The 284256-nt window shown below is 39.9% G+C and overlaps 25 protein-coding genes, 1 long non-coding RNA gene and 1 pseudogene across 37 annotated transcripts in view; 14 read left to right on the plus strand and 13 right to left on the minus strand.

The window, feature by feature from the left end:
* Positions 1 to 20358: 20358 nt before the first annotated feature.
* Positions 20359 to 23205, minus strand: LOC103702985 (protein SOMBRERO-like). The gene is made up of 4 exons (XM_008785661.3): positions 22998 to 23205; positions 22569 to 22755; positions 21957 to 22228; positions 20359 to 21156 (listed from the first exon to the last, which is right to left on the minus strand). The coding sequence occupies exons 2-4, from the start codon at positions 22735 to 22737 to the stop codon at positions 20659 to 20661; spliced, it is 939 nt and encodes a 312-aa protein (XP_008783883.2). The 5' UTR covers positions 22738 to 22755; positions 22998 to 23205; the 3' UTR covers positions 20359 to 20658.
* Positions 23206 to 32708: 9503 nt separating this feature from the next.
* On the plus strand, positions 32709 to 33023 carry LOC120111732 (VQ motif-containing protein 10-like). Its single transcript, XM_039129606.1, has one exon. The coding sequence runs from the start codon at positions 32709 to 32711 to the stop codon at positions 33021 to 33023; it is 315 nt and encodes a 104-aa protein (XP_038985534.1).
* A 20225-nt stretch (positions 33024 to 53248) lies between these two features.
* On the plus strand, positions 53249 to 56596 carry LOC120111613 (glucan endo-1,3-beta-glucosidase 11-like). Of its 4 annotated transcripts, XR_005512953.1 has the most exons (5): positions 53249 to 53513; positions 53873 to 54909; positions 55751 to 55779; positions 55885 to 55984; positions 56204 to 56596. XR_005512953.1 is itself a non-coding variant. In XM_039129161.1 (4 exons), the coding sequence occupies exons 1-4, from the start codon at positions 53444 to 53446 to the stop codon at positions 55901 to 55903; spliced, it is 1155 nt and encodes a 384-aa protein (XP_038985089.1). In that variant the 5' UTR covers positions 53249 to 53443; the 3' UTR covers positions 55904 to 56596. The 4 variants fall into 4 exon arrangements, 2 of the variants coding, with proteins under 2 accessions (XP_038985089.1, XP_038985088.1); XM_039129161.1 differs by having other exon boundaries at positions 55885 to 56596; XR_005512952.1 differs by having other exon boundaries at positions 53251 to 53513; positions 55751 to 55984.
* A 2669-nt stretch (positions 56597 to 59265) lies between these two features.
* On the plus strand, positions 59266 to 59897 carry LOC103702989. Its single transcript, XM_008785665.4, has one exon. The coding sequence runs from the start codon at positions 59278 to 59280 to the stop codon at positions 59686 to 59688; it is 411 nt and encodes a 136-aa protein (XP_008783887.2). The 5' UTR covers positions 59266 to 59277; the 3' UTR covers positions 59689 to 59897.
* A 4691-nt stretch (positions 59898 to 64588) lies between these two features.
* On the minus strand, positions 64589 to 69546 carry LOC120111614 (TPR repeat-containing thioredoxin TTL1-like). Its single transcript, XM_039129162.1, has 7 exons — positions 68188 to 69546; positions 67102 to 67297; positions 66804 to 66988; positions 66389 to 66722; positions 66081 to 66285; positions 65507 to 65613; positions 64589 to 65423 (listed from the first exon to the last, which is right to left on the minus strand). Exons 1-7 carry the CDS (start codon positions 69135 to 69137, stop codon positions 65271 to 65273), a joined length of 2130 nt encoding a protein of 709 aa, XP_038985090.1. The 5' UTR covers positions 69138 to 69546; the 3' UTR covers positions 64589 to 65270.
* Positions 69547 to 80018: 10472 nt separating this feature from the next.
* LOC103702991 (probable inactive dual specificity protein phosphatase-like At4g18593) lies at positions 80019 to 87571 on the minus strand. Of its 3 annotated transcripts, none has more exons than XM_008785670.4 (4): positions 87373 to 87552; positions 81629 to 81743; positions 80451 to 80662; positions 80019 to 80338 (listed from the first exon to the last, which is right to left on the minus strand). In XM_008785670.4, exons 3-4 carry the CDS (start codon positions 80653 to 80655, stop codon positions 80184 to 80186), a joined length of 360 nt encoding a protein of 119 aa, XP_008783892.2. In that variant the 5' UTR covers positions 80656 to 80662; positions 81629 to 81743; positions 87373 to 87552; the 3' UTR covers positions 80019 to 80183. The 3 variants fall into 3 exon arrangements, with proteins under 3 accessions (XP_008783892.2, XP_008783891.2, XP_008783893.2); XM_008785669.4 differs by having other exon boundaries at positions 81629 to 81748; positions 87373 to 87506; XM_008785671.4 differs by lacking the exon at positions 81629 to 81743 and having other exon boundaries at positions 87373 to 87571.
* Positions 87572 to 90695: 3124 nt separating this feature from the next.
* LOC103702992 (protein DJ-1 homolog B-like) lies at positions 90696 to 97149 on the plus strand. The gene is made up of 8 exons (XM_008785674.3): positions 90696 to 90862; positions 90952 to 91152; positions 91239 to 91388; positions 91720 to 91902; positions 94061 to 94141; positions 96070 to 96270; positions 96354 to 96494; positions 96613 to 97149. The coding sequence occupies exons 1-8, from the start codon at positions 90728 to 90730 to the stop codon at positions 96811 to 96813; spliced, it is 1293 nt and encodes a 430-aa protein (XP_008783896.2). The 5' UTR covers positions 90696 to 90727; the 3' UTR covers positions 96814 to 97149.
* Positions 97150 to 98226: 1077 nt separating this feature from the next.
* On the plus strand, positions 98227 to 114593 carry LOC103702993 (protein DJ-1 homolog B-like). Of its 2 annotated transcripts, XM_039129164.1 has the most exons (9): positions 98227 to 98393; positions 98548 to 98717; positions 98807 to 99007; positions 99094 to 99243; positions 99570 to 99752; positions 101992 to 102072; positions 113539 to 113739; positions 113819 to 113959; positions 114089 to 114593. In XM_039129164.1, the coding sequence occupies exons 2-9, from the start codon at positions 98694 to 98696 to the stop codon at positions 114287 to 114289; spliced, it is 1182 nt and encodes a 393-aa protein (XP_038985092.1). In that variant the 5' UTR covers positions 98227 to 98393; positions 98548 to 98693; the 3' UTR covers positions 114290 to 114593. The 2 variants fall into 2 exon arrangements, with proteins under 2 accessions (XP_038985092.1, XP_038985091.1); XM_039129163.1 differs by lacking the exon at positions 98227 to 98393 and having other exon boundaries at positions 98478 to 98717.
* An 8039-nt stretch (positions 114594 to 122632) lies between these two features.
* LOC103702994 (transcription factor bHLH30-like) lies at positions 122633 to 126645 on the plus strand. The gene is made up of 2 exons (XM_008785676.3): positions 122633 to 123492; positions 125792 to 126645. The coding sequence occupies exons 1-2, from the start codon at positions 123217 to 123219 to the stop codon at positions 126260 to 126262; spliced, it is 747 nt and encodes a 248-aa protein (XP_008783898.1). The 5' UTR covers positions 122633 to 123216; the 3' UTR covers positions 126263 to 126645.
* Positions 126646 to 135037: 8392 nt separating this feature from the next.
* Positions 135038 to 142632, plus strand: LOC120111615. 5 transcript variants are annotated; one of them, XM_039129167.1, is made up of 6 exons: positions 135038 to 135285; positions 137034 to 137134; positions 137315 to 137798; positions 137892 to 138014; positions 139637 to 139821; positions 142015 to 142632. In XM_039129167.1, exons 1-6 carry the CDS (start codon positions 135180 to 135182, stop codon positions 142192 to 142194), a joined length of 1179 nt encoding a protein of 392 aa, XP_038985095.1. In that variant the 5' UTR covers positions 135038 to 135179; the 3' UTR covers positions 142195 to 142632. The 5 variants fall into 5 exon arrangements, with proteins under 5 accessions (XP_038985095.1, XP_038985093.1, XP_038985096.1 ...); XM_039129165.1 differs by having other exon boundaries at positions 135045 to 135285; positions 137034 to 137167; positions 142015 to 142547; XM_039129168.1 differs by having other exon boundaries at positions 135051 to 135285; positions 137034 to 137167; positions 139712 to 139821; positions 142015 to 142484.
* Positions 142633 to 143731: 1099 nt separating this feature from the next.
* LOC103702996 (protein trichome birefringence-like 31) lies at positions 143732 to 146483 on the minus strand. The gene is made up of 5 exons (XM_008785679.4): positions 145712 to 146483; positions 145443 to 145614; positions 145133 to 145332; positions 144789 to 144932; positions 143732 to 144687 (listed from the first exon to the last, which is right to left on the minus strand). The coding sequence occupies exons 1-5, from the start codon at positions 146080 to 146082 to the stop codon at positions 144342 to 144344; spliced, it is 1233 nt and encodes a 410-aa protein (XP_008783901.2). The 5' UTR covers positions 146083 to 146483; the 3' UTR covers positions 143732 to 144341.
* A 7135-nt stretch (positions 146484 to 153618) lies between these two features.
* Positions 153619 to 155850, plus strand: LOC120103758 (protein trichome birefringence-like 42). Its single transcript, XM_039129688.1, has 5 exons — positions 153619 to 153900; positions 154155 to 154326; positions 154844 to 155022; positions 155109 to 155267; positions 155389 to 155850. Exons 2-5 carry the CDS (start codon positions 154183 to 154185, stop codon positions 155672 to 155674), a joined length of 768 nt encoding a protein of 255 aa, XP_038985616.1. The 5' UTR covers positions 153619 to 153900; positions 154155 to 154182; the 3' UTR covers positions 155675 to 155850.
* Positions 155851 to 161617: 5767 nt separating this feature from the next.
* LOC103702997 (protein trichome birefringence-like 42) lies at positions 161618 to 163660 on the plus strand. The gene is made up of 5 exons (XM_008785680.4): positions 161618 to 161964; positions 162156 to 162321; positions 162617 to 162795; positions 162882 to 163040; positions 163167 to 163660. Exons 1-5 carry the CDS (start codon positions 161672 to 161674, stop codon positions 163450 to 163452), a joined length of 1083 nt encoding a protein of 360 aa, XP_008783902.1. The 5' UTR covers positions 161618 to 161671; the 3' UTR covers positions 163453 to 163660.
* Positions 163661 to 165142: 1482 nt separating this feature from the next.
* LOC103702998 (protein trichome birefringence-like 38) lies at positions 165143 to 170892 on the plus strand. Its single transcript, XM_008785681.4, has 5 exons — positions 165143 to 165524; positions 165603 to 165774; positions 169178 to 169353; positions 169469 to 169627; positions 170399 to 170892. Exons 1-5 carry the CDS (start codon positions 165250 to 165252, stop codon positions 170691 to 170693), a joined length of 1077 nt encoding a protein of 358 aa, XP_008783903.2. The 5' UTR covers positions 165143 to 165249; the 3' UTR covers positions 170694 to 170892.
* A 1487-nt stretch (positions 170893 to 172379) lies between these two features.
* LOC103703050 (protein trichome birefringence-like 42) lies at positions 172380 to 174284 on the plus strand. The gene is made up of 4 exons (XM_039129607.1): positions 172380 to 172398; positions 173342 to 173534; positions 173621 to 173779; positions 173910 to 174284. The coding sequence occupies exons 1-4, from the start codon at positions 172380 to 172382 to the stop codon at positions 174193 to 174195; spliced, it is 657 nt and encodes a 218-aa protein (XP_038985535.1). The 3' UTR covers positions 174196 to 174284.
* Positions 174285 to 181517: 7233 nt separating this feature from the next.
* Positions 181518 to 187041, plus strand: LOC103702999 (protein trichome birefringence-like 38). The gene is made up of 5 exons (XM_008785682.4): positions 181518 to 181919; positions 182021 to 182192; positions 184316 to 184491; positions 184586 to 184744; positions 186460 to 187041. Exons 1-5 carry the CDS (start codon positions 181597 to 181599, stop codon positions 186749 to 186751), a joined length of 1122 nt encoding a protein of 373 aa, XP_008783904.2. The 5' UTR covers positions 181518 to 181596; the 3' UTR covers positions 186752 to 187041.
* A 165-nt stretch (positions 187042 to 187206) lies between these two features.
* LOC103703003 (embryonic protein DC-8) lies at positions 187207 to 190066 on the plus strand. Its single transcript, XM_008785685.4, has 2 exons — positions 187207 to 189482; positions 189617 to 190066. The coding sequence occupies exons 1-2, from the start codon at positions 188565 to 188567 to the stop codon at positions 189932 to 189934; spliced, it is 1236 nt and encodes a 411-aa protein (XP_008783907.2). The 5' UTR covers positions 187207 to 188564; the 3' UTR covers positions 189935 to 190066.
* LOC103703001 (protein CHUP1, chloroplastic-like) lies at positions 189967 to 198967 on the minus strand. Its single transcript, XM_008785683.3, has 6 exons — positions 197553 to 198967; positions 197152 to 197283; positions 196882 to 197063; positions 196691 to 196802; positions 190309 to 190443; positions 189967 to 190216 (listed from the first exon to the last, which is right to left on the minus strand). Exons 1-6 carry the CDS (start codon positions 198741 to 198743, stop codon positions 190100 to 190102), a joined length of 1869 nt encoding a protein of 622 aa, XP_008783905.2. The 5' UTR covers positions 198744 to 198967; the 3' UTR covers positions 189967 to 190099.
* On the plus strand, positions 198961 to 199649 carry LOC120111616. Its single transcript, XR_005512954.1, has 2 exons — positions 198961 to 199099; positions 199208 to 199649. It is a non-coding gene; the product is annotated as an uncharacterized LOC120111616 (long non-coding RNA).
* Positions 199650 to 208218: 8569 nt separating this feature from the next.
* On the minus strand, positions 208219 to 211274 carry LOC103703004 (GDSL esterase/lipase At5g45910-like). Its single transcript, XM_008785686.4, has 5 exons — positions 210784 to 211274; positions 210480 to 210695; positions 210240 to 210388; positions 209879 to 210155; positions 208219 to 208709 (listed from the first exon to the last, which is right to left on the minus strand). Exons 1-5 carry the CDS (start codon positions 211019 to 211021, stop codon positions 208348 to 208350), a joined length of 1242 nt encoding a protein of 413 aa, XP_008783908.2. The 5' UTR covers positions 211022 to 211274; the 3' UTR covers positions 208219 to 208347.
* Positions 211275 to 215603: 4329 nt separating this feature from the next.
* On the minus strand, positions 215604 to 220100 carry LOC103703051 (GDSL esterase/lipase At5g45910-like). Of its 2 annotated transcripts, none has more exons than XM_039129170.1 (5): positions 219863 to 220100; positions 217574 to 217789; positions 217332 to 217480; positions 216867 to 217143; positions 215604 to 216100 (listed from the first exon to the last, which is right to left on the minus strand). In XM_039129170.1, the coding sequence occupies exons 1-5, from the start codon at positions 220095 to 220097 to the stop codon at positions 215892 to 215894; spliced, it is 1086 nt and encodes a 361-aa protein (XP_038985098.1). In that variant the 5' UTR covers positions 220098 to 220100; the 3' UTR covers positions 215604 to 215891. The 2 variants fall into 2 exon arrangements, with proteins under 2 accessions (XP_038985098.1, XP_008783973.3); XM_008785751.3 differs by lacking the exon at positions 219863 to 220100 and adding an exon at positions 217879 to 218218.
* Positions 220101 to 221733: 1633 nt separating this feature from the next.
* On the minus strand, positions 221734 to 230721 carry LOC120111733 (GDSL esterase/lipase At5g45910-like). The gene is made up of 7 exons (XM_039129608.1): positions 230576 to 230721; positions 230251 to 230466; positions 230009 to 230157; positions 229757 to 229828; positions 228508 to 228549; positions 223343 to 223634; positions 221734 to 222183 (listed from the first exon to the last, which is right to left on the minus strand). Exons 1-7 carry the CDS (start codon positions 230637 to 230639, stop codon positions 221975 to 221977), a joined length of 1044 nt encoding a protein of 347 aa, XP_038985536.1. The 5' UTR covers positions 230640 to 230721; the 3' UTR covers positions 221734 to 221974.
* A 2183-nt stretch (positions 230722 to 232904) lies between these two features.
* LOC103699735 (GDSL esterase/lipase At5g45910-like) lies at positions 232905 to 235525 on the minus strand. Its single transcript, XM_039129689.1, has 5 exons — positions 235251 to 235525; positions 234926 to 235141; positions 234684 to 234832; positions 234227 to 234503; positions 232905 to 233452 (listed from the first exon to the last, which is right to left on the minus strand). Exons 1-5 carry the CDS (start codon positions 235483 to 235485, stop codon positions 233244 to 233246), a joined length of 1086 nt encoding a protein of 361 aa, XP_038985617.1. The 5' UTR covers positions 235486 to 235525; the 3' UTR covers positions 232905 to 233243.
* A 5795-nt stretch (positions 235526 to 241320) lies between these two features.
* On the minus strand, positions 241321 to 244671 carry LOC103703055 (GDSL esterase/lipase At5g45910-like). Its single transcript, XM_008785753.4, has 5 exons — positions 244396 to 244671; positions 244063 to 244278; positions 243821 to 243969; positions 243441 to 243717; positions 241321 to 241799 (listed from the first exon to the last, which is right to left on the minus strand). Exons 1-5 carry the CDS (start codon positions 244628 to 244630, stop codon positions 241543 to 241545), a joined length of 1134 nt encoding a protein of 377 aa, XP_008783975.2. The 5' UTR covers positions 244631 to 244671; the 3' UTR covers positions 241321 to 241542.
* Positions 244672 to 254609: 9938 nt separating this feature from the next.
* LOC103703005 (GDSL esterase/lipase At5g45910-like) lies at positions 254610 to 257477 on the minus strand. Its single transcript, XM_008785687.4, has 5 exons — positions 257065 to 257477; positions 256702 to 256917; positions 256452 to 256600; positions 256058 to 256331; positions 254610 to 255027 (listed from the first exon to the last, which is right to left on the minus strand). The coding sequence occupies exons 1-5, from the start codon at positions 257291 to 257293 to the stop codon at positions 254813 to 254815; spliced, it is 1083 nt and encodes a 360-aa protein (XP_008783909.1). The 5' UTR covers positions 257294 to 257477; the 3' UTR covers positions 254610 to 254812.
* Positions 257478 to 260397: 2920 nt separating this feature from the next.
* LOC103703006 lies at positions 260398 to 272259 on the minus strand (annotated as a pseudogene).
* A 9135-nt stretch (positions 272260 to 281394) lies between these two features.
* Positions 281395 to 284256, minus strand: part of LOC103703007 (uncharacterized protein HI_0077) — a 3968-nt gene continuing 1106 nt past the window's right edge. Inside the window, exons 3-7 of the mRNA XM_008785689.4 lie at positions 282797 to 282893; positions 282400 to 282583; positions 282213 to 282294; positions 282099 to 282144; positions 281395 to 282011 (exon numbers count right to left, since the gene is read on the minus strand). Of these exons, the coding sequence (XP_008783911.2) occupies positions 281949 to 282011; positions 282099 to 282144; positions 282213 to 282294; positions 282400 to 282583; positions 282797 to 282893 (472 nt within the window). The 3' untranslated portion in view covers positions 281395 to 281948. The remainder of the gene's footprint in view (positions 282012 to 282098; positions 282145 to 282212; positions 282295 to 282399; positions 282584 to 282796; positions 282894 to 284256) is intronic.

Consider the following 284256-nt stretch of genomic DNA (forward strand, 5'->3'; position numbering starts at 1 on the left):
CTTGGCATCTCTTTTTGATGTTTAGGTTCTTAGTCAACCATAATAATGGAGAAAGGGAGAGAACATAATTGTCTAACTGTAGATAGATAAGTGACAATTATTAGCTTTTCTACACAAGTGAAATTCTTCTCCCAGCGGATTAGAGCATCTTGCGATCAACAAATATTAGTATTATGCTAAAATAAACTTTTCATATAATTATCAAGAGAAAAATATTATTGGTGGAACACTGTTCTATAATATCAACATGTTATATTATATTAATATCAATATAAACTTTGGTATAATTATCTAGAGAAAGTTATAGTATAAACTTACTCAAGATTTAACACATGAATGTTGCGTCAGCAATAACAATGTTAAAAAAAAAAAAGAAGAAGCAAAGTTTGAGATATGAAAGCAGTATAATCAACTGAAATGCAGCATTCGCTTGGCATGATATCGTCTTGAGCGACGAGATCACGTTCCCCGAGAGCTCAGCATCGCACTAAAATATATTTCAGAATTCCCTTCCCCATGTGTCACGTGACGCACATAAGTTGACAAAATGGCCACTGAAGCATGCGAACTATAGGCACATTAACAAGCACGAAATTTGTAGAACCCAAAGAATTATGACGTGGGAAACACCTGGATTGGGGTCCGCGCGCCGTGCGTAAGTTAATCGGTGTCATTCCGGCGTTATCAGGGGGGCCTACATACGCTATCCTTATTCTTATGGAAGCAAAGTGTACTCTGAGAATATCGGTATACATGCATGTTGTCATCGTACAACAATGGTTGGTTATTTGTTCCGGATATCATAGGAGGAATAAGCTTGTTTTCCCCTTGGGAAGAAAAGATTGTGATTACTTTAGGGATGGTGCTAAATCTAATGTTTACATTTCTCTATTTTGCACCAAGGCCATTTTGCTTTAGGGTCTATTTAGATTTTTTTATAGAATTGAGCTAAAAATTATGCCTGGTTGGTAAATTAGGCCAATATAAATATATAACTAGCAAGATCACATGCTAAAAATTGAACTTTTTTTTTTTTTTTGATATTAAGGGAGGCAACGGCTACTCAAGACTTTATTAAAAGAATTGGTAATTATAGAGAGGATGAGTTACAGAAAGTAGAGAGTCTGTCAGATCAGGACTGCACGTGTCGGTTCTAACTAAACAAACTCATGAGAAAGCAAAAAAGATAGCAATCCATTAGCTGTATATGAGCCAGAATAGAAACGAAAAGAAAGAATTGTGCCATCTTTTGAAGTCTTTTGAAGAGCAGAATAACTCCAAAACACCTTTTGTTTCGTCAAATTTTTGTTGAGGAACATCCTACGGTTATGCATCACCTTGCAAAATTCCTTTTCTTTCGTTGAGCTTTTGTCGAGGAAAATTCTAGAGTTCGTTTTCTCTCAGCAGCACCATACAATTTCTACCACTAGCATAAGAAAGGCTTGTTCTGCTGAAGAGCTTCTAAAGATATTTTCTTCTATTTCTCTCAACCCAACATCACCATATAGTTCCTTGATAATGGCTGAAGCTTGAGAGTTGGCAAATGACAGTAAGCAGAAGTTGAACAAGAGATGTAGCTGAAGGAAAGAAAGTTGCAATCTCTTAGTCATTAAAGAGATTGATTGCAGCTGAGGTACAGTTCCAAGGTGGGGCTGATCTATTCGGCTGTTTTTTTTTCTCCAAAATTTGCATGATAGTTAAATAGTAAGCGGGATATAATATGCTCTAATTTATTAAATACCCATAAACAGTTTTGAAGTGAGTCCGTTCAAATTCTATCGGAAAAATCTAAACAGACTCTCAATGTGAGCCAGACGTGGGTCATAAATGGATATTGGGTGTTTCTCCCAAGCATGATTCATCTTTCTTATACCACTTTTTCATATTCTTGCATTCAAAAGTATCAGGCACCATCAGTGCCGATGTCATAGTGGCTACCATGGTCTCCAATAGAATGGTATCACCGGAGGCTGGCAACAATCTGTAGTCCATATCGCTTCTTGGATAGCAATAGATTGCAACGTATGATAGATATCTACAAGTGCAGGTATCAGCAAGTTAAGTGACAATTAATGATGATATACATAAAATATAGGTCTATTTTTTCACTCGAAAACTTTTTAGATGTTTTACATCAACAAAAATCCTGGCCGCTAAACTCGAGTTTTGATTAGGATGTCAGGATTAAAATGCTCAAAAATATTAGTTTAACTTGTTAGATCTCCACTTCTTGAATAGCATAAACTTGACAGATTTCAAAGATCATTTCTCAGCAAGGACAATTTTTAATTAATGGAATAAATTAGGGATCCGTATCATGCAAGTAACAAGAAGATCGATCTCAAATTCCAATTCCTTATAAACCGATATTTTTAATGTACCAACATACAAGTTGCCTGATTGGCAGAAATTGGCCTACAAATTACTATATTGCTACTTCATATATTATTTTATATTTTCAAAAATAATGTTATAAAAAGAAATTTACAAAGCAGAAACCCAAAAGATTGAAATGATTTTACTTGAATTGAGGCATCTGATGTACACTATTTTAATAACATAATTCTTGGTAAATCTAAAAAATGATATTGGTTGCTTATTAAATTTAATTTCATAGCTTAGAATTAAATTTACTTTGTTTGCATAAAATTACAAAACTTAAACTCTATCATTTAGAGGTTGTCTTTTTTGTACAATAATCAGTCTTTCAAGAGATTCATATTGCCCCAAAAATGGGGTAAAGAAAATTTTCTCTATCTTTAAAGTTATGTGCAGAAATTTCCTGCAGATTTAAAATTTGTACAGATTTTTTCTGTAGATATAAAATTTGTGCAATTTTTTTCTTCACATTTAAAGTCTGTGCAGAAATTTTTTGCAGTTCTAAAAATTTGTGTATATAGAAACTTACTGCAACTTTAAAATATGTGCAAAAGTCTTCTAAGGCTTTAAATGCTGTGCAGAAATTATTACTATTTTGAAAACCATGCAGAATAAGAATCATTTTATTTATCATTTTTGTTAGTGCATTTGTTTAATATTGTTGCTATTATTGCTCTTTATTACATTTATTTCAAAATTTAATACTATATTATTGAAAACCATTAATTAACTATTTAAATGCATGAGATTAAACCTCTTGAAATTTGTGTTTGTAGAACCAATTGGCAATCAAAACTTCAAAAATACCTTTTTCGGTGCGATCAAACCCGCAAAATTTAGTAGGTACTTTTTTAGAAGATGGCAAAACCAAATAAAATATTAGATCATAATATTATGGTTGATCTTTGTCATAGAATTTCTTAATCTTATACTATCTTCTGGATTCTCAATCTTCATTTGCTCTTAGTCCTCGATATTCTGTATTTTTCGCCTTTCATATAAAAATTTCTAAAAAAATGATTTCTATTGCCGCCATAGAAATTGATTTGTATATTATGTTATACTTCCCAAAAACAATGTTATTAAAAAAAGTCTACAAAGAAGAAAATATATTTGTCTGGATCAAGATGTGATTCATCTATTTGCAACCATCTCATTTTTAAGGTACAACTATTCAGCTAAGTTTAATTCTTTTTTAATGAGCATGATTGCTGGAAGACTTGATTGGCTTCCTCCAGTTGCCTCAAGAAGTGTTACATCTGATAGAGGCGTCTGCGATCGAGCGGAATGCGAGCGTATGTGCCAATTATGACACATTCGTTTTTATTAGGAAGAATCCTCCGATCAATTTGATGAGGAACAAAACACCAGCTGGATTGCTGCATGATGGAACGAGTTGTGCAATGTCATGTTGGAATCGTGGCATGCGCGCATGTTCCATCCATGGATGCCTTGATGGAGCAATCTTATCTACTTTTCCGCACGGAGTCAAATTTACGTAACACGAATCTAAGATGGCCCTTCACATTATCACATATCCTGTGCGTACAGCCGCACGCATTAAAAACGACACTGGATTTTGGAGGGAAGGGATTTTGATCCGAGGGAATCTCCGATTAGTACGATAATGCTTGAGGAACTTTTATTTTTTTTTAAAAAAAATGTGTTGTTAAAATCTAATATGTTCGCTGTCTTGATGTATATGAACAAGGACACAATTTTTGACTAAAACGAAAAAAAAATCAGATAACAGTAAAATAAACTGAAATTTTTTATATTGCGGATTGGATATAGTTAGCAATATATACAAACCATTGCCTGATTTAGCAATTATTAAGGGAGCTAGTATTTAGGGATTAAAAACCTATACTTTAATTCCGTAAAAAAATATTAAAATATTTTGGTGTACAAAATCTGGCCCTGTTGTGGTTCAAAGTTCCACGTCGGTTAGTAAAAAAAAAAAATGTTATATGAACTTATTAGTTTGGACGGTGCTCCAACTAATAGTTTAAGTTTTTGGTTTCTAAATTGGTGACAGGTGAGTCCTAACATACGACAATTGTTATTTTTTATGCGAGCCTTTTATTAGAAGAAATCAGGAGCAAAAGCATCACAAGATTGAAATGTTATTTTTTATGTGAGCGCGGGGGTATCATGAACAAAAGCTTCACGAGGTTGAATTGTTATTTTTTATGTGAGCCCCTTACTAAGTTGGACGAGGGAGATTGTCATGGTTCTTCATTGACTAAATAAAAAAGATGCACGTGAATTTATAAGCATAAGCCCAGCTTTGCCAGGTGGGCGGAGAGTGAGATTAATATATTCTGGCCAATGCATTAGTTTTATTAGCTCCTTGAGAAATTTAGGGACACCTGGCACTAGCATCTACTAGCCAAAGTCAAATTGAACTAGAGAAGCTTGAAGTCGGCTGGATTCGTCCGCATGACATGCAAGTTCCAACATGCTGCTCCATTTGCGAGAAGAAAATAACTCTTTGTTTGATTGCAGGGGAAAGTTATTTTTCAGTGCCTAATGTCACATCAACTTGGAGTAATAATCTATGGATAACTTTACAAAAAAAAATCATGGACAATAGTATTTAAAATTCTAAGTTTGGGTTTCGTTTAAATGAAATTTTCTAGTCTACTTTGTACCATGTTCGTGGATAAGTTGGGGCCTACCAAACCATTCATCCTCCTTGAATGGTCAATGAAGTCTTCAAGCGAGTGCTGGTGACGCGTGATGCTAGCCACGGTATACAGTACGAGGTGCAGAGGTGATGGGATTCCCTATCAGTATCAGGTTTCTGTTTTCTTTTTTATTTTTTTTAAGAGAGAGAGAGAGAGAGAGAGAGAGAGAGAGAGAGCAGTGTAATGGGAGTTTTCCCTGTGCCTTGCAATTATATGGATTGGTTTCAGTAGGTGCTCTTGCTCTAGTTGGTACGCAGGACATTTCAGCACCACTCCAGATTTGCCACTGCTTCTTGTCTGCTTTCATTGTCCAAAAAACATTAAGCATGTTATTTACACTTCAATTTAGAGCGACGATATTGTAGCTCAGAATAAATCACTCAAGAGAGTCACTCAATCATCTTCTACCAATTACCAGTGTTGCTTCATCATGTGGCACAATTCATGATGCTAGGGTTTGAGTTGTATCCTTCGCTTTTTTTCACGACAAATTTTGTTGGATTGCATTTTATATGAATCTCAGAGCAATCCGAATTTTCTTGTTTATCCATTTTTATATAACTCAAAGCAATTATTGCATGTCCTGCATGAAGAAAAATAAATTCTTCCAACCTCTATCCAATTTCAAAGAGGTGCTACCAAAATATAGTACGCAAACCGAGTAACTTACTGAGTTATATTCGCGAGGTACCCAAGCATTTTTGCACAACTCCCGGAATCGGTCACTCGATAACGGACTCCAGTACTGGAGACTTTAGATAATTATTACTGGCGGAAATCTAGAAAAATATAAATATTTTATGGTCCAAATAATTAAGAGAGGGATAGAGAAATTCCAGGTACATGCACGATACTTAGAGCTTGTTTGGTTCGCGAAAAGTATTTTTTTCTTGAAAATATAATTTTTGAGAAGCAGATTTTTTAAAAAAAATGTCTAAAAAAAAAGTACTTTTGGCATGTTTAGTTGACAATGAAAAAGTGGTAGATTTTTAGAGTGCTTATGTTTGGTTGACCATCCATTTTTCTGAAAAAGTTATGTGTAATATCTATTATACCCTTAACAAAAATTAAGTCTTTAATATCTTTTTAATGTCGAAAGAACTTTTTTTTTAAAAATAAAAATAAAATAATTTTCGGCTCATGAAAAAGTAATTTTTTCATATTTCTCATAAAAAGATTTTTTCATAAAATATGAAAATTATATTTTTATACAAATATAATTCTTTTAAAAAATTCAATTAAATGGCATCTTATCATCATTATCATTATCATTATTATTATTATTATTTATCTCTGCAACCAAACGGGCTCTTAGATACATGTAATTTAAGTACCCAAATCATGCCTCTTGACGTACATGACCACTGAATTCCTGCCTCTACTTTTGGCAGTAGCATCCAACACAAAATCAAGTGCAGATCCTCCATGTCATTGCGAGGTATTGCCATCATTATTACATCCACGTGGTCAGACACCACAGCAGGAGCAAACACTACATCAGCGTTTCTGAGGGCCCTGCTGACATTGTGTATAGTCTAGCTGATGTAGGGCGCCAATTCTAGCATGCAAATCATATCAAATTTACAAAATTATTACGGATTCTATGCGTGAAATCTGGATGATGACACCTTTATTAAGCCAAAAAAAACTGCATTCCTTAAAATGATGTTCCCAATTTAGAGCCAAAATCAGATCCCATACAAATATATTCATATTTATATTTATTTTATTTAAAAAATATAGATATAAGTACTAATGTCGATTGGATGTAAAAATTAATATTTATATTTGTTTTAAACGGATATGTTCACCAATTGAATATCGAAAGCATGGATATAAATATGGATATAAATCGGGTAATTAAATTTTATAACTGTAAATCAAAAATATTACTAAGTAAATAATAAATCAAATTAATAGCATATTAATATGATCATTTATTATTTAAAAAAAAATTAGTATTGTATAACATTAAATAGAGTTATAAATAAAATCGGATATTCTGATACGGATCAGATAGTTATTTATAGCATATTCATATATCTATTTTTTTATAAATATGAATACAGATATTAATTAGATATTTGAATTTTTATTTAAATTCGGATAGATTTAGATATAAAAATAAATTAGGACAGATATTATCTAATTTACTCTATTCTAATTTCTTCATGAATAATTGATTGATGATGGTAACCAATCCAACTATTCATCATTGCTCATTAGATATTATCCAAAAAAGATTTCCTTTACAAAATGCTTTGTTCAACCTAAATCTCTAGAATCATCAACAACAAAACATTAAAAAAAATAATTTTGCATCCTAATTATAACAAAAAAAAATCTAGTTGGCGGCAGAAGAATCTTGATGGTGATGTTTCTCTTAATAAAACTAATTTAGGTCGAACATCGGGCCTCGCTGAAGCCTGTCACATGTTTTATCTAGTTGGAATAAAAAACTAAAGTGTCGACGCTCGGTACTGCCATTTACTGACAAATTATTTTGACTGGACCTGTCATTTTATTTTAGAAAGGGACCGGACCACTTTCTAGACGCTCCACTATTAACGGTCAAGCAGTTTCAGGGAAGTCACTTCAGCTTCCAAGTTGCACTAAGCATTTTCCTAGAAAAAATTTTATAAATTTTTTTATTTATTTATACATCCACAACTCACTAAATTAGTTCAAAAAATCATATAGTAAAAAAATTACAAAAAATAGAAATATAGTTCGCCAAATTTTTTTACTATATTTTTTAAAAAATAATATCTATATATATAATATTAATAAAAATATTTTTTATATATTTTATTAATCATAGGAAAGTAGTATATCGAAAAGTGGTTTATGTTTGGTTGAGCATCTATTTTTTAGAAAAAGTTATACAAAATATCTCTTATATATTTAATAAAGAAATTCCTACCCTATTTTATTTAAAAGTTTAAAAGACACTGTTAGAAAATAAAAGAAATTGGGCTTTCCATATCCCACATAAATCTTTTTTTTATAAAATATGAGAATCTTATTTTCAAAAAAAAGCTACTTTCACTTCTTTTTTTTTGAAAATTTTATTTAAATATGAAGCATTTCTCTATTTTTTTATTGACCATACTTTTTCTCCTTCTATTCATGCGAACCAAATATGTTACTAAATTTTGAAGATTTTTATGGCATTAGAAGTCATGATATTGTGGCTTTTATTATTTCTAGATATATAATATTTATGAATTGAAAAATTTTGGATGACTTTATGGCTAAAATTTATCAAAAAAAAGATAAATACCATACGTCAGAGGTTGAACATGCATGAAATACATATTTTGCAAAATATGAAACATGGGTCCAATGTGAGCGCAAAAAAATTGTTAAAATCATAAAAAAAGGAAAAATGCCATAGTCCTATGTTGACACATTTGACTAATACCATAGAGAATGGAGGGGGTAGATGATTTCTAGCTCAACAGTTCAAAACCAACTTATTTTGAAATATGACAGAATGATGTATTCAATCATTGTATGACTAGTGCAATTAAATATTTAATATTATTTCAATTATAATTAGTTGACATTTGTTCTACTTATATTCTCTCTCATCGATTTAATTTTTCAACATGGTTTCACCATCAATAGCTATATTTTTTTGTCTCGCTAGACAATGGACTCCTTGTCGACATGATTGACCTGTAATTTCAAGTTAACCATCAATCTTGTTTCTTTGGAAAAGCGAGCTGTTCATAATCATTAAGATAAGAAAGTTAAAAGATGACAAATGTAACTGATAAAATACAAATGTAATAAAATTTAAATATCTTGTCAATATAGTACTTTTAGAAAAAGTAAGTTCAATTTTATATGTTCAAAGAGGATTTTTTTAAAAAAAATCATCATTAACGACGGACCAACGTCATTGGAAATCAAAATAGCCCAGCCCATTCCTGCAAATTCAATAATTAAGTGGCTTACTTTCAAAATCAGCTTAATTTTATAAATTTCAAATTTCTACTCGAAGATAACCGTTGTTCCAGTTGCATTTGTGACATTTAAATTCCCGTGATTCTTCTGTATACATTTATTATTTTTTACTATAATACACTATAACAGTCAAAAAATTTAGAAATAAATGAATTCCCAATCCCAGCCGTGGCTATGGACCGCCAAGCAACAATCAAAAAAAAAAAAAAAAAGGAAAAGAAAAAAAAAAGAAAAAGAAATTTTGGGATGGGCTGGGCCCAGCGGGGATTCTCTGTGGGCCCCACGAATCCCGACCTGCAGGCTCCATACCTCCTATGGGCCCCACCTCGCTCAATCCAGTCGTACTACCTGGGCCGCCTACGTGGCCCGTCTACCAGTCGCTTTTTGTCGCCTAGTTGCCGCACAGCGCCGGACCTCGCCGTTCCTTCGAACGCTGGCCACGTCACCTCAGACCACGTGTCACCCCACGGCGTCGTTCGGCGCTCCTCCTCGTGGGTCCGGGTGCCGACAGAAGCCTCGTGGCCCCTGCAGGCGACATCAACGGTAAAGAAACCCCGGAGGTTGGCACCCATGAAATATCTCATGATGGAGAGACATGATGACCGTTCAGTCCGTGGACCCAATTTGGAGGATACCATGGTCCATCTATCGACTCTCCCAGAAGTCCGTAAAATGACCGCAGAATTTGGAAGGATTAGCGGATTGATTTAGATTGCTATTGATGCTACGAGCTAACCAATTCCAACTTCTCCTACCCCTCGTCCTCTTGACCGGAATAAATTATAGGCTAACAAAAGTCGACAAAGTCCACCACAAGCCCGTGCGGACGTGATGGCTAAATGCCACGGCAGCATTGGGGATAAGGGGGTTAGTGTCAATTGACCACCTTTTTTTTCTTCCCCATATCCAATGGAGAGCAGTTCCTTTTGGAATTAAACAAGCTTTAGGTGAATTAAGTAAGAGGGAACGATGATATTTTAAACCTGTAGTCTGAAACTTTTCTAGCTATCTCTTACAAGCTTATCCAAAGGAGACCATCGAATTGAAAGACTGTCTAAGTTCTTCAAAGAAGGCGTGGAGTTGGTTATTTGATGGCGTGGTCCACGCAAGCAAGAAAGAAGTCTAACAATAGACCAGAAGCTTCAACTTTTTGTTTAACTTTAGAGATGGATATATTATCCTCCATATAACCACACAATACATGATCATCAGGTATATGGACGTCTAGGGTGGCACATTACTACTGCAGAAAAGATGTATATATAGGATTTGCACTTGCACTTACAAACATAAAAAAATATGAGATCTCGTACTAATTGATATGTGATATACAATAAGGTGCAACATGGTTTGGTAGATTCTAGATCTACTTCACCATAGTAATATGCTTAATTGTTCTTTTCTTGCAATTTTAAAAAAAATACTTGCAAGGATTGCTTGCATATGAAGCAAAAAATTTATTTTCAAATTGTCAATGGTTTTAACGGATCTAATCTTGATTATTTATACATTAAATCAACAGTGAATTGAATGTGTTTAACAAAGCATATGATCAAATTGATGCATCTTCAAGTCAACTGCAAGCAGAAAACTTTATTATAGGCCTTTGCAACAATCCTTATCTCTTGTCCAACATGTTTAATAACCTAAATAAAAAATTGGTACTCTCTAATTTGCTTTTAAACTATTAAAATGCGATAAACTTATCCCTTAATCTTATGTAGCTCGGCTAGAAAGATTAAACAATTTATCTATGTCATAACAATAGTTTGGTCTCTCTCTATACATACACATATATAAAAGACCGTATAATGATCATTCTGGAAATTAGAGTGCCACCAAGCATTCTCCATGTGGCCCTCATGAGCCATGATCTAAGGAACTGAAAAAATCACCCACGGAATAAGGGATTACTAAACCCTTCAAGGACATCAATTTTCTCAGAATAGGAACGTCCTTCAAATGGAATAATTCTCAATTTCATGCATCGTCTTCTTCTTTCAGATGTCATTTCTCATTGTTACAATGCGAAGACGGCAGGTCCACGTCCTTGCCTGCACCCAAGGTACAATTGCTTAAAAAAATTATTGTAAGCAATTAGTTTCCATCTTCATGGCGATCGAGTCAAGTGTACGAAAGAGTAGATAAGTTGGAAACAATAGCCAATCTATCTCTTGACGTCCCTCTCCATGACGTTGTCCTTCCAACTGCCATAACTACTCCTATAACACGTTAATGATACATGGTGTACTCTCCGGGCAACGCATGCATGTGGATAGCTTAACCTTTTCTTTATCCCAACCGTGCCTTCCTCGGCGAGGCTGCACAGCCTTCCGTGCCATCATTCTTCCACATGGATGGAAAGACCCAAAGCTTTAATAACCCGTACAAAAGGAACCTCTGGCCCCTACCATATCCTGACATTCTTGTTACTTTTACTGCTTTTATGGGCACGGGAGCACATGGAGATTGGTCAGTGGTTGGATCGGGCAGCTTGGGCGGCCGGATTTGGAGGTGATAGTACTATCCTGGCAGGCCTTATCCTGGTCCAATCTAGGTGGCCATTGGCGGAATTGGGATGGAATTGAGGACTTGAGGGAACGGGGAGAGGAAGAAGTTAAAAAGAGTAGGGAAGTCTCTATCTGTATGTGAGGGACTTCCACAAGTTTCCAGTGTGGAAGGGCAGTAGCATGTGATGCAATGGTCCAGGTGGGACCATGAAACCTGCTTCCAAGACACCACATGTGGCCATGAACCTGGGCAGCATGTATGATTGATCGCCGTTGCCACGAGCGAGAGCTAGATATCTCCATTATTTAAAGAAGTAATGTGACGACAACCGACTTGTCCACCATAATTTGGATCGATCTTGACTTTGAAAATCAAAACGAACCAACATCTGCCCGCGCGATCAAACACTTGTACATAGACGTCGTAGAATGTGATTGACCATGCACGAGGTCCACATAGATGATGTACCAGCATGGGGACATGTAATTTTATACACATGTATTGGTGATTTTTTTTTTTTTTTTTGGATCAAAATGTCACAAGATTAGGGAAGTGAGATTGACTTGCAATACTTTGTTTCATTGTGTGAAAATAGTCAGATTAATTAGTTAGCATGCTTGGGTTGTCATTGTGACATTCCATTTTATCGCGCAGCATGGCTGGTATGGGTAAGATTATGCTTCATAAAGAGCATCCCCCCCCCCCCCCCCCCCCAAAAAAAAAAAGACCAATCTAGAAATGAAAAATCATTGGCCCATGGGATCAAACCATGTTAATATTTTTACGCATTGAAAATAATCTGGATAACTGGTAGAATTTTGATTATTTTTAAATGCTAATCTTAGCCGTATATACGTGAAATTTTACACATAATACATGCATAGTAGAACACAAGCATGCAAAAATAGGATCGTACAGACCAACATACATACATCATAATGACTAATGCTTTTGATTCTAGATGATACTTGCATGGGTTCAAGCTCAATCCCTAATTTAGAGAGATTCATGTGTGTCAATGTGAAGCGACCTAAAATATGTATGTTTGGGGCTTAAACTATGTTTTGGCTTGCTAGGATCAGGTTGACTTGGGCACCATCAATTTGCTTGATGTTGCTGCTAGTTATGTTTTTAGTTGCTTCTCCTAATCCTTTTTTTTTTTTTCGATGAGAAGTTTTTTCTTTTTCTCAGAAGAGCAAATGTTGGAGCAGTAAAGGAGTATTTTATTAATTCCTCAAGAGCACATGTTGGAGAAGTTAGTCAGCATGCTTAGTCTTCCTCAAGAACATGCATAGACTTTCATTCCAAAAGTATTTTACTAATCAAAGATCACCCTTTAAATATACCCAATATTATACTTTTGAGTTTTTTTTGCATTTTATTTTTAAATTTTTTGTGTTTACATATTAGTTCATGTCTTTCCTGTAATTATATTTTAATCCTTGAAATCTTGCAACTTATTGCTTATCGTGAACTATATAGAAATGAAACATTCTGATTATACTCTTCCAAATGGTGTTAATTTCATATTTTTTGATATTTTTTGTCTTTAGCTTTCATACTTAACCGACCTTTTAACTTGTGCTCCTCCACTGTTAGTTCCCTAGCGGCCAAGTCCTAAAAGAGACGAGAATGAAGTATGCAAGAAATTATTGAGTCCCAAGTCTTATTTTGTGTTAAATAAAAGACATTTTTCTTCTTCTACAATCCTAGTTAATTTTAACTAGAGTTTGGCTAGAAAGGATGGATTTGTATAAAAAAGAAATTTTCAAGAATTGTTTATATAAATATGAAAAGGATATAGATTAATATATACGTACCAAAGATTTAACATATTAATCTAATAAAAATATTTTATTTTCCTTTGGTTTGATGAAGCTAAGAGTCCCATGTAGGCCGATCCCATATAAAGTTTAAAATTCAAAGTGGCAACTTTGATATACACATTGCGCATTGGCATGTAACTATCTTTTGGAGTCAGGTTCAAAAATCTCTCTCCAGATCAAATTCTAAGAGATTTCAGAATTTAAAAAAAAAAAATCAAAGGGAAAAAGGTGCTAAGGAAAGAGATGCCAACCATGATCTCCATTTAGTTGGCCTTAGTAGGTAGGCTTTACATGCTTGTGCATTAGACATTACTCATAGCATTAAGGGTGACCACCCTGTCCCCAGAGCTCATGAAGTATAAAACCAACCGATCAAACCCCAGCAAGGGGAGGGGGTGGAAGGAAATTGAGGTCAACCCACCAAGATGTCCGGTGTAGGCAGTAGAGGTGACTACGGCGTCAGCTCCCATATGCTATCTTGTGGCACCATACATATTTCCATGCAACGACATAGGAAGAAAATGCCCAAATCTGTGGGCCATCGATGCACGGGCACCATCAGCCGTGCGTGCCATCGAGTGAACTACCCAGGGTTGCCGCACATGCAAACAAAAACTCGAGTTTAGCATGCATGCATTTAGTCCCATATCGACTATACAATAGATAAATTCTAAATATTTATGTAGAACTAAAGAATCCAAAGTCTAATCTTTTTGAATAAAATTTTGAGTTAGTCTTGCATTAGTTATATACCGGAGAAATTCTGAATACTTATATAGAGTTAAAGAATCCAAATAATACTTTATAGTTGCGATGGTTGAGATGAACTAGTTTGTAAAAAATAATAAAAAGAGTTTAATTATTTTTTGTCTCTAAAAATTTAAAATTTAGTTATTTGAAATTGTTAGTGAGATAATGAACAAAAAGAACGACAATTATTAGACACCGGTAATAACATGCTAGCCAAGATGTCTTAGGATGCATAAGTATGTCCGGATTATATATGGAAAGAAGATTCCATATCTAAGCAGACAGATGAAGAACATGATGCACTGAACCTGTCTCAATCAAATATTGAATTGAATTAAATTTGAGTGGACCCAATTGTATAATGGAGGGAGAAGAGACATGGCTGCAAGCCAGTCAACCAGCCACATTGTTTGGTTGCTCAGTCCCAAAATAGATAATTATAAAAGACACTTGTTTAGGAAAAAAAATATTATAAAAATAATAAAAAATGTAATTCTTATAAAATTGATTTTTTAGGTTTTACCAATTACCAATTCTAACAAAACCGGTTTTACAGGAAGCAGCGAAACAACCGTTCTTCATAACAATCATTTATTTGGCTTGTTTCTATGCCTGTCTTAGTAGAATTTTTCGGACCAAACAGCCTCTAATGGTACGATAACGAAGCGTAGAACTAGCTCAATCGTCCACTTGCTAGGGACTAGGGTGACCTGGTTGTTTCCACAATTGGGCTTTCTTTATTAAGAGTATACAATGAGACAAAGATGGGCCGTGCTGTCGTGGAATATTTGGTTTCAGTTTACTTCAAGAGCAGTCGTGACCAACAGAAAGCTGTTCATGAATCATGACCCATATCCACTGAGGTTCAAAAAAACAAAGAATAAAAAAGGATCAATTTTATTTTTTGATTTTTTAAAAAAGATTCGATAAATTAAATTCAATGACTTCTACAGAGAAATGTCTCATATTTTGATTACTATGGTAGATTTTTAAACTAATGATCTGCATGCAAAAGATAATCTAGTTCAAGCAAGTGAATCAAAACATGAAGTTCTAGATTTAGGAGGATATATGAAAAATGGTTATGGACTCTGGGATTTCTGAAGAATAGCTCCTGTAGGGCTTTGAATGTTGCCATCATAAAGTCATGCTTTGGCAGCCCTATTAAAATCATTTTGTCCTTTTATTTGCATGATCCCAGTTTATTGACTTTACTAGAAAATGATAAAGAAAAAAGAAATAAAAATTGGCGTATTCTTGATTCAGTGACAGTATTGTCGTTATGTCTTTCTTTAGAGATGAATAAAATTGCTTATAAGCCCTTCCATTCCATAAAAAAAAAAAAAAAGAGAGTCAAAAACCGAAGTGTATCTTGCCAGCCTCAAATCAAATCCTGGGAAGGTCCACGCTCAACCGATCTAGGCGTTAGAATTTCTGCAAAGTGCTTGTTTTTTTTGGTAACTATTGTTGGTAGTTGTTTTTAATGATTCTGGAACAGTCGATCTTACTCTGCAGCCGATTATACCATTCTATATAATATCAGACAATGTGTGAAATTTTTCCTAAGGAGATGGGGGTGGTAAAGAAAAGTTTACCTTCTTGCAGCAACAACAACAACAATAATAATAATAAAGAGGAGTTTATCTCACAACCAACAATGCACAAGCTTGTATGACCACCTACGTTCCCTCCTTGCATCCCTATGGAGGCTCGTGCCTCTCTTCTCCTGCAAAAGTCCACCATCCTGCAAAAAGTCCACCATCCCAAAGCTCGGGGATGAAGATACGCTGCAGATTGCTCCTTTTAGGGATCCAAACATTTGAGAGATGATTCGAAGCCTACGTGTCGACAACCTTCGTACTGTCATTGTGGTTGACCTAAATTATCAGATGAATTCTGATTGGGTTGGGCCAAACCATTTGGTTGTTGAGATTGGGTTAGAGCTGCATGAAGCGTATTGTCGTTTGCAATAAGGACTTTTGAGCCTGGTTGTACCATCCTAAAAGTTTCTGATTGGGCTTGGGATTGCATCTTTCGCAAATCGATCGTTGGAGCACCTACTGACCACTTTGAGATCTGTGCAAATGGACTTATGTAGAGTTTGGAGCAGTTTAAGAGTTGTGCGATCGGTGATCCAATCAAGAATATCAACAGGGACGGATATCCGAATATGGTATCCATTGGAATCGAACAAAGCGGTTTTTAACGAAATTAAATGATGATGGTTTTAAAAATAAGAAATCATTCGGTTTCTCATTCGATTTTGGTAAATTCTCCGATATGAAATCGAACCCGAAATCGAACGTACCTGATATATCTTAGTATCTTTTATATTTAGTATAAATTCTAGCTCTGTATCTTATTCAATCTGGATCGTACATAGACTATGGATGAGTAAATGACAAAATGGACAAATTCTAGAGGCTTGAGAGACAGTTTTTATTCTTCCTTTGGATCTTCTTCATGATTACTACATCAGTTGGATTTTTTTTTACATGTAGTTGGACTTATTTATAGCTTGGATTATTGTGTTTGTTGGATGGTTGTATTATTAGTTTAGAATTATTGAGTTTGTCGATGGTTGTGTTATTCTTTCTGGATATCTTTATGGGTTTTTTTGCATAAATACCCTTCTAAATATAGGGTTTTGCGTGAATATCCTTCCAAAATTAATATTTGTATGTATACCTTCGTCAAATATTTATTTTGCTATTCTACCCCTTTTTATTCTTATTTTTGCATATGTATTTATATCATCTAACGCCGTTAAAAAATTAACGGTTTTAAATTAAAATGACTAAAATATCCTTAATTGATAGGCGTGCAAATAGAAATTTTTATAAGGATATACAAGTAAGTAGAAACTTTACTACGCTTTTGGATAAGAATTTGGGCAAATCTAATTAGTCATATCATAATTATGAGGTGCTTGGCGATCCATGACTCGAAAGACTTGCAATTGACCTTCAGTCAGAATAGGTGACCCATGACCTACTAACTGAGCCGTCTACAAGCCAGACCTTTTTCCAAAATCCTATTCCATTGCAGAAAACTGGCACATGACCCATATTTAGTTGAGTGTTCCCTCACTTTCTCCCTTCAAAAGTTAAAAGAAACGAAAATAAAAAAACAGAAGGGAAAAAAAAAAAACCCAACTACTGAGACACCAGAGGTATCAACAGTGTGATAGATCGAGAGAGAATCCTGACAGGCCGAGGTTCCTTTGGATTCTGTAAACCTATGCTTGTTGCTATCCTTCCACACTTGAACCCTACTCCCCTTAGGGCTCTTCCTCCTCATTGGCCGGCAATTCCCTTCCCTTTAGAGAATAATAAGGCCATGGGAACAAGCTAACAAGCTCCTAAGAAACCCATATCTCCTTCCTGTCTGCCTTGAAAACCCGCCATAAATTCACTTAAAAACGACAATAGTACCACCAACACACACAAAAAAAGAAAAGACTCTCTTGCTTGTTATCACAAAGCAAACTCATTTCTCTGAGCTTTTGCTGGATTTTAGGTGGCTTTGTGCAGCCTTTATCCTGATTTTGTTTCTCTTTTTCTGTTTCCATTACCACCAACTCAGTGCTGTTAAAGCCACCTACTTAGCATCATTTCTGATCCTTAGACAAGCCACCTTCTTTCCAACTCAAACCAGCAGTCCTCTCTCTCTCTCTTCTCTCTGGGCCCAAGAGATTCTGAAGCAGAGCATAGCTGTGTGGAGCTCCTGTCTTCTTTTTCTTCTTCTTTCTTCTGGCGCAAGAACAGCTGTGGAACGCCCTGATCGGGATCCTGATATGCGGGGGCCGGGGGGAAGCCGGGCACCGGGGGGTGGGGAGGGGAGGGGAGGGGCGGGAAGAGTATGATAATAACATCATTTAAAATTTTTATTTTATTTTTAATTAATATAAATATGATTTTTTTAATAGCGTTAGAACAACTGTTATATTAGGGTATTTGTACAATAACAGAGTTTTACGAGAGTATACATGCAAATATCAATTTTGAAAGTGTATTCATACAAAATTCGATATTTAGAAAGGTATCCATGTAAAAAATCCTATATTTATTTATTAAGTAGGTATGAATTATATAAAAATTATAGTTGATATTCTTAATTTGAATATTTATATATTAAAATTTTGAAATGAATAAAAAAATAATTTTAGGTTTTGGATTTTAATTTTGATTTTATGGTTTTTATCGGTGGTAATTATAGCCATTTTTTTTAAAAAAATTCAGAAATCATTCCGTTTTGGTTTAGGCTTCGGGGCGACGATGACTTTCAAGTTTGATTTCGATTTTTTCGCTAATCGAATTCATCTTGCTGACATCTCTAGATCCAATGGTGGATCTGCACCAAGTGAATCCTTCTTTCGCGCGAAAGATACAGCCCCTATCCAAGGATTTGCCCGCGGCGATCCATGGCCGTCTGGTGAAGACGCATGGTCGTTATTTTCTTCAATCTCGAATCGGAACGCAAGTTACCTTCGGATAGATGAACCAAAAAATTTTCCCAGCAGAAAGTTTTGCCACTTCCCACACACCGCATCCATCTCTTCGTCGGAGAAAACCACCGCATCGGAGAAACGCTTCTCCAAAACCAGTTATCTGCTCCGCCGTCATCTTCCGAGTTTCCCCCTTACTCACATCACCTCCTTCCTTGTATCACCTTCACCCAAACTTTCTTACCAGAACCAGTACCATCGGCGACCTTCCTCTGTTCCTCAGACTCCCGAGTCTCCGAGTTGCTACCTGATCGTGGGCAATCTCCACATCCGCTGGTTCCTGATCCGGAAGGTTTTCTTTGTACGATCGCTTATCGCAGATTGTTCCGGCCGGCCATTCTCCACCATTGCTGTTCTAGATATTTACGAGGGACATGCTGAGGTGATTCAGAGACCAGATGTTAATCTTCCCTAGGTTTGCAGTTCTTCACGGCACAGCGTGTCCCTGGCTAAGCTTATCATGATATAGACCTTTCGCTTCATATTTGAACTTCAACTGGTTTCTTTCACCAAGTGTTCCTCTGCTCTTCTTTGTCACAGACTAAGATACTGTCGCTGAATAATGCCGGATGTTCTCTGGAGGGAGAGCCCATAATCTCAGATGAAGATATGATGAGCTTATAAAGGAAAAACTAATAGATATGGAAGAAATCTATACAAAACACTGCTGATTCTTACATATTCGGACTAGAAAAACATCTATCCAGTCAAAACAAGAAGAGGGGCGTTACACTGAAAGCTGGGGATGAGAGTCGAAAAAGGTCTTTGGAAGGACAAGCAAACATTTGGGAGCCTTTTGGAACTGGTTATCATTAACGTCCGATTCTGGGAGGACACATGGCTTGGCACGATACCACTTGCATCTATATGCTGCGGCCTTGAAACAAAACTGCTCGGTTGCCTCTCAATGGTGCAGGCGAGCTCTGAATTGGAACATCAAACGTAGAGGCCCCTTTGACTAGACAGCGAGAGAACCAGCTGGAGATAACTTCGGGGTAGTCTTACATCTATTAGACCAGCTCGGATTGGGGATGCTCAATATGGAAGCTCACTCAAAATGACATCTTCTCAGTAGACTCATGTTACAAATTTATTAGTGATGGTGGCCTCAAATGCCCATATCGTATATTTTCACTAAAAAAGAAATATATTTTGGAGAAATCTCTCTCTAATGTTTCTTGTAGATATCGTCGTCCCTATTGCCACCGTTTTTTGTCGGTTTTCTTTGGTATTTTCAGTTTAATTCATCAAATCCTTACTAAGGAAAGAGGTTTATCCTTAGCAAGAAATGGTTTGCAAATCATCAAACGAAATAAACATTTTGCGAGGGGCTTCTCCTCTTTCTTTCCATTCAACTTAAAGGAATAGTAAGGGTCTTCCACTCGCGTTTCCTTGTATAACACGAACTTTGAAGTCTTCCAGCTCTCAATGCAGCTCGGTTGGTGCACTGGTGGTGAACCACAAGCCACTCTTGCCTCCTATGGTTAGCTGTGTACCATTCAGGAAACTCATGGTGAAATCCAGTTGATGTATTTCTGAGAGATCATAGATGGTACCTAGTGCTCCTAGGTGACCAACATTTACCCCCCTTCTTACAAGATTCAAGATCTTCTGCCTATATATGCTCCCAGAATTACCACATAATGAAATGGGCCAAATAAGAACTTCACTACTCTACAAAATTATTTGTCTTATGCCCATCTACATTTTTAGCACATGCACCGAAGGAAATAGCTAATTTCTTTTAGCATCTAGAAATAAGACACAATAGCGTCTTAAGGAAAGGCAAGGATCATAGCAGAAAAGGAAGCGAAAAAAAGGAGCAAAAAAGAGGGCAAGGTTCTTTGAAAAGCCCTAGGAGTATCCTAGCCTGCACGATTTAGACCAAATGCAGATATAAAATCCTTGTTAAAACCACTAGAAAAAGATCTTGGCCCAAACAAATGCATATATATACATTTAAACCCTCAAACCACCAGACATAGTTAACACCCTTCTTAAACAAAATAACTCAGGAGCGATCTTACTTAGAAAATTTCAAGAGGTCAGCCTCACAGCCAAGATGCTGCAATGGGAACCTTTGAACTGATGAACCCATGTCCATGAGCTGAGATAATGGGTTGCATTTGCTCTGGATGAGGTGGTCCAGGTTCTGGTGGGACGCAAGGAGCTTGTCCAAGATTGACCAATCTCCAGTGAACCTCTCGTGTGGGAGATGCCCTCCACCATTACCCGATGTCAGCTTCATGAGATTCTGGGAGCACTCGAGGTCGAGAGCGTTCATGGAGACCGGAGACATGAGAGGAGGGATGGTGGATTCAGAGCTCAGCAGCTGCGGAAGATGCATGCTGTTGTCAAAGGAGAAGTTGCACGGCAGCTGGAAGTTCTGCTTCTGCTCCATGGAAACATACCCGTTTGCCCTCAAGGGATCAAGCAGGTCATCTTCGAGTATGGCTTCGGGAGGGAAGCCGCGCTGATGGTTTTTCTTTTTGAATACCCTACAAACAACCCATCCATCTTCCTGCAGTAAAAATATAGAGGAACAACTAGTCTCATAAAATTTTAGCATAAGGGTTAGGATGGGAAAAAAATGGAGATATCATTTATTTTTGAGTGAATACGAGGAATGCTGCTGCAGATTATTATGAAGGTTTCAAATAATAAAGTTAAAGGGAAACATGCATAGAACCTCTAGCTTCACCCAAGGAGACTGCCGTTTAAGAGAGTCGAGAACTTTAGGAAGATGGATACAGTGAGAAGATACAGCTCATAAAACAAATGGACAAAGACAAAACCTCCAAGAAAACAACAAAGATAAGCATAGAAAAAAGCATCGAAACAAGATCAAAGACCACAGACCAAAACCAGTGTAAAGTTCAGCTGGGTTAGTTAAGTTTCAGTTAAAACAGTGCTCAACTTTCTCAATACACATCATCTGAATAAATAGGGTATTTTTTGGCTTATTTTCCCACTGTATGTTCTCTGATATAATTAGGACCACTCTGATGAAAAAAGGAGGGAGGAAAAAGGAAAGATAATGGTAACTAGAGAGTAACATAATGACTGCACAAATATGTTGGGTAAATCTATGGACTATTATTGATGATCTAGGGTTTCTTGTGCCAACTGTAGTGATATATCATGTATTTTAGTTTATTACCATCAACATAACTCAAAGTAAGCGGTGCATCTGTAAGAGAGTCATACCCCTAGGTTTAAGTCCTTAGGTTGCAACAAGAAATGAAAAAAAGAAAAGATCCAGCCATGCATCAGAAGGAATAGATTGCCGTTGCTAGGCTTGGAAGAACCGATTTATGATACCTGGACCTCTGTACTTTCATCATCAAGGCGGTACTCATGCATGATCCAGTCAGTCTTCTGGCCATGAGGTGCTCTCCCGGTGTAGAAGACTAGGGTTTTCCTCATGCCAATCCTCTTTGAGTTGCTGAGGTGGATAGATTTATCCCTCCCTGTTGCTTTCCAGAAACCGGCAGTTGTCGCCCTGTTGGTGCGTGTTCCGGTTGGGTATTTCTTGTCTTTGTGGCTGAAGAAGTACCACTCATTTTGAGGCCCGGATCCAATTCTACACTTGTCTGCATGACATCAGTAACCATTTAGCTTCAGTTATGAACATGGAGTGAACTATAATAGCTCCATGAGTTCATATTGTAAAGTTTTGTCTTCTAAGGTGTTATGGAGGTAACAAATCAACAATCAATAGAAGATTACCCTCCCTTGAGCAGCTAAAATAGGATTAAACACTGACAATCTTGGGCATCTGCCATTAATCTTTACACAAATCATCCTAAACCACCACCCCCCAACCCACCAACACGCGCACACACACGCATAAAAAAAAGAGGAAGAAGAAGGATCTTTATATAGATCATATTAGACGAGGAGTAATTAACATGGAAGAACAAAATATCTAACCTTTAAGATCCCATGGTTCGAGTTTGTTAAGATCCACATCTCTTATAACATCAAGATCTATAGCTTCATAGGCCACTTTCTTCCGCAAGTAATAGTAGAGGAGTTCCTCATCTGTTGGGTGGAATCGGAAGCCCGGAGGCACGGTGAGCTGCCCGTTGCCTGGAAGCATAATTGCCTACTCTATGATCTGAAAACATAAGCAATGGGAACCATAAAAAGTAGAGAGAAGAGTTGGAATATGTATCAGAAAACTAATTACTTAATTTTTCGAGTTGTATTACAATGGAAGGAAGAGATGACTACATTTTCTACCACATCACATATGGCTTAGATGTTAGTCATGGAGAATAACCTACTTTTCATATTCTCTCCGCATAAAACTCAGGGAATAAAAAAAAAAAAAAGAACTCAGACAGAAGGGAAACAAACCTTGAAATTAGAAGAGAAGGGCTTCTTCTCTTCTCAGCAGCAGCAGCAGCAGCAGCAAAGGACGGACAAGAAAGCCAAGAGGGAAAGGAAGCTCTTGGCTTGATGTTCAAGAAGATGGGTTTTAAGGGAGAGGAGTTAGGGTTAAGATAATCTTGCGACCCGGCTAGAAAAACAAATAAAATATAATTAAAACAGAAGAAGGTGGGGGGCTAGATGTAATTATAGCTGTTAAGAATATAACTATAGGCCTACAGTCAGAGGGCATGGGTTTTGGATTTTTCTGTGGAGTCTAATGAGAAGAAGGGGAGTTGTCTGTTGAATAGGGGACCTGCCCCAAAATCGCCTCATAAGGAGTAGGGAGATGTCCAGAACTGACAAGGGAAAAGAGGATCCAGATAAATCATGCAGTGGCCTTTTCATGTGACAGACTCAGAGGGAATGAGGGAATCACAACTCTCATTCCACATTCCCTTTCTATTCTCTATTCCTCTTCTATTCCCATCTTTGCAACCCTATTTTATTCATAATTTCCTTCCCTCATGCAGATCTGAAGTTTCCCCTTATTTTATTTCTTCCTAGGGAACGATGGAAGGAAAGTTCAAAAGTGCCCACTTGGATCAGATGTGGCCCTTTTGTTGAAGGCGAGTCCCTGGTATAATCCTGAAATCACTGTTTTACCCTTTCCTTGTTTTCCCTTCTTTGATCCTGGTCCAGTTTAATTAACCTAAATCCAATTTAAGCTAGTTTTGAATTTGAGCTTTTGGCCTAGATCCAACCTAATTGTTTGGCCAAGTTGAGTCTCCTTTAAGGATGTGACTAGGTCGGAGTCAAAGTGGTTAGATTTGGTATTTTGAGCTGGCTCTTGTTGGGTTATTTGAATGCAATCGAGTTGTTTATGATATAGATAATGTTTTACATAAAAAAAAAAGCGATATAGTAAATAATGTTATGATCAACACCCAACTTGACCAAAGTCTAGGTCTCAAACTGAGCTACTCTAATAGTTTTGGTCCACCTCTATTGCATGAATTATACATATATAACAATCATTATATACATGTTACAAATATTATAACAATGCTATACGATGGTTGCAACAATTATCATCTATCATTGTCGTATCAATTTCCATTTTGCATGTGCCATATAGTATGGTTTAGTTTTTTAAAAAAAGAAATGATATCGTTGAATCCAAGAGTATGTACAATAATTTCACATTTGTATAATAAATTGCTATTTGTGACTTGTGGCATGTAACAATAGTATCAAATCAATGTTTTGATTAAAAACTAGGTCCCTATAATCTTTTGCTTGACAATGAAAACAACTAATCCTAGATTGGGACGTTGAGTATATGACCACCGTAAAGAAGATACTTCTTTTGCCCAATCTAAGAAGGAAAAAAACAAGGAGCTAGAAGAGTCTTAATAGTTGATATATAGCAAGACAAATGGGCATTTTGATGAGGTTGTTGAGACTACGTAGGGCCATCAAGTTGTAGGGAAAGAAAAGGATTAACTAGTGCACGTATACCGAAGGAAAGGAGGGTGGTGGCCAAGAACTGAAGCGAGGACTGAAAGGCAGAACCCTAGAAGTCCGTGGGAGGTGCACGTGCAAGGATCCCGCAACGGCACTCCTCCGCGCCCTGAGTTCGAGGGCGCCTCGAATCTCTTAAACTAATGGGCCTTTATTACCAAACGGATTCTTACGCTATCTCCTCTCACCTCCATCACCCGGTCAAACAGGGAGATGGGTACGTTCATCAGAGGAGAGAGATGATCATGAGTGCTGGTTTAGATAACAGGAGGTATCCTTCCCTCTCCACAGAAGACCGTTCTGGTCTTTTCAAATATGTCCTTGTGGCGATGAAGTAAGCTAGCTCGACACCTATTTTGTTGTCATGTTAGGAGTCCATTAGCTGTGACCCACCATCCATGCATGCGAACTAAGAACCGCCACTGCGTCTTTTTTTATGGATCAAATGATAGGAATCAATTTAAGTGCATGTAAATGAGGATTTTGTACATATCTTTTGAAGACAAATTTAACAATGTATTCTTATGAGTAATGGGATTGATGACTTCTGTTTTTGTGGAAAAATTGTAACATTGAGTGTGTGAGCTGTACCGATAACTATGACAACATAGTCTATTGCAAGAAACGCAAGCTAGCAGCTAAGGAGTGGGGCGACCACCTTATTATAATGAGACATAGGTTCCATCACAAACAACTCTCAACTAATCTAGATAAAGATCATCGGATAGATGATCATAATGTCTAACTTCATAAAGGTGCTACCCACAAACTTAAGGTTAAGTGAATCTACCCCTTGTCGCTCATTACCTTAATTAACTAACGCATTTCTTCTGTTTGTGCTTTTTATATTACCAATCTTACCTTCAGTACACAAGCAATCTTTTATGAAGGAAACACTGGACTTGGTTCGGCAGCTCGTATAATTTTGAAGCATTGTAGCTGTAATACAGTCCATGAAACCATTTTAATGCCAATTCTATCATTACCTCATGTTAGTTTACAGAATGGCTAAATTGATCATTTGCTGAAGTTGGCATGGGCACCAAGGACCCGATGAGAAGGTGCCCAAGGGTAGGCATCGGACCTCTCGAGGGTATGAGATTTTTAATTTGCAGCCTCGGAGTGTGAGAGGGAGAGTACTTAGAGAAGACTGGGGATAAGGAAGTCTGCCCTTCTTCTTCGCCTACATTTCTGTGCTCTGTCCCTTCCATCCCTTGGGAGATGTGGCGGGGACTGACTTCCTCCTCCCCTCCCTTTTTCTAAATTTCCTGCATGTCCTCTCACATTTACCCACGTTATTTTCTGCATGCACTAAGTTACCACATGCATGTATTGCTTAAGGACAATATATTTTTTTTGGTCTTTTTAACCGTAGGTGGTTGCATGACATCAAGTGACTAATCTCTGCTTCCTTATCTGGTATCCACCATAGTACCATGTGTGACCGCTTTTCACCACCAATAACACCTCTTACTCTTATTATCTGTCTAGTGTTTGACAATATCATTAGGACAGGACCATACTCTTCTCATGGCTATGAGTTAAAGACTAGGGTTTGGGGTTAACTTGAATGGTTCTAAGAGGGCCTTGTTAATTGGTTGTTGTTTATGTAGTGTTCGTATTCTCTGTCCACGGGTACACACTCCTTTCCTTCAAACAAAGGTTCTTCCGGCAGTTACCTAGAATTCCCGAGAGTGCTACGTTCTTTTCACTCAAATGTGCTCTGGTGAACAATTTGTAGCTGCATGCGTTAATCATTGTAAACTTGAATGCTATAAGACAAATCAAGATCGCATGAGTTTTTTTTTTTTATGGTTCAATCTTATGTTGCATTGAAGCTTGAAGTGCATTGCTAACACAGAGCTCATATTAGACCATGTTAAGGATTATATCCTAAAAGTTTCATCCAAAGTTCAAGCCAGGCCACAGAATAGCTGAGATATAACACATGTATGGCTGATACTTTAATTTGTCTTGTTAGTAAAGTTAAGGATGGACTAAAACAAGCAATAGCGTCAGCTTCTTATGTGCTAAGTTTGCAAAGTTTTTAAACCAATTGCAAGTGGCATGTGATAATTTATGAGCACAGGGATTTAATCTGATTATTTTAAACTCCCTTCAGACATGGTTTCACACTGTTCAGTACTCATGTCCAGGTGTTGAAGTTGCAGGCATTTGTAAGTTAGGGTTTGTGTGTCACCCTGAATGTTTATCATATATTGGGCATTCTAACAGCTGATGCTTATGGCTATTCCTTAGGTTGTAGTTGAAGCCAATGCGTTGTCTCATAGCTGTGCATTCCCTTTTCCATGAATTCGCATCGAGGTCTGTGCTCGATTCCTTTATAACAACGGTTCCTTTGATCCTTTCTGAGAACTTCCAAGTGTGCCGTGTTTTTTTATCATGCCCAAAATGTACTCCCCGATTGGAAAATGGTATCTGAACAATGCATCATTGTGAATTTGAATGCCTTAAGAATAAATAAACAGTGTGCCTGTTGTTCTTTCTTAAGCTACACTTAAGCATTTAGATATTATATGATAATATAGGCTCTATATATGTGGACTAAAATGAGCAAGCTAAGCTAAATATAAGCATGCGGATAGATAGCATTCCTAAGGTTTCAACTTAGAACTTTCTTATGCTAGGGCACATAATTGACTGATTCAATATTATGTCTTGTTTGTGAAGCTAAGGATCAAATAAAACACACTGAATTAATGAAAATGATCAAGAAAAACCAGTAATAACATAACCATCTCATGTATGTATTGACATTCTAAATCCAGATGCAGTAGGAAACATTATAATCTATGAACCCAGAATTAGGTCAGATTATTATTAAAATTGATTCCTTCATGTCGAAGCACTGAATGCGACAGTGCTTGGATGATCGAGAACATGGTAACGTGCGATTGCTTTGCGCGCAAGAAGCGCAACCGTGTTGCCATTTCAATGATCACCTTGCAAATTAAAGTCTATGAGGACATCGTCAAAGATTGCCTTGAACAGGAAGCGACCTAAATTTTAATCAAATTTCTGATATTCACTGAACCATCCATTAAGATAAGGTTAAGTTGTAACCATATAACCATACTTAAAGCTATATTGTAGAAGATGCCCTACAAGCATAATTAATTGGGATGAGAGAGAGAGAGATCAGAGAGATGCAATGGTGATTTTAACTTGCTTCTTGGCAGCAAGGAGTTTCAAGTAAATGTTGAAGCACAGGTTTTGAACCACTAAATTAAGTTTGTGGTTTAGTTGGTTCTTAAAGACTCGAGGAGGGGTGTACATTGTGAAGCTATCAGACTAAGAAGCTGAAGCAAATGCGCTTTGTGCCTTTGTGTGGCATGCGGTTCCATCAAAAACAAAAGAGTGGGGAAGGGTTAGAGAATAATGGATACTTGTTGCAAAAACTATACAACTATGTTTAACAATGTTCACTTCCTTGTAGGATTATGGCTAGCTTTCACTACGGGGGCTGTGGTCATTTAACAAGCAGTTGGAGTAGTCTAGTATGTTGGGGAGAAAAGTATCAGCTGTAGGTATAGCATGTTTTGTTATTCGAATATTGTACCGTTACAACATGATTACTGATGCAAAAGGGACATCATCTGGGTCACTTCCTTTCCAATTAATTACTCTAATTTCAACTGAAATCATGGGAACAATACTGTGAGGACTTGTGCAGATATGTGTTTAGTTTCACATTGATTATGCTTTAGGTATTTCTTGAGTACTTATGCAGAATCAAGAAATATAAATAATACTTTCCGACTAGCCTTTTTCGATGAGGTTCTGGTCGTTACAGATATCATTAAGTTTCTTACCAAATGAACTCTTGAAAACATGGATAATAAGATTTCCTTGTGGCTCTTGTATTCATTGATTGTTGCTTATCCATCCTGCCACAATGCAATATCTGTGCAGCACTTCCTCTCTATGGTGTTGTGGCTACTTGGGAAAATCGTCACCTACAATTGAAATATTATAGTCCCCTAGGGTTGAACCATGGCTTTCGTGCTTATGGATCAAACCATTTCTGAGGAGACTGCAGAGTCTCAAAATGCTCCGGGGGATACTCTAAGAGTCTCAAAATGCTTTCGTGCCTATGTTGTTGGAGTCGTGAGTAAATTCATGCAGAAGCCAAGAACGAACGATACTCTTAGGTACGTAACTGGCCACGTAAAAATAATATAAAGGAATTCATGACCTCTGGCTGCTCAATCATATGAATCCAATTCAGATTAACCACTGATAAGCAATGGATATAATTTTGGGATTACAAAATAACATAACTCGTACTTAATCCGTGGATATACATAAAACTCCTCTTCTTCATCATCTTCTTGGTGCAAAACTTTCAGCAAACTATACGACTGTTACTATGCTCATAGACTGTCAACAAGCCGAGCAAATCCAAATTATCAGAATAGGACTGGCCCAAAGCTCAGACCAGATTGGTTGTAGAGTCTGACTTGTTTTACTTGTTTTATTTATTTTTTTTCCAGTTTTTTCGTAATTTTGGTTCAATTAGCTCCAAGTTTCTTCTTCAAGCTAATTTTCTTTCACCTACACCCGTTTATCTCTCTGTTGGACGATTCAGTATAGCATGTTCTCTTTGCAATGTGCAGTTTGCATTGCAGAGTGTTGTGCGTCCGATAGCTACCATCAAGAGAAGGATGACTATCAAAAGAGACGTCTTACATACCATACACGTTGTTGAAAGGATTGGCCCATAGCTCAGCTCAGATTGGTTGGAGAGACTGACTTGTTTTACTTTTCTTTTTTTTTTTTTCCAGTTTTTTCTTAGTTTTGGTTCATTAGCTCTAGGTTTCTTCTTAAAGCTAATTTCCTTTCACCTACACCCGTTTACCTCTCTATTGGATGATTTAGTACAACATGTTTTCTTTGTAATGTGCTGTTTGCACTACAGAGTGTTGTGCAACATCCGATAGCCACTATCAAGAGAAAAGACGAGCATCAAAAAAGATGGTCTTACATGCCATACATGTTGTTGATAGCTGCTCATCTCCCGATAGTATAGTTACTCATCCTCATCAAGCCATGCATAGTCTACAAAGGTTGGTACAATTCGGTGGCAATGATGATGATGATGTCGGACAGCACATGTATCATTTGACAGTCTTATGATCTTTTACTTGATAAATTGTCAAAGGTTTTTTAAGCAGATGGATTTTTATGGTTCACCTTTTACCCCGTGATGGTGGAAAGGCTGTTTCTTCCTTTGCCCACCAAAAGAAGGGAAGACTTGTTCATTCTTGGTTGACATTTTGTCTGAAAACTAGCATGATGTGCTTCCCTTATATTCTTCCAGAAAACATCATGGAAACCATATGAAAAAATATTGATAGAAATTTTGCATCATGACTGAGAACGGCTTGAATAGGTGGAAAAGATGCAGAGAGTTGACAGCAAATTTCAATCTATATATGCAGAGTAAATTTTATGCCAATGCTAAAGCTACTCTGTCTTGCCGTAATTGACATGATCTTTTTTACCACTGCGCAACAGCGGCTCCAACGACAATGTGGATAAGTGAAATTAGATCGAGCAGCAATCAGAATGGCAACCTTGTCCCTGGCGTACGGGAATTCAATTTATATAGATAACTAAATAGCCTTTGATATTTATTTGGTAACTAGATCATTCTGAAATTTCATGGGTATCCCTTGAAGCATACCCTGCTGGTTGACACTCTCCTATCCAAGTGGAAGGTCTTCTACTTTGATGTTCAACTTGAGTGATGGTGAATAATCATCGTACTCTTAGAAAATATTTACACATCCTAAAAAACATATACATATTCAAGCGAATAAAAGATGTGCTCAGAACTTCTTTGGATGCTAAATAGTAAATCTTATAAGTTTGGATGTAACCAGAATTGCATCAGTTTCAATTGCATTCAAGTGAAGCTTCAATTCGCAACAACTACTGCTACCAAACGAATGGTCACTTTGTTCACAGGTTGGGCTGCAAACTCTGAGCTATTTAGAGCATTTTTATCCATCCGCCTATATCTCCCGCTTATCAAGTTTGAGACCTCCTAATGAATCTATGGCTTTTATTTTGACAAAATGTGTCCATTAATGTTAATATACGCTTTGCAATCCTTTCCTAAGTGTCAGCTATCAATTGCACACATGATCAGCTGCATTCACTTGGGCCTGTTGGAAAGCAAGAAACACCAGAATCTTCTTAAACAAATCGGCGTCGTCTGCTTCAGTTACGCAAATTTGTCTGCGCTTCGTCCACGATTGGATAATTCTCTGTAGCAGCAAACATCTCTCTGCCTTCACTGCTATATGGGAGAAGATCAAACGGGTCAACGTCACTCGGAATCACTCTTGATATCAGCTCTGTTTGCAGTCCGAAAAGAAGCCAAACAGCTCGCTTGTATTCTGAGCTCTCTGCGATCAGAATCTCAGGCTTTTCTCTTACTCCCCATCAAGAGGTTGAAAACGCAAGCGGTCACAGATAATTCCTCTCCCTCTATGATGGTTTCTCTGTTCCTTTTCGGAACCATATCTCTCAATGCCCTGATGAAAGAGCTTCCGTCTCTATGCAGCTTGGAGATGTCATCTTTCTGTTTTGTTCGCTCTCCACTCTGATATTATTGTAACCAGCAGTCTCTTTCTCTACCTTTAATGTGCATAATCATATGTTAATAACCACCTTTTAGCAATAAAAGCCGGGTGGCATTTTGCATCGAAAAGAGAAAAAAAAAAGTTAATATACATTGGCAGTTTGGCACAAGCATTGGAAGCATCTCTCTCTTTGCCTTCCTTTTTTAGCCCTTCCAAAGAAAGGTGATGTGATGCATGGTTGAAAAATAGCTATTCGTTTATATATTATGTCGAAATTTTTCATCAATGGAACTATTCTAGGAGAGGGTATATGAACAAGGAAAATAAATGAATGAGAAGAGATTTTACTCAAAAAAATAAAGCTACTTCAGCCATCCCTGGAATTGTTTTTCAGGGAATAGCACGGTTCCTATGCCTTGAAACCTGTTTGGCAGATGTAAGATGTATTTGAAGCCTAATTTTTGCTCTATTGCTCAAACCAAGCTCAGAATGGCTACATAAAATAAAAAAAAGAATAGAAGGCTAACGAATTTTAAAAATAACAAAAAAATAAAAGAAGCAAGTAAGAAAGTGGACTAGAAACTAAGAAAAGGTAAACATGTTTGATAAATAAGATACAAACATCTGCCATTATATATCAATCACTTGCCAATGAATAATGATTCAGATCTGTCTATTTTTGGGTTGAAATGAAGTATGCAGCATTTCAACAATTGCCATTCATAATTATAATCTCCTTCTCTTTATTTTTGCATTTATATGTGCGCTCATATATGTATGTATATGTTTATATATGTATATATATGTATGTATATGCATATCACCATCTGTGTAATATACAAGCAAACGGTCACCGTGCCAACTTATTGAAAAACATGCACGGCTGCGACTCGTGCTTTAGCTGAGTCTCCAAGTCAAACATGAAACAGTCCTAACTCCAACTAAATGCCAGCTAAATGCAAGGGGAAAAAAAGAAGCCGTTCTCCAAAAGCTAATTACCTTTCGCGCCAAAAAGATTTGACGACAGGCCCCGTCACTCAAGAAAGCGTTGACGCGACCGCGCTACTCGCTGGGGTGCTCCCGCCGGCTAGGATAGGGTGTGGTATCTTTGGTGGTGCGAAACAAGGATTCACCTTCCTTCGCACGAATCCGCCGTTTGATCACCCATCACACAGCTCTCAAAGCAACAAAACTCGATCATCCATCCGCATGCACAGCTTTCAAAGCGACCAGTGGATGATCTGACGGTGGATTCGCGCCGAAGATACGCTCCCGACCCTGCAAGCTACCCTACTACCGGACACGACTCGACCTTGCAAGCGGGTAACCTCCTCCTCCATTCATTCATCTCCCTCTAATTCTACTCCGGATTGAACGCACGTGTGCCGTCTTCGCTCTTCCGCTCCCATATCTTGACTCTTCTCTCGTACCTGCAATCCAGCTTCTAATCCTGCTCTGCTTCCTCTCGTCCCACTTCCTATATATGTATCTACGTATTCTTTTCCCATGCAAAAAGAGTTTAAAATTTACGAACACTTTCAAGAGAGAGAACGAAACTTGAAAGATGTCGAGGAAAGGAGTGGAGGCTGCCGGCGTGAGGGTGACAGTCATCGAGACGAAGTTTGTGAAGACGGATGCCGCCCATTTCAAGTCGGTCGTGCAAAGCCTCACCGGGAAGGAGTCGACGGTGACTGCCGTGGTGCCGGAGAGGCCGCGTGCCATTAGAGGGACGGCAAAATTGGTGGAGGAGATTAATTGCGGATGGCGAGGAGGACGGCAAGAGGAATTAGCGCAGGAGACGATGGTGGTGGACAAGTTTGAGGAAATGGTGGCTGTGGAGCCTTGCCTAGAAGAATTGTATCAGTTGTGGACTTACTGAAGTAGTAGGCTCAGTATTTAGTAGGTTCATCTGCCATTGTTTCTCTTAGGAAGCATGATTCAGGCTAGTTAGAGTCTTCGTAGGTGCCCACAGGGCATTCTTACTGGGATTTTACTATTTTTCCTCCCTCGCCGTCAACTATATATACACACACGAAATTTCTCCCACAAATTGTATCTGTTCTTTCGCCTGATCGTCAATTACTTTTGCTTTTCAACTGGAGAAAAAAAATATCAGAACTATCGATCTCTTCTCTTCTTTTATTTTTTGTGGGAAAATATTTGATTTTTTTTCCTTGATCATAAAGCGGCCACGAGTTCACGTACGCTCATAGCATGGGGCGGCGAGTGGTCGTCGTTTAATTGTTTGGGAACCAGGGATGCTGGATATGACCTGGCGGCTGAAATTATTATAGGGTTCTAACTTATCATTTTTATTTCCCTCACCAGGTTTGCGCTGCGATTGTACACCTGCGGTTGAGATCTCATTGGCAAATTATATGAAGACAAAAACTGCTATGGGTATAAACGCAACGAAAGACACCCCAACGAAAGACACCCTAACTCCTCGTGAATCTTAAATAAGAGTAGTGTTCCCATGCAGAAACATTGACAAGGATTAGATACCAACATGATGACGCCATTATCCTGCAACCTCCAGATCACACTCATTTTGGACAGAGTAATCACTATTAGGTTTCTCATCATCATTATCTTCATCATCTCTATATAAATTTTAGCAAAAACACGGCCCATCAAAATTTACATATGTAAAATTTCATTATTTAGAAAAATCTTAGTTTTCCAATTGCTAGGATTGTTCCGAGCTCCCATGTAATTCTGTGAAAGATCTCAGTTTAATGTTTGAAGTGTTTCCGATAGTTAACAATTGAAATGCTTGCTGTGCTATGAAATATATAAACAGTGAAATACATTTGTGTATTTGTTATTTATGCATTAGTCTTGTTTAATAATTTTTATTTTAAAAAAATTACTAAATTTGATTGAACCAAATACAAGCGAGCCAACCCTCACTAAACATGAGCTGGATGCTAATTGTGCAAGATCTCACTGAGTTAAAACAAGTTGTTCATGTTTCATTCGACTTAGAATCTTAAGCATGACATTTTTATTCTTCATAAACAAGCAAAATAATTAGTTGAAAAGTTTTACAAATACAACATAATAGACAATATTTTGATTAGTTAGTGTCCAAATTGTTTCATTCGAAAAGGTATCAGGTCATTAATTGTTGGTACAATGGTTTGGTCGCTCTCAACTGACTTTGGCTCAGCTTCCTCTCTTCCTAATTTTTTGAGAAAAAGTTGCCGCTGTGACTTTTTGCACCATTCGGACTCTACTTTTCAACCTGTCAATGTTAGTACTGCCGTGCATTGTCCTTTTATCATTGCCTCTGCACAATCTAACAAGTACGACCTCTGTTTCCGCGTTCATGCTTCGTTAAGTCAATACAACGAAAATTTTAGATTTCCTGGTTATCACGTAACAACTCCTCCATTTTAAAGTCTCTGCTGTCTCCCATAAATCAAGAATGACCCTTTCTAATGTGGTGTTTCATCCCTTCTTACATCAATCCTCCAAAGACAAACGCATGGACATATCCTTCAATGTTAGCCATGCATGGGGATCTAAACTGCCTCCCATGGAATGAGCATGACGTATTTGGATGGAGAGAGTTGGACTATGAAATAAAAATGGAAATAAATGACTTCCACTCTGGTCATTTAGTTGAAGAAAATTCAAAATGGTTAGTCAGAAGATATTTTTTAGATTCCTTTATTCTCTATAAGTATCTAGAATCTCTTCGTCAAATAACCGATGTGAAACTAAACGTACGCTTGTATGGGGCCTCAGATACTCTTCCATTTAAGCTCTGATATCCTCGTTATGCTAAGGATCTAAATTCATTCAAATCTAATCACAAATACCATGATCGGCATGTGGGTCAGCCTCAATGAGCCCATGTTGCAGTATCCCTTTGTCTACATGAGGCATGGGTCTGGTCTGCTCTGATACAATTTATAATAACTTATTATCTCACCTAAAATGATTAGTCGGAATGTATTTTTTGGATTCATTAGTCCTGTATAAGTATCTAGAACCTCTCTGATGAATAATCGATGCGAAACTAAACATAGGCTCGTATGGGTCCTTACAAATCTCATTCTCATTCCTATTTCAGTAGAGAATGAAAATATTCCAATCCTCCAAAATCTAATTCTGATTCTTCTTTAGTATTGAAATCCAATTCCGTAAAATTTACTTAAAAATTAATTTTTTAAAAATACCTCTCTTTTTAATCGATCTTCTAAAAAAATACTAAAAATATTCTTATTCCGATTCTGATTCCAGTTGCGAATAGGATATTGCCATTCCAATTTTGATTCTGGTCTTGAGCCAAATGCACCTTTAAAATTGGAAGGCTTTGATATCTGACAAAGTTAAAATCATTTATAGCTAGCTTTGAAAGGAAGGATCTTATCGAGTGATAAGTCTTGGAAAATAATCTTGGTCTCACCCTTTGGTTTGTTTTCTTTATTACAGAATGGATGAAACTTCTTATTAAATCTTCACATGTTCTTATTCTTTTCAAACTTGGAAATTCTCTAAGTAAAAGAAGTTAGACTGCGGGTTTAGGCCCTCTCTTTGATTTCCTCACGAGGAGAATGAAGAAGAAGAATAATTCCACAGAAGCTATCTCGTGGAAATTGTGGAAGGAATACGAGAATTTTCAATCTCTCCGCTGAAGCTCGTCAATCATAATTTTGGAAATCAGAGTTTTATGGGAAGAATGGACCTCTACTTCTGGTCCCAAATACTCCTCTAGTTCCAATCAGATCTTGGAAATCATAATTTCTGCTTTTAAAACCTCGTTAGACTTTTTTTTTCTTTAAAGACTTTTCCTTGTTTCCAAACATGATTTCATCGAATTTGATGGGCCCAATTTCCTTGCAAGCTCATAGTCCACACGTACACAAGGAATTTTAGCGCAGTCGGGGAGTAGTCTGAAGAAAGGTAGCCGGGCTATAAGTGAATTGGGAGTCAAAGGCTCTCAAACAACGCATGCTGTATATAACATGGCACGTGTTTATGGACTGTCCTATTATTTATTATTCGATGACCGTTGATCGTGACAGCCATTGAAGATTGTGGTGGTGCTCAAGGCTTGATGCCAAGAGCTCATACGTTTGGTTGGCTTTGGATCAATATCAAGTCTCTCTTATCCATTTCCTTGACCACGCTGAAGGTTGGAACGGTTGAATCTTCTACAAAATCATAACCTTATAATGAACTCCCAATGCCTCCAGTTTTCATATAAATAGCCCTGCCACGCTTTTACCAGGCACAACAAAAGGAGACATGCAGCAATATTCGCAGAAGCCTTCTTCGTGGTATGAGAAGAGGAAAGATGTGAAGGTGAAGATTATCGTGACGAAGACGGTGCAAACTGATCCAACGCACTTCAAGTCTGTGGTTCAAAGGCTAACGGGGAAGGACTCAACAGCCGCGGAAGTGACGGAAAGCCCGGCTGTCTCCGAGAGGAACGCGAATGACGTTGAGGATGGTGGTGGAAGGGAGACGGGGGAGTTCGAGGATATGTTGATGGAGCTACCATCAACAGATGAGCTAAAACAACTGTGGGATGACTAATGAGAATTACCCCCCAGTTTTTGCTCAGAAACAAAAATCGCCAAAAAAAGAATATATGATGGTCCTGGATTCTTGGATATTGTATACATAGTTCGTAGATGCCGTTTTGTATGTCTGTACGTGAGGATTTCTAATACAGTTTCTGGGTTTTGTTTTTGTTTTTGGCTTGGAACTTCACACGCTTGGCGGATTTCTTATTAGTTTATATTAGCATAGCAAATGATAACTAGAAATACAGCTCAAACTAAAACATGGGAAGCCAACAGTGACCGGCACCCGCTCTCTTTCCCTTAAAACAAAAAAAAAAATGCGGTATTTTTCAAGAAAATTTAGGGAGTAACAGCAACTGACAATGACTTTTTGTTTGGTTCGCGAAAAGTACTTTTACTCATCAGATACCTTTTCTAAAATTCTGATTTCTGAAAATATGCATGATACATGAAAAAATAATTTTGATATATTTGATTAACCATTGAAAATAAAATATGCTTTTCTTTGGTTGAGCATTTGCTTTTCTGAAAAAATTGAGTGAAATATCTATTATACTCTTAATAAAGAAAAAGACCTTAGCCATTGATTTTGATAACTTAAAGATAGTTTTGAAAACCAAAAAAATATCTCAATTCCCAACTGGTGGTAGAGTAGGCTTTCTATGCCCTTCATTGGTTTTTCTTTTCCATAAAACGTAGTAATCTTATTTTCATAAAAATACTACTTTTTTATCTCTCTTGTTTGAAAACTTCAATCAAATAAGAAAATTTTTTTCGTTTTTTCGTTGACCACACTTTTCTCCATCTTTCCTCATAAACCAAACAAGTCCTAATATAGGGATTGCTTCCTAACTAGGTTATTAAGTAAGTAATTAAGTCAAAAAAAATGACACTAAAAGAAATGCAATATGGATATCCTTGGGTTATGGAGATATAATGGTAGCTCGTGAACCAACTATAAAGATAATATATGGAAGAAACATGGTCAGAGTAAAGAATTTATGCATGTCTGCGAACGTGGGCCACGTATACAGATGGCAAGACCATCCGTGGTATAAAGTTTTTGGGATGTTAATTTATATGCACCGCAGCAAGAACCTTATTCAAACTCAAATATTTGAGAAATACTATTCAATAATTGAATTTAGAATTTCTAGTTGCTAACTAGATAAGTACGATGAGCTTTGCTTTCCAAAGTGTTGCAGTCCGAAGGCCAGGCAACCTATTTTGACGGTTAAAATGTCTCTGGCCGAAGTAACATCAGTCCCTAGCTACTGATGTGAGCTTTTTTTGTCCTTTATTTGCGTTAGCATCAGCAAAAAAATTATTTGAAGAAGAAAAATGTCATTCAAATCATTGATTCTTTCATGGTCAATCACGGGTCCATGTTGGTGGCATTTGGGGTCAGACCTTATTATCTGAAACGTGCGTGCCACAAAAAGATGGAACTTTCTCAGGCATTATACCATGGTTGATTAATTTTTATATCTTTTTTAGTGCGAGGATACCCTTGTTATAATATTTTGAATCTCTATTTCATGTTTCTCTCAGCTTTCAGATTATTATGGGAGAGAAGAGCAGCGCGATATGTACTTAGTTTAAGGCTACTCTATTAGCTTCCATGTGAGAGGGCAGTTACATGTTCCACAATTATGTGGCTTCAGCAAGTTTGGCTTCCAAAGCCCCTATATAATTAATTAGCATTTGTTTATCATGTCTTGACAGCAAGGAGCCTTGCGGGTGGAGAGTGTATGAGAAAAATCGGCCGAAGTGCTCAACACACAGTCATTTTTGTTTGCATCGAACATTCTTCTGACAGGGTGGGGGTCCAGTAAAGGCTGCAGCAATACGGGGGTGGGCTTGTCCCTTTCTCCCCTCTTCCCCTTTTCGTAAGCAAAAGAAAGAAAGAAAGAAAGAAAGAAGAAGAAGAAGAAGAAGAAGAAGGAGCCCTGCAACTCAAAAATAGTTGGCAGACAAATTAACTAACACTTAAAAATGTGCTGCAAGGGGTGTTTTAAAAGGAAGTGTCATATCCACACTAATCATAATTTTATTATGTTAACTTTTTTTCATTTTTAGTCTAGGGTTTTTTTTATGTATTTAACAATGATCTATGTGCTGAGACCAGTTTGTACTCTAATGATTGCAGGAAACATTCTTGACAAGATCTTAACCAAATTTTGCTCTCAAGCTAACTTAGCCTAATCTATAAAGATAGATAGTCCTGCCACAGTTGGAAGTGTTAAATTAAGTAATTTGTAAATGTTCTGCTAAGATAATGATTTTTCAAATTGTCCTTAACTAATTCTTGTTTCTACTCTAGAACTTCATGAATTTCACAAATTTTGATAAATACTATAGAGTACTCTTTGATATTATCGAATAATTATTTGCCTGGTTTTATTTTCTAATATTTTTGCTTCTTGTTTAAGCCTAAGATTATCACTCATCGACATCCTTTTTTAAGATATTTTTATATTTTATTTTTAATTTGTTTTCAAAATAAATAATTATTTTCATACTTTCAAATTATTATTTTTAGTTTTTATATATATGTTTATGCACACATGTGCATATAAAGGCGGATTAGAATCCAGCCGACTAGATTTTCGTTAGATCCCGGCAATTCTAGTTGGACGATACGGACCCAATACCAATAGATTGGGTCATTAGATAGGATTCACCACTTTTAAATTACTTACACATAAAAAAAGATCATGTGATTTAAAAATTTCTCATTTACCGTACATAGAATGGTCAAAACGAGTATTTTAAATGATATACTAAGTAATGCATGTTTTCGGCCACTCCAGAAGAGTCTCCAAATTAAATATTTTTTAGTGTGCAAGTAGGTTAAAAATAATAAATCACACCTAATGTTTTGGATCATTTATGTTGAGTCCCTATTATTCGGTCAAGATCTGGATCTGATCTGAAATTCAACGATTTTTAGAGTCGCAGATTGAACTTAGTCAAGTTGGTTGTTTATTAATTTTGTGGTGGGTTACAAGAATTCCCTCATACATGGACTGGGCAGCCTATCTCCACAGCAATATTTTTCTACTTTACGGGCATGAGAATTAAACATGCAGGGGTTGTATAATTCTATTTCCTAAGGACCATTTACTGAAAACCTAATCTTGGTTCAGCACCGAAACTTTGGGTCTTAAATTTTATTTTTTTAATCTTTTGATCCCCGTTCTAGAAATGTGGAACGATTTGGAGTCATGATAACTTGGAAGTCTTCAAGCGTTTTAGACTAAGATTTTGAAAAGAATGATGGTAAGATTAAGAATCCATCTAAAACGTTGAAACATGAATATAAAATTAACAGTGGAAATGCCTGAAGCTTATTTTTTTAAAAAAAATAAATTAAGAGGGTTACTGACTAAGGGACCATGGTGGGTGAGAGCAAATAGACCGGCTCGGGTTGAATAAGATAGATCGGGTTCAGGTTTGAGCAATGTTAATCTCTATCTCTCTCTGTTTTTTTTTTCCTGGTCAGGATGGACCCTTCCTTCTGCAAGTTAAATGCATAGATCAGTAGTATCCATGGACGTGTGACCCTATAAAAACCGAGGGAAGCCAGTTTATTAACAATTTTGCTTTTTGAGGCCAAATCCGGTCTTCTAGTTGTCCTATTCCAAGACGAGGAGGATAAGATGTACCTGGAAACAACGAAACGAATTAGTTCTTTCCATGACTGAAGTTAGAAATTAAGTCCTGAAATATAGGGTCTCCTGTCCATCTAGAACAAATTTGGTTCAGAATATTTTTTTTACTAAAATATTTTTAATAAAAAGCTGATACCTAAATATATAATATCTGAAAAAATAATTTGATATATTTAATTGACTAGGAAAAAATAGCACATTTTAAAGTAGTTTATATTTAGTTAAGCAACTGCTATCTGAAAAAGTTATGTAAAATATTTGTTATCCTTTAGTAAGAAGAAAGATTTTTGTTCATTCTATCTAAAAACTTAATAGTAGTTCTGAGAAAAAAAAATATCCCAAATTCCTAGGAATTGGACTTTCGTATATATCATATAGATTTCTTTTTATAAAATATAAAAATATTTTTTTATGAAAAAACTACTCTTTTTTAAAAATTCCAATCAAATATAAGACATCTCTCGTACCCTTATTTTCTCCTTCCCGCAAACCAAAGAAATCATGCATTAGCATTACAGCAGCAGCGGCAAAATATGAAAGAGACAAATACAAAACCGGTCGATATTTACAAGCATTATGAGGCCATCTCTAATAACCAAAACTTTTAAATTTCAACTCTGATGAAAAAAAAGGACCACCATTTTTTGTGAGTGCAATGTAATAGCTTCAAAAACCCTGTCAAACTATATATTACAAACTAACATAATATGTGCCCGAATTTTCTTCTCCCAAGCAGATGCTAGACTGCACAGAAATTATGTTAGATCATGACAAATTGCGTCACAGGGCATGGTGGAACCGTGTGTAAAATATGTTTCTCAAAAAACGAATGATCTTAGACTCTGACGAAATCAGACTAAATCATCATCTCTTGGGGCACCTACAACCTACACCAAATAGAATGAGAATACGATATATATATATATATATATATATATATATATATATATATATATATATATATATATATATATATATATATATATATATATATATATATATATATATATATATATATCGTATGCTATCTGCTCTTAGGTATAAAAAAATTAAAAGCAACTTATAATCTTCAATCCAGAATATAATGATTTTTTAATGTATTAAAATTAATATTCTAATTTTATTTTTAACGAAAAGTAAGATGGTCTTTTTTTAATAAGGTTTTTTTGCATGAATACCCTTCTAAATATCGAATTTTACATGAATACCTTTCTAAAATTGATATTTGCATGTATACCATCGTAAAACACTTGTTTTGCTATTCTACTAATTTTTTATCCTTATTTTTACATATGTACCCACACCATCTAACGCCGTTAAAAAATTAACGGTTTTAAATTAAAATAAATAAAATATTCTTAATAGGTGGTGTGCAAAAGAAAACATTTATAAGATGATCATGATGGAGAACAAAAAAATAATTTCAAAATTTTAGTATATTTTTAATTAAAATAAATTGGTTTTTATTAACGGTGCTAGAAGAACCGTTATATGAGGGGCATTTGTGCAAAAATAGTATTTTATGAAGGTACAGAAATAAATATAAATTTTAAGAAGGTATTTATATAAATTTGAATTTTTGAAAGATATTTATAAAACAAAACCTCTCTCTAATATTTTGCTCCTTTTTTTCCCGGAGAAGAGCGGTAACTCAGTTGGGGCATTAGATCACCGCGACGCGCCACACCGCCAAGCTGCCGTGGGCAACGTAACTTCGCGAAGACGGAACTTAGCTTTGGGTCAAGGCACGTGAGAGTAGAGATAGTCCGAAATACCGCTGTGACGTTATAACGGCCGTTTCAAGTGTTTCCCTGACTTTCAAATATAAAAATACATATAAAATAAGCTTCAAGATGATTTTTTTGTGCTAAATTGCAATATAATGGCAGTCTACTGAAATTGTTTGTATGTATAAAATAAAATTAATATTATTGTAATAATCTAGGATTTTATTCAATGTATAATCGATGTGAGACTAAAAATATGCATCCATAGGTTCTCAAATGTTTCTCTAAGTATCGCAAATTCAATTACAAACATTATAATTAGCTTGTGGTCCCTATGCTACAATATCTCCATGTCTCCTAATATATATATATATATATATGTGTGTGTGTGTGTGTGTGTGTGTGATTTATGGATCAGATCCATTGTGATATTATTTATAATCATTCAAAATGTCACCAAAAAAATTATTTAAAAATATTATTTGAATTTTTTTGACTCATCTAGGATCTAATCGGTGCATACCCACCAAATATATGGTGGTACAGACTCTCATCAATATTTCTATTATTTTAAGTTGAGTACTTGTCTAGTTAATATTTCTAACTCTAATTTTTAATATAATATTTAATAATAATTTGGAGAAGAGTTGCCAATCACAATTGTCCATGTTTAGTGCAATAGTGGATCATTGATGATCGTTCGTCCCCTCTAACCCAACCAAATATCGAATAGGATCTTTACTCATTCATTTGGTTCGTGAGAAAAAAAATTCTCACTAAAATATTTTTTCTAAAAAATCGATTTCTAAAAATATGATGCCTGATAAAATAGTTTTGACATATTGGTGGATCATGAAAAAATAGTACATTCTCAAAAGACTTATATTTAGTTAGGCATCTATTTTTGCAAAAAAAATTATGTGAAATATTTATTATACCTTTAACACAGAAAAATAACCTATTTATGAATTTTGATTGTATAGCTTAAAGGTGGTTTTGGAAAAAAAAATTAATTCTCAATAAATAGAAAGTAGCTTTCTTATATCTCTCGTACTTTTTTTTCATGAAATATGGTAATTTTATTTTTATGAAAATACTACTTTTCTATCTTTTTTTTTTTCTTTTGAAAACTCTAAGAGATTTTTCTTTATTTTTTTATTGATCACACTTTTCTACTTTTTTATTTCTGCAAACCAAACGAGTTCTAAAATACGGTAACTTCAAAGGTATTATTATCAGGAATACCTGCTTTATTATACGTCCCCGGCTAAAAGACCTGAACCGTGGAATCTGGACTTGCGCCCTTTCATTGCTCTCTCCGGTTCAAGTCCGGGTTAAGAGGGACCGGCCCGGTCGTGGTGAGTTTGTGGGACCCACAGGGATTGAGATAGAGTGACAAGCAGGACAAGCTCCATCGTTTTGATCTTTGAATCCCTCCGGCTTTATCCTCGTGCATGAGACTGACGGGCTGACCACTCGCGGTCGTTCCTTCATCGTTTGGCTTTTGACCATTCCACGGTAGCCCTCCCTGTTCTCAAGGGAGAGCTCATGGCCTCTTGTTCCGGTGCCCAACCACCTCCTTATATACCCCAGGCAGCCACCACCAGAACGATCGATGCATAGAGCAACTTTTCCATATAATCCAAGATAGAGAGAATTGGAAGCACGGGATTCAGCGTTTCCGATCATTACTTCAAGCCTTTCCCATGTCGGTCGATGGAGTTCAGCCGATGAAGGTGAGGATCATTGTGACAAAGCATGTGCAGACCGATGCGAGGCAGTTCAAAACTGTGGTCCAAAGCCTCACCGGAAAGGACTCGATGGTTGCGGCGGTGGCCGAGGGGCAAGCTGAGAGGGGTGGTGATGTGGGGAGAAAGCAGCCGGTGCGGAGGAAGTTGGTGCATGATGAGGAGTTGAAGGGGCTATCCATGGAGTTGATGCCTTCCATGGATGAGTTGTGTGAGTTGCTGAGAGAATAGGCTTGGATGGATTATTTTTATGATTCTTCATAGGTGAATTGATGGGACGGAGGGAAGGGAGGAAGAGATATCAGTGATTTGTGTTATTTTTGGCCGCATGAAGGTAGGTTCATGAGGATCAACTAAATTATATATGTGTTCTTCATCCTTCTAACAAAGGAGTAACCATTTCTTTGGCTGTAATATAATTAATTTATAGTTTTTTCCATGATCTTTAATAAATTTTCTGGGTGGCTTTTTTTCAGCCTCCCTTATCGCCAAAAAAAAAAAAAAAACACTCTCCAGCAAAATTTCCTTGCGCCCAAAACCAAAGACTAGCTAGGAGTTACAACAAAGAAAAAAGAGAAGGTAAAATAACCAAAACAAAAATCGTTATTTTAGTCTTATTGCTCATGTGATTATGTAAAACCTTATAAAATATTATAATATCATAATAAAATTTTATTTAGCCAAAGAACAACCGAAATATATTCTATTTTTCGGATTACACTTAAATGGTATTTTGGTAGATCTTATTGGCTATTATAATGGCGATGCAATTAAAACAGCAGCACCAAACTCTCAAAACAGGATCGATGTCAAAAAAAAAAAAAAAAGGAAAAAAGAAATGAAGAAACGGTGATAATCCCACTCTCATATTGCATCGATCAACGAAATAGGAAGCAATCTTAAATCTGCAAAGGTGAACGATCGAGCACAACTAGCTAGATTCCAAGGCAAAACAACCCCATGAAAACAAGTACAAAACTCCTCCCTGGCCAGCTGCTTGAAATCCTAACACACTACACAGGCAAGAGATCTCTTCATAGCCCAACCATCTAAAGATAGCCGAAGGAAATCAAATGAAAATTTGGGCTCTCGCAGTCCCCATGTCAGCGAACTAGTAGTACAAAGGTCTCCTCTTTGCGAAAACTGACTCTTCCTCCTCTTGTCTAAGCCAAATGGTCCCTATCAATGGAGTAGTATTAAAACACGACGAAAAGGGGATAAAACAAGCCTAGCCAACACCTGAATGCAACCAATTTTATGCTGGTCCATCAGAACATTAAGCCTTCGTCACCCAAGCCCGAGGATTCACCAAGCGACCGCTCATACTTCGAACTACGCAATCACAATCTTTCATGTGTACCTACTGCTCATTTACTATAACAATTCAAAATCTTATCCAAAATAGCTAGCCAAAAGGAATTTTTTTGAGTCCCCTAGTTCTGTATAAGTATCCAAGATCTTTTTAGTGAATAACTGGTGTGGGACTAAACACATGCCTACATAGATCCTCACATACTTCCCTCATTTAAACTCTGAAATCTTCGTCAAACTAAGGATCTAAATCCATTCAAATTTAATCATAAGTTTCAAGATCGGCCCGTAATCAGAATGAATGAGCCCATGCTGCAGCATCCTCTAGTTCACAAAAGCCATGAGTTGGGTCCACTCTGATATTATTTGTTACAACCTAGGACCTTATCCAAAATAGTTAGTTCGGAGATATTTTTTTTTCTCGGTTCTTTAGTCCTATATAAGTATATAAAACCTCCTTGATGAATAACTAATGTAGGAGAAAGCAGGTAGGGGAACGGCTAGTTCGCTCTAAGGCGATACTTTGAAATTCATGCACAATCGACGATGGCAGAAAAGAGCAAGGTAGTGGACGGCGCTCCTGCAGGGGAGAGCTGGGTCCGCCGACGAGGGGAGAGGAGATGGGTGGTTGGACAAAGCTTGGGGGCTGGGTGACGGCCTCGATCTCGGAGGCAGAGGTAGAGAAGCTCTGACGACACTTCTTGACAACCCTCAAGATGCCGGAGGAGCCGATCGAGGCTTCTCGGAAGGAGTGGGAGATTCGGATGGTGGTGGTCCGAAGCTTGGGTCGCCGGGTGCCGACGGAGTGGATTGCCTAGGATGTTGCACTCCAGGGCAAAATGAAGTTTGAGGTGGAGGCGGTGCTTCTCGCTGACGACCATCATGCTCTTTGATTCAAATCAACGGCAAATCGAGATCTCGCCCTTACCAGCGGGTTGTGGGTGGTGGTGGGCCAGTTGCTGACCATGGACATGGGCTCCTGACTTCATGTTGAGTCTGGACGTCGTGAAGACGACGGTGGTTTGAATCCGGTTACCTCGGCTTCCGGTGGAATACTACTTGAGTGAGACAATCCTTCGGATCGCGGTAGTGTCTGGCCGGTCGCTCGCCATCGACGGGATAACTGAGTAGTAGAAGGTTATGGGCTTTGCCAGAGTCAAGGTGGCCATCGACGCCACTGCATCGCTACTTCCCGACGTTCAAATCAAGGGGAAGTCGAAAGTACTGTGGCAACCCTTCGTCTACGAGAATATGCCCAACTTCTGCTACGACTGTAGGCAGATCGAGCATGCCAAGGTGACTTGTAGATTTTTGGCACCGGCGATGGAGGAGGCCATAATGGCAACTTATATTGTTTACTATATCTGGTTGGCCAGAAATATCTGAATATTTGGAGAGAGCAGCCCTACACCTGGGTTCGTTGTGGAGCAGACCCGGGTATAGGCGGCAGAGATCACCTATGCGGGTCCATCGGACGGACCTTTGATAGCTTGGGGCATCTGAAGCTCTACATCTGCTCTTGTAGCGCTACAGACAGTGTCTTCACTGGAAACCCCCATCCCTGAGTTTTCTCAAGGTCAACTTCGATGGATGTATACTAGATGGAGATAAGAGGGGTCGTGCAGGCTTCATCATTAGAGGCCTGGACTCTAGGCTGGTTATTGCTGGTGGGCGCCAGATCTTCGACACCTCTATTTCGAGGGCGAAGCTGAGGGCAGCGTGGGCTAGTCTGGGCCATGCCCGTCGTGTTCTGGGGGCCAGAGCAGTCCTGCTCGAGGAAGACTCGGCCACGATTATCGACTGGATCCATAGGGGTGCTAGTGGTGTAGGTGAGTGTCACTCCTTGCTCCAGAACATTCTGGCCATAGTTAGTGGTGACGTTGCCTTCCAAGCTGAGCATATTTATAAAGAGACTAATGGAGCTACAGATTTAGTGGCCTTGTATATGGATGATTGCTCAAGGAGCCTTGTGGGTTGGAGAGAGGGAGTAGCCTAGAGCACTATGAGACTTGCTGTTTTTTTGACTTTGTTTGATGTATCCATACTAAAAGTATATGAGTCATCTGTTGCAGCAAAAGAAAAAAAAGAGAAGGATAACGATCATCTCGAAGCTGAGTTGTTGAGTTTGAACATGAGATGGTATAATGATGGAGGTATGAAAGTCCAAACTTCTAGATTTTTTTTTATTGTAGTTGTTAAAAGGTAACGATCATCTAGAACCTCTTCAACCTGGAAATCTTGCCGAGAGAACAAATGAAACAGCACAATCAAGTGGACCCTACCTATCTCATCAATTATGATCTACCATCCCTCTGCGTATATGATATACCATAATATAGGGTCGTTTCATGCCGTCGGATTTCGTAAGATGCAGAGCTCTATGATCTGATTGATTGTATTTACGAGACCATGTATCCATATTTTCTTCTGAAAGCTTGGGTCCATATCTAGGAATTCCACTGACAAGTCTTGTCAAAAATTAATGGTGAAGTTAGTTCAACATGGTCGGCTAACATGCTTAAATCCAGAAGAAGGGCTGGATCCATGTCCCTGTGTGAAAATTTGGGAGTCGTGAGCCAGATCCAAGCCTTGTCTTGGGTCCAAGCATTGGCTCATCATTCCACGACAAAACCGTTGCTGAAGCTAAGCCTGAGCCCAGGTAAGAAGCCAAACCTAAATAGTTGTGGGACCTAGACCCAGTCAGTGGCTGCAGTTCCTGGATCAGAATTGAGGTCCACGGGCCGGTCCTATTCAACGGAGCTCCAAGTCACATCGGAATCCAATATTGGTCCTGTGTCTCTCAGACCAGAAGCACGACCAGAGCCGCCTTAGACCGAGTCCAGGCTAAAGTTTCTTTTTTCAGAAAAGGTGTGCTAGTTTCGTAGTCGAGGCCTATTTCTAAAAGTCAAAAGGACCCTTGTTCTTAAGCCCACGAATGGTTGATATCTGGGCCGAAATTAATCCCTTGGCCCAACGTGCTAATAAATTAGGTTATGTTGTTAAACAGTAGTTTAAAGGAATGGTTAAACTGCTGAGCATGTCTTGGTCTATCAAACTTATCTCAGACATAGGATTATACAGTGGCAAAAACAGTTTTAGCCAATATAATCATATATATTTCTCTCAATTAAATTACGCTAAGATTGCTAAGAAGACCGATACTCGTAAAACCTTTCAAAAACTATCACTATGAGTGGATAAGTGGATTGCAAAAGGGAGATGCACCATATATTCCCTTATATGATATATATTGACTTCAAATGTCTTCCCTTCCAGGTTAGCTTCTTCTCAAAGTAAAAGACTAAAAGGCTAGGTAAGCGGAATCTGGTCTTTTGTCAAAAAAAAAAAAGAAAAAAAGAAAGGGGGTAGGAGGAGGACAAAAGCTATTGAACCTCTCCTTCATATGTAATCCTTGTAAGACTCCCTCCCTCTGGTTTCCATATCTTGGTAGACCATTCAACTGTCCTTTGAGAGGCCAAACTTGGACTATCTTCTGCACAAAGTACCTCAAGCAACATGTATCGTGGCGAAGATAACCACTTTGAAGGATCTTGCACCTAGTACCATTGAGCCTTTGCTTTTACTCGTGGACATTGCCGACTAAAACACGATCTCCTTTTATCTATCGTCCACGGAGATGGTCGAAAGGAGAAGGAAGAAAAGATTGGATAAGGGACAAAGCTGAGTTGTGTCCCTGTCACCACGTATTCCATTTGTTATCCACTATGCTTTAGTTGTTTTGCCTTTGCCTGCCTTAAGTCATCTCCTCACCACTTATCCCAGCCCATATGTGGCCATGCGTTTCTCTTTTCAAGCTCACCAGAAAAGCTGACTTCGTTCCTCGTCCCACCAATTAGCTCACCTAAGCTTTATTCAGTTCTCTTTACTGGAAAGATTTATTGGCCTCATTTCTGACATAAGAAACATTAAGAAACCATGCTTCAGCACTCTTTAAGTGGTAACCAGGTCTTGGCCCAGTGGTTGGTGAGTTTGCCTGTCCTAGCTTGATATCTTGGAAGTCGCTTTAGGATTTTCTAATCAGGTGATTATGATAACTAGCAAGGTGGCAGGTTCCATGGGATCTAGATGACAAACTAGGGGGCCGTTAGTCCGCGGCATGTGCGATCTGATGTGGCCGGTTCTTATTTCAAATCACCGATCAGCTTATAAGATTTTTTTTTTCCCCTTCTCCTACCTCAAGAAGAATAAAGTTTCCATGCACGCTATAACCAAGTTTTCTAACAACGAACATATTTTCAGAGTGTTGCTTCATAGCACCATTCCATTTCTCACTATAAAGACCTGGAGGGTGTATTTAGTTTCACATCGATTATTCACTAAATAGATCTTGGATACTTATACAAGATCAAGCAATCCCAATAATACCTTCCGGCTAGTATTTTTGGATAAAGTTATGGATTATTATAAAATGATATCAGAGTGGACTCATCTCATAATCTATGTGGATCAGGGGATACTGTAGTATAGATCCATTGAGCTAACCAAGGGCCGACGTGATGCTTGTGATTAGATTTGAATAGATTTGAACTTTAAGCAGAGCATCGATCCCTTGTGACAATCTTGGATTGATGCATATAAATTGGAGTAAAGGAAATATTTTTATTTAAGCAATAATTTGGCTGTTTGCTGATTAATTAGGGTCCAAAACCTAGTTGGTGATCGGAAAGCGGTAGGTGACAATCATGAAGCATTTCATTTTAATTGGGAGGTGGTGAGATAGAAGCATAGGCCCCTCCTCATATTTTACAGGCATTTTGGTTGATTCATGTTCACTGTAATGGGGCATCGATGATTAAGCATGCACTAATCTTTTAAAAGTCATGACGACATGATGACTATAGTACAGTGGAATTCTGAACCATTCGATGTTTGACAAATGACCTAGTCAGTGGGGACTGCAATTGGATATGGACCAGGGCTGAAATGCTACAGTAATCAGTTCCATCTCATACGCGATCACCGTGGTCCAGCAGTCCCCTAAGCTTTCTTAAAGACCCTCTTTGAGCAGCTAAAAATGTAGCACACCGTTGTTATTATATATAAAGAAGACTTGGACTAGTAAGTAATGAAGATATAAAGAAGATTTAGACTAATATATTCTTTTTAATCTCACCAAACATGGAGGATATAAAGAAGTTTCAGACAAATAGGTAATGAAATTGTATTAATTTGGTCAAACTGTATAAGAGACTTGATAGATTAGCTGAGTCAGACTCATCATCAACAAACTCCTAATGCTCATAATTTGTATTTTTAAGTAATCTTTAATCGCAAACAGACGGTGAGTGCTTAAAGAGAGGAGGGAGAAAAAGGAACGACAAAAGCAAAGACTGGACCATGCCCATAATCCATCCAAATGTTGTTGAAGGATAAGAGATAATCTTTCTCCTAACTCCTTATCAATGTATATATCCAGTCATATACAATACTATGTGTTTCTAGAACCAAAAGTTTGGATTTACATAAACGTCACCTTAAAAGCAGGGATAAGATTTTTAGCAATAAGCTTTTTATTGTGGAGAACCACCGATCAGACATAGCAAAAAGAACATCCACTGGTAGTTAAGTAGCAGAGCCGAGTTTTAATTTTTCTTCATCAACCGTAAGAATTCAGCCTTTCTCGCCTTTTCCCTGAATGGGGCTAACAAATTTGTAGCGCATCAATGTTTCTTAGGCTCCTGAAGTTTAATATTTCATCCTTAATTTTGCCACCAAAATAAGGAATATCGTTTGCCAAATTCAGAAAATCGGGTGGACGGGAGCAAGCAAAGGAAAACATTTTTTTTTCTTTTTTTTTTTGGTAAAAGGTAAGAGTCCACGCTGTATTTTTCGGAATGGTTGATTTTTTTTTTTTTGCAACATTGACCGTTGGATTGCATCTTATGCATATTTCAAATTACTCAAAAGTGCGCTATTTATCCATCTGCATAGATCTTGAAGCGACCATTGCACAATTTAATAGTAGGTTCGTAAAAAGATAGATGAGTTTTTTTTTTTTTTTTTTTTGCATGAAAGATGCAACCCCTTGTTCAAAAAGAAACGATTTTTGAACCCCCGACAAAAATTCTCAAATAGCTAAAAATGGGAAAAAATGTGGCAATTTCTCTGCAACAATACCTTACAAGCATAAAATCTGGAGTACTTAATTTACAAATTAAGACCGTAGCTGCTTTGACCATGAACTAGTCATTAGAACTTATTGATCAAAAATTATTTTGTGGCCATTTATATTTTTAGTCCTTGAGCTATTTATAAAACAAGATAAAAGTATATATACAACAATCACATATATGTATAAAATATGTATAATTATTTATGAAATAGTTATAAATGTGCATAAAAAAGGCACATGTATGCATGATTGTATACAGAACACTAAAGGTAATTGAAACATCATTAAAAACTATTAAGTTCCAGTCAAATCATAGGCTAGAAAATGAATTTTTATTCTCTTTGACTCTTAGTTTTTTAATTATTTTTTTATTGGAGAGAAGGGCGAGATGGTAGCAGATGCAAAGCCCTCCATTTATTAAAAAAATAATTGAAATGTGAAGGATTCACCTTTATTTTTCACAAATCATGCAATAGTCGCTTCAAAATCTATATAGATGAATGAATAAAGGAGTTCAGAGCACTTTAAGATCTTTACACAGTGCGCTCCAATGGTCGACGTCGTAAAAGAAGATCAATCATCCTTTCACGTGAAAGATACAGCCTGGACCCTCTTTTTCTTTCTTTCTTTTTTTTTGTTTTTTTTGATACAAAAGAGGAGGATACAAAGTTCCTGAAACAGCAAAGTAAGAAATTACGGAGCAAAACTGGGCCTAGGCTCATATATATATATATATATATATATATATATATATATATATATATATATATATATATATATATATATATATAATGCAGTTCCTAGTCTATATGCAGTCAGTACATAATCAAACTCAGGTTGAGTCCCATCTATTCCTGAGATGTTAAAGTTACCCAGAGAGGCTTGAGCAGCTAACCAATCTGCTGCGTGATTTCCTTCTCTGCATATACGAGTAACTTTGATTGGCTAAATAGAAGCGGGGACCCTTCGAATGTATGTCACTAGGATTATTCCATAGTAGCTTTACCAATTCTGTCATTGACCCTTTCCTCTCAAATAACTTTATCAATACTGATGGTCCTCGCCATTTTCTTGTCAGGGTCCCACTCAAATAAAAATTGTTTCTGATATAAATTAAGTTTGCTTCGGTGCCAAGGAGACATGCAATAGATTGACAGTTAGAAGCGTGATTGTTTTCACCTGCACCTCAAACATCCCATTTAGCATCGTGCTCCAAGCACAAATTTAAAAAAACAACCACACACAAACACTATACAAAGGACCTGATCCCCTGTATCTACTTCATTATGCCATAATCTATCATAGATAAGAATGTAAATGAGTTGGATCGGACTGGGTCATGAGTGGCCCCGACTTGGCCCCACGGATTCTTAAAAATAGGTCGGATCGGGTCTAAATGGATCTATTCAAATCGAATCACAGGTCAACCCAACCTATTTGCGGTCTTAATTGTGGAAACAAGCATCCAACAACCGCGCCCCCACATGAACCAATGTATATACACCACTTATGGAAAGCAAATTAAATTTATGCATGAAAGATTTCTGAATCTAACTTTCAAAGGATAGCCGGCTAGACCCTTTACACGCATCTACAACCTAATCGGCACTCAAACATCAAATGCATGGACTCGAAAGGTCAAGGCGGCTCTCCATGAGTGCTTAATTAGGGCTGCTTTCCCTATTATCTATCTCTTGTCCACAATTGGCACCCTTCTAGCGTGGTGAAGAGCCCCAAGTCATTCGTTAGGAGGAGTCGATGGAATGTCGGTCCGTTTGGGATCAACAAAAAATATAGCTGCGGATCATCTGTCCATTTGCTCTTTCCCTTTTTTGTTTATTTATTTTCTTGCTCAAAGTAACAACAGGTGGCGAAGTCGTCACTTTGGACAAATAGGACACGGGATGGCGTCGTTGTAAAGATAACCAGTGCTAACTAGAAAGCAGCCCCGGCACGGGTCGAGCACTATAAACCTGAATAAAGCCTCCTTCTAAGACGGCATGATCAAGGCAAGGCAGCCCCAGACTTCTCCTCGCTCCCTCCCTTCCCAACTATCACACAAGCAAAGAAAGGAATTGCAGAGAGATAACCTCTCCTCCTCCTGCAGTCTCCTCTATCTCCTTATTAAATTCCTCTATATATCTTCCGTCCCTCTTTCTTTCTCTCATGCCTGCATCAATCTTTTCCAGATCAAGGATGATTCCTATCTTCCTTCTGTTTAATCTTTTCTACTCAGGTGCTCCCTTCTCATTTCCTTCTCATTTTCCATTCATCTCGAGTCATATTCCATAATGGCTAAAATGCACCTAGCTTATAATCTGATCATGCTAACAAGAAAATTTCTCCCAAAGCACACCTTACTTTCTGCATGTCTAATTAATTTCGTCGGCTTCTTTTGGTGTTTTCTATATCTTCTAGACTTCTGTCCATGTTCATTTTAAGCTTTCATAAATTAAAATTACGAAAGATAGCTAGAGTGCCGGCTTCCCGTTATGTACAACCTTCTTTTCTTCGATAATTCTTTTCCTAACAAACCATATCAAAAAAGCATTCCAATTTATAATTTATATCGACATTTATTGTTTCATTTTGCAGAATTTGGCTTCCTTCAGCTTGGTTCAACTCTGGGCATCAACTATGGTCAAGTAGCCAACAATCTACCACCTCCAGAGCAGGTGGTTACCCTCTTGAATTCCCTCAGTATCACCAAGACAAGGATCTACGACACCAACCCGCAAGTTCTAACCGCATTTGCAAACTCTGGGATCGATCTCGTTGTGACCGTACCAAATGAAGTAGTTCCCCAAGTCACCGATCCCCAACAAGCCCTGCAGTGGGTCATGACCAACATCAAGCCTTACTTCCCTGCCACAAGAATCTCCGGGATCGCAGTAGGCAACGAGGTTTTCACAAGCGACGACACGGCCCTCGCGTCAAACCTCGTCCCCGCGATGCATAGCCTCCATGCAGCCCTTGTTCAGCTCGGCCTCGACTCCTACGTTCACATTTCGACTGCAAACTCGCTAGGCGTGCTTCAGAACTCCTACCCTCCGTCATTCGGGTCATTCCGTCCAGAACTTGCCAACCTACTGCTGCCATTCCTTCAGTTCTTGGCAGAGACCAACTCACCATTTTGGATCAATGCATACCCATACTTTGCCTACAAGGGTGACCCAGATGGAGTTCCTCTAGATTACGTTCTGCTTAACCCTAACCAAGGGATGGTGGACCCTTACACAAAGCTACACTATGACAACATGCTCTATGCCCAAGTCGATGCAGTGATCTTCGCCATGTCTCGGATGGGTTATGGTGGTCTGGAGGTCAGGGTGTCGGAGACGGGGTGGCCTTCCAAGGGGGACCCGGATGAGATTGGTGCCAACGTCGAGAATGCTAGGGCTCACAATAGGAACTTGTTGCTGAGGCAAATGAGGAACCAAGGAACTCCCTTGAGGCCCGATCGGAGGTTGGAGGTCTACTTGTTCGCATTGTTTAACGAGGACATGAAGCCCGGACCGACGTCGGAGAGGAACTACGGGCTGTACCAGCCCGATGGGACCATGGCCTACAACGTAGGACTTGGTAAACTGACGTCTGCTGCGTCGGTGAACCTCATTTCATCTGCTACTCGGGTATATTAGCAATTCTGTGTGGCTTTCTCTGATGTTAAATGCATTACTCTAAATTAATTAATGTTCATTGCTTTTTTAAGAATAATATCTTATGGTTTCTTTCCACTTTCTTTCCTTCCATCCTTTTTTTTTTCTTAATCTATTTTGAGCCAACTGGACGGTACTAGAGAATTATTTTGATTTTCTCAGATCTAAATTACGAAACATCTGTAGAATAGGATTAATTTTAACACCAAAAGTTTAGGCTCTACACTTTGTTCACATCTGTGGTAATATATTGTTGTGCTTCAAAAATGGAACACTATATTAGCATGTATTGGCATTATTTAGCTATATGTGCATGAACTACACCCGATAATAGTGATGTATTTGTTGTAGACCACCCTTTTTTTTGTACCAGCAAAGTATGACGGTATTTTTTATGCTTATACGTATTTCGACGTGATACTATATAGGCGATGCAACATATAACAATAAAAATGAAGGATTAAAGTTATAATGTGAAATGAAACAGGATTGTCATGCTGCCTTTTGCTTAAAATAAAAAAGAATCATAGGTCATTGTATGAAAACATTCTATTGGAAGGATATTCGGTAATTATTACATCCTAGGTGGCATAAGAGGAACAAAGCAATATTTAGGCAAATAGTGCCACCACTCACCGAAAGCGTGCTATTCTTGCCTCACTAACGTAAAAAACTATATGCTAAAGGGAAGATAACCGAAGCCAGGACCATACTATTTTCAGCTAAAGTTGTTGCTTATTCTTTAAATTCAGACATTAAAAGTAACATGGTCCGATTCATTTTAAGATCTAATGAGCTATCTGTTATGACGCAGGAGACCGGGAAGGAACTTGGCAGCTCGTGGTACTGGATTTTCTTATTCTCATTGACTTTCCCAGCTTTAATGAGGAGAGCAATCTAACAAAAGGGAACTGGTTTCACGTCTCTGTTTTCTTTTCTTTTTACAAGGAAAATGGGCAGGTCATGAACCCATTCTTTTCCGAATTCTTTGCTCTGTGAAGGAGGGCCTGGGAAGTTTCCAAGGCCAAAGAGAGACGTACCAATTCAGGTAGGGACCCTTGTTCTATCGCCTTATCTAATGGAGAGCCTTCTATGCCCCAAACTACCCAGAGGAAGCACCTTGAGATTCCTTGCATGCCCTCATATAACATCCATTCACCACCAAGGCTAACGAAGGGTTGATGGGCAGATTGACAAAAGGGCAAATGAAGGGGGTTGTTTTCGTTATGTGGTTTAAGAATCTGCGTCACCTTTTTTGGTCTTGCAGGAAAAGCAATATATGGTGGAGGCCGCTTTGCAACGTGGAACGCACTGCGGGCTGTGTAAATGAGATTGGGATTCCAACTTTTTTTCCTCCAGCTAGTTGTCGTTGAGGCCTTGTATGATAGTCTTATAATTAAGGGTATAAAATGGAGGGAAAGAGGGAGAAATGAATATATAAATGGGAAAAGCGTGGACAAGGTTGGGTTGGGTGTGCTTTCTGCGGCCTAGCTTTATTCCCCGGCCAAAGCCATCGGCCTTGGATCAAATGCCATGTGACCGTGCGAACCCCCCCTTTGTACCAAACATGAAATGGCCTTCTAGTCCCTCACTGTAGTTGAATGTTCAAAATACTAATTCATGTCTTAGTTGTGGGCGTAATTTTACTTGATGTTTCATACCTTCAGCAGCTCAGCTTCATCAGAAAATGTTGATAGATTTCTCTATTGGTGCAAATGATTGTAGCATAGAGGTTTTCTCTATTGCCAACATCCTGCGCGATCGGCATGATAGGTAGACATGAGCTCGGAAGTGAGAGAAGGGAGAGGGAGGGTATGTGGGTTGCGGGCCAAATCCCAAATCATGAAGTATTTAATTCAATGAAAAATTATACCTGCATCGCTTGCACCATATGGTTGTGCACCATGCCAATCATCTCATCTTTTTTTGTGGGATACATTCATTGTACGCTCATCTTTATTTATTGGCCTAAAAAAAGAAGACAAGCTGATTGGTATGGTGCACAATCATATTAGTGCATACAGTATAGGGTACAATCTGAATGGGCTGCAACTGCTGTCCTCCCTCGGCGTCTCTCTTTCTTTTCTCTCCTTGGCCCATCTAACTGGATTCCGTGGCATCATGCTTCCAAACAGCCCTACTAATTAATTTTTAGATCTAACCAACAGTAACAATCCATCTCCCCCTCTTGTCGTCCTTAACTAATCTCCCGGCCACATCCATCGCAATACTGGTGTATTTAGCAACCTGATTTTTATCGTGAAGAACCAAGTTGGATAATACCTCAAAAGAGAGGCGAGGACAAAAGCTATGGACGAGATAAGGAACATGGCCTTTGGACTGGACCTAAAAGAAGGGTCTCAAGTGAGATACCAAGCCACACGAGGGCCTACTAAGAAGGTATGGCTGCTGGCCCAGTTGGCCGTGACGGTTTCGGCCCCACCTGCTAGGTGCGGCCTTGAGTGCACTTTGGAATGCTACCGAGGCCCATAGGTCTTAGTTGGTTCCTTTTTTTTTTTTTTTGCTTTGGTAAGTCGGATACACCGTAGCATTCTATCATGACTATATTCAAAAAAAATCAGAAAAAGAAGATTGATGAAGAGGGAGTGGAGCGGACTCATAGCATGGGTAATCTAGGAAGCCACACAATCCCTCAAAAGATTGTGGATATCTTACAACAACAGGTGCACATCGCTTACCTTGGCGTGGCCTTGGATATACTCAATCACAGTTGCTGCGTCCCTCTCCAAGTGGTACGATCCGCCCCCCAAGTTGACCCGTGCATGGGTGATCCCTTCCCAAGTAGCTCTAAGCTCGGCTCTAGAAACAAAAGTGTCATAGAATCGACTGTCCCCACTGCAATCAGCCTAGAATTAGCGTCTATGATCGTAAATCTAGCACCTCCTCATCCTCCATCCTTATGCAAACTAGCATCGAAGTTCATTTTGATAAAGCTCGAAGATGAAGGCTTCTAGAAGATGAAGATCATTCGAGTCGCTCCAAAAGCTAAGTAGGGGCCTAAATATCCCTAGCAATCCCAGATCCTCCAATAGTCTGAGCTTGAGTGAACTCATTTGCATGAAGAAGCGCCCTATCAGCCATAGCCCTCGGACTCCACCTCTGTCACTCAAAAATTTTGGCATTTCTATACAACCAAATGTGATAAGAAACATAAGAAGTGTTGACTTCGTTAGCACCAATGACATATTTACTAATGGATCTCTTTAGGTGAGCGAGAAAAGTTGCAATCAGGGTCAAAAACTGTAAGAACTCCAATTGTCTCCAGCCAGCTGCCACACCTGAACTGCTCTCAAACAACGATACAACACATGCTGAATAGACTTCCCTACATCCCGGCATCCATCACAGGTAGGGTGGAGCCTCACACCCTGTCTGCTCGAAACTTCTTGGTTGGGAGGCAGCCCCGCACCACCTTCCAAAGAAATAAAGCAACCCAAGGGTGAACACGGAGCCTCTAAAGCCATCCACCATCCATCGATCGAGATGCCTTAACTCTGTACAACTCTCCAAGGTCACTAGCTCTCACCTTGGATCTGCACGTCGGACTCCAAGTCCATCTTAGTTGGTTCTTGAATTCAGCAATAGTGTTGGAGTTGCAGGGCATTACACTTACTATGAAATATGAATTGTGTTATACCATGCTCATACAATTTTTGGTCCATGAGAAAATAATTCATCTCCAACGAATTGCATTAGATCATGCCTACGAGGCTTTCATCTCAGCCAATATACATATTTTGAGTTCTAATTGTATGGGCAGTACATCGAAATAATTGTCAATAGTAGGCATTAGCTGTTATGATATATGCAAAATATCATCTCTCATTATTTCCGCCAACATACGTTGATATCCCTAATTACCGGTAAACACGTTATCAGCGTGTCATTCAACATTTTTCGATTCCTCATTTTACCATCTTATGCGAGATCTTTTAAAGAACGATCAATTAATAAAATGTATCAGATGCTCGGTGTTTTATATCATGCAACTTCCATAATGTATATTTGTATACCTCCGTCTGTGATTGGCCAATGCACACTGCGTCAGACCATCAAATGGTCCATCAGAGTGGGATATAAACCTGGTCCGCGACAAAAGAAACTTCTTGAGATAAATGATAGCATTTGAGGGATCATACGATGTCCATTTACAAAAGTGACGATCGACCCGAAGCACTACTTTCTTATTTTCCCTGCCATTGTGTCTCACTCGTTTGGCATGGCTTTAATGAGTTCCAACTCCTTCTTATGTATATATATACAAGAACATCAAACACCTTTCTCTCCCATATCAGGAAAACTCTGCGTTCAATTCAAACCATGGCTGAGAAAGAGGGAGGCATTGTCAAGAAGGGCCACGAGGAGGGCATTGAGCTGGCCCTCTCCCTCCTCCAAGAGTTCGGCCTCCCGCTGGCCCTCCTCCCTCTCGCGGACGTGGTCGAGGTGGGCTTCGTGAGGAGCACCGGCTACATGTGGATCGTCCAGAAGAAGGAGGTGGAGCACAGCTTCAAGCTGGCGAGCAAGCTCGTGAGTTACGACACCGAGATAAATGGCTACGTCGAGAAGCACCGCATCAAGAAGCTCAAGGGGGTGAAGGCCAAGGAGCTCCTGCTCTGGCCTCCTGTCAGTGAGATCACCGTCGACGACCCACCCACCGGGAAGATCCACTTCAAGAGCTTTGCTGGGGTCACCAAGACCTTCCCGGTTGAGGCCTTCGCCGCCGGGCAGTAGGGACGTACGTACTCTTGGCATTCAATGAGTGATGGAGCGTGGTCGATTATATGTTTATCTGCTTGGTTTGCTACTGTTGTTTGGCTTGCTTTCGTCCTAGTTTATATAATATTTAAGTTGTGTAGTTGCTCTAAAAGAAATGATGTACGCCTTTGTTGACGATGGCATTGTGGTTTTGTGCCGTGGATGGTTTTGGCCGGCTTGGCTTTCTTATGGCGCTAGTCTAGTCTTCAATTTGCTTTTCCAACAAGCAAGAACTATACTTGTTATTATTATGATCTTGTGACTGATGGTTTGTGAATCATCCTTGTTCTCTTTCCTTGCTGAAAAGAATTAAGTTGGGGAGATTTGGCGTTTCTTTAAGTTTGACTCTTTGTACAAGAAACACTAAAGAAAGCATATTAAAGAATCATTCTTCACAGGGAAAACAAAAAGAATCTAAAGATGCCTCAGAACAAATATTTGGGAAAGCATCTCCCAGGGTTTAAGCCTATGACCTCCTCCTAATAGAATTGAAACTGCCATGATACAGCCCAATCTGCTGGCGACTGCTGCTCGCATAAACAATTGCTCTTAAGTACAGGGAATTTCATGGAGCTTTCGTAAATCAGATATAAATGGGATAAATTTTGCAGTCTAATATAACAGCCATGCATGATCGCACAAATGCATATGATGATGCGCATACAATCCTCCCAAGTCTGCTTGACTGCTGGATGCAAAATTAAACACACCCACAAATGCAAACCTTGTAGGACAGCGATACACCCAAGTTCCACAAATATTGAAAGCGAAGTCTATACTAAACCAAGACAATTTGGTAAAATTAGAGCAATCAGTTCATGCGATCCACATACAGGACTATTAATTAGATTTGATGTTCCAGGTGAAAATTTAAGGTTGCTGGTCATAATTAACATGATTTAGCTAGAGAGTGATTCCTTAACCAACAGAATTTTGGCTGCCTTTATCACCGTTATGTTGCATATGTGCCACTCGGTCAAATAGCTCTAGACGTTTCCGTGTCGCATGCATTTGGGTCACTCAATTTGCCTTCTAATTGGCCGACTAGTTGAGGATCTAATACCTGCGATAATTCTGCTGTAAGGACAATAATCTTTTATTAACTATTATTCGATAAAATTAGCTATATTTTTTTACTAAATGCTATTTTAATATTCAGTCAAATATCAAATATTTCCAAAAAAATAAATATGCATCATTAGATGAAAAAACTTAAATTTATATCACTAAAATAATAACAGATGAGATAGATATACCATATCAATGAGTCTTTCATCTTATGAGAATTAAAATTTTCTGTGCAAAAAATCATTCTAATGTTTAGTTATATTGCTCGAAGCTATTTTGATATTTATAATCACAGTTTGTATTAATATGGCTCGATGCCAATCTGCTTGTTTTCTTCCTATATTAATGTAACAATTTAGAATCTCATACAAAATAGCTAGTCGAAAAGTATTAATTACATTTTTTTGATTCGGTATAAGTATTTAAGATCTATTCAGTGAATAATTAATGTGGAATTAAACATATGTTCGTACGAGTTTTTATATTTTAAATAAACTATCGAGTATAAGATTTCTAAGAAAGGGACGGTATCATTGGCACGAAGCATGCTGTGCAGGATATAATTATTTCTGGCGCGGCCATCATTTTTAGCAAGCGTTGTGTCCCGGCGATGATAAACCTATTTCTTGCGAGCGAGAGAAAAACATGACAATGATTGAGAGGGAGCAGACGAAAAGAAGAGCGTGACGTGCTTCTACCAGAGGGAAGTACAGGAGTGAATTGATGATAGGTGGATGATGACATTGCAAGCTGTGAACACCTGTTCTCGCCCGTCTCTTCTGTCCCCATTCTTCGAGATCTGGGAACATATATTATATTGGCCTTCTCTTCCTCGCATCATCCTTCAAATCGTTGAATTCGATTGCCACTACTGGTCGGAACTCGTCCTTCGGCTTGGGTCCGCGTTGACTGTATGGGCTGTAACCCATTCAACGGTGCATGCCATTAGCAGGACAAACAGGAACTAAATGATAAGGACCACACTTTTTTCACTAAAACTGTTCAATTGGCTAGCTCACCGTACCTATTACCTCGTCTAAATCTCGATCGAAATAGAGACTTTGCTGTCTCACTGGGGCTGCTTCTCTTACTTTTTCCGTGGTTGTTTATGGAAGAAAATGACTATAATTAGAGCTTCTCGGGCATGTTCATTCACCATTAAGGGTGCTTGCCCAATGAAGTTTCAATTGATCCAAGATGGCTTTGGCTTCGAAGCTCCCTCTTTAGATGTCGGTGAGCTTTTCCAAAAAAGCATTTTTAGGCCTCGTCGAAAAGTTGTTTTAAGTTATAATTTTTTTTCTTTTTTGACCAAAATACCCATGTTAAAACATAATAATTACAGAAAATAATAATATTAATATATAATGATAATAATTATAATATTTTACACCTTTATTACTATATTATACTATAAATATAATATTATACTACATTATATCATAATATATTGATATATTATGTTATATAATATCAAATTATGATATATTATTATGCTATAGTATACAATATTATATTACTACGTTATAATAATATTATATTATATTAGAGTAATATTATACTATATTATATATTAATATATATTATATTTTATTATATTCTATTGTATAATACTATACAATGTTCTTTATGATGATTTTGTCATACTAAAAATTTCTCAGTTTGTTTACCAAATACATGTTAAAATCTTACAACACTTTAGAAATGTAGCTACCAAACAGTAAATAACTTTTTTATAAAAGCTCTAATTTAAAAAGCTCTAATTCAAAAAGTTCTACTTCTGAAAGTTTTACTACCAATAGCTCTACCAAATGGGACCCTAGTATTAAACCTTAACGCTTTTCACTTTTGATCCTGCAAAGAATAAAAAAAAAAAAAAAAGAGAAAAATCTACCATGTGCAGAAAATATGATACGTATCAAGTAAGAAAAAACAAAAACCAAAGGGAGGCTAAGGTTGCACTGTGGCCATTATCTCATTTTTTAGAGAGAGATAGAGTGAGTGAGAGAGAGAAAGATGCCTACAAAGCAAACAGTATGAAGTTAGTGATCGGTCATGGATGATGATTGAGGATGATCATGGACTCTATGCATCTAGATTCTAGATGATAAGCTAGCTTCTATTGTGTCAAGTTGGGGTTGGTTGGCACAAATGTGGCACTTGTGACAAGCGAAGAAACGGCCAGAGGTCTTCTTAGTGTTGTTTGCATTGCGTATACTAGGTTCACTGAATATTCGTTGTGCTTGCAGAAATCTGGAAGCCTCAAAGTTTAAGCTATTTTCTTTGAAGATCCCGCATCATATCTTAGTGGAGCCTACACAACTAGGAAAAGGTTGTCCTGGTTCACAAGCCCCCAGCTCCTGAATTGCATGGATAAGCGTATTTAATTCAATACAGTAAACTTTCCTCTTTCTTCTTTGAATCATCAATGCGTCGTCTTCTTTTTTTTTTCTTCTGGTACTTGAATACGTTATCTTCTTTGTCAGGCATTCCCTCTCGCAACTAATATGCAAAAAGTTTGGTATATAACCGAGTGTTTATTAACTCCTACAATTAGCATATAAACGAGTGCCCATTTAATTGGTATTACCTCTTGTCCCTTGGGTAAGAGAATGGAGGTTAGCCTCCAAGTTGCATTGGCAATCCCTTGTGGGTGTCAATAGAAAGTGGAATTAATCCCTCCTAGGCTGTATAAAAAAAAAAAAAAATGTTTGTCACGAACCATAGAATTAACAGCGCAAAATTAGAGATTCTATCAAGGGAACAATTGCACGGGATCGGGAGAACGATTAGTTCTACCAACAAGGTCACTTCTATTTTAATTAAGCACTTTAATAATCTTATATTGCAAGCATATTAGCTTCTATAATTAGTGATCAATGATCATTGTGAAATGATGGTGACCTCAGTCGCCATTTTGTTTATAAATAATTAGTGATCATTGGATCCTATAATTCAAGACCACCTTAATAATAATATACAGCAGCAAAGTATTTTGCTATCAGATATAACAGCACAGGATAGCTTTTTTTTTTTCTTCTAATAATCCCAAGCAACACCGGGTTAAATAGCTAACTCCAAACTTATTGCCCTACTTGTCAAGAAAGAAGCATGCCCAAAGGGAAGAGAGGACAGGACATGCATGTATCTATGTGCCCCACTCAAAGAAGACAGAGTTAAGCCACAGTATTAAGGGGTTGGATTTGTTCTCATATGTATAAAGCCATCTTGGACAAGGGCTCCTAATAGTTAATTCCTCAGGAGGTCTGACCCCACGCTAGGGCCAGGGGGACCATCCTCACAGCAATGCATCTCTCCATTAGTAACATCCCCCACAGACCTCCTGTTCTGACTCTAGCTCCTGTCACTTGCCAAGGGTCATACTTTCAACAGATACAAGATAAGCATAAAATGGAGGAAAGGGAGATAGGGATTGAGAAGTAAAGGAAGATCTCGTTTCCGAAGCAATGAATCCCTCTGCTGAAGGCACTGAACTCTGACCCCAGCAACTTCACAATTTAAGACCAAGCAGGCTCTTAGCAATTACTACAGAATAAATAAATTTATTCCAGATGTCATGGAATTAACCAAACACATTAATTTTTCTCTTCTAACCCCAGATGGATGCCGTAGAAGCACGGGTACCCACCACATAAACAGGACCAGGGACCAAAGTATAATTAAGAGCAGTCCGTGAGTGTTTCTTACCAAAGAAACCGTAGCTCTTCTCAGGAATAACCACCAGCTCAAGGATAATTTGGCAGAAAAACGGATAATGATCATAAATGCTTCCAGAATGATAAGAGACTGATAAAAATTGAACTGAAAGGCAATGATGAAATAAAAGAAGTAATTTTGTGTTTGTATTGAGAACAACGGTAGCATGTATCAGCACCAACAATCTCTCTCTCTCTCTCTCTCTCTCTCTGTCTCTCTCTCTGTGACCCAGTATTTGCAGTAGCAGTACCCACCGGACCTACTCGCTTTCCAATGTCTTTCAATGCCTGGCGTGTGGTATTATACAATTTAACACATCTTTACCAGCTCTCTCTCTCTCCCCCTCTCGAACGAGCGCGCACACACTGTCCCAGTATTCGCAATAGCAGCAAGCACCACTCACTTCACAATTTCTTCCAATGCTTGGTGTATGGTTCATATAAATTTAACGAAGGGGTGCGTGACAGCAGAAGTACTAGATAAACTGTACACTCGAGCTTGTTAAAGAGAGAATGGTGGGTATATGAAATTTGCAACCAAAGCTACAGGGGAAAATGGGTTGTAATAAGACCATGCGAAAGAATAAATATGGTAGATGAGGAACAAATAAAGGAAAAACGGCAAATAGAAGGTAGAAAAATGGCTCCTCAGGCTGTGGTTCATACTTTTTGCTCAATAAATTATTATGTGGCTGGCTTGCAATTGGCGCTAGCATTTGTATAATTTGAAGAAGGTGGAGGTGCCATGAAAAACCAAAGAACCAATAACTTGCCTAACTAGAAACCATAGTGCTTCACCGAGTACTCCAACACCTGCTGGCTTGGGCAGATCATCTCTTTTACCCTTGTTCCGTTCTTATAGATCTTGAACGTCGGGACTATTCTCACGTTCTCTGCCCTGGCAACAGCTGGGTTCTCATTCACATCCACCTTAGTACAAACATGCGCGAAATTAACACAGATGAAGTTGAGAAACTATAAGATGTAATCCATGAAAGAAAATGCGAGAGTACCTTGAGAAAATTCAGAGATGGGTATCTGGTGCAAAGGGCATTCACAAACGGGGTGATCTGGCTGCAGTTTTGGTTCAATGAGGCCATGAAATGGACAACAGAAACTCCTGGAAAAGTATCGGTTTAAGGTTACTGTGAGATTAGCATGGTGAATGAGTGCTAGTGTTGGTAAAGATTATATGAGTGGTAAACCAATGTAACTAATATATTTACATAACTTGAAGAAGGAGAACAGGAAAAAGGCAAAAATAAAAGCAATGGGGTCATGATGAATTATTTCTGCCAGCTACAGTGCCCCATTATACTGAAATACAAACAGTGAAAATGATCATTTGGAAGAAATAATATCTTCAAATAAGCATGGAAAGGATAGGTATAGATCATTTAAGAAGTGGGGCTTAATTTTAAATGCATACTGATCACCATCATTGTCAATATAACTTGTGCCTACTATCAGAAAGGAAGACTTGGACAGAAATTATCTGAGATTATGAGCAAAAAGAGATGAAGAGCATGCTATGCTTGATTTGATAGTCTTGGAAAGAAACAAAAAAAAAGATGAAATAAAGCTCACCAGGTAAAGTAATAGCTGCTTGGAATTGTTCAGCACCCGTAATTTCCTCAACCTCACCACCAAATTTCATGTTAGAGACCTCCTCACCACGAGATGTTCTCAGTGCAACTTGGGCATGGAACAGGGCTTCAGCCACCTCAGTGTTACCTGGAAGTTCCTGCCTCAGAATCTCGTAATCTCTCACAGCTTCAGCCCAACGCTCAAGCTAATCATTTAAAAAAGAAGAATAAACAGCTAATCCCAGAGCCCCCAAAACTCAGATGATAACAGGAGACTACATAAAGAGCAAACAGGAGAAGAAGGTTCACCTTGCTATTGGAGGCAGCACGTCTTAGAAGGGCTTTGGTGTAGTTGGGTTGGATCCTGACGGCTTCGTTGCAATCCTCAATAGACTTCTCCCATTGTCCAAGCTTCGATCTGCAAGCTGCCCTATTGCAATAGAGCACAGGGTTCGAGGGGTCGTACTTGAGTCCTTCCCCATAAGCTAAGCATGCTTCTGCAAACTTTCCAGAATTAAAGAGCTCATTTCCCAGGGCTCTGGCCTGAGCAACAGATCTCACATTGTTCAGCATTGCCGTCACTTCTAGGTTCCCCGGATCTATTTGCTTGGCTCTCTCAGCTGCTGAAACTGCATTCTCGAACCTGCAAAAAAACCACCACCCACTCTAACTCACCCAAGATCTTCAACTGTTACCTTGTGGAACTCCAAATTTATAACCTCACCTTCCTAGTGCCATTTCAACTTGGGCACGAACAAAGTGGACAAATGAATTCGAGAGCATACCAACAAACTTGGTATTTGAGCAGGACGAGGATGAGCTCTCAAGTTTGGATGCATTGGATATTGCCAGTTCCGCCTCTTCAAGTTGATGGAGCCGGAGAAGGGCTTCTGCTCTTGAAGCAAGAAGCTGAAAATGCAAACCTCTTAAGACAAGCATACATGCTTATTTTCAAAGTTTAATTACAATTAGCTATCAATTATTTAAGAATAAAAAGACATAATGCGAGTTCAGGAATTCACCAGGGAAGAAGAGTCTGCTCCTGCTGCAATGCCAGCATCGCTTTCCCTCAATGCACTCTTCCAATCTCCAATCTTCCGGGCATCTGCGCACCTCCCCAAATGCCTCTCAACTGCCTGCAGTTTCTGCAACTCAACAGGGTTTGGTTGTGACCCAGCCAAGAGGAGGTGCCGCCGTGCGTCGTCAACCTGTCCTAACCTGTAGTTAAAAATCAGAACTTGCAAGTGCTTATATGAAAGAATTCAAATGATTTCAGATTTGAACATTGTGATATAGGAAGGAATTGTTGGGCTATATTCTTTTCTAGTGGCTTCAGATATTGAAGGGCAATCTTAGACAGATATCCTGCAAATCTGAAACCGAATAGAGAACTTTTTTGGACGAATCAATAATCTTATTCAAGCAAATTTAGAGCACCATGAACTAAACTGAAAAGTAAAAAAGGGTCCCCTAATTACTCAAGATGATTTTTTTTTCTTTTTTGAGAAAAATGGCGTATTCATGTGAGACATCCCCACTGCATGCACTGAGGATAGGGATGCCAACTGGCGGGCCTATATCTCGTTGACCACTCAAATAATACGAATGCATCAGGGGTACATAAGACAGTGATGATATGGACTCCAGAAATTGGAAGCTCATACAGACACTGTCATGGCCGGGACACCCCACCTCCCAGGATTAAAACAAGAATACCAACGGCAAAACTACAAAAAACTGCAAAGCATGAACATAAAATAGCCAGATGGCATCCAGGTGAAACAGAGAGAATCATCTACTCTGCATCGATGTGCTTAGAGATATGAAGGATCTATAAGATCCAATTTCACTTGCACATCATGAAACTGAATGGAAGTTTTGCTCGGACTGAGAGGTTATCAATGTAAAGCATCTATAACCAATAAAAATCAGATCTTTTGCAAACAGATGCCCTCCCTACTCGTACAAAATAATAAAGGATGTAGGAAATGCCCAATAGATAACACTAAACAAAATGTGGAGCCGATCATGCTCTAAGAACAACATGTCCATCAAAACAGTCACTGAATCTCCAATGAGTGATTGAAAGGAAATGACTCGATGTTCACCTTATAAGCAGGGAAGCCAGCCTCTGGTGCGCCCGCCCGTAAGCCGGATCCAGCCGAACAGCTTGCTCGCACTCCTTCACGGCCTCCACCAATCTCTTCAGCCCCGTGAGCGCCGCCGCCCGGTTGCTGTGGCAGGCGGCATTGTCGGGGCACATGGCGATCGCCCGGTCGTAGAGCCTTAACGCATCTGCAAAATGGCCCCTTTTGTACTGCTCGTTCCCCACCCGCTTCACCTCCTCCGGATCCGTGCTCGCCATCGCCCTCCTCACTGCCGGATCCCCGGCATTCCCCACCGCCAACTCGCAGCCCGGCGGCTTCCCCGAGCCGGCGCCGCTCGTCCCGCCACGCACTATGCTGCCGTGCCCGTAATTCCCGGTCCCGGAACCAAGCACGTCGCTCCTCGCCGCGTTCCGGCTCATCATGCCGGTCTTGCTAATCCTCCCCGACGGGCAGATGTTGCCGGCGGGGAGAACATTCGTCAGCGGAGAGCTAGCCGTGCTGCTGCCAGCACTGACTCCGGCACTGGCGCCAACACTAGTACCGGAGTAAATAAGAGGGCCGGAGCCGGAACGCCGGTGCCCGGGTCTTGTAGTCCGGCCATCAATGGTGCCGAGGCCGGTGTCGTTGGATCCCAGCAGTAGCTCGCCGGAATGGCTTCGCCGCCCGGCGATCCCGACCTCTGGCTTCCGGCCGCCGCCGGCGGCAGCGGCTGCGGCGGCATTGGGGACGAGCTTTGCGGTGATGGAGGAGCCAGAGGAGCTGGAGCTGCTGCTCGGGGTGACGGTGGAGAGGGGGCGCGTCGGGAGGGGGGAGACGGGCGAGTTGAGATCAAAAAACTCCCTAGCGTCGGGTTTATTAGTCTCAAAGCTGAGAGCGTGGAAGCGGTCGGAGATTGACTCGAGGCCGGCCGCCGCGAGGGCCTTGCGTGTCCTGTCCTCGGGGTGAGCCATCTTTTGTTCCAAAATGCCACCTTTCCTTCACGCTTAGATCTCTTCCCACCGACACGAGCCCAAGGCCACTAGATGTAGCGGCTAAAAATAATGGAAGGCCGAAAGCAAGATGGTCTCTTGGCGGTAGAAGAAGGCATGTAGAGAGAAAAGGTGTGAGTACAGGAAGGTGGAAAGGGGGTGGATGGGGATCTCGTGAAGGGAAAGGAGGAAGCAAGGAATGAATGTGGGTAGATTTGGAGAGTTTGGAGCTTCGAGAGAGAAGAAAGGAGAGACGAGAGAGAAGAGAGAGCACAAATTAAAGGAGGAGCCTTCTTATTTGTTTTTCCGTGGCCCTTTCTCCTTCTTTGCCCCTCTCTCTCTCACGAGAACATCCGTCCTCTCTCTATCCCTCTCCCCTCTCTCCCCACCCCGTCTCTCTATAGTATACAATTTACTCTGGCTCTCTAGGCTTGTCGAGGAAGAAGGAACCCACGTCAACGTCTACCTCCGTTAGGTTTTTCTCTCTCAACTTCTTTCCTTTATAATATCTTTGTTTTGTTATATAACGTCTAGGTTTACGGCAATTTTATTTTTCCTTCTTTTTTCCCGTGAGACAAATAGTGCGAAGAATCTGGTAGATCTCGCCTCGCACCCGAGCCACAAGCCAAGGCTAGATTTGCGGACCCTGTTAAATGACCAAAACATCCTTATTTACGAGGAGCCTAATTTTTCGGCATGAGTTTCCGGATAATGTGAACGTGGATGGTTGGAGGGAGGGAGGGAGGGAGGGAGGGAGAGTATTGTAAAAAAAAATAATAATAATAATTCGGGCTTTGCAGAGGGTATTTTGGGGAAGTGGGAGGTTAGCTTGGTCATTTGGTGGTCCCTCGCGACAGGGGCAGCTGGCCATGTGCGGCGTGCCGTGCCAGCTGGCCGATTCAGGGAACCCTAAGCGATCCAGCGGCCTCCAGCTAAGCAGATAACGGCGGCCCCTGCCTTCGGATCCCGCGGAATATTCCGTAGCCGTCAACTAGCCCGGGTTTGAACGGAGCCGGATGGCGAACGAAGGAGCCGAGCCTGACTGGCGTCCACCCCCGAGGATGATAACGATTTGCAGCCGCTGGCTTTTGGCTCCGCGCCGCCGGCTCGAAAATTGAATGAAACGTAACCCGATGCTTTACCAACTACCGAAATCGGTGTGGAGGAGTAGTTCTTACAAAAAAAGAAAAAATGGTATGTAGTATATTCTCTGATTTTTTCGGTAAAATGGAAGTAGTCTATTCTCGTTGAATGGTCGAGGTAATTATGACCTAAGTTACTCATTTTTTTTATTTTGTAGCTTGCCATGTATTAAAGTATATTTTATGAGTATGGTATTGTGTACCAATTCATATATCAATGTCAATAGTAAGGCGAACAAAATTATCTTTGATATACTATAATAAATATTTATCAGATAAAAATAAATATTTCTTACAATTACTAAAAAAATTAATTATGCTTCCACAAGCATATAACTATATATATATTGAACTTCCATATCATGACCATTATGGCTTTAGTTAAATTCTATAAGCTTATATAGATGCTACGACTGGCCACATTAAAACTAAATTGAATGAAGCTACTTTGAATTATACCTTAGTATTTTGGCGGATAGCTGACTTACATCTATATGTACATAATGATGAATTTTGTTATTTTTAATCAATATGATGCACTTATAATGACCACTATAGCTAGTGGTTTGGCCAATACAAAAGAGTTCAACTCTTTAATGAGTGCTTTTTGTTTTACCCTCTCTTGCTATCCTTTTGGTTAGGTATTTAGATGCTTTGATTTGTTATTTAACGCCTAAAATAGCAAATAGCAACATTCAAAAGGAGCACCTAGATATAATTTAGCTGGTTACCATGATACTTCATGTCACATGCTGATACCTTCTTTTGATTTTTCTACAGTCCCCTCCATCATTACATGATCCTTGTGATGCACTTATTCTTAGTTTACGAGAGATTCCACAAGCATGGGGCTAGCAATTTTTTTCCATTAGTGGTGGTTGGCAATGAGTTCAGAAAAACTATTACCCTAATTTGCTATAAAGCCATGGACATCCTAGCTCTGATAGCTAGGCTTCCCTAGTTAAGATTTCTTAATGAAAAAAGTAATTGCCATAATATAAAGCATAAAGGAACCAAAAACAAGATCCAACAACACAAGGATTACAAGGAAGACTACTTAGGTCTACTGGAGCCCAACCTTTGGATTAGATTCAAAAGTTTCCAAATAAGGGTAGTGCAGGTGTTGGATGCGACCAACTTGAAGAATTGTGTGTTCAACAAATGGATACCATTAATCTCTTGGTGCTTTTTTTTTTTTTTTTGCTTGCTAAGGCAGGCATATCAAACTACCGAGTCCGGACACATCCAACAAAGTCAGAAAATAAAACATCATGGAATGTCGTAGGCAAATCTTCAACCTGAGTCCATAGGGTTACTACTTACGTGGTTGGCCGCATAAATGGTTATCCAATCTATAGCACACTTAGCCTCTCTAAAGACATCTTTGGTGCTCCTCTCTGCTAGATTAATGCACCGGCTAACTCAGCGCAGCAAAGTTAGTTGTACTCCATCCAAACTTTATTGTTGAGAGAGCAGAGCTTTCGCCTTGGGTGTGCCACCCGCCCTCAAATGCAGGGCTTTATTGCCTTACCCTCCGCTGGATGGTCTCCCTACACTTCTGTGGGTACAAAGGTGGGTTCCTTTGCAGCTATTGATAGCGTTTTTCACAACCTTAAAATGATGTTCCTGCTATGGGGTCATAAATAGTGATGTTTCCTCACTGCAGCATCTGGAGATGGATCAAATCAGCCTCATAGCCATATGATGTGCACTTATCTCAAACCAATGAAAAAAAAAAAAAACTTCCACCTCTCTTAACATCCCTCTCTTCTCCATTACTATTTGATTTGGGGGGAAAAAGAAGTTATAAAAATGAAAAATTTCACTGCGGCTAAGTTGAGCAGATAGCAACCATATCCAACCATCCAATCCCCCCTCTCTCTCTCTCTCTCTCCAAACTTTTTTCCTATTATTTAATAGGAATTGATTAATGTTTTCAAAATATAATTAACTTGTGTTTATTAAATTAAGATATGGTTAATTAACTTCATGGAACTAAAGCTAGAAAAATTCACATGTATGGCTGTATTTTCTTGAAAGTTTTCTAATAGAACAATAGAATTTCGAATTTTTTTAATGATTATTAGTTTGTATCATATTTTAATAATTAGTTAATTCATATCAAGTAATAAGAAGGAAGTTAGGGAGAAGGTTAATTCCTACTTTTCTATCTCACTAAATTACATGGTTTGCTCTAAGATTTTGAAAGAAGATTGAAATATAATAAGGCAAATAGAGTCTTTCTTCAATACAAGATGATGTTAATGGAATTAATATCAAAATATATTATATTTATTTTATTATATTTTAATGTACAACAACAATATAAACTAAAAATATCTTCACTTGATATATATCACTATTATGAATGTTTGAGTTGCCAACCAGACAAAGAAGATGACTTTGGAGGGCAAAGGTGAGGACCAGATTCTCTTAGCCAAAGAAAGAATTGAACGCCTAGAGTTGCTGAGAAGTGGTAATGGGATTTAACAGTGAATATGGGACCGGTGGTCCATCTCCATTCTCCAAAGAGTTGAATCAGGCAGTTGAGAACGAGGTTGGCTGTGAATGACTAGGAAATCCTGAAGTTGTTGCTGAAGAGCGATATCCGATGGATTAAGAAATACATAACTAGGGTCTAGGTGATTCAGGGCTTTAGCAACAGTGATGTTGTGCATGGTTTGCAGTTAGGGTCCATCCTTTGGAAGGTTAAAAATTTATTTATCAAGTAATATTTAAACAAAAAAATAATTTATCCATATTCTTTTATATATCAGAAAATAGCTCCGGAATCTGTTGCCCATGTTCTTTTGCAGTACTACTTTTCTAGATAAATTACTAAAATCTATCTATATTTCCGTGATATCTTTTATTATATAAATATTATTATTAATAATGACTATATTATATTATACATCATAGAGAGAACGTATAATAAAATATGTATCATAATACATTACATTTCATTATATATATTATAATATATTAGTATATATATTATAGTATATTATTATAATTTATTATATTATAATATATAATACAATCATATATTATTATAATATAATATATTGTTCTATAATAATTCTAATGTCATATCATACAATATATTATATTATATATTATAATAATATGCTGCATTAGAATAATAATATTATATTATATTATAATCTTATAATTCATAATATATTACTATATATTATAATATATTACTACATATTATATTATATTACTACTATATGGTTTGGGGTATTTTAGGAGCAAAATAAAAAAGTTATTTTTTCGACTAATGAAAAATGACTTTTCCACCTTTTAGGTGGGTAAGATTTTCCTCACATTTTATAAGTAAATGGTATCCATGAAAAAACCCTAGAGAAGCATGAAAATATGGATAAGTTGTTAATGGAAAGTTGACCATAATTTTTACCTACCAAAGAGTGGCCCTTATTAGAGGAAGAGGTTGGGAAAGGAATATTATGATGTGACTGGTTCGACCCATTTTAAAGTCTAAGTTCGAAAAACTATTCCTAAGCAGAAGAATGGTACCATAAGGAAACTTAATGATGCCTTCATGATGCCCTTTCAAAAGGGCGAGGCAGCAAATCTTACTAGGGATGGCAATAGGTTGGGGGTATAGATTGGGTAGGCTATTACACATACTTGTCTTGCAATTGAGAACCATGTACCTATACACCCCTTGTACCCACCTCAGGGTGGGGTAAGGCAGGATAGGTTGAGTTAGATGAGATGGGTTAGATATGTCATGTTGAGTAAAATTATAATTTTTTTACATATAAATCTAAAAAATCGAAAAAAAAATATCTGGCGTAGATGGAGAGTGGCAAATTAGTTGGTGTTTGATCGACTTGGGGAAGAGAGTGATGGGGACATCAAAGCCCTTCGTTCAGATGATCCTGAGCCCCCGAATTGAGTTAGACCCGGATTGGGTCCATTTGAGTCCAAGTCATTTTTTTTTATTGCATTATTTACTTTTTTCTTAGTCGAGTCAAGTTGGTCAGTTGTTTTGTTATTAGACTAGTCAATTGGATTTATGTAATTAGGTCAATTTAGTAGACCAATTTTGGTAAGGGATTAATTGATGTAAGGGTCCAAATTTAGTCGGTGTCACTTGATTGATTTGGTCAATTGATTACTTGATTTGGTCAAGATGTAAGGTTTATATAAAGACCACCCCTCTTGTATATGAAGCAATTGATGATTGAATGAAAAAACCCTAGCCTCCTTCTTGTTCTTCTTTTTTCTCTGCCTCTTCTCTTCCTCCTGCATCTCTATAACCTCTTATTCCTTCTCCCTCCTTTCTTCTTCCTCCTTCTCTTCCCCTGCAGTGGTCCGTCATCAGAGAGTGGGTGTGGCACTGGAGCTAGGTTTTGTAATTGGAAAGAGAGGCACGACCGCACGAATGGACGACAAGAGTCATGGGGACAAGCAAGTTGAGCAAGTAGGGCAAAAAGTGGAGAGAAAAGTAGTGGAGTTATACATATTCGGGTTAGGTTTTGGGACAGGTTTAACCATTACCTGCACCTGTCCCACATCCGTTGAAGGTTTTGGAATCAGGGCTATACCCACCACCGACTAAAAAATGAGTCCGTTGAAAACTTCCCTATTAGGGAATTCAATTATGGCCGGCAGATTCGGATGGTAGAGCCAGGTCAATCGATAGACCAGTTTCGGGCTGGATCGGGTAACTGATGAGGTGAAGTAAATTACTTCTCTTAGATCTTAGACTAGTGGACTTGTTGAAGAAGAACCATCTACTATAATATTTGTCCATAATTATTTGCTGCCAAGTTTGAGGATGATCATTGATCTTGATCGAGCACCATCTCCACTTTGGTCAGCAAAGCGCAGTTGGTTAGAGGGAGATCATGTATAGCTAGACCTCCAGCAGATTTATGCTTTGTGCACTGTTTCCAATTAATTAGACAGTGGAAAAGTTAATTTGCGATCAACTTAATCAATTAGAGGCTGCTAGTGAACTTTTTGGAGTGGTCTATCACGCGGCAAGACGCTCCGATCCTTAACAGGAAGCTTTTTGAGGCAGCAGTTAAGCAATTGAGCAATTTAGGGGTGGCAATGCATAATCGTCTAACCTGTTTAACTTATTTCAACCCGCTATAGATTGGGCTATATTATCTGTTTAATAAAATGATCAGATTCAGATCTATAGTTTTAACCTATTTAGTAGATAGGTTGGATTTAGATTAACAGATTTTTGATCTATCATGTATTCGATGAACATGAGGTGATCCTAGAGAGTCATGTGGGCCCAGAAAGACAACATATGAAAAAACAATAGTTGAGAGAGAGAGAGAGACCAAGGTGAAACCAAGGTGCAAGATCTGGTATATATTGCGTGACAAAGTTTTAAAGAAATGCATGACATGACTGCACTGCTCGGAATCCTGGCACGGAGAGAAACTTTGTCTGTTCAACGTTGGAACATGATCCTTGTCATGCCACTCGCAAGTCAAGCAAGCAAATCTTTGACTACTCAGAAGCCAAGCATAGCTTCCACTCGCAATATTTTTATTTTTGAACTAAAATTACAGAAAACCTACCATGACTATATATATATATATATATATATATATATATATATATATATATATATATATATATATATATATATATATATATATATATATATATATATATATATATATATATATATATATATATATATATATATGCCAAGTATGGAAAGTTGATGGGCACTTGAAAAATAATAAATGGTCATGTTTATATTGTAGTGTTGGGAGAAAAATGGATCGTTCAAAGCATATGATCAAATCGCAATACTTGAGGGCGAACGTGACGACAACAAGCATACTCTTAGAGCACCCGACCTCAGAGCGCTCGGTTTAGGCATCAACGACCCTAGAGCTCACAATCCCGACCTCGGCTTGATCGTGGCAGGCATGGTCTCGGCTGAGTTAAGCCCAATCGACCTCAAGGCTAAGTAAGACCCAGTCAAAAGGAGAAGCAGACCTTCCTACTCCACCGAAAATCAAGTCCTTCATATCCGGGATCAAATCCCGCAATCTCTGCCTCAACGGTTGTCAACATTTGAATCCACGTGATCCCAATGGATCGCCAGCTAGCCCGAAATCTCGGACTGTTTACGGTAACTCATTGATTCGCGCAATCACGCCCGATCACAGGTAACCGCTGCACCCCCTCCTATAAAAAGGGGGGGAGAAGCTCCAGGCAGAGGGGGCTCGGGCTCTCGCTCTCTCTTCTTCCTCCCCGGCCAAAAAATACATCCCTATGTTATTCCTCTCCATTACTTCTCTCCATTAAAAGCCCCTCTCTGACTTAAGCATCGGAGGGCCTACGCCGGAAACTCCAGCCACAGGCTTCTTGCAGGTCCGTCGGAGACAACCGTCAGCCGCCGCACCACCAGCCGGAGCTCCTCCTCCTCGGTCCACGGTCACCCCTAGGTCTAATTTCCAGCAACATGTAGTATCATGATTTTATCACAAAATTATTGGAATAATATGTTAAAGGAGAGATGTCTGCTTCTTTTCAGGTGTAATCGTTTTGTTTGCGAGTCGTCGTCTTCTTTTTAATCTGATTTTTATACCCTTCAGCTCCTTAATTTACGCCCTTTGGGTGGCTTACACATGTCTGTAGATCATAAAGAAGTTTTACTCCTAATGCCTATGCTTACGAATAATCATCTCCCAAATTAGTCATCAAGACTGGTTGCTTTAGATTTTGGCCGAACAAGGACATAGGATCCGAGTTGCAAGGACATTTTGAAATCCATTTAGAGGGATCCGCTCCGTTGTTTTTCGTTTTTTTTTTTATAGTTACTTGGGTTCTGCCAAAGGATGACACGTTGAGATGAGGGCATTTTACTGGTTTTTTCACCCTTTTTTGATCCAAAAGATGGGAGCCCTATCAACCATTCATCAGGTTAACGAGCACTACCTAGATTAATTTGAGAGAAAATATAAAACAAACAAGTATGTTTGTAGCTCGTATACTGATTTTTTTAAAGTGTTCTTTGGAGTAGCTCTATGAGAAGAGTTGGAGATAGCACTAAGGATGAATTTTATGTTACTTTTGTATTGGAAAAAAGAGGTCAGCAACCAGAATATGTTCGAATTCTATAATAATGATACTGCTTTTGAGCACATGACCTTGAATTACGCCCTTTAAACTCTCTGCAGCTTTTAACAGTCCTGTTTGCTTCTTTGCTTTCCTCACTAATTTGGGGGCTACTGTGTATGAAGACAATCCTCCAAACGCTACAAAACAAACTCGTTACCTGGTGTTTATTCTTCGCATCAGAGCAAGGTAAATTGGAGAGCAATATGGCTTCGTTTTTCAGTCCAAAGATTCCAAAACAAGGGCTGGGAAACCACACCAGCCCGCTCCTGCTCCACTAATGTCAACATGGGTGGCAGGGGATAAACCCAGAAGGATGGCCAATGCCCCACAATCCAAGGCATTGCACCCCAGCAGGAACAACAGCATGGAGGGGCTCGTGATTGCAATAAAATGGAAAGCTGTAGTATGTGGACGGATATAACAGAGTAAGGCACTTTTCCACAGGTCTTCAAGGTCAAGCCATTTCAGTCCTCGTTTGTTAGACTGTGAGAAATTATATTCTATATCATATGCACCAGATAATTGTGCACTATATCAATAACCGTATTTTATTTTATAGACTCTATTCATCATGCACTCGTCCGCTAATATTGTACACACGTTGTAAGATATAATGTCTCATCATACTTACTCCGCGTCCTTGCCTCTTCCTATTGTTTATTTGACAACCCTTTCTTTATGTCCCAGTTCAGTTCATCCTCTTACCCATTTGTCCTTTCATCCAAGTGATTGATGGATTAGTTGGATCCTGCTCTATCTCTGAGTCCCTTCAACGCATGAAAAAAAAAAGGTGCTGGCAGAGAGAGGCTCCATGGCCCCCTTCAATCTCATCTCTTTTCTTCGTCCCTTTCTCCAGCCTCCACCACCATGTGAGAAAGGAGATCAAGTCAGGGGAGGCATGTGGCGCCCATTTGGAAGTGCAGTTGGGAAAGGATTCTCTGCATCAATGCAATGCGAGCAGATGGGCTCTCATTTGCTCTTGCTCGACTCTTGTGGCTGAATTGTTAAGGGCTCGTTTGGTTCGCGGGAAGCATTTTCCCTCCTAGGAATATGATTCCTGGGAAACAAATTCCTAAGAAGAGGATGCCTAGGAAAATACTTTTGGCATGTTTGGTTGATCATGGAAAAGTAACAAATTTCCAAAGTGCTTATGTTTGGTTGGCCATCCACTTTTCTAGGAAAGTTATGTATAATTTCTATTATGCCCTTAATAAAAATTAGGTTTTTAATGTCTCTTTAATGCTTCTTTAATGCTGAAGGGACTTTTTGGGAAAAAGTAAAAATGGAGTAATTCCTGCCTCATGGGAAAGTAACTTTCCCATGTTTCTCATGGGAAAGACTTTCCCATGAAATGTGGGAATCATATTCCCATGGGAATTCAACTTTCCCTTCTCTCTCCTTTGAAAACTCCAACCAAACAAGAGGCATCTCATTACTTTCCCGTTGACCACACTTTCCCCCTTCTTTTCCCGCGAACCAAACGAGCCCTAAGAGACTGATCAACTTAAACTTAAAGGGTCCCATATTCCTTCTTTAGCTTTCCGCATCGTTACCATCTCAGCCTAAAGTCGGATTGGCGTCCATTGAACCTATCAAATCGCCACCGTTGCTGCTGTGGCCTCGGAAGAAACTCTGAGCGCATAAAACCCATCACCTACCACTGCACCACTGGCACTGATCTTGGTCCAACCCAGTCATTCGCACTGAGGGTTTCAGCACGGACAAGACTTCTTTCAACAAACAGGACCACACGACTCTTGTGGTGGACCATGCTTCTCTTCTCAAATAGGCAAAGTGGGTGGGGGAATGGGGGAGTCCATTTAGTCTTGGAATTTAGCAGCTAGAAATGCCCCCCAGTATCAGCTCAGCTATCAACTTGGCAATCCATTTCAGGTGTTTCAAGGCAATCCATTTCATGTGTGAGATGCAGGAGCTTCACAAATGAGCTCTGTTTTGATCTTTCCTTCTGAAAATTAGGAGGAGAAATCCAGCACATGCCCCCAAGTGAGGACTACATCACAATAACCTTTTTGAGTGCCCTATGAGAAATCTGTTGGCAGTGATCAGGCATTACCTTCAAGGGCATTGGCTCGGCTACGAGCAGCATTAGGTAAACAACTACCACATTCCAATATGGTAATACAAAAAGCTATGAATCCAAGCATTGGCCGTAAATGAAAAACAGGCATGTCCAAGGTACCTCTCTGGTTTTTCAGTTTGTGCCCATATGTCAATATGAAGCAAGGATCTAAATCTTCCACAACAAATTTTTGAAGTAGTCTCTTTAATCTACACCTATCTTCTTCCTTTTCTTCTGCTTATACGAAGAAAAGAAGGCACCTTTTCTGCTTTCACTTCAAGCCTAATTGATACTAAATTTGGCAGTATCATATTCAGAATTAGCTTGAAAACGGGTCTTTCTTCTCTGGGTTAGGCTAAGAGGATTCTGAATTAACTAGCCTGTGATAATTTCTAAATTCTGCGCTAAATAGTTTGTAAGTTTCATGCTCCACATGCATGAAACTTATTTATTTTCCATAATAATCCCTATGAAGTAACACGATGTAACTTACACCAACCATGCACATGTTTTTTTCAAAGAAATCACTAGATAAGTAAAATCATAATACTCAGTTCAAGCCATAAATGTAATATTTCTTCTGATGGCACCATTGCGAGCCATCGAAAATTCAGCTGAATTCTCGATACTCAGGTTTCCAACTTGCTATACATTGTCATGCCTACAGACACTTTATGCAGTGGACTCATCAATCCGACTCTTGTGCAGCTGAAATGCTGGATTCACCCAAGCTCCACAGCTGCATTGCATGCCTGCCCAGTTGAATGAACCCAAACGGGCCTTGCAGCCCAAGCACCAAAGTTTCTCTTCAACATGGCCTTCTTGTACTGACTCACAAGAAAGAGATGGCATGTCAAATATAAGGCATGTTTTAAGATCTAACAATGTACAATGCCTGTTCTGCGAGCAATCAAAGAAGATAATGAATGCCGTGCCTACCTGCATGCATCCACTTCATGGGCTCCACAAATATTGAGGAGCATTCGGGTTTCTTGTCACCGTCCAGGGGGGCACCTCTTTTCTTCCATTTGAAGCATCGTTCACCCTCTCCCTGCTTGTGAAGAATCACATTCTCTTGAGCCGCAACAATCCTGCGGCATCTTTTGCAGCGATATAGAGTTTGCGGTTTCTGATCAGTTTCCATATCCTAACTGCCAGCTTGCATTTTCTTAGTGATAATGAATAAGTTTGCAAGAAACAGTAATCTCATGAATCATGTAAATGGTGAATATACCATAAAAGCCATTGATGCAATTAACTTGTCAATAAAACGGGCATTGAGAATAGAGTTTGGATAAACTCAATTTGTTCATGCACAACAGAAAACAGAGAGAAGGGGAGGCTGCATTACATATTTCCTATTGAAGGCTATGACGAAACCGTGAAAGAAAGAGGCAGCGAAAATATTACCAGAGCAACTCCAGAATATGAACAATTCAAGTCCAAGGAGAAATTAAATGAAAACAGTGAGCTAATCAAGAGGCAACTAATTTACTTTTTCTTGAAGAAAGTATTCTAAGCTTATTGTTTCCAAATGTCAGACTCAGCCCAACCGGTGGGATCCCTCTCCACATGGTCTGTGACATCCCGTACCATAGTTCTTTGAAAAAAAAATAAAAAAATAAAAAAAGTGCCGGTTTAAGCAGACTTGTCAGTATTTCAGGGAGACTTGCAGCCACCATCGGCCTATCACTGATCTTCACTAATCTAAATAATCTTGGATAGGGTCTTCTAATTATTCCCCAGTTATAAATATGTGGCGAATGATCAAAACTAATCTGCTGAAATATGAAATATGTTGACTCCTTTACATATCACTGGATGACTGTCTACATGTAACACTGACTGTCAATTTCATCTTCAATCCAACAGCTTCATGGAATTAGTGATTCTTTCGTGAGAGCAATCAGCTCCACTCGCAATGAGTTCCTATTTTATTAGCCACATTCTTTTACCTGGAGTGCAATGGCAACACCTGCTTCTAAGCATTTCCACACTCTTTTCTGCTGAGCATCAACTGATATAAAACACCTCTAACAAGTTCTGGTTCAATTTAACTTTCTTCTTTGGACAGACGACAAGCCCAGGACTTCAATCCTGGCTAGAAGAAAACTAACCTTGCTGTAAAAGGTATGTTTGAAGGCTTATAACTATCTCACTTTTCAGACAGTAACGAGAATGTAAGCTTCAGAAGTGATCCTGGACTTCTCATCCTTCATTCCTGATCCATCACTGAGCTAGAAAAGCACAGGAAAAATAAGCCACTGATTCACTGAGGAACTACAATTCAAAAAATTGCAGAAGCTTTGAATAGTAAGGATGGACATAAGAGACCACAGAATGGATGCAGATTAATCACTAGCATGTTTCCACTTAAAAAACAATGTAAGAGTTTGCCCATTGCTTGTAACTATGAAGAAGCAGTTAATAAAAGTTCAGCAGCTTCTTCCTAGTTGTTGGAGAAAGATAAAAGTTGATTTATGTTAACTAAGTTCTAAGTTCAGGATGATTTCAGATCTAATTGATGCAATTATTAAGCTATTGAACACAGAATTCTTTGAGGTCTATTAAGTCCCATGGACATTGTCAACTAACAATTAGGCAACAAGTTTAGCAGTGAAATATTATCCAGCAAGAAAACATCTTATGAGATATTAGGTCAGGAATCAGGTTTGTTGTTGAGGATATAATTTCATAAACTACAGGCAAACACATAATATTAATTCAGCAGGAACCATAATGAATACAGGACACACTCACCTAGATTCAGGAAGAAGCAGAAGTAATAGACTAAGGATCATGAATCATCAGTCTGGAAGAGTATAGCTTATGATCAAATTGACAGGAAAATCTGTAAGTTTGAACTTCTCACATTCAACAAAACTCCTCTTTTGTCAGATTTCCAAGCAGAAAGAGAGAGAGGCCCCCTTTGCCTTTTTGCTGGTCTATTTCAGGGCTCCAATGACTTCCACTTCTCAGTATTCAGTGGTAGCAAACTTACAAGAATAGTAGTAAACATACAAGAAAAAGTTTGTTATGGTCTTAACATCCATAGGAATCTCATTGTTAGTTATTTCTAAATGTCAAACCCAGATCTGACAAATTTCAGAACCAAATGTTTCTAAATATTCATTTCTTCTGCAAAGATTTTATAACTCTCCCCCCAGATCACCCCTGCTAAATAACTGGAAAAGAAATAAAGGGATGGTTTAAGGTAGGTTTTTCAAGAATCCATACGAAGTCTGCCAGTGTTCTAGCCATTCCATCTCACAATCTCTAAAGTCAGCATGAAGGATGTCATGCTTTCTCTAGACCACAAGATGGCTTGTAACTTAAATGAGCATTCATTGTTCCCAGTGCTCTTAACCGAAACATTAAACATCCCAAAATTAAGCACAACATTTATTTTTTCCATTTGGAGAGCGGGGAAGCAACACTGAGAGGAACTTTCATAAGGAAATCAAAGTTCATCATTATAAACTCCTCCTTGTAACCTCCAACATCAGTATTAGTTGCTTTGGAAAAAAAAAAAAAATCCAATCAATCAAGGATTCAAGCATCTTCATTCGCAGCTATCAGGCCTGATGAAGACTACATCAAACAATCCAAATTCATAGTCCAAGCCATACATGAGAAAATATCAGGCCTCTTAGAAAAAGATTTAAAGTTCCAGAAACACACAACTATAATGAACTCCTAGTATAAAGTCTTTATCTGCATCCGTTGGTTGATAGTAAGGAGGGAAAGAAAGAAAATAACAAAGAAGGGAAAAAATAATAAACAAATAAGAAGGAAAATTAAGAAATCTCCTTTCTTTTGTGCTTCCCTTAAGAAATTTCAAGAGAGAACGTAATAGCAAAAGGTAATCATGGTGGAAGTAGTAGTGTTGACATTTTAGCACAGACATTGGTGGTAATGGTTATGCAAATGGTGATGAAGTGGCAGTAGTGATGGGGATGTCTTTACTGGTAGGGGTGGTTCAACAATAGTGATGGTGTGGCGAGCATATCACCAAGATACTTTGCTTGGTGCCGGGTTCAAGTATCCCAAATCATCTGACACACAGCCACTGAAGAAAATCTCGAGATGGATACACTTCTGAAAAATACACACATATGCACTATTGAAGAAGAATTAGTGGTTGTGAATGGCAGTTATGGTGTCAATAGTGGTGTTGATGCAATAGCAGATGCAATGGCACGGACCAGGAGCCAACAATGATGAAATTGGCAATACCACAACAGCAATGGGAGTGGCAGGAATGGTAGGGGTGGTGCAGCAGTAGGGATCGAGGTGGTTGGCAATACTGGTCAGGGTGGTGTAGGGGTCATGTTAACCAGACATTTGCCATAGGTGCCTAGTGTTTAGGTGTTGCATAATGTAGCATTTCAAAAAGACTCAACATGGATACATTCCTCTATAGATATATTGCAAACATACGTATATAAATAAACCAGAATAGGCTGAGAACTAGACTAAGGCCCCGTCTGGCAGAGCTTTTATATTTTTTGGCCCTCCAAAAGCACTTTTAGATGAAATAGGGGTGTTTGGTAAAAATTTCGGAAAGCTGTTTTAGCTTTACTAGAAAGCTAAAAACAGCTTTTTGGAAAAAACTCCAAAATGGAGCTTCTCCGAAAAAGCACTTTTAGGCTCCGTCAAAAAACTATTTTAAATTATAATATTTTTTCTTTTTGTACCAAAATACATGTAATAAAATATAACAATTACACAAAATGTCCCTTTATAATCATGAAAAACTGCAGGAGTCCCAACAAAAAATATAATATTATATTATACTATAAATATTTTATAATCATGAAAATATTATATTATACTATAAATATTATATTATACTATAAATATTATATTATACCATAATCATGAAAATATTTTATAACTTTATTATTGTATGATACTATAAATATAATATTATATTATATTATATCATAATACATTAATATGTTATGTTAAATAATTTAATATTATGTTATATTATGAAAAATTAATTTACGCTAATAATTATAATATTTTATACCTTTATTATTGTATTATACTATAAATATAATATTATATTATATTATATTATATCATAATACATTAATATGTTATGTTAAATAATTTAATATTATGTTATATTATGAAAAATTAATTTACGCTAATAATTATAAAATTTTATACTTTTATTATGGTATTATACTATAAATATAATATTATATTATATTATATCATAATACCTTGATATGTCCAGTTAAATAATTTAATATTATATTAAAATATTATGCTATAATATATTATATTACTAATATTATAATAATATTATATTACATTACAAAATATTATACTATATCATATATTTATGTATTTTTTTTTAATTAATACATATTATATTTTGTTATGTTCTATCGTAGAATACTATGCAATGTCCTTTATAATCATTTTGTCATACCAAAAATAATTTTTCAGTTCATACATGTTAAAGTTCTACAGCACTTTAGAAATATATTTACCAAACAACAAACAACTTTTTTATAAAAGCTCTACTTTAAAAAGCTCTACCTCCAAAAACTCTACTGCCAACAGCTTTGCCAAACAAGGCCTAAGTTGATTGGTGATTGATACTTCTTAAAAAAAAGGCATTCGTAGCATATAAGATAAATCAAAAATTTCTTTTTTTTCAAATTAATGTTCTATACCATATATCTAACACTTTAAGTAGATACTGTTTAACACTTGAAAGTTGAAGCAGGTAAAAGTTGAAGTGCCGTAACTTGCACTAAAAGATTTTGACATTGTCACTCTAAAAAGCTCTGGCAAGTGCTGGCAGTACTATTTGATGGAAGCATCATAATTATTGGGTACCAATAAATGCCTGTACCATGTCTATTGTCTCTCATTGTCCAGAAGTGTCAGCACTCTAGCAATCATTCAACCTTAGAGTGGTTATCTGACTAAACTATTTTCTGTAAACAGCCAATGCCAAATAAGATGAAATGCAATATATCTGTTATTTGAACAAACAATTACCTAGCTAGCATGATAAGAAAGGGTTGCAATATTTTCATAGCATCAAAATTTTTTTACCAAAAGCTTGTAAAAGAGACTTTATTTTGCAAGAATATGCTGTGGCAACTGAGAAGCTCTCAAGTAAGGTAGCAGAATGCATGCTATAATGACAGGTAGTGAAACATATGGACTATGGAGAAAGAATTTGAGATATAAACCATTTGCATGATAAAGGCCATTCTAGTGAGCTTTATAATGCAACTAGCACTGCTCAAGATAGTGTCTCAACACAGAACAAAAGCCAGATATTCCACTTCGTGCTAAATGTTTTACATGGACTCAAGTTTCTATGTTGGGCATGGGCATGTGCCTAAGCGCTGGATCCTTTTAATAGATAAGAATTTCTTCTTACAAGGTCGAGTCAGATCATCATATAACTATGTCCATGCTCCAGTGTCGGGTATGGATACTCTTGGCTAAGTCAAAGGGTCCAGGTAATAGATATAAAACTTTACAACCCAAATAATCCAGAGGAAGTTCATCATCTATCCATTATGAAAATGAATTCTTCATTTCTTAAAGCAAAAGTCTTTCTTTCTTCTTGCTAATTTCAGTTAAAATCGATTTACATGCATTCCAAGAACATCTTAAAGGTACATGGATTTTTATAAGGAAGCCTAAAGGTAGCTTTTCTTTATCAAAATGGTTAATATTTAGGTTTTGAGCTTTGAGCAAAACTACTATAAGGAACGTATTTCTTTCCCTAAAATAAGGTTTCTAAACGTATAGATGAGGTACTTTTCAAGACCATTGTTTATACACCTATGTTTATGCTATCTCATTTCCATCTCTTTCTTTTAAGTGTTATACCTTGAGGTTCAGCTACACTATTCAAAGTTCCCAATGCTCATTAGTCAATCAAATAATTTATAGCAACCGAGTTTACCTGTAAACTGTTCAACGGTAGATAGGATACTGTCAGCAACTTCTTCTATGACTAAGACCAGCTTATAAAGAATTAAATCCAAAGAACACCTAAATGCTAGCGCACTTACACTGTCTTAAATCTGAAGGTGCCATCCTCATCATCACGTTAAGTTCTCGGATAACAATCAGAGGGAACAAGATTTGTAAGCAGCCCAGAAAAAATACGTTTTCTTTTGTTAATCTTTTTCTTAGCCTCACGATCCAAGAAGGGCGTATCATGAGTTGCTTCCATGAGCAGCCGAATGTATAAGCCAGCAGCCAGCTCGAAGGTTCATCCACGGGTTTCTTGACGGCAATCATGAGATACCCTCCTCGAATTTGTGAAAGTTTTCTCAGTTGGAGATTTCACTTGTTACTGCTTTCCAGTTTACCGTAATTGATATCACGCCGCGTGCCTAACCACTTTAACTTCAAATCGAAATCACACGGTAAAATCAATTAACAACGACAACACTTAGGAAAGGAAGTTGGAGACAGAGAGAAGCCTTCAAAAGCTCGTCCCTACAACATCAAGATCGTGCGCCTTTGGTTTAAGAATCCCAAAGAAACGATTTCCTCTCAGATTCTAGCCTAGACTAATATTAATTGATCAAAAATTAAGACAAGAAATAAGATGATCGCTAGAGATAAAAGCAAACCCTAAGCGCAGAAACAGTGGTTCGAATTACACATCCCACCAATCAAACAAAAAAATAAATAAATAAAACGTAGCGGATTCGGTGCAAAATTATAGAACACGCAATTATGATGAATTTGAAGAGAAACTCCATGGAATTTTCGCTAAGGGAAACGAGTCGTGGTAAATATCCACCAGCCAAAGGCGCTCGAAATTGATTGCTGACATGCGATGTGGAAGAGAGAGACCCCGTACCTCGTTCACACACGAGCCTCTGAAATCTTGCTGCTTCTTTCTCTCTTTCAGAACAACATCAAGAAGAGCGCCGACCGGGCCAGTCCCCCTCCCTTTTTCTCCCTTTCTTTCTTTTTTTTTTTTAAAAAAAAAAGGGACAACTCCTGTGCCCGTTCGATGCAGAGGTTTAGACCTTGGCCGTCTAATAGCCGAGCTGGGGTTGGGGACTTGGCTTGAGAAGCTAAGGGAATGCAAAACAAATTTGAAGTAATAATTAGTTATCACGTTACAAGAAAATAAATAGCCTGGAATTTGAAATCATGATATGTAAGTATATATATATAATGACAAAAAAAATTATATAGTCATTGCATGGAGATTAAAAAAATTGGTTTTGATACAACTAATAGATTATCATTAAATTTTATTAACATATTTAAATAATTATATGATTAATACATTCGTGATTAGTAAAGAAGCACAAATTTGGGTTTTAATATAATGACCGAATTACATTTTCATGTTTCACATAGAAACTATATAGCGGTCTAGCTAGAAACAAAAAAATTTGGATTTTAAATTACAACAAATAAACTATAGAAGCATATACTGTTAAATTTTATTTTCTTGTACTTTAATAGTGATCATATAAGTCGCAACATAGAAATATAAAATTTTATCTTTTATAATTTATATAGTTAGAATCGAGTCAGGTTCACGTCATGAATACACATGCAGAAGTTAATTGGAGGGGTAAGGAGTGCAAGGGGGTGCAGTTGATGCACATTCATAATCACATATAGCAACCACTTAATAGTCCTATAATCACTATATGGAAGAACATGTTATTAGATTTGGAATTTAAATCATAATAAATTGCTTCGGAAGTCATCAATGTGCATGAAGAGGTGGCTAAGCCAAACCCCAATGTGGGGAAGAAGGGCAAGGAAAAGTTGAAACAAGTCTCATGTTGCAGTGAGCTTCACGAAGGTAAAGGTCACCAGGGTAGAGGTGGCCAAAGTCGATACGAGGGATTGAAATGACGAGTTGGAGCAAGTTGTGGGGGAGTTTCACAAGGACATGTTACACATGTAGAGTATCGTCAACTCCGTGGGCGAAGCTCAATGCCAAAAAAATTTCACATTTTAAGCTCGAGTTCTGAAGACCTTGACCAATCTTCAAGGTCAATACCAGAAGAAAGAAGAGTGTCGAAAAGATTTTAATGTCTTAAATTTATATTTTATTCATTTTCTCATAATATATATATATATATATATATATATATATATATATAAGATTTAAATATTATGTTTTGATATAATAACTAGTGAGTCATTACATGATGAGTGTAAAGTTGATCGCGTATGAATTTCTATTTAATGATTAATTTCACGCTTCTATATGGTGACTATATAGCTATTATTTTGTCACTATAAATTAAACATACAAAACATAGAATATTGTCAAGTATTCACTTCACATGATTCGATAGAATGACTGCTGAATGATTCTATAATCACGCAGTGACTACATGGAAGCTCAAAGTACGGATTGTAATATATTTTAAAAATATGTGAGGGATTTATATTTTTTATTTGGTTTCCTAAGTTTATAATTCTTATATATTAATTTTAGAACCATTATGCGGTCACTAAAATTTAAATAAAATTTGAGAACCAAAATTATTGTTGATCTCTTCATGGAGCTTAAATTAGTTTTATGTCCAATAATTGTACATGGCTGACATTATTATTTACATTTTTGAAAAACTACTCCTATTGATACTGCTGCATTACAAGCATTATGGCTAAGGCTCTTAATGATTTCTATAGAAAGGAGATGAAATCAACTATTTATTATACAAACTTTTCCAAAAGGGCAAACAGACAAAATATTATCTATTTCAGTTCAAGGTTGCTTATGACTCTTCTCAGGCAATTTCTGCATCCTTTCTGATTTCTTACCTTCTTGGGAACCATCACCCTCTGTTTTTGGTGGTGCAGGCTTTATATTAAAAGTATTAGTAGTGCTTTTGTAGATATAGCTAGTATTAAGATTTATGACATAACTGGTCAAGCCGCGGAATTTTGTGTCGTATGGGAAGGGTTATGCTACTTATACTTTGCAGGCAACTAATATTTAATCGAAAAGAGATTCTCGGACAGATTATTCAATAGCCTTTTGATTCATTGCCTATGCTAAATTTCATCCTCTCCTTTTGGATTGTTGGCAATTGTTGCATTTATTATATTTATATATATATAGAGGGGGGGGAGCGAGAGAGAGCATAGTATTTTATATAATCATTCATGCATGATCAACGTTATAGTTTTTTAAGACACATCTTTCTATTCCTATTGAATTTATTATTTATATAAATTACTTTAAAATGTATATTTTTAAATAAAAATAAGTTATATTAAAGTAATAGCTGATGGGTTTCGATCTGATCAGTTTAGAGGCGCACCAAAAGATGGATAGGAGTTAGCTACTTTTCTTGGATACCCCCACCTCCTGATTATCTTAAGGTGAATTTCGATGGTAGCATGGCAGAGGATGGTGCCTCTGGGTCGTGGGCTTTATGATTAGGGATCATGTAGGCAGTCTTGTGGCTGCTGGAGGACGGAGTACACGGGGTACGACTGTCGTGGGAGCGGAGGTGCGGGCAGCCTGGGAGGGCGTTTTGTATGCTAAACGGGTGTTGGGGGCCGATTACCTCTGCCTCGAGGGTGACTCTTCCACGGTGATTGATTGGATACGAGGTGTCGATACATATAGGGATGACCATCTCCTGATACGGGACATGCGTAGATTGGTGCGGGAGATGACCTTCTGTCAGATATCTTATGTATATCAGGAGGCGAACAGTGCAACAGACTGGGTCGCCTCTTATGTTGCCCGGCACTCTGGAGAGTTTCTCTGGACTAGCTTAGAGTGCATCCCACACTTCTTATTTTGTCTAGTTTTCTTTGATATGTCAGGTTGTATTTACGTTAGAGGTACTTGAAATGAAATACCGCTTTGAAAAAAAAAAAAAAAAAGGGAAAGAAAAGAAGAAAGAAAGAAAGAAGAAGAAGAAGAAGAAAAAAGATTGGATAGGATCGGACTGTATCTTCCGCGTGTCCTTCGTACGAATCTACCGTTGCCTTCTTAACTCCGCCATTCATCAATCAGTACAGCTTTCAAAGCAACGGCGGACTGGAGACTGCTAGAACCAATCCCCAGATATTTGTATTTTTATGACTAGCGGATTGAGTCACAAGCAGAACGGGTACGTGCCAATGCACCACAAGCAGCAGCACCCTAACCCTCCCTGGTTAGGCACGCGTATACATGACGCGAGCCCCGCTCCTCTCATCAAGAAACCTTGGCTCGGATGGCCACGCGTCATCTCGTCCCTCTCCCCCTTCCGCTCTTCAAAAACATCTCCTCTCGAAGCATCCGGGGATCACTTCTCTCCCCACTGCGCTTCGCGAGCTCGTCGTCCATGGCTTCTCCTCCCCCGAAGAAGGTAGCCTCTTCTCCTCATCGCCCCTCTAATTTCCCTCAAAACCCTCCTCGATTCCTCGTTTCTCTGACGCCTGTCTGGAATCCGACCAGGTCCTGGTCCCGATCGCCAACGGGACGGAGCCGATGGAAGCGGTGATCACCATCGACGTCCTCCGGAGGGCCGGCGCCGACGTCACCGTGGCATCGGCGGAGAAGGACCTCCGCGTCGAGGCCTGCTGGGGAATCAAGATCGTGGCCGACGCCCTCGTGTCGGACTGCACCGATTCTTCCTTCGACCTCATCTCCCTTCCCGTGAGTTAGCGAGACTTACTTCGAAAGATTTGGTTGCCGAATCCTTTTTCTGGGGCTCTTACTTGACTTTCTTGGATTTTATGTAGGGAGGGATGCCAGGCTCGGCAACTCTTAGGGATTGTGGAGCCTTACAGAGCATCGTGAAGAAACAAGCGGAAAAGGGAGGGCTTTACGCCGCGATCTGTGCCGCCCCGGCTGTGGCACTGGGATCATGGGGTTTGCTCCAGGGTTTAAAAGTGAGATTCTTGATCAGTGACCTTTGTTCAATTTTTATTTATTAACATAAAATTTTAATAAGAAGTTCTTTTCCTTTTTTTTCAATCTTTACGTTTTATGAAATTTCAAGAAGCTCACAACGATTTAATCAACTAGTGATTGCGATTGCGATTACGATTAAGTTTACAATTCAACAATTTTCTGTCGCCCTCTGTACGTATTTCTAAATTTGTGGCTGCTTCTTAGGTTCTAATTTCACCTGTCATTGTCTGAATTTGGTCTAGTGATGATGTTTGTTGTTGTTCAATATTTCTTTCTTTCTTGTTTTTGGCCTAAATATTTTCCCGACAGGCAACTTGTTATCCTTCATTTATGGAGAAGCTCCCTTCTGAAGCGATAAAGGTAGAATCAAGGGTGCAAGTGGATGGACGTGTAGCCACAAGCCGTGGACCAGGAACAGCTATCGAGTTTTCTTTGGCTTTGGTGGAACAACTATATGGAAAAGAGAAAGCTGATGAAGTTGCAGGGCCTATGGTAATCTGTGTTCTTCAAGAGTTTTGTTTTTTTCTTTTAGTTATTTATGCCTGTACTTTCATAGACCTATAATGGGAAAGAGTGCCAGCTAGACACTTGTCACCCTTGCCATCCCAAGTGTTAGGGTGTCCAAAAGCGCCTGACGCTTCAACCTCAGAAAAACCAAACACAGGGACACTTTATTGCAATCGATACACATCAAGACGAGTATAGATACATATTTTGACTACTAGACAAGTGGACCAGTCAATGTTGTGTTTTTGGAGAAAGACATTCATGTCATGTTATAATTTGCGAGGAAGAAGAAGAATATATAAGATTGCACTGCATGTGTTGATACTTCGGGATAATACTGTCTATCATGATCAATGGAAAATGTAAACGAATCGTCTCATCTCTGCAATAATGCATGCATACATACATAATGTATGCATATATAAATTGCAAAAATAAAATAAATAATAAGTCTTATGGGAACTAGAGAAGAGGGGGATACACCTTGTAACATTGTGTGACTGATATAAGCAAGCAAGGACTAAAGTGCAATTTCCCATGCCTGTGCCAGTCATGGGCTGGCATGCTACTCGTGCCAAATCATTTGCCAGGGCTTGTGGCAACTGAAAAAGGATTGTGCTAGGTCAGTGTGTGTCAATCAGACATATACATATGAAGCTAGGTTACATATTCTTGTACTGTGATGGTCCCTTACTGACATGTTACATATTGTGCAATGCTAGCTAGTGTCATTGAAGAAAAACCATTTAATGCCAAGGTGGCTAGTGTTGCATACATGAAAATACAGGGTAAAAGAATGGATGAAGGTGGAGCATTCTATGGGCTTCGACATAAAATGGAATGTTGAATAGGATCATTGTTGTAGCAGAATAAATTTAAGAACCTCATTGCTTGAATCATAAGGTGATGGATAACGAGTTTAAGGTTGGCTGGGGATAGTTTTGGTACAATATAGGCACATGACTATGCTTGAAGGGTTTGACCTCGAACAGAAGCACCTTACTTAAACATTCACTATAGTTCTAATAAGAATAAATCTTCAATTAATACAATCACAGAATCACTACATGAAGAGGAACACATTCCTATTAGCGTTGGTAGCAATTGGTGATAGTAAAACTAGAAGGTATCAATGTGAAGCATGAGTAAGAGGGGAGCACCTGATGAGCTGATCATTGCGCAAAATTTCTTAATTAAAAGCTGTTATCATAAGTATGATTGACATATAATGTTTATTATTGCTAACTTATATTTGTAGAAAATTGTTACTTACTCCTTTTCTAGTCAGCGAAATGGAACATAAGGTATGGAAAGAAGCTTTATGATGCAATTTGAGAGAGCTTATGTTTGTCGTTCCCATTTATATCTTAACTTTTTGTTTCTTTTATATGTTCATAATCTCAAGTAGAAACCATTTTTTCTTGCTTAGCATGTAGAGTGTTTGCTGGAGTGAGTTATTCTATATTCACATCACTACTTTACATGCTATCTTACACAAAGAAGCATTGGCCTTTCGTTATTCTTAAAGAGCTAAAGCGCACTGAAACATAACTTGGACCCAAACTAGGAATGCGCACCTGTTTACATCGCATTGAATGACTCAGAGTTACTTTCAACACTAGCTGTGTTTTTTCATTCCGAAGAAGAGCTTGAGTTTAATGGAAGAGCAAAGTTTGGTTCTTCTTCATCAGCACCTAGGTTACTCTTTTTTTTCCTATTCTGGAGTCACCATTACAGCCATATAGTCATGAAAGGTGCTGCTCACCTGCCTGGACCTAATGATCACAGAAGGATGTTTACCTAAGATGGGACATCTGAAAGAAGTGGTCATTCTCCTTTCCTGTAAATTTAGCATGTAGAATGTTCATATGTTATTAGATTTTAGTGAGCCATGAGTTGTAAATTTTCAAAAATGTTGTGTTATGTGCAATTCCACTGAGCTGTATTTTATTGAGGCCAACTGCTAAGTATATGTTCTCAATGAATCTTAAGCTGTGTTATGTGCGTACATGAGCTAAGAAGAATTTATCCTCATTTAATGTTCTTACTGCCTTGAAAAGTTTATTTTCTTTTAATCCAAATACATTTCTTTTGTGATTGTGCATCATACTTGCTAATGAATGATGTCTGGTTATCTGTTTAGGTGATGCGTCCTCATCATGGGGCTGAGTTTGCTATGACTGAGCTAAACTCGATCGATTGGAAAATTAATAATACACCTCAGGTGAGACTGGAAATCCAGTATTGTTTGACCTTTCTAGCATATGCCTTTCCTTCATTGTTTATTGCTTCCTCTTTTATTTTTTTAGCATTAAAATTGTGTTTGCTGGCTTTATTTTGTTTTCTTTCCGATTTCTTACTTAAAGTAGATTGCCTCATTTGTTGATTTTTTTTATAGCTTTTCAAGTCAACGGTATTTGAACTCCCTGCAGCGGTTGAGTTTGTAGTTTGAGCTCTTTCTGACTGGATTATGTGTTGGAGAGAACTTAGGAAAATTAAAGCTAATGAAGAACAGTGACAATGCAAATGATTAAAGAAAAGACTAAAATAAGGCTGTTAACCATGCTAGGTCAACCAACTGATGCAAAGTGGATTCAGAACAGTGAATGTGAAAGCAGACCATGAGGGGTAATTAATTTAACTGAAGCTGCAATAAAAAATGATGTGAATCTTAAGAACATCCTGACAGTCTTTTGACCAAAATGAACTTTGGTGAAGCCACAGAATAGAATTCAATGGGCGTATCAGCCTTGTTCTGATAGCCTTATGTGCTTTCGAAGCTGGCCTTGTTTGAACAACAAAGAGGGGAATGCTGAAGGCAGGGGGTAGTTGGAAACCAAATAATTTCAAGAACCATAAACCTTCAGAAGGGGTCTTACTGGAGATGTTTGCAGCCAAAATTTGATGACAAATTGCAATTTGTCACTCTTCTTCTTTCATGTCTGATAGATGACTGGATAATATGCAGGCATTGACGTTAGCCCTTGTGCGTGCTTGACCCTCCAAAGTATATGCATGCTGTCATATACAGGCACTTTTTTGTTATAGTGGAAGAAACGTGGCACAATAGTGACCGAGTGGTGTTACGCAAATGTCAACTCTGTTAATGAGGTCAAACTTTGGGGTCTCGGGAGGGAATCCACTAGGCCATGCATCCATTTGTTGTGGGCGTCTCGGGAGGGAATCAGCCAGTATGTGTGGAGGGCAACTCATTAACAATCATCGGACAAATAGGGAAGTGGGATGGGGCCATTCTTGTTCCTTTGAGATGGTACTCTTCATTGGACCGTCACTCTGTCAACGAGGTATCAGATATCAAGTTCACTGGTAGGGATGTTAGGCTGTTAATTGGTTTGTGAAATAAGGCACTCTATGGTGGATGGAACAAATTAAATTTGGCCTGAAATTTTTCCCCAGACAATTCAGATTACACGAAATACTATGAGAGGGTACAACTTAGCTTAGGTGGGTTGTAGTTAACCACTATTGTATGGGAAAAAAATTGTAGAAGACAATTTCTGGGTGCGAAAACCGTCTACAGCCTATTTTATTCATGGGAAAGTTTGCTGGATTTGCATCCCTGCATGGACAAAGTGATGTACACCAGTAAGGAAAAAGAAAAAGAGAAGCATTCTGAATGCATAATGTGTGGCTCTATGTTGTGTTTGATGTTACTTCTAGTAGGAAGAAAACAGATGGCAAGAACTTAGAATGGCAGCAAGAAGCTGCAGTTTTATTGCAAGCAAGAGTTGTGCATGAAAATCTAAATGCTTAGAACCTGAGATTATGCAACTTCATTCTTGATTGAATATTATGTAATGCATGCTTCATCCTTTTCGTGCCACATTTCTAGCTGATCACAAAATGCTATCATAAATATGATAGCCTTTATTCTTGGATAAAGTTGGACTCGTGATAACTAGCTTGTTGATAACCCTACCGCTCGTGTATCTTGTTTACTTATATTATAATCATCTTTTATTGATGGGCACTAAATATATTTTAATTAAGTTAAGTGAATTTGCAAAATGATAAGATGTTGACATGATGACATGTATGCTCCTCTTTTTTTCAAAAAATATGGTATCCGTTTCTTTTCTATAGTAAGTAAATATTTCTATGTTAACATTAGTCTCTTTACTGTGTCTCCAGATTCTTGTGCCAATAGCCAATGGCTCAGAGGAAATGGAGGCTGTTATGATCATTGACATTTTACGCAGAGCAAAAGCTAATGTCATAGTTGCCTCAGTTGAAGATAAGCTGGAAATTGTGGCATCCAGGAAAGTGAAACTAGTAGCTGATATGCTCTTGGATGAGGCTGTTAAGCTGCAATACGATTTAATTGTTCTGCCTGTAAGTTGTGCCAGTCTAATTGAACTGTTACCCTGTATCAGATCTACCTGTAAACTGTCTCATGCCCTTTTATTTGTTTACAGGGTGGACTTGGTGGTGCCCAAGCATTTTCTACTTCAGAGAAGCTTGTTGATTTACTCAAAAAGCAAGCAAAATCGAAAAAACTTTATGGGGCAATATGTGCCTCTCCAGCTATGGTCCTTGAGCCCCATGGCTTGCTTAAAGTATGACTGCCATGTCTCTCTCTCTCTCTCGTGCCCGCCCCCCACCCCCCCAACACGCACACACTGTCACAAAATAAAAAAAGGGACAATCTTTTAACCTTGGCATGTTCTCCTGTAGGGGAAGAAGGCAACAGCATATCCAGCCATGTGCAACAAGCTTTCAGATCCAAGCGAATGTGAGAACAGGGTTGTGGTTGATGGGAACTTGATCACGAGCAGAGGCCCAGGGACATCCATGGAGTTTGCACTGGCCATTGTTGAAAAGCTATTCGGTCGACAGAATGCCCTGAACCTTGCGAAGACTCTGGTTTTCATATGAATGCGCTGAACTTTTCCAAGTCTCTGACTGCAGAGGTATTATGCGACTGTGAGGTAGTTCCTGTGTTTTGAGGGAGTGTTACTATCTTAGTCAGTTGGTTCGGAAGTTGGTTCAGCGATAGATGTGGATTGTATAAAGCTTGTGAATTGGGATAATGTTGTTTGAAGTACGAGTATCAGCTGCAGCTTGATTGCGGTATGTCATATATATCCTTTTAATCGCTAGTTTGGTATGTTGGTTTTTTTGGAAGTAGGAACGTGTCGCATGGTTTGATGGGCCTGAATAAGGGCTTGTATTCTGAATGCTAGGTCCAGATTGAACATCATTGCGACAAATTACTCCTGACTTTAGACATGCAATTGATGTGGAGCGGTGATATTCATCTAGTCATTTTGACTGAATGCACCTGGGTGCATTTTTTTTTCTCGTACTACGGGGAAATCTTGTATTTAGTTTGGAGGGCGAACGGCAACTTAGGAGGTAGAAAAGGGATTGGCAAGGGGTTTACTGGAAAAACAATAATAATATCATGAGGAACGGTTCATTCAGGATCTAGTCCTTTTCCGTATTTCTGTGGCGATAATGGTAAAAATGCTATGCACAACTTGATCCCCGTGTTCTAAAAGTTTTTTCATTCTCATTAAGTGCCATTTTGGTCGTGGATCGAGAGATTGATTTACCACTCTATATGGTGACTATGTAACTATTATTTTGTCACAATAAAACATGTAAAACATAGAATATTGTCAACTATTCACTTCACATGATTCGATAGAATGACTGCTGGATGTTTCCATGGTCATGCAGTCACTGCATGGAAGCTCGAATTTGGGATTGTAATATATATTAAAAAGATGTGAGGGATTTATATTTTTTATTTGGTATCATGAGTTTATAATTGTTATATATTAACTTTGGAACTATTATGCAGTCACTAAAATTTAAATAAAATTTGAAAATCAAAATTATTGCTGATCTCTTCATGGAGCCTAAATTAGTTTTAGGTCCAATAATTATACATGGCTGTCATTATTATTTACATTTTTTAAAAGCTGCTCCTATTGATACTGCTGCATTACAAGCCTTATGGCTAAGAATCTTATGATTTCTATAGGAAAGAGATGAAATCAACCATTTATTATACAAACTTTTTCAAAAGAGCAAGCAGATAAAATATTATGTATTCTAGTTCCAATTGGTGAATGTTGTGATAGGTTGGGATGGGGTCTACTTTTAGTTTTAGGTTGCGCGTCAAAGTTTAACATTTCTATAGACATTTTTTACCTACATCTTGACCGAATCATAGCATTGCTTTATTTTGGAAATTGCGTGTTTATCCCAAGATCGTATTATTTATATGAAAAATTGCTTGATAAACAAATCATAGCACTGCTTTGGTTTAGAAATTATGTGTTCATCCTAAGATCATATTATTTATGTGAAAAATTGCTTGGTATCGTTTACTATGCAAAGAAATTTTGCTTCACCGTAGATTTCATATCCTAGACTATTGTGATTTATATTCTGATGTAGAGGAGTCCATTCAACGTGTTATACTCCATTGTCATATGGCAGCACAGGTACTGAGAATAGTCTCAGTTTCAAACTTGTTGATATTTTCTTCATTATTTTTGGATGACTTTCTTGAGATTGTTAGAGAAAGATTTTCTTCTACTATAAGGTATTCTAAAGCAATTTCCATTTGTTATATTGCTCGTCGCATTTGGCTAGCAGGAAATGAACATATATTTCAAGGATTGGGACAAAGTGCTTGACTGATTTTGCTCGTCCCATGTTGCTTCTCCTCTCCCCCATTCCTCTCCTCTCGAAGCATCCGGGGATCACTTCTGGCCCCACTGAGCTTCGCGAGCTCGTCGTCCATGGCTTCTCCTCCCCCGAAGAAGGTAGCCTCTTCTCCTCATCGCCCCTCTAATTTCCCTCAAAACCCTCCCCGATTCCTCGTTTTTCTGACGCCTTTCGGGAATCCGACCAGGTCCTGGTCCCGATCGCCAACGGGACGGAGCCGATAGAAGTGGTGAACACCATCGGCTTCCTCCGGAGGGCCGGCGCCGACGTCACCGTGGCATCGGCGGAGAAGGACCTCCGCGTCGAGGCCTGCTGGGGAATCAAGATCGTGGCCGACGCCCTCGTGTCGGACTGCACCGATTCTTCCTTCGACCTCATCTCCGTTCCCGTGAGTTAGCGAGACCTAGTTCGAAAGATTTGGTTGCCGAATCCTTTTTCCGGGGCTCTTAATTGACTTTCTTGGATTTTATGTAGGGAGGGATGCCAGGTTCGGCAACTCTTAGGGATTGTGGAGCCTTAGAGAGCATCGTGAAGAAGCAAGCGGAAAAAGGGGGGCTTTACGCCGCGATCTGTGCCGCCCCGGCTGTGGCACTGGGATCATGGGGTTTGCTCAAGGGTTTAAAAGTGAGATTCTTGATCAGTGACCTTTCTTCAATTTTTATTTATTAACATAAAATTTTAATAAGAAGTTCTTTTCATTTTTTTTTCAATCTTTACGTTTTATGAAATTTCAAGAAGCTCACAACGATTTAATCAGCTAGTGATTGCGATTACGATTGATTTTACAATTCAACAATTTTCTGTCGCCCTCTGTACGTAATTCTAAATTTGTGGCTGCTTCTTAGGTTCTAATTTCACCTGTCATCGTCTGAATTTGGTCTAGTGATGATGTTTGTTGTTGTTCATTTTTTCTTTCTTTCTTGTTTTTGGCCTAAATATTTTCCCGACAGGCAACTTGTCATCCTTCATTTATGGAGAAGCTCCCCTCTGAAGCGATAAAGGTGGAATCAAGGGTGCAAGTGGATGGACGGGTAGTCACAAGCCGTGGACCAGGAACATCTATGGAGTTTTCTTTGGCTTTGGTGGAACAACTATATGGAAAAGAGAAAGCTGATAAAGTTGCAGGGCCTATGGTAATCTGTGTTCTTCACTTGCTGAGTTTTGTTTTTTTCTTTTAGTTATTTATGCATGTACTTTCATAGACCTATAATGGGAAAGAGTGCCAGCTGGACACTTGTCACCCTTGCCATCCCAAGTGTCGGGGTGTCCAAAAGAGCCTGACACTTCAGCCTCAGAAAAACCAAACACGGGGGCACTTTATTGCAATCGAAACACATAAAGACGAGAATAGATACAAATTTTGACTACTAGACAAGTGGACCAGTCAATGTTGTGTTTTTTTGGAGAAAGACATTAATGTGATGTTATAATTTGCGAGAAGAAGAAGAATATATAAGATTGCACTGCATGTGTTGATATTTCGGGATAATATTGTCTATCATGATCCATGGAAAATGTAAACAAATTGTCTCATCTCTGCAATAATGCATGCATACATACATAATGTATGCATGTATAAATTGCAAAATAAAATAAATAATAAGTCTGATGGGAACTAGAGAAGAGGGGGATACACCTTGTAACATTGTGTGATTGATATAAGCAAGCAAGGACTAAAGTACAATTTCCCATGCCTGTGCCAATCATGGGTTGGCATGCTACTCATGTGCCAAATCATTTGCCAGGGCTTGTGGCAACTGAAAAAGGATTGTGCTAGGTCAGTGTGTGTCAATCAGACATATACATATGAAGCTAGGTTACATATTCTTGTACTGTGATGGTCCCTTACTGACTTGTTACATATTGTGCAATGCTGGCTAGTGTCATTGAAGAAAAACCATTTAATGTGAAGGTGGCTAATGTTGCATACTTGAAAATACAGGGTAATAGAGTGGATGAAGGTGGAGCATTCTATGGGCTTTTGACATAAAATGGAATGTTGAATAGGATCATTTTTCTAATAGAATAAATTTAAGAACTTTGTTGCTTAAATCATAAGGTGATGGATAACGAGTTTAAGGCTGTCTGGGGATAGTTTTGGTACAATATAGGCACATGACTATGCTTGAAGGGCTTGACCTAGAGCAGAAGCACCTTACTTAAACATTCACTATAGTTCTAATAAGAATAAATCTTCAATTAATACAATCACAGAATCACTACATGAAGAGCAACACATTCCTAGCAGCGTTGGTAGCAATTGGCGATATTAAAACTAGAAGGTATCAATGTGAAGCATGAGTAAGAGGGGAGCACCTGATGAGCTGATCCTTGTGCAACATTTCTTAATTAAAAGCTGTTATCATGCGTATGATTGAAATATAATGGTTATTATTGCTAACTTATATTTGTAGAAAATTGTTACTTACTTCTTTTCTAGTTAGCGAAATGAAACAAAAGGTATGGAAAGAAGCTGTATGATGCAGGCGATACGGGGGATACTGCATCACCTTGGCACAGAGTCCTTGAGCTTGGAAAGAAACTTTAGGGTGTCCATATGATCACCATTCTCAATGATAAGAAAATATATATGATAGCTAACTAGCGACTTGTTTTGTCTTCTTAATATCATTAAGAAGTTGATATCATGACAAATGTAACTTTCTACTGTTTTTTCCAAAATCATTTTTGCATGCTTACCTGCATATTCATAGTTATCTTTGTGTATAAACAATCATATGCCATGAAATGTCAAGGATTTGACTGCTTCAAGTTGTAGGAATGCGCACCTGTTTACATCACATTGAATGACTCAGTTTCTTTCAACACTAGCTGTTTTCTCCACTCCGAAGAAGAGCTTGAGTTTAACAGAAGAGAAACATTTGGTTCTTCTTCATCAGCACCTAGGTTAGTCTTTTTTTTTTTCCTATTCTGGAGTCACCATTACAGCCATATAGTCATGAAAGGTGCTGCTCACCTGCCTGGACCTAATGATCACAGAGGGATGTTTTAATCAGAACTAGGCTACCTAAGATGGGACATTTGAAGAAAGTGGTCATTCTCCTTTCCTGTAAATTTAGCATGTAGAATGTTCATATGTTATTAGATTTTAGTGAGCCATGAGCTGTAAATTTTCAAAAATATTACGTTTTATATGCAATTCCACTGAGCTGTATTTTATTGAGGCCAACTGCTAAGTATATGTTCTCAATGAATCTTAAACTGTGTTTTGTGCGTACATGAGCTAAGAAGAATTTATCCTCATTTAATGTTCTTACTGCCTTGAAATGCTTTCTTTCGTTTAATCCAATACATTTCTTTTGTGATTGTGCATCATACTTGCTAATGAATGATGACTGGTTATCTGTTTAGGTGATGCGTCTTCATCATGGGGCCGAGTTTTCTATGACTGAGCTAAACTCGATTGAATGGAAATTTACTAATACACCTCAGGTAAGACTGGAAATCCAGTATTGTTTGACCGTTCTAACATAAGCCTTTCCTTCATTGTTTATTGCTTCCTCTTTTATTTTTTAGCATTAAAATTGTGTTTGCTGGCTTTATTTTGTTTTCTTTGCAATTTCTTACTTAAAGTAGACTGTCTCATTTGTTGATTTTTTTTTTTTATAGCTTTTCAATTCAGCGGTATTTGAACTCCCTGCAGCAGTTGAGTTTGTAGTTTGAGCTCTTTCTGACTGGATTATGTGTTGGAGAGAACTTAGGAAAATTAAAGCTAACGAAGAACAGTGACAATGCAAATGATTAAAGAAAAGACTAAAATAAGGCAACATAAAGATATGAAACACTCATATGCATTGCAAGGCTGTTAACCATGCTAGGTCAACCAACTGATGCAAAGTGGATTCAGAACAATGAATGTGAAAACAGACCACGGGGAGTAATTAATTTTACTGAAGCTGTCACGCCCCGAACCCGAACCTAGGCCCGGGACGCGCCAGACGCCGCACACCCGCACGGCGGACCGCACGGGCGTGCAAGGCTGAATAATCAGACACTCAAATCACAACATCAGATCACAATATCAATACTAAAAATCTATCATTTATGATAATCAAATCAATAATTCAATTTCAAATGTCTCAAATAAAGTTGATAATATTTATTTACAAGATCAATTACTTATGACAAAATGAATCTAAATCTATCTATGTCCAGTGTCATAAGTCCTCTCCTCCCGAATCCCCCATCAATCATCTCCTGCAATTATGTCAAAAACAGGTATGAGCTACGACAGCTAAGTAGGTAACAACATGCATAAAGTCACGATAACATGTATTAAAGCATATGCAATGTAACTACAGGTCATGTGCACAAAATAAATATGATGATCCGCAAACCAATCCGATACTCAAGTAATATATATATATACCATCTCAGTCTATCACATCACGCATAACATAATCCACAGATCAAACCGCATGACTACGGCCACATCACCCAGTGGCATGGTCACACCGAAGTGTCAACACTCTGCTCCTAATGGAGCCCTGCACCGCAGTGCTGCACCCCAGGGTGCCCAATCTCTGCTCCTCAGAGCCAAAACACCCCATAGTGCCGGAACTAGTTCCTCATACAAGTCGACAGGGCCAACGTTTCCACCCCATTGGCGGGAATCCTAGACAATAGTCACGCGGTCTCCAAAATCACATCCACAATTTCCAACAATCAAACTTAATATAAACATAAGTTTTCAAAACCAATATCTACATAATAGATTTTCAGATGATCGATTTCTAGTCAAAAACATGCTTCTAAATAATAATGATGCCAAGAATATAAAACATATCAATATGCTGGAAATAATCATACACATATGCATAATACATGTAAATCATACTTTGAGCAAGGTTACCTACCTGGGCTCGCTTAAAAATCCCTGCCACAGATATCACGAACCCCTGATTAAACATAAATATTAATTATTTAATTAATTAAGAAACATAATTTAAACTAATTCCAATCCCCTAAACTCCTAAGTTCATAGATCCAAGAATAAGTAAACTAGATCCCAAAAATCAGAATTCTTTAGACCCAAACCAATTGTGGCCCAACACAAATTAGGCCCAAATGAACCAAACCAGATTACAGGTCCAAATCAGATCTCGGGCCCAAACCAAACCAGCCCACAAATCCAATCAGACCCAACTCAGCCCAAAAACAGGTCCCTAGCCCAACCCAAACCAGGTCTGACCAGACCAGATTAGATTAAATCTTGACGAACCAGATTACACTCAAATCAGGCTAACCCCAATTTCTGACTCAGATCCAAACCATAACCCAAACCTATTCACTCAAATTCAGATCAAACCCAATACAAGGATTAGGTGGAACCGGTTCATAATCTAAACCGGTTCATGGTCTGATCCCCACTTGAGGCACGGAAATCAAAGCAAGGACAAGCACCCAGCCGGAAGAAGAAGAAGAAGAAGAAGAAGAAGGAGAAGAGGAAGAAGAAGGAGAAGAAGAAGAAGAAAGGAAGAAGGGGGGGGGTGGCTGGTGGCTCCGGTCGGCCCTCGGCGGCCGACCGTGGCCCTCGGCGGCGGCGCTCGGCCAGCCGCCATCGGCTACCCCACCTTCACAGGCGGCACCGAACGGGAAGAAGAGAAGAAGGAGAGAGAGAGAGGAAGAAAAGGGAGGAAAGAGAGGGAGACCGGGGCTGGAAGCCCGGCCCCCGTTCACCCACCTCCGGCCGAACCCATTTTGGCCGGATTGACCCCGGCCGGCCGCCGTCGGCCGGCCGAATCTCCCAAAAAGGAACTTTCCCGAAACAGGGGAAGTAAAACCCATTGATTCCCATCGTTTCTCTCCCCTTAAATCCAAAAAAATAGGCCTACATTGTCTTGCTCACCTCCGGTCGTCGACGAGTGTTTCTCCGGCGGCGATGGCGGCTCCGGCGACGACGGGGCTCCGGCGATCTTCTCAAAAGAGGGGAAAAAGAAGAGGAAGGGATGGGTTCTCAGAGAAGAGAAAGAGAGGGAGAGAGAGAGAGAGAGAGGGAGAGGGAAGAGGGGAAGAGGGAAGAGGGGGGGGCTTGCGGAGATCACGCTGGCCGTTCGGCCGGCGTGTTCATCGTGGGAAGACCACGATGAACAGACTGAAGTCGGCATCCATTGCCGACTTCAGTTCATTGGGCCCAAGAATGGGCCCAATTTCAGGTCCTTACACTCTAACCAACTAAAAAAAAATTTCGTCCTCGAAATTAAAAACATACCTCAATCCGAGAACAAGGCTGGATACTTCTCTCTCATCTCCTCCTCCAGCTCCCAGGTGGCTTCTCTCTCACTATGATTGCTCCACTGGACCTTGACATATGGGATAGTGCGTCTTCTCAAGACTTGGTCCTTCCTATCCACTATACGGACAGGCTGCTCCACATATGTAAGATCGGCGCGAAGCTGCAAAGGTGCCACATCAATCACATGATTTGGATCAGCAATATACTTCCTCAGCATGGAGACATGAAATACAGAATGAACTCCCGATAGAGCAGGTGGAAGTGCCAGTCTATAAGCAACAGATCCAACTCTCTCGAGAATCTCGAAGGGTCCCACATATCTCGGACTGAGCTTGCCTCGAACTCCAAACCGCATGATCCCTTTAGAAGGGGATACTCTGAGGAACACATGATCTCCGACCTGAAATTTCAATTCCCGCCTCCTGATATCTGCATAGCTTTTCTGTCTGCTCTGAGCTGCTCGGAGTCGTTCTCTGATCAATTGAATCTTTTCCACTGTCTGCTGCACCATCTCTGGACCCAAGATCTTCCTCTCCCCCACATCATCCCAACAGATAGGCGATCTGCACTTCCTACCATATAGAGCCTCATAAGGAGCCATCTGTATGCTTGCCTGGTAGCTATTATTATAAGCAAACTCTACCAGTGACAAGTGATGATCCCAAGAGCCCCTCATATCAATAGAGCAGGCTCTCAGCATATCCTCTAGAATCTGGATGGTCCTCTCAGACTGTCCATCTGTCTGTGGATGAAAGGCTGTACTGAAGCTAAGGGTGGTCCCCAAAGCTCTGTGCAAGCTGCCCCAGAAATGTGCCACAAACCGGGAATCTCTGTCTGATAAAATGGATACTGGAACTCCGTGCAGCCGTACTATCTGCTCGATATATAATTCTGCCAGCTTCTCCAGTGTCATCCCAGTCTTGATTGCCAGAAAATGAGCTGTTTTGGTCAGTCTGTCTACGATCACCCAGACTGAATCATGACCTCTAAGGGTGCGAGGTAGCCCTGATACGAAATCCATAGTGATATGCTCCCATTTCCACTCTGGAATCGGCAGAGGCTGTAGCATACCTGCTGGTCTCTGATGCTCAATCTTAACTTGCTGACAAGTTAAGCATTAAGATACATGCTGGGCAATCTCCCTCTTCATGTTATTCCACCAAAACACCGCTTTCAGATCCTTGTACATCTTGGTACTGCCTGGGTGCACTGTATATCCCGTACTGTGAGCTTCATCCATGATTTCCTTCTTCGGACCAGGATTATCTGGAACACAGACTCTGTTAATAAACCTCAAAGAGCCATCTTCATGTATACGGAAATCTGACTGTGTACCAGACTCGATATCCCTCCTGATCTTCTGGAGTCGAGGGTCATCAACTTGCGCTGCCTTAATTCTATCAATAAGTGTAGGCTGGACTCGCAAGTTTGCCAATTTCATAGTAGCCTCATGTAGATACACCTCTATCTCTGCTCTCCTCAGATCTTCCAGAATATCCTTCTGAGTAGTAATCAAGGCTGCAATATTCCCTGAAGATTTCCGGCTCAGTGCATCTGCTACTACATTTGCCTTTCCAGGGTGATAGTGGATAATCAGATCATAATCTTTTAACAACTCCAGCCACCTCCTCTGTCTCATGTTCAGCTCTTTTTGAGTAAAGAGATATTTCAGGCTTTTATGATCAGTATATACCTGACATGTCTCTTCATACAAATAGTGCCTCCATATTTTCAGAGCAAATACAACTGCTGCAAGCTCGAGATCATGTGTGGGATAGTTTTCTTCATAAGGCTTGAGCTGTCTAGAGGCGTAGGCAATAACTTTTCCATTCTGCATCAGCACACAGCCCAAACCCTTCTTGGAGGCATCACTGTAAATAGTATAATCAACACCCGTGACTGGCAGAGTCAAAATAGGTGCTGACACTAGCCGGCGCTTCAATTCCTCGAAGCTCTTCTCACACTGATCCGACCACTCGAATTTCACTCCTTTGCGAGTGAGTCGAGTCAAGGGCCCAGCAATACTAGAGAAGCCTTCTACAAATCTTCTGTAATAGCCGGCTAATCCAAGAAAACTGCGGATCTCTGATACATTTGTCGGTCTGCTCCAGTCAACTACAGCTTCGATCTTCTTCGGGTCAACCATAATTCCTTCTTTAGATACCACATGCCCCAAGAACATCACCTGATCCAGCCAGAACTGACATTTCTTCAGTTTCCCATACAATTGATTCTGTCTCAAAATTTCCAAAACAATTTTCAAGTGTTGCTCATGCTCAGTATGACTCTTGGAATAGATTAAGATGTCATCAATAAACACAATTACAAATTTGTCCAAAAAGGTTTAAATACCCTGTTCATCAGATCCATAAATGCAACTGGAGCATTTGTCAACCCGAAAGGCATCACCAGATACTCATAATGGCCATATCTGGTGCGGAAGGCAGTCTTGGCTATATCAGACTCCTTTATCCTCAACTGATGATATCCAGATCGCAGATCAATCTTTGAAAACACCTGGGCACCCTGAAGCTGATCAAACAAGTCATCAATCCGGGGCAGGAGGTACCTGTTCTTGATAGTCACTTTGTTAATTTCCCGGAAATCAATGCATAGCCTCATACTGCCGTCCTTCTTCCTCACAAATAACACTGGTGCACCCCAAGGAGAGACACTGGGTCGAATGAAACCCAGATCCAATAGCTCCTGCAACTGTTCCTTCAGTTCTTTTAGTTCAGCAGGGGCCATTCTGTAAGGAGGTCTAGATATGGGTGCCGTACCAGGGTTTAGATCAATGGCAAATTCCACCTCTCTAACTGGTGGTAAACCAGGAAGCTCATCAGGGAAAACATCAGGGTATTCCCTGACCACGGGTATGTCTTCAATTTTCTGTTCCGACTGCTCAGAATCCATGACGGCTGCCATATACACAGAGCACCCCTTCCTGAGAGACCGAATACCCTGTAAGGCTGCCACTATCTGAGGGGAGACACACCCTCCATCACCCACAAAATAAAACTCTTCAATGTCAGGGATTCAGAAAGTCACCCGCTTCGAGAAGCAGTCAATGGTAGCGTGATATATAGCTAACCAATCCATATCCAGAATTAAATCAAATTCATGTAAGTCCATGACAATAAGGTCAGCTTTCAAGTCTCTACCCTCTACAATTACTGGGCAAGACTTGCATATCAGTGAGGTGATCATCTTACCCCCAGCTGGGGTACTAACACATAATTCCCTCTCCAAGGGTGAGCAAAATATATCATGCTTATGCACATATGTAGATGAAATAAAAGAGTGTGTGGCCCCTGAGTCGAATAGTGCATATGCATAAGTAGAATGTACTAATAAGGTACCTGTCACTGCCGTGTTGGATGCCTGAGCATCCTGCTGTGTCAGTGCATATACCCGTCCCTGGGTGCGAGACCCTCCTCCTGTCTGCTGTCTGGGAGCGGCTGGCTGAGAAATCTGTGCTGGATCGGGGGGAATCTGTCGCTGAGGAGCCCTAGCGCTCGGTGGCCTCTGCACAGATCCGGCCCGGGGACAACTAGAAATCCTGTGGCCCGGCTGACCACACCCATAACAGACAATAGTCCTAGACTGGGTCTGAGGACACTGAGCCATCTTGTGGCCCTGTTGGCCACATCTGTAACATGCTCCAACCCTGGGCCGTCTCCGGGGACAATCAATGGCCTTGTGTCCAATCTGACTGCAAAAATAACAGGCTCCTGATATCACCCGGTGCTCTGGTGCAGTCCTCCCAGGTGGAGCTCGCTGTCCTGCTCCGTGACGGATCTGCACGGGTCGGCGTACATGCCGCTCACTATCCGAATCAGAATCTCTGGCCCTCTTCAGCCTCCCTTTATGTGCTGCCTGCGTCTCTTTCCAGATAATCTCCATATTCTTTGCTCTGTCTACAAGATCATCATAGTCGGTCCAATGGACAGCAGCCAAGCCTCGACGCAGGTGGGGTCTCAATCCCTCCTCAAATCTACTCATCCTGGCTACAGAGTCCTGGACGAGGGAGGGTGCAAAACGAGACAGTCTATCGAACTCTGCCTCGTACTCCTCAACTGACATACTCCCCTGAGAGAGACTCAGGAACTCTCTCTCCAACTCTCTGACACGACTGGACGGAAAATATTTGGAATAAAAAGCCGTCCGAAATCCAGCCCAAGTCACAGTCCCGATATCCTGTATCATGGTCCGCTCCACTGACTCCCACCAGTGGTGTGCCCGGTCATGGAGCATATAAGTAGCATATCTGACTCTCTCCTCCTCGGTGCATCCCATGGCCCTGAAGGCCTTCTCCATCTCGTCAAGCCAGTGTTCGGCCTCCTGGGGATCTATGGTTCCCTTGAAGGCCGGAGGAGCCAACTTCCGGAATTCTGCAATGCTCCTCTCTTGATCCGACGAGCTAGCAGAGGGATGCTGTGGCTGTGGGTCCCTCTGCTGTCTGACCAGCCCAATCACCTCCCTGACCAGTTCCAATACTGGGGTCGATCCTCCCGCCTGATCCTGCTCTGGTCGGTCTAAAACTGTCGGAGCAATCTCCTCTTCCTGAACTCGCTCAGCTGGGCGAGGAGTCGCCGGATCATCTCCCATCGTCTCAATCAGACAACGAGGTGGTACACGAGCACGGCGGGGCGGCATCCTGATACAGACATAATACCACAAGTTAGGGTTAAGTCAAAAATCATCCTATGAGTTTACTACCCCACTCTCATTTCCTCACATGTGTCCCTATGCTCCTAGGGTTTTCATTAGTTATTGTTCTTTTGTTCTGATGTCCCTAGTGATCGTTAACCTAAGCTCTGATACCACTAAATCTGTCACGCCCCGAACCCGAACCTAGGCCTGGGACGCGCCAGACGCCGCACACCTGCACGGCGGACCGCACGGGCGTGCAAGGCTGAATAATCAGACACTCAAGTCACAACATCAGATCACAATATCAATACTAAAAATCTATCATTTATGATAATCAAATCAATAATTCAATTTCAAATGTCTCAAATAAAGTTGATAACATTTATTTACAAGATCAATTACTTATGACAAAATGAATCTAAATCTATCTATGTCCAGTGTCATAAGTCCTCTCCTCCCGAATCCCCCATCAATCATCTCCTGCAATTATGTCAAAAACAGGTATGAGCTACGACAGCTCAGTAGGTAACAACATGCATAAAGTCACGATAACATGTATTAAAGCATATGCAATGTAACTACAGGTCATGTGCACAAAATAAATATGATGATCCGCAAACCAATCCGATACTCAAGTAATATATATATACCATCTCAATCTATCACATCACGCATAACATAATCCACAGATCAAACCGCATGACTACGGCCACATCACCCAGTGGCATGGTCACACCGAAGTGTCAACACTCTGCTCCTAATGGAGCCCTGCACCGCAGTGCTGCACCGCAGTGCTGCACCCCAGGGTGCCCAATCTCTGCTCCTCAGAGCATGCTCCGCAGAGCCAAAACACCCCATAGTGCCGGAGCTAGTTCCTCATACAAGTCGACAGGGCCAACGTTTCCACCCCATTGGCGGGAATCCTAGACAATAGTCACGCGGTCTCCAAAATCACATCCACAATTTCCAACAATCAAACTTAATATAAACATAAGTTTTCAAAACCAATATCTACATAATAGATTTTCAGATGATCGATTTCCAGTCAAAAACATGCTTCTAAATAATAATGATGCCAAGAATATAAAACATATCAATATGCTGGAAATAATCATACACATATGCATAATACATGTAAATCATACTTTGAGCAAGGTTACCTACCTGGGCTCGCTTAAAAATCCCTGCCACAGATATCACGAACCCCTGATTAAACATAAATATTAATTATTTAATTAATTAAGAAACATAATTTAAACTAATTCCAATCCCCTAAACTCCTAAGTTCATAGATCCAAGAATAAGTAAATTAGATCCCAAAAATCAGAATTCTTTAGACCCAAACCAATTGTGGCCCAACACAAATTAGGCCCAAATGAACCAAACCAGATTACAGGTCCAAATCAGATCTCGGGCCCAAACCAAACCAGCCCACAAATCCAATCAGACCCAACTCAGCCCAAAAACAGGTCCCTAGCCCAACCCAAACCAGGTCTGACCAGACCAGATTAGATTAAATCTTGACGAACCAGATTACACTCAAATCAGGCTAACCCCAATTTCTGACTCAGATCCAAACCATAACCCAAACCTATTCACTCAAATTCAGATCAAACCCAATACAAGGATTAGGTGGAACCGGTTCATAATCTAAACCGGTTCATGGTCTGATCCCCACTTGAGGCACGGAAATCAAAGCAAGGACAAGCACCCAGCCGGAAGAAGAAGAAGAAGAAGAAGAAGAAAAAGAAGGAGAAGAGGAAGAAGAAGGAGAAGAAGAAGAAGAAAGGAAGAAGGGGGGGTGGCTGGTGGCTCCGGTCGGCCCTCGGCGGCCGACCGTGGCCCTCGGCGGCGGTGCTCGGCCAGCCGCCGTCGGCTACCCACCTTCACAGGCGGCACCGAACGGGAAGAAGAAGAGAAGAAGGAGAGAGAGAGAGGAAGAAAAGGGAGGAAAGAGAGGGAGACCGGGGCTGGAAGCCCGGCCCCCGTTCACCCACCTCCGGCCGAACCCATTTCGGCCGGATTGACCCCGGCCGGCCGCCGTCGGCCGGCCGAATCTCCCAAAAAGGAACTTCCCCGAAACAGGGGAAGTAAAACCCATTGATTCCCATTGTTTCTCTCCCCTTAAATCCAAAAAAATAGGCCTACGTTGTCTTGCTCACCTCCGGTCGTCGACGAGTGTTTCTCCGGCGGCGATGGCGGCTCCGGCGACGACGGGGCTCCGGCGATCTTCTCAAAAGAGGGGAAAAAGAAGAGGAAGGGATGGGTTCTCAGAAAAGAGAAAGAGAGGGGGAGAGAGAGAGAGAGAGAGAGAGAGAGAGAGAGGGAGAGGGAAGAGGGGAAGAGGGAAGAGGGGGGGGGGGGGCTTGCGGAGATCACGCTGGCTGTTCGGCCGGCGTGTTCATCGTGGGAAGACCACGTTGAACAGACTGAAGTCGGCATCCATTGCCGACTTCAGTTCATTGGGCCCAAGAATGGGCCCAATTTCAGGTCCTTACAGAAGCTGCAATAAAAAATGATGTGAATCTTAAGAACATCCTGACAGTCTTTTGATCAAAATGGACTTTGGTGAAGCCACAAAGAATACAATTCAATGGTGTATCAGCCTTGTTCTGATAGCCTTATCTGCTTTCGAAGCTGGCCTTGTTTGAACAACAAAGAGGGGAATGCTGAAGGCAGGGGGTAGTTGGAAACCAAATAATTTCAAGAGCCATAAACCTTCAGAAGGGGTCTTACTGGAGATGTTTGCGGCCAAAATTTGATGACAAACTGCAATTTGTCACTCTTCTTCTTTCATGTCCGATAGATGACTGGATAAAATGCAAGCATTGACGTAAGCCCTTGTGCGTGCTTGACCCTCCAAAGTATATGCATGCTGTCATATACAGGCACTTTTTTGTTATAGTGGTTGCAGAAATGTGGCACAATGGTGACTGGGTGTTGTTACACAAATGCCAACTCTGTTAATGAAGTCAAACTTTGGGGTCTCGGGAGGGAATCAACTAGGCCATGTATCCATTTGTTGTGGGTGTCTCGGGAGGGAATCAGCTAGCATGTGCGGAGGGAACTCATTAACAATCATCGGACAAATAGGGAAGTGGGATGGGGCCATTCTTGTTCCTTTGAGATAGTACTCTTCATTGGACCGTCACTCTGTCAATGAGGTATCAGATATCAAATTCACTGTTAGGGATGTCAGGCTGTTAATTGGTTTGTGAAATAAGGCACTCTATGGTGGATGGACCAAATTAAATTTGGCCTGAAATTTTTTCCCCAGACAATTCAGATTACACGAAATACTTTGAGAGGGTACAACTTAGCTTAGGTGGGTTGTAGTTAACCACTATTGTATGGGAAAAAAAAATGTAGAAGACAATTTCTTGGTGCGAAAACCGTCTACAGCCTATTTTGTTCATAGGAAAGTTTGCTGGATTCGCATCCCTGCATGGACAAAGTGATGTACACCAGTAAGGAAAAAGAAAAAGAGAAGCATTTTGAATACATAATGTGTGGCTCTATGTTGTGTTTGATGCTACTTATAGTAGGAAGAAAACAGATGGCAAGAACTTTGAATGACAAGAAGAAGCTGCAGTTTTATTGCAAGCAAGAGTTGTGCATGAAAATCTAAATGCTTAGAACCTGAGATTATGCAACTTCATTCTTGATTGAATATTATGTAATGCATGCTTCGCCCTTTTCTTTCCACATTTCTAGCTGATCACAAAATGCTATCATAAATATGATAGTCTTTATTCTTGGATAAAGTTGGACTCGTGATAACTAGCTTGTTGATAACCCTACTGCTCCTGTATCTTGTCTACTTATATTATAATCATCTTTTATTGATGGGCACTAGATACATTTTAAGTAAATGAAGTGAATTTGCAAAATGACAAGATGTTGACATGATGCCACGTATGCTCTTATTTTCAAAAAATATGGTATCCTTGTCTTTTCTATAGTAAGTAAAGATTTCTATGTTAACATTGGTCTTGTTACTGTGTGCCCAGATTCTTGTGCCGATAGCCAATGGCTCAGACGACATGGAGGCTGTTATGATCATTGACATTTTATGCAGAGCAAAAGCTAATGTCATAGTTGCCTCAGTTGAAGATAAGCTGGAAATTGTGGGATCAAGGAATGTGAAGCTAGTAGCTGATATGCTCTTGGATGAGGCTGTTAAGCTGCAATACGATTTAATTGTTCTGCCTGTAAGTTGTGCCAGTCTAAATTGAACTGTTACATCAGATCTGCCTGTAAACTGTCTCATGCCCTTTTATTTGTTTACAGGGTGGACCTGGTGGTGCCCAAGCATTTTCTACTTCAGAGAAGCTTGTTGATTTACTCAAAAAGCAGGCAAAATCGAAAAAACTTTATGGGGCAATATGTGCCTCTCCAGCTATGGTCCTTGAGCCCCATGGCTTGCTTAAAGTATGACTGCCATGTCCTCTCTCGTGCCCTCCCCCCCTCCCCCCAACACACACACACACACACACACACACACACACTCAGAAAATAAAAAAAAGGACAATCTTTTAATCTTGGCATGTTCTCCTGTAGGGGAAGAAGGCAACAGCTTATCCAACCATGTGCAACAAGCTTTCAGATCCAAGCGAATGCGAGAACAGGGTTGTGGTTGATGGGAACTTGATCACGAGCAGAGGCCCAGGGACATGCGAGGAGTTTGCACTGGCCATTGTTGAAAAGCTATTCGGTCGACAGAATGCCCTAAACCTTGCAAAGACTCTGGTTTTCATATGAATGCGCTGAACTTTTCCAAGTCTGTGACTGCGGACGTATTATGCGACTGTGAGGTAGTTCCTGTGTTTTTGAGGGAATATTACTATCTTGGATTATGTATAAAGCTAGTGAATTGGGATAATGTTGTTTGAAGTACGAGTATCAGCTGCAGTTTGATTGCGGCATGTCATATATATCCTTTTAATCGCCAGTTTGGTACTGTTGGTTTTTTTGAAGTAGGAACGTGTCGCATTGTTTGATGGGCCTGAAAAGGGGCTTGTATGCTGAATGCTTGGCCCGGATTGAACATCATTGCAACAAATAACTCTGACTTTAGACATGCAATTGATGTGGAGCGGTGATATTCATCTAGTTATTTTGACTGAATACACCTGGGTACATTTTTTTTTTTTTTCGTACTACGGGGAAATCTTGTATTCATTTTGGAGGGCCAACAGCAACTTAGGAGGTAGAAAAGGGATTGGCAAGGCGTTTACCAGAAAACAGAATAATATCATTGGAACGGTTCGTTCAGGATCTAGTCGTTTTCTCCGTGCGTAATGGTAAAATGCTATGCGCAACTTAATCCCCGTGTTCTAAAAGTTTCGTCATTCTTATTAAGTCCATTAGAGGTTTAGCCAGTTTGCAGTGTGGTGTATGAGGTTTGCAGTGATTAGTAAGGCTCGAGACACATCGAAAATAGGCTGTACGGTCTAGGGATAAAAGCGCTTGACGTGGGGAGGCGATAGAAGTAATATAAATGGCCAAGATTGATTTATATGCTTGGTGGGTTGTGTAGGGGGTTAAGAGACCGTCTTGCCTTTACGGAATCATATTGCAAGGTTTGAGTTGATTTCAAGTAATGTTAATGTAGCCAAGCTTCCTGTTCAGCTCATATGGAATTTCCAGTTCTCCAGCAAGAGTCGAGCCTTGTAATTAATTATCCGGCCCGTCTCATCATGAAAGCTATTGCGCCTTGAGCCACCGCTGTCGACACGATATGCCTCTTTGCTGTTATCGAGAAAGCATGGCTTACATGGTCGTAATCTGATCATTTCTATAATTGCTTTAACGGGCAGATCCTAAATAGCTTCTGTTCGAAAAATCATGAAAGAAATCAGTCTCATTTGCCAGTTTATCTAATCACAATATGAAAGTGAGAACCAAAAGTTGTCAAACGTCTTAAAATTACATGGCAGTGTTATCTAGAGTGATTATGACACGAATTCCCCATGCAATTCAGTATCAGAAATTGTGCGTTCAAATACTTCATAATTTGTGAGTTGAGGGAAGAATTCTCAAGAAGGGATATACTTGCAGAACTTGGGAAGAGGAATAAAATCTCTCCATATTTGTCAACTGCAAAGACAAAGTCCCAGACCTAGCCCATGAAGTTAGGCATTGAACTTATGGGCTCGAGAATTGGTTCTCTGTTATTTTAAAATTTTGCACCTCTAATTGGCGAATACATGTCAAATATTTTGGACAACTGCATAGTGCATCTTACTCGGACGTGATGCAGCAATGCATATTTTAGTATATATTTATATGGAATGCTCATATAAAATTATTGGTTGCAAGGGTCTTAGAGAGCTACAAAAGCTCTCCCGTCTGACTTTCAAATAATATATATAAAAAAATATTTTGTTTGATGACTTCTTAGATGAGGAAAAAATGTCTATGATTGATCCTATACTTGACAAACTCCAAGGGATGAAAGTGATCCCAGGCGAATGAACCTCATGATGTAAATCCGCCCATGAAACTGATCTTAAATGACTTCAAAAACTTGTGGCTCTCCAAGAGGCGGATGGATTTATCTCGCTCTATAACTACACCATCACATATCTATGTCCTTCTCAACTATTGGTCCCTCCCTAGAATTAGTTGCTATTTCAACAAAGCCATCTTTGTATTTCCTATAAAATAAGCTAATGCTATCACCTTTTCGCATTTCAAAAGTTCTCAACTTGAGAACCACCACCCGACTGAATAAAAAGCGGGCTGCTTGTGTAAGATCGCACGTAATGCCCTCTTATCTAGATTAATAAAATTGGCTGCTGAGGTCACCTCCAAAATTTTCATTTTAAAATGTAGACAAATGTGGATAGAGTTCCAACTCCATATAAGGTAGCAAAATATACAAAAAAAAGAGATAAGGAGACTCTCTAAAACAAAATAAAAAAAGAGATAAGCAGAGTCAATTATTGAGGCTGATCTACGTGCCAAGCACCCACTTGCTATTAGTTAAATTAATTTATGGACAAGTGCTTATTATTATTTATTACTCTCCCTTTATAGGATGCCACCTGCTTCTCTCTTCTCTAATCATCTCTCTCCCCGTGTATTTTGTAAGCATGATTTCAGAATCATAAATAATATCTAAGCTGAAGGTCAATGCATTTTCATGTCAATGTTTTTGCACAATTAACAAGGATATTTCCTTGTCTCTCATGCGAAAAAGGAGGGGTTAGCTGCTAAGATGAGAGTGTGAAGTTTAGCTAATATGGTCGGTAGGCACTATATAATGTACCATTCTTCTACGTAGCATACTAACGATAGCTATTGGCTGAAGTACTACTGGCCGACTAGATGTCAACTTCCATAGTCATGATTTGTGATATTTTAGTTTATTTTTATGTGGCTATGGCTATTGATTTCCACTAACTAATCGTTCTTGTTCCTTCTAGGACTTGTTTGTTCGCTGGAAGAGAGGGGAAAAGTATGATCAAGAGAAAATGAAGAAATGACTCATGTTTGGTTGGAGTTTTTACATAGAGAGATATGAAAATATGATTTCTATATTTTGTAGAAAGAAAAATTCATGAGAGATATGGAAAAGTCCAATTTTCACCGGTTGGAATTTAGGATAATTCATTTTTTCAAAAATTCTCTGAAATTTTTAGATATAATAGAGTAAGATTTTTTCCGGGTATAATAGATATTTTATATAATTTTTTCAGCAAAATAGACACTTGACCAAACATAAGTCATTTTGGAATGCGTGGTTTTCATATGATCTATGATGGCTCAGTCCACTGGACCGACCCATCTTTGAGGCAGGCCCAACCCCCTCAGTGGGGAAAAAAGATCAAAACAGAGGATCACAATCCCCTGCTCGATCGGCCCGAACGACCACCGTTGAGGTGCAGCCAAAGGAGCGCGGCCGGTGCGAACTCCTTGGGGTCAGTGCTAATGGGTGGCAGGCGTTAGGAGTTGTTGCAACCGGCGAACGGCCGGCCAGTGCCATCGTTCATCCGAGTTTATCCCTATCTCCCACAACATCTCTTTAAACCCCTCTTCTCCTCGATCGACCCATCGCCGCCCAACTCCCCACCTCCTTTCTCCTTTATCTCTAGTGGCCGACGTGCCACCTCGACCAAGCACCACCGCCCAAAGCCCTCCATTCTCTCTCTAGTTCATGTGCCTTGTTTGGAGAGCCATTCCTCCTCCTCTCACTCGGTTCCATCGGAAAATGCTACTGCTGACCGAAGAGCATCGCCTCCATCCCTCACCGATGAGTTCCCCACCACTTCCTTGGGCCTTGTGGGCTACCATCAAGGGCAGCTAAGGGGCACCGCCCCTCTTCTTTTCTTTCTCCATTTTGGCCAAGCTCGGTTAGCCATCGTTGGCCGCTCTCCCCCACCTGCCACCGCCTCCAGCTACTGTCTCGCCTAATCACCATGGTCAGCCACTAGCCGCCTCCTTCCTCACCTGTTTTCCGAAGAAAAAAGAAAAGGAGAAAAGAAGAGAGCGAATGCTTTGCTTTCTCTTTCTCTCTCTTATTTTCTCTCTCTTCTCTTCTCTCTAATCTTTCTTTTTTCTCTTTCTAAAAGACCTATGAACCCAATAAAAGGGTCCTAATTGCCTATCCTATGGACCCCAGGTTGACTCCTATAAAAAAACTCTAAACTGCCCTGGTGCCCGGTCCACCTACTGGACCAATCATCTCGGCCCGTTGAATGTCCTTGAAACCCCCATTAATGAATCTTCTTGAATGAATCTTCGCCCCAATTGAGTTCATACCCTTTGATTTATTGAGCAAATCGTCTAGATCTGATCCATCTGAAACCACCAGGTCAAGTCTTCTTTTATTATTTTTTAATTTTATTAAAGTTATCAAAAAGAAGTTAACTTTGCCATTAATATTTTAAATAGGTCTAGCGGGGTCACCTAGTGAAATCTAACAATTTAAGATGAAAGAGGAAAGTAAATCTTGCGCTCCTTATTATTTCAAATTATCATGTCTTTCATGCATAAATTGCCAATAATAAAGTTATATTTTTCTTAAACTTATGGATCAATTTATATGTTATAAAAATTATGCTATATTATGAAAAATAGTTTCGTGAATGCTTTTAATGGAAATAGCTTTGTTATGAAATATAAATCCGATCATGTCATTTAGTATTTTTCATCTATTTATGTGCATGTTTTAAAAAAGGATATAAGTATTTAAAAGGCTTAGATAGCTATGTATGATTTCTAGAATTAGGAAGATCAACACCCGGAGCTAGCATCCATTCAAATAGAGACTCTGATAGTGGATATAAAGTTGGCATACGAAATATGAATCTATATCGATTACGAACACAGGCTTTGTCACGAGTATAAATTGACTGTAGCACAAATATCTGTGAGCAATGTTTTGAACTATGATGTGAGTAAATGACAAAAAAATGAACTATGAATTTATTTATAATATGAACTTGGAACTATATTTATGAAATATTGAAGATTTATGTATACATGATTGTTTTTATTACTTGTTTTGATATATCGTACTATGAAATACTTTGTTTTTGCAAGAACTATTATTTTTTTTATAAATGATGCATTGATATGAAAAACTTATGCTTGATCTGATAGAATAGTGTAAGTTTTACTTACTGAGCTGTATCGCTCACATATCTTTTTTTCTCTCTCTCCAAACGAACAGAATCAGTAGGGATGAAAGATAGTCCAGGCTTAGTAGTTCACACTAGCAAGCTTGGCGATCTATGTAGGAGAATTTTAATTATTTAGTTGGTCATCGATTTATAGCTTAGTAATTTTTAAATATTGAAGATTATAGGTTTAGTATTTAAGTTTAAATTTAGATGCTCTGAACTATGTTTACTTTGTTATCTAATGGACGATGAAATTGGATATTTATTTATTTTATTTCATTGGAAATGAATTTGGAAGCTAAATATAATGGTTGGCTCCATATTATCATGAGTGATACCCTTCGGTAGTATGACCGTATTATGTCCTTGATTTGGGGCATGTCATAATTAACTAAAAACTATTTTTGTAGACATTAGCTTGTCAACTAAAATGTTCTAGCCAAAGATAATTTTTTCAACGAACCAAATGAGATCTTAATATTTGACCGGCCCCTAGTTTTTCATCAAGTTGGAAGGGGTTTGGGAGGGGGAGGTACTAACCGATCATCCTTTTTATTATAATGCAAAAACTTTATTTTGAGGCGGAGGGTCTCCGCATCCCTATCTTATTATATATATATATATATATATATATATATATATATATATATATATATATATATATATATATATATATACCCACACTCCATGGCTGATGACCAACTGTTCGACTTTTTTAAATCAATAATAAATTTCAACATATCTTTTAAAATTACAAACTAATTGGATGAGAAGACAAAAGGATTTCTCTGTTTCTGTAAATCTTCTTCGGGGAGCCCTAGAATGTCAGTGGTTCTTCTAAGAAACTTTTTATTTGCCCTTCCAATATATATATATATTGATGAAAATGGAGGTAGGTAGGAGCTGACACCAGAAATATTATTAAGAAAATAAATGTTTACAAATGGAAAAAATGGAAAGAATGTACGAGGGGAAGCAGAGAGGAAGAAGGAAGAGTTACAAAGCTGATGTTAATGATCTAATGTTTCTCTATAACTGCTGATGGTTCTTCTTTGTTTTTGCTGAGCATAAGCACTCTAGCTAAGTTGAGTATGAAGCGCCTTCCAATAATCTTCTTTTTGATTTTGTTTCTTAAAGTCCATCATAGCTCTTTTTTTCTTTTGTAATTATTTATAATTATAACCATAAACATTATTATTATAAACAATTATAATCATCCTCGCCTAAATCAAATTTCATCCAATCATTGGATTATAATTGTTTATTGCTCGTCCTCTATAATCAGCAGCATGCACAATGCATGCCAAAGTTATAATTTCTTTAGACAAAAACAAGCCTACCCCTAGAGCTCTCCTCAAATGCAGGCAAAAGAAAGAACATCTTTTATGTAACAAGTAGGTTTCATCAAATAAACTTCCAGCTTCCCTATGATCAATGCATCCTGTTGCACACTATAACAAAATTGAATAAGGGTTTGTGGATGTCGGACAAGATCATATTAAAAACTATGAGAACCTCAGGTCTGCTGAAATTATTTAAGTTTCCTCTCAACATTTTCAAAAATTTTACAAAATTGGAGGTCAATGAGTTGTTGGGCGGAACTCATTGGCCAAAATGAGTTCTTCTCAACCAAAACGTCATCTGGTGTATTTTCAATTTGAGTTGGCTCTTGACGTCTATCGAGGAGAGGCAGAAATTCCTGAGGCGATTGGAGACAAGGGAGAGAGTTAAGGTGGCCACATCAAGTGTTTTGATGTCATATAATGGGAGAACCTTTCCATTTGGATGGGTCCATATTTTGAGTAGGGGCGGCAATCAATTAGATATGAATTAGGTCAAAAATTCATCAAGCCAAATTCGATCTTTTTATTAAAGTGATAAAAAATTCAGATATGAGCTGTTTATTTAATAGATAACCTGACCAATCTGTATAACTCATTTATCAAACAAGTCAGGTTAGGTTAAACAGATTAAGTAGATTTTTAATAAATTAAATAAATTTAAACTGGTTAAACAAGTTAAGCCGATTGGCTTAAACTAAATAGAAACATGTTAAATAGATTTTAAATAGGTTAGATAGATTTTAATCGATTTAAATGGATCCGGTTATGACCCAATTCAATTATTAAATAGATTAAAATAGGTTAAATAGTCCATTTAAATAGATCCGCTTTGATCGTTTACGGATCAAATTGATGGTTGGCCCAAAATTGCCCCCACTAATCTTGAGCCATCAAATGATGTTAAAAGATGGGTCGTGGCAAGAGTTGAAGTCCCCACAATCTGTGGTGGGCCTTTGGATAGCTCCATTGCATAAGATGAAAACAAGGAAAAGCGAAACATAAATCGACAACAATGTTGTTTTGACTGGAATCATCATTTTTTTTTTTTAGTTAAAAGGAAGAGGAGCAATACACTCCGGTCCAGCTTTCATTTAAAGAGCATATTATATACAGGAAGAGTTCAAGAGATGCTTTTATAGCAAGGGCATAAGACGCCACCTTGAGTAACGAAGTTGTAGTAAGATTTGACACAGAAATTTTTACCCAGTAAGAGCTGCCAAACCGTTCGATCTTTGACTGGAATCAACGGACAGCTGAAACTAGAGATAGGACGATCCGGGGGCTTCATCAATAGATTCAGTGTAATGTGAATCATATAACAAATCTCAAAGTTGCAGTGGTATCGCATTCAATTCATAAGAAGAAGCTTTGTTTTGCTTAATTGAAGAGACAACCTGTAGCCTTTGGAAAAAAAAATAAAACCATACATGTGTTTAGCAAAATATTTATTCATTATTTTTTTTTTTTATGGCATGGATGTCTCGAAGCAAGGGTAGCATCCTCCCACGCCGTTAGTACCGTTCCACATCCAGCCAATTACTGTAGCTGAACCGTCCTCAAACATAACTGCAGTGGCAAAACTTTCAGCCATGACTTTGTTATACTGGATGGAGGCTTCACACTGTAAATGATATGCACATTTCAGTAAATTGACCGTTCATTTCAAAGTTTCCATATCGGCTATATTTTGTTATGAAGGAATTCTATTGATTATTACAAAGTTTTTGCTCTACCTTTTATAATTTGAAATTATTTAATATTAAAATAGTAATAGTTATAGTTATCCAAAAGCCAGCAGCGTTATTTTCCAAACCTAACCCCATAACTTGACGACCATTTCCAATCTCTCCATCATTGGATATTAATTACTAGGAATTGTGCGTCAGACCTGAACATCAACAACTACCTGCACTTCTCTACGTTAGATTTTATCAATAATATCTTTCCTTCTCTCTCATATGTGATGAATAAAAACGGATGAACACTGGATTAAACCTTGCTCATTTTAATGAATTAGAATTATGTAGACTTGAATCATTTACTTCCTTCTCTCAAATAAAATAATTTAAATCAAAATCCACAGATATAAATCAAGCTAACCACGAAGTTGCTGAACTAATACCAGTCATTTGTCCAAAATAAGCATCCCACCAATGGATATAAAAACAAAACAAAGGCAAATAAAGTAAGCAAATTGCTCCTTGTCTTTCCAAATATTTTATTCAAAAAATCAAATATAAATCATAAACTCTGTTTCTTCTTCTTTCCATCCTCCAAATCAACTTTTCTTCACCCCTCCTCTGTCCGGCAAAGATTCCTTCCGCGCATCCAGAGATTCTCTCCTCTCCTGCTGTTCCAGAACCCCCGTGCTACATAGAGAAAAGTGTGGTAAAAGGGAGAGATGGTGGAGTTTTCTAAACAGAGGTCCAAGATGAAACCGTTCTCCGAGTGATCTCTCCCGCCAAATCTCTCGTTTCCCGCGTAATGGAAGCAGTCGATTATAGTGGAAGAGGACGACCACGGCTTCATGATTCCACCGGTGACCGAGTAGAAGGCGAGGCGAGGAAGCTCCGGCGCCACAGGCTCCCCTTCTGGTTCTGCCCCCCGAGCCGCCCCCCGGGCTCCTGAGTTCCTTGCGTTTGTTCCTTGTCCATCTTCTTCTATCTCTTGAGCTGGTTAATTTTCTTGTCGTTTGCGATCCGTTTGGAGGGGATAAATGGGTTCGATTCCGCTGGGGGATTACGGAGTTCTGAGAGGGTTTCGTGAGGCTCCTGGGTTCGCTGCGGGGACGTCAGCGACGCTGGTGTTGGATGGGGAGAGAGGGGAGCTGGTGAGGACGCCCGCCCGGGTGGGGAAGAAGGGGAAAGGTGGCGTCTTGGACGCGAGAGTGGCGATGGCTTTGAAGAGCCACAGCGAGGCCGAGAGGAGGCGGAGGCAGAGGATTAATGGTCACCTCACCACGCTCCGGAGCATGATTCCGTGTACCGACAAGGTTGGTGGTTCCCCGCTTCCTCTTTGTCTCTTCTTCCGTGGTTCTGTTCATCTTTTGTGCCCGCCTTGCTATTGGTTAACCTGTTTTCGTTAATTGGAATGGTTGTCCTTTTTCTTCTGTGGTTTTGATTCTTCTGGTCGATTGACGTGTTTCTTTTTTTTTTTCCTTGTTTCCTATTTGTGTTTTTTCTATTTTACTGTGTGTGTTCGTTAAGAAAAAAAAACATTTTTTTCTGTTAATTTTCTTATCATCTGAGCTATGTGATACCTTTTTAAGAAGAGAAAAGGAGGAAGCAAGCGAAGGAGAGTGTAAAATCCGTTCCATGATTCGAAAAAAAAGAGAGAAAAAACTACATAATGGGGAAAAGGTCAAAAAGAAACTACATCTCCTTCTCATGAACAAATTGAAGACCTTGCCTTTAGTTTCCTTCTAAACAATTTGATCAGTAAAGAGCTCGCTCTTTTGAGGCCTATTTTTTTAAATGGATTTTCTAATCTACTTTGTAAGGAAGTTCTGCCATTAAACTGAGAGCATCAATTTCTACTTGCAAGATTTATGTTTGAATTCGAATTGTGGTGAATGCGTCGAACTAGTAGACAAAAGCTGTAGATACTCTAAGAACAGTAGACTGATGTTCCTTGGCCCTCAGATATAGTCTTTTCATAGTATAGAAGTATGTTTGTATGCTTTCTTTAATTTGAGCTACAATCTTCTTCTTTTATAGCTACAATCTTCTTTTAAGGTTCTCAGCTACTACTTTCGATCTGAAGTTATAATTTCTTTAGGGTTTAGTGTGCGGTTTTGATCATAATTTTTGCTCACTTATTCTTTGTTATATTTCATCAACGCCCCCCCCCCCCCTACCACCACCACCAAACCAAAAAAAATAAACAAAAAACAAAAAGCTCACACCTTCATCTGGAAGATGGAAGATGGAAAAGATCTTAAATGTTCTGGATTTTTGTTTGATCACATACCTATATCTGGTTTCTAGGACTTTAGACTTTGAAGGTTATATGAGAGAACACATGAATGTGGTAGATTTTTTATTATGAGAAATCTTATTTCCAGGACAATCCTCTGAGTCCACTGTCCTAGTGAAGGATACTAGAGTCCCATTAAGTTTATCTCCTCTACAAATTTCAGGCACTTTGCAACAGTTTGCGTGGCAGCTGCAAATGAACTGGTGAAGATGAAAGGAGTGGATATCAAGTTACAGTATATTACCATTACAGTCTTTTCGCCACTCTTTTAGTCCTCTTTGTCTTGAATAATCATAATAAACCTTAAATTTGAAAAATAATTATCGTTTTTGTTATCTTGGTGATTAAATGTCAATTTGTTTCATATTTGTTAGATGATTCACACCCCTAACTATATAATCTTTCGTTCTTTATCACAGGCTAAGTTCATGGATTTGCTTTATATAAATCTATTCATTCGCTTTCTATTATGAGTGTTGATAAAATGGAGATTTGCTTCTTTGGTGCCCTGACAGTGAATTGGTCAGATTGTTGGATGGCAGAGTATGCACTCGCGTAAGCTGGCCTTTCTAAGATGAGGATGTCAAGGTAGGTGTTCGGTAATGTGAGGTTGGGCAGTGAGGTTGGGCAGAATTAAAACTGAACATACTAGAAGTGTATTAAGAGTCACAGAAATTGAGGATAACATGATAGAAACCCAATGATGCACTGAGGTGTAAAGAAGGTTTTAACAAAGAGAGATCCTCAGATCTGCTGTGTTCTTGTGATACTTAGACTTTAGCTGGCCTCACATCCTTTGCTATATTATGACGCTATTGCATGATGAGACAAAATTTTGGATCTAATCTGTATCGCCATTCTGCCTGCACGTTACTGCTCAATATTCATGGTTAAGTTGTGTTCTCTCAAGCCTTTATTTGCTTGCTAATTCTCAACTCTTGATGACCAACTTCCAAGAAACAATACCTATGGCATTTGTCCCTTCATCAGTTTTTACCGTACGGGCAGTATAATATTTTTCATCATGTATTTGGTAAATTATGTTTTATCTGTTGCCAATATATCTGGGTAGTAATTCCTCATGCAGACCGCATCATCCTAGTTGATCGAGTACACTGAATCTCTGAAAGGCACCAGTATGTTATATATAATATTTTTTAAGGACCTTTTAAATACTTTATTTGTTTGGAAATTATTTTTGACCACTGTCCGTTCTCTATTGTGAAAAGTTAGGTATTCGATACATATTAAAGTGAAGATTCAATATGTTTGTAAATAGAGAAAAGGATAAAACAAATAAACTGGCTACCTTGCAGTTGGATAAAGCTGCACTGCTTGCAGAAGTGATCAATCACGTAAAGAGACTGAAGAGCAACGCAGTGGAGATTAGCAAGGGTTGCACCCTTCCATCGGATGTTGATGAAGTGAGAGTTGAAGTTGAAGGAGATGAAATGAATGGCGGGAGCTTTATAATAAAGGCATCACTTTGCTGCGAGGACCGGCCGGATCTCCTCGCCGATATAAGACAAACACTCCAAACTCTGCAGCTGAAAACTATCAGGGCAGAAATTTCAACACTTGGTGGCAGAGTCAAGAATGCTGTTGTCGTGATGTGTGAAGGAAATGCCAGTGATATTGAAAAGAATCTTTACGCCTCGTCCGTTCACCAGGCCCTGAAGTCCATTCTTGACAGGGTCAATTCATCAGCTGACCTTCTGCCAAGGACTGCATTCTCTAACAAAAGACTAAGGATCTCACCATACGCATCCTCAAGCTCCTCCTCGTGAAACTTTTGCATGCTAAGGAATGATACAGCTGCTGCTCAACGGCACACACATTTATGGTGCTGCTGTAGTTTGTTAGTTTATGTTCATATTGTGGTGGAAGATTTCCTATGGATATATAGGTGCTTGTGCTCGATATATAACTATTAGCCACGAATATTTGGGGAAAGGCCTGGTTTGAGCTATATTAAGAATCACCATGACCGCCAGCAGATTTTTGTTAAAATGCTGTGTAGCTTCTTGACCTTTCCTCGAAAAGCACATTGTTGCTTATTTACTGATGTGAGTGCATGTATATCACTTTAATTTTAGAAAGCAGGTCCTGGACTACGTGGGTCTTTTATAATTGAAATAAAGCAATATATGCAAACTTTTCTTTTGTTGCATGGAATGATATGTATTACTTTGTGCTGCAATTTTTATACAGATATGTTATATACGCTTTAGATGTTATTCTCATTTATTTTACTTGAATTCAGACTGTTGATATAAATCATAGTTGAAGGTAAAGGAACTTAAGAGATAAGGCCAGTTGTATTCATAGGCCACTTCTTACTATCTCATCAACCCCTCCAGACCTTCAGCACCTTTTGTGGAGAGACATGTATTCATAGGTCACTTCTTACCTTTTGCAATTTCTGGCTTATGCCCGGTTTGTTTCAAGAAAAAAAAACAAGTTGCTTGCTGTTGGTAACTTGAGGAGAAGTGAGTAGGAGGATAGCTTTATTCTTTGTGTAAGCTGGTCCCTGAATGGTAGTGAACCATTTGTTCTTGAGATGCAGATCCTTAAGGGCCTCATGGCTCTTTTTGGTATTCCAAAATGTTGGCACAAGAGAGAGGAGCAGCACAGGTGAGAGAGGAGAGGGATTGAAGCATTTATGCATTGTGTTGGGCTATATGGCTTCAATACAATGCAAGAATTCTCAAGTAGTCCTCGGATATTTCATTCGATTAATAGGTTGGGATCGAGCTGCCGGCAAGAGGTGCGCCGGAGACGCCGAACATGTTAATGATGAAACTGGCGTGTTGGCTGGGCCGCTGGCAGACTCGATGCTGCAGTGTGGGGTTCATATCTTGCTACAAGGTTTAGGCTTCTTGGGTTTTCAATGACCTCCACTGCCTGAATATTGGGGTATAGTTTTGGTGGGTCATGATTTTTTTTTTTTTTTTTTGAGACGTACGTGACTTGTTCTTGGGAACCAATCTAAGATTTGGAGGCTGTAGGTTCCTTTTTTTTCGGTGTTTCTAGGGATCTTGGGTCACCTTGATCTTTCCTTGGACTTTTTGTTCCCGTTTCATTACTCAATGAAGCGAAGTGATACTATTCCACCATTTTGAAAAAAAAAACATAATCTTACCTAATATAAATATATATATATACTAAGCCAAACAATAACGAAATTTTCAACAGTGTCCGTTCTTCCTATCCTTTGGACACTTCTATGCAACTTCTTTTTAAGAAAAGCAAAATCCTGGAAAGCATCCTTGGGTGGCATGCATCTGCGTGAGTCCAAGTTGCTGGGCCCATGGGAGGATACAATCGAGATTAGGGTTAAAAATGGGCCTGGTCTAGCCCAGAGACTTTTCGGCCGGGTCGACTTCAGTTCGGGCCTTCGGTCAAGTCCGAAATTGAACATGTCGGGTTAGGACCTAAAAATAGGGATCATATGAATTTTGGGCTGGGCTAGAGTCTTTGCTTGCCCTGCGCAGACCTGGATATGTCTTACAGCCCAAGCCAGACTCGGATCAAAGCCCGATCTTCTGCCGGGACTTTTGGGTTTAGCAGAGCATTTGAACCAATTGGGCCAAGAACATCAGGTTAGTCGGGCTAATTACGCCCAATCAACTTAATCAGATCAGGCCTAATTAGGCTTCGAGTCGGGCCAGGACTTGGGCTCGGGCTCTTCGGAAACAGTTTCTAGGCCCAATCTCGACGTGCAGCTCCAGCAAAGCAGTTCTGAGCCAATCTAGGCAGGGAGTGTGGCCCATCCTGGCCCAATTCAGTTCTAATCAACGTGTTCGCATGCTTCGTTACCTTTAGTCGTGACGTGCCCTTAATTGCATTGACCATAATACCCTTTATAAAAGTATAGCCTGCGAGAATGTCTTTATGTTTCCATTTTCCATTTTGTAACATAAATACCGTTGTTTTTCCCCCTAAAAATCACCCTTGAATTTGGTCTTAGGAAATTTTGTAACATAATAGTGGTTATAATAGTTTGACAACCCGACATGATTATTGTGCGAAAATAAGAAACAAAGAAATATCATTTTAATATAATTATTTTTTTCATTAGTCAATGGTTTTTATAGTCCATCTATTATCTAGTATACATATCTAAAATGGAAGCGCTTGTTTTTAGCCCTCCATTTTTGCCTCGTGAATATAATATTAATGTCTTGGATATTAATGATTTCAATTAGCATTAAAGTATATTGCTTAATATATGACATATATTAATGAATCACTATTAATGCTCATTATTCCTATACAATAAAAATTTGTTCTATTTATTATAATTTATTATATTTTTATATTATAATTCAAAAAAAATTGGTAAAGGCCCGTGCATTGCATTGGGCTAGTAATAATATAGCATTCTATTGCATTCTTATATCATATTTCAAAAATATTTTTTTTAAAAAAATTATATATTACATGGAGTGGTATTATTAATACTGATCTTAATAGTGAAAGTTTCTACGTGCAGGTTTAGCTTGTGCAAAGTGTCTCATGTGATCTCGGTGTTAGTGATGGAAGTTTCTATTCGGCCATAATATATAATATATAAAAAAATGGCTATTAAAATTTTATATTTATTGTAATTTATTATATTACTATATTTTTTTAAATAAAAGTTGGAAAAAAAATTATACCTTGCAAAAAAAGTATTGGGGGAATTATATGCTAGTAATAAATTATTTCTCAAACTTTTTGAAAGCAAATGCTTTCACCACAAAATAAATGCTATTTTCCAATCCTCCTCGACCCGTCCTTTTTGTTTTTATGCAATGCCAAATGTGCACAGCTTTGTTTTTCAAAAAAAGATATCTAGCAAGTTTTTTTTTTTTTTTTTTGTACATACCTAGAAAGCATTCTTGGGTGGCACAGAGCATTGGCTCTATATATGTCCAAGCCGCAGGGAGAAGACAACCGAGTTAATTGTCTGTTTTGCTCTATTCTATCTCTCTCAGGTATCTTAATTATTTAAAGCTTTGTAAAATTACATCGTTACTACTGCCAGCAATAATATATATCCTTTTTCTAAAATACCCCTTATTCATGTTGACTACACACAACTTTAGAAAGATGATGTCTGTATGTTCCCATTTTTTCCGACATAAATGCCTTTTTTTCTCTCCTTTTGTCGAGTCTCTTGGCTTTAAAGGCAGCAAGAATTCCAACATACGGTGGTATACAACAATTTTAAAAGCCCGACATGATTAATGTATAAAAATAAGATAAAAAAGGATAGAAAAAAAAAATCAAAAATTATGATCATGAATTGTGATAGATGCTATAATCAATTTTACAACTAGTGACCAGTTTTGTAGTAGACATCAAACTATCTTCTCAACTAAACACTGCTACGTACTGCTCCCTACCTTTAGAAAAATTTGATGCTCTAAAATTGAATTCGGCTCTTTATCTATTTCTATGTGCAACTATGTGTACAAGAAAAGAAAAGCGTCCTTCAGTAGCACATTGCATAAGCCCTAACGTAAAGCAGTTGGAATCAGTTTGGACCGAAACTTTTCCTCTCAATCTTCCTTGACTTATTACAGTATATGTTTGCCGCATCTTCTTCATTGGAATGTAGTGTTTTTTTATTCCCTGTTACCCCATTTATCATAAAACCATTCAATTGTCGTAGCCTTTGTTTTTCCAAAAAAAAAAAAAAAATCTGATCTTTTGATTTTTGAGTCAGCAAGGTGTTGAAAAAAAAAATGGTAGTTATGACATTTTAAAAGCCTGGCATGATTAACGCGTAAACATAAAATTAAATAAGATAAGAATGGAAGAAACAACAACTAGCACCTTGAATTGTGATGGCCCTCGATTTTTTTTTCATATATACAACGACGACTCACTTGTGCATGAGTACAATCAATAAAGTAAAAAAAAAGGAAGTTCTTTATCCAGGTAATATCTTCAAATGCCACCATCCTGCCTGTGCATTTTTATTTTTCTGCTCATATCTGCATAGTTCTTTCTTTAGGATCAAGAATTTAGTGGCAGTATATGCATAATTATCATTCCAGATTTTGTCGACCTCTTTGGTCATCAAGGCAAATGTTTGGGGAGGGGGGGGGATTGAATTTAGTCCCACATCGGCTAGTAGCGGAAAGGTTCCGTGCCTTAAATGGGGGTGGAAATTCTTTCCTCTCGAGGGCCCTTTTGTGGGACAAAACTGTGAGGAGGGCTCCGGGAACGCTCGACCCCCAAAGCGGACAATACCTCGGGAGGAATGCGGTCCTCTTTCTCTACTAGCTTAATGTGGGCTAGGCTGTTATGTGAGGCTCCGGCAGAATGCCGTCCCCGCAACAGCAAATATTCATTAACCCTCAAATATGAGCTGCAGGTGTGTTACTAATTTTCTTCTAAATTTCTAATAGATAGTCGAAGGGCCAACACTGCATCACTTCCAAATCCTCATCGCCTTACGTATCTTCAGGCAGCTGCAATGTTTCCTGCATCTGAGGTTCTCCAGAGTTTGAAGCCTTGGGTCAACACATTACAATTTTTTGGTGATTGTTGCGTCCATTTTGATTGCATGTGAGTTGGAATTTTGACCTTATAAACTGTATTAACTATCGGGTTACTAAGCTTGTGGTTGTATGTAACTTACTGCAATGGCTATAACCCATCCTTGAATGTTGAGATCAAATGAGATTAGTGTTTTTTTTTTTCCAGGTGCAAATTTTTGTATAGGGATCATGCATCCTTATGAGAAAGAAATCAAGTCTTTATCATTTCTTTAACTGGAACAATGCTCAGGAAAATTATCATTTTGTAGAATGATATACCAAGTGGCATAATATTTTGAGTGAAGCAAAACCTGGATTCAAGATATTAGTTAAGAGCAAAGCCTATTTATATATTCATTTTATGAAGGTGAGATTGTTGGGAGCCAGCAGTCTTGTCCTGCTAACGGGGCAGTGTTGCTTGAATGTTTTGGTAGGTGATCTGTTACATAGGACATGTGGACTGATGGATGGTCCCTCTGCCTTCCTGCTTGCATGTCATCTTAGAATGGAATATGATCCATGAATTAGGCTCATAAGCCCCAAAAGAGGGCCCTGTCACTGACTATGAGATATTTCCGGCAGGTGATTGATGCCGGCAGCCTCACTTGTTTGTAGGCCTCTGCTTTATGGATCTTTGCTGGTGTCTAGGGCATTTCTGCATGTAGAAGTTCTTGGAGAGATGTATTAATGAGCTGGGGTCAAATCCGCTGTATTTGATTTGTCTTTATTTGCTGTATGTACCCCACTATCTAAGTCAAGACTTGTCTTACTCTTAAAATAATTTTTTTTAATGATCAAGTAATTCTAATTTAGAGTGTCTCTCATTCAGGTGTCATCTAAGCTTGAAATGAGCATATGGAGAGCTCACACATTTACGCGGGGTCATGCAAGCATCTGCAAATTTGCTAGTAATTGGTGGCTCGTGTGTTCATTGAAGAAAATCAAACGTGGACTTGGATATGGGATTAAGGCAGCGTTTTGGGTGCTGGATAGCTAACCCAGGGATGGATACTTTTAAATCCATGCAATCACTTTTAATCACTTATTTTTGGATTAGTAAAGCATGAGAGTTAGTGGGATAAGTTGGGGGAAGAAAACAAAAAGAAAACAGTAAGACCAGGACCACCAGGTTGAGAGACTTTTGTGGGTCAAATTGTTAATTTTATCCTTGGGAGGGGGTTAAGGCCTAAGGGATAGGGCTGCGAATGGGCTGGGTCGGGCGTAGCCCCTAAACAAGCGCTGATTTTAGAGCTCTGGCCCAAGCATAACGCGGCCCTAATCAACCCCAGGTTCCGAGGCTCCGTCCCGACCCAACTTGGGTTCATATTTCAATCTGGGCCGGCCCAAGTTTGGCCCCTCTGTATATGTCAGCTGAAAAGTAGCCTGGGCCTGCTCGGACTAAATCAGTGTCTCTTCAATGTAGGTCGAACTGGGCATTCGGCTTTAAGTTCTGAACTTGAACTGATTTTTCCTGGGCGACCCCAGCCTGGCCATTTTTTGGCGAGGGTAAAATTTTTATTAATATCCCATTTTTGGGCGATGTTTGGCTGGTTCAATCGGTAACGGTTCGCCGGGTCCTAACTTAGCAAGCAACAAACAAGCTTAAATAGTTTCCTCTGCTTAGAAGGCCGCATCAGCGCAAGAGGACTATGGCCGTTACCTACCTGACAAAAGCTGAAAGCGATGACGCTAAATCAAGAGAAGAAAGTTCAAGTTGGACTGTGAAGAACAGTGCCTTCTGATACTAAACTATTATGAGTAACATGACAAAATAATAACTATATTGCTTACAAAAATTACATGTAAATGAATACTCTAGACCTTATCTCATGTTACTGAAATGATGGACTACATGTTGATAGTTCAGTCTGTAGATTTTGAATGTGTGCATGGCGAATGGCAGGCGGTCGCCGAAAATGCCTCCCTTCCCAACTCAGGCTTTCACCAGCTCACTTGCACGGTATATTTATGAAACTATGGTGCTGGCTCATGGACGCTCCCACTGCTCATTAATCTAAGGAGGCATCTTATGTGACATGAGATGCAGATCGAGAAGAACCCATGCCGAAGTCTTCATAACTTCTTGTCTTTTATCTAGTATACTTCAAAAAAAAATATGTATAAGAATCATCCAAGCCACTCCTGTAGCCATCAGCCCCGAATGAAGATAGAGAGCTCTGGAGCCCCCACAGAACCAAGCCCTGCTGCACTTGGGATCCACCAACTAGAGTAGCCGCTAAAAGAGGTAATCCCTCTCAATCCATCATGCAGAGAGCTAGGAAACTAGGACTACAAGCGGAGGCCGAGATTGCCGGACTCACGGACATTAGCACACTCTTCGGCGTCCGGCTGCTAACCCTGGACTTCAACTGGCAGGCAGTGGGCGCAGCATCTCCAGTGCCAGGGGTCCGTCACTTTCCGCTGCTTCCCATTGATGGCGAGCTTGAAAACTATCTGATGCCCGTCCAATATGGTCTTGACGACGGGATTCACGAGTGCGGCCCTGGCCATCTCTGCCGTCTTGTACCCTCTCCTTCTAGACTTTCCTGTATCCCGCCGTAGGAGAAGTGGGCGAGTCAGCATCCATGTCGGCGGGTACGCTGCCGACATAGATCTTGCAGAAGGCATGCAACACCGACGGCAGGCTGGACGGCGGCGGGTGTCCGGCTGGGCAATTGTCATCCGGCCGTGGAGGAAGGACGTAGGGGACGAAATCGTACCCCTTTCTCCGCCGGTGGCCTCCTCTTGGATCACGACGGCCTCCTTGACGTCGCCGTCCGAGGCGTGGACAGAGCGGAGGTGGTCTCCCATTCGAGCTGCGGACGAAGAGCTTCCCCTTGGTCCGGCATGGCGTCACCTACGATGTCCTGGGTGAACGGCTTTAGGATCTTGCGGGCGTCCTCCGTGGTCAGCCCAGGCGGCAGCGCTGCCTTCCCGATCTCTATGTAGTCGGACTTCGCTTCATGGAGGCTGAAGCGCAGCCGCGCCGATCCCGTTGTCGTCAGACTTCCGCTTATTGGAGGGCGGTTCCCAGAGTCGGAGAAAGGAACGGAGAAACCCGTACTTTCCGTTGTTTTTTTTATGTTGCGTGCTAATAAATCGGGAAGCCAACTGGAGACGGCTTCCAGAAACGAAAGAATGATGTACCTCCTCCGGTTCAAAAAAAAAAAAAAAAAAAAAATCATCCATTTACGTCGATTTCTTCTATATATTTTTCATATAACGTCTCTTCTCTATATCGAGTAATCTTTTTTTTTTTTTGTTGAATTATATCGGGTAATTATTTTTTTGGCTGCGAGTAATCTTTATTGGCACTGTTTTACCTCCGTCTTCATGTATCGATCATCGATGGCATAAGCGCCAACTATTCTGTTTTAACCATGGCTTGGTGCCAGCTTTTGAGCTCGCTTTTGCACTCGTTTTTCTAAGCGTGGTGTCCGGGGGCAAAAAGCCATATCGCAGTGGGATTGATATCCCTTAAAAAAAGGAATGTGACTCGTACGGACTCTTTCTCGTCAAAGGGAGTACATTATCAATAGTTCGGGTGTGACCATATCAATCTTTAATATTTTTATAGCCCTTAAAACTCTAAACCCTAATAAGATTCCGTTTCACGAAACTTATCTATTTAAAACAGGTGTTCCAAGTTAAGTAAACGGGAATCTTTATAGAATTTGAAAATAAATAAAAGATTGCCTCTTCGACGCATCTATGTGCGTGGGTCCCGCCACCACTCCAATTCCGAAGCTGTCTCTCCTTAATTAGGTTTTCTTGCTTTCCCAACTTCATTTTACTCGAGCGTCTCTCTCCTCCGCCTTCGTTTCATGGCCCCTCTCGTTCTAGTTCGAGAAATTCTCGAGTTCGTGTTCGCTTTGCTCTTCGCTTAAAGTCGACTAATCTTTTCGGTATTTTTCCTGGGCTTTGTTTTTGATCGCAACCTCTTGACCTTGGCGCGCTTTTTTAGCGGTATATGATGCATGCCCTTTGGATTTTTCTGCTCTTTTTCGTTGTTGTCGTCGTCGTTGTTTTCCGAGTTATTCTACTTCTTGGTGTTGGTAATAAATTCCCTACTTTACTTTTATTTTACAGTCTAATTGACGATAAAAGGGAGATTTTTTTTTATTTGTTCTAATGTAATTCTCCTGATGCTGAATTAATAGTTGTTAAGATTATGTATGTGACGTTGTATGAAACGACATCTTGTATGCACTACTGTTCACAAATTACATTGTGGGAGATGTTCCAGAAGGGGATTTCTAATCTATTTTGCATATGTGGTAGTGTTTCTGCTTACCGTAGCAATAGGGTTTTGAACAATCGGTTGGCCTATTATTTCGTTCTCGCTATTTGCTATTTCTTGACAAGAATTCGAAATCATGGTGGAAATAAATTTTTTTGTCCTTTCTGTTGAGATCATCTGTGTTTTAAGTTGATGTGGTTTTAGGTATCCAGCAATAGGCTGGATACCTTTCAGTTACAGATCCTTGTTCATCTCTGTGACTGGAGTCCATCATGCGAATATATGTTGGAGTTCATAGTTTCCTTCTTTCTTTTGTTTCTCTGTTTCATGAACTTCTTTGAAGGAGGAGTTTGTAGCGTATTTCAGGTTCTATTTGTTAGCTGTTTAGTAGTAACATGCTCCCGTGTTTTTTGGAGTCCTGTGGTTTAATTTTTTCTTGGTGTGACAAATTCTATGCTAAAAGGATGTAGCTGTGCGGGAGGTGATTTTTATAACGGCCTCCTGTAGAAACGCCGTTTGGACCAACCCTGATTTTCAACTTAAAAATCTCTTAAAGCAAATATTTTGGCAATGCCTAGTGTAGGATATGAACATTCGAATATTTTTATTATCCCAATTTAAACACCAGAAGTATAAACAACTACTCATAGTTGATAACTTCGCATCAATGTTTTTAAGGGGAAGAAAACAGGATAGCTATGTTTGAATGGAGAAATATCTCTGTGCTTGTGTGTGCATGTGCATATATGTTTGTGTGCGTGGGATGAGGGCAATGATGCAGCGGGAAGTGGCTGTCATATGATCTACCCCTGTGTGACTGCACAGTTTCCCTTCTATTTGATCTCTCTTCTATTCATTGTCACCTTCGATGTTATAAGCCACACAGAAAGTTTAAAATTTATTAATGAATCATACTTCCAAGCTTAGTCCATCATGGATACAGAGGCATAGGGAGATGTTCTAAAGCTTTGTGATTTTGGGAAAGAAAGGAAAGCTGTTATATTACAAATTATGAGTAGTTCTTCAATCAACATAGGAGGGCATGCTATGTAATGGACCCCATTCAGTTCTATTTAGGGATATCAAGTAAATTTATAGTATTGAGGCCAACAATATTGTAGTTTGCAACGTGATCTTGATGCTAAATAGATTTGTACCATCAACTGTAAGGATAACTGTCACAAACTTTAATAGGAAATCAGCAGAAGATAAGTCCTTGCTGATAAGCTGCAGTCAAATCTTCATTAGTCCTCTTCCTATGGCTGATTTTCAATCTCAGTATAATATTATATCACATGTTGTAAATGCTACGTGAGATGCATTGGGAATTATAGCAGCAGAACCTACAATCTCCTTTAGGTTAATCGAAAATGTGTGATCAATGGGCCTTAAAGCAGGTGACTTAAATTGCAAACTTTTATTGGGACCAATGCCATCATCCTTGAAGGAAGCCTAGCCTAATTGTTTTTGTGTAGCGGTTATTGAGTAATTTCATGCTAATCCATTTATACAATTGTTTCTTCTGCTTTCTTATCATAGAATTGGACTGATATTTTCATCCTTAGGAGTAAACAAATGAATGCCTTATCTCACCTTGAATGTTTAATTGTGTGTGCATGTGCGTTTGTGTTCTTTTAATGTGCAGTTGGTTTATACATATTGTGTTGGTAAACATAATGTCAACGCCCAATGAGTATGAAAATTAAAATTTGAAAAAGTTTGATCAATAAAACTTCCATGATAAGGGAGGGTGATGAATTTTTGTTGATTCTTTTTCTCTTCCAGGAAGCTTATCTTTGATCAGTATGGATTTTACATGTGAAAATCGAGGGTGGGCTTTCTCTCAAAAAGAAAATCCATCTTGGGCTGACAACATATATCAGAAGGTAGAAAAAATGTGCACCAATAAAATGGTTCAGGTTGGCATCTTTTATCTTGAGCAGAATAAGTAGTTTATTAAGTGATTTGCCTAGTAATATAAGATCCTTATCTTTTTCCCCTCATCAATCCGTTATTTTCTTTTTTATTCTTTCTTATAAAAAATAATATATTATTTTGTTGGACAGGTTCCTCGCAAATATGTTAATGTAGTGGGTGAACATGTTAAAAAGTTCCTTGACGAGGTTGATGAATGGCTCGACCCTTCTAGTAATTGTGCTAAGGAGATAGATTTTGATAAATCTATTGATAATGATTATAAGAAATCAAGTGAAAGAGTTGATGAAAACCACTTAAATGAATTAGCAACTTCTGCCATAGAGGAGCCTATCATTTCTTCAATGGAAGATATGAAACTTGTCACACTCCCTGATATAACCCAAGATACTCCAAGCAATGAACATGAAAAGGAACAAATTCCAGCTGAAACTACAGATTCTAGTTGCACAGGTGTAGATGGAAATTATAGAAAAACTGCAGATGCATTCACATCTTCTGACGTCACAAGTGCTCTGTCAGCTGATGAAGTCCTTCCATCAGAGTCCCATAACAATATGGTGCTTGAAGAAAGGTTCATTGTGTCGGGCAATAATACATCAACTGAAATATGTGGTATGCATTTTCTGATCAACCACGTACAGTATTTGCTTATTTGGTTGTTTGCATTGCAGGTGTTATGTACCATTTATAAATTTTCCTAAATAGATGTCATTGCAGGCACCTCTACATCTAAGGACACAGCATCTCTTGTGCAGTCTCTTGGAAACGAACTTGAGCAAAAAATTGGAACTAATAGATCAGAGGCTGATGTGCAATTACCCGAATCAGGTATGCGCTTAACTTCCCAATTGTTTTCTTCCTTGTACTGGCTGTTCCATTTTATCACATGTGTACTATAAAGTATGACTTTGATTCTAATATCTTCTAGTGGCTCATGCACTTTTCTGCATATTAACTATAAAAAGATTTGCCAGATCCTTGGTCATTAGTCTGCCTAAATTGGCTTGATAAGTGGAATGTAGGCCTCATCCATGTGTTTTCATTGACTGGCAGTTTTCCATTAGGAATATTAGTAATGCTTCTTATGAGTCAACCTAGGTGTGACCACATCTACTATCTACTATATCCTTATGCCAAAATTTTAGTTTCCTAAGTATTGGTTTTCCAGTAATGTTTTTTGGACATACTTTGAGGTTATAATATAATCCACCAAGCTTTTTTAGGGATTGAATTGAATCTCTCTGCCACTGTAAATTGCCATTGTAAAGTGTCAGAATTTAAAAATCATCAGTATTATGTCTCTATTCTTGTAGTGGTTTCCCCGAACTCCCTTTTGGGCCTCTTTGGACATGCGAGTACCTAATTCCTGAATATAATATGCTGGCAGGAAAGGGGTGTTGGGAAATAACTTAAAATGGGCAAGAATTTTGAGGGGAGTGGAGGTGCTCAGAATCAGTAATCTTGACTTGATTTCGTAGAAATAATAGAAACCGATTGAAAGAAGATTCCATCTCTCTAAAATTGGAATAATGGAATGCCAGACTCCTCTGATCTCTAGATTTTCTCAATCATGGTTTTAGCTTCTTGAGAGTTTTTATGAGAGAGTACATAATCCACGGATTACTGGCTCGGGTTCCAAACAGGCCCTTAGTGTCAAAAAGTTGTGCTTAAGATTTGATGTGATACATCACTTGTAAAATTACAAAGTCAGATTTAGATTCCTTTTGTCATTTTCTTCTGATATATCTTCATTTTTCTAGTTCAACAACGGTTTCCTTCTGCTGAGCAATTTTTGCTTTTTTCCTCTACCATTCCTTACCCTTTCTGCACCATTGTAGTATTAGAACTGAAAGCTTTTAAGATTAGAGGACGTTCTTTCATAACTCAGAACCTATATCGAGGTTTTGTTTTGATGGATAAAAGGGAAATGAAAAGCTGCTATCAAAACTGCAAGATGGTAAATGCAGGGTTGGCTTGAAGACTGAAAATACTGGTCTTTTGGCTAAGAAATCAGGCTGTTGGGCTGGGCTGGGAATTGGCACGAGAGCTTCAGGTTGAACAAGTTTGGGCCAGGATCGGACTTAGGATTTTTAAATTGGAAAAAAGGCTTCACTCCCTGAAATTCTCAGGGCCATTTGTGCTTCACTGAGCACCTCCTGTTTAAACATACCATACCTTCTTGTTGCAAGGGACATATAACAAGTTATGTTTTGGATTTTGTTATGTCATGTTTCATTTTCAAATGTTCACCCATATGTGTTCTGACATTTACTGCTACATGCAAAATTAACTACAATGAACTTCAGTTGACCACTTCCCCTCAAAAATGAAAAAAGGGAAATCAGTTTATCATTGCTGATCTTGCATCTGGGCAGACCCACTTTGTTGAATTGTTGATTCTTATAGATTTTAATTCCCCAAATACTTGATTAGTGGTTTTGTAAGTTCAGCCGTTTCAGAAATTTCAGACTTCTCTGGTAGGGAAGACTTGTTCAGCAGTACTGATCTAGCTGAACTGAGTGCAGAACTCGAAGAATTTGAGGATGTAGATCTTCAGGATAGCTGGGATGATGATGATGAAGACTATGAACTTGCTTCAGTCTCGTATCAAGAATTCAAGAATAGGTCATACAAGGTAACTTGCAATTCATAGATATTATACTTTCATATTAAACAAAACTAGCACCAACACTTGTGTGTGTTTATCTAAAATGTCTACACTTGCTTATACATGACTGAGCGATATTGGCCATGATGTGCTCTGCAAATCATGTGATTATACACTTAAGGTTGATTTTCTATGTTCATTGTCATGAGAAGGTGCAGCTGCCTCACATATTAGTCTTGTTGTGCATGACAAATCATGCCATCCATTTTGTATGATGCAGTCATCCAGATTTACCAGGATTTTCCATTAGTTGTTTGCTATTTGATTATCATTCATTATATACCATGATGGTGCACTTCTATACTACTATTTAAATGATAGTTTCAAAATTATAATATGCTTTTTGATTCTGTCAATTTTCATTCAAAAAGTACACTTCCACTTATCCTAAAAATGCTTTAATTACTCCAATTGCTCGCTCTCCCATCTCAGTGATCACATTGTGTTCTCTCTCTCTCTCTGCCCCTCCCTCCCTCCCTTTTTTGATTCAGATGGGTCCCCTTCCTCCTCCCCCTATCTAACTCCATTAGTTACTTCTTTCTCACTTCCCCTTCCCTGAATGGACCACACTAAGTCAAGAACATATACATGCAAAACTTCCAAACATATTGGACTATCCATCCTTGCTCTCTCTCACCTTTAATTCACTTAAAATATGTACACTCCCCCACAACCTGCTTCCCTCTTTTCGCTCCCACCAGCATATCCTCCCTCAATTTCTCCTCTTTCCCCAGCCTGTGTGCAAACAATTATAAGGAAAAACAAATGCAGTGACCATATGAACAACCAAACAAGTAAGGAAAACAATTAGAAAAATAAATAAAATTCATTAGACATGATTTAATAAAATATTTGAAAGATAATTATTTGATAGAAAAAAAATAAGAAAAATTGGAGATACCGGCTAGAAACAAATAATCATAATAAAAAGATTATGAGAGTAAACAAATTAGGAAAAAATAAATAAACAGCTGCAAACAAATAAAGAAATATTTTTATTCTTATTATTGTTTTGATTTATAACTGTAAAATTTTATAATGTTTTTTCTTGAAATGTGCATTGCACATGCTGATTGCTAGTATCCCATAGATACATGACATGCTTTTTGTTATTATTATAATTTACGTCATATCAACTTCCTTACTATATGGCATTAGTTTCTACTTGTCTCGCCTTGTTCAAATATCATTATTAATCACTTGAAGATAGTTTTGCAGTTCTAAATATACGTAGCAGTCCGATCATTTTATTAGGTGCATCAAATTTATAGCCATGTACATGCTCATGTGCATATAGTACGAATGTATTCTCATGTCAGGTTAGGTTAGGCAGCTACCTAATTCATTTTGGTCTATGTATTAAAGGAACCCAATTGGAACATCAGATATTAGTGGGGTCTACATTTAGACCAAATCAGATGCATTGTTTCATGTTGGTTTGGGTTGGGTAGGGTCCTGTTGGGTGTTTGGATCTAGTCCTGTTGGGTTTGGATCTGGGTTGGATCTTGGGGAGACCATATTCTTTTGCAGCCCTAGGTGGATCTTAGTGCAAGTTCTTGTTTCACAGACATTTGTCTGGTCAGATATAAGTGCTGAACAGCCATTAGATCTTTATTGGAATCATGTACTTCAGTGTATTTCTCCCCGACTGCACCTAGTGAACATTGGAAACCCTGTTGTTAGTATCCTACCAAGATTGCATAGCTAAATCTTAGACCCTGATTTTCTTGATCGGAACATGGGTCCACCTATCCACTTTAATCTCCTTTCTGGCAGATGGAATCTATTGTTTACCATCCCCTACTGGATCTTATGTAGAAATTGTGCTGATCATCTCTCTCGCGCTCTCTCTACCCTTGACTTGTTGATGCAAATAAAACATGATCTGCAAGCATTAATATGCTGACATCGTAATAGTCGATCGATTTCTTATTATCGAAGTAGTTAGACCAACACTCAGCCAACTCTTGCTTGATTTCATTTCTTATAGGAGGGTAATCACTTCCTCCTGTTGAGTTTTAGTTCCTGTAGTTTTCTATTTGCCATTCTTTATGATGCATCTGCATCTGGAGTTTTGGAATAACCACATTGTGCAAGTATTTTATGAACTTTGCTCTTTGTGAGCCAAAATTGCCGGCTGACAATTGTTTTCTTCATTAGAAAAAACTCAAGGCTGCTATAACTTCAAAACTGCGGCTGTCGAAGAATTATGGGCAGGTAGCATATTGGCACCAGGATACCAGCAAGCCAATGCAGGACAGACAAGGAATTACTGCTTCGTCGTTTTCGAAGTCATCCTCTATTCACGATACCATGGAGTCTGATTGGGAATTCCTGTAAGGTTGTGCGAAGCTGCTAAATAGTCATTCCAGCTAAGCTAGCTCTTTCTCTGCCAAGCCATGAAGAAGGAACACTATGATGCTGGCCCAAATAGGCTATGCAGTCTGATAAATTAATAATAGGTCATGCTTCATTCATTATACGAGCCAATTTGCTAAATTACTCACTACACATTTGTGCTTCCCTTTCTGTGGGCGAAGAAAAAGAATAGTGCTTTCATTAGGAACTTTATTGCAACTAGAGGTTTTGTTCATATATATATATATATATTAGCGTGGCATTTTGTGTAACCATCATTTTTGTAGTTTTTGGTTATGCAATCAGAGTTCTCAGTATTACAAATTTAAAGCTAATTCTGGTTCATGCTTAAAAGAAAATCTGGTCCTTGCCCAGGAGGTTTAATTTCCTCAGCTGCTGCCGCATGCTCCAGTTCTCTGAGGAGTGTATTTGATGAATGCTCATGTACATAACTGGTTCTATTGTCCCTCATATGGTTCCCTTCTCTAGAGTGCCATGACAAAGAAAAAATAGCTTTTTTCCCTCCATTTGAATGATGGGAAGAGCTTGGTAGCCGGGCACGGTTTAGTTCTGCAATATTCTGGCTGCAACCTGGATTAAGCGGGCAGTGATCTTTCCGTGATAACTTCCCAATGTATTGCAAGGCATGTGAGAGAGATGAATCTTATAGGGATCTCAGCCAAAGAGATTAACTTGAAAGCTCTACAGGTATCCAAGATGTTTGCCTTGTGGTCTGGTGCAAATGTAGTTATGCTGTAGTGCAGTATTTCTTAGCCTATATGGATCATGAGTTGGGTCATTCTGATGCTAAAAGGCTAGCTGAAAGATACTATTTGAATTTTTTGGTTCTATACAAATATCGAAGATATGTTTGTTGCATAACTGATATGAGATTAAATATATATCCCTATCATGCAATTTGGCTGAAGTGATGAAGCCTCTCTTCTTTTTTTTTAGGGTTACAGGTGCAAATGTTGGTTCTTTTGCAATTTATGAGGATGTGTGGGGTGGAATCCTTATGGGCCTTTGATGATGGGTCAAACATTGAGGACCTCTGACATTCCTACCCTTTTAAGACTGGGATGGTTTAATCCCCATCTCTTCTATCCTATATTCATCCCATTTGCACGGTCTAGCATCTGGCCCACCTTCGCTTCCAACATGGTCATGGTGGCGTTGTGAAACTCTGTCCATAAGACTTCCAAAAGAGCAAGTTTTTCTTCGATGAGGAGCAGTGCATCTGCGTATGCACGTAGGTGAAATCTTTTAAGAGCCCAGCTCATCACATTAGTGCACTTAGCATTTGATATGAGGCCCATACATAAGTGGGAATAGGCTGATACAGTGATTTCAATTTCTCTTCCAATTTGGACTGCCCACTCTTCGTCGAGTTAAATGAGGTCAGGTTTTGCACAGCCAATGAAATTGTGCAATGTTCCCCAGCTATTGAAATCTTACAGTCAGGATTGCAAACAATCCAGACTCTATCATGCATCAAGATTATCGCACTGTACAAGTATTTAATAAATGCATCTTTTATTTCATTAAACAGCAATGCTACAAATATGAAATGCAATATAACTTTCATTCTCTCCTAGACATGTAACCCTTCCAACTTCTATATAACCAGTACTCGGCAAAGTCGAATTTGAACATTTCATTCCTCTGAACGAAACCTGTGTTTATATTAACAAATATCTTGACCCGTATTGACTGCAAAGTGGGCCCACAGTGGTACATGATGCCCATGGGCTGCCTTAGTCGAGGGAATGACTTCGTATCAAAAGACTGAGACCGAGAAATTGGAATTTCATTCTAAAAATTGGTAGGAAGATGAACCTAGCATTGATTAATAGACAGAAATCAAAAGTGAAGCACAAATTAACTTAATTTTAGATCAAAGCACAGATAACTTAATCTTTTATGATAAGGAAAATCCAGGAACCTAATTATTGTATTTATCGTTGTCCCGGCTCCAAAAAAATAATTATAGTGGGGTTGAAGGGCTGTATGATGTTTTGCCGAGCAAGCCATTTCCCTCAGGGTTCTTCCCTACCCTCTTTTTTTTTTTTTGGCATTCTTTTACCACGGTTCCCACCTACATTTTATATTTCAAGCGTGCTCGGTAGCTACGACTTTCTATTTAACAAATGTGCATACAATATTTCGTTCCAGGTATCTGGAACGCCAGGCAGGCACCAATGGATGCAATCGGCATAAACGTTGGGCTCCGATCTCTGCTCACTTGTTAAAAGCTTGCCTCTTCTCTCGGTGTAAACCGATGTGTGTCCGTCCTTGCGGAACTCTGACAACTGGGTGATGTTCAGCAGCGTCACTTTTACCTTGAGCCCTCGCAAGGCATCTCTCACTGCCCCCATGATATCCAAGCTAGATCCTGTCCCCCAGTATGGACCTTCGATCGGATACGTCTCGTTGAAGCAGTTCCCACTGCTTCCAGCTTTCCATTCCCAGCTCCTGGACAATTGTAGCACCATGTAACATCAACAAAGTTCATATTACTAGTTCCGAATTAAACACGATGGTCTTCTGATGTTTTTTTTTTTTTTGGAACTTACCATAGATGGGTTGGTGATGAGCTCATGAAGAAGAGCTTCTGGTTCTGAGGATTGACGGTGGATTCAATCCATTTAGCCCAAGTTTGTAGAGCCATTCTATATGCAGTGGGGACACCGTACTGCCAGATGTCAAGAGTGCCAATTCTGTTTCAGGTTCGAAAGGATTATAAGTTGCATGGTTTCGGATCTTCTTCAAGAGTGAGTTTTGAGGTTTATAGAAACCATATGTCAACTGAAAAGTTAAAGAATATTTGTCTCCATGCTATCTATCTGTGAATCACTAATCAGTATAGAATTGTGACTCCATGGAATGGAGAAGCGGGGAGGGAAAAGGAGCTACTCACGTGGCGTTGATGAGAGGTTTGTACATCCACCACACATAGCTATTGAAAACCATGACATCGACTCCCTTCCAATTCCGGCCATGCTTGGCAATAGAGTCTAAATGGACCAGCCTCTTCTGCACCGTGTGCTTCGTAGCATGGTCGGAATTTGACTCCACGATAAAGGGAGCCCAGTAGAACTCGATTGATGCATTGAACTCCTAATAACCAAATTAAAACAAGCGGAGTGAGTGAAGCATAACGTAGGTTTGAGCTTTGAATTCATGATTCGCATTGAAACTTTGGTGCTCGCAAACTAGGCTAGTCCTACCTCTGCTACAAAAATTTTCCTTGGAGGATCCTTGTGCAGGTACTTCTTGTTGTCAGCCGCACCAGATTGGAGGAGGCACACCATGGACTCCCACTGCGTTCTCTGAATCGAGTCCCCTATGAACATGAGCCTCTTGTTCCTCAGGCTCTCCAATAGCTTCACAGCATCAAACCTGAAGGAAACCAGTCCAGCACGCATTGTACTCCCAAAGCCCAGAAGTCAGAGCTCTAAATTAAGGTTTAATACACAAAGATAAGGGTGATGCTGACCTTGGCAAGTCACATGAATGAGGTTTCCACCTCCACTTCTGATACAGGGAGTCGGGCCTCCCATTTCTCTGGCAAGTCAGTTGCCTGGTCAAGTAGGGGCAGCTGTCTTCAGTATAGAGAGGGCGAGAATTATGCTCATCCAACACCCACTTTCCCTCAAAGAGATTGCATCTGCGGTCGAGAACATGGTCCAGTTCTGCGGCATTTCTTCTTGCAGAGCTGAAGATGGCCGGAAATGACCGACGGAGGGCACGACTCCAGCTAGCACTCGATGTCTCTGTGACTAATCTCGTGGTTCCGAAGATCAAAACCGAAGCCAAAATGAAGGGGAAGAGGGTCAGGACACGGCGATCGGTGGGTGGCGACTTCATTTAGGCAGGCATGTAGATACTCGAACGCGTCGTGGATTTGAATCTTCTCTTTTGTTTTCCGGTGGGGGGTTGCTTCCTCTTGAAGTGTTTCGAGAACACTCATGCAACCACTCCTCGCAGCAGTTGCTACGCGAGACACGCTTTCCGGATTGCTTGTTCCGAAGGAAATCACCGGAGGTGATGGATGAGCTAATTTTGTCAAACAGGTTGTAGGCTACGTAGCTGAAGCGGTGAAGCCCCGCCGATTTCATAAATGGTCTTAGGCTGGCTAACCTAATACCACCAATGGGTCCGCCGGCCTCATGAACGACCTTGCTGGTGAGAAAATAATTGGAAATGCAGGTGGTGGAAAACGGTGGTTAAGCTGCATCCATCAACTCTTTGTGGCTACATCATAGAAATAGCTCAGGTCTTCATGTAAGTCGTCATCATGAAGCAATTTAGTTCGGTAGAAATTTTCTTCGATCTAAATCCAATCCATATTTGAATAGCTAAATTTATATCTAAATTTAACCTATTTTTATTTTCAACAACTGAAGTTTATTTATGGAAACTTTTTAATAATTAGTTTCAAAAAAGCTGCAACCACAATTGATAGAGAATTGATTCTGATGGTAAAACATTAATCATGTACTTAAAAGCAGTCACCGGTTGATGAGCATGAGGGTCCATGATATAAGAAACTCTTTTGTTCCTCAGGAAGGTGGTGTTGCAGGTGCTCCAACAGAAATCATGAAGATGATCTGCACTCATATAAAAAAAGATATATGCACCGAACCCTACAAACTTATGGTCTTAATAGTTTTCTACCTCCAAAACATCTTTCTATCTCGCTTCATTTACAAGGCAACAAAGCTAGCCCAGGAATTACAACATCATGCTAACATTTTGTTTAGAGTCAATATACAGAACATAGATTGCTAATACGAAAGGCAATCGTGAGATTCACAAGTAAGGGTACAATATGAGAACGGTATATATATATATATATATATATATATATATATATATATATATATATATATATATATATATATATATATATATATCTAATGGAGGTCGAGACATGAAGGGCTTGCCATATAAGAACTTGGAAAGCCTATTTTCAAGAGCCTATTTGCCAATCACGACCATTCGGATATGGCATGATGGCAATGATAGGCCAGGGCCCATATTTTGAAATGGATGTTCTGCTGTGGGCTTTGCTCCATTATGGCCATTTGCCATACATAAAAGTCCGTGAATAGCGAGCAGAACGGCTGAGCCTGGCCCAGTCCAATTGGTACTTGCCAATTTGCACCCTTCTCCTACTGAGAAAAGCTTCCCGCGAAAAGCTGAAGGCTATAGATGGATGGTGATTTCTTCATAGCTACTTTATTGAGGAAGGCTTCCATAGGTGCTTCAAATCAGCACTACTTCCACGTCAAAACATTCAATTTACCATATTGGTACCCTTTCTCAGCTTTTCTCATAGCAAGGGCTGCAGTTTATTTCCTTCTTCGTCGCCCAATTGCTCAAATTGGCTGTGAGATGAGGGAGATGAGGTGGTTTTCTTCTCCGTAGAGTATGATGTCCTTTTCCATGTTTTAAATTTCCCTGCATCGTTTCCATTTATAGATTTCATGCTATTTTATGATTTTTGGTTTCATGCCTATTCATATCTTCTTTTTTCCTGCAATGTTTCAATTTTTAGATTTCTTGCTATTTTATGAGTTTAGGAATCCATGCCTATTTCTTACCAAGGGACCAAAGGAAACTTTTCTCAGTTATTATGTCTTCACAGCAAATGTCAATTATATTTAGTCTTAAATTATTATATAAAAGCTCTGATGCAAAGAATATGCCAGATTTTTAGCTTCTAAGTTTCTTAAATAATTATAGATTATAAATTCTAAAAAATGATATCTTTGAAGAGTGCTTATTTCCTAGAATTGTATGCATTCCCTTCTGGTTTGTCTATTGGTTATAGACACACATAGTCATGGTAGAAACAAAAAGAGAAATTTAGTTATGTACATGAAAGAATCAGAAGTATAAATGCTTATCACTGTCCTATTTCCTCTTTATAAGAAGCAGAAATAACAGACTTTCACTTTGTTGGCTTTCCTTTTTCAATTTCTTCTTTTCAGTGTAAATTTTCATTGATTGGTCTTGATACTATGATAATCACTTGGTACATTGCTAATTTATCTCTGACTAGTCTACCAACTGCTATCTGAAAGTAAACAATTTTAGAGATACTAATGTAAGATGCTTACTAGAAATGTGCCTGTTCTGCTGCTGAGACTATCTAATGAGGCCTCAAATTTTTGGTACGTTATTTAGCTGTTTCAGGTTTGTGTTCTTAGAGGGTGAGCCTTGGCTTGATGATAAGTTTGCTCCATTATGACTTGGAGGTTATGGGTACGAAACATGAAATAGCCTTTCCACATTTAAGTTATAAAGATGCGTACATCTGACCCTTCCTAAACCCTGCAATGGTGGGAGACTCGTGCATTAGGCTGTCTTTTTTCACGTTTGTGATCTTCTCATTCGAATTATTTTGTATCAATAGTTACTTTATTTCATTTTGCTTGATATAATTATGTGTAGCTTGGCTAGAATTTCCTTGATACTCGGATAAAGGTAGAAAAGTAATATGTTGACTGTTAGATAGAACTAGAAGGAAGCAATGTGAAATTGGAACGATTGCTCTGATGGGATGTTGAATTGCTTTAACTTGTGTTCTCTTCATTCTAACAATTTTTTCGTTAGTAATTTATCTCTGATTATTTTGCTTTTGCTTAACTAAACTTGACTAGAACTACCTCCTTGGATAAATATTTATATGCAAACATGGCTGGTGGAGAAAGGAGGAAGGAAGCACTTGAGCTACTGGACATGCACTAGATGAAGGTAAAGCTATAAACCTTTTCATGCTCCTTGTGGTGTTATTCCTGTAAACAGAAAATGAAGTGCAATGATATATCTTAATAGTCAAGTATTTTTTTTTTTCAATGTTGATGTTCCCAGTTTCATGCGCTATGATTTGAATGTCTCTTTAGGTAATCCAAAAGGCAACCATGTGAGTTTGCTATAAAGAAAATCATGTGTATAGTTATATTTTTTAATTAATATATGTGATGGTTCAAATGTCTTGCACATTATCCTAGAAAAGGTGATGTGAAGCAGGCAGTATGTTCTTTGAACTTTGCAATAGACTGCAATTTTCAGAGCTAACCTACTTACTACTATTTTCAAATGTTTCCTACATAAATTTCGTTATTGCTAAGCTCAGTCATCAAAGATATGCTTTTGTAATAGATTTTAGAAAAGCAAGGAAATAAAAAGAAAACTTAATTTGATGTCCTTTTCAAACCAAAATTTGATGTCGAGGACAACTTCAGCACTTGATACAAGAAGAGATGCACATTCGTCCACCTTCGAGATAGGAAATTGCAGATACATGTGAAGTTGAAAAAATTCATGACAGAGAAACTGTTTCTGCTATTTTGCTTTCTGTTCCAAGCAGAATGTGCGCGATTTTAAGTATTGAAATTCATGCACTATCTCTAAAGTTGAATATATTTTGATCTTTAGGTCATTGCTTCCTACGAACTATACTTCAACTTTGTATTATCAGCTTACTGGTTGGATAAGGTAGCCTCACCTACCCATATATCAGCCAGTCAGAGCCCTACCTGGCTACTTGGTTTAGCTTGTTCTATTCTTTTTTATATTATTTTCTTTTTCTCCCTGACTAAGACTAAGGTGTGGGAATTGCCCTTTTCCTCATTGTACTTTCTTCTCCACCACCAATCGCCCATCTTATAAGGTCTCCATATGAGATAATTGTTTTATTCTAATCCATCTACTGTTTCACAGATAAAAGTGTGGAGGGTTGGAAACGGTGATCTTTCTTGTCCATGTTGTTGTTACAAAGGAGCAACAAGGCTCTGCTCTGTCCTTCTAAATTTTGTGACATCATGTTCACTTTTGCTCTTTGTTGTCATGGTTGAAAGCTCCTGAAATTACAATATTGTCTAATAATTATGAAAAGAATATTGGTCAACTATAGCGTTTTCCCATGACTAAAGATATTCCTTTTGTTTTTTAACTTGACGATCTAAGACGTACACGCTCGTCGAGTTATGGAACCTCATGGAAGCACAGATGGTTGCTGATAGACTCCTTTTTGGTATATTCCTGGTATAGGTAAAAGCAAAAGCACTTATCCTTTAAATGATACTTTCAATTTGTATACATTCATTTATATATTGTTTTATGCCACAGGAGTTGGAGCTCATTATCTATGCTTTGCTTTTTGACGCATTGTTGCTTTGTTATCTCTTATATGTCAGAGCAAACCATCTATAGATATATGCTTCAGTTCCAAGTGGAGACTACAGGCAAATATTGGACGTAACTTGAAGATTTTCATCTGGCAACACAGCCAGTTATTGATTTCCGACATGCCTGATGCATGAGGTGGAAATATAGAAATTTGGATGAATTCTTTGCATAGGATTTCAATACTTGCTATGTTTAATGGAGATAAGCTTGTTTGGAAGGAAAAACTTGAGAGATTGATCTACTGAGCATCTCAAGCAAGAGTTGTCATTCATGTTCTGAAAACTCCAAGGCAATATCTCTGGCACTGGAATTGTGCCGGTCGCATGCCAATGATTGGCAGGCTGCAGTGCCATTTTAATTCCTTCCATTTGTTTCTGCTTGGAAAATGAAAATTCTTGAATGCCTGTAATTTATCTGGTGGATGTCAATTAGCTACAGTTGGATATGATGTATTTTATTTGAATTTTTTGTTGGCTATGAACAAATTAATATTATACTAAAATGAGAAATAAATTCTGCTTGGTCATTGGTTCAGGAATTTCAACTATTCAATGTCAAATAAAGGTTGACAACTGGAAGTTTTTTTTTTTTTTTTTATAAATATGAGTGAGATGATAAATCAATTTATGGATCGTCAACGGTTGCTTTTGTAATCAATTTATGGATCGTCAAGTCAACTCATTCAATGAATGTTGTTTCATTCACCACGCGGCTGCACTAGTTTTTCTATCTATCTATACCCGCTCTTGTGCTGGTTGTTAAATACTCCTATAAATAAATCTCGTTCAACCCATCCTTTATATTTTCCGGCATGCTCAAATATTTACGGAGGGCATCAGTTGTATTGAGCACCAATTCCTCGAGTCCCAGTGAAAAGAAATGTTTAAAGAAAGCTGTCGGAAAGTCTTTAAAGATTGCACCCATGAAAAGGCTAATTACAAAATTGCCTTGTAAAAGTTGGGCTAGCTGTTGGAAGATGTCAAAAAAGGAGTTTGATAATTAAAATTATAAAAATTGAATACGTAATTATTAGAAGAGCGACTTATTTCTAATAATAGAGTTTATGGCATTTTATTTGTTGCAAGAACTGGGATGAGAGGGTGAAAGCCCACCTTAAATTAGGGTGAAGTAGGATCGGACCTGAATCACCAGTATTTGGCATGCAGTAACTTTGCCAGCTCAACCAGGGCACAAATATTACTATAATACTTCATAATTCAAATGACAGCAAAAGAACTTCTACAATACAATACGTGCAATTCCTTTTATGTGGTTCACATAAGTTTAAATACAACACTTGTTTGTGGAAAAACGTTATAGATCTCTCTCTTTCATGATAATACGAAAATTAAATTCACAATAAATTGTGTCACGAGAGACCTTCTGCATTCTTTGATTTCAGAACTGTGACTCTATTTGAAAGGAAGAATTGTGAAATGAAACTTAAAGTTGGAATTAGTCACCAAATAAATAGACTTTAAAGCTGACCAAAGAATAATTTGTCGGCTGTCATAAATTCCCATAAATGTCAAACAATTTATTTTATCTCGTAGATACACAGAAACAATTGAGATTCCATCCATGGACATATCTGCAATTGATTAAAAAAATTAATGCAGTGGTTCCTCAACGAAAGAAAGAAATTAAGGTATAAAATAATAATATCTTCGGTTACCTATCTCCAGATATCTTATCTAGTCATTCTATGAAAGAAGGAAGAAAGTTACTGCCCCCGCGGTTATTAAATAATCTGATAACTAATTCGCTAACCACTTCACGTCCTTTGCCTTTCCTCCCTGCGGTCCTTCTCTGTTTCTCTCCATGGGGTCCAAAGAGAGGATAGGTGGGGAAAGGAATTCATTTATTGAAAAGAATAATGGTACAAATTATATTTCTCAAATAGAATAATGGATCAATTTGTGTCCTTTATATGTATCAGCTCGCTCTTCCTTGAAATTGCTAATGAAGTCTTGACTTCTTAGCATGATTTAATAATCACTAATTTGTAATGGGGCTGTACATTGTCCCTCATGATTTCTTAGCATGATTTAATAATCACTAATTTGTAATGGGGCTGGAAAATTATGAGGAATCCCCGAAGGCATGTGATTAAGGGGTTTGGGTCGTATCTTCTGCACAAAAGAATGATTCATCTTCTTTCGTAACTTTAACTGTTGGATGCGAGCCAAGGTTGAATTTAGAAAAGATACAACCCAAACTCATGATTAAGTTGGTTGTACGCTGAAAGAAAAATCATGTTAATAGACAAATAATAGCAAAAAAATTCTCTCAAAATATACTCAAAGGATTGGAGACGAAAAGTGCCGCCTCATCAAGCTAGTAAAGTTTTTAATAGTTGGATTGGTAACCTCGGACTAAATTTTAAAGAGATATACATACATTTAGAGGCTAGTTTATATATATAAAAAGAATAATTTACAAGAATATACATATAAATAGTAAATTTACAAGAATATCCATATAAGTTTAGATATTTATTAGAATATATATATATATGCAAAAAGAATGATTTATAAGAGTAAATGCACAAATAATAAATTTGGAAAGATATATATATAATTTGAGATATTTGTAAAGATATACATGCACAAAATTCTTCCACTTATTTGATGTCGAGCTTATAGAGAGAGAGATAAACACAACATTTGTTTGTGAAAAGAAAATTATAGATATCTCTACAATAAAAACATGTAAATAAATTCACAATAAATCATGACCATATCTAAAGGAAAAATTGTGAAATAAAACTTAAAGTAGGGTTAAGTCTCCAAATAAATAGACCTGAAAGCTGACCGGAGAAGATTTTATCGACTTCTATAAATTTTCATAAATGTTCAATCAATCTTTATTCTTCTAGATCTTATGGAAATTCCTCGTAGATGCAAAAAATTGAGAGTCCATGCAAATTTGCTCGAAAGTATACTGCATCCATGGACATATCTGCAATTGATGGAAAAAAGATGGAGTTCTTGCTCGACAAAAGAAAGGAATTAATGCATAAATTATATATTTCCTGTTACCTGTCTCCGGCCATCTTTAACTGAATCCAGTCATGCTATAGAAACAAAGGAAGAGAGTTACTGCCCTCGTGGTTATAAATAACCTGATAGCTAATTCATCAACAACCTCACGTTCTTTGCCTTTCCTCCCTGCGGTCCTTCTCTCTCTCTCTATGGGGTCCAAAGCGAGGATAGGCTTCGGTCCTCTCCTATTCCACTGCGTTCTTTTAGCACTCCTTGTGGCCTCCTCGCATGGTGTAATAGTGGGGAGTTCGAACGGGGGAGGGAGCTTGGCCCAATGCAACCTGTTCCAAGGGAGCTGGGTCTACGACGAGTCATACCCTCTGTACGACTCGGCGAGTTGTCCGTTAATTAGTACAATCGATTTCGATTGCCAGAAGAGTGGCCGGCCGGATACGAAGTACCTCAAGTACAGGTGGAAGCCCGATGGCTGTGAGCTCCCGAGGTTGGTTCGTAACCTTTTATGCTATCTCAATCAATCTTCTTTGAAATAAATTGTTGATGCCTGATATAATATATTTGTTTAGATATCATACATGAAATATACAATTGAGTGTTGTTGCTTATGCTGTGTTTAGCTTACCTTTTAGTTAAAAGTAAATCATAGATTAGATTTCAGAAATTGATATCTAATTTTCTTGCGTCGAATTGAGTGACTTGGGATGGATCTAAACGTTCATTGGTGCAATGGTTGTGTAGATTCAATGGCAAGGATTTCTTGGAGAGAATGCGGGGGAAGACGATAATGTTCGTGGGGGATTCAATAAGTTTGAATCAGCGGGACTCGCTCCTCTGTTTGCTGCATGCGGCAGCACCCAATGCTAAGTTTAAAAGGTCCTATAAAAACCCGGTCACTAGTTATAGAATTGAGGTTCGTATCCCAGTTTTTTTTTTTGCCCTTTTGTTTTAAATTAAAGATTCACTTGACTTTAATTTAATTCTTGAGAAAGAAAAGGACATGCCACGTAAAATAAATTCTTCATGTCTTGATATCTATAGATAAACCATTCTCTCTGAAGGGAGGAGTGACACCCTGTTGCCCCGCCTAATTTACACTCATCGAAGATATACTGCATGTCATTATGGTGCAATATACCCAAAATACTTAATCCAAAATTCTGGCAGAGCCGAAACATGGTACAAAAAGAAGTTCCAAGACCGCATGTCACCAAGAATTACTGCTGTACACCAATATACTTTGGATTGGGATCGCAGGCATTAAGTTGACTGCAGAATTTTGTACCATCATGAATAGTCGCCATATCATTCATCTTAGAGACAGATAGCTTTTATTTATCCCGGTGTCACGGAGATAAGAGAGCTGCCTACTGTTCGATCTGACTCGTTTTTCACGCCCTTTTGTCTGCTAAATAGATTTATGGTTACAGGACTACAACATCACGGTGTCACGTTGCCTCGCACAGTATCTGGTGGACATTGTCCCTGAGAAGATAGGGAATGTCATGAGGCTGGACTCCGTGCAACAAAATGGGCAAATCTGGCTTGGCGCAGATGTTCTCATCTTCAACTCGTTCCTCTGGTGGAACCGCACCAATCCCGGCCGACCGTGAGATCCCACCATCCTGATCCCGTACGTTCCATCACTCTCAGATCTGTTTCAGCAATTTTTGACCCTAGGATTGCATGGTGCAGATGGGACTATATTCAGGATGGCAACGAGATACTTAAAGACATGAACCACACGGAGGCTATGGCGAAGGCTCTGAACACATGGGCCAGATGGGTGGATTCCAACATTGATCCAAAGACAAAGAAGGTCTTCTACTTCGGACTTCCCCCAATCCACCTGTTGTAAGTTATGGCACCATATCCATTTGGAAGTTGTCTACGAAGAAGCATAGCATGGTTCATACTGAATATAATTAAGTTCTTGTTTGCTTTCGTCTTTTACTTGTGGTTTTAATTGGGACAGTGGAGAGAACTGGGGCCAGCCAGGGAAGACTTGCGTCGGACAAACAGAGCCACTGATGGCGAGGACGTACCCGGGAGGTCCAATTCCGCAGGAAAGCATAGTGCGAGGCGTCTTAGGAAGTATGGCGAAGCCAGTCTACTTGCTTGACATAACTTTCCTCACGCAACTCAGAAAAGATGGTCACCCGGGACGGTACAGCGGGGGTGATTGCACGCACTGGTGTTTAGCTGGAGTTCCGGATACGTGGAACCTATTGCTGAATGCCGCCCTTCTTGAATGGAACTGAATTTCCTTTTTTTCCCTCTGGAAATATATGAAAGCGTCGCAAATGAGAAGATTTTCATGTAAAATGGGGGAGAAAAAGTGTAATTACTAGAATCAGTTGCATGGGTTGTTTGCTATTTTCTTTTCTCACTAATAATTATCGTGGAATGCAAAAGTGAGACAATGAGGACATCTTAATGGGAATGTAAGTGTTTCTCAGTGCACAAATTGGTTTGCTCTTATTTTCTTCATAAAAAAAATGTTATTGTTTGAAAAAGAGAAGGTTCCATACTAATACAATAATAATATAAGTTTGAAAACTGCAAGAAATCATTACACATATCACGAAATTACAAACCGACTATCGATAATGCTTGAACAATCGGTATAAATATATACATCAAATATTAATAGAAATCCAGCCACTTAAAAGTGATATAGTATATGATATCTCATAAATCTTTATTAATATTTTCAATGCTTTCCATTCCAATTCTTTTTAGCTTGATCCGGATTAATTATCTTTTCGACTTTGGACTAAATTTCGGTCACGTTTTCGGCTTGTGATGGAGAAATCAATAATATCACATTTTTCGCTTGTGCATGACGGGTCAATCAATAGTATCACATTTCTAACCTATTATGGGGCTACCGATAGTTTTACATTTTTGGTCTGTGATGGGGCAACCAGTGGTTTCACATTTTCGGCCTGTAACGGAGCAATCAATAGTATTACATTTCCAGCCTGTGATAGGGCAAACCGTTGTTTCACATTTTCGGCTTGTGACGGGGTAATCAATAATATCACATTTTCAGCCTATGATGGGGCAACCAGTAACGAGATAAGCCCAAAGTCCTAATTCATTTAATCAGCTCACATTCACACATCAATTCCTTTTAAAACTTTATTTTTGGCTTAAATTAACCATGGTCACATTTCCAGCTCGTGATGGAGCAACCAATATAATATGGTTAGTTCAGAGCACCATATCCATTAGTCTGATTATGTAAGTGTAATTTATGCTCATATATGCATTTATCATACTATCAATCAAAAGCAAAAAATTATCAAAATATGATTTAATACTAAAATCATCATAAAATCATTCTTGCTTCTTACTTATCTGAATCATATCATATCATTCATATATAGGTACAAAAAATTTGGATCATAATATATTATACATATATAGGTACAAAAATATTTATATCATGCAGGTTAGTATACAAAGATTCTCACATCTTTGCTGCCAACCCAGACAGACTACCGCAATCTATGGACTGGGGTGCGCAGAACTCTACTCAATATCCTCTTGTCCAAAAGATTGTTCTCTTACAAAACCAGGTCAACATCAAAAATTATCCGAAGTATCCAATAACCTAAAACCCTCTACTGATCCACTAAAGGGGTCCATCATCATGTAGCAACCCAGAACTATCCAGCTAGGGGTGGCAATCGGGTCGGGTCAGATCATAAACGGGTCGGGTCACATGCAGGTTGGGTTAGAAAATCATAAACCTGAACCCGACCTGTTTATTAAACAGGTCAGAAATTACAATCTGAACCTGATCTGTTTATTAAACAGATAACCCGACCCGACCCGTTTAACTTGTTTAATAAACAAGTAACCTATTTACCCAACCCGACCCGACCTGTTTAACCTGTTTGCCTAACCTGACCCGTTTAACCTGTTTAGACTTGCCCAACCCAACCTGTTTAACCTGCCCAACCCAACCTGTTTAAACCTGTTTAGACCCGTTTAACCTGTTTAGACCTGTTTAACCTGTTTAACCCCGTTTAAACTATTTAGACCTATTTAACCTGCCCAACAGTTAAACGGGTTAAATGGTTTAAATGGGTCAGCATCTAAAATCCGTATCCGACCCAATTAATAAACAGGTTAAATGGGTCGACCTGTTTACAACCCAAACCTGTTTAGGCCAAACCCAAACCTGTTTATGGCGGGTCGAACATGGGTCGGGTTGGCGGGTCGGATCATATTTTGCCACCCCTATATCCAGCGATCCTCACAACTAATGATCTCTCCGGATTGAGCTAGAGAGAGAAAGTACTAATAAAATGAGAGAAAAACTATAGTACAAGATTTCGTTGGGCTTCTCCCTGCCCGGATGAATGTATCCCCATACAAAATTAGGGCCGACCATGAAAATAGATTTATATAGGAAGATATATGAGGCAAACTAAATAACAATGCCCAATTATTCGAATTAGTCAGCACAATATAATTTAATTCATCCGATCAAGAATCATATATCAAATCAAGGGAACAGATCAGGAGTTATCAATTATAGGTCCGATGGTGGCTGACAACAGTCGGGTGCAGGATCGACAAGGTCGACTAGGCAACAGTGTCCGGCGATCCAGATCAGTCCGCTCTAGCCAATCAAGCTAGTCAAATCATGAAATGAGAATCAAATCATGGTACAGGTAACACATTAGAGATTCATAATGAAATAGTTCAATGGTATTCGACAATGGTCAAGGTAAGGCTAATGCGATAGGTGGTCGTAACGACATTAATCTAGGATCCTCTATTGGGATCGATTCGGACCCACCATGAAAACATCTAGGACCCTCCTACTGGGTCCACAGAAACACACAAAGAAAGGAAAACAATCTAGGTAGAGAGAGAAAGTCAATAGAGAAAAAAGTCCTAGTAGAGAGAATTCCATAAAGAGAGAGAGAGCGAAAGAGAGAGAGGAGAGAGGAGAGAGAAAGAGAGAGGGGAGAGAGGAAGAAGAGAGGCGTTCTCTTCTTCTACTCCAAAATAGGGGAGAGCCCATCTCTCATTTTCTTCTTTAGATCAGAGGGGGTGACAGCCATGATGGCCAGCCTCGATGATGGTGGCCATTAGCGGCCCGTCGGCCGCGGTCCTGCTGGCAATGGTGGTTGGCCAGCACAAGAAAGAAGGGTGAAGAACCCGAAGAAGGTGGAAGGCAACTCGGTCTAGATCTTGGCCAGCCCACTAATCAACAGCTACATTTTATTAGGGTCCTAGATGACGATGAAAAATGGCCGAATTTCGGCTACCGACGATGATGAACAAGGAAGAAAAGGGGCCAGGACAGAATGCTCTATCTTTGGATAAAATTTTGGTGATTTGTCAGCTTAATTCAAAGAAAGTCGATGGCTAGATAAATAGAAGAAGAAGAGAGGAGGGTGGCTTGGGTCTTACCTCAGTCCGGCGACGATCTGGCGAGGTTTCCGATGAGGAATCAAGGAGAAGACTCGGAGAGGAGGACTTGAAATCGGCGGCAGTTTCTGATGATTTTGGCGGTGGAAATCTGAGGAGAAGGAGAGATATATAGGCAAGTTCTCCAAGTTTGATTTGAACTCGATCTGCCCTCGGTTAGCCACCTTTTCTGTCGGAATTGGAGAGGAAGAAGACTCTGATGGGAGTCTTTTTCCCCACCTGGACCGTGCCACAGTGCACGATCGGGCGGGCCTAGCCCCTTTCAGGCCGGCCCACAAACCTACGGGACCGGGCTGGTAACAAGTTGGGTTGGGCCTGGCCCCTTCGGGCTGGCCCATGAGCCCTTTTATTTTTCTAGGGTATTACAGTAGCCATTCATCTGGATCCTCTCATGCATCAAATGTGTTTGATGCCAGTTTACCTAACTAACAGCTCTTCATTTTGTGAGGTTCGGTTTTGTCCATGACCATAATTAGATGTATGGGTCTGTCTCAATTATTTAGAACCGGCTTTACATATCCTTATTTATCAAATAGAGCAAATTTGGATCCATTTTATAGTTTTCAATATATTCTCTGATCAACTACGTATCAACATGATATGTATCCATTTTGCTCCGATCATATTAACATGGTATAGGTATGTATTATGTGCGCATAACAAAGCCTATGATTTTATGATACATGGGACTGAGGCCTACTGAGAGTGAATCCATTCTTCTACATTTGTTTTGGCATTCTTAGTATTTTTTAGAAACTAGCCAATTGGGTTCTTAATGAAACGGCAGAATTTGAATGTGTTGATAAGTTACCTTTTATTTTAAAAAAAGAACTTAAAACAAAAGCTCCTTAATATATTTAAACTAAAGTTGATTTATTGTTTATGAGCTTCACAATCATCTTTTATTTTATTATTAACTATATATGGCCGATAAGTTAAAATTTAAATGGTTTGGGACGAAAAGGACGATAATTTCCGACACGACCCATTTACTTGACCCATCTGGTCCAACCTGTCAGATTTAAAGTCGAGCAAGAGTCGGCCAATTGCGACTTGCTAATAGGTCGAGTCAACTTATGGATGCAAGTATAATAGGATCATATATTTCTATTTCAATTGTCTCTCCTTTTATTCTGTTTCCTGTGTTGCTATTTGTTTCTGGGACGAGACTCTGGCTGGGTTCATCCTTGGAATTAGATAGCTGGGTTTTTCCCTCGGAAAAAGTCCGATCATGTGTTCGGTTGGCTGGCTCGACCCTTCGCAACCGTCAATTTTTTCTCCCTTTTCTTTGTCTCTTTTCTCCCTTCAGTTTTTCTTCTTGTTGTCTTCTCTTTCCCTTGTGAATGTTATATGTCTGGCGAACCATTTGTAAGGCAAATCTCATAAATATTTAATTTGTCATATGCTTTTCGTCGCCGCAAGATTCGCTAAGCCCATAAGAGATTTCTAGGGTTTTAATTAAAACAAAACCAATTAATATAATACTCGTAAAAACTGTATGACATTTCAATTATGCCATGGAATTTGTCCATACAGCGGGCTTTCCTTTTGGAGGGGGGAAACGTGCGGTGAAATAGTATACCATATATTATACAACTAAAAGGATCACATGTCACTAGTGGACAACATCCTCCTTCCGTCTAAAAGGACTAGTGCATTTATATTTGGAAAGGAAATTAGCTTCCAGGTGGCAGGCAATGCAAAACTTATTTGTCCTAGTTACCAAACTTTGGAAATGAATCTGAGTGCATTTATTGACAAATTAAGTGGTATAGAAACTTTTTTTTATCATTCTAATACTGAATAGGAATGGTCTAACAGGCCAATCTTGTGAATTCTACCTCAAGTTGTTTAACTAAGTTAGTATTTGACAAATTTTGCTCAGAGGAAGAAGAGTAGTATCAGAATTGTCGAGCTGGCTACACCAAGTTTAATGAATTGCGATCCACTCTTGTGCGTACGGATGCACTAGCGAATTATTATACCTGATTTCACATTTTCCAAAATTTAAAGAACAAGTCAGTCATAAAAAAATATATACTCAAATCATGCGCCAATCCGGTAATAAGGATCAAATATTGTGCCATTATGTTTTGATGGCATTAATGATTTCATTTTTATTGGATATAGTAAACAGAAGAGATATTATTTTATTTATCTTTAAAAGAAAGCTTTAAGAATTCCTTCATGTTTTGAGTACCGAACGCAAGACTTTGCATAGCTTTTTCAGACTTTAAGGGCGTCCTAAAATTTTTTTATTGTTCCCATTATAGATCTCTCTCTTTCATGATAATACAAAAATTAAATTCACAATAAATTGTGGCATGAGAGACCTTCTGTATTCTTAGATTTCAGAACTGTGACTCTATTTGAAAGGAAGAATTGTGAAATGAAACTTAAAGTTGGAATTAGTCACCAAATAAATAGACTTTAAAGCTGACCAAAGAATAATTTATCGACTGTCATAAATTCCCATAAATGTTCAAACAGTTTTATTTTTTCTCGTAGACACACAGAAAAAATTGAGATTCCATTCATGGACATATCTGCAATTGATGAAAAAAAAGATGCAGTGCTTTGAAAGAAAGAAAAGCAACGGTAATGTATTAAAAAAAAGAAAGAAATTAATGTATTAAAAAATATTATCTTCCGTTACCTGTCTCCAGATATCTTATCGAGTCGTTCTATAAAAGAAGGAAGAAAGTTACTGCCCTCGCGGTTATTAAATAATCTGAAAACTAATTCGCTAACCACCCCCCGTCCTCTGCCTTTCCTCCCTGCAGTTCTTCTCTCTCTCTCTCTCCATGGGGTCGAAAGCGAGGATGGGCTTCGGTCCTCTCCTATTCCACTGCGTTCTTTTAGCACTCCTTGTGGCCTCCTCGCATGGCGTAATAGTGGGGAGTTCGAACGGGGGAGGGAGCTTGGCCGAATGCAACCTGTTCCAAGGGAGCTGGGTCTACGACGAGTCATACCCTCTCTACGACTCGGCGAGCTGTCCGTTTATCAGTAGTATCGGGTTTGACTGCCTGAAGAGCGGCCGGCCTGATAGGAAGTACCTCCAGTACAGGTGGAAGCCCGATGGTTGCGATCTCCCAAGGTTGGTTCTTACTCTTATGGTGCTATCTCTATTAATCTTGTATGAAATAAGACAATCGAGACATGGATCCGCCTTGCGTCATGTCAAAAGTTTGATAAAATCTAACCTTCTTGCATCCTACTACGCCATTTGCTTTGAACATGGGATCGTCATGCGACTTGGGATGGATCTCAATGTTCATTGCTGTGCAGATTTGATGGCGAGGATTTCTTGCAGAGAATGAGGGGAAAGACGATAACGTTCGTGGGGGATTCAATAAGTAAGAACCAGCGGGACTCGCTCGCCTGCTTGCTACATGCGGCAGTACCTAATACTTCCGTTTCTTACAGTGACCCGTCCGGTAGTGTTCACTTTAAGGTTGGTATCCCAATCTTTTTCTCTTCTTTTTTTTTTCAATTGAAGCGAGTTAATTGACTTTAATTTTTAAGAAATCATCTTTTTCTTGGGAAAGAAAGGAAGGGACATGCCACGTGAGATAAATTTTCCTAGTACTAAATATGGTACCAAACTAAATGTTCAGGACCACATGCCAGATATGGAGGAAATTTAGTGGGTGCCATGATTGGGCTCCGTAGCATTACCGACGAGCGCTAACCCCTCTGACACCAATATCTCTCACCCTTTCACTCTCTAATCAGCGGTCTTGCTGCAGGACTACAACGTCACGGTGACTCGCTTCCTCGCACAGTATCTGGTGGACATTGTCCCTGAGAAGATAGGGAGAGTCCTGAAGCTCGACTCCGTGCAACAAAATGGGCAGGACTGGCTGGGCGCAGATGTTCTCATCTTCAACTCGTTTCTTTGGTGGAACCGCAGCAATCCCGGCCGACCGTGAGATCTCACCGTCCTGATTCCTTGCGTTCCATTACCCTCAGATCAACTTCAGCAATTTTTGACGGTAGGATTTTATGGTGCAGATGGGATTATATTCAGGATGGCAACAACATACTTAATGACATGAACCGCACGGAGGCTATGGCGAAGGCTTTGAACACATGGGCCAGATGGGTGGACTCGAACATTGATCCAAACATTAAGAAGGTCTTCTACTTCGGAATTCCCCCAATCCACATGCAGTAAGTTGAGGCACCATATCCATTTGGAAGTTATCTACGAAGAAGCATAGCGTGGTTCATACTGAATATAATTAAGTTCTTGCTTGCCTTCGTCTTTTCCTTTTATTGTGTTTTTAATTGGGACAGTGGAGAGGACTGGGGCGAGCGAGGGAAGACTTGCGTCGGACAAACAGAGCCACTGATGGCGACGACGTACCCCGGAGGTCCAATTCCGCAGGAAAGCATCGTGCGGGGCGTCTTGGGAAGTATGGCGAAGCCAGTCTACTTGCTTGACATAACTTTCCTCACGCAACTCAGAAAAGATGGTCACCCGGGACGGTACAGCGGGGGTGATTGCACGCACTGGTGTCTGGCTGGAGTTCCGGATACATGGAACCTATTGCTGAATGCTGCCCTTCTTGAATGGAACTGATCAATTTCTTTTTTTTTTTTCCTCGGCAAATATATGAAAGCGGGGCAAATGAGAAGATTTTCATGTAAAATGGGGAAGAAGAAGTTTAATAACTAGAATCAGTTGCATGGGTTGTTTGCTATTTTCTTTTCTCACTAATAATTATCGTGGAATGCAAAAGTGAGACAATAAGGGCACCTTAATGGGAATATAAGTGTTTCTCAGTGCACGAATTGGTTTGCTCTTATTTTGTTCAGAAAAAAAAAGTTTGAGATGGATCGTTCATTAACAGGGCCCGACGAGAAGGACTTTTTTATCTGCCTGAATCAGCGGTCTTTAAGTTACAATCGTGGATTTTCAAAACTCGTGCTAAAATGGAGCTGATGAGATATTTATTTTTATTTTTTCTTTTATAACAAAGATGGCGCGTTAGGTATGAAGACCGGTGGGACAGATATCAATATGTGAACTTGTGGTCGCCATTCTTTCGAGCATCTGTAGCCATTCATCTGGATCCTCACGTGCATCAAATGTGTTTGATGCCAGTTTACCTAACTGACAGCCCTTCATTTTGTCAGGTTTGATTTTGTCCACAACCATAGTTAGATATATGGGTCTGTCTCAATTATTTGGAACCTGCTTTACATATCCTTATTTATCAAATGGAGCAAATTTGGATCCTCAACTGCATATCAACATCATATGTATCCATTTTGCTCTGATTATATTAAAATGGTATAAGTATGTATTATACGCGCTGCACAAAGCCTATGATTTTATGATACATGGGTCCGAGGCCTATTGAGAATGAATCCATTCTCCTACATTTTCTTGGCATTCTTAGTATTTTTTAGAAACCAGCCAAATTGGTTCTTTTCTACTTTTTATATAAAAAAAGAATATCAAACAAAAGCCCCTTAATATATTTAAACTAAAATCGATTTATTGTTTATGAGCTTCACAAATCATCTTTTATTTTATTATTAATCATATATATGGCCGATAAGTTAAGATTTAAATGGTTTGGGACAGTGAGGACGATAATTTCTGACCTGACCCATTTACTCGGCCCATATGGTCCAACTTGTCAGGCTCAGCCAATTGCGGCTTGCTAATAGGTCGAGTCAACTTTGAGTTAGAGCCCCTAAACCCATTGGATCATATCACCATTGAAGGATGGTTGCGGTCGCCATCGGTGCTGACCCAAACCGCTTTCTCCCAAGATTCCATGCCAACGTTATGCGCGGTTAAGAAATTCTATAGGAAGACTGGTTTCAAGTCACCGTACCTGATGACCCAAACCGCTTCCTACCGAGTTTCCATGCCAACGTTATGCAGGGTTAAGAACTTCTAGGCACCCTCAAAGTATCTTTCTTTTCTTGAAAAAATTGAGATTGTTCTAAAACTATCGATTTCTTTTCTCATAGGAGTTTGAAAATAAGAAGAAGAAGAAGAACTATTGGTAACTATTGAAGGCAAAATTTGTCTCAAAAATTCAATGCGCGTAGGTTAAAGGAAGAAAACGCAGCAGTTTTATGAACGCCTCCTGACTTCCACCAAAAGAAGCTCGAGATGAAGCCATTCTTTTACGTCAAACTTGACGTTCACATTCCGCAACTTACCTTCTCTTGCGAAACTCAGGTCAGGCCAAAAATGAGAAACCAACACGAGACAGACAGGCGTCTACATAAGCAACTGGTGAATGTATCCCTTTAAGGCCCCAAGACTCATCCCCGTCGCTTTTCGTCAGAAATCTCTTCCTTCCTTCGTTTCTTTCCTTGGCCTCTCCTCTCCAGTCTCTCCTCGTGCTCTCCCTCCATGGGATCCAAGGCGCAAATGCGCTGTGTTCCTCTCCTACTCCGCTGCGTTTCTTTCGCCCTCGTGGCCTCTTCGTGGGGCGCGACGGTGGCCAGATTGAACCCGCCCGCGTGCGATCTGTTCGATGGGAGCTGGGTCTACGACTCGTCCTACCCTCTCTACGACTCAGCGAGTTGTCCCTTCATCCGCCGCGAGTTCGATTGCCTCAAGTATGGCCGCCCCGATATGATGTACCTCAAGTACAGGTGGAATCCCAATGGCTGCGACCTCCCAAGGTGAGTCACCAATCCTTTCTCCCCCCTTCCTTCTCACATCTCTCCTTCCAATACGGGAGTCTGAGGATGGTGTCTTAGATTTGATGGTCGAGACTTATTGAGGAGGTGGAGAGGAAAGAAGATAATGTTCGTGGGTGACTCGTTAAGCTTGAATCAGTTCGACTCGCTCCTGTGCCTTCTTCACGCGGCCGTGCCCAATGGCAGGACAAGATCTAACAGAACCGACGCCCTCACCACCGTCACATTTGAGGTTGGTATTTCTGTCTCTGCTCCAGTCTAAGATTCATGCCACTTTATTTGTTAATAAATGTTGCCAGAGGTCCCACATGTAGTGCCGGGATTAATCATTAGGTTTATTGTGGGATGGTAACGCTAGCTGGACTCGATTCTCGAACAGGGATCCCAATCATGGGATTGGCAAATATTGACCCAACTTACCCTTGTTCTTTTTGATGTCCCCGCCTTATTCCGAGTGCTGTGATATATTCTTTTGCTTGTGAATTGTTATGATGGTATTGTTTATTAAGGGCCCCTATGGTATCATGTGGCCCGGCCTCAACCGATTCTAGAGAAAGAGATCCATCCATGTTCGCCGTCCTATTGTTGAAGAATACTTCCAAGCCACGGGGCTCTATCATTTGTGAGGAAATAAGCTTCGTTGTCTTCGTTTCATGTTGAATTTAGCTTGCTAGCTTATGGATGCAACTTCTATTTCTATCGTCTCTCCTTCTCTTTTTTTCTGTGCCGTTATTCTGTGGCTGGGACCATCCTTGTAATTAGCTAGCTGGGTTTTTCCCATGGAAAAAGTCCGATCATGTGTCGAGTTGGCTGGCTCGACCCTTCGCACCCGTCAATTTTTTCGCTCTTTTCTTTGTCTCTTCCTCCCTTCAGTTTTTTCTTCTTGTGGTCTTCCCTTTTACACTTTTTTTCTTTTTTCTTCCATGCTTTGCATCCATCAAAGCTGGTGAAAACAAATTAGAAAAACATTACATGGTGTGAGAATCCGTGCGGGCGTGTGTTTAGTCCTACATCAGTTATTTGCTGGATAGATTTTGGGTACTTATACAGAATCAATGAATCCAAATAATAACTTCCGGCTAGCCATTTTGGGTGAGATTATAGGTTGTTACAAATGGTATCAGAGCGGATCCGGCCAATAACCTATGTGGACTAGGGGACACTGCAGCACGGATCCATTGGGGCTGACCACGGACCAATCGTGATGTGTGTGATTAGATATGAATGGATTTGAACCCTTAGTCTGACGAGGACATCAGGGCTTGAACGAGGGGAGTATGTGAGGACCCGTGCGGGCGTGTGTTTAGTCCCACATCAGTTATTCGCTGGGTAGATCTTAGGTAGGGGAGTATGTGAGGACCCGTGCGGGCGTGTGTTTAGTCCCACATCAGTTATTCGCTGGGTAGATCTTGGGTACTTATACAGGATCAAGGAATCCAAATAATAACTTCCAGCTAGCCATTTTGGGTGAGGTCCTAGGTTGTTACACATGGTCAATCTAACAAAAACTAAATCGTATTCAACAAGCCACTCCCATAAATTTAGGTCCCTAAATGCTTCATCCTAGTGATGTTTCTAGAGAAATTAATTTACGACGTTTCCTTTCATAATAAACAGTAGTTACAAGTTTGAGAATGCAATACACTGAATCTTATTTTCACTGCTTTAGCCTATATTAGCCGAGCAGTCAAGATTAACCAATAATTATAAGTTTTGAAAATGTGATATACTAGAAGAATCTTATTTTAATTGTTTTCGCCTATATCAGCAATCAGAACTAAACTATAAAGTGTTCCATAAGTTTGCATGTTCTGATTTATAGCTTCTACTAAATTTCGCCTTCTAAGCATGTAATTTGCATGGACAAGATCAAGAACCTCGACAAATTCTTTTTGAGTTGAAGCTCTACCGTATGCATTGATGTGTTGCTAGAGTTTTAGAGAGAATGTTATATGTTTAGCGAACCATTTTGTAAGGCAAATCTCATAAATAATTAATTTGTCACATGCTTTTTGTTGCCGCAAGATTCGCTAAGCCCATTAGAGATTTCTAGAATTTTTTTTTTAAAAAAAAGCAATTGATATAATACTCGTAAAAACTGTGTGACACTTCAATTATGCCATGGAATTTGTCCATATATTGGGCTTTGCTTTTGGGGAGGGAAAGGTGTGGTGAAATAGTATACTATATATGATACAACTAAAAAGATCACATGTTACTAGTGGACAACATCCTCCTTCAGTCTAAAAGGATGAGTACGTTTATGTTTGGAAAAGAAATCAGCTTCTAGGTGGCAATGCAAAACTTATTTGTCCTAGTTACCAAACTTTGGAAATGAAACTGAATGTATTTATTTACAAATTAAGTGGCATAGAATCTTTTTTTTATCATTCTAATACTGAATACGAATAGTCTAGCATGCCAATCTCGTGAATTCTACCTCAAATTGTTCAACTAAGTTAGCCTTTGACAAATTTTGCTCAGAGGAAGAAAAGTAGTATCAGAAATGTCGAGCTGACCACACCAAGTTTAATGAATTGCGATCCACTGTTGTGCGTACGGATGCACCAGCGAGTTATTATACCTGATTTCACATTTTCCACAATTTAAAACACACACACCTTGCTATCATTATCCTACTGCAAGTCGGTCATAAAAAATATATACTCAAATCATGCACCAATCCGGAACTAATGATAAAATATCGAGCCATCATGTGTTGATGGCATGAATGATTTCATTTTTATTGGATATAATAAACAGAAGAGATATTATTTTATTTATCTTTGAAAGAAAGCTTTAAGTACTCCTTCATGTTTTGAGTACGGAAATTTGATCATTAGTTTGAACTAGTTTTCTGCTCTCTTTTTTCTCCCACGGAAAGGGAATGTTAATGGTTACCATCCCTTATTTGATTAACTTAATAAATGTAATCATATTTTTAAAATATATTTTTAACAATAAAAGAAGAACCTTCCTAGGCATGCTTTTTCATCTTTCTAGAAAAATGATACAGACTGCTGCCAACCTTGGGACCTAATTTTAGATGAATTTGTATATGGAAAAAAAAAGGGACTTGGAGCTAAATTTTTTTACAAAAGTGCATTGATTTGCATTTATTTTTTTTACAAAAATGTCGCAACGATCTACTGATATCTTTGATTTTTAGAACCCAAGACTTCGCATAGCTTTTTCAGACTTCAAGAGCGTCCTATTTAAAACAAATAAAAGAAAAGATAAAGGACTTTGAAATGCTTAATGCAAAGCACCCAAGTCAGCATCTGTTGCCTGGTGCGATAATTCAGGTCTTTAAATATACCTTCTAAATTTAATAGTTAAGAGCAATACTTAATGTGCCTTCTCTTCAGAACAACCACCAGTTCCAATTGGCTATGGTAGGTTAGGGCTCATTATAAATACTCAAGATTTATGGAGCAAATAACTGATATGGGACTAAATATACATCCATACGGGTCATTATAAGATCCGATTAAATTTGAAACTATTCTTGATTTGGAAGTGGATCAATTCAGTCCATTTAGAGCTCGAAGTAGAGGGGGCCCAGATTAATATTCTGTTAATTTTCTAACATTGGCTTTTGCCCAGAGAATCAGCTAACATTGGGATGGTTGCAGGACTATAAGGTGACGGTGATGTACTACATCACCCATTATCTGGTGGACGTTGTGAGAGAGAAGATTGGACGGGTTCTTAAGCTCGACTCCATCGAAGGTGGTCGAGTGTGGCTCCGCGCCGACGTGCTCATCTTCAACACATGGCATTGGTGGCCTACCAGGGGACCCGCCCAGGCGTGAGAACGCCATCCAATCCCCCCATTAATTTCTTTCACTTTGCTTACAATTAACCATAAGATTTTCACTCTTTTTTTTGGAGCTAAACCATGGGAGGACTTCGTGGCGGTGCAGATGGGATTTTATTCAGGACGGCCGCAAGATAGTTAAAGACATGGACCGCACAGTGGCTTTCTCCAAGGCACTCGCCACATGGGCCAGATGGGTGGACTCCAGCATCATTCCAGCCACAACCAAAGTCTTCTACCAGGGAATCTCTCCATCCCATTACCAGTAAGTCACAGCAGAATTTTGCTTGTTAATTATCCATAATTAAAGACATAGTTAAATATCCTTTTAGTTTTATAGATTTTTTTTTTTTTTTTGGCATGAATATCCTTCTAAAACATCAAACTCGCATGAATACCCTCTCCAAATTTATATTTCTTTCTCTATCTTATAAAATACTAGTTTTGCACAAATGCTCCTAATATAATAGTTCTTCTTACACTGTTGATAAAAACTATATTTATTTTAATTATAAATAAAATAGATTTTTAAAATTATTTTTGCTTGCATAAATGTTTCTCTTTAAACACATACCAATTAATAATATTTTAATCATTTTAATTTGAAACCGTTAATTTTTTAACGGAGTTAGATGGTATGCGTATATATAAAAAATAAAAATAACAAAACAAATATTTTACGAGGGTATATATATAAATATTTATTTTTAAGAGATATATATCTAAAATTTGATATTTAGCCGGATATTTATGTAAAAAAAACTTTAGTTTTGTTCTTTCTATCCATGTCCCTGCTCCTAATAATTAATACCTCATTCACATTTTAACCCCCAACCCCCCCCCCCCCCCCAAAAAAAAAAAAAACTTCGCTCATATTGAATGAGAATGATGGGAATGTGGCTGAGGGTACGCGATAGTGTACTTTTTTTTATTTTTTGGCTGTGATGTTGATTAACTTTAATTACCAGCTTTTGTTGCAAGCCAATCTTTATATTTATTGTCTTTAACAACTAGCGTGTGATTATTTGGGAACTAGTGGAGAGGATTGGGGGGCGTCGTACAAGGAAAGTTGTTCGAGGCAATCAGAGCCATTGAACGCATCAACTTATCCCGGAGGTCCAGCGCCACAAGAAGCAATCGTGAAGAATGTTTTGAGCACCATCTCGAAGCCAGTGTATTTGCTGGACATAACCTTCCTCTCACAGCTCAGGAAAGATGCTCACCCGTCAAAGTATGATGGAGTCGGCTTCCAAAATGACTGCAGCCATTGGTGTCTTCCGGGCCTTCCGGACACGTGGAACCAGCTCATGTATGCAGCTGTTATGAGATAAGAGTTAGGTAGCATTTAGGACTTTCTTGAGATTAAATAGGTGGGGAAAGGAATTCATTTATTGAAAAGAATAATGGTACAAATTATATTTCTCAAATAGAATAATGGATCAATTTGTGTCATTTATATGTATCCGCTCGCTCTTCCTTGAAATTGCTAATAAAGTATTTGAACATGAAATTGATGTACATTGTCCCTCATGACTTCATTAGTGTGATTTAATAATCGCTAATTTGTAATGGGGCTGGAAAATTATGAGGAATCCCCAAAGGCATGTGATTAAGAGGTTTGGGTCGTATCTTCTGCACAGAAGAATGATTCACCTTCTTTTGTAACTTTAATAGTTGGATGCGAACCAACGTTAAATTCATGAAAGATACAACCCGAACCCATGATTTAGTTGGTTGTACGCTGAAAAGAAAAATCATGTTAACAGACCAATAATAGCAAAAAGATTCTCTCAAAATATACTCAATGAATAGGAGACAAAATGTGCCACCTCATGAAGCTAGTAAAGTTTTTAATAGTTGGATGTGGTAACCTCGGACTAAATTTCAGAGAGACATACATACATTTAGAGAATAGTTTATATATATAAAAAAGAATAATTTACAAAAATATACATACAAATAGTAAATTTACAAGAATATCCATATAAGTTTAGATATTTATAAGAATATATATGCAAAAAGAATAATTTATAAGAGTAAATGCATAAATAATAAATTTGAAAATATATATATATATATATATATATATATATATATATATATATATATATATATATAATTTGAGATATTTGTAAAAATATACATGCACAAAATTCTTCCACTTATTTGATGTCGAGCTTATTGAGAGATAAACACAACATTTGTTTCTTGAAAGAAAATTATAGATATCTCTATCATAAAAACATGAAATAAATTCACAATAAATCATGACCATATCTAAAAGGACAAATTGTGAAATAAAACTTAAAGTAGGGGTAAGTCTCCAAATAAATAGACCTGAAAGCTGATCGGAGAAGATTTTATCGGCTTCTATAAATTTCCATAAATGTTCAATCAATCTTTATTCTTCTAGATCTTATGGAAATTCCTCGTAGATACAAAAAATTGAGAGTCCATGCAGATTTGCTCGAAAGTATACTGCATCCATGGACATATCTGCAATTGATGAAAAAAAGATGTAGTTCTTGCACGACAAAAGAAAGGAATTATTAAGGCATAAATTATATATTTCCTGTTACCTGTCTCCGGCTATCTTTAACTGAATCCAGTCATGCTATAAAAACAAAGGAAGAGAGTTACCGCCCTCGTGGTTATAAATGACCTGATACCTGATAGCTAATTCATCAACAACCTCACGTTCTTTGCCTTTCCTCCCTGCGGTCTTTCTCTCTTTCTCTCTATGGGGTCCAAAGCGAGGATAGGCTTCGGTCCTCTCCTATTCCACTGCGTTCTTTTAGCACTCCTTGTGGCCTCCTCGCATGGCGTAATAGTGGGGAGTTCGAAAGGGGGATCAGGGAGCTTGGCCCGGTGCAACCTGTTCCAAGGGAGCTGGGTCTACGACGAGTCATACCCTCTTTACGACTCGGCGAGTTGTCCGTTAATTAGTGCAACCTATTTCGATTGCCGGAAGAGTGGCCGGCCCGATACGAAGTACCTCAAGTACAGGTGGAAGCCCGATGGCTGTGAGCTCCCGAGGTTGGCTCGTAACCTTTTATGCTATCTCAATCAATCTTCTTTGAAATAAATTGTTAATGCCTAATATAATATATTTGTTTGGATATCATGCATGAAATATACAATTGAGTGTTGTTGCTTATGCTGTGTGTTTAGCTTACCTTTTAGTTAAAAGTAAATCATAGATTAGATTTTAGAAATTGATATCTAATCTTCTTGCGTTGAATTGAGTTACTTGGGATGGATCTAAATGTTCATTGGTGCAATGTTTGTGTAGATTCAATGGCAAGGATTTCATGGAGAGAATGCGGGGGAAGACGATAATGTTCGTGGGGGATTCAATAAGTTTGAATCAGCGGGACTCGCTCCTCTGTTTGCTGCATGCGGCAGCACCCAATGCTAAGTTTAAAAGGTCCTATAAAAGCCCGGTCACTAGTTATAGAATTGAGGTTCGTATCCCAGTTTTTTTTTGCACTTTTGTTTTAAATCAAAGATTCACTTGACTTTAATTTAGAAGAATCTTTCTTTTCTTGAGAAAGAAAAGGACATGCCACGTAAAATAAATTCTCCATGTCTTGACATCTATAGATAAACCATTCTCTCTGAAGGGAGGAGTGTCACCCTGTTGCACTGCCTAATTTACGCTCATCGAAGATATACTGCATGTCATTATGGTGCAACATACCCAAAATACTTAATCCAAAATTCTGGCAGAGCCGAAACATGGTACAACAAAAAAGTTCCAAGACCGCATGTCACCAAGAATTACTGCTGTACACCAATATACTTTGAATTGGGATTGCGGGCATTAAGTTGACAGCAGAATTTTGTACCATCATAAATAGTTGCCATATCATTCATCTTAGAGACAGATAGCTTTAATTTATCCCGGCGTCACGGAGACAAGTGAGCTGCCTACCGTTCGATATGACTCGTTTTTCACACCCTTTTGTCTGCTAAATAGATTTATGGTTACAGGACTACAACATCACAGTGTCACGTTGCCTCGCACAGTATCTGGTGGACATTGTCCCTGGGAAGATAGGGAATGTCCTGAGGCTGGACTCCGTGCAACAAAATGGGCAAATATGGCTTGGCGCAGATGTTCTCATCTTCAACTCGTTCCTCTGGTGGAACCGCACCAATCCCGGCCGACCGTGAGATCCCACCATCCTGATCTCGTACGTTCCATCACTCTCAGATCTGCTTCAGCAATTTTTGACCCTAGGATTGCATGGTGCAGATGGGACTATATTCAGGATGGCAACGAGATACTTAAAGACATGAACCACACGGAGGCTATGGCGAAGGCTTTGAACACATGGGCCAGATGGGTGGATTCCAACATTGATCCAAAGACAAAGAAGGTCTTCTACTTCGGACTTCCCCCAAGACACATGTCGTAAGTTACGGCCCCATATCCATTTGGAAGTTGTCTACGAAGAAGCATAGCATGGTTCATACCGAATATAATTAAGTTCTTGCTTTCCTTAATTCGTCTTTTCCTTTTATTGTGGTTTTAATTGGGACAGCGGAGAGAACTGGGGCGAGCGAGGGAAGACTTGCGTCGGACAAACAGAGCCACTGATGGCGAGGACGTACCCGGGAGGTCCAATTCCGCAGGAAAGCATGGTGCGGAGCGTCTTGGGAAGTATGGCGAAGCCAGTCTACTTGCTTGACATAACTTTCCTCACGCAACTCAGAAAAGATGGTCACCCGGGACGGTACAGCGGGGGTGATTGCACGCACTGGTGTTTAGCTGGAGTTCCGGATACATGGAACCTATTGCTGAATGCCGCCCTTCTTGAATGGAACTGAGATTATTCCCTCAAGAAAGAATGTAAATGGGATGTTTTTTCTTCCTTAGAAATAATTAGAGTGACATGAATAAGTGGTGTCATGTTAGAATGGGGGGTTAAAGTTTAATTATTAGAATCAGCTACATTTGGTTAATTATACATTGTACCGTTGAACTCTATCATCATGAATTCCTATTGTGTTAATTGTACCATGGTCTGATTCTTGTTTTATGAGTTGACTGGCTTGATGGGCCAAAGTAGATTGACTCGAATCGTCGGATGCTGTTATTTAGTCGACTCTGTCTGTCTTGCACACGACTGTTGTCAGCTACCATTGGACCCATAATTGATAACCCCTGATCTATTAATTTTTTTTTATTGGATATATATATTTTAATCTGATGGATTGAGTTGTGTTGTGCTAATCGATTCGAACAATTGGACGTTGTCATCTAGCTGGTCTCGTATATTTTTCTATATGAATCTATTTTCATAGTTGGCCCTGGTTTTGTATGGGCTGCAGCATCTGGGCAGGAAGAAGTCCAACAAAATCTTACACTCTAATTTGTAAATTGAGATAAGACCCTGACCTTTTATTTTTAATTTTTAATTAAAAATATAGAGAATATAGGTAATTCAAATAATAGAACTCTAAAATTTGGTAATTACAGGATAATTGATTTGTTAATATGGCAAGTGATTGATAGGAGATAAGTTGGTGTTATATTGATATCAAATTGACTGAACATGTTAGGTGTGGATTGGTAGCGTTGTAGCTGTGTTGGATTCCGATAGAGGTAACAATTCTTGTACCTGGTCACCAGTTATATATATATAGGTGCGCATGCGTGTTTATTGGTTTGTACCATTGGATTTGCATTATGAGATTTAAATCGATAAATTTGGTTTGGCCTATGATGACATATTTTCTATGATTCCAATATAAATATATTTGTATAGTTATTATATGTGTCAAATATTAGAAACATGAATATGTGAACAAAGATATCTTGAATTTGAAAAGAATTCCTTGTATAAAGTGGTTTGGTAAGAGTGATATATAAATCTGACAAACAAAATATGGTTTGGACTAATCTCATCATGGGATAGTATTTACGAGCTTATGCATAGGATAGTCTCCACGAGCTTATGTATGGGACAACACCCATGGTCTTGACGCATGGGGATAGCCTCCACGATCTTATGCGTATGGTAGCATCGATGGGCTGACGTGTGGAATTTTGGCAGTCTTGGACTGGGTTATAATCTTAGTTAGTCCAAAGCCGAAAGATAGTTGATAAGAAACTTGAAAATCAAGTTAACGAGAAACAGATGACATGATATAAGAAACTATTATTGAACAATTGGTTACATTCGAAATGTATGTATGTATGTATGTATGTATGTATGTATGTATGCATGCATGCATGCATGCATGTATGTATGTGTGTGTGTTTGTTTGTGGGTGTTTGTATATATATGTATGTATGTGATTCTTTGAATAGATGATAATGAGAATCTATATGCATATTATTTATATTTGCTTTCTGAGTATTAATAGATATTCATTTTATTAGGTATTACTAATTGATTATTTTTTTATTATTTATGGTGTAGCGGTTTGGGATTTTTACAGGGCTGTAAAGCTCACAACCCCTTTCCTCTTTTTCTTTTTCAGAGTTGCAGGTTGCATAGTATATGGCTATGGTTGAGATCACAGGTGGAGGGGATAATTAGATAAAGCATCACTGATACTGGTTGGATAATTAAATTTTGTAATTAGATAAAGCATCACTGATACTGGTTGGATAATTAAATTAGTTATAAATTGAGATCATTGTTGATTACTGATATTGAGGTTGTATTAAATTTTCATGTCTAGTATATTCTTTAGGGCTTTGTCCTAAAGGGCTCGTTTGGTTCGCGGGAAGCATTTTTCCTCATAGGAATATGATTTCTAGAAAACAAATTTCTAGGAAGATGATACCTAGGAAAGTATTTTTGGCATGTTTGGTTGATTATGAAAGTGACAAATTTTCAAAGTGCTTATGTTTGGTTGGCCATCCACCTTCCTGAGAAAGTTATGTATAATTTCTATTATGCCCTTAATTAAAAATTAGGTCTTTAATGCCTCTTTAATGCTGAAGGGCCTTTTTGGGAAAAAGTAAAAATGGAGTGATTCCTGTCTCATGCCATGTTTCTCATGGAAAAGAATTTTCCATGAAATGTGGGAATTATATTCCCATGGGAATACAACTTTTCCGTCTCTCTCCTTTGGAACTCTAACCAAATAAGAGGTATCTCATTACTTTTTCGTTGACCACACTTTCTCCCCTTATTTTTCCATGAACCAAACGAGCCCAAAGAGTGTGCGGTCATGTCATGTGTCTGGATTAAGGTGCTGGGTTCAGAGCATGACAATGGGTGTGTCCCAGCTTAAATTTGAAGGAAAGCATTATAAGGATAGCAATTGAAGTGATGAACAATAGCACAATGAACAAGCTCCTCCTAAGTGAAAGAGATTTGTTTCCTCTTTTCAGTCAAATGGGTTAGTTTGATGTACTACTGAAAATATATAGGGGTTTTATGCAAAATTTTCAGGAATAATTTCAGTCAACATAATGATCGGTAAATATACATACAGTTAATAAATACCCCAAACAACAAGAGATAAACAAGTAATATTCATCCAATCAAAGAAAATTAGATTTTTTCAATCTCTAAAAAAGAGACAAAATAAAGTTCTTTAGTTTCAGTAGATATAACAATTTCTTAGTTTTGAGAAATTCTGAGTCACAAAGGATATAAAGTTTACTCTTGACTTGTTATCCTATCCTAATACAATCAGAAAAAAAATATTCCTACAAAGAAACTCATGTAGCCAGAAAAATTCACCCTGTCGTGCCAACGAAAATAGAAGTTTCTTCATCAACATTTTTGATTTGGTTATTCATTTGAAGTGAGCAATTTATTAATGAGATGGTAGAGTTTTAAAACAGCAAGGGAAAATATTTCTTGAGGATGTTTAAAAGAATTTTGTGAGCAAAGATGGCTCTTCACCGTCGGTGGACAAACGCCTACGGCCGCATGCTGGACCAGAGCCAACCTTTAGAAAGCCTTGCCTGTGGATGGACTGCGAGGCCATGTTCCAAGCAATAAATGGGCCGAGCCCACCTTAGCCACTGTCTGGGCTGTGCAAGTGTGGCGGATAAGGAGGCCTAGTTTTCTGATTTTTGTAATTAGATTTTTTGCATGGATACCTTTCTAAATATCGAATTTTACATGAATACCCTTCCAAAATTGATATTTGCATGTATACCCTCATAAAACACTTGTTTTGCCATTTTATTTTTTTTTATTTTTGTTTTTGCATTTGTACCCACGCCATCTAACGCCGTCAAAAAATTAAAGGTTTCAAATTAAAATGATTAAAATACTCTTAATAAGTAGATGTGTAAAAAAAATATTTATAAGGCAATCACGATGAAACAAAAAAGTAATTTTAAAATTTTATTTTTTAATTAAAATAAATATAGTTTTTATTAACGGTGTTAGAAGAACCGTTATATTAGAGACATTTGTGCAAAAATAGTGTTTTATAAGGGTAGAGAAATAAATATAAATTTTAATGGGGTATTTACGCAAATTTGAATTTTTAGAAGGGTATTCATGCAAAAAACTCTTTGCAATTTTGTTTGATCTCTACATTGCAACCTGATCAACCCAAGAGTATCAGTGTTTAGAAAACTTCTCATAAATGGTATCAAATTTTGATGCATAAAAAAACATCTTCTTATTCTATCGAGTTGGATTTGGATCTAATTCCTTTGTTAATGTAATAGTGTTATGGTTTAATACATGCATATCATGATATTGCTGCCGAATGCAGCAGATGATTGAGCTATAAATTGCTAAATAGGAATATTTAAATAATTATTAAATATTTTTTTGGTACATAATAATTAGATAACTTTTTGAGAAATATAATATATAACATTAAGCAAGAAAATATTTAAGTCATACAAGTGTTCATTAACATGAATATCCAACTTTGCTTTATCTCAATATTTACTAGAAGGTTAATTAGCAATAATGCTGGCTTGCTGAGCTGACTAGTAGTTGTATCCAAAACTTGGTTTGATCCTACCTTCATTTGGATTGTGAAATTAGGATGTTCTGCAGCAACACAGGATCTCACAATAAAAAGACTAGTTGGAAGGTATTATTTGAATTCTTTGATTTTGTATAAGTACCCAAAATCTATCCAGTGCATAGCCGATACGGACTAAATATCTCCATCGTTTGAGCCCTAGTGTTCTCGCCAGACTAAGAGTTCAAATCAAACCACAAATAATGTTATATACCCATGGTCGGTTAGTTCCAGTAGATTGATGCTGTAGTATCTCCTAGTCTGCATAGGCTATGGATCGGGTTTACCCTGATACTATTTATAACAACCTAGGATTTTATCCAAAAAGGTTAGCTAGGAGGTATTATTTAATTTTTTTGATCTTGTATAAGTATCTAAAATCTCTCTAGTGCAAAGCTGATGTGAGACTAGACACACGTATGTATGATTCTCATATGTTTGGAAAGGGCTATTATTATGTAATCTATAATATATATAAAATTGATAGTTTTGAAATTAAGAAATATCATTTCTTGATTCCATCTCACATTTTACATTGAGAATATGGAAAAAAAAACCCTAAATTATCCTACTAATTTTCTCTCTCATGCAATCCAACTCTCTTTATAAAATTCCGAGATAGATTGGATGTTATCTCTCTCTCTCTAATTCGACTCTCACATTAGATTCATTGATTCAACTCCTGCACCGAGTAAATTTTATCGCTTCTCTTCTCTTCCCTCCAAAGTGTGCTTGGTTATTAGTATATTACTTACCGTTTCTTCTGCCAAGAAAAAGTTCAGCAATCTTATAGCAAGAATTACTTAGAGAAGCCAATGATGAAAGCTGAAGGATAAGCTCCCTCCCCATTAAACTCGCAGCCTTTTTTACTTTTCTATACTTTTTAATTCCCAGTGGACCCCAAAAGGCACATGCTTCAGACATTTGGCAATTAATAAGATTAACTTTATGTGGAGACAAAGGAATCTTGAACAAAGACTTGGACAGGAGCGTTGAGGCGAGGGTGGCTTTTCCTCCCGGAAAAGCCATCCAACAATCCCAGCAATCATTCTGGGGTGAGAAACATATGGCCCAAACCCAACTTGGACCAAGAATGTCCTGACTTCCAATTACGGTCCTTCGTGATTGGCACAAAAGTCGTAATTGAATGGGATCCATTAGCCACATTGGCTAGTGCATCCACCGAACACTTCCAATTACAGCCGCTGCACCAATCACGGGGCTTGTGATTGGAAGTGGAGGATCATGATCCATCATCCTATAGCCTCTGCATGGTGCCGTGCAACTGGAGGATTCTAATACATCCTTCCACTCTGCAAGAAGTGAGAGGAGTGAAGTCAATTCCATATAACCGTCTCTTCTTATTAACGTCCAAAGGCCCATGTCAACATTGACTTGAGTACTCTGGTCTAATTCTTGCCTACTAGCTAGTACATCCAGGATTCCATCAAATCCTATATATCATGGTGATTGTAGTTTAAATCTAACAAGTTCTCAAGCACAATTGTTTGTCTCAACCGTATCCTCCTAGGATGTCCTTGCCCCCATGAGAATGTGTCCCAATACATGATGAACCTTAGTTGATGTCTGATAGCTTTCTTTTGGGCAAACTGATAGTATTTGACAGTAAAATGTTTGCAATGGTGCCCTGCTTCAGATATGTTCTTCATGGATTTCAAATCCTTGATTTCATTCTATCAATCCTTGTAGTTGCTGAGTGGCACAGTGGCAGGAGTCCTTCTTACAGTCAGCTGTGCAATATGGGCATGTTTCAGATCATACCATCCCTTGCCGATTGGGCAAGAAGATAAGGGTCCAATCCTGATTACAATCAACGTAGAGAGACATTGAGTGAAAATAAGGATAAAAAAGTGGGAATTAGTCCCTCTTAATTTCAAGAGAGAGAGAGAGAGAGAGAGAGAGAGAGAGAGAGAGGTGGCATAAGTGACAAAATAGTGCAGGATAAATACCATGATGTGGCTGCACAATGTTGGGCCATGGGCTTTTCTAAATTGGACCATCTGTGGCCCATGATTGCAACTGGGCAACCATCGGCGCCATGATTGCGTGTGCAAGCCTACCATGCTGTCGCCGTGAAAATGATGTCGCATGCAGTACCATCATCTACCTCCACGCACTTCCCTGTTCATAATTGTTATCTTGTCCAAAATACCTCTTTCACGTGTCGATCCGCACATGAGCGGCTAAAACTAAGAAGCTTTGGATGTGGTATCCTATCCTATTTGGATAAATTACATGCTGCTACCTTAGGATCCAGTAATCTAATTATCAAACATAACGTATTGTAAAAGCTCAGGACACAATACTTGGACAAAATACTTTCTTGATCTTGTTCTCTAACATATAACCTCGAGTGTACTGCTTGAATGGAAATTGTAGCCGTTTATATTAATACATTTTTTATGTGAGCATTTCTCGAAATTGATTTTGGACAGTCAAGTTAATCAGGAATTATTCAAGACATCCGTATTTTGTTCTTGTTTATATTTTAAAATTTCCTTTTTTTTCCCCTCACGTTCAGAATCTCTCCTTGTTAGCTCAATGGTTTCCTGATGCTAAACCTGTCGCTTTAGAGAGAAAAAAAGATACGATGTCATGCTTTTCCAGCCAATTCTTTTCATACAAAAGAACCATGCTTAACTGATCACACAGGAGAAGCTTTGAAAGTAGAGACAGCTCCAGATTTTTATCATGTAATGAACTTAGGCAGTCACACATGCTGCAACAAGTTAAAAGACACATTTCACATCAATGACAGCGAGCCCTTCCACCATGGAACCAGCAAGAGTCTATTAGGTGCCGAGGCCATGTTTTTTCTATTTAGATATGCATGTGGAACCGATGGCTATGTCCAAAGTTTAGGCTATCAGACAATGAGGACCCCCAACGCCGGCCTAACCGCTACTGTAACACCCTATAGACTTCACCCTATCGATCCTTCTCGGACTATAGCACGAATTCGTCTACTCCACTAGATGCCAATTAATGTACCTAACAAAAAAAAAAAAGTTCTTGGAGCTATCAAATTGACCGACAGGCAACAGCTGCAGCTGCTCAATCGATTCCTGTGAGTGGAATTCAACTGGATCTCGCAAGTTTACCACCCAACGACACTCGTGACACACAATGATTTTTGTAATCCAACTACGTCCAAGGAAAACTACCAAGAGGCTTATTTGCCCTCGTTATATCACTCCGCCGCCCCCCTCGCCAAAGGCTTTGTTCCCCTATTCTTATTCTTATTCTTCCATGGGAGCTAAAACCCGTTCTGGGTATTGGTTCCGCTACTCTTGCTTGGCTATCCTGGTTGCCTCCCTGCAAGGAGCATTTCCAGAGGGCTATCACCATGAGAATGAGCAGCTCCATCACAATTCGACGGATGGGAAGGAGGGGACGAGCGACATCAGCTGCAACTTGTTCCAAGGGAGCTGGGTCTATGACAACTCCTACCCCCTTTACGACTCGTCGCGCTGCCCGTTCATAGACCCCGAGTTCGACTGCCAGAATTATGGCCGGCCGGACAAGATGTACCTCAAGTACAGATGGAAGCCAAATGGATGCGAGCTCCCGAGGTTGGTCGTAGGATATATACAACTGGATTAAGCGATCTGTCTATTTCCTACTGCTCTCTATATCCGTGAATCTTCTTTCTTGAGTTGGAAATGTTGTGCAGGTTTGATGCGAAGGATTTCTTGTGGAGGTGGAAAGGGAAGAGGATAATGTTTGTTGGGGACTCCATAAGCTTGAACCAGTGGGTGTCACTCAATTGCATGCTCCTTGCCGCAGTGCCCAATGCCAGGACCTCATTCATCAGAAGTGATCCCCTCTCCTACGTTAGATTTCAGGTCTCTCTCTCTCCCTCCCTCTCTTTCTCTCTCTCTCTCTCTCACACACACACACATAGATTTCGAACGAATTCTTCGTTTAGTATATGTTTAATGTAACTTTTATTCGCTGGTTCGGCCTGCTCTTTTGAGAAGAGCCTGGAATGACTTTGCGAGTTGCATGTGCGGGCGTCCATCTTTTTTTCTTTTTTTTTTCCTAATTCTTTTTCCTTTTTTTTTAATGCCAAACGAGAGCATAGATCATGGCAGACGGCAGTGCATATTTATCCCTTTCCCTGTGGAGGTCCCAAGCTTTTCCTATATCATGCGGTGCTCAACAGCTCAAGGGATAAATCATCTTTTACCCAATAAAAAAAATCTGGCTGTCCGATACAACATAAATGGTCAAGATTTATCCACCGTCAACTATCTGTAGCCAGTCTTGCCTTCTTGTTCTTGCCAATGAAAAGTCCTTACCTTGTACCAAAAAAAAAAAAAAAAAAAATCTTACCTAGATAAAATAAAAAAGTTGGTAAAAAAATAGATGGAAGCCAATTGGTGAGGAGCTAAGCGATGGCAGGGAGGCGGCCTGAGGCGATCTCACGTATAGGTGGGGGATAGATCATAGGTGGGAGAAGGTTGTTGAAAATATAAAAAATAAATATTTTTTTTAATAGAAAAGGTATAAGCTGAGGTAGCTTTAGATCCCACTCACTCTAGAATATCTGATTAGGTTCGACCAAGCCAAAACACCTTTCCAAAAAAAAAACAAAAGTGGGAACCATTTTTTAGGATCTTTCCCACCTTTTTATAAAAAAATAATAAAAGAGCACCATATTAAATAATTATGCTTAACCTTTAGTGTTAATGAAAATGTAAAACTCCAATGTACTATATCAATTGAAGGCTAGTCTCCCACCAGTGTCTTGAAGACTTCTTTCAAAAGAACTAACATATTATGGGTTAAATCAAACTTTTCTACTTTTGTTGATAGAAGTAGAGCACAGGGCACATAACACTTTTCTCCAACCTGTTGTTTTTTTCTCTGAACAATGAAGTAGCAACACCAGCCATTTTAATTTTATCTGTATAAATATCTATACGAACATATATTCAGTTCTACTAGATAGGTTTTAAATATTTATATAAAATTAAAAATTTTAAATAATATTTTTTTTGGTTATTTTTTTTAATAAGGTTTTAGGTTGTTACGGTCTGTGTCAAAACGGTTGAAAAACATCTCTGCACGCATATTAATCTGTTATAAAGCGGCGGCGCAGCACTCTCTCCTAAAGGGGCAAGTTTTAGAATGTTGTGCGAGTCCGTACCATTGGTTGGTTGGAAATTTGAATCTCGGCTACAACATCACAGAGAAAATATCCCGAATGCATAAAAGGTACCGGCGGCAATCACCCTTCTGTTTTAACTTTTAAGGGGTTAGTCCTGGTAAAAGTCCGTCTTTATCATCTTCATCTGTAAATAAAGACATTAGCGTTCCTAGCAAGCAAAAAAAAATAAATAAAGACATTAGCGTACGGATAAAGTAGCCCAAAGGTCTCTCCGGCACAATACCAACAACCAAGAGATGATAAAGAATGCTCCGACCAGAAGGCCAGAAAAGAAACTAGAGCACAGATATCGTGTCATTTCTCTTTTCTTTCTCAAAAAAAAAAAGAGTAATGTCATCTCATCTAGGAATTCTCGATCATATAACTCACTTTGAAATTGCCTGCCTGTATTCGCTGATAAATCCTTCATATTATACATTTAGAGCGACGAATTACACCTCTTTTTCTAAGTGAATCACTTGGAGTGCATATTGGCATATTCCTCTATTTCTTTCTGGTGGAAACTAATTCATAAGGTACACCACTGTGCACTGCCCCTTCGTCCCAAAATTACTTGCATACACGGCCCGCTGGCTCGTTCCTTTCTTTCTTTCTTTCTTTGATGAAAGGGAGATGTAAGCCACCCAATCGTTCTTTTCTTCTTGTCCTCCTATATATTTGTTGTTGTTGTTTTGATCCTTCGCCAAGACAAATGATGTAACTAGTTATTCACTGCTGTCCCACCCTCCATATTTGGCAACCCTAGGACGTCCCCTGATTTCTGAACCCAAGCTAACGTCGGCAACACGGTTGCAGGACTACGGCGTCTCAGTTATGTACTACCGGACAACGTATCTAGTGGACGTCGTCCGTGAAAGGATCGGACGGGTCCTCAAGCTAGACTCCATACAGAGTGGGAGGGCATGGGTTGGCGCTGACTTGCTGATCTTCAACACATGGCACTGGTGGACTCACAGAGGAAGGAGCCAGCCGTATGAGATCTATCCTGTCTCCTGAGACTTCCTTTTGTTTGTTGAGCGAGATTGTGCTTCTTTCCAGTTACGACATGTGCTCTTTCTCATGTAGATGGGACTACGTGCAAGATGGAAACCGGATATACCGAGACATGAATCGCTTGGCGGCCTTCTATAAGGGGCTTTCCACATGGGCCAGATGGGTTGATGCTAACGTCAATCCAGCCACCACCAAAGTCTTCTTCCAGGGGATCTCTCCAACTCATTATCAGTAAGTTGGCTCGCAATTAACAAATAGAATCTCTCAATGACCAATTTATCAACACTAGATTCTTTGATCCTATATAAGTACCCTTGATCTATCCAGCGAATAATCGGTGTGAGACTAAACGTCGAGCTAAGGGTTCAAATCCATTTAAATCTAATAATAAACACCATAAATGGCACGTGGTAGGTTCCAATGGATCCGTGCTGCCGTATTTTCTAGTACACGTAGATTATAGATCAGCTTCGCTCTGATACTATTTGTCACAACCCAAGACTTCATCCAAAATAGCTAGTCGGAAGATATTATTTAGATTCTTTAATTATATATCAATATTCAAAATATATCCATCGTTTATCCGCACGGGTCCTCACAAGATATTCAATGCAAATGACCCTCATCGCTAAAGAGCAAACGCAAACCATGCTGGCAATTGATAATAAGATCATGATGGTTGGATGACAGTCAACGAGGGCCTACCTTGTATAATAAATGACATGAAGTCAGTTTCCTTGCTGTTATTTTGTTAGCATTACTTTTTGCCACTATTAGGTTGGTACTTTCACTCTTTTCAACTAATTTTCAGAGTGTCCGTTGCTATATAATAATGCCCTTAACCTAGCCGACAAACTATTTTTTTACAGGGATTAGCTCTGAAAAAACCCATTTAATTCTAGCTGCGCTTATATGTTTAGATCACATTGGCAGTACCATATTCTTGCAAAATAGTTCCCTCTAACTTGCCTCAATTTCCACTTGCTCTTATTCAGTCATTAACTCGGTCATCAAGTCAAATCTTCCCTTGACACTGCACTGGTGCAGAGAAAAAAAATTATTGCGTCAACCCACATTTCTTACTACCCTTCCTTCCAAATCAACTTTCTGATCTCCATCATGCTATTGTTTTTAGTCGCCTAACGTTTAAATTTGCTTGATGCTACCATAGAATTTACCCTCCACTCTCTCTCGCTTGGTGCGAAAAACTAACTCTAATTCTATCAGATGATGTTAATCTATGTTCTTTCCTAGAGTGCATAGAGCACAAAATAGTCGCATTAAGCCATCTGTCAGCCATGGCTCTTTTTCTCGATCAACAAGAGGTAAATTCAGTCAAGTTAACAAAGTGCAGATATCTCCCAGCACAAACATTGACATAGCCGGAGTGTGGTCGTTGCAAAAACAGCAGATATTTTTATAACTGATCCTAATTCCTACAAACATCACTGCCAAGTATATTGTTTGAATCAAATTTTAAGATTTATTCTGCAATCTTTCAAATTCTGACCAACATTCATTCTTATCTTATTCTCTCACCGCATCTAGTTAAGTATCTTATTTGTATGTCGGAATTGCATGCATAGAGATCTCGGCTCCAGATCAGCAGTTAATCAACTATTTTCTTGCACTTTGCTTTCACTCCATTCCGTATAGCTATTTGTAAATAAGGCATCCTCTCCATCTTTCTTATATATAACCAAATGTTCTCTGCTGCAGTGCTTGCTCTGAAATTTACCTACTGTAGTTCCTCAGCAAGAAGTAGGCTCGGAATACTTACCATAAAATGACATAGGCCGTATCTGATCATTTTATTTCCCTAAGTTTTTAATTGCGACTTTTCAAGTTCCACATCTGTGATCAGTCAGTGTCATTATCCGCATCATCTTTTCTTATATATCTCTTGTTTTTTTCTCTTCCCTGTGAATAAATACTGTGGGAATCAGAGGAAGGGACTGGGGTGAGCCCAATGCGAGGAGATGCTATGGACAGGCTCTTCCATTGATTAGACCAACATACCCAGGAGGTTCCCTTCCAGCACAGGCCATAATGCAGAGAGTGTTGCATGCCATGTCAACGCCAGTATATCTATTGGATGTCACGTTTCTCTCACAGCTTAGAAAGGATGCCCACCCATCTGTATACAATAGGGACAATTCAGGCATGGACTGCAGCCACTGGTGCGTTGCAGGCCTTCCAGATACGTGGAACCAGCTCCTGTATGCAGCTCTCCGTTAATTCAAGTGGAGATAAGGTTGCATGAAAAGAGAAGCAAACAAGAAGCACCTCACCATAAACTATTCTGACCACAGTATTGTTTCTAGGGTAGATTTCTCATTTGCAAGTTGTTTGCAGCAGCTATCCATAATTTGTGCAGGTTTCTCTTTGCTCCCTGATGATATCATGGAGAGCGGGAAATAATCTGTGTGTTGTGAAGGAAGTTCAAAACATTGTTCTCAATGAGGGTCAGATCATTGCATTGTAATTTGGAAAAGTTAAATTAATGCTTTCAACTTTCGTTTCAAGAATTAAGAGCATGTCTTTCAGAACATGGGCATCACAAAGATCGATATCATTTGCTCATTTGGTTGGTTCATATGGTCCATGGGTTAAAAAAATTCCATTCTGAAGATATAGAATTTGTGATCTCAATAGAATCTAGTTGACTTCTTTGAAGTAGAATATTTCTCATCGAGCACCCAAACCAAGAAGCAGATACACCTGCAAAGAATAAATATCAATCGGATTTTACAGTATGTGCGGCAAAAGGAAGCTATACCCCTTATTGCCGCATTAGCCTCGTGGAATGCCCCTTTAAAGAGCTGGAATAGAATTACAAGAGCAGCAATGCCCTCTTATTGCCGCATTAGCCTCGTGGAATGCCGTGCTGAAAGCGAACGAGCGAACGAGAGAGGCCAATTTAGAAGAGAAATTATTGCCTAAGCTTGCGATGCACGAGCAGAGGACGCAGGAGTCACGTTTTTTCGGTTAGATAAATTCTTGAGTGGTTAGATCAGGAAAAAAATAAATATTTATTTTAATTTTAAGACTTTACAGATTAATGCCAATTTTTCAATACAGATGGATTAATGTTATCTTGGAATGCACTTGGTAGAGAAGTTAAGTGGCAAGATATCCTTCAAGACAAGGAGTCATCCTTCTGCTGTCGGGCTTCTCAAAAAAAATAAACCAACCCTCAATAACCAACTAAAAAGCGACATTATCAACCATAGGCCTCGATATCTAGATGCTAGATCACGCTGTGCTCTCATCGATCACTAATCTAAGAGGCAATCGTCAGTGAATTATCCTCCACCAAATACGCTTAGCATCCAAGTCATAGTATCAAAAAGGAGGTTTCCCCGGCTTCCTTAAACTCAACATTCAACTCGAAATAGAGATTGGAGATGTGTGGCTCCTGTATGAATAATTATGCTCTAATGATCTCTAATGATGAATCAACTTCCAATGAAATTTGTTTAGTTGTTAATGCAACATCTAAGATTGTTTTGATTACTTTCATGGAAGGACGAAGACAAGCAATAGACAAAAAAACAATGGAATGAGGGCCCCCGGTGCCTATGGCTTCTCCCGTGCGGAAATGACACCCAGTGCAGCTAGCAACCAAATTGAACGTATTAACCTGATCAGGTCCAAAATCGAAGTCAAAACCTTGTTAGGATCTGGGCATCAACCTCATACTTAAAAATCCAATAAACTGACTGACTTATTATGTAATATGATTTGGGATATGATCTGGGTTGGGTTCCGATATGGATGCAGCCGCACTGACCTGAAGCGCCGTGTCCCGTTCCAAACATGATTCCGTGTCGTCCCTTCCGACTCCTTCAACATAACACGTATGCCCGGCCCTCGCCAGGTGTCAATTAATGCCCCAACCGCCTCTCAGGCACCGCGCCAAACCGCTGCCCCACTCTTCTGGTTTCTTAAACCGTTCTGTTCCTCCCCCTTCTCCCACACTTCAATTTTCGTTCCAAACGCAGAGGAAATAGAACATCATTTATACTAGCTTCCACGAATCTTTTCGTAGATGGCTTCCCAGACAGGATGCTCCATGGAAGAAGAGCACGCGGAGAGAACAAACATGTCTCCAGAGGAGATCGGAAAGTACCGAGCCACTGCGCAGCAGAACTCCATCGACGCCATTCGGGCCGCGGAGGAGCGCTACCAGAAAGCCAAGCAGTCCGGCGCCTCAACTTACCTGGCCGCCAAGGGTACCGAGGCGAAGGGAACCGCAGCGAAGGACTATGTTGCGGAGAAGGGCCAGCAGGGCTACCACGCTGCCGTTCAGGGTACCCGTGCTGCTGCCGATGTCACTGCAGAGAAGGCCTCTGCTGCCAAGGATATTGCGATGGAGAAAGGCCGGCGGGGGTATGATGCAGCAAGGGATACTGCAGTCCACGCTGCAGTGAAGGCCAAGGATGTCACTGTGAATGCCGGTGAAAGTGCAGCCGATTATGCGAAGCAAGCTGCCGAGAAGGCCAGAGATATGACGATGAGCACCGGAAAGACTGCTGCGGATTATGCACAAGAGGCTGCAGTGAAAGCCAAAGATGCGGCCATGGACGCTAGAAAGCGTGCCGCAGATCATGCGCAGCAGGCAGCGGTGAAGACCGAAGACGAGACAGTAGAAACTGGAAAAAGTGCTGCGGATTATGCACAGAAGGCAGCAGCGAAGGCCAAAGATGCAACCGTGAGCACTGGTAAGAGTGCAGCAGACTATGCCCGAGAGAAGGGGATGGGAGCCAAGGATGCAACCGCCGGTGCAGGTCAGAAGGCTATGAAGTATGGTGGCCTAAAAGCAGGGGAGGCAAAGGAGGCAGCACAGGGTACAGGACAGAAAACCAAGGAGTTGGAAGAGCAGAAAGCAGATGAATCGAAGGAGACGGCCAAGGAGTCCACCCAGCAAGCCAAAGAATATGCTGAACCGAAATCTACCGAAGCAAAGGTATTGAAAAATGACTCATTACCTTCCATCAAAATATGGATTCTCTCTCCTGTATGGTGCTAGGGTTACAATCTTTTCATCAACTGCATTGCTTATCTTATGAATTTGGATGTATCTGAATTCTTTTTGTGCAGAAAAAGCTCAGGGAACAGACACAGGAGGCACAGGAGAAACTTCAGAATCTCTCACTCAGTGGAGAGGAAGAGGCTGGTGGGGATGGAGGCTCCGAAGAACCTGATGAACAAAAGAAGCAAGGGAAGATGGAGCACGAGCACAGGGAAAAACGAGAGAGCCGAGAGGCTCCAGTGCAGCAAACAGAACTGGTAGTGGAAGAGAAGAGTGCAGGCACCACTGCTGTCGGAAACTTGTGTGAAGCTGTGGGTGCAGCTGTAATTGGAGCAGCGCGGTCTGCCAAGGAGCTGGTTATGGGAAGACAGCCGGAGGAGAGGTAAGAGTGAACAAATGCGAATGCATGAAGCAACAGTTAGTTTGAACTCTGAAGCTTTCCTTGTAAAGTTTGGTGTCTTATAATAATGTAAATAGAACGGGGATGAACGTGTAGATGAAATTGCTTTCGCAGTTAGCACATTGTGGCCATCTTTACAAAACAGCTTCTGCTAATGGTTTTGACCTTGGCTTTGGCTTGGATTCTGGCTCTGCTTATGGAGGGAACGAGCTTTATCTTTTAGCTCCTGGAATGCTCGCATTGTTTCGACATCAAAACCACCTGCAAACTGTAAATGCCCAATAGAGAATTATTTAGAAACAGGTCATATCAAAAGTATGATGGCCATTCTCAGTAGAGATTCCAATTGAGCGCAAATACCTGGTGCACTCTGAAGGCAAATCTAACACCCTGCAGCATGAGTTCCTCTTCTTCAGGACCACCTGCCATGGTCTCAAGCTCAGAAGAGACTCTTCTCATGTATTTCATTGCCAATTTCACTGAAGCTAGCTTGATCTGGGTGATACATCCCATGTCAGATGTTAGGATCAAGTTCATAAATTAGCATCCCAAAAATTGGAGCCCATCATGGGTCCTTTCAGAAGGAGAATAGATAATAACCAAAATTACTGGAGGATAGAAAAGGAAGGTTGCACATCCTATGAAAAATCCTTCTGGATTTTCAGGGGCAAAAAACCTATGAAAAATCCTTTCGGCTCTATCTTGTTTGGCATTTTTGGGTCTACCATAAGGGATACATATTTTTCAAATGGCCGTAGACACAGATATTAATGGGTGAGGCTGTATAATCCTAACAACCCCTAAGAGAAGTCCATGCTGAAACAGAGTTGATCAGCAAATATTTTGGATATTCAGCCATTACATGTGGTATAGCAAAATGCAAGAACCAACTAACATTGTAATAATATTATTGTATCTTAAAATGTTAATTTTATGCTGTGCTCTGATGTGTCAAACATAAGATAATTAATTATTCCACTGGATCTTTTGAAAAGGGATGGCTCTATATTGTGCCTAGATACCTTGCAAAGAATCAAGTCTCTAACTTGAACAGTTTTTTGGATATTATTACCATTTCTCAGTAATCTTTGATTTCAACTTCTTTATTTGGGAACCAATCACTTTAGCTAAAATGTTCCTAAAAATAAAAATATTCTATCAATTGAAAGCCAAAAATGTACCTATTTAAAATTCAAGTACATCCAAACCAATCACCGCACAAGTTTTGCTGAAATTACTTATGTTTAAGGTTCTAGCAAAGATGGAAGGAGACATGTTCTGCTGAAAATGATTCCTTACCTTTGATGTCTACTATCAGAACATAATTTTACATGGTAATAGAGAAACGATCAAACCTTAGGTATCGCATGATTTTAATAATAAAATTTAAATATTATGCTAAGAATTATTGCATTCAAATAATAAGCAACTATAATTGCTACATCCATGGGATGACCTATAATGAAGCAATTATATATGTTCCTAATGTTCAGTTGATAATAGCTAAACAAAATTGTAGATAGAAAAAGAGGAGCATATGATTTCAAAGATGGATTCTGTTATAAACATCTATAATTTATATCCTCTCCTTTCAAATGGGAAAAAAAAAATTCCTACATATTTTGATATAAGAGCATGGCGATCTTCCACAGAAGAAATGCAAGAGTACAGGAATTTGAAACATAGTCCACTTCCTCATACAAAAGGGAAAAAAAGTCACACAAACATTGAATGCATCCCAGCTTTGGACCTTAGGTCCCGAGCAGATTAAAAGCCTACTTGGTGAACCAGAAAAATGTATTAAACCCCTCAAGGGAGTCGCATCAGTAGACTAACATATACATCGCGTTGGTCATTATAGAAATTCAATGCTTTTATGTACCAATAGGTATAGCAAACTTTTTGAAAGGGCTTGGAGAAGGCGAGTAGAGAAAAGAAAGATAAAACAATAAGAAAGCCATTGCCCTGTTCAGTATTTTGTAAAGAACTGTGCCTTCAATTTTGGATGGCATTGAGGAAACCAATTCCTCGTTGATTGGTTAACTAAATTATTTTCTGCCTGTTCACCTGAAACTTTAAATTTTTGTCCACTACTGCTAAGTACTTCTCTCTAGTAATGGCCCATTGTAAGCAACATTCCTACTTTTGATGATCATATAATAAATCTTCAAATGAAGTACCCAGGTTGGAGTGCTTTGAGCAAACATTCTTTCAGTAATATCTTGGTCGTCATGTTCTGTGCACCATGTCCAGTATGATTTCTGATGGGTATTGGTAGCGCTTTGGTCCTTCTGAATACTATTCCCAAAATTTTTACCATATCCCAATTATATTATGTGGAATCATAAAACTAAAATGATGAAATTCTTTAGTGAAGACAGTAAGATATCTCCAAATAGTACAGATTCTAAGTAAACATCTTGATTTATTAAAAGATTAAACAATAAAAGCTATTTTATTTCATTTAGTATGTCAAAGTAAAACCTCCAATATAAAAGAATGGCTTTTCATGGTTTTAGAGGCAAGGCTAAAAATCTTCAGCTGGTTTCAAGGGTTTGAGTGGAAAGAAAAACCAAGATGAGCATCATTTTCCAAACTCTAAGGAAAGCAAGGAATGAGTCAACTATGATTTGTGTTTCTCATATATGTAATATCAAACTAACAAAAGTATTCTTTGCCACTTTCGATCTTCTATTTACCTCGAAGATGTTACTAAACTTGAAGAACAATTCAGAATAAACTTTGGATAACTAAGTGAGACCAGATATCAGATTGATGGAAGGCCCTCCAAAATCATTAAAATAGGGAAGTGTCTTGCAAGCAGGTGTTGGAGCAAAACTCCAGAGAGATGTAAAGCAGGAACAACACTACATATTGAACATTCTGAGCTAAGAACTGGTAAATTAATTTGAGATTGGCAAGAGGATTATTTAAAATTGCTTTTGCAAATCTTGTTTGAACATGGATATGTGAGCCTACCTTCTTTGCCTTACAGACAAGATATAAAAGACTGCCTCTGAAAAAAGTGAAAACACCCTGATATGATTATTGTTATAGCATAGATCTGTTCTGCCTTTTATGTCTCTCTCTCTCTCTCTCTCTCTCTCTCTCTCTCTCTCTCTCTCTCTCTGACGCTGACACCTAAAACTCGTTATGTTATTTTAAAATGAATAAAACATCTATGAATACTGACACCTAAATGCCTTCTGAGTGACCTCATGTAGCTTCTATTTCTATGCAATTAATAATGGCAGAAAAATAACAGTCATCGAACTGATTGTTCTTGCATACATTTCCTTGGTATTCAACCAACATGCTCCAAAATCTAATATATACTTGAACTTCATATACCAATAACTCTTGGAAAGACTATTAACAATTTGCAATGCAAACTCATCAAGTTCATTTTAATAAATACAGATGTATTTATAGGTGTGCATGTTTCTGTCTCTGAGCATATCTAGACATATATGACATAACTCGAGAGACCACTTTTCTTCCTCTTTCATTTTTTTTTCCTCAAGAAAGAGAAGCCTCCCCAAATTGCTGCACAGTCTCTCATTCTTTCTTTTTGAACTCTAAATCAGAACGCTTTTTTGTTTTGAGATTTATCTTAGGAACAATTAATGAGAGCTGAACCAAATAAAAAACCAATATTGGATTTTGCAAGTTTTAAGGATCTTAAAGCAATAGTCCCATGGTTGTTGACTTGCATCATACCACGGAACACGATTTGAAATTGTGAAGAGATGCAGATCATTACATTCAACAACCATTTCTTTTATGCTTTTGGACTACGCTTCCAACACCATCTTAACTATCACCTCCATTATTTATTCTCCAGCATAATCAATACTAGGCTTCTTTTAATATTAATGCTGCAAACATGTTTCCTGATAATAAATTTTAATTGTTCCCATTATGCATAACTGTCTTCCTGGTGACAAAGCACAAGGCAATATGACATGAGAATATTAGAAATTTCCATCAAGCCTTTTTCTATATGAGGAAAAATCCCAAATCATCATCTCTTTACATTAAGAATTTAAGAAGTAACCAGAGGAATTGATTATGACACCTTAGTTGACTATGACAAAGGCAAGACTTAAAGGAACCACCTCCATGCGTACATATTAAAAATTTGAGGAAACACTTTCACTCATTTCTTTGTCTAATACTCTCTTGAACCTCTAGTTGAAACATCCAATCCTAGAGAGACAACCTCTTCTTTTATTCCCTTTTTCTTTTATCTAAGCCAGAAAACCACTTTGTCACCTATCACAGAATGTCATTCCTCTATGCCAAGCCTTTGGAACCTTAAGTGACAGCTTGACCCAATCTGACTAAGTTTGGTAATTCCAACAGGAATTATTGGAATCAAAATTAAAAAAGGATGCTCATGAAACCCAAGTCACTATTTCCTAATACTGAAAGTAATGTAAATTAATAACAGAATATAGGATGCCAAAACCCAATGACCCCTCATACATCTTTGGCATTATTTGTATATGAGCAGATCCAAGCTTGTTGGTTCCTGATTATATGTTGTAGAGTGCAGTGAATCCTTGGCTTGCTCTTCATATTCATGTTAGTGCATCTCTATTTATTGATGACAATCAACTCAATATCCTCATGTTTGTCAAAGTTGCCTTATGCATATGTTAGTTTCTTTTATGTCAAAAACTTAAGTTAAAATGGCATGATGAATCTTTTTTAAAAAAAAGTACAGATCCTATATCACAGATATTAGCTTACGGCTAAAGCTTTAAGAATGTTCAAGCCATTTTTGAACAATCATATGACGTTAGGCTGTCTCTTTATGAATAATTAGCTCTCCATTATTAATTATCTCAAAAGTTTATTCCAAAATATCATGTGACATAACATGCTCTAAATAGTTATTCTTTCTAAGGTTCATCCCCAACAAAGGTCAGAAACATTATAATTAAGAATTCTTTTTCCTAAAGAACCCTTTAGAATTGACCATGTACTTTAGTACTAGCACAGCACCCTCTACAATTCGAAACTTGGGATTGCAATTGTTTTGACCTAAAAGTCCTTCAACTCCATTTTCATGCAAGCATAACTCTTAGCACATCAAAAACATTTGTTCATCATGTGATGCTGCTCGTGACAATTGGATTATTCAGTAACTCATACATTTGATATAGATGATAATATAACGGAAAAAGACCCCACTTCAGAAAGTTAATACGTTAACATCATCTAGCAAAACATAAACATTTCAATACAATCCTGCAAAATTGCAGAGCAGAAGGTGGTAGGGTAGGGAAAATCATTCTAAATATATTTATACAATAAAAAGTGCATGCAATAATAAGGCCAGCTCAGAGGGACTCAAACCACCCCATTCCACTTAAAGGGGGAGATTTTATTTATCTGACATTCCCTTAGTATCTCTACAACAAGTCCCCTGAAAGTGTGGATCTACAAGATCCTTTATCATCTCTTTTAATTAGTTTATACTTGTTTAACTAGTAAATGAACTTCTCTTTCTTATCTAATTCTAAGTTATTCAGATCATGAATGCATCATTTTTGGTTTTCTCTAAAAGAGGGGGGTCATCTTCTTTATATGGTACCCATTGTCAACAGCCAAAAAGTGCACCCGTCTTCATTTGCACCTTTGCACAATCCAAAGGAAAATGGCGAACAATCCTCAATTTCTAAACAAATCATGTTAGTCATCGCAATGGATTCCACATTCTCTTTGTATTTAGCTGATAAAATAGGATTTTTCTCAGAGTTTGCAGGGATCAAATGATAAGGCTTTGCAGAATTCTTTTCATTTTTAAAGTCCACCAAAATAGAATCCCTCGGTCCACCTCCTTCCTTTTAAATATTATACTCTATGGGAAATTTAGTTAACGCATTAATGCAATTGTGAAATTTATATATAACTTTGCAGGAAATCCATGGGCTCTTTTGAATCTTTGTTTTCTAGTTTGCTGTTTGCCGGCCAATGATCACACATAAACAATAAGACGGTCTGAGAAATAAATCTACATAAGTTTTCAGAAAGATAAGAATCACCGACAAAGAATTAAAGAGGCTCACCTCCTTGTACCACTAACAAAAGGTGGACCTACATAGTTACACATTTCTTCACTTATCCTCTTAATTCCTGATCAGCTTATGCAATGAAAACGTAGAGTTTAATATCTATAAACTCCATTTATTTACCTATCACAATCGGATGCTAACGTCCTTGCCATGCCCAACCCCTTGTACGATATTATTTACCCTGGCTTCTTGAAATAAAGGAAAGGTAACGTCAACAGATCTATGCAATAAGAATGTTGTCAATTATTGCCTATGCTTCAGGACATCAACGCGGATTACTCAGGACCAAAATGGAAACCGGGGAGGAAAAGCAAAAGACTGCGAATTATAGAAAAAGCGTTAGCTTTAACAAAGCTAAACCCTTTATTCTCCAGGTACGTAGAACAGAAATTCCTATTCTGGCCCGTGCCATAGATACTGCTCGACGGAGAAGAAACAAAGTTAGGAAGCCCAGGCGTCCACCTCATGTATTCACGTGACCGCATGCTCACATGCATCGAGAAACAAAGGCCATCCATCACATCTCCGTATGTCCTTTGTCCCTTATATTCTTGTCACATTATCATTTGTCATCTAGTAGCCCCCTCACATCCCCTCTATTCATTAAGTCATTATTAACTTTATTAAGCTACATTAAAATTTAACGAAGGGTAAGGTACCTGGATTACGAATCCAGTCTCCAGCATCCATTCCCAGGGGATCCGAAACCCCTTGTATCTCTTCGTTGCACTTTCTCGGACACGTGACAGGTTATAAACCCCTTGCTCTAACCTGTTGTAGAATAATAAGAGCAATTATTATGGATACTTTAATCAAATCACTTCCAGATGGATAAAGATGAAGTAAATACTTCTCCAGAAGGGATTGCATCTTCTTGAGAGCAGAAGCGCAGGGCTGGCGGGGATCGTCGCGGAAGGACGAGGCCTCCGACTCCAACTTCTTTAGATCGCAGTAGCCAAAGGCGGCTTCTCGCATTGCGTCCGCTTTGTGCTCCGGCCAGTCGAAGTGCTTCAGAACCGCTCTCTCGTCCACCTACCATGGCGTTTCCTAGTTAAAGCAACACGAACCTTCTCCGAATCCCGCTGCTTAATGTTATAATTAAGATGGTAACAAAGAGTACCAGGAAGGAGAGCTCTTCGTCGAGCCATTTGACGAAGGCGACCACGTCTTCGATGCTAGCGAACGCGGCGTTCTCCACCTCCTTTATGAGGAACCCGATGAAATCCCCCTGCGTCTCCACGTCCGTCTTTATCTGTAACAGCGTAATAGGAAAGCAATTAAAAAGTGCTGGATTTGCCGCTGCTTGTCTAACAACAAAACCAACAATAAAACCTTGCGACCCATGACGCAAAGACGACCGTCTCCCCTCCAGAAAAAAAAAGGGGTAATTATGTAATTTTAAACAAAAGAGATTCACAAGAGCGTTGGTGACGGTGACACCACGGTTGCCAGAACGGTGGCGATTACGTGGAGCGGGTTGTGGCGGAGAGAGGAGGGAACGGGGCCGGTGACGGGACTTACGGCGAGGAGGTGAGCGGACCGGTTCTCGATCTCGCCGATCATGGTCCGCGCGTTGGCCGCGGCGGGCGCGTCCGGCACTCCGCTGCCGGACTCCCGCTTCGAGTCCCTCCGCATCAGCGAGTGGTAGAACTCCACCACCTCTGGCACCCGCCTCACGGACACTGCCGCGGATCTTGATCCTTTGGCCAGAGGAGGCGGCGGCGGAGGTGGAGGTGGCCGCGCTCCGGCTCCCGGTGCCGGCGGCGGTATCGGCGGCAGGCCCGCCAAGTTGGGACCTCTGCTTCTTGTTATGGAGGTGGCCGTCTCAGAGGAAGACGAGGGCTCCATTGAGGACGAAGAGCAGGAGGAGCTGGAGGAAACGGAGAACGGCAATGGAGGAGGTCTCGGAACCCTAGGAGCTCGAGGTCTCGAGATCCCTTCTTTCTCGCAGCGAGATTGTCGAGTCCTTTCGGCTTCCCCTTTCTCTGCCTTGAGATCCGTAGTCTCTGGCTTCTGGACTTCCTGATTCGAAGCAATCTCGGTAGGTTTTGGGCCATTACTCAAGTTCTTGAGAAGGTTTGACCTCGACGAGGCGTCGATGAGACCCTGAAACCTCTGGGACGAGGAGCACTCGTCGATCTCCCCTGTTCGGCCGGAGAGCCGCCTCAACTCACCGGAGCTCTGCTCCGAGACGGTCCTCCTCAGCTCCTCAAGCTCCACCTCCAGTTCTTGGATCCTCACCTCCTTCCGCCGGCCTTCCTCCTCCCCGCCGCCTATCTTGGACCGCAAGCTCTCCTTCTCAAGTCGTAGCGCTTCGTTCTCCTCCTCCAAGCGCTCGGTCCTCTCCTTTAGACGGCCGAGCTCGTCGTTCTTGGAGGAGATCTCCTTCTCGAGGAAGGGGACGATGGCGACGGTCTCTTTGAGGATCTTCTGCTCGAGGAGCTGGGTGCGGAGGTGGGACTCCTTCTCTTGGAGCTCCTCCACGACGCGCAGGAGCTCGGCGACGTCCGGCGGCCGCGGTTGGACCTGGGCGGAGGAGCGGGGGAAGTAGACGCCGAAGGAGCGCGCCAAAACGGCGGTGCCGCCCTTCGTATTGGACGACGGAGCCTTCTGGGACCCCGGGGATGATGACGACCGCCGGGGCGTCTCCGACTTCGGTGTCGCCGGGCTCTTCTGGAGACCCATCGCCGCCTTGACCTTTCCGGCCACCATTGCGAAGCCTTCGGCTCTGGCCTTTTCTTCTAGTTATACTATTTGCGGACCGTTCAGTCTGAATCGAACGATGGGGGCGTCTGCATCACAACTGGTGGGGCGGCGAAAAGGAGAGGTGGTGTCCCAAATAAAAGAAGCGAGCGCGGAGAGCTTTTTCTTTGCATTCCAATTTTCTAACCAAAGCGAGCGAGGAGAGGATGGAGACAGAGAAGAGATCCGAGTCCTGCGTTAAAGATACGAAAGGAGGGAACACAGAAGTCGAGGAACGGTCTTCTTCCTTCTCTTTTTCTTGGATCCAAAAGTTTTGAAACGAGAACGCATGGACTTCCGAAGGAGATTCTAATATATAGGCCAAGGTACATTACTTCTGTTCTAGTGTTCCGAGAACTCGATAAGCATTAAACTGCTTCTTCCACAGGAATAAAACAAAGAGCTTTTACTGAAGAGGAAAATTTTGTGTGCAGGGTTTTTGATTATTTAAGTGTGTTCCGACGGAACATTGGAACGAACACCTGGGAGGAGTAAATTCGAACCAGTAAGAAAAGTCGCTGGAAGGTCAGCTGCTCCGGCTCGGACATCGAATAGCCTGCCATGCCTGTCGCCATTGAAGTCAAGAAGGAAATGCTCCGCTGACCAATCAATTTGTGTTTTTTTTAATATATATCAAAACGGTATGTAATTTATTTTGTTGAATGGACCAGAAATTACTTACTGGGACCTACTTATACGTTGGGACGATATCTGGTGCGACTTTTATGGTGACGCAATGTCCTCCGTTTCCTACCTCCCTTCCCCGCCCCCCGCCCCTAAAAAATATATTTATATGTGGGAAAGAGATAAATCTTATTACTTAAAGTATATGTAACGTTCCAGTTCAAATTATATTACTTATTAATTAATATTTTATTACTTGTCAGTGGTAATTTTGTGTGCTAGAAGATTGTAATGTATTTGGGATTTTTGTTAACAATATTACCAATACTTCCTTTCAAGGAGAAGGGTAATGATGTAAGAAGTTGTGGCAGGGCACGCAGCATCCAGGAGCCTGACAAATCACAGACCGGCGTCTGTTTTGGCAACGGTGTAGCATAATCTCACGGTATTTTACCCGTCTATTCTCCTCCGGAAGGACCGGCCTTTCTGGAGTTTGGTAACTTCAGCGGTTGGGTCCAATTTCTTCTCGCGTGGCCGGAAGGAATGATTGCGATGCCTTTAGTCCTTTTGGCATCCATCAAACCTTCCTGTGGCCTCATCCCAATTGATGCCGAGCAGAGTTTCTTTATTTGAGATTCCTGGTTCTATATAAGTACTTAAAATTTATCTAATAAATAATCGATGTGTAGTTAAATACATATTTTATAGTGTCTTCTAGTTCACATAGATTATAGGTTGAATCCGTTCTAATATCATTTGTAATAATTTAAGATCTCATCAAAAATGACTAGCCAAAAAATTTTACTTGAATTTTTTAATTTTGTATAAGTATCTAAAATGGACCTAGCAAATAACCAATGTGAAACTAAACACATGCCCATACAAATTTTTACAATTCTAATGAAACGTAAATGATAAATGGGAGGGTCTAGTTTCAACTGCTCATGTACTGCACCATCACGGGTGGCTGAACAAAAAAGAATCAGAGGTACATAATTGAACGTGATTCGTAAGTGAACATCAATTCGCAGTAGCCTCTAATTAGCGCACCATAGCATTCATGATTCTTAGCTACTTAGCTACACCACTCTCCAGCACCGGTGGGGCCAATGGACATAAAAAAATTAGAAGCCGGTTGGGGATGCCATTAAAAAAACTTTGTCCTGCGGTAGCTGGCGTTTTTCCTTGAACCGGGAATCTTAGCATCTACGGAAATGGGATGGGCGAAGGAGTTGATCTTGGGACCAAGGCCACTTTGCCGCTAGTGGTGAGGTGGGCGTAGAACGACCTGACCACCGTGTCCCCTGTTTCGCTGCTGGCTCTGTCTTCGTTGGCTGCTAATTAAGAGAAGTCCAAAGAGAATAATTCTTCCGGTGTTCGGCTGTCGTCTGGCCGAGGTTTCGTTCTGCGAACGAGCTCGAGGACTGGATCTGCTCTCGTGATTTTAGCCAAGCAGCGGTGAAATTTACTTCGGAGGGGAAGAGCGGGGAGGATGCTGATAATAATTAACGGTAGGAGTGAAGCTACTCTAGTGAGTGCTGCAATGAGGACTGACGACAACTACGTGATCTTATTAAAGTGGAGGTGGAGAGGAAGTTGCTTGTGCGAGGAGCGGAGAGGTGGAGAGCAGGAAGCATTTGTGGGGAAGATCCGAGATGAGTAAAAGTCTATAGTGGCTGATGCAACGTATAGGAAAGATGGGCACACTCTGCTATGTCCCCATTAAGCCTCGTAAAATTGATGAGGCACCAGACAAATGAAACCATTTCTCATGAATGATGGCAAATAATAGGCAGATGATGCAAGTCTGAGTGATGATGCTGATGGAAGACCCAACTTCCGGTGGGCGTGGAAGCTCGTATTTATGCAACAGAAATTTCCATTCATGCGTCTACAAGGCAACAAATATGTCGCTGCAAATGTTCATAAGCTTCAATTTGGACCGGCAGTGATTTCCAACAACCAATTCGAGCATCAACCAGCATGTAGGATGTGAGATAGAGTTAAAAATAGGGGAAAGATTTCGAAAACATTCCTTTGTCATGGTCCCTACGTTTTGTAGATAAATCTGTGTGCTAGTTTCATGTGCTGGCTGTCCATAAACTCTGTTTCCACTACAGACAAAGAATTGCAGACAAAAAGTTGGTTGGGACTTAAAAAATAGGTAAACTTGATTCCCAAGTGATTTTAGTGCCCGGATGAATGATGATTGCAGTCGATCTTTTTCCATCCGTCAGCATGAGGGCAGCCACAAGTCATAAGTATTGCATATGCATATAAAGTGAATTTTTCTAAAGAGTTAGAGAAAGGCATTGTTATTGTAATCCAGAAGAAGAGAAACAGTGATGTTTTATCTTCCGGTTGCGATGAGCAAGAAGAAAGTCATGCATATTCAAGGCATAGAAGAGTCAAAAAAAAGCATTGGATGTTCTGGCCAGTGTCCATTTAAATTCCACCATATCACGCAACTACAATTGTTGAAGCGTGAGGAAGGAGAACTAGTTGTTTTTTTTCAATTTTCTCTCCACCCTGAAAGCTATGAAGGTGAGGGTTGCCATAGTTAATCCAGATATTGAAACTAGATCAAGCTTAGATGATCTAAAAAGATTATCAGACTCAATATAGACTACTCTAACTATTATAAGTAGAGTTAGGTAGGATTTAAAAGCGAGAACTACCATATCAAGAAGGAGAATCGCATGCCAAACTTTCAGAAGTTATAATTTAACCATATGATATTGGATTAAGCTGATCTTTTTTAATTTTTAAATCAGTTAACTTTTGAGCTCTATAACATGGTGCCACCTCTTAAAAGGTTCAGTTAACGAAGCAATCATGCCCAAATTTTATCACTTGGGCCTCAAAATAGGTTTACAACTAGGCCATACAATATTCGATTAAGCTTATCTTTTTTTTTACTTTTAAATCAACTAATTTTTGAGCTCCATAGCATGGTGCCACCTCTTAAATGGTTCAGTTCACCAAGCAATCATCCCCAAGTTTCATCACTTGGGCGTCAAAATAGGTTGATCAAAACAAGAATTTTCTTTTTAGCAAAGGGTTTGATCAGGCATATCTTCCAATTCGGAAAGCATTAGATGGAAAAACTAAAGACAGTCGATGTATAAACTGAGATTTATCTCTCGTAAAATTTTATTTTTTTATATTTATTTTTTCTAGTCATATTTATTTTAAAAAAACTAAGTTCTCTTCGAAATAAAAAAGTAATGTTACCTGAATTATGCAAAAAGAGACCTTACTAGTATAAATAATGGGTGCATATCTTAATTTATAATTAATAAATAAATAAAAGAGAACCAGATCTTACTTTTGCCGATTTTTTATATTTTTTTAAAAAATTTTTTGAGAGATTTGAGTTAAGCAAATTAAAAAAAAAATCTTTTCTCGGATCAGATCATTAATTAGAAGACCCAGAACATCATAAGATTAATAAACTTGAAGATCAATTAAGTCTGAAAGAAAATCTAGAGAAAGAGGAGTTTGATCAAATGGATGTTATATCAAGTTACAAAAGATTAGGTGGAAATTGTGCTAGAAACGGATGCCATTGCAATGATTTAGTCATTCTTGAGGTAAATGAGCCAAAGTATATAGATAAGGCTCATGTAAAGAATGTGCAGCATATGGAGGCCCTTTATAATGATCTAATTATTCATAAGATGGAAGAGCAAGCTAGTTTTGGCACTGCTCAAGTGGAAGCATGTGAATATAGCTAATATTGTGTTATCGATATCACTTGTGTGTATGTCATGACTTATACCATGATGAGTTGTGACTGCAACTAGCAGCTTGATATTTGATATATCAGCGAGATACTCGATTAAATTTCGGTATAGCGACCATCAAGTCAATGATGAGAGAGAATTGGTTTCTTTTCCTAATAAATTGGGAGGATGGCTAGTAGGATAAGATTATTCACGAGAATGGTAATACTAACTATTTGCATATCCATCTCATTTTAGGCCTATGAACATTGACCCAAGCAGAAGACAAATAATTTTCTTCTTTTCTTAAAACATCGCATGCTTGCTGATTTCGTGATTCAAACAATTTCTTCTCACATCATCAGCTACGTTAGCTCATCTTGATATCATTTTTGACTTTCCGAGCCCTTTTGTAGATGAGTCAGTAGTGATTCTCGAATGGATGATTGCAGCTTGGAAATTAAATTGTTAAGTCGTAGTTATTCTAGTGGCATAAATAAGATATGTCCTTTCCTTTCATTTCTTTTTTTTTTTTAAAAAAAGACAGCTATGATCACATACCAAATATATCAACGACTACAGACGAACAAACGCTTTATTCCTAACGTGTTTTAGCATTCCCCTTGCCTTACAATTTATTTTTTTTATAAATTGAAGATCAATTTGATCATTACATATGCTTGGTATACATGCTAGGTACATGACCATGGGGACTAAGATACAAAGTAAATAGAAACAAGACCATGTGGTAAGCAAAGTACAGGAACTTACAAATTTACTAATATGTGTGACTTTGCCATGGCTAAAAGAAAGTGAAGCTCATCAAGCCTCTTCATGAATTAATATGGAATAGATCCACAGCAATTAAGTTCATGATAATTCCATCTCACCATGATGAAATAAGAGAAATATGAAGAATACAGTGGATGCCAAAGAATATTAAGTTTTCTTTTTTCTTTTTCATTTCAATTGGGTAAACTTGTGTTCATGTCCACAACGGTTCTAATGGAGGCGAGCACTCATAATGGGCGTGATGCCGGACGGCAGGGAGAGAAAGGAAGAGAGAAAAGGAAGAGAGGAGAAATAGAGAAGAAAGAGAGAGGAGGATGGAGGAGAAGGAAGAACCAGGCTTCTCACCTGGCTCCGCTCAGGGTTTCACACGCCAAAGCTCAAGGAAAGAGAATCAATTTTCATTCATCATAGCATAACCCTAAATAATTGCATAGACCCATATATATAGGGTTACAAAATAATAAAAGATCCCTACAAAGAAAACAATCCCATAAAAGCTCTAAAATGACAATATGCAAACAAGCCCAATCAACATAAAATAAAATAACATAAAATCAACTCAAAATAAAATCAACTGGCTAGACTGGCTGAACTGGTTGGACCCGCTGAACTGGCTGGACTTTGTAGCGACCATCGACTCGAGTGATGGCTGACCTGGCACTGGTGTCCGCACCAACTCTCTTTGAGTGGAAAGAAGTCGACCTCGACGAAAGCGACTCTGTCTAGCCCCGATAGTACTCCAATAAGTCCGGGTCAATCTATTGTAGCTCCTCGCGTGAGATCCAAGTATAGTCGGACTTTGGTCGTCCTCGCCAACGAACCAGAAAACGCTGGATGCCTCCATCGGGCTCAGGAGAGGGTTCAACAAAAAAGTCATCAGGGATTGCAACCAAATCTTTAATATTAAAAGTAAGGCTATTACCAAAATCAAATGGAAAGTCAATGGCATAGGCATCAGTGCCATCCTTGTGCAACACTCTGAATGGTCCAACACTAAGAGACTGCACTTTCTTAACATGGATTATTACATAACCCCAAGTTTCAAATTCAACGAGACGCAGGATGTAGACTACACTCATGGTGGACCGGTCAGACTCTCTCTCTAAAGGCGCAACAGATATAGGTGTAGCGCGGATGCATCCTAGAGTATTAGATTCTTCATCACGCGCTTCCTCATCAATGTTCTAAATGTCATCGATGTTTGGTTCTTAAACTTGTTCTACGAAGTCATCTATGTCATTTTTCGAGTCTTGTTGATCAATAACTAAAATCTTATTGGCACATTGGGAGACAACATGACCGAAATCCTGACATTTATAGCACTGAATTCTAGAGGTTAGCTTTAGGGGTTCACCGGGGATTTCCTTATCTTTGGTGTCCCAATTTGTGGTAGAGGCAGTATGAGAGGGTCTAGGGGTAGAGGATCCTACAAAAGGTTTGGGTTCTTAAGAATTAAGATTCGTGGGCGCACCCCGAATGTCAGGGTGCCTCACAAACATGGACTTAGAGATCTGCTCATAGTTCATTACGAATGTGTAGGCCTGGTCTAACGTGGACACCTCTCGGAGGACAAGTTTCTTTCTGAGTTCATCACCGAGACCTCTACGGAACCGACTCAAGACCATTCTCCCATCCTCAATCATATTAATCAAATTATGCGATGTAGTTAGTGGCTGACTGGGTACCTTGACGTAAATTGTTCCATCGATCAAGGGAATCGTCTTGGTAGCTAGGCTGACGTCTCCTAACTAGAAGCTGTTCAGTGTTTTGCCAGAAAAGCTTAGCTCGACCAATGAGCTTCATTCTGGCAAACCGGACCTTCTTTTCATCAAACAAATTGTACCACTTAAAGAAGTGGTCCATTTCGTGTAGTCAGTCTGAGACAACCTTTGGGGTCAAGGCGACCATCAAAAGTGGGCGCTTCAACCCTAATGTTCTTTAACACATCCTCCTCATGATCACGGGGCTCTCTGGGTTCTACATTGTATCGATAACTCCTATTAGCATTAGGAAAAGGACCCTATCCTCTATGACGAGGGTAGGTTTGAGGATGGCATGGAAAAGAGCTAGTATCGAATTGACCCTATCAGACCGACCCTAGATGATCTAGGGTTTCATCGTCGACCTCTGGGCCTTCCAAATGGGAGGCACTACCTTCTTTAGATCCCATAATCCTCTGAAGGTTAGCCTCAACTGAGTCTAGTCGGGCGCAGGCCTGGGTGGACACTATAGTCAAGTCCTAGACTGCCTTCATTAGGGCTTCGATGCGGGCATCCATAGTAGATTAGGTATCGGAATGCAGGACGACGCAACCACTATGAAAGTGCAAATAATGAGTGTGCAAAGTTATGTGGGGCTCTACAACGCTAAGACAGTGGTGGTTCCTAGGCAAACTCAATGTATGAAAATGATGTCTAAAATGCAACGTATATGCTTAATACAAACAGAAGCGAACACCTAGCAATTGAAATCAACTTAGAATTACATAATAAATATAGATAAGTAGTTGTAGTCAAATAGTACTAGTTACTCAATGTGTTGCAGGGCTGCACAGAGCATCGAAGAACTCTCAAAAATTAGGTACTTTACAATTAATAGCAAAGATAGACTACTACTAGGGTTTTGGTATTGTCTAAAAAGGGTGCGTTGAATTGTTCAGGAAGCAATAGCAATAGAATACTTAAGAGTTAATTGATGCTAAATTTAGACAAATAAATAGAAATTTTCAGTAAGAGAAGAATCCTGACCTGGCTGGGGCGACGATCAAAGTAGCTTGGTGGGCCTGCTGGCAGCGGTCCGTTGGATTAAAAGAGAGGTGAGGTGGGGGGTGGTGATCAGGCCTAATGGGCCTGCGGGCTAGTAGAGGAGAGAGGGATTTGATCAGGCCTGATGGATCTGTGGCTTGTGGTGATGGAGTTGTTAACGGGTTTGATGGCGGGATGGGTCATAAATAGATGGCGGGGGCCTGTTGGGCCCGCAAGTGAAATGGTGAGTGGGCTTGGGCGGTGGGCCTGTTGGGCCCGATCGTTGGATGAGAGGGTTGGGGGAGAAGGTGGAGTGGGGTTGTGCGGTGGGTTCGAAGGGAAGGGTAGGAGGTGAAGTGGGTTTGGGGTTTTTTGGGGGGGAGGGAGGGGCCTGCGAGGGGTGGGAAGACGGCGGACGGGCGGGGTGGCGCTGCGGTGGAGCTCGGCGACGGTGGAGATGGTGAGGCGGCGGAGAGGGAGGAGACGAAGGATGGGGGGGCTCGGGCGGCAGCAAGGGCAGAGGAATCGGCGGGCGGGTGGCGGCGGAGCTTGGCAGCGGGAAGACGAAGGCGGCGCGGCGGATGCGGCAACGGCGGAGCGGCGAGGGAAGAAGGAGGACTTGGGCGGCGCCGTGGAGGCGGAAACGGAAGAAAGAAGGAGATGGTGGAGTCGGCCGGCGGAGCGGAAGCGGCAAAGGGTGGGCGGCGCGTCGCGGAGCTCGGCGGCGGCACGGGTGGAGCGGGTCAAGGGCGGCGGCGCGGCGTGCGGCCGGAGCAGACGAACAGAGGTAGGTCTCTCTCTTTTTTTTCTCTCTCTCTTTTCCTTTTCTTTTTTCGTTTTCTTTTTCTTTTTTTTTCAACTAGGATCCGGTTGGATTCGGGTTATCGGGCGCGAGCGGCTCCGATAACCTGCTTCCGGTTTGTCGCGTGCAAGTCACGTGCGTTTTTTTTCGTTTTTTTTTCACCCGACTGGATTCGGGTTAGCGGAAAATCCGCTCTGGTAACTGCTTCTGGTCACCGGCTCCTTCGTGGCTTTGAGGGGAAGGGTTACCTGCTTCCGTGGAACGCGGACGCGGTAACCGCCGGACGTGGGTCTCGGACGGCGATGAAATGGCGGCGGTAAAGGGGCGACCGGATGTGGAAGTGGGGCTTTCCTCGGCTCCGGGTGAGGGCGGCAGCAGCCCGGGGCGGCGGGGCGGCGTCGGGTCACTCGGGATCGGGCGTGCTCTTCTTCTCGCGTCCGATCGCCAGCCTTTCTCCCTTGTGCGCTGACGGGTTTGAGTTCTCGACTGAGGCAGGGGAGCCGAGAACTCCTCCTCAGTCGGAAGGGAGGGGTTTTGGACGAGGCGTCCAAACTTTTCAACCTGGGCCCCCATATGAGGAGTAGTGCCCACAGAAGCCCATGAAAATTCTGTTGCCGTGCTCTGATACCAAAACTGATGCCGGAGAGCAGAGAAAGAAAAGGAAGAGAGAAAAAGAGAGAGAGAAGAAATAGGAAAGAAGGAGAGAAGAGAGAAGAAGAGAAGGAAGAACCAAGCTTCTCACTCAGCTCCACTCAGGGTTTCACATGCTAGCGCTCAAAGAAAGAAAATCGATTTTTATTCATCATAGTATAGCTTTAAACAATTGCATGGGCCATAGTCACAAAATAACAAAAAAAACCTCTAATAAAAATAATCCAATAAAAGTTCTAAAATGATAATATGCAAACAAGCCCAATCGGCATTAAATAAAATAACATAAAATCAACCCAAAATAAAATCAAACTAGCTGAACTAGCTGAACTGGCTGAACCCCGTAGCGATGATCGACTCGAATGATTGCTGACCTGGCACTGGTGTCCGCACCAGGGCGGGTCAGCATAAGGACCTTGGAGCAAACCCATGGCCATGGAATGGTAGGCAGCTTCTGTTAAATGGATGGAATCCCAACTTACGTAAGTTGAGGGATCTTTACAAACGGTAGAACCTGGTTGACCGCAAAACACTGTTGAATTAAAGTTATATGGCCCGCCGCCACCACAGCAGGCTCTTAAAGCTCCATTGCTGAATCCTGCAACAGTATAAATATTTAAGAGAGGATATTTCTGCTAATAAGAACATAATACTTGCCCCTCCCTCTTTTTAAGAGGATGTTTTGTGTTTAAACTTTTGGAGTAGTTTCTACAAGAGTTTGACATGGACAATCTTTTTATCATGTTTATAAAATGATGCAAATTAGACTGCTCTTGAACGGCTTCGCTCTCACCAAATCATGCGCTTGGTTTCTTTTAAATATGAAACCCATATTTTACAGGACATAAGTATGCATGGTCTGAAAGAGGAACGCACCATTTTTTATCGCATTTCACTTTTGATAACCAAAAAAAAAAAACATATCATCTTTTATGCCATGTTTGTGTCTCAAAGATCCTACCGGCTCTTAACAATTACTATTAAGTATAAAATGACAGCTAAAGGTTTTTTGGGGTTAATCCACGTAGCCCGCTTGCACCAGCTCTCATTATGAACAAGTTAAGGCAGGTTATCAAGCATAGCTGATCTTGAGTTTTATCACATAGCCCAACATTATAAAATAGGACAGCACCGAAAGGTGGGCCACATCGGGCAGCAGTCTGGGGTGCCGCTGGCCCGGCCCAACCCAGCCCCTGCATCAAAAAGGCATATGCATGACATGTGGAAATTAATGTAATTATAATAAACGTGTTCAATAACGAACGGAGCTTTTAAAATTCTACTGAATTATAGAACTCGTCATATGCTATCTAGCTTTCGACATAATAAATCAAGGAAAAAGAAATTAATTTTGTGATTGAATGGGTTTGAATGTTTTTAGAAAATGAGTTCATATACATATTTGGTTGCAAGAAATTTCCTTGAAAAAGAAAACTGTCTAGTTTTCCATTTGGTCAAATATCAACAAGTTTGGCAAGCTTATAATTGGTTTTCTTAAAAAATTTCCACAGAAAATTCTAGATATAGATTTTCTTGCAATCAAACATGAGCTAAAATCAAGGTGTTGTTGGGCTCTAATTGGAGCCGTGACCTTAGTTCGGACAATTCATGCCCAAGAGTAACTTTGGCATCCTAGCCCAAATCACATATACACCGTTTATTTTTTTAAACAAAGAATGTAATAGTAATGAAAACACCACCTATCACTTAAAAGAATGAGGATCTTGATGATTATAGTCTAGTTTTTATGTGGACCGATGGGCGCACCATAGCGTTTTGGATTGCTAGCCAGTCGAATTGCTGCACCATAGTAATCCGCATAAGTGAGCCGTAACCGTGGGTATTTGATCCGGAGCTGATCCAATGAGCGACGCAGCAGCCTATTGTGGTATCTCGTCAAATTGTTCACCTCCTTCAGGCATCCAGTGCCAGGTTCGTAGTCTTCTTTGTTCGGACTCATTAAAAGCGTGAGGCACACCGGAAAGCATCCCATGGGTGGAATCCCCGCCACCATCAGATCCGCTGCCCCGAGTTCGATCAATCTCTGCACCAAAATTTGATAAAATAAATAGCCATTTGGTCACTGTAATATTCGTCCAGTATTTCAGAGAGCCTACTACGTACGTACCTCGGTGGCCATCGAAATTTTTTCTACGACTTTGGGCACGTATGATCTCACTTCCTTCAAGCTCCTCCTTGCTCTCAAGGGAGTGATGTAATCATTCACCCCAAGCTCTCCGATCATGAAGAGGGATTTGCTGAAGTAGTCCCTGCAGCCTGCGCCCATTTCATATACAGAAGTACTTGTTATGAATCCAACCATGAGAGTAACATACAAAGACGCTACTGGTTACAGAACGAAAACAACTTTTAGTTGAGTTGCAGAGGGAAGGCTTCATCCCCTCGAACCACCGAAGCTGGACGCTCAAGGACTCATTGACCCCGGCGAGATTACCAAGGCGTCTCTGTTGGAAGAATTCGATGTCGAGTGCTGTGGCACCCGAGACAGCAAAATTCGCTCCTTGGCGGAAGTGTCGGCCGCGAGCTACGAATGGCGGAAGGAATGGGAGCCCAAAAGCGTCAGCTGCATGGTAACAACGCAAGCGTGAGTTGGGTTCTGGGACGACGCATTCTGCTGCCGAGCTACTTTGAACAAATTAAGACAGGGATACCAATGAAGTCTATGATCAACCGTCCATCAGAAAAACGACCCGTAGGACCACCAAAGAAGGTCATGCCATAAGGGAGGCTGCCGCTTGGCACGACAGTAGCATTTAAGATGATCAGCAAGTTACCGGTGTCAGATAGGGAGTCCCCAAAATTAAATATTGAGGTATACTGTTGAGGAGCAGAGAGGGTAACATGGAAGTATGACAAGAAGTGGAAGAAGATCCAAATGGAGAGCCTCATGGTAGCAGCAGAGAGGAAAGTGTTTTGGCAACTTCGTGCGTGGCTTCGTTCAAAACCATGTCCTTGTAGAGCTTGTTCTTGTCGTTCAGCTGTTGCTTTCCACCTTTAGCATTTGGTATCGCATGGCCATAATTTAATTTCTACTCTAAGAAAAAAATATTCGATCCAAAGATTGGGACTGATCACCATCTGTTGCTCGGCACACCAACGTTCTTTTCCGACAAAGAATTTTGTCCTGGTAGCGTAACTCTGCACAAGTACACGTGTTGGTGCAAAGTTTGTTTCACTTATTTTAATTATAAACCAATTCGCAGCCAACAACCCATGCACGAATATATCATGGAATAAGCTAGCCTAGAATTTGTTGATACCTGTTTGCCTTTTTTTTTTTTTTTGGTACACCTGTTTGCCTTTTTTTTTTTTGGTACATCTGTTTGCCTTTTTTTCGAGAGAGAAGGGGATTGGGGGAGGGGGTGCCAAGAAACGACAAATTTAAGTAGAGGTTGGGTAGTACATGTTCGATCTTTCCGCTTTCAAGAGAACAGGCTTAAATTGGCAGCGACATGGATCCAAAGTCCACCCAACCACCGGTCGCGGAAATCAGGAATGGCGATGATCTCCATTTCAGGTCCACCCCGACCCAACACTCCATAGAGATCGCCTAAATAGAAACTTACTAGACCATTCATCAAACAAAGAGAAAAGAAAAGAAAAGAAAAGAGTTACTAGACCCTAAATCCGTATTCAGAATAAAAGAGCCAATGTTTTACCATGGTGGAATGAGAGCGAACTTAGTAGCATGAAAGATTTACCGATGAACCTTCAGCACAGCAAGAAACTCCTCTTGGGATTGGTGGCGATTCCTCTCTACTCCAGCAGCTCCGCCCAGCCTGCCCCACCCCACCTAATTAGGCTCCCTGTCTATTTTACGACTTGACTCTGCCGGTGACCTGGATCCTTTGAGTTCAATTTACGGGATCTGCATGATCGCCCATTTTTCCGCTATCTGTAAAACTGGCTTAAATTTGAGGAAACTTATAGGGACATATGACCAAACCATCCTCACCCTCTTCAAAGTGCGGGTCAGCGGAGTTTGAAATGCTTTGAGATCGGCGATCCTTAACTATGGGTCATATGCTAAGGGTGCTTCGAGATCTATGTAGATGGATGATTGAAGGGTTCAGCATGCTTTGAAATAGGTACAATGGGTGATCCTCTACTTTGGACCATATAGTAAGGCTGCTCTGAGCTCTCTGCGGGTGAATGAATGAAGAGGTTCCATATGCTTTGAGATTTGCACGGTAGATGATCCTTAACTATGAGTCATATACTAAAGATACTTTAAGATATGTACAGGAGGATGAATGAAGATGTTTGGAGTGCTTTGAGATCTATGCGGTGGGTGTTCCTTCACTATCAACTGTATACTAAGAGTGCTCTAAAATCTATGCGGGTGGATGAACGAAGGGATTCGAAGTGCTTTGACATCTATGTGGTTGGTGATCCTTCGCTATATGCTATATACCAAGGATGTTTTGAGATTTGTGCAAGCAAATGAACGAAGATTCTTGGAGTGCTTTGAGATATGTGTGGTGGGTGATCTTCAACTATAGGCCATATACTAAGGATGTTTTAAGATATGTATTGATAGATGAATGAAGGGGTTTAGGGTTCTCTGAGATTTGTGCAGTGGGTAATATTTTATCTTTTGATAATAAAGGATAAGAAGAAATTATGCATATTCAAGGCATACAAGAACAAAAGAAAGCATTGGTTGTTCTTACCGATGTCCACTTAAGTTCCAGCATATCACAACTTCAATTATTGAAGCATAAGGATGGTGAACCTATTAGTTTTTCAATTTTCAATCCACTTTACAAGCTAGTTGGTCAAGACACAAAACAAATTATGAAGTAGCTATAAAAATGATGGTTGCTATAGTTAATCCAAACACAAAGACAAGATCAAGCTTAGATGATCTAGAAAGATTACTAGACTCGATACAGACTACTTAGTTGCCATAAGATTACAACAAGTGATTAGGCACAAATTCAATCATTTAGGCTCTAAAATGGATCAGTTAAATAAAAAAATTCTTTTTTGAAAAGATTTTAATTGGGTGTATTTTCCAATTCAGAAAAAATTAGAAAAAGCAACTTCTAATAAAGTTTATATAGAAGTCAAGATCTACCTCTCTTCCTACAGAGATTTAGCTTTTTCGTATTTATTTTTACTTGCTACATCTAGTTTATAAAAGATGAATCAAGTTCAAACTAGAAGAGCGTTGTGCAAAAACGAATCTCACTGCAAATAAAGGCTATGCATCTCGCTTTATATTTCATTAATGAAAGAAATGGAGTTCTGGATCCTACTTTTGCCAATCTTTTTATATTTTTTTAATCCTTTTAAGAGATTCAAGTTGAGCAGGTTGAAAAAGTTCTTTTTTCTTTCTGATAAGATCATTAGAAAACTCAGATGATAAGATTGATCGACTCAAAGATCAATCAAGTTCGGAAGAAAATTTGAAGTAGGAGGAGTTTCATCAAATGGACACTGTATCAAGTTCCAAAAGATTGAGGAGCTAAACCATATAGGAGAGGTCTATGTGGAAGTTGTGGCAGACGTGGATGTTCATTGTGATGATTTAGTCATCCTTGAGATTGATGAACCAAAGCATATAGATAAGGCCCATGCAAAAAAGGGGCAGCATATGGAGGTTCCTTGCGATGATTTAATTATCCATGAGATAGAAGAGCTAGCTAGTTTTGGTGCAATTCAAACGAAGGCATATGAATATGGCTAAAGTCTTGTTGTCGATTTCTTTTGTGGGCTTGTCATAACTTATACCATGAGGAGTGATTGCAACCAGCAGTTTGATGTGCAATGCATGGTATCAGCTTGACACTTAATAAAATTTCAGCGTCGTGACCATGAAGCCAATGCTAAGAGAGAGCAAAATTCATTTTTTTCCTAATAAATTGGGTGGCTATATCTCCCTTAAAAAAAGGTTGAGGGATGTAGGAAGAAAAAGGGAGTAGAGGTTATTCTCCACTGTGTACAAGTCCATTTAGTAGCCTTTTCTAGATATCCAAGTATTATTTTTTATCAAGTATCTTATGATCTTTTTTTCAGCAAAGAAGGTAATTCATCATTCACTAAAATTAGAACGGAGATGACAATGCTCAGCAATTAGATAGGCCGTCTACAAACTAACAGGGGGAGAATTAGAAAGAAGGGGGATAAGATTATTCATGAGAATGGTAATACCAACTATTTGCATATCCATCTCATTTTAGGCTTGTGAACAGAGACCCAAGCAGAAAACAAATCATTTTCTTTTTTTTCAAAACATCACTTGCTTGTTGATCCCGTGGTTCGATCAGTTTTTTCTCACGTTGTCAGCTACATTAGCTCATCTTCATATCGTTTTTGACTTTCCGAGCCCTCATGTAGATGAGCCAATAGTGATTCTCGAATGGATGATTGGAGCTTAGAAATTAAGTTATCAAGACGTAGTTCTAACCATTGATTTAATTCATTCTAGTGGCATTCATTTTCTTTTTGTTTTTTCCCAAAAAGACATCTACGACCACATGCCAAAGGCATCAACGATTATAGACGAACAACTCTTGCAAAGACTTTGTTCCTAACGCGTTTCAAGTTTAAGCATTCCCCTTGCTTTACCATTCCTTTTTTTCATATTTGATAAATTAAAGATGATCATTACATACACTTTGTTTGATAAATTCTAGAATGCCCAGAGGATATAGCTAGAAAAACCAAGGGTGGCAGAACTCGATTCTTTGCTTTTAATCTAGGCAATCACAGCAAACAAGCCCCGGCCACAAAAAGTTGGTGCAACTCCGGAATTTGTTGGTGGACATAGCAGCTGGTTAGTTAACCATACAACTATCAAATCAGAGATTGTAGACTCAATTTACCCCCAGAAAAGGATTGTGGACCCGATAATTTTTTCGTTTGCATCTAACAGATGCCTCAAAGCATTTTCCATACACAAAGTTGCTTCCTAGAATGGAGAATTAGATAGAACCTAATTTAATCTACTTTGTAACAACTCAGGACCTCATCCAAAATGGTTAGCCGGAAGATATTATTTAGATTTCTTGATCCTGAATAAATACCCAAAATCTATAAATACTCAAGATCTACCCAGCAAATAACTAATGTGGGACTAAACACATGCCCTCATAGGTCCTCACACACTACGTATACAACCCCAGAGATGGCAAAGTATAGAGATTTCGGTTAGCAAAAAAGATCGGTAGTCTCTAATATCCTATTAAGATCCTATCTAAAAAACTGAGAGTTTAGATATATGGGCCCAAGAGTGTATGAGAACCACAAGAATCCTTGATCGATCCGATATGAGACTATTATTCCTCAACGGCAGCTAGAAGATGTTATGTGGTTGTTCCAAGATGTCTTGGAATCTGTTTATGTATATAAGCCAAGACTACACAAAATCGTGAATTTGTGAACATGGACTATTATATAGCAGGAGATAAATTTTTCAAAATTTGTTTTTTTGTTATTAAATAGACTATCATAATTGCCAATATGTGGAGAAGATGCAATGATATTGCATAGAAAGAGCATGAGAAAGAAACAGGAGGCAGCAAACCTGCCAAACAGCAAATGATCAAACAACATCAATTTGTCATAATATCACTAGCAGATGACAGAAGAAAAATACATAAGCAAACTACAAATTCCACAATGCAACCATTAGAGCCCACAATGTTCTTCATGAACAGCAAGCAGATAGACCCCAATGTTTTTATTTTTCGATGCATCAAAATTCTAAAACTGAGCCAATGTGGGTGATAATGGGTGGGCTGGCGTTGGGCTCTTAATGGACCTTGGCATGGGACCATGCAGAGAGCCAACCCGGGGCGATGTAGCGATAAGCAGCTTCCGTTAGGTGGATGCCGTCCCAATATATGGACTTGGATGGTTCCTCACATACGGTCGCACCCGGCTGGGCACACCAGGCTTGTGGGTTGAAGTTGTAGGGACCTCCTCCCCCACAGCAAGCAATTAGAGCCCCATTGCCAAATCCTGCAGCAAGTGAATGCGTGAGTGGAACATCGGAAGCTTACACTGAATCCATTGATTGTTTACATGACAATTTAATGCGTAGCCACTTGGCTACGTGCGAAAAGCAAGAATATCTGTATATAAATTACAATGTTATCGGAAATGAATATGAAATATTTTCAAGATAAAATAGAAATGTGCATAAGATTGGGTTCTCATACACTCCTCTCGCTCAAGCCCTAACGTCCACGATCGGCTCGTAGTCAGCCTTCATAAACCCATGCTACAGTGTCCTCTAGTCCATACAGGCTATGGGCCGAATTCGCTCTGATCCTATTTGTAACAACTTACGATCTCACCTAAAATGACTAGCTGAAAGATATTTTTTAAAATTTCTTCGTCCTATATAAATACTCAAGATCTTCTCGGCAAATAACCGATGTGGAACTAAATAAATGCCCGCACAGATCATCGCATACTCTCTTCGTTCAAGTTCCGACGTCCTCGTCAGTCTAAGAATTCAAATCAATTCAAATCTAATCACAAGCACCACGATCGGTTCGTGATCAGCCTCCATAAATCCGTGCTTTAGTGTCTCTAGTCCATGTAGGTTATGGGCCAAGTTCGCTCTAATATTATTTGTAACAATAAATATATATATATATATATATTTTGCTCCTTAGTCCAATATAAGCATCCAAAATTTTTTTGACGAATATCAATATGGACTAAACACATGTCCACACGGATCCTTACAAAATTACTCTGGAAATGGAAAGGAGCTTACCAAAGCGTTCAGGCGTCTGTACAAATTGAATGACTGGTCCATAGTAATCGGCGTAGATTATCCTAACCCCTGGATACTTGCTCAGAAGTTTTCCTATTGCCCGACGAAGCAATTCGTTGTGATACATTGCTAATGCATTTAGTTTCTTGAGGCATCCAGTCTGCGGTTCATAGTCTTGTTTGTTAGGACTAGGGAGCAACGTCAGGAGCACCCCAAAGCAGCCTGATGGCGGCGCCCCAGGCAAAACTAGGTCAACCGCTCCCTCGTTGATTAAAATCTGCACAAAATTTTGCCGCATGCAATAGCCACTCAGTGGATCAAGTGCTGCAAAATTGAGAAACCTCCTTTCTCTCCTAAAATTACAGGTTGATGTTGTCTCATGAAGTAACAGTGTAACACCACCAACGTTCAACCTAAAAAGTTATAGACCAGCTTTTTAAGAAACATAATTTGTTAGGCACGTACCTCAGCAGTATTCGAAATGGTTTCAATGACATAAGGCACATACGTCCTTACTTCCTCCAAGGTCCGATTGGCGAGAAGGGGAAGGTGGTAATCGTTCCCTCCAATCTCTCCGAGTACAAAGAGGGATTTACCGAAGTAGTCCTTGCACTCTGCAACGCATTTCGTTTAGCTCCATCAAGAGTGCCGAGTATGAGATAAATTAGCATTAGTAACAAAACGTCCATCAATTACGCGAGTATAACCTCTGACTGTGCTGCAAAGGGAAGGCTTCAGCTGCTCGAACCATTGAAGCTGGACGCCCAAGGAATCGTTGGTCCCAAAGATACCGGCAAGCCCTCTCTGTTCCCAGAAGGCTGAGTCAAGTGCCGTGCAACCTGCGACGGCGAAGTTGGCTCCCTGTCGGAAGTCTTGGTCGCTCGCCAAAGATGGCGGCAGCAACGGGAGCCCAACCGCCTCAGCTACAATGGAACAAAGACCCAAATATTATAAACAAATGGGTATGGTTTGGGGACAAGCTATGACGGAGGGAAATGAAGGAAACGGATACCGATGAAGTCGATAACCAAGCGTCCATCGGAACAGCGGCCGGTGGGGCGGCCAAAGGTCATGCCGTAAGGGAGCCTGCCGATGCCAGGGGACTGCTGGGCACTGGTGATAAGCCCATTACCGGTGTCGGCGAGGGAGTTTCCGAAACTGAATATTGAATTATAGCGTGGAGTAAAGGAGTGGGAAAAATGGAAACATGAGAGAGAGAGTAAAGTGAGGACCGGGAGCTTCATGATTAGGGGAGAAAAGAAGAAGGAAGTCATGGGGATGGAAGATTAACCGGTAACCCAGTTGCTCTTATGCCCGCATCTCGTACGTCTTTTTACCGTCTCGTACCATCCCAACTGCTTATAGTAGTGCTTTGCTCGTGACTATTTAATAATATAGGACAAATTAACTTCCCACCCTCCGAAAGGCTCTGGTATAACAAAAAATCTCTCCTGGCTGACCTGGTCTTGGTGTCGGCACCAGATTTATATTGCATGTGGGCCAAAAACGAAGGTTAGGGTGGCGATTCCCTCAACCTCTTTTTTTTTTTTTTTGTGGAGGTGGGGGGTTGAGGAAAATTGTAGATTTCTATTTTAATTTTAAGAAAAACTAGATTGTTTATATATAGTTTGGAAAGAAGTTCAATAATCCTCAACGAATTGGATATATATAAGCAGTTTGAAAGGAGCCTCTGAGTCCTGCTTTGCATCTTGTGGCACCTATTAGTAAATTCCAGATAAAACCTGCAACCTAAACTAGTTTTCATAAAAGACTTTGTTGGGGAAAGAGCTCGTGACATCAAAGCTTTCAAATCTTACATGTTAATAACAAAATGTTAAATTTGAGAGGAGATCTCTGATAACTAGCGTAATATCAAAATGAATGGAGATGAGGTGCACGGTTATGGCCTTATAACTTACAAATTTTTCTTAGACATGTTTCTGCTGCCTCCCTTTACATCAAGAAAAAGAAAAAAAAGAAAAATTGCCCAACATGTCAAGTGACTCAATAATCTCGGCCAACTTTTATATGGTCCCATTGGAACGTGCCAAACCACCATGTCCACTAATTGTTTGATGCACCGTAGAGATGCTTCTTCACGCGTCACTCAGCATGGCGCACGATCAAAAAAATCATGACGAGTATGACGCGATTGTCTTCCACTTCCATGCCAACGTCACGCACAAGTTTGTACGGGGACTGAAGTGCATTCACGGGTCACGGCAAATATTGATCGTGATCACCTAGGCTTTCTTGTATTTTATCAAGCTTAATATTGATGACTCCCGGAGAACAAGTAATGCAAGGAAATGGTACCTTATACTAGAAGAAAATTATGAATCATGTTATGCAACACATGATCTTTTTTTCTTGTAAAAAATTTTTATGAGGATCCGTGCGCGGACGTATGTTTAGTCCCATATCGTTTATTCGTTGAATAGAACTTGGATACTTATACAGGATCAAAAAACTCAAATAATACTTTTCGACTAGCCATTTTAGATGAGGTTTGGAATGTTATGAATGATATTAAAGTGAACCCGACCCATCACCTATGTGGAGTAGGAGATACTGCAGCATGGATCCATTAAGGCTGACCACGAGCCGATCGTGGGGTTTGTGATTAGATTTGGATGAATTTAAATCCATAGCCTGACGAAGACGTCAGGTATTAAACGAAGGAAATATGTGAGGGTCCGTACGAACATATGTTTAGTCTCACATCTGTTATTTGATGGGTAGCGCTTGCGAGAAGGGGAAGGTGGTAACCGTTCCCTCCAATCCCTCTCTGTTCCCAGAAGGCTAAGCTGTGACGGCGAAGTTGGCTCCCTGTCGGAAGTCTTGGCCGCTGGCAAAAGATGGCGGCAGCAACGGGAGCCCAACCGCCTCAGCTACAATGGAACAAAGACGCAAATATTATGAACAAATGGGCATGGTTTGGGGACATGGTGGCTAGTTATCAAGCTATGACGGAGGGAAATGAAGGCAACGGATACCGATGAAGTCGATAACCAAGCGTCCATCGGAACAGCGGCCCGTGGGGCGGCCAAAGAAGGTCATGCCGTAAGGGAGCCTGCCGATGCCAGGGAACTGCTGGGCACCGGTGATAAGAAAATTACCGGTGTCGGCGAGGGAGTTTCCGAAACTGAATATTGAATTATAGCGGGGACTAAAGGAGTAGGAAAAATGGAAACATGAGAGAGAGAGTAAAGTGAGGACCGAGAGCTTCATGATTAGGGGAGAAAAGCAAAAGGAAGTGATGGGGATAGAAGATTAACAGGTAACCCATTTGCTCTTATACCCGCATCTCGTACGTTTTTTTTTTTCCGTCCCGTTCGATTCCAACAGTTTAGTAGTGCTTTGCTCGTGGCTATTTAATACAATTAGTTGCAGTTTTTAACCCGACGTGTTATAAATATTTGAAATGGCACACCGGCCACAAGAACTTCCGTAATGTCACGGCCCAGTGACTGAGCAGCTGGTGAAGGATAGGCGCCGGATCCAAAAAAAAACTATACAGCATTTGGTGCAAAGGCCTAAAGCCCATATCACACGGAAGGGCTAGCAGCCTCATTGGCATAAAAGGCTTCTCAACACGGATGGATCCTGGATCAAGTTCGTCAATCTTGGAAGTTTCTTTTTATCATCCGGCCTCCAGCTATGGCCCTTAAGTCATACTTCCATATTTAGAAGCCACCGCATGCACAATTTTTTCTTTTCTTATACAACCATACAGGTCTTGATTTTAGGAGCACATGTTTCATTTGTTTCCTATTGTAACTATATATGTACACCCTATGCGCCTAGTATCAAATAGAGCAATTTTCTCTCCATTCAAACGTGTGGTTTCCATTTCTTATCATGTCCATTTCTTATCATGGTATCAGAGCAGTCTTCTTTCATCTGTAGCTAGCATTTCACGGCTTGGACTCCACCATGGCTGACGTTCCTCCTTCAAAATCGAAAACTCCAAATTCGACTAATATGTCGCAATCTATTAGCGACGTTGCTTCTCCTTACTTTATTCATTCAACAATTCATCCAGGTGCAACCTTTGTTTCCTCCTTGTTGACTGGCGACTACTATTTGACATGGTGGCAAGCCATGAAAATGGCACTCAATGCCACAAACAAGTTCAGATTTGTAGATGGCACTCAATGCCAGGGGATATATCGAGAAAAACCAAGGGTGGCAGAAATTGATGCTTTGCTTTTAATCTAGGCAATCTCAGCAAACAAGCCCCGGCCACAAAAAGTTGGTGCAACTCAGGAATTTGTTGCTAGACATAGCAGGTTAGTTAACCATACAACTATCAAATCTATGATTGTAGACTCAATTTACCCGTAAAAAAGGGATTATGGGCCTGACAATTTTTCGTTTGCATCTAACGGATGCCTCAAAGCATTTTCCATACATAAAGCTGTTTTCTAGAATAGACAATAAGATAGAACCAAATTTAACCCACTACGTATACAGTGCTAGAGATGGAAAAGCATAGAGATTTCAGTAAGCAAGAAAGATCGGTGGTCTCTAATATCCTATTAAGATCCTATCTAAAAATCCAAGAGTTTAGATGGATGGGCCTAAGAGTATGTGAGAACCATAGAAATTCTTGATCGATCCAAGACTATTATTCCTCAACAGCAGCTAGAAGATGTTATGTGATTGTTCCAAGATGTCTTGGAATGTATTTACGTATACAAGCCAAGACTATGCAAAATTGTGAATTTGTGAACATGGACTATTATATAGCAGAAGGAGATAAATTTTTCAAAACTTTTTATTTGTTATTACATAGACTATCGTAATCACCAATTTGTGGAGAAGATGCAATGATATTGCATAGAAAGAGCATCAGAAAGAAACAGGAAGCAGCAAACATGCCAAACATCAAATGATCAAACAACATCAATATGTCATAATATCACTAGCAGATGACAGAAGAAAAATACATAAGCAGTCCACAAATTCCACAATACAACCATTAGAGCCCACAATGTTCTTCATGAACAGCAAGTAGATAGACCCTAATGATTTTATTTTTCGATGCATCACAATTCTCAAACTAAGCCAATGTGGGTGATAATGGGTGGGTTGGCGTTGGGCTCTTAATCGACCTTGGCATGGGACCATGCAGAGAGCCAACCCTTGGCGATGTAGCGATAAGCAGCTTCGGTTAGGTGGATGCCGTCCCAAAATATGGACTTGGATGGGTCCTCACATACGGTCGCACCCGGCTCGGCACACCAGGCTTGTGGGTTGAAGTTGTAGGGACCTCCACCCCCGCAGCAAGAAATTAGAGCCCCATTGCTAAATCCTGCAGGAACTGAATGCCTAAGAAAGGAGGGTATCTTCGCTCCATGTTAACGTTTAGAAGCATGCGTGAGTGAAACATTGGAAGTTTATACTGAATCCATTGACTGTTTACATGACAATTTAATGCGTAGACACTTGCCTACGTGCAAAAAGCAAGAATATTTCTATATAAATTAGGATTTTTTGCATTAATATCCTCTTAAATATCGAATTTTGCATGAATACCCTTCCAAAAGTAATATTTGCATGTATACCCTTGTAAAACACTTGTTTTGCTATTTTGTCCTTTTTTATTCTAATTTTTACATATGTACCCACACTATCAAACACCGTTAAGAAATTCACAGTTTCAAATTAAAATAACTAAAATATTCTTAATGGATAGACGTGCAAAAAAAAATATTTATAAGGCGATCACGATGGAAGACAAAAAAGTAATTTCAAAATATTATTTTATTTTTAATTAAAATAAATATGGTTTTTATTAACGGTGTTAGAAAAATCATTATATTAAGGGCATTTGTACGAAAATAGCGTTTTATGAGAGTACAGAAGTAAATATAAATTTTAAGAGAGTATTCATGCAAATTTAAATTTTTAGAAGGATATTCATGCAAAAAACTCTATAAATTATAATGTTATGGAAAATGAATATGAAATATTTTCAAGATAAAATAAAAATGTGCACGAGATTGAATCAGGGACTTAGACAAAAAAAAAAAAGAAAAGAGAACCGGTCCTAATGGTTAAATGTCAGTTAGACGAGGGAGGAGGAATTAGTTTCCTCTATGCACATATAATTGATATTTTTTTGGACTTCTTAGTCCTGTATAAGTACTCAAGATCTCTTTAACGAATAACCGGCAAAGAGTTCAAATCTATTCAAATCTAATCACAAACACCACGATTGGCTCATGGCCAACCTCCATAAACCCGTGCTGCAGTGTTCCCTATTTCACGTAGGTTATGAGTCGAGTTCACTTTAATACCATTTGTAACAATTTAAGATCTCACTCAAAATGGTTAGTTGGAAGATATTTTTTGGATTCCTTAGTTCTGTATAAATATCCAAAATCTTCTCGACGAATAATTGATATAAAACTATATACATGCCTGCACATATCCCCAAAAAAATATTCTAGATATGGAAAGGGGCTTACCAAAGCGTTCGGGTGTCTGTACAAATTGAATGACTGGTCCATAGAAGTCGGCATAGATTATCCTAACCCCTGGGTACTTGCTCTGGAGTTTTCTTGTTGCCTGACGAAGTAATTTGTTGTGATATCTTGCTAATTCATTTGGTTTCTTGAGGCATCCAGTCTGCGGTTCGTAGTCTTCTTTGTTAGTGTCACGCCCCGAACCCGGGGGCCCGGGGCGCGAGCAGACGCCGCGCACCTGCAGGGCGGACCCCGCAGGCACGCAAGGCAGATTGATCAGATTCCACATCAATAGCTAAACAAAGATAAATTCCAACTTTCAATTCAAATGTCCATGTATACATAAGTCAAAAGAGAAAGTCTATATCCACTAGCTAACTACATCATGATCACTCCGTCCCGTAATCCCCATAATCATATATCATCACCTGCAAAAATGTAAATAGTAGGAGTGAGCTAACAGCTCAGTAGGCGACATCATGCAATAAAGTCATCATATAACATGTCATAATGCATATAAAAGCAGCTAAACACATAAATCCAAAAATCCACACAAAAATCTGTAAACCCAATCCGAGACTCAAAATAACTCAACCGCATGACTACGGCCACATCACCCAGTGGCATGGTTACACCGAAGTGCCAATACAACTCTCCGAAGAGCCGCTCCACTGAGCCAACGCACCACTGTGCCGCACCCCCTGGTGCTAAACTCACGCTCCACCGAGCCGCTCTGAAGAGCAAAACGCACCTCTGTGCCGCCACTATTCTATCACCGGTGGTCGCGGTGTCGGAACTAGTTCCTCAGTACAAGTCGACAGAGCCAACGTATCATCCCATTGGCGGGGTCTAGACTATAGTCACGCGGATTTTGAAAATCAATAAATCAACTTTCTATATCAAAATCATAATCATACTCCCCACAGTAAAGCGCATAATAATTTATGAAATTAAATATTTAATAATAATTCTAACACATATTACCAATAATAAATCAATAAATCAACATATGCAAGATACATGTTAAAATTCTACTTTAAAGCAACGGTCACCTACCTGGGCTCGCTTAAAAATCCCTGTCACAGATATCACGAACCCCTGATTAAACATAAATATTAATTATTTAATTAATTAAGAAACATAATTTAAACTAATTCCAACCCCTTAAACTCCTAAGTCCATAGATCCAAGAATGGGCCCCTAAGATCCAACATAGACCCTAAAATCAGAACCCTTTAAACCCAAGTCAATTGTGGCCCAACACAGATTAGGCCCAACTGAACCAAACCAGATTACAGGTCCAGATCAGATCTCGGGCCCAAACCAAACCAGCCCACAGATCCAATTAGGTTCAACTCAGCCCAACACAGATTCTCCAACCCAAATTCTTGACTCAGATTCAGACCCTAATCAGAACCCATTTACTCCAACTCGGATCAAACCCTATTCACAGCATAGGTGAAACCGGTTCATAGTTTGAACCCGGTCCAAGATCTGGTTCACAAATCAGGCACGGAAATCGATGCAAGGAAAAACACCCAGCCGGAAGAAGAAGAAGAAGAAGAAGAAGAAAAAGAAGGAGAAGAGGAAGAAGAAGAAAGGAAAAGGAAGAAGGGGGGGTGGCTAGTGGCTCCGGTCGGCCCTCGGCGGCCGACCGTGGCCCTCGGCGGCGGCACTCGGCCAGCCGCCGTCGGTCACGCCACTGTCACCAGCGGCGCCGGACGAGAAGGAGAGAAGAAGGAGAGGGAGAAAGGAAGGAAAGAGAGGGACCGGGGCTGGGAAGCCCGGCCCCCTATTCGCCCACCTCCGGCCGAACCCGTTTCGGCCGGATTGACCCCGGCCGGCCACCGTCGGCCGGCTGCATCTCACAAATCTTCCCCGAAACAGGGGAAGTGCAACCGGTAACATCACTCAATCCTCCCCCCCTTAAATCCAAAAAAAAAGAAACAAATAGATGGTTGTCTTCCTCACCTCCGGTCGTCGACGATGAACCCCGGCGGCGTTGGCGGCTCCGGCGACGACTACGGCTCCGGTGATAGTCTCAAGAAGAGGGAAAAAATGAAGGGAAAGCTTCAAAATTTCAGAGGAATGGGGGAGGGATCGGGCTGCTCTGAGGGTTTCCTAACCCTCTTCACGAAGAGAGAGAGGGGAAGAGAGGGGGCTTGCGGGGGATTCGCTGGCCGTTCGGCTGGCGTGGTCATCGTGGGGAGACCACGATGACCCAACTGAAGTCGGCACTCCTTGCCGACTTCAGTTCGTTGGGCCCAATTCGGGTCTTCACACTCTAACCAACTAAAAAGAAATTTCGTCCTCGAAATTAAAACATACCTCAATCCGAGAACAAGGCAGGAAACTTCTCTCTCATCTCCTCCTCCAGCTCCCAAGTAACTTCTCTCTTACTGTGATTGCTCCACTGCACCTTTACATAAGGAATCGTGCGCCTCCTCAAAACTTGGTCCTTCCTATTTACCACACGTAGTAAGTTCTTTTGATCTCCTTCAAAAGAATTCCAAACTCCCAACCTTGGATTAAAATGCCATAATTATATCCCAAAGAAATTAATTTCTCTTGATTCTACATAGAGATCATAATTGGCTTAATAGAAATAGGAGAAATCTTTAGTATCAAATCCTCTTAATATTCTATAATCATTTTTTTTTTCTTTCTCCCACATCATTCCAACAAATAAGAGATCCATGTTAAAACATTCCAAGTCTAAGACCAACCAAGGAATCATCAATCGTAAATGCTAAATTTAACATGCCCAAGATTCTCCCAAAAGTTGTCAACAATAGAAGATCCACTGGTGAAAATTACATAGCTACCTTTAGATCATCCATAGAATCAACAACATTCTCCTGAAACTAACTCAAGTATTTCATCATAATGCCTTTTAGATCAAATATTAATGTTCTTAACCAGTTTCAAAATAAGTCAAACCACCAGACTTCCGCTGCACACTCTGATTTAATTCATTTAATTCTCTAAAGTCACAAATGATTTCTGACTAAAGTATCACTTTGCATTGAGACTAAGAAACTCCAAATTTCAAATTTCCAAGTAGAACTAGAGCAAAACCTCTAGATCTTTTTATCCTCAATTTATATAGAGTATAGTTATCATAACTAACCCCCAATCCTTTAGTCAAGTTTAAGGTCACTACGTGATCTCCACAACCTTCTTAGAATCCAAAAATATCTAGGTTTAATTTAAAGGGGTAATTCTTGTATTCCTTTAGCAATTTAATCAGAAAATCTACATTGATTTTCCTTCCAACAGAATTTACTTCAAATTCAATGGGTTAGAACTGTTGAGCCAATATCACTATGAGTAGGAATTAACCCTATCAACCTCCAAATTCTTTTTCACCAAAATTCTTAATGTCTATGATCAATGCTACACATAATAACTCACATAAGCATCTCAAAATCGAAATTTCTACTAAATTTTGTATTTTACAATGACAAAAATTTCTAGTTAGATCATAAACCGAGACTTGAGTTCAAATTAACACATCCAATAGTCTCCAACAATTATAAGAAAATTCAGGAGCCCAATCCAAACATGCGAATTCAAATAATTAGAATTCTCCTATCAATATGCATACTCTATGGCCTCAAAATAATCAAATACATCCATAGGAAATAGACCTATTTGCAATATCCAACATGCCAACACCAGATATAATCCACATACATTTTCAACTTCGAAGAACGTTCCTTTCAATATTATGAAATCTCCTTAGCTTACTCCAATACTAAATCAACGTACAAATCCCACTCTAATAATTAGCAGCAAAACCAAAAGTATGATCACATTAAAACCCCCATCAAATTTGAACTTTCAAATCATTTAAATAATATCTAAACATGGTATACTCGATATGCCATTGTTGACCTATACTTATCTTAGGTCAAACCTCTCTTATCATGATCAAAGACAATTTATACTTTCCTTCCACACTCATCGAAAACCAAACCCGATGCATACATTTTATCACAATGCCCGGTGATCTTACACCTTAAGCACCAAATATAATTGTCATGTCCCAATTGATCATAACCTTAAGCTATGATATATTTATGTCAAAATCCCTAATGATCTTAAACGTCAAACTCTAATACCATTAAGCCTACAGTCCCTAGTGGTCTTAAGCCGTAGGTTATAATATCATTCATGTTACAATCTCAAGTGACTATAAACCAAGGCTTTGATAGTTTTTCTATCATAATTCCCCACTCACACTTACCTGAACCTAAACCCTAGGATACCTTAACCTTAAGCTCTGATACCAATAAATCTGTCACGCCCCGAACCCGGGGGCCCGGGGCGCGAGCAGACGCCGCGCACCTGCAGGGCGGACCCCGCAGGCACGCAAGGCAGATTGATCAGATTCCACATCAATAGCTAAACAAAGATAAATTCCAACTTTCAATTCAAATGTCCATGTATACATAAGTCAAAAGAGAAAGTCTATATCCACTAGCTAACTACATCATGATCACTCCGTCCCGTAATCCCCATAATCATATATCATCACCTGCAAAAATGTAAATAGTAGGAGTGAGCTAACAGCTCAGTAGGCGACATCATGCAATAAAGTCATCATATAACATGTCATAATGCATATAAAAGCAGCTAAACACATAAATCCAAAAATCCACACAAAAATCTGTAAACCCAATCCGAGACTCAAAATAACTCAACCGCATGACTACGGCCACATCACCCAGTGGCATGGTTACACCGAAGTGCCAATACAACTCTCCGAAGAGCCGCTCCACTGAGCCAACGCACCACTGTGCCGCACCCCCTGGTGCTAAACTCACGCTCCACCGAGCCGCTCCGAAGAGCAAAACGCACCTCTGTGCCGCCACTATTCTATCACCGGTGGTCGCGGTGTCGGAACTAGTTCCTCAGTACAAGTCGACAGGGCCAACGTATCATCCCATTGGCGGGGTCTAGACTATAGTCACGCGGATTTTGAAAATCAATAAATCAACTTTCTATATCAAAATCATAATCATACTCCCCACAGTAAAGCGCATAATAATTTATGAAATTAAATATTTAATAATAATTCTAACACATATTACCAATAATAAATCAATAAATCAACATATGCAAGATACATGTTAAAATTCTACTTTAAAGCAACGGTCACCTACCTGGGCTCGCTTAAGAATCCCTGTCACAGATATCACGAACCCCTGATTAAACATAAATATTAATTATTTAATTAATTAAGAAACATAATTTAAACTAATTCCAACCCCTTAAACTCCTAAGTCCATAGATCCAAGAATGGGCCCCTAAGATCCAACATAGACCCTAAAATCAGAACCCTTTAAACCCAAGTCAATTGTGGCCCAACACAGATTAGGCCCAACTGAACCAAACCAGATTACAGGTCCAGATCAGATCTCGGGCCCAAACCAAACCAGCCCACAGATCCAATTAGGTTCAACTCAGCCCAACACAGATTCTCCAACCCAAATTCTTGACTCAGATTCAGACCCTAATCAGAACCCATTTACTCCAACTCGGATCAAACCCTATTCACAGCATAGGTGAAACCGGTTCATAGTTTGAACCCGGTCCAAGATCTGGTTCACAAATCAGGCACGGAAATCGATGCAAGGAAAAACACCCAGCCGGAAGAAGAAGAAGAAGAAGAAGAAGAAAAAGAAGGAGAAGAGGAAGAAGAAGAAAGGAAAAGGAAGAAGGGGGGGTGGCTAGTGGCTCCGGTCGGCCCTCGGCGGCCGACCGTGGCCCTCGGCGGCGGCACTCGGCCAGCCGCCGTCGGTCACGCCACTGTCACCAGCGGCGCCGGACGAGAAGGAGAGAAGAAGGAGAGGGAGAAAGGAAGGAAAGAGAGGGACCGGGGCTGGGAAGCCCGGCCCCCTATTCGCCCACCTCCGGCCGAACCCGTTTCGGCCGGATTGACCCCGGCCGGCCACCGTCGGCCGGCTGCATCTCACAAATCTTCCCCGAAACAGGGGAAGTGCAACCGGTAACATCACTCAATCCTCCCCCCCTTAAATCCAAAAAAAAAGAAACAAATAGATGGTTGTCTTCCTCACCTCCGGTCGTCGACGATGAACCCCGGCGGCGTTGGCGGCTCCGGCGACGACTACGGCTCCGGCGATAGTCTCAAGAAGAGGGAAAAAATGAAGGGAAAGCTTCAAAATTTCAGAGGAATGGGGGAGGGATCGGGCTGCTCTGAGGGTTTCCTAACCCTCTTCACGAAGAGAGAGAGGGGAAGAGAGGGGGCTTGCGGGGGATTCGCTGGCCGTTCGGCCGGCGTGGTCATCGTGGGGAGACCACGATGACCCAACTGAAGTCGGCACTCCTTGCCGACTTCAGTTCGTTGGGCCCAATTCGGGTCTTCACAGTTAGGACTAGGGAGCAACGTCAGTAGCAACCCAAAGCAGCCTGATGGCGGCGCCCCAGCAAAACTAGGTCAACCGCTCCCTCGTTGATTAAAATCTGCACAAAATTTTGCCGCATGCAATAGCCACTCAGTGGATCAAGTACTGCAAAATTGAGAAACCTCCTTTCTCTCCTAAAATTAAAGGTTGATGTTGTCTCATGAAGTAACACCACCAACGTTCAACCTAGAAAATTATAGACCAGCTGTTTAAGAAACATAATTTGTTGGGCACGTACCTCAGCAGTATTCGAAATGGTTTCGATGACATGAGGCACATACGTCCTTACTTCCTCCAAGGTCCTATAGGCGAGAAGGGCATAGTGGTAATCGTTCCCTCCGATCTCTCCGAGTACAAAGAGGGATTTGCCGAAGTAGTCCTTGCACTCTGCAACGCATTTCGTTTAGCTCCTTCAAGAGTGCCGAGTATGAGATAAAATAGCATTAGGAGCAAAACGTCCATCAATTACGCGAGTATAACCTCTGACTGTGCTGCAAAGGGAAGGCTTCAGCTGCTCGAACCATTGAAGCTGGACGCCCAAGGAATCGTTGGTCCAAAAGATACCGGCAAGCCCTCTCTGTTCCCAGAAGGCTAAGTCAAGTGCCGTGCAAGCTGTGACGGCGAAGTTGGCTCCCTGTCGGAAGTCTTGGCCGCTCGCCAAAGATGGCGGCAGCAACGGGAGCCCAACCGCCTCAGCTACAATGGAACAAAGACTCAAATATTAATTATGGACAAATGGGTATGGTTTGGGGACATGGTGGCTAGTTATCAAGCTATGACGGAGGGAAATGAAGGAAACGGATACCGACGAAGTCGATAACCAAGCGTCCATCGGAACAGCGGCCCGTGGGGCGGCCAAAGAAGGTCATGCCGTAAGGGAGCTGCCAATGCCGGGGAACTGCTGGGCACCGGTGATAAGAAAATTACCGGTGTCGGCGAGGGAGTTTCCGAAACTGAATATTGAATTGTAGCGTGGAGTAAGGAGTAGGAAAAATGGAAAAATGAGAGAAAGAGTAAAGTGAGGACCAAGATCTTCATGATTAGGGGAGAAAAGCAATAGGAAGTGATGGGGATAGAAGATTAACAGGTAACCCATTTGCTCTTATACCCGCATCTCGTACGTTTTTTTTTTCCGTCACGTTCGATTGCAACAGTTGAGTATAGTAGTGCTTTGCTCGTGGCCATTTAATATAAGTCTCTAAGTTGGTTGGAGGTCAACTTTATATTTTAGATCTCCAAGTCGGTTGGGCGTCAACGTCATATTTTGAATATATTTAACATGGAGTCGCCGAAAATTCTGAACTAGTTGCAGTTTTTTTTTTTTTTTGTACAATTAGTTGCAGTTTTTCACCCGACGTTTTATATATATTTGAAATGGCACACCGGCCACTAGAACTTCCGTAATGTCACGGCCCAGTGACTGAGCAGCTGGTGAAGGATAGGCGACGGATCCAAAATTACAAGCCCAAAAAATTATACAGCATTTGGTGCAAAGGCCTAAAGCCCATATCACACGGAAGGACTAGCAGCATCATTGGCTTAAAAGGCTTCTCAACACGGAAGGATCCTTTTGGATCAAGTTCGACAATCTTTGATGTTTCGTTTTTCTCTCTGTACGTCGGATTCTTCACTCTGAGCTGATATATCAATGTGGGCAGATTAGAAGTGGACCGACCGTTGTTCATCATTTCAACCAATCCATCTATTTTCGTTTAGTTGGATTTTGGCACCAGCCCGAGTTGGCGCCATATTAAATCGCAGCGGATCAAGTCTTGAACAACGAGACTCCAGATTAAGTCAAGTCTTTTGGCTGTGATTGACACGTCCCATCTACAAGACCTAAAAAATAAAAATGGTAATACTAACTATTTGCATATCCATCACATTTCAGGCTTATTAACAGAGACCCAAGCAGAAAACAAATCTTTTTCTTCTTTTTTTTAAACATCACTTGCTTGCTGAATCTCTTCTTTTTTTTTAAAACATCACTTGCTTGCTGATCTCGTGGTTCCATCAGTTTCTTCTCACGTTGTCAGCTACATAAACTCATCTTCATATCATTTTTGACTTTCCAAGCCCTTATGTAGATGAGCCAATGGTGATTCTCGAATGGATGATTGGAGCTTGGAAATTAAGTTATCAAGTCGCAGTTCTGACCATTGATTTAATTTAATCTAGTGGCATTCACTTTCTTTTTATTTTTTTTCAAAAAAGACAGCCACGACCACATGCCATAGACATCGACGATTAAGGACGAGCAACTCTTGCAAAGACTTTGTTCCTAACGCGTTTTTCGTTAAGCATTACCCTTGCTTGACCATTCCTTCTTTTTATTATTTGATAAATAAAATATCAATTTGATCATTACATATGCTTGGTATACATGCTAGGTACCTGACCACGAGGACTCAGATACAAAGTAAATAGAAACAAGACCATGAGGTAAGCAATGTACCGAACTTACAAATTTATTAATATGTGCCACTTCGCCATGGCTAAAAGAAAGTGAAGTTCATCAAGCCTCTGCATGAACTAATGTGAAATAGATCCACAGCAATTAACTTTGTGATAATGCCACTTCACAATGGAGAAATAAGAGTATAGTGGATTCCTAATGGAATAAAGTTTTCTTCTTTTTTTTTTTCAATTGCCAAATGTTTAAGTATTCCACATTCTAGAATGCCCAGAGGATATAGCTACAAAAACCAAGGGTGGCAGAACTTGATGCTTTGCTTTTAATCTAGGCAACCGCAGCAAACAAGCCCCGGCCACAAAAAGTTGGTGCAACTCAGGAATTTGTTGCTAAACATAGCAGGTTAGTTAACCATACAACTATCAAATCAAAGATTGTAGACTCAATTTACGCCCAAAAAAAGGATTGTGGACCTGGTAATTTTTTTGATGCCGCAAAGCATTTTCCATACGCACAAATCCTATCCAACAATCCGAGAGTTAAGATGAATGAGCCCAAGAGTATATGAGAACCACAAGAATCCTTGACCCGATATGAGACTATTATTCCTCAACAACAGCTAGAAGATGTTATGTTATTGTTCCAAGATGCCTTGGAATGCGTTTTTGTATGTAAACCAGGACTATGCAAAATCATGGATTTGTGAACAGGTACTATTATGTAGCAGAAGGAGATAAATTTTTCAAAACTTGTTTTTTTGTTATTACATAGACTATCATAATCACCAATTTGTGGAGAAGATGCAATGATATTGTATAGAAAGAGCATCAGAAAGAAACAAGAAGCAGCAAACCTGCCCAACATCAAATGATTAAACAACATCAATTTGAGAGAAGAAAAATACATAAGCAGTCCACAAATTCCACAATACAACCATTAGTGCCCACAATGTTCTTCATGAACAGCAAGCAAATAGACCCTAATGATTTTGTTTTTCGATGCATTAAAATTCTCAAACTAAGCCAACGCGGGTTATAATGGGTGGGTTGGTGTTGGGCTCTTAATGGACCTTGGCATGGGACCATGTAGAGAGCCAACCCGTGGTGATGTAGCGATAAGCAGCTTCGGTTAGGTGGATGCCATCCCAATATATGGACTTGGATGGGTTCTCACATACGGTCGCACCCGGCTCGGCACACCTGGCTTGTGGGTTGAAGTTGTAGGGACCTCCTCCCCCGCAGCAAGCAATTAGAGCCCCATTGCTAAACCCTGCATCAACCGAATGCGTGAGTGAAAAATCGGAAGTTTATACTAAATCTATTGATTGTTTGCATGACAATTTAATGCGTAGCTACTTGGCTACGTGCGAAAAGCAAGAATATCTGTACATAAATTATAATGTTATGGGAAATGAATATGAAATATTGGTAAGATAAAATAGAAATGTGCATAAGATTGGGTTAAAGTTGCAGGGTCCTCACATACTCCCCTCTCTCAAGCCCTGACGTCCACGATTGGCTTGTGGTCAGCCTCTATAAACCCATGCTACAGTGTTTCCTAGTCCCATGGGCTATGGCCCGAATTCGCTCTGATACCATTTGTAACAACTTGCAACCTCACTCAAAATGATTAGCCGAAAGATTTTTTTTTGAATTTTTAGTTCTCATAATATTCTCAGCAAATAACCAATGTGGAACTAAACACATGCCTGCACGAATCATCACATACTCTCCTCGTTCAAGTCCTGACGTCCTCATCAGTTTAAGAATTCAAATCCATTCAAATCTAACCACAAGCACCACAATCGGCTCGTGATCAGCCTTCATGAATCTGTGCTGCATTGTTCTCTAGTCCATGTAGGCTATGAGACGAATTCGCTCTGATATTATTTGTAACAATCCGGAATCTCACTCAAAATGACTAGCCAAAAAATATATTTTTTTGCCTCCATAGTGATTGTATAAGCACCTAAAATTTCGGCGAATATCAATATGAAACTAAACACACATCGGCACGGATCTTCAAGAAGGGAGAGGGGCTTACCAAAGCGTTCGGGTGTCCGTACAAATTGAATGACTGGTCCATAGTAGTCGGCGTAGATTATCCTAACCCCTGGATACTTGCTCCGGAGTTTTCCTACTGCCCGACGAAGCAATTTGTTGTGATATCTTGATAATTCATTCAGCTTCTTGAGGCATCCAGTCTGCGGTTCATAGTCTTCTTTGTTAGGACTAGGGAGCAACGTCAGGAGCAACCCAAAGCAGCCTGATGGTGGCGACCCAGGCAAAACTAGGTCAACAGCTCCCTGGTTGATTAAAATCTGCAAAAAAATTTGCCGCATGCAATAGCGACTCAGTGAATCAAGTACTGCAAAATTGAGAAACCTCCTTTTTCTCCTAAAAATAAAGGTTGATGATGTCTCATGAAGTAACGGCCCCAACGTTCAACCTAGAAAATTATAGACCAGTTGTTTAAGAAACATAATTTGTTAGGCACGTACCTCAGCAGTATTCGAAATGGTTTTGATGACATGAGGCACATACGTCCTTACTTCCTCCAAGGTCCTATTGGCGAGAAGGGGAAAGTGGTAATCGTTCCCTCCGATCTCTCCGAGTACAAAGAGGGATTTGCCGAAGTAGTCCTTGCACTCTGCAATGCATTTCGTTTAGCTCCATCAAGAGCGCCGAGTATGAGATAAAATAGCATTAGTAACAAAACGTCCATCAATTACGCGAGTACAACCTCTGACTGTGCTGCAAAGGGAAGGCTTCAGCTGCTCGAACCATTGAAGCTGGACGCCCAAGGAATCGTTGGTCCAAAAGATACCGGCAAGCCCTCTCTGTTCCCAGAAGGCTAAGTCAAGTGCCGTGCAAGCTGTGACGGCGAAGTTGGCTCCCTGTCGGAAGTCTTGGCCGCTCGCCAAAGATGGCGGCAGCAACGGGAGCCCAACCGCCTCAGCTACAATGGAACAAAGACTCAAATATTAATTATGAACAAATGGGGATGGTTTGGGGACATGGTGGCTAGTTATCACGCTATGACGGAGGGAAATGAAGGCAACGGATACCGATGAAGTCGATAACCAAGCGTCCATCGGAACAGCGGCCCGTCGGGCGGCCAAAGAAGGTCATGCCGTAAGGGAGCCTGCCGATGCCAGGTAACTGCTGGGCACCGGTGATAAGAAAATTACCGGTGTCGGCGAGGGAGTTGCCGAAACTGAATATTGAATTGTAGCGTGGAGTAAAGGAGTAGGAGAAACGGAAACATGAGAGGAGGAGTAAAGTGAGGACCGAGAGCTTCATGATTAGGGGAGAAAAGCAAAAGGAAGTGATGGGGATAGAAGATTAACAGCTAACACAGTTGCTCTTATACCCGCATCTCGTACGTTTTTTTTTTCCGTCTCGTTCTACTCCAGCACTTGAGTATAGTAGTGCTTTGCTCGTGACTATTTAATATAAGTCTCCAAGTCGGTTGGGGGTCAGCTTTGTATTTTAGAATATACTTAACATGGAATTGCTGAAAATTCTGAACTAGTTGCAGTTTTTTTTTTTGGTACAATTAGTGGCAGTCTTTAATGGCACAGCAGCCACAAGAACTTCCGTAATGTCACGGCCCAGTGACTGAGGAGCTCGTAGAGAATAGGCGACGGATCCAAAATCAGAGCCCAAAAATTTATACAGCATTTGGTGCAAAGGCCTAAAGTTCCACAATTTTCGACATTTCTTTTTTTCCATCCGTATGTCGGATTCTTCCCTCTGAGCTGATCTAACAATGTGCGTAGATTAGAAGACCCACCGTTGTTCATCATTTCAACCAATCCATCTATTTTCGTTAAGTCGGATTTTGGCGCCAGCCCAAGTTGGGTTTTGGCGGCCGCGGCGGATCAAGCCTTGAACAACGACGTGCAATCCAGATTAAGTCGAATCTTTTGGTTGTGGTTGACACGTCCCATCTACAAGATCTTAACAAGATCTAATAAATAAACTGGTGGATCACGCCTCCCGATTCAATAAGAAAAAAAGAGGTTGCGTGAGGCCACATTTGTGGTGACCATTCATTGAGTCCGCAGCGCGTACGGCTTAGATAGTGACTGTTCATTGCAGCGTAGGCAGTGAACAGACAAATGGATTTTGGAAAAAAAGAAGTTTTCGAACGCTACTTATTTATTCATAATTCAGTGGCTTTGGACCTCCACGTGGTGTTGAGAGGTTGTGTTAGATTAGCAAGATAGGCGGAAAAAAGAAGCGCGCTGTTATCCCCCAAGCTGGCCAATTTAGCCTTTCTACAAGAGGTCTGGTAGAGGATTTATACATACATACATACATATATTATACAAACAGGGCGTACGCCAAAGTTGAAAGAGTAACAAATATATTATATGTACATATCTTTCCACAAAGTTATTGAAGATCCAGAGGAGCCAATGAGACCGCTGCGTAATGCAAAAGCATTTTCAAGCACTGCCCATGAGCTACCGAGTTGCCTACCCTTCTTATATAAATAGATCTAAGCGAAAGTTGAATGAGTAACAAACATATTATATGTACATATATTTTCCACAAAAGTTATTGAAGATCCAGAGGAGCCAATGAGACCGCTGCGTAATGCAAAAGCATTTTTGAGTCAAACACTGCCCTGCGAAGTTACCTACCCTTCTTATATATGTGGATCTAGGCGAAAGTTGAAAGAGTAACAAATATATTATATGTACATATTTTTTCACAAAAGTTATTGAAGATCCAGAGGAGTAAATGAGACCGCTGCGTAATGCAAAAGCATCCTTGAGTCAAACACCGCCCATGCGCTACTGAGTTACCTACCCTTATATGTATATGTAGATGTAAAAGCGAATAAGGTATACCTCCAAGCAAAAGTATCCTGTAATAGTGGACTATGCTTGTATGGTGAGTCCAATGGTGAGATGATAATAGCAGAATCTTGTTGGACGGTATGCTATGCAGAGTAGATTGACCGTGCCGACCTAAAATCTAAAACAAACACCAAACCAAAAAAATAGAAAAGAGATGCCAGAAGAAAACTAATTTGGAGAGAGAAAATACAGTCACACAAAAAAAAGGCTCTTAATAGAGCATTAATGGACTAATTGGTGAGATGTTGGATTTTTACTCAAATTTATAAACCAACATCCACTAAAAGATAAGACTTGATCAAGATTAAGGATAACTATCACAAAAGAAAGAACTAAATACAATAACACTAGGAATAGAATTTTAAAGTCCTTAAACTTATTGACCAACCAAATAGGTATATATTAGAACTTGGCAATGAATCTCAACAAAATCTCCTTCAACCCATAATTATGAGACATACATTACAGATCTTCTGAGATCTGTAATGGCTCTACCAGCATATTATAGATCTCAGCAAGAGATGCATTAGTTAGTTTATTCATTCTCCAAACCAGCTGATCAGTCCACAAACCAACTGATAATGAGATCATAGCAATATGAGACATCATATCAGCAGGGAAAATAGCAGCCAGCTTGGCCATATCCCCAGACCTGTCTTGGGTGATGAAATCACTTACCCATGCATCAGCAAGTTCCACCTCCATATTTAAAAGAATGTTTGAGCACCAGAAACCATAAGCCATGTAAACTGAAATTGAATGGGATTAGCAGCGGTCACTACATTCCTCCAATTAGATGATGCGTGATGTTGGAGTTTGTAATTGAACCATTGGCCCATAAAATGATATTTTTCTGGTACAACTGACGCCCATAGAGACTCTGAATGGACGGTCAGCTGATTGGCCAACTTGCACATTAATGCTCGTCGGCGAACGCACACAAATTTTAGACCAAGCCCACATTGCACTTTAGGACTTAGGAGTGACAACAGCCACCCATGCGATGGGATGAGATGCAGCCGCCTATGGGAAACATCATGCCCCCACAAAAAAGCTCAGAAATCCTTCTCCAATTGTTTTAAAATGGTAACGGGCACTAATGTGAGCAGCAATGATGATAGAACGTATGGTTAGCAAGGTTGCTCTTCCTGCAAAGGAAAGAGCCTTCCGTTGTCATCCTTCAATTCTAATAGCTACCTTGTCTATAAGAGTAGAGTAATCAGCAAATGAGAAACTGGTTCCCGATATAGGAATGCCCAGATACTACCCCACCCCTAACTTAATGGGCAAGTACCAAAAAAAAAAAGATTTGCGGAATTTGTCTTCAGCGGGCCGATGTGCTGAATTTGATATTAGATTTCTCAAAATTCACTAGTGGGCCTGGTACATTGCAAAACAGGTCCAATGTAGTCAACCGCAATTAGGAGATGAGAAATGAGAAGACCGGGCCTGCTAAAATTAAGTAGTCGAGGAGCTTTGAACTGGATAGCTAACCGTAGGAGTCTTGGTAAGATCTCAGTGCACATAATAAATAAAAAGGTGATCTGGGTAGAGTTAGACCAAGGCTCTCGTGACATGTTATAAAATTGCTCCCAAAATACTTCCCATGAGTCTAGTTGGGGCCCAATTTGTACATAAAATGTTCAAATTGGTTTGCACTTTATTTTACTTTCATGTCCCTTTCCTACCGAAGTCGCACGCACGGAGCACCCACCCATTCTGGATAAAACTATATTCTTTCCCGCATGGCTGGCTAAAAGTAAAAGAACATCCCCAGAAATACCTTTGACCTGTTTTAAGTGTGTATTCGTTATCGACCTGCATGTATGTTTCTTTTTTTTAAAGAAAAAAAACGTGTTCATGTTTCAATTACTATAGTGTATGTAAACGTTTGCACTTATTTAACAATATGGGTAATAATGGTTCAATAAATTTTAAATTAATTATTTTTTTTAAAAAAAGAGTTTTGTGTGCAAAAAGCGGCTTTATCACATTAAAAAGTTGCATTGCTGAAAAAAAATCCTGTGCTGAGCTTAAAACAAAAAAAAGTGAAAGGAAGTTGTGGGAGTGCAAAGCACTCCGAATCGTTTTTTTTTTTTTTTTTGGTTAAGCGAGAAAAAATATGGCTGAAAAAAACTGGGGTTAAAGATGGCACGATTCCAACTTTCCCAGTTTGATCAGGGGCAGCCTGTTCTTCCCCAACGGGTCAAATATAAAATAGAATTTTCATTTGTGGGTAAAACAGCGAAAAAAGCACAGGACATTTCCATTGATGAATGAAATAAGGGATAAGGCCTAACCCAGAAAAAAGAAGGATGGAAGCCTGAGATGGAATGCCTCAGATCTAAATAGTCTGATGATCATATTAATTTCTGGAAGCAACCACATGCATTCAAACAAACAAATCTAATAAAATCAAGAGTTTGTGCATCTTTTAACCTTTTAGCTCCTAGACTAATCTAAAACCACAACTTGCATTTTAAGTCTAAACATATCCTGGAATGTGAACATGCCGTCAGATCTACTCTAATCCGCAAGACCCCATCTATATATATTAAACGAAAATGCCAAAATGCGACGTCGTGTCGAGAGCTCCAATCCATCGATTGGACGCTGGCAAGTCAAGGAAATCAATACACTTTTGTATAGGATGCTGCTAGTAATTGGTGCAAGCCCAAGTTGGCACAATTCTTCCTCGTGTTATAACATGTTATGGGTTTAAATTCCGCATAGGTTTATATTGCATGGGGACCAAAAAGGAAGATTAGGGTGGCGATATTCATAGTGATTGCCTGTAAGGACTGACATGATAGTTTGGAAAGAAGTTCAATAATCCTCAACGAATTGGATATATATAAGCAGTTTGGAAGGAGCCTCTGAGCTCTGCTTTGCATCTTGTGGCGCCTATTAGTAAATTCCAGATAAAACCTGCAACCTAAACTAGTTTTCACAAAGGACTTTGTTGGGGAAAGAGTTCGTGACATCAAAGCTTTCAAATCTTACATGTTAATAACAAAATGTTAAATTGTAGAGGAGGTTTTTGATAAATAGTGTAATATCAAAATGAATGGAGATGAGGTGGCCTTATAACTTACAATTTTTTCTTAGACATATATGTTTCTATAGAAAAATTGCCCAACATGTCAAGTGACTCAATAATCTCGTTAGATACCATCATCATCTGTCAGCAATAGAATTGTCCCCTTTTATAAAGTCCCATTGGAACGTGCCAAACCACCATGTCCACTAATTGTTTGATGCAGCATAGAGATGCTTCTTCACACGTCACTCAGCATGGTGCACGATCAAAAAAATCATGACGAGTATGACGCAATTGTCTTCCACTTCCATGCCTATATCTCGGACATGTTTGTATGGGGACTGAAGTGCATTCACGGCAAATATTGATCATGATCACCTATGCTTTCTTGTATTAAATCAAGCTTGATATTGATGACTCCCAGACAACAAGTAATGCAAGAAAATGGTACCTTATACTAGAAGGAAATTATGAATCATCTTATGCATTACATGATCTTTTTTTTTTCTTGTTAAAAATTTTTATGAGAACCAGTGCGGATGTATGTTTAGTCCCACATCGGTTATTCGCTGGATAGATCTTGGGTACTTATACAGAATCAGAAAATTCAAATAATACTTTTCATCTAGCCATTTTAGGTAAGGTCTGAATTGTTACAAATGATATCAGAGTGAACTCGACCCATAACCTATGTAGACTAGGGGACACTGCAGCACAGATCTATTGGGGTTGACCACGAGCCGATCGTGGTGTTTGTGATTAGATTTGAATGGATTTGAATCCGTAGTCTAACGAGGATATCAGGGCTTGAACGAAGAAAATATATGAGGACCATGCGGACGTGTGTTTAGTCATATAACTGTTATTCGCTGGGTAGATCTTGGATACTTATATAGGATCAAGAAACTCAAATAATATTTTTCGACTAGCTATTTTGTGTGAGGTCCTAAGTTATTATAATTTTTGCAATACATGACCTGATTACACACATGACACAAAGTTAGGCGTTGAAGCTGTCTGGTAACGATAAAACAAACAAATTTAATCGGTTTCCCACCGGGCATGAACAGTGCTTGGTACCCCTTTTATTTTTTTATTTTTTTTTCTGGCTTCGTTTCTTGGAGAGAGAGAGCGGCAGACCCCAGGGAAATGGCCTGATCTACTCCATGCATGCTAAAGAGAAAAATATCATATATGGAGTACAACAATATTGGCGACAATAAGAACTACAAGTAAATAAATCAACGGCACTTATGCAGTCTTATTATGGCGAATACAATTGTACTTGGTGAAGGAAGGGGGAAAAAAAAAATAATTGAGCCAAGGTGCTTGGCTTCAAAATTTATAAAATAAGTACAAAAAACAAAGAACATCAGATACTCTTTTCCTAGAGGCATTTTTTTCAAAAAATATTTTTGCTTCAGCTGACTAATTGATACAGAACATGTTTTATTTTTTTGTTAAGATGCGTGCAGAAGATTTGGGAGAGCGGAGGCTCATAAGTGGTGGGTGAGCATAGGGGCCTTCCAGTAAACCTTTGGCAATGAAACGGTGAGCAGCTTCGGTATAGTGAACTCCATCCCAACTTGCATATGTTTCGGGATCATGGCACACGGTTGCATTCGATGTGCCGCACCTGGCTTCCATATTGACGTTATACTTACTACGATCCCCGCAACAAGCTTTCATAGCCCCGTGGGTAAATCCTGCACGAATCAATAAGTTAGGATAGTCTCTTGCACGCCACAAACAATTTGTTGTTAGACTAAAAGATTAAAAGTGCAAATAAGACTGCATATCAAGAAGATGTCCTTTTTTAGGGTCAAGAGCTTATGGATTTTTCATTTGACAAATTATTTATTTTTTTAAAAAAAGAAAGAAAGGTAGGGGGAAAAAAAGGAGTTACCTTTCCTTAGTTTCCTTCTTTCCTTGTTAAAAATGGGTCATCTGGTTTAATATCTTCTAACCTACTTGCACCATGGAATGCATGAGTTCTTAAAGTTCGCACTTTATCGAACCAAATTAAAAGAATTTCTTGGAAATATGTCCTGCTTGTAAGCTTGCAAGAGATCTTTTCCTATATCTTAGGGTTATAAATAGGATAGGTGGACTTGTGACCTTGCACAACCCTTTTAGGGGTCAATAATTAGACCTGATATAAGAACTGGGTCAATTGATCCAACCCAACCTATCCAAGACCATGTATTATCCAAGTCCAATTTGGGTCAACAAAAATTAGCTCAACTTTTCTAAATCTAGTTTAGCCTGATCCGAAAACCGGAATCATATAAAACCCACATTTTCCTTCATCATAAATATCTTTCCAATTCATTAAACGAACACTTATTTAAACTATTTTCTCTCTATTCATCTCAACAATTCCATCTCCTCTCTCCTACTTTCACTTAATTATACTTAAAAAAATCATTATATATTTTGATGGATTTTCCTATAATGTTCTGGAGTATATCAACATATATTCTAAAAATTGTAGTTTATAAATTTATAGCTAAAGAATGATAAATCTCTTGGATAAAATAAAAAAATAAATATTTTTAAAAATTATTTCTAATTTTATTTTTTAATTTATACTTTAATTATCACTTATTATATTTTTAGTTATAAAAAAAAGCTAAATATTTGATCCAAAGATCCAACCTAACTCGGTAGCAACTCGGATTTAAATATTTCAGGTTGGGTCAAGTTCATACTTGACCCTAACTCAACCCAACCCGGTGAGCTGATAGATTAGATTAATTCAAAATCAAGATCTAAACATGAAACCAGATTTTGTAGGGATCAAGCATGTGCCAATCCGACTTGAGCTGCGAGCAACCCCACTTTATTTAGTCTTCATTGATATCCGCTAAACCACTTAAAAAATATTGACATCTATTTCAGAATTCAACAAAATTATTGAAGAAAATGATTGATACCGATCGATCACTTGAAAATAAAAAAATGCGTCACATAGCAAGAAAGTTTTGCAATAATTTATGAGTATTGATGTGATGCATGAGGATGTGGAATGAATTGGTACCATCCACGAGGATGTCTTCACAAAAGGACACTTCAATGACACGTCAGAAACAGGGTTTATATCTCATTGTTTGATGACTCAATGCATTTTCCTTATAAAACATGATTTTCTCCAGTCATCCATCATGTTTTTTATGGTAAGTTAAACGCTCATCTAATTGTTAATGAAATGATAGACAAGTTTTTTTTAAAAATGATAGAAAGATGAACGTTTAACCAGAAAGGTAGTCATCTCCAAATCCCAAGTAACCAGCCAAGCAAAATTACTAGCAAAAATCAAAACAAAAATCCAGACCCCTAAAACTTACCAAAATTTTTAGGAGCGAGATTAAATCGAATTGCAGCGCCATAGTAATCCGCATAGACAATCCTCGTCTGTGGGTAGTTCTTCCGGAGCTTCTCCAATTCCATGATGAGCTTTTCATTATGGTACCATGCCAAACTATTAAATTTCTTGAGGCATCCGCTCCGGTGGCCGTAGTCCTCCTTGTGACCGGTCCCATACAGCTTCAAGTACAACGGGAAGCATCCTATGGGGAAAACCCCCGGCACCACCAGATCCACCGCCCCGTTGTTGATCAACCTCTGCATAGTTTTAAGTTTGATGAACAAAACAACGACCATCAATCCATTGCTAAAATTACATCTATATGGACTAATTCAGCCATAGTCTACGTTTCACCCTCACCTCGACACCACTCACGATGCCTCCGACGATTATGTGCACATTGGCTCTCACTTCTTCGATGTCCCTGCCGGCGAAGAAGAAGGCGTTGTAATCGTTCCCTCCGAACTCCCCGACGATAAAGAGACATCTGCTGAAGTAGTCCTTGCATTCTGCATCCATTTTAGATGTAATTTTGTCGAATCTAAGGATCGAGAAGAACTCAAAGTCGCAATTGGTAGCAGAGAGGTTTTACGGATGGCAACCTTCCGGTGAGCTGCAGAGAGAAGGCTTCATATCCTCGAACCAATCGACCTGGTCGCTCAGGGAACCGTTGACCCATACAGTGCTGTCGAGGCCCCTCTCGTGGAAGTAGCCGAAGCTCATGGCCGTGCCTCCGGTGATGGCAAAATTGGCTCCTTGATGGAAGTCGGTGTCGTGAGCTTTAGATGGTGGAAGCAATGGGAGCCCAAAGGCCTCGGCTACATGATTAGAACACAAAACAATTAGCAATTGGTTTCATGGCAACAATTCGAGCTTAAAAAGAATAATACTATTGGGGGGGGGGGGGGTGTTGGGGTTAGAGTGGAAGCATATACTGATGAAATCTAACACTAGGCGTCCGTCGGAGCAGCGGCCGGTGGGGCGGCGGAAGAAGGTCATGCCATAAGGGGGATGGGTGGTGGAGAGGAGGGGATTGGGCCCGTTGACGAGGTGGTTACCGGTGTCGGCCAGCGAGTCGCCAAAGCTAAAGATAGCGGTGTAAGGTTCGGAGACAGAGAAGGAAAGAAGGAGACAGGAGAAGAGGAGGAAGAGGAGGACTGAGAGCTTCATGGCGAGAGAGGAGGAAAGGCGAGGCAATAGTTGAGAAAGTTGTGCCAGACTGGGGGAGTAACTTTATAGTGATCCACTGGTTTTGCTCCATGTGTATTTTTTTAATCCCACTAGCTTTAGTTTGCCTCTTAATTAATCCCACGTTTCCACCATGCCTTGGTTCAGAAACTCCAGTAGGTGACGACGAGGACGTCGAGCCGTTGTCTTGGTGAGCCTTGAGCATTACGGCTCTCAGAATCACATGCTCTACAGCTAAACTGGCGGAAGTATTAGACTGGATCCCCGCCAATTATGACTTTTTTTTTATCTATTTTGCGAGAGGAAACGATGGTTGACTGATCAACCTTCAATTTCTTGAAAAATAAAAGACAGTTTAAACTTTAATCATTAGTGTATATGTGATTAACGAATATAAGAGTAAACATATGAGAGGAAGCGGAATAAAAGGAGAGCTGAAGCTCTCTCTCATGGGAAACGTGCTGGTTGGCCATGAACTTTCGTGGGCAAGTTGGCCTTGGATCTGGAAACGAATGGGTCGGTACACTCGCTTGCATGGGCCCGGCATGAAATATCTTTCAAGCATTGGATTGGAAGTCTAAGCCCGAAATAATTAACCAGTCGTGATCTATGCCTGAACCCGAACCCGAACCCGAACCCGGTCTCAAATCCAAGTAAACCCAACTCGATTCAATCATGAATGATCTTGCCCCGAATTAAACATGAGTTGGCTCGAACCAAATCAAATCAAAAGATCCAAAGAGGTCAGTGAAGGAAAGTAGGTGAGCGAGAGAGGGAAGAAGGAGAAGGAGGCAGTGGAGGGGGCAGGGGGAAGGGAGGGTAGAGGTGGAGTACAAAGATGGGAGTGGGAGAAGGAGAGGCCAGGACACGGAGGATAGCCTCAAAGGGGTTGGGAAACTTGGAGGGATCACGGGCCACGAGTAGGTGTGGGGCCCCAGCTTTTGGCAAGACGTAGAGTTTGGGCTTGAAAGCCGGGCCAAGGCTCGCCCAACCATGGCCTAAACTCAAAAGTTTTGGGGCCTAGCTGGAACCCAAGCACAACAGTCTTTGGGTTGGCCTAGGCCTCGTTTTAGTCCTACTTGGCAAAGCCAATAGGCTTCCGAATTACAACAGGAAAACCATTCCCTCTCAGAGAAAACACAATAAGAAGTTTTGATTGAACTTGAAGCAAAGAGAAGGGCAGTGCAGCAATTAAGAGGCAGGCCATTCGGCCCTATTAGTAATAAATCATGCATCCAAGCTTTAGATATTGGGTTTTTGGAGTCCATTGCTGATAGCTTGTCCTCCCTCAAAAATTAGTTTTAATAGTAAAAAAAGATGCTCTTCTTCGGATTCAATAGTTTGAAGAATTTTCTTTGCGACAAAAACAACTTTATTTCATTGTTCCCTAACAAACAATATAAATATTTTATCCGCAATGGCCCCACTTTAAATTTTATAAGATCATTATGCATATGCCCTTTGTTTTGGGCACAATATTTTAGCCGGCGCACACATGATGATAATGGATGCATAACTAATATGATTCATGCATGCTTGAGAATATTTTTGTAAATTATTCGGAGAATAGGGTATTATGGTCCAATTAAATTTAATATAAATTATCATTTGTAAAATAATAAACAAATATGATCATTTCCTATGAAGTTGATAATTGATTAATGTTTTTGAAACAAAAATTCTCTTTCTTCTCTTTCATTCATATTCCCAAAGAGCTAGGTTTGAAGCTCAAAGATTCTGTTTCTAGTCAAATCAAAATTTTGGTTCTCTAGCTTCTAAATTATATAATGATTTTCTACTAGGATGGATTGTTTAACATACTCTGATGGCGAGGTTTAAGCGGGGTAACTTAGATTACAATTTGCAACTGACTTGTTTGGTAAGCATATCACCAGCAGTTATCAAGTAAAACTCTTATAACTTTTTTTTTTTTAGTAGATCTGATGGATCTCACCAGCTGATATCAAGTAAAAATCTAACTTTTTTGTTATGATAGATTGGATGGCTCATACCGTTGTTATATGAGTATATCCAAAAATAAAAAATAAAAAATAATGTAACTATTTCAGAGAGTACCACCACACTGTTGAGCCACGTCACGATAGCAGAGTTGACTTTTAAACATTAATTTTACAGCCCATGAGCTATTCTGCAGCGGCTTTGTTCCAAAAGCTGCGGCGAAGCCACGGAAATGCGATTCCGGTCCAAGTATGGCAAATTAAAGGTCAACGAGGCTAAGACTTATTATGTTCACAAGGTTATCCATTTGGTTTTATTAAGCTTTCTAGAGTTTCTCGGGGATATTTTTGCAGACAAATTTCTCCAATTACAAAGAATTATCTAGTTTTGTAGGATCCATTTTCCATTCATAGCTAAACCAAGGTTTTTGAATGATAGCTAGACTAAGGTTTTCAAATCTCCATATATTAGTTATCCCTATGAATCACTGACATCAAGATAAAGAGATACCTTGGTTTATCTAAGCTATATAGTAAGAGGAAAAAAATTAGAGAGAATCGAGATTTTTTAAGATCTTCATAATTTTTTCATTTGGAAATATTTAGAGAACCACACATTATGATCACTATACAAGATAAAAATATTGATTAGAAGCCATGTCAATCATTACCATCCCATGTTTGACATTATCTTTTCTTAAAATTAGATCAGACTTGTTTTACTTTTTTGAGCATTAGATCTCCTTCCCATCCATGTATTCCACATTAATCAGACATTACGATAGCCTTAGTGTCCTATTGTTTTTAATCAAGATATTGAAATCTCAACCAATATTTTTAAGTATTGATTTCAAGTTTTATTAATCATAAAATCTATTTAAAAATAAAAAAGGTTCAAAATATTAATATATCTTATCAAGGGATGCCTGATATTGATGTACATGGAGATCTCAGCCAAAATGAAAACCTTGAACGAGGCCTCATTTTTATATCAATTTGTTAGTTTTCTATGCTTATATACATCGGTAAAAAATCAAATATAAAAAGACTAAGAGAATCAAGAATTAGGCATAAAATTTTCAGCTAGTATAAAATGAATAAAAAACTACACTCTCGGGAATAAATCGTAACTTTTCCTTGTCGATACTTGTCTCTTTCTAGGACAATCTTTCACCTCCATCACGTATTCTTAAATGAGTTGGCGAAGCAACATTTTATTTGCATTTCTTATTTTAGCATCAAAACAAGAACTCCGGTACGTGAAGTCTGTGGCTTCTATTTGAAGCTCTTCAGCATAGTGGTAACTTAATATAAGAAACTTTAGATGCGACCATAACTATTAACAAGGTAGGGTGATTATATGAGAAGTGGAATAATATATCTAAAAAGTGTGTATTGCCTAAATGGTTGCATCTCTTTGCTTTTTTTTTTTTTTTTTTTTTTTTTTTGCTGAAACGGGTGCTTCATACAGACCGTGTATGAATACGCCCAATAAGATCAAAATACAATATCTCACGGAGTGCCAAAGGCAGCTCCCCCTCCCCTGACCAAAGGGCGTAACCCGAATGGTGGGCCGCATAGGCGGCTACCCAATCAGCCGCCCCATTGGCCTTCCGAAATACATGCATGGCCTGGGTGGCCCCCCCATCTCTCATCATCCTGACTATGTCGCGGATCAAGGGGTGGTCTGAGCTCTCACCCCTCAACCCCTGCTGAATCCATCCAATAAAGGTAGCTGAGTCGCCCTCCAGAATAATCGGGCTGGTCCGCATCATCGCCCGTGCATGTCGAATCCCCGCCCAGGCAGCGTGCAGCTCAGCTCCCGGGACTGATGTAGCGAACAAGCGGCAGCCGCCTGCAGCCACAACTCTGGACTGCGGGTCCCGTATGACAAAACCTGCACCACCTCTCGAGCCGCCATCCAACACAGACCCATCAAAGTTGACCTTGAGGAAGCACGGGGGTGGGGGCTCCCAGGTGAAAAACACCGTCTGAGGAGCTGCCGGAGCAAGGGGGGAACCCCAGGTGTCCCGAGCTGTCAAAGGTCTAACTGTGGAAGGGATATGGCTGATCTCCGTGGCCTGTGCTCGAGCAAACTCTGCTACAAACCTCGGTGACACCCTACGCTGGCCGAGAGTACGAGCATTCCTTGCCAGCCAGATCTGAAGGGCCGTGCAAGTCGCTCTGATACCCTCCTCATGAGTCTGCGGACTCGCTAGCCACTGCCGCATCATACTAAGGAACTGAATCCGCGCACATCGGGCCCCCTGCGGGATCCCTGTACACTGCCATGTCGACATCGCCCAAGTACACTGAAAGAGCACATGGTCCACTGTCTCCTCAGCTCCGCACGTCCCGCACTCCGCAGGGATCCCCCAGCCACGCCTGCTCAACACTGCTCTCGTCGGAAGGCGGTCCCAGAACACCTTCCACAAAAAGAGAGCTGCCCTCGGGTGGAGGCCGGACCTCCAGATCCAAGCGCAATCTGACCCCGGCTCGTGCTCTGGCTGAATGGCACGGGATAGGTCTCCCAGTCTAACACCGGCCCGGCTCGAAGTGCCCCATACCCTGACATCCGGCCCCCCACAACCTGGAAGCGGGAGAGACCGAATCCTCACAGCCAGATGTACTCCGAAGAGCAGCCGTAACCTGGCCTCATCCCACTCTGCCCCTCCTGGTGCTAGGAGATCGCACACCCGTAGCCCCTCCACTGCCTCTGCATCTACCATGGTCGGCCAGCGACTCAGGGGAAGGGTGTCCACCCACGAATCACTGGTCACATCAATACTCTGGCCATCGCCGATCAACCACCTGGTGTGTGCTGCAACTGATGGCAAATACCTCCCGATCTCGCGCCACATGAAGGAGACTCGTCGACCGGTCCGTGCTACTGATGAGGCCCCCCGACCATATCTGGCTGCCATCACCTGACTCCAGAAACTGTGTGGCGCTAACACAAACTGGGCCGCGTGCCGGGCAATGAGTGCCTCACGCCTCTGAACGAGGGACTGCACCCCTAGACCACCCTCGCTAGTAGGAAGGCAGACCTGCTCCCACGCTACCAAATGCACTCCATGGCCTCCACTATATGACCCCCACAGAAAGCTCCGAAGAAGGCGTTCGATCCTCAACAGAATCGTCTTCGGAACTACTGTGTTGGCCATAAGGTACACCGGAATAGATCCCAGCACTGCTCTGACCAATGTCACTCTCCCCATCATGGATAGGGAAGATGCCCTCCATCCCTCCAGCCTGCTCTGGACCCGCTGCACCAAGCCCAAGCACTCGGCCACCCGTAGCCTCCGACCCGTGATAGGGACGCCAAGGTAGGTCAGCGTCCCCTCCTGCTCCGGTACCTGCAGTATCCCTCTGATCTCCTGTCTGACGCCGCTCTCTGTGCTGGGGCTGAAAGCTTTAGCCGAAGGTTTTTGTAAGACCTAGTAAACTGGCACGTGTCGCACACATGCCTGCAGGGAGGAGATTCTCAATTAGAGTTCTCTTCCTCCTCCGAAATCCAACTCTAGGTTGGACTCTGGTCGCGACCAAGTCTATTTAGAAGCCCTCTCGGTCCTCGCTTCCACCCCCTCAGAATTGCTGCCCTAATCGAAGCTCATCGCTGAAGGATTTCTTGAAATCCTTCTTCAACTGTCGAACACCGTTTGCGTCATTGTCGCGGCCAAACGTCACCAAGAACCAAGTAAGGACCTGGATACCATTGATTTATCCCTCCCCTCTTTCTTCTGGACTCCTTAGAGCTTTGATTCTGACAGGTGTTTGCCGGATTTTTGAGCGAAAGAGGAATACTCTGCTTCTCTTGTTTTCTGATACTACCGCTTCTTCCTTTTTCCCACCATCTTAGCCACCAACGCCTGTCATTGATGCCTTTCCTTGACCTCCCATGATGGTTGCTGACTATGGACGAGTTTTGGTAATCAAGAAGCCATTTTTTTTGGATTTCAACCAAAGTCTATTTTGGTTGTTTTCGGTTTATTTTTCCGTCATTGGTTGTGTGTTGCCAACGACCGACGTTCATGGTGGCCCGACCGTCGGTCCTCCAGCTAGCAGACACCACCATAGGCATCGGTACTGTGGTTCTGATGCTAATGGGGGGGAGAAGTTCTCCTGCTTCACCAAAGAAGAAGAGGACAAAAAAACAAAACAAAGGAAGAAAGAGAGAGTTCAGCTTCTCTCTCCTTTCTTCTGCTCTTTTTTCTTTCTCTTTTCCACTTTATCTCTTTTATTATCTCTTATATTTCTCTCTCTACAAAGATTTTCTCTTTATTTAAACTTTCTCTCTCTAGGGTTGTTGGATCCGTAAATACGCCTCTCAGTGATTTTTGTATCAACTTTGGTGAAGGATCCTGATAGATCATCGGGCAGTGTGCCAACCCACCTTGGCTCTTGCCAAGCACTGTTAGATTTGGTCATCTCCGACCTCTGTCGAACAATATGTACCCTAGTTTGAGAATGATCAGATGAATTCTGCTTTGATCGGACTGACTGAGGTGTCGAGCACTTCCCCTCAGCCCTGTAAGGGTACCAGAACTTAGAATTTTTATTCTTAAATTAATTATGCAATTTTGGATATTTGGTTTTGAAGAAGGAACTCGAAATTAGTTGGATTGTGTGCCCGTTATTTGTACAAAGTAAGTAATGATCTACTTTTTCCAGATTTTCATTTATATAATATTATTTTACATCAAAGAAATTGTAAATCGATTTATATGGAATTTACGAAGTTTATGAGATGGTATTTCGAATAAAAAATAGATATATAATTCGGGGTAATATTTTCTAGACTATTGTTATATTGATTGGAATATGATATATATGTTATTTTGTAAAAAGAACTTTGATATGTATTAAATTTGAACTCTTAGCTTGACTATGTTCTAAATCCTTGCCAATTGGGGATCATACATTAGCACTTCTATTGTTATTAAGCTTATTGATTCTGTTTCTAGCCCTACCATAAGGTATAAATGTGATATTCTATCCCACTCTGCAGGATATAAGTGCAGTATTTTGGCCCACTGCATATGACAAAAGTGCGGTATTCTGGCCCACTCCGCAGGATAAAAGTACGGTTCTATTTCTAGCCTAGCCACAAGGTATAACCGTATAAGTATAGCTATAGTTTAAGGCTATTGAGTTGAATGTGATTTATTTTGAATCAGATTTATAATTACATATATAAATATTTAAATAAATATGAATTTTAATGGATTTGTATTTTGAAATGGAATTGATTATGTCTTTATACTGATTTATTATAATTTGTATTTATATTTTATGTTATTGCATAAATTGTCTAGTTAAGGAATTCATTACTTACTGAGCTATCTAGCTCATTATACAATTTCTTACCGTTTTTACAAATCCAAAAAACTAGCATGACCGGATTTTAATTTGGGAGAGCGACTAGCAGAACTTTGGCACAGATTATTTTAGATTCGAATTCATTTAAATTGATGTACTACCTTAGAATAATGCTAGAATTGTAAAATATTTAAATTTTGAGTTAGTTATTGTAATAAAGTTGCATATTATCATTTAAGGTTGTTTTGCTGCACGTCTATGATATCGTGATGAGATGCCTTGCATGCTTGTGAAGAGAGTTTTATATGAATATGCGATAGTTGCTATGATCCTGGCTCGTGATATCGGGCTAGGGTGCAGACAGTTTTGCATTCAATTTTGCATCCTCAGAAAATTCTTAAACCTAAATAATTATAACGTGGATGTGTCTTTGTCCTTTTCCACTTTTCTTAAATGTCCGAAAGCTTATACTAGGCGAAATCTTCGACCTACGATGGTATGATTAATTATATCCGACCTCAAGAAAGCAGCGTTGAGGGCCGAACCAAAAAGGTTCCTGAAAAGCATTTCTTTTCCCGAGTAAACATATACTTAGAGGGCATTTCAAAAGTCACTTTCACATATAATGCCCAACTTCAAAATTCAGGTTTTATTAGCAATTTGGATAGATTTTATAAGTTGTGTTTAAGATTCTACCCGCTAGATATCGATGCTATAGTATTCTTTTTGTTTTTTTATTGCCATATAAATTTTAGAGATAGAATTTATGGTTGTTGATGAAAAAAATATTGGATATCTTGATCTCGGCTTGAACCGACTCTTTTAATAGCGGTTTATACTGAGGTGAACCCCAGTGAAAACCGAGATACCACTCTCTTCGAGTTAATAAAAACTAGCAGTTACAACGACACTATGGTTAATGCATGATCGGTGTGATTGCCGCTGCATGCTGCTTGTACGTGACAGTTACCATATTGTTAATGTATAGCCGATCATTATCATACAGTTAAGGCACATCAAATTAGTTAATGAATTTGTATTATATTGTATATAAAGGGATACTTGAAATTCTTAAGTAAACTTATTTGGAGACCCTCTCCACAAATTTTCCGACAAATGGCTTTTCTCCTCGGTCTCCCCCAACACTGCTTTTCTTCGATTTCTACCGACCGGCTCAGAATGTAGAGGCGACAGTTGTCACAGAACCAATGAACATTATGGTCGAGATGACCGCTTTAGGTGCAAGCGTACCAGCATCAGATCCTATATGATTTGATTTTTGACCATGAGATTTCTCACGTGCGGTGGGATGCCAAAATGCATTCCCTCCGGCCATACATTGGTTCGATTAGGCGAGTACGAAAAGCACCCACCCTGCACTTTGGGCCGGGCCTACTGAAAAGCTTGCATCAGTTCTATAGGGACTTGTCATGTTGACATTCTCATTAGGTCAAAAATTAAGTTGATGAGAAGGTCTGTTCGTAATCAAAATTTAATATTTTCTTGGGCTTGATTGATATTTAAGAGGAATCGAGCACTTATACAAAATACATTATGAAGATATTTTAACAATTTGTAAATAAAGTTTAATAATTTGAAGGTAAAGATTATTGACTGTGCCCCTCGATTTCGATCACTGCAGAAAAACATTGAGTGGATCGACTTTCACGATGGCTTGGTTTGCAAAGCCAGAACGATGCTGCGGATTTGTGATTTTGGTCCAACTTTACGCAAAATGGTGAAACTGAAACCTATCATTCATTATTTCTGTTTCCATCTTATTCTTTTTCTTTTTCTGTTTTGTGAAAGAATGATCACTACTGTCTATCATCAGCTTTTCTTTTGTAATATAAAGTGAGTTGGCCTTTCTTCGCTTTGTAAGAGCTTTCTGCTAGGTTAGTTTTGTAAGCTCTTATTTTAGGGTACTTAGAAAAGTTCGCCGGCGAAGCTTTAGTTAGTGATTATGTCTATTTTCGGTATCTACTTTGTTAGTGTTCTAGACTGCCTTCATATGTATTTCATGACCTACTTTCTTGAATAAGATATTAACTGCATGCCGGTTTTATTTTGAGTTCTACTACGGGCATTTTGCATAAAATTCATATAAAAATGAAAAATAATAATAAAAGAAAAGAAGCTTAGATGCAAGCTATAAGAATTCATTAGGATGTGTATTTAGTCTCATATCGGTTATTCACTAGAAAGATCTTGAATGCTTATACAGTACTAAGAAATCCAAAAAATACCTTCCGACTAGCTATTTTAAGTAAAATCTTAAATCGTTACACAAGCACAAAGTATAAAATAACTAACCGATATCTATACTAGTATATAATGCAAATTCTTGCTATGTGTTACTGTACCAGGCACACCATCTGCCTATGTTTTCCCATCTCTGATATCTATACTAGTATATAATGCAAATTCTTGCTTTGTGTTACTGTACCAGGCACACCATCTGCCTATGTTTTCCCATCTCATTTGCTTGCTCCCCTATCCCCGGTTTTTAAGTTTTCATCACAAGAGCAAAGATCTAAGTCCATTTTCTAACATTTATTTAATATTTATTTACATAATTTTTTATTAAAATAGAAAGTTAGAAATTTAAATCCTTCTTTTAGTATCTATTCACTATATATTTATATAAATTCTATCATTAATCAAAATGTGCAATAAGCCCGGACTTTCCTGACAACCGAACAATTTACGACGTTATTGGTCAAATAGATTACATTCTTCTTGAACGAATGCCAAAAAAAAAAAAACTACATAGACCTGAAGAAAAGCTATATCAATAAATAAATAGATAAACGATTAATAACAGGGGATGCTTCTCCGAGATCGAGTAACTCGAATTGTTTTCCCCTGATCCCGTGCGGCCTCAAAGCTAGCTCATGATGGGCGGATTGGCGTAGGGACCTCGCAGCAAGCCGTTGGCGACGTAGCGATTAGCGGCTTCGGTAAAATGAATTCCATCCCAACTCGCAAATGTGGAGGGATTCTTGCACACATTCGACCCTTTCTGACCGCACCTGTGGTCTAAATTGACGTTGTAAGGGCCGCCTCCCCCACAGCAAGCCTTCAGAGCCCCATTGCTAAATCCTGCATCAATTATTTTACAAGAGTGAGGAAGGAATATCTTTGCAATAATATACAAGAGGATGCCCTTTTTTTTAAAAAAAAATGTCCAAGTCCAAGAGACTTGGATTGTACCAAGGAGTTATCTGTCTAGCATCAACTTTATTACCACCTTTTTTTAATAGAATACTTGAACCACTATCCTTCTGTTTGGATATACATGAGCATGCAAAGTGCTTTTGTAAGTTTTCCTTCACTGCACATAAAAGCTACCCTTTCCATAAAAAAAAAAAAAAAAAAAAACTTTATTGCCACCAATTTATGTTTAGTTCTATTCTTCATTTGTAAATTGAGAAGCTTATCCAAAGGGGATGGGTGGGGGTTCCGAGGAGTCCTTTGTATTGGTTGATGGTAAAAATGGTATTGCAAAAACAAGCCAAGCAATGACTATATGACTTTGAGTCAATGTTCCAGTTCCGGCAAACGCCCTTCTCATATAAAATAACATTGGTTTGAGAATCCAAGAAACTTGGTTATCAGGATTGTTAGCACTTTTTTTCTTTGGTAGGTGGGGCCCTAAGCCCTTGCAAAGTGGATATCATGACAAGGAGTACTACCTACGATCACCACCATTGTGAGAAAAAATGTCAAGAATCTTTTCTTCCCACAAGAAAAAAAGCACATCTCGACGGCCGGGGACCATTTGCACATGACGCTCCTGTGCAAAACAACGAGAGTTTTAAGCCTCTCTGTCCTCACAAAAGTTGTCATCATGTCATGCAGTGTCCTTTTTGTTGGCTGCTTATAGGCTTGGGTTACGTGTTCTTCCGGGCCACAATTATAGCAGTCGGGAAGACGATAACCCAATACAATTAGTAGCTGCCTACGTCGTGAATCATAAGCTGCGGTAAACAAAACCTGCTCCCACTAAACCCAGATCTCGTCATGGCATCAGTTCTATAATCCTATTTGGTATGGTCGCCTGATTTCTAGTCTAGTTGTCCCGATTATGAAATAAAGGGAGCAATATGCAAATTATGGAGGAAAAACTCACCATATTTTCCCGGATTTATCACAAATTGCATGGCTGCATTGTAGAAATCTCCGTACATGATCCTCGTCCGCGGGTATCTTTGCTGGAGATGTCGCAGTTTGATCTTTAACATTTGATTGTGGTAGAAGGCCACACGGTTGAACTTCTTCAAGCATCCGTACTTGTTGTAGTCATTTTTGTCATTACTTTTGTACAGCTGCAGGTACAATGGAATGCATCCTATGGGTAGAACTCCAGGCACCACCAGATCCACAGCCCCGTTGCTGATCAATCTCTGTTATAAATTTAACAAACACTTGCTCAAAGCCATAAAGAAGTAACTTTAACAAACAATAGCGATTGCATTACTTTGGTGATCAAAATGAGAGATTCTTTACGTTTCAAGGTCACCTACCTCGATACCCTTTGCCATGCCATTCACGATTTTGGGCGTACTCGCTCTCACTTCAGCCAAACTCCTGCCCGAGAACAAGAAAGCGCTGTAATCATTCCCCCCAAACTCTCCGACGACGAAGAGAGATCTGCCGACGTAGTTCTTGCAGCCTGCGCTTCATTTCCATGTATATGATGGTTTTCTAAGTCGAGCGAAAGCGAAGGGAGCTCAAAGATGCAAAAATGGTGAAAGAGATTTCATGGGTCATCACCTTGGGTTGTGCGGCAGAGGGAAGGCTTCATCCGCTCGAACCACGAGATCTGGGTGATCATGGAACCGTTGGTAAATATAGATTTAGTAAGACCTCTTCGCTGGAAGAAACCGTAGTCAAGCACTGTGCCGCCGGTGGTGGCGAAATTTGCTCCTCTACGGAAGTCCTGGCCAGGCTTCAAAGATGGTGGAGGCAACGGCAGCCCAAACGCCTCGGCTACATAATTTGTGACACTAAGCTAAATTAGAAATTTTAGATTTAAAGCCAAATAAGTAGAGCAAGTTAGAAAGAGGGAGGTTGTAAGAGAATTGGAAGAGAAAGAGGAAGAAAACGTAGATTGAGAGAGAGAACTTTTAAGCATACCGAGGAAGTCGATGAACAAGCGTCCATCGGAACATCGGCCGGTGGGTTTGTGGAAGAAGGTCATGCCATAAGGCCACTTGGCGGTGAGATAAAGGCTGGGGTTCTTGACGATGAGGTTGCCAGCATCAGAAAGGGAGTCCCCAAAGCTAAATATTGCATCATAGCTTCGGGCACAGTAGCAAAGATGGAAGCATGAGAAGAGGAGGAAGAGCAGGAGCGAAGGCTTCATGGCAACAGAGGAGGGGATGGGGAAAAGCTCTCTCAACAATGCTGTGGCAGGCCTGGGGCTGTCCCATTTATAGCGTTTTCGTCGTCCTACATGTTCTCTCACCTTTTAATTTATTCCCACCGTCTTAGCTCCGAAAACTCCTGTCGGCGAAGCTGGCGGATCAAGTTGCCGTCAATTTAATAGATTTCTCATGTCCAAAAAGGATTAAATAGATTTCCCCTCACATGCGCAACGGCTAAAAACATAACAAAACGGTAAAATTTTGCTCTCACTTCGAAGAACCAGCTAGTAATTTAGTCATGATTCATCTCAAAATTTGGGTTCAGATTTTTTTAAAAGTGAGCAAAACAAAGACAAAGACGTTAGGCTGTAGTTTGAATCTTTTTGATTTCTTTTACCATGACTCTCCAAAGCTACATCTGCATGTAAAACATGGAAAGCTTTAGATGGAGTCAGGATCATTTTTGGACTCTTTCTTCGATCATCTCTAGCTTTTGCGATCAATCACCGATTTTTAGGAGGTCGCCTCAGATGCTAACGTGTTGTTGGTGGCACGCTAGTTGGCAGGGAATATATTCATTTTGATAGACGCCATATTTTAAGCAACATGATACGGCGTCAGATAGCTCTCGCTGACGAGTCAAAATGAGGCCGCTCCTCCATGGGCCCGAAGTTGCCGCCGACCTTCGGCATGATCTCGTGATGATTCGACCGTGGAGAAGGACCCACACGGTACTATCGGCAGAACCAGAGACAAACACCATGTTGGATCTCGCTGTGAAGCTCTTGGATCCAGGAAGCCCAGCTGCACATGGGTTTTCTCGTGCACAACCCCTCATCGCCAGCCACTGTCGCACAAACGGTTCACTCACGCACGTACGAGCATTTTCATACGTACACAGTTACCGCCTCATTGAGATTCACGAGCGCAATTTTTACGTGCCAACGGGCAGCTGTGGAAGAGTTTGGAATCCTTTATAGTACGTACACAAATCTTGATGGCTATCATATTAGGGCCTTACAGAGTAGGTCGAGCCTCGAATAAAATTCATGGCCATAGGAGCCGCCGCACCGAGCATGTGGCCCTCGCCTTTAAAACGACATGTTCCACTTGGAATCATTGGCCCGAAGGGACATAAAGTTTTCATTGTTTGTCCCATTGGCTGTTGGTAAGGACATAATGTTCTTATAATCTAACTTGCCACAATTATTAGGATTTCAAACAGTGACTATCCATTAGATTCTGATCCACTATGGCATGATATGGGCAAATTGAAACTTTAAATCCGATCTATCCATCTAAGTTTTTGAAGATTATTTGCCGTCTATTATTTTATTCTTGCAGGTGCAACCAACCATTACAATCCACAGACTAACTACATTCTTATCAGTATATGCAACACTTTTGTATCTTATTAGCAATTCTATTATATTAATTAATAACCAAAGTGATATGGCGCATAAAAATTTGTCTAGCATGCAGCTCATACTTCTTGTCCCCGGACGTCTAGAGTTCCTCCTAAGATCCCAACTCAGTCCCTTCAATCAGGCACAAGAAGCATATCAAGCAAAGCAGAAGCATTCAACTCCACGAAACCGATCTCTTCTTAGCTTGGTCCCACAACTTCGGCTTGAGATCCATGCCGAATAGAGCTTCCGTATAGAAAAAGTAGCTCGGCTTCCATCATATACCAGATTATTGCAGCATATTTTTAAAGTTGTTATACCACATTAGCAAATTCATTACGGCAAAGTCTTTGTTAGGATACAATTCCGAAAAATTTGAGCTTTAGTTATAAATAGATTTGAATAATCCTCCAAAAAAAATAACGAACAATCAACTTGGCCAGAGGACTTTTTGCCTACCCTTCTTCTCTATTTCGTTTTTCACCCATAAAATTTTTATTAACATAAATATCGGACCGTTGGATCATAACTACGATCATAACTAATTTGGTGAGCATTTATCAATTGTCCTATATTTGGCAGATCTATAGGCCCATGTGGAAGGGCCCTTTTGAAAGGTATTAATTTTTTATAAAAGAACTCATGAAATATTTTTTAATCCAGGTGGGATCGGACACCCCACCTCCTCTCCGCTCCTCATTTTCCTTCTTCTCTCCTACTGCCTCCGTTTCTTCCCGTGAACTCCGCTTCTTCCCGTGAACCAACCCCCCACCCCCTCTCCTTTGCCGGCCCTCCCTCCTCTCTCCTACCGGCTACGTTTCTTCCCGTGACCACGTGGTACCGGTTCTTCCCGTGAACATCCCTCTCCTGGCTCTCCTTCCTCTCTGCTAAACGGGTCTTTGAATGAAAGGTGATTAAGAGCTTGACCAGGAGGAGTCAGATCGAGCATAACAAGACTGGCTGTAGCTGCCCCGGACTAGACGCACTCAAGCATGTCATTTTTCTTAATAGAAAAGCACCAAAGCAGCAACACCATATAGCCATGCCATTTCCATACCTGAACTGAATTGAGCAGCGGGGCATCAAACAAGGCGAATGTAAACCGAACCACGGCAAAACAGCAAAGGACCCATCTTGAACCAACAGCCCGTGTTAACCTGTTCCATTCACTTCTTCGTAGAGAGCGAAGAAGACCCCTGCAGAATGCCGCATTTCCTCAATCAGCGCCACCACGGGGTCTGGCCGGAACGCCCACGGTCCCTTACAACGGCAATTTATTAGAGCGGCTACCGTTGAATGGCAGTCTAATCAGGTAACTTAAAAAAGGAAATTTCGCTATGCGGACGCCGACAAGCGGAGATGGGCGACAATAATGCACCATCGACTGTACCAACTACCGCGTCCACATCCACATATTAATACACTACTCGACAAGGATGCCGAAACGAAGAAACAACCTAGAAACTCGACAGCGCTGCCTAACAAATCCAGTAAGCCCTGGGCCACAAGGGGGCCGCCGCCCTGAGACATGACCTTACGTAATAGCTGCAAAAAGTTAGATTTCAATAGGCTGACAATCAAGATTGCAGAGTGACCGACTAAGAAAACATCAAGCAGAGTTTGAAAGAGAAGTCAGGCTTTTTTACCAAAAAAAAAAAAAAAAAAAGATAAGTCAGGCTCGCAAAGAACCAGAACCATAAGCCAAGCGTCCGCAAGAATCATATCTTAGTGCTTTCTTCAATTTGCATGACTTAATTGACATAATTAGATCCTACGGAAGGCCATGAGCCTAACTGAAATATTTCATGGTACCTTTTTTTGGAGTTTTTGATGTAGTCGAAATCTAAAAGACTAGTTGGCTTTGATCTGACAGCCAAGCCAAGCACCAGAGTAACTGGTGACACAGACACAATGATGATGACCTTCCCTTAAAAGCGCATGCAAAACTGATGGGCCTAGGAGAACCTAAACCCCCGTGTAGATAGACTAGTTCTCCTGGACGAACTTAATCCTCCTCTCTGTGGAGGATTTGAGCTCAGCCTTGAGACCCTCTAAGCCCTGCTTCTCACAATTAGAAAGGGATCCAATCCAAGTACTTCCTCCGCACCATTCTTTCCCGGCCTCACCTGTAAAACGAAAGAGGATGGAGCAATTTTTAAGAGATGCAAGTTGGCTCAAAGATCATGACCTAACAACGGATAGCAAAGAATATTTCTAGTCATTTTAATCACCATAAGTTTGGTAAAAGAACATCACAGGCATAAGCGCATTACACCACACACTGGTTGTAGAAAGATCACAGTCTGCATGATAAATCACCTGGAAGCATATTTCACAGAAAAGTAGAGGATCTAGCCGATTCACCAAAAAAAAAAAAAAAAGTAGTGGATCCATAAGTTACTATTTGTCATCAAGTATTTAAAAAAGTGAATCAGGACTTAGGAATCAGGTCGGCCACACTGTTTGGTTACTCGTTCCAACCAAGCACCAGAGTGGAGATCAGCAGAGAATCTCATTGTTTGTTTCAGTGCTCAAAAAGAGTTCTATGCTACTTGGGGAAGATTGCATCGGTTGTTGTATCATTGCAATTAAACCAAACTAGGTCAATGGTTAGAGTACATGGAAACCAGAAAAGATTAGATGACAGCTAATACATGTATTGCTTCATAGAGAACTAAAAACTCCTAGTTACAACAAAAGAAAAGGGAGGTTTGCAAGGATTCCTTTTTGGGGCAAAAAGCAAGAAATCAGGTCTAAAGGAGATTCCATGGGAATCTACTATGAACTGGTTAGCTGTTTGTGCATGCACATGCTTTGATAATAGTTGCAGGCTGTGTATGGCGAACTGGTCTAGTGTAACATGCAAGCCACTACCATATAACTAGTAAAATCAAAATTACTATGAAATTTTAGTGCAGTCAAACTGCTGGTGAAATTAACCTTTTCATGGCTAAGCACAAGGGAGAAATGTCTCTAAACCATATACTTGGTATTCAAAGACTAAAAGGCAGAGTGCACAACATTAGTTGGCTTTAGGTTGAAAATTACTGCTTTCTGTTGTTCCCAATTGGTAGCTACTCAGGATTTGTTAGACAAATGAAGTTTGCTCCAGAATCTAATCATGGTTTTGAGTACACCGTTCCATATCAGATGTACTGTACCATATTGATTGGAACCGACACCTGGTTACCAAGTATTTGCAACAAAAACTGTACTGTGCCAACACTGTACCATTTGCATACAAATATGGGTAACAAAACCAATCCTTAAAACCTTGATCTGAATCACCTTGTTTTATGTACTTGGGATTTCTTTTCTTATATGGTTATAATGCCACACTTCGACCCACAGAGTTTGTTATTTATGTAAAAAATCAACACCCAGATGCCCCAATTCAGCATGTCAAAGTCAGTTAAGTTTGCAAATCCTCCAACAGATTATATGTTGTCCAGCAGGTGTAGTTGCTCATACTTGGGGTTCAAACAAAAAGTCATCAGTTCTAACAAGAGGCCTGCAAGCAATAACAGATCATTCGAGCATCATGACACGATGTTATGACTAAATTTATTAAACAGTTAAGATCATCCTATGTTTGATCTCCCTTTCCAGCCTGATTACAAATTTTTTAAAACAGTTTTATCATATCAGCATAATTTGCAACACCTCACGTAAGGGTCCAAATTATCTCACATGTCCAAATTTTATTAATTGAAAATGTTAAGCTTTTTCTTTCAAATTTTGATCCTTTCAAAAGGTAGAATTATTCTCTTGTTTCTTTCTTTTTCTTTTTGTTGGATGGAGGTAGGGAAGGTGGGGGGGGGGGGGGATTGTCTACAATGGTGCAGCTCTTACTCTTTATCAAGCTCGAAATGTAAAATGGCAAACTCTTTTAAATGTATAGTAAAAAGGATTATAAGAACACCTTTTTAAGAACAAAAAGGCAATAATGACCAAAGTCAATCTCTTCAAGCATGAACATCAACAATAATTCATGAGCATAAAGAAACCAAAGACTAGCACATGTAATTTTATAAATACTCATTACTTAATATTTGAGTTAGTTCATTAAAGTTTCTTAATAAATTGGAAAACCAATCTTTCTGTGTTTCTAGTCTAGAGATTGACGACAAGAAATTGTGTTGATATATTACTTCAATGTTACATACCCTCAGATAAATCTGCAATAATATATGCCGGAGAAAACTATTAAAATATATGAAAAAGATAAATAATGAACCTTAAAAGAAAGTCAAAACATCAATGAAGCATTTATAGGGTTTTCAAAATTTAATCACCAAAAAAATAAAACATTATATATAAATGTTCAATTTTTTCCAAATATTTATTCTGTTTTCTTCATTCACTATAGCTGTGTATTTTAATTTAACAGAAGATGCCGGAACTTCTGAACTAACCAACAATAGCTGCTGGATTGGTTAATGGAAAATTGGAAATCATAATAAACTGACAACTGCCACGTGTAATGTATCTTTATGGTGTATCTTATGGCCATTAGATTAGTTTCAAGATAATTCTTTTATAAAAAAAAATTATACTTATGTCATGAAACTACTAACACTAAATATGTATTTTTAACATCTATTTTTTTTCCTGATCCCATACATCTCTGTCGTAAACATCCCCCTAAAAGCATTCTTGATGTATTCATTGTGTAGCATTTTTTATTTATTTATTATTCAGTAATGCACAATCCCACCTTGCATCCCTATTACAGATTTATTTATGTTCCTATCTAAATTGACCAATAGCATTGCAACTAGCGGTGTAGGTGGTTATCAACTTTTATACTATCTTGATCTGCACAAATCTTATTCATCGTAAAATGTTATCCATCTCAAGCACTCCTAACCCAAGTTGCAAATCTGTAAATTATACAGTCATCAATCACTTGAAATACGTGGCAATCTTGGTAAGGCGGACAGTGTAATCCAGCAGCCTTGGTAAAATTAGGAGCGTATTTCGCAGGACGCAGCTCAACCTACACTTCAGAAACAGCTGTGGGGTGGGCCAACACGCATATTTGGATGCCCCCGCAGCCAGACAGCAGCCTACAAAAAGAGCTGCATGCCTCTTATAGTGCTGCATCTCATCCGACGTCCAAATCAATCACAGGATGAGCTGCAAGGCCTACAGCTGAGTCCCCTTTGTACTTGAGACCGTCCTCAACACCTCCACGCTCCCTCTTCGAGCACCTACTGCCCCCTCCAAGCCATTCTCCCACTCTGGGCAACCCCTTGCCAGCACTGTCCAGAGACCTCTTGTATCAAAGTTCCGAACCTCCCGTGACCATCCTCGCCAAGCCCTACCCCAGGCCCAGGGCCGGCTCCAGCCTTAGGCGACTGAGGCGGTCGCCTAAGGCCCCCGGCCCAAGGAAGGCCCCGCTCAGCCACCCACTGCACAGTTTTTTCTTTTTCCTGCTTAACGCTGCATAGCTTCACATCCGAAAGCTAGCAGCCTAGCAGGACAGTGAGCTACCGGCTACCACCTGGCTATGCCGCTACAGTGCGTCCCCGACGACAGACAGGCTATGGGCTATAGGTGTCTGAGGTGAGGTAAGGCGGGCGACGGCTACGACAAACAACGGACATTCCCTCCCCCTTCTCTGCCGGTGCTTTTTTTTTTTGCTGAACCTTCTCAGCTTCTTCAGTTCTCCTCTCCCCCCAGACTCCAGTGCTTCTTGCCTTCTTCAATTCTTCGGTAGCTCGACCCTTCCCTTCTCGGCTCGATCATGACACCGTCGACGGCTTGAGGCTACTCAAATCTTCAGTTCTTGGCTGCCCCTGCTCCGACGGGGAGCATCCACTAACTCTAAGCCGGGCCCAGGAGCATCCAAGTTCCAACGGGATTACGGGAATTCGGGAAGCATCCAATTTTATCGTCGCTGCCCAACTTGTATAGCTGTAACCTGTAAGTCTTGATTTCTCTTTTTTCTGATTTTCTGTGATCAAGTGCAAGATATAAAAAAGAAAACCCTGATTCTCTTTTTTCTCCTGCCGTTCTATCTGATTTCTTTTATCTATTTTCTTCTTTACTTCCCTTTCCCTCTCTGGTCTCTCTGTATGGGTTAGATCGGCTGCATCTCTTGTTTTTTGTTGCTGGTCCATGCTCTTAGAATTGTTATTTAGCAATCTACTGTTGGCGCATCAGATGTTTGTTAATTTGCTGCAGTGATTTGTTCATAGACAATATAGCATCGGTCCAATGCATTTCAGGGCCCAATGCATTTAGATAGGATTCTTGTGTTATTTTTTTGTTCCTGATTTGAAGTTTTCTACAAAGTAAAATACATATCATTCTCCATTTAGTGTTTGCTTGTTGTTTTTGTGTAACTCATAATTGGTTTTCACATGCAGAGTTGTAGCTGTTGCAACTCAATTCCAACGGTCTTTTATGAAACTTCTATGTGATGCTCAATTTGAAGAACTATCAGCACAAGATTTGCTGTTGACATATGCATTGAACAATGACTATCTCTTGACATTGCCAATCTATGTTGATTGGAAAAAGGCTTCGGAGTCCAATGCAATAATATTCAGGTAAAGTCATTGGGCTTAATTCTAACCTATGTTTTGGTTGAACAAGGAAATCACGTAATTGTGACATTGTTGTTGAACATACTGGTTGTGTACATAATTCATTGTTTCATCCTACTGTTTTGGAAGTATCAGTATCATTAAAAGGTTAAATGTAGCATGTATCATTTCCTTTGTACCATTCACATATTCAGATTAAGATACAGTTTTCTTTGCTTATTTCCTGCTATGCCGATGTTACTTTTGTTATTGCTTTTAGTTATCACCCAGTGTATGTTTGTTTCTTTTTCTGGTGAAGCTTCCTAATAAACATCCATTATAAAGAACTACTTAGTAATTGTAGCATACATTGAACATCTCAGTCTGGTTTGCAATATATTTATAAACACAGTTTTAAGTTCCATCCAGGGCTCTGAATCTGAAAAGTTGAACTTCTTGGTTTTGGTTGGAGCCAATCCAAAACCTAGGTTGGCTTTGGAGTTTTGGCTTGTAAGACCATATTTAGTTGTATATATGGACTATTTGTGTTTTTCTCCTTACTCTTCATTTGTTTAAATTCTGAAAAGTACTTCATTATTTTAAATAAATTTTTAAAGTATTTTGCACTTATTAAAATATTTTATCATTTTTTTAAAAAAGGCCTCTCTTAGTGAGTTCGCCTTAGGCCTCCAAATATATTGGGTCGCCCCTGCCCAGGCCCCCCTCCACCCACCATTACCAGATCTCTCTCTACACTCTGCCAGACCTCCCCCAAGCTCTCTGGCCCATGGGAGTGGAGCCAAGATTTGCAATTAGGGGGGCCCCATTGGTACTTTATTGATGATTGTTAAACTAGTCACCATCTTCTTATATCATACATGAAGATTAATACAAATTTTTAAGGAGGTAATGTATAATTACATAAGGATGCTGACAAAAGTGAGTGAGTGAGTCATAAAACTAACCAATTTTTTGAAACAAAATTGATCTAAATTTAATCATAAAGTTCCTTAACCAATTGCAAACTTTCCTTTTATTTAAAAAAAAAACCTTAACTTTTTCAAAACAAGTTTGTTTAGGCAGGAGATAACATGCTAAGAAGTCTTGAATTTCTAAATTTCAAAAATTTTAAGAGACGAATTTATTAAAAAATCAAATTTAAGATTATTATATTATTAATCATTTACAATAGGCATACACCATCCCCTAATTCAATATTCTTAAAAAAATGCAACCCATCTTGGCAACTGTCACATAAAACCTGAAAAAGACCAACAATAGAAACAAAATCTTTAACTATGTACACGTTATTAAAAAAGTCTAAATGTCAATGCATCAATAGTAGACTCAAGGCTCCAGTTCTTGAGAGTCATGGACTCAATCGTAGCAAATAAAGAGCCTGAGAAGGGAACTAGAAATATCTCTCTTCTCAAGTTGAAGAGAGATCAAGGTGTGGGAGGTTGGAAATGGGAAACCATGGGAAAAAGAAAGTCTCCCCTTGATTGGAAGGGACTGAACCGCACAAAAGCATAAAAAGATTATCCAGGTTCTATCTTTTCTCTTCTTTATTTGAGCAGAATCATAATTTGGGTAGAGTTCCAGGTCCTCTTTGCTTCCGAAAATGACTAGATTCTCTACTAAACTTCATGAGATTGGACCACAAAGGCGAGTTCAAAATCCAATGGCCCAACTTCAATCCCACCATAAAATAATATAGATAAAACAAAAGGAAACATAATAAAATCTACAGAAGCTCTGAAGGGGGCACCAAGTGCCGGCGTGCTGTGAAACACAGGATGGGGGAAGAGGGGTTCTAGTAATTTTTGCCAGGCAGGCGGCATGTGCCACACCCAGGCCCCCTCGCTCCACCCTTGCTGGCCCAAGCCTCACCATGGACCCCCTCTGCCTGCTGCCACCAAATCTCCCTCTAGGCTTCATTGGACCTCCCCCAACCTCCCTTGCCCAAACCCTGCCCCGACTCCCTTCCACTTGCAACTGTCAAAACTCCCCTCTCATCTCAGAGCGAAGCCTCCCACTCCTCCCAACCTCAAAACCCTGAATTCCCCCTTGCCAGTACTGAAGGCCAAGCCGCCTCCATCACCACAACCCCTCTCCCCCATCTCTTCTCCTTACCCCTCTCCTCCACCACCCTTCCCCTTAATCCACCATTTTGCTCGCCTTCCCATCCCCAACCCCAACCCCCACCCCTCATCACCCACCAAACAGACAAGATTAAGCCCCCTCAAGTGAAGAGCTTGCAACTCAAGATGCATTACAGCTTGAGTTGTAGTGCAAATCTGAATACAGGGATCCAAACAGCTCCTAAATTCAAGTAAGACAGACCCTACAACTCCTCTCCCCCATCTCCTCCTTACCCCTCTCCTCCACCACCCTTCCCCTCAATCCACCATTTTGCTCACCTTCCCAGCCCCCACCCTTCATCACCCACCAAACAGGCAAGATTAAGCTCCCAGAAGTGAAGATCTTGCAACTCAAGATACATTACAACTGGAGTTGCAGTGCAAATCCACCTACAGGGATCTAAACAGCCCCTAAATGCAAGTAAAACTGAACCTGATATTTATCCAATGTTAGAAAGGATCCAACACATGCCCATGGGAAAGGATCCAACAAACCATAAATTAGTCACTTCAAAACTTTACATGATGATTCTGGGAAAGGTGGACGATGTAACCCACAGCCTTGGTAAATTTATATGCAAGTATAGTGAACCTAATATTTATACAGCATAGTAGAAAGGATCCAACTCATGCCCATAGAAGAGGAGGGAAGAGAAGAAGAAAGGATCCAACTCATGCCCATAGGAAAGGATCCAACCCATGCCCATGGAAGAGAAGGACAAAGATGATGAAGAAGAAGAACAAAAAGAAGAGGCAAGCATTACAGCATCCTTCCATCCCCCTTTACACAATGAAAAGTGCATTTTGCTACACTTAATTCTATGTCAGTTTCAAAATTATATACAATGCTTTCATTAACAGAAGAGAAGTATTTTTTCATTGTCCTTTTCAGAACTGGCATTTAACCATCAAGTCTGCTGTTTCATGCAAAAGGTCAGAACTGCTAGTCTTTCGAGAGACATTGCGTTACTTCAAAAGTCCCAAAATGAGGTCTTAATTTTATTTAAAAAATGATTTGGGAAATACTTTAGAGATCAATTTTTGACATCTCACCTCATGTCCTTTTTTTCTTTTTCACAAACCTAAATAGGATATATACTTCATAGTACTTTTCTCTAATGCGTTCCATTAAACCTCCTCATGTTTTCCATTTTCATTGACTCCTAATTTAATGCACACAAGTTACCTTTAGATCAATACAAACAAAAGAAAGAGGGGAAGAGAAATTTAACATGTTGAGAAGAAGTTATTAATGATGCAATACTAACCATGATAATCGACACTATTTTCGATCACTAAATAGACAAATACTTCCACATTCAATAAATAAAATCAAAATCCAGAACAGATATTTTAAGAAAATTCCTCAACAAAAGCAAGCATTTGAAATTAAATTTGAAAGTAATTTCTTTTTTAATAATGATTTAATCATATATAAGTATCAAACATATATTGACTTCATCTTGAACTTTCATAAGTCAGACCTTGGGGCATCATTAAACATTGCAAATCCTTGGCTGCTACTGTATAGTAGTGACACAACTAAGTAGGGAGGTTAATATAGTGATTCAAGAATCGGTATGTAGCAGAAGTATTATTCCTAGCTGCCTGATCAACTATAAGTTCCCAGCAATGATAGACAGAGGGCATTTTAACAATCTAACGAAAAATAGAATTGCAGAACAAAAAAAAGGTATCATGTTAAGCATAAATCAAAACATATCAAATGATTTTATAAATATTGTAACAGAAAAAATACACATAAGTTTATCAAAATTACCATGGAGGCAAAGAAAGGTAGTTCAGTGATGCTTGATTGCACAAAAGAGAATTCCACAAAATCTGGAGCCCCATTGAGCCCCTTCAAGCATGCATCAGCAAAGATGGTCCAAGCATAGCTGCACCAAAGTGCTACCGCTTATGTCCCAGACATTTAAATTCCATATTTATAAACTAACTCTCAAAATCAAAGCACTGGGCATAGGAAAGATTTGGATACAAAGCAAGGAGCATAAAAGCAACATTCAGAAGTAAGGACATAGTATACAATATGTCAATTAAAGAATTAGATAAATCGTTGTTTGTCTGATTCAACAACAAGGCCTATTGATTATCCGATTTAAAATTTAACTACTTTTGAACCATATGTTACCGTTATGGCCAGAGTATAAACACCAACAGAAAAAGAAAAGCCAAAACCGATATATTACAATGATCAAGGAGTTATAACCAGTAAAAAAAAATCTCTTACAAGAAAAGATAGAAATAGCAGAACTACAAAACGTAGTAAAACAGTAACTATTATTGTTTGCTTGATATCTCACAGCATGGGAGACATACATATATAATATAATATGAGGAAGAAGCATAGCTTCTAATCACATTTGACTTGTCTTACAAGTGAACAAAACAATCAGAAAAAATTAAACAGATAACTTACAAGTATACATGTGCTTGTGAAAACATGATACAAGAGTGATGGAACCAGCAATCAAACATCTAGCAAGATCTAGTGGAAAGAGATGGATTAAGAAGTTCCTTGAAAAGGGCATGAGATAGCATATGTAGATTAAAAATATAAGTTGCCATTGATTGATGCCACAATCGATGCTGACAACTCAGATAACCAAAAGGGCAAGGGAAACAAAACAAAATAAAAATAAAAGTATATTCTAGACTCCAGTCACCTAACAGGATATAGGATGGTAGTTGATTATTTTGTTGGGTTAACCTACAATGCACAGTTCTTCTAGACAAAATTCCTGCCAGTGCAGAAAAATAATACATGAACAATTTAAGGAGCAATAATATAAGTTACTAACAAAATTCAACTTCTTTTACTATAAATTTTGTTGTTGAAGTCATCAAAACTTTTCTTGATAAATGTATAAGCTGTTATAAACATAGTCTGAGCAGCAACTTAAAATCTTATACTAGGGACTACATCTGAGATGCAAAGTAAATTGCTACTGGACCATCCCACACTGAAGATTCTTTATTTAGTGATTAAGGTTGCCTAGCATAAAAAAAGTAGAGAAAAGATATCATGAAATCTGAAAAATGAGAAAAAGAGAAGGAGACAGGGCCTACGATTAGCTAAAATGAAAGAAAAGAAAAAAAATATAGCCAAAACAAAATAAATATAAAATAATAAAAACAAAAAAATAACTGTGTAAGAAATTATTTGCCCTTACTCATTATGCAAAGTGCAAAGAGTTCAAACTAAAACAGAAACTTCATAGAATGGTATCCATTTTGGTTTACCAGAGAATGTACATAGTCTATAAGAAAAATGATAAGCATTCTTCCAGCAATTCAGAATATCATAAGGGCTCGCCACTCATCAATAGTAAAATGTCAACATCATCTGATCCACAAATTTCATTCTTTTTTCATGATTTAGCTAAGCTTCACATCATATGATTATACAGGAGTAAATGCATAACAAGCGCCCACTATGTCATCAATCAAAAACAAAATTCTCAGACATTGCCCAAATATATTTGCATAAAAAACAAAATAATGCAAGATCGATCAAGCTATACGATACAGAAATACAACAATCCATGTGCGACATTCATATAGATAAGCCAATCCTAGTTTTGCAGTTAGAGAACACTTTTAAATCACAATAAATGGTTCTTCAGACTTACCCCATGGACAAGGTTGCAGAGCCTTTTCCAGCCATTGCTTCCACCACCTCAGTCCCTCCATCTTGTGTCCTCTTAGTGAGAGCCTTGATATCCTCCGTCAGTTAACGCATTGCTTGCTGGAGCAGCCCGCCAATCAGAAACAAAGTAATGTGTCAGATCACATAAGAGCTCCAAAGGAAGATAATGATAATAAAGAACAAATAACAAAAGACCCAAAAATAATGGAAACAGAATACACTCATAAAACAAAAAGAAACACCTGGGAAAACAGAGGCAGAATGGTTATACCGGCATGCCCACCAACAACAGGAACATTAACCTGTGCAACGAATAATTTCCGTCACCTAAGAGAAAAAGATTTTTGTAAGTGTGTGGAAGACCATCAAATAGGAATAAAAAAACTAACAATTCAAGAAAAGGTGAAAGCTTTACCCTCCACCGGAACCTTTGCCTTTCCGGCATAGAAAGTCTTAGCCCTGACCACATCGAGAGTGGTGACTCCAAAAAGCTTCTTCTCGTCATAAGTCCCCGCCTTCTTGAACACCTCGGCCGCAATCGGCACCGTCGAATTCACTGGGTTGCTAATCATATTAACAAGATTCTAATTTTAACCACGAAAAAAATATGTAGGTTATCTCCATGGTAAAAGAAACAAAAGGAGGAAAAGAAATGGAAAGGAGCGGTGGGTGGCGTACATTAGGGCAGTACTTGGCTATGGCGGTGCAGAGAGACTTGACGATGCCGGCATTGATATTGAATAGATCGTCGCGGGTCATGCCCGGTTTCCAGAAGACGCCGGCCGGGATGACGACGTCATCGGAGCCCTCTAGGGCTTTCCCGAGCTGCTCCTCGCCCATAAATCCAGCAACCTAGATCAAGAAAAGAGAAATCCAAGAACCTAGATCAGAGATTTTATAGGCTTAAAAGGGAGAAGAAGATGGGAGACGGTAGAACAAAGTGGAGGTGGGGGACCTGGGCACGGGCGTTGATATGGCTGACGTCGGCGGCGACGCCGGGGGTGCCGGCGATATCGTAGAGAGCGAGGAAGGAGACGAGGGTGTTGGGTTTCATGAGGAGGGCGAGGGGCTGGCCGATGCCGCCGGCGGCGCCGAGAATGGCGACCTTGCGCTCGGTGCTGGACTCGACGGAGAAGCACCGGCGGGGAGGTGGGAGGAAGCGCCGCCTCCTCTTCTGAGGGCGGTCTCCACCTATCGGAGAAGGAAAGCTCCCATCTGTCTTGCGTTCTTTCCAAGAGAGGAGGAGAGGAGAGGAGAGGAGAAATAGAACAAGAAAGGTTGTAGAAAGAAGGAGAGAGAGAAAGTGACCGGCACCGGACATGGAGGCGGAGAGAGAACTAATTAACAAAGACCGAAGGCCGCCCTCACGTGAGGACAGTGATGCGGTCGCCGCGGCTTGCACTGGATTCTTGGGAGATCTCCAGTGAGATTGAAATATTCAATTAATAATCGAACCAGTGATACGGAATTATAGAAAACTCCGTGAATTCTTGCGGGCAGATGGCATTAGTGCGTCTGTCCAAAAAAAAAAAAAAAAATATTATGCTAGCACAAAATGCAGCAGTATAAAAAAATTTTTGATGTATCAAAATATCAATATACTATCTATACCAACTATCAGTACTGAATTAGTATGGTATATTATGGTATATTCGATACCATCATATTTACATCGGTATTGCTAATAGGGCTGTCAACGGGCCGAGCTGCTCGGGCTCGGCTCGGTAAAAGCCCGGCTCGAGCTCGGCTCGTTAGTCAAACGAGCCCGAGCCCGAGCCCAAAATGAGGCCCGCTTAAATCTGAGCCCGAGCTCGAGCCCGAGCAGCTCGCGAGCCCAAAAGAGGGCTCCAAAATCGAATTAGATTGGTTTAGGTTCGGACTTAGCCCGTTAACCCAAACCCAATCCGTTAATCCTTCCCTCCCACCTCCTCTTTCTTTTTTTATTTTTTCTTCTCCTTTCTTCTGGGTTTCTCCAGAAGCGTCCGGGTGTCCCTCCCCTCCTCCCCTTCGGGTGTCCCTCCCCTCTCGCCTTCCTCCACCGCCGCCGATGCTTCGCTGCCTCCCTCCGCCGCCGATGCCGAGCTCGGTTCCGGAGGTTTCGATCGGAGACTGGATAGGGTTGTCCCTCCCCCTCTTTCTTCTCCGTTTCTCCCTCTCTCTTTTCCCCTCTTTGACGACTCCTCCACCGGCGATGGCGGCGAGACTGCGACAGAGGAGGGGAGTCTCTCGCATGGGAGGATCGGGCCGCGGCCGGCGACGCCCGCGGCCGAGCCCGCGGCGCCTGTGGCGTCCTCGGCCGTGCCTGCGGCCGAAGCCCGTGCCGACGGTGCTCGCGGCCGAAGCCGACGGCCGCCGCATGCGACGAGGTGAGTCATTCTTCTCTCTTTTTTTTATTTCTTTCTTTCTATCCTTCTTTCTTCTCTTCTTCTTCTTTGCTTTCTTTCCTTCCTTCATTCTTCTCCGACGAACCGCCGGAACCGAGCTCGGCTGGCGGCTGCTCGTTCTTCTCTCCGACGGTCGACGGAGACAGGGACGAGGATGGGGATGGGGCGGGCTCGAGCTCGGGCTCGGGCTCAGGCTCGGGCAAACGAGCTTCACGAGCCCAAGCCCGAGCCCAAGCTGTGCCGCCCGAGCCCGAGCCCGAGCCCAATACTGGGCTCGGTACCGAGCCCGAGCCCGAGCCGGAGAGTTGGTGAAACAAGCCGAGAGGCTCGGCTCGTTAACAGCCCTAATTGCTAACCATATAGCTTAAAAAAATTATCTACATTTTTTTATTTATTTTTTTCCTCATCAAATTTTGCTTATATTAAAAAATTATTATTACAAAAAAATGATAAGAATCTTATATTTTTAAAATTCTACAGGTGCCATTATAACTTATAATTAACCTACTGAAACTGAAATTATTAATCGCCCTGTTGCAACAATCGCTATTTGCTTCCAAAGTATCACTTTAAATTTGTTATATTAAAAAACTCTAAAATTTTTATCAATTTTTAATCAAAATTATCATGTTCAGTCTGCAAACTGCATGAATCAAAATTAATCTTTTTTTTCCCAGTGGCATGCAGTTAAGACTTGGATAACAATATCAAGGATAGAAGTCCTACTACATGATAATATAAATAATACTTGTGTTTACTGAGTTCGGTACCATATGGATTTCCTTTTCTTTTTTTTTTTTTGAAGAATGTGCATGGTGATTATTCATTTATCTCTATTTAACATATCTAATTTGGCTTGAAATGCAATTCAATTAAAAATCAAATGGATTGTCTCTAGTTTGACCGTATAGGCACTGATTTTTTTTTGCGGCAAAAATGCGAATGCAGAGATTTCAGTTTGGACTTCAGGCAAGCTATTTTCATTTGGGAACTAATACCCCCTGGATTGCTTGAAATATTATGATATCTCATCTTATTAGCATAGAGGTAGAGTCTCCCTTGCAACAATCCCATATAAATCTCTCAGACTAGAAGGCTATGTTTCCCAAGGATACTGATTCGGGATTTTCACCCCGGCACCAGCCCACACACCGGCCGAGCAGGGAAAGCGACTGCGTCCCTCCCGAGGTATTGTCCGCTTTGGGCAGGCCCCGTGGGCGCGGAGCTCGCACGGGGTGCGCACCCACCTGCAGGCGCGGAGCTCGTACAGGGGGCTTGGGCGACCCTCACGGTTTTGTCCTATAAAAGGCGCCTCGTGAGGAAAGGTTTTAGGCCTCCTCATTATAAGGCACAGACCTTTCCGCTGATTAGCCGATGTGGGACTAAACTGGAAACCCCATCCCATAACACAGCCCCTCCAGCGGGAAGGTCTGTGCGTGGCCGGGTCCCTTCCTCTAGCGCCATTTGATGCGGGGTTTTCACCCCGGCACCAGCCCACACACCGGCCGAGCAGGGAAAGCGACTGCGTCCCTCCCGAGGTATTGTCCGCTCTGGGCAGGCCCCGTGGGCGCGGAGCTCGTACGGAGTGCGCACCCACCTGCAGGCGCGGAGCTCGTACAGAGGGCTTGGGCGACCCTCACGGTTTTGTCCTATAAAAGGCGCCTCGTGAGGAAAGGTTTTAGGCCTTCTCATTATAAGGCACAGACCTTTCCGCTGATTAGCCGATGTGGGACTAAACTGGGAACCCCATCCCACAACATAGCCCCCCCAGCGGAAAGGTCTGTGCGTGGCCGGGGCCCTTCCTCTAGCGTCATCTGATGCGGGGGTTTCACCCCGGCACCAGCCCACACACCGGCCGAGCAGGGAAAGCGACTGCGTCCCTCCCGAGGTATTGTCCGCTCTGGGCAGGCCCCGTGGGCGCGGAGCTCGCACGGGGTGCGCACCCACCTGCAGGCACGGAGCTCGTACAGGGGACTTGGGCGACCCTCACGGTTTTGTCCTATAAAAGGCGCCTCGTGAGGAAAAGTTTTAGGCCTCCTCATTATAAGGCACAGACCTTTCCGCTGATTAGCCGATGTGGGACTAAACTGTGAACCCCATCCCACAACACAGCCCCCCCCAGCGGGAAGGTCTGTGCGTGGCCGGGTCCCTTCCTCTAGCGCCATCTGATGCGGGGTTTTCACCCCGGCACCAGCCCACACACCGGCCAAGCAGGGAAAGCGACTGCGTCCCTCCCGAGGTATTGTCCGCTCTGGGCAGGCCCCGTGGGCGCGGAGCTCGTACAGGGGGCTTGGGCGACCCTCACGATTTTGTCCTATAAAAGGCGTCTCGTGAGGAAAGGTTTTAGGCCTCCTCATTATAAGGCACAGACCTTTCCGCTGATTAGCCGATGTGGGACTAAACTGGGAATCCCATCCCACAACACAGCCCCCCCCAGCGGGAAGGTCTGTGTGTGGCCGGGTCCCTTCCTCTAGCGCCATCTGATGCGGGGTTTTCACCCCGGCACCAGCCCACACACCGGCCGAGCAGGGAAAGCGACTGCGTCCCTCCCGAGGTATTGTCCGCTCTGGGCAGGCCCCGTGGGCGCGGAGCTCGCACGGGGTGCGCACCCACCTGCAGGCGCGGAGCTCGTACAGGGGGCTTGGGCGACCCTCACGGTTTTGTCCTATAAAAGGCGCCTCGTGAGGAAAGGTTTTAGGCCTCCTCATTATAAGGCACAGACCTTTCCACTGATTAGCCGATGTGGGACTAAACTGGGAACCCCATCCCACAACACAGCCCCCCCAGCAGGAAGGTCTGTGCGTGGCCGGGTCCCTTCCTCTAGCGCCATCTGATGCGGGGTTTTCACCCCGGCACCAGCCCACACACCGGCCGAGCAGGGAAAGCGACTGCGTCCCTCCCGAGGTATTGTCCGCTCTGGGCAGGCCCCATGGGCGCGGAGCTCGCACGGGGTGCGCACCCACCTGCAGGCGCGGAGCTCGTACAGGGGGCTTGGGCGACCCTCACGGTTTTGTCCTATAAAAGGCGCCTCGTGAGGAAAGGTTTTAGGCCTCCTTATTATAAGGCACAGACATTTCCGCTGATTAGCCGATGTGGGACTAAACTGGGAACCCCATCCCACAACAGATACTACCCAGAAATCGATCCACAATAGACGATTTAGAAGTCTGACTTTATAGAAAATGCCCCGAAAGAACTAAACTCTTCTGCCAATGCGCCTTAAAAGAAGCTGGATTTCTGCCAGAATAAAAAAAGAAGCTTGAACAGACGCTATGAGAAATGGTACGAAAGTGATGTTATAAGACACACAAACACATATACATATATCGAGAGAGAGAGCAGAATAAAAAAGAAACTCATCCAGCTGCATAAATATGCATTAAATTGTTTTCATTCTCATGGACTGGGCAAGCTAACAAGGGTGTTCTTGTAGGCAAACCAATTGGGTTTTGGTCCAAGATAGCAAGCCTTGCTTGTCTCCATATCAAAGCTGAATGCCATGCAATCGATGCTGAATAAGAAGACATTGCCACCCTCATGGGCAATAGGTTTTGCTACGCGCAGCCAGCGACCAACGATCCTCGAAGGAATTTTCTTTTTCAGGTGCATCTTGGGATGCATGGCAGCAAACAGCCCAAAGTTACGTTTAACAATGAACTCAATCCCAACGGAATGCATCCTGGACCAAGAGAGTTCGTTCATAATCCATAGACGAATCGCCCCATCCTTGATCGTCGTATAACTCAGCTTCCCATCCCATTCTCCAATCTGCCCTTTCCCATTCGCATCGGTATCAGAAGGCAATGGAAGAAGGCCACTGCACTGTTCTTTGGGATCAAACCATAGCACATTAGCTCCAAATTTCCAGTACAAAGCTCCCATTAGAGTCACCGTCCTTCCTTCCAGCAAAATCTTACCATCCAATATAATTTTCTCTCTGGATACTTCCCACGAGCCTGTCTCTGATGATAAAACTTCAAACCTGTATTCCGTGACTGGATTGTAAATGTCAAAGGATGCTGAGAAATCATCTACACTGAAGGGCACCACCAGCTTATAACCTGCTGCAAGCTCCTTCGCATCAACTATACCAGTCCGAGGCCAGAAGGATGGCACACTCCAGAATGCTTTGGTTTTGGCACGAGTCGCCAATCTTTCAACACCGGATTCCCCACATATAAATCGAGCTGCCAATCCTCCACTGCATTCACTACGTATAAATCTGAGTCGCGCTCGTTGGAGCACACAACGCCAAGGATTCCATTGCATGAGGCGACCACCATCCGCAGCCCCCTCTTGAACTGGTCGGACAGGCAGGGGAAGCCAACGGACCTTTGGCCACCATAGATTCGGAAAGCCCTGATCCCTTCCACCTTGAAGAGAAGGCAAGGGGAAGCACACGCCCGTTGGAATTGGAGATGGATGAAGTTGGGGTTGCTCGATATTGAATCATGCCGGTTCTTTGATACACACTTAAATCTGGACAAAGCTTTTGCGGGAAGCCGAGGGAGAATGCTGAACAGGATGATATCTTCATCAAGGCATACTCTTTTGAGCTGCTTCATCGTTTTCTGCAAGGAAGAAAAGCATGCATCTAATATTAAATAATTATTTTATAATTTTTAATCGAAATATATACTCTATTATAGATTGATCTGTTTTGACACAAATAAAATGCAAGACTATCCATTGAAAACCACAAAATATAATAAAATAAAAATACAAAAAGATGGAAAACATTTTAGAACGAGCATTCCTTCTTACGTAGAGGCTCAGGATGTTCAGAACCACGGATCCTCCCTTAGTGACGATATACCAGTCATCGAGAGTTTATTTTACTCTTTCTAATAAGCTAACAATTCCACTATGCCGACTTTTAAGAGAATTATTCCTAATAGTCTTCCACAAGAAAGATATAGTCTTTAGTTTAACTTGTATAACTTGACAAAAACAAAAGAAAAACAAAGAAATAGATGTTATCAGAAAATTTTTTAGTGTTTTATATTATAGGTGGCCCTAATTATTAAAAAAAATTGTTATTGTCGCTGTCTGGATTTAATCAACACAAAGTAAAATTTAAGATTGTGCCATACTAAAACTTTGAATATGCAACGTACCTATGGAATATAGAATGGGATGAGTACTTTGAGACAAGCTTGCTGCTCTTCAAAGAAATCCAATTCCTTCTCTTTTATGGTGCCACGGCATTTTTCTTCCGGCATCTTATAAATAGAGTTACAATCTAGCATAATTCCACTTATGCTGAGCCTTCCAAATCATCTCTCGTTTACTATTTGTAAGCAATAAAAGGAAATTTCCGTATGGTGCAAATAAATGATCATTAACGTTTCTACTAAAGAGGCTGCTTGATTTGTTAATTTTATCAAAATAACTCATTCAAATTTATTCAATTTTGGATAGATTAAATATTTTTTAAAAAAGTATGCGTTATAGGTGAGAGGTCAAATTGATTTTGATTGATATAGTATGTTATAAAGAATCAGCATTCATAAAATCCTAATAGGAGCTAAATTTAACGAAAGATTAGTACAAAATAGGATAAACTGAATCAATTCTATCTTATAAAATCTAAAATTCGTTTTTTCAATTTTCTAAAGAGAAATCTAGTTGGAATTTTTTTCGAAAAAGGATGAGTGGATACTCTATTACCACTTGTGTTACACATTCCATTGGATTGGTGAAGAAAAAAATTTAAAAAAAAATATCTCGTCTTTCTCTCCCTCTTCTCAGAACGCCCACTGCACCGGACTTGTTGCGGGCAGCCGCTCCACCTCCTCCTCTACTGCTTTCATGGATGGTGATGGATTTGCTCATAGATGATCATAAGCGTCGGAGGATGGTTGATCTTAATTCGTCTATCCTATATAGCCGTTTTTTCTTTATTCCTTCCCACCAAGAACTTGACGGCTTTGTTTCGCTCATGCCAGCAGTGAAAAATTTGGGCCAGGGCGCCGATGAGCGTAATGGCAACGAAAAATCCGCTCTGTCGCCTCCAACCTGAATGGTTTATGCGACGTGATATCTTAAAATTTAAAAAATATTTAAATTAGGTTGGAGATGGCGAGGAGTTTGGTTTCATGGAGAAGTCCAGGACGGGTCGGAGATTCCTATCTTCGTGTCTTTTGTTCTTTTAACTTGGTTTGCAAAATGTAAATTTACTTTAATTATTTTATTTGGATGAGTGCAATAGATATATTTTTTTTTCTCGTATCATTTTTTTTTTCTTGATTTGGGCAGGTTATATATGAAATGTCGTTTCTATTAAAAAAGAAAAAAAAAAGCATAAGCCATTAAAATAGGCAAATCGCATGCACATACGTGTCCTTCACGTTGCCATGACAAAATATGGCATGATATTGGTGGACAAATGCCTACTTCCCGTTTGTGACCTTTTCTTTGAAGTTTTTATGGATAAATCAACTTGCATCTTATACAAAACAATAAAATTGCCTTGAGCCTCAACATAGGAGAAGATCAAACAGACAAATGGTACATGGGAGAAGATCAAACAGACAAATGGTACAGGTTTTTGCTCACAAAAATTTATTAAAATAAATTTAAAATAATCAAGTTTTCCAACAAAACAATGACAGACATATATTGTCTTAACAGCAATATCTTCCATTAATCTTTCGTACAATTACCACTCAACGATAGGTTAAAGAGAAAACTTGTACTTGTCTAGTACTAACAAAGTATCTAGAACTAATATAAAACAGAGGCAGGAAGGATGGATGCACGACAGCAACAACCTATCATTGTCATCGAACCAAGCAGCCGGCACTCGCACTCGCAGCACATTGTCTCCTCTTCTACCTTATCATCCTTCTTTTCCTCTCCTAGGCAATTAAGCAATTTGCTTCTCAAACCTTTGTTTCTTTTCTTTGGACTTTAAACTAACTTGTTCTACATCTACGTTATTACCCTTCTTTAACTCTCCTAGGACGTTAGTTTATTTTCTTTGGACTTAGACTACTTGTTCTCCTTGCGGTGCCTTTGCTTCCCGTGAAGAGTAGGTTTATAGTCAGAGAAGAACTGAGGTAGAGCATGGAGCCGTAGAGCCAGAGCCCAAAGGAGCCAGGCTGCCAGAGGTATAGCATAAGTTTATAGCTTTTTGCTGCGGGCGATGGGATTGAGACGGGCGGACGGCGACACCAGATGCCCTCATCTTCCCATGTCTTATTAAGGTAGCCATTGCTCTGACTCTGCAACTGAGATTTACTGGAAATATGGAGTCTGGGCGGGGACCTTTTTTTGGGCCGGAGCCTTAGGCAACCATCTAGGTTTGGGCTGGCCCTGGGTGTAGAGAGCAGTGTGGGAGATGGAAGATGGAAATGAGCGACGACACAAGATGACACCATTGGAAACAACAAAATAAAATAAAATGAACTCTACACGAGGTGGAAACAAAGCGTAATGGCCAAACTTCTATCAGTCAATTGCCGTGGCTGCATACTCTGACATGCAAATTTGCATCATGCGAACTACTGCAATGCAAATTTTAACATGTCCTATAATAAGTTCTTTTTCCCTAAGAATGATAATAATGTTGCTACATTGCCTCGGCAACATCTTCAATTCTTCATTGGAAAACAGGCCCTGTTTGAAGGAAAAAAATTGTTTTTATTGGTATTCAGCATGGTGGATGAAAAGGTCATTGAAAAGCAATAGTTTTCTGACATTAATTACAGCTAACCATCATAAGACTTTGTCTTTTTTTTATAATAGAATTTTTTTTTTTTTTTGGATAAAGATATAATAGAAATTTGTTCCCACAAATACTCCATAAGATGTTGGCTGCAAAGGATGTTGATCTGACAGCAAGCAACTAGTCATGCGCTGACAGTTTACTTAATACCAATTCACCAACTACCACCATGTCAAATGCAAAATCTGCATTTTTTTAAAAAAAAAGAACAAAATCTGCATTAACAGTGCCAGAAGGGGGAAAAAAGAGAGGATTTCTTGTTAAAAGCCTGAGGAAGACCATATGCATCACAATGATAGCATGCTGAAAGTTGAGACCAACCCTCATCAAGAAAAACATGAATTGGCAACCACCCCAATGCATCACATCTACCTAAATGAGGTTCTCACATACCAGAGGTACAGAGAGTCTAAAATTACAGTCAGCTGTGGAGACCATTTCTAAGCCTGCTCTCCATCTGAAATTAATTCACCTGTTTTTGGCAGTGAGATGTCTTTTCCCTAGCCACAGAAGAGACAGTAGGGATGCAATCCTCTATGCTACTGGATGGAATGAGAATTCATAGAATTCCTATCCAAAGATCTTTTATGCACTTAAAACACTACCCATATTGAAGTGTAAATTTTGCACAAGCAAGTGTTGCCACAGGAATGACTTCTATCTTGATTTGCACAGAATATCAAACTGGTGGAGAGGCAAACTTTTTGCAGGATGGTAACCCATATTTTTTTTGTACATCAGGATGGTAACTCATTGGATGACGCTTTCACAAGTCATGAATGGAGAAAAGACTAGCCATTCAAACTTGAGTTCTCTCTCTCCATGGCAATGATGCTGGCCAGCCTATCATGAACCTGTCACAGAACCACCATGCCCCTTGAGCATATATTATTATCAAATATAGAACATGTGTGATGAAAGTTCTAGTTGCCTAAACCAACCTCGGAAAGATCACTCTTGGCCCCCCATTTAGGTGTACCACCATACCTGCATCAGAAACAAAATATTGTTTACAAGTAGAACTACATATTAATCCTTAACCAATTACAATTTACCAGTCACGTGGAATTCCAGCTTCATCCCGAGCTGAATAGTTGAATGGGCCCTTCAACTCCACATTATACTCCTTCAACAAGTCTACAAGGTTGTAAATATTATGTGAGAACACTGTAAAAGAAAGTTCGTTGTGTGGAAAAGCATCCACAAATAAAGGTAGCATTTGTAAATAAAGGTGGCATTTGCCTTTAAAAGCAGCACAAGGAATTCGACCCATCTTCTGACAGACTAGGTTGAACCAGTACACACCAACTGCAACATGTGCAACTTCTTCCTCGGCAATCTTTGCCACAATGTTAGATGTTCTGTGATCCCCAAAACCGACCAACTTCTGCACCAGCCTAGGTCCAGCATCAAGGCCTCTAGCCTCCTGAAAGGGTTCTAAATATAATCAATCATCCCATACAAGACCAAATTAAACATATGCAAATCTCTTGGTAATTCAGTTGAAAACAACATGAATCAAGCAATGGAAACATAAGATAAGCCAAGCTTAGTTACTCAAAAAACAACAGCTATTCAGTATTCTTTTTTCTTATCAAGTGAAAATACATACACCCAATCTCAGAAAGTGGGGAACCACCTGCACTAAAGGGATCACTGCCAAGCGTGCAGCAACATCTCCAGAGGATTTCTCACACTCCCTCCACAGAAGATTATGAGCAGGCATATCCCCATAGCTGAAGAAAGAGATATTAAGAACAATCGTAAGCTTTCTAAATTATACGACAAACTGAAATTGATGACAATTTTCCAGGATGCTGCCTTGCGAGGGCTTCTCCCCCTTCCATAATGCAACCATCATAGCAAGATTGTCCTTTTGCAGACTAAAGAACCCAGAAAAATCAACATCCAAGAAATATTCTATTTAAATTTGTATAAGCATGTTGACAACCAGTGTACTTGAAGGTAGCATTTGATGCAAAAGAAATGCAACTCTTCTTGGAACAAAAATTACAGAAGATAACACTGAAGATTATCCAATCAAATATTAATTAAAAAAGATCAACAAGTTAGTGTGCTCTGAAAGAACCGAAAGTTTAATGTACAAGAAGGCATAGATCTTCGTACAAACATCCTGGATTCATTTTTACCAAGAGAATACTGTCTCATTTATTCTAGCTGGGCAGGATTCAAGATGGCAATATCTGATTAAGAATGGTAATCTTCCTTTAGGATGTCACCATCCGCAATGATATCATGATTAAATAATATGTCCTTGGCCACTTACTTCATCAAAACAGTTTTTAACCCGACTGCTGAAAAATAATGATATGTTGGTCTTCTCAATGATTTCTACCATCAAAAGATTTTTTTTAAAGAAGAAATGACTTATTTCTTAGCATATTTCCCTTATGATGCCTTAAGAACAAAGTTCTTCATCATACACATTGCTAAAATCACTGAGCCATCAAACAAAAGCATGCACAAGAACCACAAATTGAATGCTTTAAGGGAAATGAGAAGATAATGTTCAAAACAGCTCAAGGAACGTCACAAACTGGTTATAGTGTGCATGTGGTGAGCTCATGTCTCTGTTGAATTCATTTCTGCAACTCATTTGCTTTTTCTTACTTGACTATATGAAACATTAAGACAAATACAAAGAATAAGTACACATATCCAAATTAAGATTCACAAAAAACAAATGAGGAGAACTCCTCTTTATATGCAAGGATAGACATGAAAAACTATTGATGAAAAAGATGGCTATTTCATTTTGACACTGCAACCTTTAATGCCCCAATGCCTATCAATTCTCCACACCTGCAGCAGATGCATTGCGGATCAATGGTAAGTATAGATGTAGTAAGAAGACTAAACAGGACCATTTTTGCCTCAGCCTTCAAGCCACTCAACTCTTTGAAACCATATGCTAATATCCATCTGCACTTATTATCAACTGTTCAAATTCTAACAAGAGAGGGGATTATATTCTCTCGTTCTTGTTGGTTACATTATTAGAATTTATTTGCATGATAGAGAAAAGTTTCAGTCACCTAATATCCATTTAAATATAAAAAGAACAACGAACGAGGACTA

This window comes from Phoenix dactylifera, chromosome 8 (assembly GCF_009389715.1).
Source record: "Phoenix dactylifera cultivar Barhee BC4 chromosome 8, palm_55x_up_171113_PBpolish2nd_filt_p, whole genome shotgun sequence".
NCBI lineage: Eukaryota > Viridiplantae > Streptophyta > Magnoliopsida > Arecales > Arecaceae > Phoenix > Phoenix dactylifera.

Coding starts and splice junctions, on each gene's coding strand:
- LOC103702985 (XM_008785661.3), bottom strand. CDS start 22,737: ATGCTTCCAGGCAACGGGCAGCTCACCGTGCCTCCGGGCTTCCGATTC. Junction 22,229..22,568: donor CGAACCATGGGATCTTAAAG/GTTAGATATTTT, acceptor GATGTCATGCAG/ACAAGTGTAGAATTGGATCC. Junction 21,157..21,956: donor ATGAAAGTACAGAGGTCCAG/GTATCATAAATC, acceptor TTTTTACTGCAG/GAAGATGGATGGGTTGTTTG.
- LOC120111732 (XM_039129606.1), top strand. CDS start 32,709: ATGTCGAGGAAAGGAGTGGAGGCTGCCGGCGTGAGGGTGACAGTCATC.
- LOC120111613 (XM_039129160.1), top strand. CDS start 53,444: ATGCCTGCATCAATCTTTTCCAGATCAAGGATGATTCCTATCTTCCTT. Junction 53,514..53,872: donor GTTTAATCTTTTCTACTCAG/GTGCTCCCTTCT, acceptor TTCATTTTGCAG/AATTTGGCTTCCTTCAGCTT. Junction 54,910..55,750: donor TCATTTCATCTGCTACTCGG/GTATATTAGCAA, acceptor GTTATGACGCAG/GAGACCGGGAAGGAACTTGG.
- LOC103702989 (XM_008785665.4), top strand. CDS start 59,278: ATGGCTGAGAAAGAGGGAGGCATTGTCAAGAAGGGCCACGAGGAGGGC.
- LOC120111614 (XM_039129162.1), bottom strand. CDS start 69,137: ATGGCTCACCCCGAGGACAGGACACGCAAGGCCCTCGCGGCGGCCGGC. Junction 67,298..68,187: donor CTGGCTTCCCTGCTTATAAG/GTGAACATCGAG, acceptor TTTTAACTACAG/GTTAGGACAGGTTGACGACG. Junction 66,989..67,101: donor GAGCAGACTCTTCTTCCCTG/GTGAATTCCTGA, acceptor TTGCATTTTCAG/CTTCTTGCTTCAAGAGCAGA.
- LOC103702991 (XM_008785671.4), bottom strand. CDS start 80,655: ATGGAAACTGATCAGAAACCGCAAACTCTATATCGCTGCAAAAGATGC. Junction 80,339..80,450: donor CATGAAGTGGATGCATGCAG/GTAGGCACGGCA, acceptor CTTGTGAGTCAG/TACAAGAAGGCCATGTTGAA.
- LOC103702992 (XM_008785674.3), top strand. CDS start 90,728: ATGGCCACGCGTCATCTCGTCCCTCTCCCCCTTCCGCTCTTCAAAAAC. Junction 91,389..91,719: donor GTTTGCTCCAGGGTTTAAAA/GTGAGATTCTTG, acceptor TTTTCCCGACAG/GCAACTTGTTATCCTTCATT. Junction 94,142..96,069: donor AAATTAATAATACACCTCAG/GTGAGACTGGAA, acceptor CTGTGTCTCCAG/ATTCTTGTGCCAATAGCCAA.
- LOC103702993 (XM_039129164.1), top strand. CDS start 98,694: ATGGCTTCTCCTCCCCCGAAGAAG. Junction 99,753..101,991: donor ATAAAGTTGCAGGGCCTATG/GTAATCTGTGTT, acceptor TTATCTGTTTAG/GTGATGCGTCTTCATCATGG. Junction 102,073..113,538: donor AATTTACTAATACACCTCAG/GTAAGACTGGAA, acceptor CTGTGTGCCCAG/ATTCTTGTGCCGATAGCCAA.
- LOC103702994 (XM_008785676.3), top strand. CDS start 123,217: ATGGGTTCGATTCCGCTGGGGGATTACGGAGTTCTGAGAGGGTTTCGT. Junction 123,493..125,791: donor TGATTCCGTGTACCGACAAG/GTTGGTGGTTCC, acceptor GCTACCTTGCAG/TTGGATAAAGCTGCACTGCT.
- LOC120111615 (XM_039129165.1), top strand. CDS start 135,180: ATGTATGTGACGTTGTATGAAACGACATCTTGTATGCACTACTGTTCA. Junction 135,286..137,033: donor TAATCTATTTTGCATATGTG/GTAGTGTTTCTG, acceptor TTTCTCTTCCAG/GAAGCTTATCTTTGATCAGT. Junction 137,799..137,891: donor TACATCAACTGAAATATGTG/GTATGCATTTTC, acceptor TTTCCTAAATAG/ATGTCATTGCAGGCACCTCT.
- LOC103702996 (XM_008785679.4), bottom strand. CDS start 146,082: ATGAAGTCGCCACCCACCGATCGCCGTGTCCTGACCCTCTTCCCCTTC. Junction 145,615..145,711: donor CATTCATGTGACTTGCCAAG/GTCAGCATCACC, acceptor GGTTTCCTTCAG/GTTTGATGCTGTGAAGCTAT. Junction 144,688..144,788: donor TCATCACCAACCCATCTATG/GTAAGTTCCAAA, acceptor ACAATTGTCCAG/GAGCTGGGAATGGAAAGCTG.
- LOC120103758 (XM_039129688.1), top strand. CDS start 154,183: ATGCGGGGGAAGACGATAATGTTCGTGGGGGATTCAATAAGTTTGAAT. Junction 154,327..154,843: donor TCACTAGTTATAGAATTGAG/GTTCGTATCCCA, acceptor TTATGGTTACAG/GACTACAACATCACGGTGTC. Junction 155,268..155,388: donor CTTCCCCCAATCCACCTGTT/GTAAGTTATGGC, acceptor TAATTGGGACAG/TGGAGAGAACTGGGGCCAGC.
- LOC103702997 (XM_008785680.4), top strand. CDS start 161,672: ATGGGGTCGAAAGCGAGGATGGGCTTCGGTCCTCTCCTATTCCACTGC. Junction 162,322..162,616: donor CCGGTAGTGTTCACTTTAAG/GTTGGTATCCCA, acceptor GTCTTGCTGCAG/GACTACAACGTCACGGTGAC. Junction 162,796..162,881: donor CGCAGCAATCCCGGCCGACC/GTGAGATCTCAC, acceptor TTTATGGTGCAG/ATGGGATTATATTCAGGATG.
- LOC103702998 (XM_008785681.4), top strand. CDS start 165,250: ATGGGATCCAAGGCGCAAATGCGCTGTGTTCCTCTCCTACTCCGCTGC. Junction 165,525..165,602: donor AATGGCTGCGACCTCCCAAG/GTGAGTCACCAA, acceptor ATGGTGTCTTAG/ATTTGATGGTCGAGACTTAT. Junction 169,628..170,398: donor ATCTCTCCATCCCATTACCA/GTAAGTCACAGC, acceptor TTTGGGAACTAG/TGGAGAGGATTGGGGGGCGT.
- LOC103703050 (XM_039129607.1), top strand. Junction 173,535..173,620: donor CGCACCAATCCCGGCCGACC/GTGAGATCCCAC, acceptor TGCATGGTGCAG/ATGGGACTATATTCAGGATG. Junction 173,780..173,909: donor CTTCCCCCAAGACACATGTC/GTAAGTTACGGC, acceptor TAATTGGGACAG/CGGAGAGAACTGGGGCGAGC.
- LOC103702999 (XM_008785682.4), top strand. CDS start 181,597: ATGGGAGCTAAAACCCGTTCTGGGTATTGGTTCCGCTACTCTTGCTTG. Junction 184,492..184,585: donor CACAGAGGAAGGAGCCAGCC/GTATGAGATCTA, acceptor TTTCTCATGTAG/ATGGGACTACGTGCAAGATG. Junction 184,745..186,459: donor ATCTCTCCAACTCATTATCA/GTAAGTTGGCTC, acceptor TGTGGGAATCAG/AGGAAGGGACTGGGGTGAGC.
- LOC103703003 (XM_008785685.4), top strand. CDS start 188,565: ATGGCTTCCCAGACAGGATGCTCCATGGAAGAAGAGCACGCGGAGAGA. Junction 189,483..189,616: donor CGAAATCTACCGAAGCAAAG/GTATTGAAAAAT, acceptor CTTTTTGTGCAG/AAAAAGCTCAGGGAACAGAC.
- LOC103703001 (XM_008785683.3), bottom strand. CDS start 198,743: ATGGTGGCCGGAAAGGTCAAGGCGGCGATGGGTCTCCAGAAGAGCCCG. Junction 197,064..197,151: donor ACGAAGAGCTCTCCTTCCTG/GTACTCTTTGTT, acceptor ACGCCATGGTAG/GTGGACGAGAGAGCGGTTCT. Junction 196,803..196,881: donor ATGCAATCCCTTCTGGAGAA/GTATTTACTTCA, acceptor ATTCTACAACAG/GTTAGAGCAAGGGGTTTATA.
- LOC103703004 (XM_008785686.4), bottom strand. CDS start 211,021: ATGAGGCTCTCCATTTGGATCTTCTTCCACTTCTTGTCATACTTCCAT. Junction 210,696..210,783: donor GTTGATCATAGACTTCATTG/GTATCCCTGTCT, acceptor GTTACCATGCAG/CTGACGCTTTTGGGCTCCCA. Junction 210,389..210,479: donor CCTCTGCAACTCAACTAAAA/GTTGTTTTCGTT, acceptor AAATGGGCGCAG/GCTGCAGGGACTACTTCAGC.
- LOC103703051 (XM_008785751.3), bottom strand. CDS start 218,140: ATGACTTCCTTCTTCTTTTCTCCCCTAATCATGAAGCTCCCGGTCCTC. Junction 217,790..217,878: donor CTTGGTTATCGACTTCATCG/GTATCCGTTTCC, acceptor GTTCCATTGTAG/CTGAGGCGGTTGGGCTCCCG. Junction 216,101..216,866: donor ACAGACGCCTGAACGCTTTG/GTAAGCTCCTTT, acceptor CACTTGCTGCAG/GATTTGGCAATGGGGCTCTA.
- LOC120111733 (XM_039129608.1), bottom strand. CDS start 230,639: ATGACCTTCTTTGGCCGCCCCACGGGCCGCTGTTCCGATGGACGCTTG. Junction 230,467..230,575: donor CTTGGTTATCGACTTCGTCG/GTATCCGTTTCC, acceptor GTTCCATTGTAG/CTGAGGCGGTTGGGCTCCCG. Junction 229,829..230,008: donor CCATTTCGAATACTGCTGAG/GTACGTGCCCAA, acceptor AATTTTGTGCAG/ATTTTAATCAACGAGGGAGC.
- LOC103699735 (XM_039129689.1), bottom strand. CDS start 235,485: ATGAAGCTCTCGGTCCTCACTTTACTCCTCCTCTCATGTTTCCGTTTC. Junction 235,142..235,250: donor CTTGGTTATCGACTTCATCG/GTATCCGTTGCC, acceptor GTTCCATTGTAG/CTGAGGCGGTTGGGCTCCCG. Junction 234,504..234,683: donor CCATTTCGAATACTGCTGAG/GTACGTGCCTAA, acceptor ATTTTTTTGCAG/ATTTTAATCAACCAGGGAGC.
- LOC103703055 (XM_008785753.4), bottom strand. CDS start 244,630: ATGAAGCTCTCAGTCCTCCTCTTCCTCCTCTTCTCCTGTCTCCTTCTT. Junction 244,279..244,395: donor CCTAGTGTTAGATTTCATCA/GTATATGCTTCC, acceptor CTAATCATGTAG/CCGAGGCCTTTGGGCTCCCA. Junction 241,800..243,440: donor TCTCGCTCCTAAAAATTTTG/GTAAGTTTTAGG, acceptor TGATTCGTGCAG/GATTTACCCACGGGGCTATG.
- LOC103703005 (XM_008785687.4), bottom strand. CDS start 257,293: ATGAAGCCTTCGCTCCTGCTCTTCCTCCTCTTCTCATGCTTCCATCTT. Junction 256,601..256,701: donor CCTCTGCCGCACAACCCAAG/GTGATGACCCAT, acceptor AATGAAGCGCAG/GCTGCAAGAACTACGTCGGC. Junction 255,028..256,057: donor GATAAATCCGGGAAAATATG/GTGAGTTTTTCC, acceptor TAATTGATGCAG/GATTTAGCAATGGGGCTCTG.